At 39.1% G+C, this 251,356-nt stretch overlaps 1 protein-coding gene, 2 long non-coding RNA genes, 1 other non-coding gene and 2 pseudogenes across 11 annotated transcripts; 2 read left to right on the forward strand and 4 right to left on the reverse strand.

Moving 5' to 3' along the window:
• Window positions 1-2,922: 2,922 nt before the first annotated feature.
• JAK2 (Janus kinase 2) lies at window positions 2,923-167,420 on the reverse strand. Of its 7 annotated transcripts, none has more exons than XM_086684883.1 (25): window positions 167,399-167,420; window positions 119,193-119,272; window positions 79,516-79,765; window positions 65,273-65,396; window positions 58,790-58,907; window positions 53,622-53,767; window positions 46,474-46,795; window positions 45,626-45,745; window positions 42,982-43,139; window positions 41,133-41,244; window positions 38,017-38,203; window positions 37,246-37,373; window positions 34,687-34,821; window positions 33,040-33,127; window positions 29,800-29,927; window positions 28,913-29,051; window positions 27,054-27,205; window positions 26,752-26,902; window positions 25,782-25,915; window positions 17,528-17,717; window positions 16,564-16,688; window positions 16,219-16,391; window positions 7,436-7,553; window positions 6,010-6,123; window positions 2,923-5,551 (listed from the first exon to the last, which is right to left on the reverse strand). In XM_086684883.1, the coding sequence occupies exons 3-25, from the start codon at window positions 79,739-79,741 to the stop codon at window positions 5,444-5,446; spliced, it is 3,396 nt and encodes a 1,131-aa protein (XP_086541009.1). In that variant the 5' UTR covers window positions 79,742-79,765; window positions 119,193-119,272; window positions 167,399-167,420; the 3' UTR covers window positions 2,923-5,443. The 7 variants fall into 7 exon arrangements, with proteins under 7 accessions (XP_086541009.1, XP_086541010.1, XP_086541007.1 ...); XM_086684884.1 differs by lacking the exon at window positions 167,399-167,420 and adding an exon at window positions 124,798-124,813 and having other exon boundaries at window positions 119,148-119,272; XM_086684881.1 differs by lacking the exon at window positions 167,399-167,420 and adding an exon at window positions 119,782-119,824.
• On the forward strand, window positions 75,342-75,399 carry LOC147574689 (U5 spliceosomal RNA; annotated as a pseudogene).
• On the reverse strand, window positions 83,476-90,717 carry LOC147574690 (uncharacterized). Its single transcript, XR_015243411.1, has 2 exons — window positions 86,013-90,717; window positions 83,476-85,789 (listed from the first exon to the last, which is right to left on the reverse strand). It is a non-coding gene; the product is annotated as an uncharacterized LOC147574690 (long non-coding RNA).
• Window positions 103,304-103,411, forward strand: LOC112868752 (U6 spliceosomal RNA). The gene has a single exon (XR_003224348.1). It is a non-coding gene; the product is annotated as a U6 spliceosomal RNA (small nuclear RNA).
• LOC112868545 (splicing factor 3B subunit 4 pseudogene) lies at window positions 126,597-128,501 on the reverse strand (annotated as a pseudogene).
• A 27,444-nt stretch (window positions 167,421-194,864) lies between the features above and the next one.
• Window positions 194,865-234,529, reverse strand: LOC147574691 (uncharacterized). 2 transcript variants are annotated; one of them, XR_015243413.1, is made up of 5 exons: window positions 226,288-234,529; window positions 223,304-223,361; window positions 221,774-221,863; window positions 195,581-195,667; window positions 194,865-195,116 (listed from the first exon to the last, which is right to left on the reverse strand). It is a non-coding gene; the product is annotated as an uncharacterized LOC147574691 (long non-coding RNA). The 2 variants fall into 2 exon arrangements; XR_015243412.1 differs by lacking the exons at window positions 194,865-195,116; window positions 195,581-195,667 and having other exon boundaries at window positions 219,981-221,863.
• Between the last annotated feature and the right edge of the window lie 16,827 nt (window positions 234,530-251,356).

Raw genomic sequence — 251,356 nt, forward strand, 5'->3', positions numbered from 1 at the left:
CACCTCCTCCTGAAATGAGACCCAACTTTTTAACCAATCTAATCTATTCTCAAGACTGAGGAAAGCACTGCTGTTTGTAGCAGGCATCATGGCTTCAAGGTGCCACCCAGGCCCTCAGGACTTGTGGTCCCAAGGGAGTCACCACGGTGTGCTCCGTGGCATCTGGAGGTGTTCCTACAGATGATGAGCAGGCTTCTAGGCTAGAGAGGGAGGTCATGATGGCTGCACAGAAGGCACTGGACCCATACAATATACTAGCCCCAAAGGCAGCTTCAGGCACCAAGGAACACCCTAATTTAGTCCCATCTATCACCAACAAGCATCTGTGAAGAGGACAACGGTGCCCTCATCTGGTTCTGGCTGCACAGAGGCAAAGCCCAGCGAATGCCTGGCTGTGGAACCCCTTATAAGCACTAACTTATAGGTGTGTTCTGTGAACTTTTTTCTTTCCAATCAAGACTGGCCATTGCATTGACTCCTTCTCCCCCCGCCCCCGCCAAAAAAAGACTGAGATTAGTTCAGTGAAACTATAGAGCAATCTATCAATCAACTCAGCTTCTGGACTATAAAATGAATCTGAAATTTCAAAGGCAGACCCGAAAGGAAGCAGACTATGGCACCGCAAAATACGCTTCTTTGGCATAAGGATTATTTTGAGCTGATCATTTTTAAGAAACAGGATATACAGCAAAAGCTCTGGAAATCTAGTGAAAGCTCTTTTATATGGGAAATCTCCATTAGTAAGGGTATTTTCCTTACCAGAAAGACAAAGATGACTCTACTTCATAACAACCTTACTCCTGTTTAGCTGAAGAAGGTACTCAAGTGAGAGCCTGGCCTATTTGGGAAGTTACTCAGTTCTTTTGGGTATCTCACGTATACAGGAGGCATACATGTTATTAAACTTCTGGTTTTTTCCTGTTTTAAAAAAAAAAAAGAAATGTTCTGGCAGGATTTCTAGGAAATAGTGACTGTTATTTTGTTTTTAAAGTGTTTTCTGAACAGTAGTCAGTAAGTGCAGTCATTTAACACAAACCACTTCCCATTTGGCATTTAGCTTTGGGCCACCAGCAGCTTGCAGATCAAGGGCTTGGACACCTTGGTTATGCAAATTAAAAGTGTTAGAGAGTTCAGTTATTTGTTCCTAAGAATCAAAATGAGGTCTTTGATTCTGTAAACAATCTTCCTTTTTTCTCCAACCATTGAGGGGTCTTAAAAGTTACTAAGGACATAAAATAATAAACTTTGTTTTAATGTACTTAAAATTTGAGATAGCTATAAAGATTCACTGTTATAGCAACCTTCAACAAAACTATTATGCAGAGGAAGAAAGTATCCTCTGTGTATTTCAAGCCAAAAAAGAAAATTTCAAGTACATATTTTCACAACTGAGTGCCTTAAGGATTAGATTTATCTTTCTCATTTTATTTTCTTTACTACAATTTCCTTAATCTCTAATATTTTTAATTCTAGTGAATAAATTCTGACTCACAATATTATACATGCTACTGGAAAATTCACATTCAGAGATTCATATACACTCCAAGCATTTAAAAGAACCTAAGCCTTTTCATTAAAAATACTATCCACCTAATTATCTTTTGTGTGTGAAAAGCATCTAAACATTTTCATCTGTGTATACAGCTGTACTTGAAAGGGCAATTGATCAAAAAATTTTTCTACTGTATACTTTTCATTTGTCTTTCTAGCACTTGTTCTGATAATGTCTTCTCACGTGTGCTGACGATCTGCATTCTCACCTGCCTGCTGTCTCGGTAATATCCTGCTATATAGCATCTTTACCTTGTGACCTCACTCTGTTTACTGTTATTTACCAAGAGTCATATCTAAAAGCTATGCTTCTGTTCACATTGCTCAAAACCGACCTGCTTGACCCCAGTAAATAGCATCTATAGGCGTGCTTCCTAGGCAAGTATTAAAATTAAAACCATTAATGCAATCTAAGAATATGGATAACTGGAACAGGCCCTCTTAAAGCTCTTCTAATGCTTATTTTATGAACCTGCTATAGTTACATTAAAAAAACAGGATGTTAAGCAATCTGCTATGCAAAGAAAGGACTTATGATGGAATAATGATCATCAACAACTTTTAAAACCATATTAATAAAGACTGGTGTTTCAGTTAGAAATAAGGCATTTCCTTATAGATTTGGAAGACTGAAAAAGAACAGTATTCTAGGGCCTGCACCACCCAAGCAATCCCATATGGCATAAATACAATAGAAATTAACTTCTTAACCTAAAAAATAATACACAGTAATAAAGTAAAAATTGATAAATCACAAAATTAGGTAATTTAATATTTAGGCTATAATGCGCATTTTACTAAAAATTTGATTCATATGAAGAGTTAAAGGCTATATGATATGCATATTACATAAACTTGATTAATATGAAAGTTTTAAAATTCTCTTCTCTGTCATTCTGAAATCTCTCTGAATGTTACTGTCAGCATCATGAAACACTTAGTGCTAGTTATCTTGAAATTAAGTACAACCAACCCAAATCTGGGAGTAAACGCCAAGTATTTTCTCAGATCCGTACTGTGATATTTTTCTCAAATAGAATGAAGCGTGTCACATATAACCCACCCTTTTGTTTGGCTAATCCTGCTGACTTATACTTACTGTTATTACTTATTCTAATACAGAAAACCCAAAGATCTGTAATAAGTGGTACTGAAAAATTAGAAAAACTTTCATTAGAAATAATTTAAATACCAGAACTGGAGTGGATACAGAAATGGTCATAAAGAGCACAGAGTAGTTGATAGCAGTCTTAGGAAGTGCTTCTTAAAACATTGAAAGATATGTTTACTATGATGAAAGGCTTTCTCTGCATATCCCTTAATCAGGGTGTGCGCCCCACTTCCTTGGTTAGGTGACAATACAAAAGAAAATAACTTCGGAATATTTATTACGTCGGTATTTCAGTTTTGTAGAAACATGCTAAACGCACGATGAAGAAAATAACACAGTCTCAATAAAGTGACCACGTAATGCCACCCCATGGAGAATGGCTCCCCAGGTATAGAACTGTAGGTATTTCCTTATGTCTACTCCATAATAAAACTATTTAAATAAAATTTAAACATCAGAAGTTATAGTTGTGATAAAAATTTCACTTGACTTTGAAGCAGAAGTCTTGAGTCATGAGAAAGCACTCTTCCACAGAAAGTTATAGTATTACTGGCAGCATATACATAGGTGACGTGAAACAATCACTATTTCCCAAAGTAAGGAGCCATGGACGCATCGAATGATTTATATAAAGACTACATAACTTAATATACTGCAATATTACAGAATTGTAGAAATCTAAGAAAACCTTTATCCTCATTTCTTAAGAATATTCATTTGAAGAAACATTTTGGCATTAATTGGTACGATAATTACTTACCTATTTCTTGTGCAGAACCAACTGAACAGGTGCAGGTTAATTTCTCTTTATGTATAACCAGAATAAAAATTTAAACACTGCAAATCCTCAGTGAATAATAATTCTCTTGCAAACTCAGAGTTTTATAATAAGGTAGTCATCCCACTCTAAAAACTTCAGAATGTTTATATGGGATTACTCTCCCTAAAACTAAAAAGTGAAACATTAAGAAAGAAAAATTTAAAGCAATCTAGTTAATACCTTTGTTTTTAAAAACAAACAAAATGTTATAAACCTTTAAAAATCCACTTTTCAGCACTTAAGTTTCCGAAATCAAGCATATTATACGATGTGCTACTTGTGACTTGTAAAGTAGCAGCATGGGGGATCTCTTAATTGCATTATGTACACAGGTCCTTGAGGAGTCTACAAATAAAAATCATATTCAACTTTCATCACGATATCAGAAATCTTTTAAAATCTAATATACTATCATTTTAGATGTTTTCTGCATTTGGTTACCACTAAAATGCTTTAAAGATAATGTAAAAAGCATTTCTTCCCTTTTCTTCCTTCCCACCAAAAAATTTCAAACTTTATGTATGAGGCATTTTCTTATATAATTTGCATTTCAAAGCCAGCTCCAAAAAATAGATAATCCAAAGCCTTAAGTACAAGTTTAAAAAAAAATAGCGTATACCACTGAAAATGAAGTAAGAAACTATTTTCTTTTTAACTGAAATACTAGGTATTTTAAACTTTGTATAAATAACACACACAGACTGCCCCTCTACCATACCAAGCGTCTAAAGAGGAGTAGCGCTAAAACAAAGGATGACAACAACCAACACTTACATGTATACTCTCATTCTTCTTAGACACATACATTATGAATTTTCTACTGGCATTCTTGAATAAAGTTGACAAGCATACTTTTTCACCAATTTATTCTCATTTCTCCCTTGTATATAAGAATCTCTAACAAAAGGAAATGTCTTCAAGGATTTCTGAAATCCCTAAAATATTCTTTAGCAAAAAAAAAAAAAAAAAAAAAATCCTAACCTATCAGGCATCTCAATAAGCATATACATTTAAAAAACAATCTATTTTATGGCTTATGCTTCAATTTAATGCATGACCAAAGTCCCAGGGATTGAAGAATCTTATTAGCAGCCAAGAGCTAAATGGATGACAATATTCCTCACATTGTAATCTCAAAATTTTTAAAGAAAACTATTCACTATAGTCTTAGAAAAACTTGGAGATAATTCTATTTTAAAAACATACTTACCACAAACAAATACAAGGGAGACAAATAAGAAAATAGATTGTGTTGTATCTTTGTAAACTTGTTCCATTTCAAAATGTATTCTTTAGGGTCGGGGAAATTTCCTATACAAGTGAAACTAAATATTTGTTCCCTTTGCTTTGAAAAATATTTACAGTACATAGAACTACAAGCTAAAAGTGTACATCTGCTTATATTGCTGGCCAGTGATATAAATGAACAAGAACACAAGGTGCTTATTCAATTATCTGAGCATTATAATTTGTATAGTGATGTTATTGTAGGTCAACTATGGAAAAATTAGAAAACATTAATGAACACCAGCCCTTGTGTAAAACACCACACAAGATGCCAAGGTATTATACATTCACTGTGGTAAAAACTGTACATATGTATTCTGTGCATCTTCAGCATTGCAAAATTTACATTACAATTTTTTCATCTTTCAAAATTCTGAGTTCAAAAAAGTCTATTTTTTTCTTTTGCCAGAGAAAAGTGATGTTAACTGATTGACTGGGTCTGTGAAACTGCTTATAAAATTCTTTGCTAAGGTCTTTTCATCAATGTCTTTTACTGATGTCCTCGTGAAGAAAAACTAAATTTTGCAAGTTTTGAACAGATATTTCCACATCTTTGCTGGCTAGCATCATGATGTACATAATAATTGTATATGTAATAATAGTCCACAGTAATGTGAAATACAAAACTTTGTTCTGTTAAGTCTATTTTGGTCTCAGAGCGAAGTTCATTTCTTTCATCCAGCCATGTTGTCCCTTATTTGATCAACTCGAAGAGCTAGGTCTCTAAAAGAGGGACGCTGATTTACATTATTGTTCCAGCATTCAGTCATAATCAAATAAATCTATAAAAGAGAACATAAACCAAAATTATAATGAACACAAGGTGCCATCTTTTAATTGATGAAGACATGAACGGAGAACTAACTTAATTTTCCTATGTAGGCTTATGTCATGGCTATGCCTAGATCCACAGTCATATGATTATCCAAAAGCTTAGCAAATTAAATGTCATCAAGTGACGTGAAATCCTTGTGAAAAGGGAATGAAAACATCTGATGAATGTGGATAAAAAATGTTTTGTGGGGGGCGCCTGGGTGGCTCAGTCAGTTAAGCATCCAACTCTTGATTTTGGTGTGGGTTATGATCCCGGGGTGTGGGACTGAGGCTGACTTCAGGCTCCAGGCTGAGTGCAGCCTGCTTAAGATTCCCTCTCCCTCTCCCTCTGCCCCTCCGCCTCTTGAAAACACGGGCTCTTCTCTCTCAAAAAAAAAAAAAAAATGTTTGTTTGTTTTTTTGTTACCTCATCTGGGCATCCATCTGGTCTTGGTAATCTTCCATTATTCTTTAGGAGTTCTATCAAATGAAACACAATCATCTGTCCTTGTTTGTCATTGCCAATCATACGCATAAATTCCTGCAATATAAATCCACTTTTCAATAAGTTTTTTTTTTTGGTATATTTAATTTGAACCAGAATTCTTTCTCAACTTCTAGTAAATGTGAAAAATTCTGTATATGTATGTTTTCCTATATGCTTGAAACCTTTTAAAAACAGACTATTTTGAAGATCAAACCTTCCTTTTAGTCATATTTCAGAAAAGACAGTGCCATTTCCATAACTATAATATATTTGACACAAATTCCCTGAGAAGAGCCCAAAAGAAGTGAACTAAAAGATGTTTACTTTGGTTTTTTGATAGTTGTCTTAACACATCATATTATATTTCAGCTGAAATAAAATTTAGATTGTAAAAGAGAACATAATAAAAAGAACACAGAATGAATATTTAAGCATAAATGCAATGGAGATAAAATGCTTGTATGTACAAAATTCCTAAAATTAAAGTCTGAACTATGAGCTAGAGAAACATTTACAACAAACGCATCGCTTATTGAAATACAGAGAATTCTTACAAGCTGGTAAGAAAAATTACTAACATAATAAAGGGCAAAAGCACATGAGATAACGCACACACACATATACTGATTTCAAATACCCAAAAACTATGTACTCAATCACACTAAAGGGAGAAATACAAATTAAAATCAAATAACTATAACTTCTATCAATTTGACAAAACTGCATAAAATACTAGCAAATGATAAAATGTATGCTCTTATGCACTGTTATTCGGAGTACAATCTGGTATAGCTTTTCTGAAAAACATTTCGAAATAATCAAAAACGTTTGAAAGAGTTCCTAATCTTTTACTTATAATTACACTTTTATTCTAAGGTGATAAGAGATAAATATTTATGTATGACAATGTTCACTATGTTCATTGAAGTATTACTTAAAAGACTGAAAAATGGAAAACTGGAAAAATGGAAAGGAACTATAGCATGGATATTTACTTGTATTAGTAAATATTTACCACAAATACAATTTCGAACTTTTGGATAGCATTTTATTGTAAGGATATAGTTTCTGATATTTTCCTTTTTTAATTATCCTTTATTAAAAAAATATAGAATAGACAGGGAAAACTATTTTTAAACGTTTAACTTTTTCAATAACTTCTGGAATGAATCAATTAATTAGGTTTACTAAAAACCTTTTGAAAATGCAAGTTAATTTAATGAACAAGTTTAGGGTTATTTTGTTGGATGTTGTCTTCAAATCACCAATAAGAGGGTATAAAATGAGTCCTAAGCTTACTATTATTCTCTGGGAGAAGCTTTTCCCACGTTAAAAAAAGCCGACGGTACATAAAAAGCACACTGACCGCTGGTGGACTTTTACTCTTCTCGATGTATGTGAAAAGTTCATACAGAACCACTCCAAAGCTCCAAACATCTGAAGCCACAGAAAACTTGCTCTCTGTCAGTGATTCTGGAGCATACCTATAATGTATGGAAAGCATTTGTAAGACGGTTTCTTGAATTATAATAGCACTGTATGGTGACAGATGATAGCTATACCTGTGAGCACAATGTAACACAGACTTGTCGAATCACTACGCTGTACGACGAATGTAATGAACTAGACTTCATTAAAGAAAAAAAAATTATGTGATATGCCAACTCTAAATTTAACCTGAAAATCATTGGATTAAAAAGGGTATAAAGAAAAGTTAACATAAGTAGGCCTAAAGCTGCCATCCTCAAAAACGCTCGCTTGCAAGGTTGACAAGTGACTGGCGCCTGGGAACTAGATTTCTGAAGGGCTGCCACAGCTCCTAAATGGCAAGGGAGGCTCACTGTGCCTGAAATGTTTCTGCAAACAATATGGTTTACAATGAACACCTGTCTTCCTTCCGGCAGTCTGGAATTGTGGTACATGCCAGGCAGAGATTTTGTTGGGGGAATTACATGTGTCCCGTGTGACTTTTCTGGGACAGGACCCTTGAAAGTTTGTGTTTTCCTCCAGGTGTTGCCTCAGATGGCTTTTCCCTTCACTGATTTTACTTTATATCTGTTCTCTGAAATGCATCACAGCCATGAATAGGACTGTATTCTGAGTCCTAGGAGTCCTCCTAGTGAATCATCAAGCCTGCGGATGGTCTTGGGAAACTGCCAAAGATAACTAAGTACCTTCCTGGAACTCTAAAGTACCTGTAAAGTACCTTCCAGGTACTGAAATTTAAAAAAAATAAAATAAGCTGCTCTTTGCAAGCTAAAACTTGAAATGAATCGAGATAAGTTTCCAACTGGAAAAAAAAAAAAGCTTCTAAACTGGAACAAGACTAAAAGCTATTAATATAAACACCTGTTAATCAGAAGGGGGTAGGGAGGAGTGCCTGGATGGCACAGTCAGTTGAACATCCAGCTTCTGCTCTGGTCATGATAAGATCAGATCATGATCTCACGGTTCCTGAGATTGAGCCCTGCATCAGGCTCTCTGCTCTTGGCACAGAGCCCGCTTTGGATCCTCTGTCTCCTTCTCTCCCCCTCTCCCCTGCTCACGCTCTCTCTCTCTCTCAAAATAAATAAACTTAAAAAAAAAGTGGTGGGAGAAGGAAGCAAAGTCACTGGGGAAAACAGTGTCATTGTCTACTCAAGTCTCAACACTATCCAAGGGAGGATTTGGGCTAATGGAATGTGAATATCATGGTTCCATTGTTAAGTTATCCTTATTATAGAAGATAGTGACAAAGATCTGTTTTAGACTGGTGAGATTAACTATATGAATTATGCAAATTTAATACCTCCTTCAAAATCCAATTTAAGCTTCCTCACTTCCACAGATCCTTCTCTGACTACTCAAGGTCTTAATGAGCTCATGTTACTCAGTTTCTATAGTATTTATTGTTGATACTATAGAATTAACCATGCTTTTTTATATATATTAAGTTTTTAAAAAATTCTTATCTTTAAATGTATGTTAGTTTTATCCCACAAATGGAATAAAACATTCTTGAAGACATTCTATTTCCCCAACATTTGCAAAACAGTCTCTTCCTTTGGTTTTCATGAAAGCACTGTCTACAATTTCCTCCCTCATCTCCAAGGCTGTTTTCCTCTCTCCCATCACTTACGTAAGGATAAATACAAATCACAAAGGAAAAAAAAATCAATTCTCCCTGTGGAAAATGAGGGAAAAGACTCTTTCTCCTCTTAGAGCATTTACTTTAGAAAATTTATCATTGTAAATTCTTTGTGTCTTTTGAAATATAGGTAATTTTTTTTTTAAAGCTTTTGCTTAAAAGCCTCTTGCCAGCTGTATGATCCAAAAATGTTTCTCAAGAACCTGGGAACCACCTCTCCGGAACGTAATCATCAAAGAAATAGCACCCAACCTCCCAGTTTTTGTGGGACAGTAAGAGTTTAACTTGCGGCAGGTGCCTCCTTCCAAGTTGCAAAACTATCTCCTCCCATAAAAACATGAGAAGTCTATCTGTCCTGTGGGTGATGACAATTAGTTAACACAGACAGTCACTTAAGATAAACTATGTGTGATGTCAACTTCTCTTACTTGAGGACTAGCTATTGTTTATCTTGACAACATGTACGTAATGGGTTGAATCTGCTCGGCCACAGAAGGAGATGAGATTTCTTTCTTGTCTTTACAGTCTCTTAGCAGATCACTTGTGTGATGCACATGACGCTCAGGGTTAAAGCTTATTCAGTAATAAAACTTTCTTTTCTATCTTTGTGCAGAGGTTTACTGAATTGGGAGGAGATTTCATTTCTAATTATATTTCCCCAACACTTTCCTTCTCCATTTTCTAAGTTAGGGTTTCCCAAGGTTCTATCATCAAACCTTTTTGTCAAAACTTTCCATTAGATAATATTCATCCACCTATATACTAATGTCTCCTAAATTTATAACCATATTTTTGAACTTTCTTTTGTGTTTCGACTTACTGAACATTTCCATATTAAATAAGGTTCTTTAGGCAAAGAGAACTCCATTCCCACTTTTCCAAAACCTGCTGGTTATTTTACTTTCCTTATGCATTGAATGCCATCAACAATCTAGCTTACTTCCCAGGTGGAAATCTTAAGATTTTTTTTTTTTTCTTTTGATTTGAGAGCGAGAAAGAGAATGCACTCATATGAATGGGGGAGAGGGGCAGGGGGAGAGTGAAAGAATTTTTTTTTAATGTTTACTTATTCTGAGAGAGAGAGAGAGAGAGAGAGAGACTGACCAAGCAGGGAGGGGCAAAGAGAGAGGGAGAAAGAGAATCCCAAGTAGGCTCTAAGCTGTCAACACAGAGCACAATGCACAGTTCAATCTCATGACCATGAGATCACAACCCGAGCCAATATTAAGAGTCAGACGCTTAACCGACTGAGCCATCCAGGCACACCCCAGGAGAAAGAGAGAATCTTAAGCATGCTCCAGCTCAGCGTGGATCCTCCATGAATCCAAAAGCCTGCTTCAACAGAAAAATATTCTAGCAGGAGCATTTTTCCTTTATTTTTTTTAAATTTTTAATGTTTATTTATTTTTGAGAGAGACAGAGAGACAGAACGTGAGCAAGGTAGGGGCACACAGAGAGAAACAGAACCTAAAATAGGCTCCAGGCCCTGAGCTGTCAGCACAGAGCCTGATGCGGGGCTCAAACTCACAAACTGTGAGATCATGACCCGAGCAGAAGTCGGATGCTTAACCGACTGAGCCATACAGGTGCCCCTCTCCTTCAGTTCTTAACACCAACACTTAGGACAAGCTAAAACTTGTTGTTAGCTTAAAACAAAGAGCACTTTTGAATAACAAAAGCAATGTAGATAGCAAGATTACATGAAATTATAACTGTTTAAAAGATATGATGGCTATATCTCATGTATAAAAACTGTATGAGTTCTCTTTAATATTTCAGATTTAGTGTTCATTACTCAATAAATTAGTTAAAACCTATTTTATCAACTCATACATCTGAAATATTTATACAAAATTTACCCTCATTTCATTATATAAAACATTTAACACTTGCTAATATAAAAATAAAACTATTCCAACGGCCTAATTAGTTTTTGGCAGTATATAGCTTTCCATTCCATTAAATACACAGGAAAATTTTGATCATGATAAAAATGATGTTATTTCTGATTTTTACACTAACTTATTTAATGTTTCTCCAAAGTCAAACATGAGTTTGATACATACGTCTCCCCAACACAATTACTAAAGGAATAATAAACATTTTACCGTATACATTACTTCATATATTCTAATCTTAGCTACGTTTTATTCTGTATTATTTATTGCAAACTAAGTAATAAGAAAGGACTTATCTTATTTTCATAACAGTATAAGATTAATTATACAAGATATGTATCATCTTAAGCTTATCTTGGCTGCCCTTGTGATTTATTTTTCCAGACATGCAGGGAGAAATAGAGGGCCCAAAGCTTACATAATTTGGGGCCTTTCTTTATAACAAAAAATACAAAATTAAGTATGAAACTGAGTATTTAAAAATAGAAAAGAAGGAATCTTGAAAGGAAGGTGCTCTGGTGAATATGCTTTATTATAAACATGGCTCCACACATGTGTCCTGCAATTTATTTTTTTAAATAATATTTCACAGTTTTTTCTTTTTAATGTTTTATTTTATTTTTGAGAGAAGACAGAGCCAGAATGCGAAGCAGGATCCAGGCTCTGAACTGTCAGCACACAGCCTGACGTGGGGCTCGAACTCACGAGCTATGAGATCATGACCTGAGCCGAAGTCGGACGCTCAACAGACTGAGCCACCCAGGAGCCCCTAATATTTCACAGTTTTAACACACTTACTTCTAGAGTTGAACAATAAAGTCAGATTTTTAAAAAACTTTTAGTATACTTCCCAGAAATTGAGGAAAGGAATGACTTTAATGATTTCACTTTTGAAAATCAAGGGGTTTAATTCTTTACTTTCAATAAAATTCAAAAAAGGAATGGATTTAATGAAGTTGCCAGGTAAGAGTTAATTTTAATGGTACTTCATTGTATACTTTTTTGCTCCTTATCTCAGAAAGAGTCACAGAAATGAATATTGTTATAACAAAACTCTTTCCATTCCTATATACTTATTTACACAACTTTTCTCAGTGTTCACATCTACAAAAAGGCAAAATAAACAGAATTTAAGCTGAATCTGGTCCCATGATAGAAATTAATATTCATACAGGGATATATGAACTAATCGGAGGGGAAAATAGCTCCATTTATCTTATTAAGAAATACCTCCAGGGGCACCTGGGGCGCTCAGTCAGTTAAGCGTCTGACCTCAGCTCAGGACAGTTCCTGAGTTCAAGCTCCACATAGGGCTCTGTGCTGACAGCTTTCGGAGCCTGGAGCTTGCTTGGGACTCTCTGTCTCCCTCTCTCTCTGCCCCTCCCTCGCTCGTGCTCGCTTGCTTTCTCTCTCTCTCTCTCTCTCAAAAATAAACATAAAAAAAAGAAGTGCTTCCAATAAAAAACTTTAAACAATTATCCAATTTGTAATTTATTTATATTGCATTGGAACACTGTATCCTGATAATAACTTCAATGATAACCCAACCCAGAAGAAAAATGTGAATACTTCTGAGTTTTGTGGTCACAGGAAATTTAAAAGTTAATTTCAATTTACAGTAGCTCCCCCCCTCATCCACAGTTTTGCTTTCTTGGGTCTCAGTAACTAGTGGTTAACCACAGCCCAGATGCAGATGATCCTAACACCACGTCACAAGGCTTACGCCATCCACCTCACTTCATCTCATCATACAGGCACTTTATAACTCACAAAGAAAGGTGAGTTCAGTACAAAAAGATACTTTGAGAGAAAACAAGAGAGAACAATTTCACATAACTTTATATTGTTATAATTATTCTACATTATTAGTTGAAACAATGAGAGTGAAAACACAAATAACCTCTTAGTGTTATTATGAAAATACCTTTGACTTCCTGGACCCCCTAAAACAAGAACCTGGTGTCCCCACACTTTGACAATTTCTGTTCTCCACCAAAAGTAGATCTCTCTTCCTAAAATATGAATCTCAACATGATATTCCCTTGGATGAGGCCTGTAATTTGCTACCTACACACGGTCTACTGAATGAGGCTTGAACTCATCAACACGGCGTACCAGGCTCAATCCCTTTCGGGCCGCCATCACTCCCCGTTTGCTCTGGGACTGTGCCACTCACTTCCAAGTCCCTGCCCCTCTAGTTCTGGTCTTCCTCCTCAGGGAACACCTTTGCTCTTCTCTACCTGGTAAACTATTAATCAATAATTGAAATGTCACTTCCTGGTTGTAGTTTTCTCTGATTAATTTAAACCCTCAGGGGAAATATCCACATTCTTATGTTTTCCCATTATATTCTTCATTATTGCACTTATGATATAATGATTGCAATGACTGGCCACACTGCAATGACTGACCACACATTTGATTTTTTTTTTTTTTTTTTTTTTTTTATCTATGAGCTCTGAAAGGGAAGGGATAATGCGTAGTGGACCTGTCGGCTGAATATGCCTGCCACATCAAACATTTCCTTTTTAGTCTGGTTTTCTTGGTAACCAGGCACAGTTGTTTGTTGTTGTTGTTGTTGCTTTTCTGATGCTGACCCTATCTTCATATCCCAAGCTCCTTGTATGGTGTTTGGAACAGTAGAAACTTAATAAATGTTTATCATATTAAGTATGGCCAAACTGCTTAAAATCCATATAACTAATCTTTATGGATTTCTAGTTAATTCCATTTAACTTCTTTAATTTCTCATCCTGGAAAAAAAGAATTAAATTCATGTATCAATGGACATGTCCAAAGCAGATAAGTATAGATGAGTCTTATTTTCTAGTTTCCTTATACTCTAAAAATAATTAGATGATGATATCACCAGGATATTCCTTAAAACTTATTATTATGAAAAATTTCAAACATACACAAATAGAGAACAATAGACATTCATTTCCTGCCTTGTTTTATTAGCCACCCCCCTATCTCTACCCCATTGAATTGATATGAAGTGAATTATGGACATGAGAGTATTTCAGTCATAATTATTTCAGTATGCATTTCTAAAAGATAAGGGCTTTTCTTTAAAATACTCACAATGTCATTAAATATTACTCTTCTGTATAGTAAGATTTTATTTTAATACCAGTTAATTAACTTACAGAGTAATACTAGTTTCAAGTGTAAAATATGGTGACTCAACATTTATATGTAACACCCACTGCTCATCACAAGTGCACTCCTTAATCCCCATCACCCATTTAACAACCCCCACATCCCCCTCTGATAACCATTTGTGTGTTCTCTGTATATAAGAATATGCTTCTTGGTTTGTCTCTCTCTTTTTTTTCTCCCTTTGTTCATTTGTTTTGTTTCTCAAATTTCACATGAATGAAATCATATGGTATATGTTTTTCTCTGAGTTATTTACTTAGCATAATAATCTCTAGCTCCATCCACGTCTTGCAAACGGCAAGATTTCATTGATTTTATGGCTAATACTCCATTGTACATATATACCACATCCTCTTTTATGCACATTAATTTTATTTCCAATGACACTGGGGTGTATAAAGTGAAATGTGAAGTCTCTCCTAATCACATTCCTCAGCAGTAATCAGTATTTCTAGTTTCCATTCTTTTTTTTTTTTTTTTTTTCTTTAGAAAGAGAGAGTGTGCCAGCAGGGGAGAGGCAGAGAGAGAGAGAGGATCTCAAGTAGGTTCCACACTCAGCAATAATCCATTTGTTCTAAATCACTTGTGTTTTCTTACCTAATTTCCTTCCAGACTAACAATTTGTAATAGCTGGGATAAGTTGTAAAATTTACAGATACAAAATAAGTGAAGATAACTAACAGATATGGATGGGCAATGAACTTAGCAGTAGCTAACTAAATAATCTACATATTTCTAATAAGTCTGATGAATCTCAAATTTTCATAAATGGACAGTTTTAGTGTTTATATTAGTAATTCTAACTTGCAAGTCAGAAACCCAAAATGTAAATAAAACATAAAAATGCAAATAAAACCAAAACAAAACCCATCCCTTAACAGAAACATCCGATTTCAACAACATAATCTTAATAGTATTATTTTAGCAGATAAATAAACCAGAATTAAAGTCTATTTAGATTTTATCACAAATCAAAACATTTAAATACATTTTCAGCGATTCATCCCTATAAAACAAAATGCACCATTAATGAACTAAGACATAAAAAAAGACCTTGCATCGAAGCACAAATCAATAAAAACAACAATGTACTCCACATAAAAAATCAGGTTTGTATGCTCCTCACAATTCACAATTTTAAGTGAAGATCAAAAATTACCTTTAGCTTTGGGGCACCTAGGTGACTCAGTCGGAGAAGCATCTGACTCTTGGTCTCGGCTCAAGGTCATGATCTCACAGTTTGAGTTGGAGCCCTGCATTGGGCTCTGTACTGACAGCGTGGAGCCTGCTTGGGATTCACTCTCTCCCTCTCTCTGCCCCTCCCTCGCTCACTTTCTGTCTGTATCTCTCAAAATACATAAACTTAAAAAAACTACCTTTAGCTTCAAATTGCTATAAAATGTTCAGTTAATGCTGGATTAAAGCACCATCATGGTTAAGAACGCTTAGGGGAGCCTGGGTGCCTCAGTCAGTTAAGTGTCTGACTTCAGCTCAGGTCAGGATCTCCCGGTTCATGAGTTCCAGCCCCACATTGGGCTCTGTGCTGACAGCACAGAGCCTGAAGCCTGCTTCAGATTCTGTCTCTCTCTCTCTCTCTTTCTCTCTCTCTGCCCCTCCCCCACTCACACTCTCTGTCTCAAAAATAAACACTAAAAAAAATATTTAAAAAAAAAAAAGAAAACTTAAAAGCACAAATTCTGAGAACAGACTATCTGGGTTTTGAATCCTAATTCTGCCATTTGTCGGTCTTTTGACCTTGAGCAAGCTATTTAATCTGTCTACACTTCAGATATGCTTAAGATGGACAGAATACATATTCTCCAAGGGTTGTCGTAGAGATTAGATGAGATAATCCATGAAATGCATTTAGCCCAATGTAAGCATGATAAATTTTTGCTATTATTATAAATCTATAAATGATAAACTATGAATAATAGTAAATTTTCGCTAAAATATACTCACCAGAATATGGGACTTTCACCAGGTTCTTTCACTTTGTAGTATTCTTTGTCTTGTGGCAAGACTTTGGTTAAACCAAAATCTCCAATTTTAACCCTGTTTTCATTCTCCACCAATATATTCCTTGTTGCCAGATCCCTGTGGATATACCTTTTTGTACCAAGATACTCCATGCCCTATGGATGAAATAACATTTTTATTTCAGCTAAGTTTTACAAAGATAAATAATTTAAATGGTCTTTCCTCTATATGTTTCCTTAATTATCAAAGGAAAACTCTAGAGGACTTTGTAACAATTACTTTAGCATGTTCTCTTTACTTACAACAAATAGGCAGGATATTAAGTACCTTGCATATCTGAGATGTATACTGCAGAAGTTTTTTATGATCTATCCGTTCTTTATGTTTTTGGAGATAATCTCGTAAACTTCCATATGGTAAATATTCCATAATTAATCTTAAGTTACGCCGGCCTTTTAACATACAAAGGGGAACACAATATTTTACTTTGTCACATTTTATTGTTAGATAATAGAAAACAAACATACATAAAAATGACTTAAAATATATAAACTCTGAGTCTATGGTAACAAAACTTGATTATAAATTAAGTGATGTAATAGTTAAGAACACAAGCTTTTTGAATCAAAAAGTTTTGAGTAAATTCCTAGCAGTGCTATTGCTGGGTCATAGGATAGATCTATTTTTAATTTTTTGAGGAACTGAGGAGGGCACCTGTTGGGATGAGCACTGGGTGTTGTATGGAAACCAATCTGACAATAAATTTCATATTTAAATAAATAAATAAATAAATAAATAAATAAATAAATAAAGTAAGGAAAAGAAGCTTTAAAATAGTTATGGTTTAATCTTATGTAACCCTTTCTGCAAACCCAAATAGTCTGATGAAAATTTCCTTTCTCCTCATCTGTAATGAGCAAAAAGTATCCAATTTAAAAAATATTTTCATAGAAGGGTGCCTGGTTGGCTCAGTCAGTTAAGCCTCCAACTCTTAATTTTGGCTCAGGCCCTGATCTCACGGTTTGTGAGTTCGAGCCTGTCATCAGGCTCTGCACGGACAGGTCAGAGCATGCTTGAGATACTCTCTTTCTCTCTCTGCCTTCCCCACACCCTCAAAAATAAACAAACATTTAGCCTACAATCACCAAGCACAATCTGCAGTGACATAAACACTTCTCTCCTTGGTCACTGGCATATTAGAAGTCCAGACCTTGAGACATTATAGGTTTCTATTACCCAGGATGCCAAGGACATACCTTGAGTTCAAAATAGGTTTCAATGGGCAACATACCAGCACTGTAGCACACTCCCTTGTACTTGACAATGTTGTCATGCTGCAGGGATTTAAGGATTTCAATTTCTCTTTCAAAGTCTCTCAGGTGCTCCTCAGTACTGTGCTGGAGCTTCTTCACGGCCACCACCTCCCCAGTGTTGTCTTGTAGAGGGTCATACCGGCACATCTCCACACTGCCAAAATTGCCCTAAACGGCACATCACAAGAGGACAGAAATCTCAAGTTTTCCAGAGAAATTACTAATGAAGTTTAATTAGGCGAAATTCCAGTAGCTAGAATTAGCAGACATATCTCTAAGCTTACATTAGGCAACTTTCAGAATAAGAAAAGGAAATAATATTTCAACAGGTAGGTAGTAAATCTATAAATTTGATTTCTTCAAAAGGAATTATAGGCTGAAATATAAACAACTTCAAACAAGCATTTAAACAAATCATGAACATGATTTATTAAGATAAGCCAAGATAATTCCTAAATCTCTATCACTAATTTCCAGGATGATCTTTGCTTCTTCACAATATACCCTTTGATATCACTGTCAGTGAGCTGGATGGAACAAGGAAGGGCCTGTTATGGACTGAGTGTCTGTGTTTCCCCCAAATTCCTATGATAAAGCCCTAACTACCAGTGGGAGTGTACTTGAAGACAGGGCCTGTGAAGAGGTGATCATAAAGTAAGGCCTTATTCCGATATGGCTGGTGCCTTTGTAAGAAGAGGAAAAGACACCAGAGCTCTCTACCACATGAAGACACAGCCAGGAAGGTGGCCATATGGAGGGAGGCCAAGAAGAGAGTATGCAATAGAAACTGAACCCTGCCAGCACCTTAACCTTAGACTTTCAGCCTCCAGAACTATGAGAAATAAATATCTGTTGTTTAAACCCAGTGTATGGTATTTTGTTACAGCAGCCTGAGCAGACTAATACAAGGTTGATTTATTTGCTAAAAGTGGAACTCGCAGTTGAAAGGATATGGACATTTCAAAGGTCCTTCACACACGCTGCAGCAGACACTTTTGAAGGGGTCACCTTCACTAGATTTAAGCTCTAATAAGCAGTGGGAAAAATGTCAATTTTATCATATTCCTGCCAACACTAACCATTGTTAATATTTCTAAATCTTTGTCAATTTGACAGGCACAAATCAATCTCACTGTTTAAATTTGGAATGCCTCTACTTTCTTTTGGAAGAAGAAGGTAAAGGCAAACACTGTGTGGGAAGAAAGATTTAGGACAGGAAACCAGAAGAGATTGAAAATGTTTGGAATGGGCAGTCACCACAGAAGAAATCAAATAAGGGAGAATAAAAGAACTATCAATTAAAACAGTCCTAAATACCAGCTAATGTTGGAAATCAATTTGCAATGGAAACAATAAACATTTATATCTGATTTCTTTCTTAACAGTGTTCGAGAGTTGAAAACACAAATAGAAAAAAATAATTCAGAATTTTATTGTTCCTGCACCAGGAAATGACAGGGAAAGTTAAAACAGACAATCATGGGAGGGAAGGTGACAGCACTGTGGATAGCAGCGGAAGCAGAGTGTAACTGCTTACCAGGAGGTCTACCTCCTCTGGAAAACGAGAGTTGGATCTAGAAGGTGGCTCACAGGCTTCAGGAACAAGAAAGGGTCAAAGACACTGGCAATGACAAAGACACCAAAGGAGGATGTATGTGTTGGGAAGAGTCTAAAGATACAAAGTTATAGTCAAGAGGGAGACTTCAGGGTCTGAATTCCATAAGTAAGATTATTATAAGGGATTACAGAATTCAAAGTGCACTCATTAACATGTTCACAGATTGAGATTGGGAAATTTAAAAAGGTATTCAATGGATGCCCCAAATAATAGGAGGAGTAAGGTGAAGATGAAAACAAGGAGCACCAAAAGTACTTGAAATGTGGATTACCAACCAAGATGTTGGCCAATGATGAGGAGAGACTAACCATATTCACATAGGACTATATATGATGCTGGAGATTCTAACTGTGGAAAAGTAGCAGCAAGGTCCAGATCTGTGTGTCCCAGATCTGCATCAGAGAGTAACAGGTAATAAAGAGGATTTCCAAAAAGCTAGGTTTTAACTGAGGTGACGAGTAAAGAATATAAGTATATGAGGACGTGAGTATAAAAGATCACAAAAATACTCATTTTAGAATTCTGATAGCAGAAGAAAGTTTTCACAATATTTTCTTAACTCTTTTTATGAATATTAAAATATACCATTATTTCTGTTGGTTTAAAAAATATGGAAATAATCTTGAGTACAAATCCCTCCTTTGAATATTTTTACCATGCTGCTAATTGAAAAGAATAAAAGAATGCAGTACACCAAAAATTGTGCTTTTATAAAATGAAAAAGTGATACGCACTTTTGTAGAGATGGTGTTTTAGATTGCTTCAATAAGGCAATACAAATAGCTAGACCACTGAACAATCAATTCTTTCAAATAAGCAAAGATGAAATTAATATTATATTGTCAAATGCAGCTAGAAAATATCTACATTAAAAAACTACCACTAGGGGAGTCTGGGTGGCTCAGTCGGATAAGTGTCCAACTCTTGGTTTCTTCAGGTCACGATCTCAGGGTTCTGGTTCCTTGGCTTTGAGCCTGCCTGGGACTCCGTGCTGTCATTATGGAGCCTGCTTGGGATTCTCTCTCTCCTTACTCTCTGCTCCTCCCCCATTCACTTGCACACACGTGCTCGCTTTCTCTCTCTCTCCTTCTCTCTCAAAATAAACAAATAAATAAATAAACTTTAAAACTGAAAAAAAAAAATGCTACCACTAAGGACCATACCATTTTCCTTTAACTTCCTACAAACTAAATTACTGAGAAATACATACGGTTGTAAATATACTTTGAAAATGTCACCCTTACAGTCTCCTCAATTTACATTATGTTTAAAATAATGTTAAATCCAAAGAACTGTGTAAAAAACTAAAAATGTTATAAAAAACAGGGAGGGGGACAAAAGAGAAGAGACTCATAAATATGGACAACAAACTGAGGGTTGCTAGAGGGGTTGTGGGAGGGGGGATGGGCTAAGTGGGTAAGGGGCATTAAGGAATCTACTCCTGAAATCATTGTGTCACTATATGCTAACTAATTTGGATGTAAATTTTAAAAAATAAAAAATTAAATTAAAAAAAAAAAACTAAAAATGTTAAAAATCAAAAGGAAAAAAACTCTTAGCTGCAATAATGGGGAATGTTGTAAATATATTACAGTATATTCACTTACAAAATTATGTTTCAAAAGAATATTAACAATGGGAAAATCCTGATATAACAAATGAAAAATAACGAGAATTATATATATATATATATATATATATATATATATTTTTTTTTTTTTTTTTTTTTTTTTAAGTTTATGTATTTGAGAGAGACAGCAAGAGCAAGCAGGGATGGGGCAGAAAGAGGGAGAGAGACAGAGAATCCCAAACAGGCCCTGCACTGTCAGCATGGAGCCCAATACAGGGCTCAAACCCACACAGCAAGACATCATGACCTGGGCCAAGATCAAGAGTAGGATGCTCAGCTGACTGAGCCACCCAGACACCCTGAGAAAATTGTATATATAGAATGATCTCCCTTCTGAAGCAAAGTTTGTGTGTAGGTGTACAGAGACTGAAGTGAAAGGAATGCATCTGTATTTTCCAATTACTCTGCAACAAATACATGTCGCTTCCATAACCGGAAAAAAGTCACTCTAAGAAAGAAAATATACTTCATAATTGTATAGTCTGATCTTTCCTCCTTGCTCATCTAAATTAGCAATGCTTTAATGTAATCTTTCTTACATCTCTTTCTTTTTTTTTTTTTTTAATTTTTTTTTTCAACGTTTATTTATTTTTGGGACAGAGAGAGACAGAGCATGAACGGGGGAGGGGCAGAGAGAGAGGGAGACACAGAATCGGAAACAGGCTCCAGGCTCCGAGCCATCAGCCCAGAGCCTGACGCGGGGCTCGAACTCCCGGACCGCGAGATCGTGACCTGGCTGAAGTCGGACGCTTAACCGACTGCGCCACCCAGGCGCCCCGACTTACATCTCTTTCTTAAACGCTAGCACATATCGCTAAAATACGTTCATTATATTCATTATATCCATACACCAAGATCTAATAAACAACAAAGGACTGAAATTAAAAGCTAAATTGTGTGGAAAGACAATGAATGTATGAATGCTATATGCTTCCAGAAAAGAGGAAAATTAATGACAGCTGGAGACATCTTAGGAAAATCTTTATGGCATAGATAACAATAATATGGCACTATGTAAGGAAACACTAAACACAGATATTTCTTTCCCTTTTATTTAGGAGTATGCTTAGGTTAAAAGTTTAAAGGTGTGTCTGTACATATTTTTACTTGTTTTAAGAAGAGAAAACTGGTGACGTGGGAGAGACTCACAAATGCCACAGACAGAATCTAGGGTAAGGTAAGTTCTGATTCTAAAAATCAAACTTTAAGATTTATTGTATCACTTTATTTATTTTTAACTCTTTAATGTTTATTCAGTTTTGAGAGAGGGAAAGAAAGAGAGAGTGCAAGTGGAAGAGGGGCAGAGAGAGAGGGAGACACAGAATCCAAAGCAGGCTTCAAGCTCTGAGCTGTAAGCACAGAGCCCGATGAGGGGCTCGAACCCATGAACCATGAGATCATGACCTGAGCTGAAGTTGGAGGATTAACCGACTGAGCCACCCAGGAGCTCCTATTATATCACTTTAAAAAGAGATTGTGTCCAATGGTTTTAGAAAGCATTAATTTATTCTTTAATATTATTAATTACTTGCTTTATGTTTTACAAATAATCACTAAAAGTTCTTCACTAATTTGCTGTTAAAATCTCTTTGTTTTTAAAGGAGCCAAAAGATAGTGAAGATACACACTTTGCTGTCTGGAACATTCATTTTCCAAAAATGGTTGAAAGCTTAAGGGGAGGTGTGGCTGTTAGAATACTGCTCCATTACCTCCCAGTTTATACTTCCTAATTCATTTCTACCCCTAAATCAGTCTCAACCGCCAGCTATGAGAAAGAACATCAATATTTAATAAAGAATAAATAAATAAAGGAGAAATACACAGTTTGGATTATATAATAAGGTAAATGAGGAGGGAAACACTATCATGATTTTTTAAGGAAGTTCAAGTATCTATTACTTTTAGAAAATAATGCAAGAAATCAGAAATTTAAATAAAAGAGTATAGTCTGAATAGGCAGATAGTAAATTATAGGTAATTACTGAACTAATGTAGGCTTGTTATATTAACTTAAACTTTTTTTAAGTAACTCCCATCTATGAATATATGTAGATGCATCACATTTATAGGCCTGTTCTTTTATAAAAGTACATTTTAATAAAATAATTTACATACATACTTAAATCTAGCTGAATTTGAATTAATGCAAATATTGAATGAATTAAGCTTAAATTAATGAGATTTTAGGGTAATTATGAATAATAAGGAATTGTATAAAAAAACAAAACATACCCCAATAATGTCAGATAATATTCCTGAAAATAATTTTATAATATTCTTGTATAGGTAAGTATACTACAATTCACTGCAGAACTGTTTGACTTAGAAATATTTATTGGGTAATTTTATTTTATTTTATTTTTTTAATATTTATTTTTGAGAGAGAGAGAGAGAGAGACAGACAGACAGACACAGAGCACGAGTTGGAGAGGGGAAGAGAGAAAGGGAGACACAGAATCTGAAGCAGGCTCCAGGCCCTGGGCTGTCAGCACAGAGCCTGACATGGGGCTCGAATCCACAAACCATGAGATCATGACCTGAGCCGAAGTCGGCTGTTGAACTGACTGAGCCACCCAGGCACCACTTTTCTGGGTAATTTTAAACAAATTCCAATCAAGTACTGAATAACAACATAGTGTTGTATCCTATTTTTTTAAAAATTCTTACAACTAATAATCAAAATTATGTAAGGGCCATATTAATAGAATTTTACATGAAAAAGCAATCTGTAATTAGAAAAGTATGTGATATCTCAAAAAATATTTGAATAGTTCATAAATATACACGAGTTACAATGTTGACACTTGTACCAATTCACACCTTATGAAAATTTTAGAAGTTGTGATCAGTATGAAATTTAATTTAAATAGTGAATGTACTTATCACACTGTTAGTTGCAATCCACCTCCTCCAGCTAAGCTATAAACTACCAAGACAATGGCTATATCCTATATCCATAGTGACCAGTCGGGCACCTGGAACTTAGTAAGAACTCAAATATTTGTATATTAAAGCCACATGAGGGGCACCTGGGTGGCTCAGTAGGTTAAGTGTCCGACTTCAGCGCAGGTCATAATCTCCCAGTTTGTGAGTTCAAGCCCTGCGTGGGGCTCTGTGCTGACGGCTCAGAGCCTGGAGCCTGCTTCAGATTCTGTGTGTCCTCTCTCTGTCCCTCCCCTGCTCTCTCCCTCTCTCTCCCTCTCTCTCAAAAATAAAAATAAACATTAAAAAAAACCCCACATCATTTCAGGAAAAAAACTGACAACTAGAAGTAACTCAGACCCTCCCAATGATGTCTGGTTCCTAGATTACCCTTTAGATTTTCATGCACTGGCTTAAAAATTTCTGACTCCTGGGGCGCCTGGGTGGCGCAGTCGGTTAAGCGGCCGACTTCAGCCAGGTCATGATCTTGCGGTCCGTGAGTTCCAGCCCCGCGTCGGGCTCTGGGCTGACGGCTCAGAGCCTGGAGCCTGTTTCAGATTCTGTGTCTCCCTCTCTCTGACCCTCCTCCATTCATGCTCTGTTTCTCTCTGTCTCAAAAATAAATAAACGTTAACAAAAAAATTTAAAAAAAAAAAAAAAAAAAAAAAAAAAAAAAAAAAAAATTTCTGACTCCTAAAGTGAAGGAATCTACAGTGGATTTTGGAATTTGAAACACTGTTTTCCTAGAAAATGCCCTTATTATCATACAAATGTTCATATATTCATGTTCATATTGACACCTGGGAAAATACAGAAGCATTAAGAAGCTTATTAAAAATACCCACATCAACTGAAGATAATAAAATTTCACTACACATTGCTCCCTTTACTTCAAGTAAGTTGCATTTTATTTTCCGAAACTTTCTGTACAGTCTACCAAAAAACAATCTCTGGGAGATAAAATAATTCCCATTAAAAGCTGGGATCCATGGATGAAAGAAATTAAGTGGCCTGTTCAGAACAACAGAGAAAAAATAATTTCAAGGTTTTCATGATTTTGTGACTAGTGACCATGTTACTAATCTATGACTAATACGTCTGGTCATGAAAATATTTGCATATAACAATAAATCAAGATGTATTCAACCACAAACATGTAAGTAATAAATAGGATAAGTGAGCTTGGAGGCAGATATTCTGAGCCTGTCAATAACCACGTGAGCGAGCCTGGAAGTAGACCTTGCCCTTGTCAAGCCTTCAGATGAGAATGCAAGGCCTGAGTGACAACTTGATTGCAGTCTTGGGAGAGACCGGGAGCTGGAACCACCCAGTCGCTCCCAAATTTCTAATTCCTAAACTAGGGTGAAAATAAATGTTTGTTGTTTCCCTCTGTTAGTTTTAGGGTAATCTGTTACACAGAAACAGATAACTAATACACCCCAAATACCCACATCTTCTATTTCCAATTTGTAAGCCACATGGTACAGAACTCTATACTAACAAGCTTAGGGGTAGAAAGAGAGCTTACCACTTTAATTGGACCTGTAAAGAACTAAGCTTTTCCTGGTCTTACTTAAAATATGTAGGCTATGTATGACTGTGTGACTTTTAGCAGATAGAAGACTGTCTTGCTAACGAACATGGTCCAGTCAGACTGACTAGAAAAGGAGATAGGTAGAAAGGCTTAGTTATTCCTTTCTCTACTGCATAACTGAAGTGCCTCTACCAAGAAAGAGTCCCACGGTCAAATCAATAGGGGAAATACTAATTATCATCCTCTTAAAGATGTTCAATGCACACTACATGTAAAGTTCTGAGAGGTTCTTCAGTAAAAAGAGCTATTTATTGAACACGGCCTTTCTCCAACATCTGATGACTAAGCCTTTCTTCTACAGACACTTCCTAAAATTTTGCGCAAAGTGAAAATTAGAGAATCTTTAAAGCCTTTATTTTCTGAATAAAATGTTCTATGATTATACGTTAACCCTTTACACTTGATCTTAGCCAAAAGGCCGAGAAGCGACATATACGTTAGCTATGTAAAAAAACTCTGACACCTCACCTTGCCAAGCTGCTGTAGAAATTTCAAGTGTCTCTCTTCAAACTGTGTCGGGTCTCGGTCTTCAAAAGCTCCAGAAAACCCAAGGGTGCCTATCCTATTTGGCAACATGTCATTTTCTGTTAATAGCTCGTAATCTGGAGAGAGAAAGTACATGAGTACTGTGGGCTGGCAGATCACATCGTCTGGGTTAAAAGGTATGTATACAAGCTAACCAAAATAATCAATGATCTCGAAACACTAAATACAAATTAATACAGGACAACTCTAATAGTTTATATTAACAAAGTCTTTATTACCCATAACCTAACAGGCTTTCAAAAAAGACTTTTGCAAAGGAAAATTACTTGCTAAAAACAGGCAGTTTCAGTAGTATTTTTAAGTAAGATTATATTATTTTGACTTCTGCGGCGTGAATGGTAAATAGTACTGGAACAGGAAATACCTATGGGTCAGATATATGTACATTTAGCTACATATTTTAAAGGAGGAGCGGGCAAATAAAAACAAACCTACTTCATGTTTAAAAAACCACTCAACTATAAAATATAGCTAAAAAAAAAGAAAAATTGCTTTTAAAAAGTCAAATAAGCCAAATAAACTTATACAATATACTATTCATTAATTGGTAAGGTAAAACCGGGTTATTGAAGGGGCCTCTGTTAAAAATGGAGAGACTGCTGAATCAAGACAACTAGAATATGTACGAAGTAGGAAAAGTCATATGAACATAAGAGACTAAGACAGTCTAAAAGGCATCAATGTTCACTATATTGTACACTTGAAACTAATATAACACTGTATGTTAACTAACTGGAATTAAAATTAAGACCAAAAAAAAAAAAAAAGATATCGAGGAACTTCTTGTAAGGGATTACAAGAAGATCTTTACAAATTAGTAAAGATTTGTTAAAAACTATGAAGATAGAAAGGGGACCTGGAAAAGCAGTAAGACTATTCCATCAATACATACCTGGAGTAAACAAACTATTAAGATCTCGTATGATGGCTCTGAAAGAAGGTCTAAAATCTGGTTCATAATCCATACAATTATTAATAAGATTTGCTAATTCTGTCCACTTTGGTGCAGGAAGCTGGTGCCTATCTTCATAAAACTGGAGCTTCTATAATGAAAGAACCAGATGAGAAATTGTATAATGTGATAATCAAGCTTTTTTTTTTTTAAACATAAGATAGGCTAAAAAGTATCAAATCATAGGAAAGAAAATCAAGGGTCACAGAGTAAGTCCAACTTCACAGTGGATATAAACTCACTCTTTGAGAATCCAAAGCACTCAGAGGCTTGTCTCCTCCACTGCAGATTTCCCACAAAGTGGTACCAAAACTCCATTTGTCTGTTGCCAAGTTTAGATTTTTAGGATTTTCAATGCATTCAGGTGGTACCCATGGTATTCTCTCCTGAAGAACTTTGAAATGATAGCAATGAAGTATGGTTAAATAGTTCCCACAAGTAAATAATTATTTAATATGCAAATAATTTCAAACTGATTTGGATAATCTGGTCTTTTTTGCGGGGCTGTGAGTTGTGTGCACCACACAAGCAAATGTACACATTTACGAGCCACAAGGGACCTTTGAGGGCATCTAATTCATTATCTCAGCTTTAACAATGACAACACTGAGACCCATAAAAACTGAATAATTTGCCTAAAGTCACAAAATTTGTTAGCAGCATGGAGAGAATTAGAATCTTAGACAACAAACTGTGTATCAACTAAACTTCCTTTCATTGAGCCATAGTGTTTCAACTCGTGTCCAACTCTCTATACCCTTCCTAGGAGTTGTGCATTCAATAAAATTTTTTTTCCCATAACACTTGTCCTAAATTGCCTTTTGATTTTTGTATTTCTTTACAATGCGTAAATAGTAAAGGTAATGTTAACATCATTCTGAGCTAATGATTCAGGAGCAGTGGCAATTCCAACTTGTACACGAAAATACAAGGACCAACAGACAGATGAATTACTTAATTATCCCAAGATATTCTGAATACGGAATTGATACAGGTAGTCTCTGCTAAGATCATGGAATTTCACAAGTAAAGGTGCTATGGTCTTTTTTGACCTCATCAGAAAACCGTCATCCAAGGAAGGAGACAGCACTTTTAAATCCACCTTCTGGTAATCTGGTATGGATAAACAGAAAAGTAAATAAAATGATATAGAAGAATGAAGGATAATCTGTTGCATCTTTTAGTATATTTTGGTAAAGCAATATGAATATTTTTGCTAATGAAGAGATTAAAGAGTACAGGTTCCTTTCTCTTTCACGGTATGAAGAAATTTTCTCCTTAATTTCCATTCCAAAGAATAAAATTTCCCTTAATATAGGTTCTAAGATCCTATAGCATTTTCCGCCTTATTGTCTGTCTTTACTGTCAGAGAAGCTATCAAGTTTCAATACTGTTGGCTCAAATAGGATACATCAAGGCACAAATGTTGATCAATTTACAGTCTACATCTAGTACATTCAATTAGAGACACTAGCTAAGATAATGAAATACAGTTACAACATTATTTGTACCAAGAAAACTCCTTTCAACTATGTGACTGAAATTTTTACTTTGTTAACTAGAAAGCTAACAAACACAAAAGATTTTTTTTCAAGTTTTAAAAAGTCAGAATTAGCTGAATAATTAAACTAAATAAGATCTCAAAGTAGGTAATAGGTCTTCTCAAAATTTTATTTAGTGACTGAAGGAAAGAAAAATTTAGATAATTTATTTGTGTCTCAAAGAATATATTAGAAAATTTCACATTAAAAAATTGATAAAATCTGAACTTCCATACAAGCAGGGATTAAAACTGTTTAAAAAATCATTTTACAGTCCATGATAACATGCATATAAGAAAGGAAAAATGGAGACTAGGATGTAACTATAACTTAATTTGGATTGCTAAAAATGGTAGTTGAATTTTATTATTAATCAAGAACATGTCAATAAAAGAGTTTGAGAAAAAAATTAACAACATGCTTTTTGTACCACTGTCCAATAGAGACGTGCAATCACTATGTCGTTCACCTGAATCTAATGTAACATTGTGTGTCAGCTATACTCAAATAAAAAAAATCAAAAAGAAAAAAAAGTTAAATGAGATTCCTGTCGAACTTACTGTCCTTTGGCAAAACTGTAATACTAATGCCAGGATCACTAAGTTTGATGAAAGGAGGATTTCCTGTCTTTCTGTCTTCTTCTCTGATAAGCAGAATATTTTTGGCACACACATTCCCATGAATAAGGGCTTTTTCTTCCTGTCAAAGTTAAATGCACATTCAAATATCAATCCACGAATATTTGAACACTTAGTATACCCAAAGTTCCAAAATGGATTTAAACGAAAAAAATAGGGCAGTATTAACTAATAAACACTAATTTGGAACCATGCTTTGACATAAAAGAAAGTTTTACGGCAGCACGGTGCTTTTTGCTTTACTTTTCAAATGACACACCAATCTGCACCCACGATGAAACAAAGATCTTAAAAGTACTCAGTTCCACTTCATTTTCCAAAGCTGCGATTTTAAACAGTAATGAGTACTATTCCTGTTCAGCGGCAGGACACGGGTGCACTCTGAGGGATCCGATCACCGGCTGGCCCCCCTGGTATTCTGGTCCTCTGGCAATGCTGCTTTCTCACCGCACATAAGGGCCGGTTGTCAGCAGGTACTCTAACAAGGGATTTTCTGCAGGGATTTTCTGCTATCCGTAGCCGGCAGAACGTGTTTCTGCGTAATTTTTTATTAAATTCTCTAAACCCAACTGACACAAACTACAGATTGTCTACCAGCAATTTTAAGAGATAGGATGACAAATCTCTTTCAGAAATGATTTTACATAAATAAATATATGCCTAAAATAACCTCTTTCACCAACTAACAGATTCTTTTAAATGACTCAACGTTCATTCACAGATTTCTTTCTTGTTCCTGGGTCAAGATCCTTTCTACATTGCTTCGGAAGACAGAATGTTTTTGATAAAAAATTACACTTATTACTTACTAGAAAATGCATGGCCCATGCCAACTGTTTAGCCACTTCAAGTTTCCATAATATACTTATAGAATTTTTATTCTTTTTCAGGTATGTATCTAATGATCCAAATTTTACAAACTCCTGAACCAGAATATCTGCATTAAAATATACAAACAATAAGGCTCAAGTACAAATACAATAAAAATACGTGTAATTTTAAACTTTTATAAAATATATTTATAATATATGAGTATTATAGGTAAAGAGATTAAATTATGCAAAATCTACTAATTTAAAGAAAACTTAACAACAACATACCATTGTATTTTTGGGTTTTAGTTTATTCACAAAAGCAAGATATAGGAATCTAAACAATTACGTATATATATAATAATATATAATATATATGTTATATACTTTTCTTATAATGTTAATATACATATATAACTACTCCAGCATACCTCCATGTATTAGTACTGAATTATGGCTGCTTTTTTTAAACAAATGAAAGTTTCTCAGAGCTAACTTATCTTGCATGATACTACCGTAGCATCCCCAGTTTTTTTTTTTAAGTTTATTTATTCTGAGACAGAGATAGTGCCAGTGTGAGAGGGGGTGAGAGAGAGAGAGAGAGAGAGAGAGAGAGAGAGAGAGAGAGAGAGAGAACACTCCAAGTAGGCTCCATGCTGCCAGTCCAGAGCCTCACATGGGGCTGAACTTAAACCGTGAGATCATAACCTGAGTCAGGTTATGATCTTGACCAAGAGTCAGACGCTTAACCTACTGAGCCACCAAAGTGCCCCAGTGTCCCCAGCTTATCTGTGGTTTTGTTTTCCACAGCTGCAGCACCCATGGTCAACAGGTTCAGAAGCAGATGATCCTCCTTCCGACTTTCTGTCAGAAGGCAGTAGCCTAATGCTATGTCACAATGCCTACGTCACTCACCTCATTCCATCTCATCACATACATATTTTATCATCTCACATCATCACAAGAAGAAGGGTTAGTATAAAATATGATATTTTGAGAGAGAAATCACATTCACATAAAACTTTATTATAGTATATTGTTATTACTGTTCTGTTATTATTATTATCTCTTACTGTGCCTAATTTATAAATTAAACTTTATTATATGCATGCACGTATACGAAAAAAACATAGTGTATATAGGGTTGGCTACTGTCCTCAGTTTCAGGCATCCACTGGGGGTCTTGGAACAATATCCTGCAGATAAGAAGGGACTACTGTATTTAGACATCAAAACTTCCTGAAATTCTTCTTCTACACATAAAAACTTATAGCAATGTCTATTCTATCACAGGCATTAAGGAGAATGTGAGTTTGAACTCCATTCTTCCTTTTAATTTATGCTGCAAAAAAGCAAAAATTTGTTTTGCATGGCTTTATCTTTAAAAGTATATTTTTAAAATAGTATTAAGATATATTTTGCCAGAAAAACAAGAGTTTGCTTCTAAAAAACTCCTGACTGCCTTTAAGACATATAAAAATTTCCAGCCCTGTCAGTATTGACCAAGTTCCCCAAAGCCAAGACTATTTCTACATTAAGACATGTTATCTAATAATTAAACTGGGTTTAGGATTTATTTACAGTCATCTAGTACTAATTTGTAATATAATAAGCTCAGGTTCTCAATTTCAAATATAAATTTATTGAGATTATTTTATTGTTTCTTAAGCATAAACAGTAAGTTCTATAAATGAGAAAAAAAGGACTTCATCTTTTTAATCATAAAAAAGGAAAATTAAGATAAAATAAAAACCAAAAAAATTCAAGCAAAAAATTTCAACAAGGCATCGTGACACATATCTTTAAAGAAATTCTGACAGACTTTCACACTGTAATCCATGTTAGCTCATGGCCTAGTGAGCAATTCGGGGCCTATGCTACATACAGGCCTATGCTTCACATTATTTGTTTTAAAATGCATACTGTAGGTCTTACCTCAAATTGTGATTCTGCCTGATCTAATATTACAATTACTTAGTTCTCACTTGGTATACATCAGTTTTGGACCTTGCTGGGTAACTAAGACAAATTTAATGACTGTTTTGCTACCCATAGTTAATTTAGAAAACACAATCCATATACTGATAACTAAGAACTGACCACAGGTAAATTTATGTCACAGCAAGTGTCAAAAAGAGAAGGAAATGAAAAAAAAGAATAAATATCTAAGAGTTACAATGAACAAAGCTTAATGAAACTATTTTATGCGGCACTAAAAACCTACTATGTTTCACAGATACCAACTGACTGTCGTAAGTTCCATTGTTTTATGTGCCGTAAAAGAAAAAAATTGCCAATTAAATAATGACTTATCATTGATTATATCACACATCCCAATTTCAGGTATTTTTAAATGTGAAAAAAGTGTTTCACAGGATCAGTGAAATATACAAGCAAGCATAAGAACTGGAATTACATGCTCTGAAACACTGTTTTCCGACTTTTTAAAGAAATGTATTCTTTCATCCCCCTTAATGAAAAATTATGACAAACATCAATAAAAAAAGAGAGAAATTCAGAACCACTCTAGTCAGGGATAAGTGAGCAGTAGTCTCATTATTGCACTTAGGTTTACTCTCACTTCATCAACCCCCTGAGGTACCTAAATACCTCCACAGAACAGATTTGAAAATCACTCTTTGAAAAGACAATCGATTTTCAAAAATATGAAGACATGTTATATAAGCATGGATGCATATTTACTCCACATTACTAATAGAAAATAGAGAATTATGTAATTTTCTGAATGTAAACTTGGTTTTTATGAACAGTCTAAATTTAGCCATAGAATATATCAAATATCAACATCCAATCATTTCAGTCAGTTCCACTACAAATTCAACCTATAGTTTATGTTTTTTACGTAATTCCAAATAAATTTGTACTAAAATGGCCAGTTATTCCAATGACATATTGAACCAGCCACAATCTGTATTGGTATGGTTAACAGAAAAGATTATAAGACATGTTTACTCGAAGACTCTGCTGTTTGGACATTTTGACATAAGGCATATTAACTGTTTTCTGCATTTTAATTTCATTCATTCATTTCCTTTTTTAGAAGACATTGCTGAACAGTTCTACGATGTTTTTGGTTTCGACAATATTTAATTCCTTTCAACATGGTTTATACTGATACTTAATTATGATCCTGAAATTGAATTTTCTATATACACAACACTAGATGCTCTGAGAAAGGCATGATATGAACATAAGGAAGCCTGTAGTTTTACTTACTTTCCTCTCCACAGACACATACTCCATAATTTAAAACCAAGTGCTTGTGAGAAAGCTGGCTCATCATGCTTGCTGCTTCAAAGAAAGACTAAGGAAAAGAAAAAAAACATACAAAAATTACAAAAGAATTATTGTTTGTGTCTAAAAATGTTCATAGGTCAGATAGATACTGTCTGTCATAAGAGAAATGCACTTTTTCCTTATTCTCAGGACACAGACAAGGCTAATGCGCTGTGGTTCCCTTAGATGGACTTGACACTTCTATCAACCTCGATGCTAGAGTTCATTCAGAGAAAGCCCCTGAGAAAGCCTGGAATAAGAAAATATCAGTGAGAGAGAGCAATAGTGGTACAGGGCAATATGAATGATACAAGATCAGCAGCCTTAGACCCACAGCACCTGGAGGAGAGAACAGAGGCAGACGCCAGAGACACTAAGTAAATGGACGAGAGCTTCAAATAACTTCTCAAAGAATCAAGACTGATCACTGTGCAGATAAAAGATCATGACAACTATGTCAGACATGTTATTAATATCACTCTAACTCAACTAACCTCTGACTAGACCTTCTGGATACAGTTGTGAAGGATCACAACCACCAACACTGTGGTATCCTGGGTTAGAAAAACTTTCACTTGTATGCTTCACGTCACCTTCCGCTAACATCATTTAAGACATGTTACTCACCGCAAATGTTTATTATGTCATGTTTGGTGATGCTTTGCTATGTAAAGGACCCTGACAACTGACAAGCAGGTTTCTGCTGGCTAGCATGTCCAGATCATGCCCAGAGGCATCCGCATTTCACCTGAAGCATTCTTTAGGACAGTGCCTTTCAAAAATTTTTTTAAAAATAGATTAAACCATGGAAGAAATCTGTAGAAACCCATAAAGCTCTGGAGAACCAAGTTTGAAAGCCACTGGCTTAATATATGCAGAAATGTAGTAATACCCATAATACAATGTTATGAGTAATTAGTTTAGAAATAAGTTATTATTTAAAAAATCCTATAATTCTCTACACCCCCACCCCCAGAAAGCATCCTCAGAAAGGTCCTTGATATGTATACTTTTAAAAATTACAGTTTAGGGGCGCCTGGGTGGCGCAGTCGGTTAAGCGTCCGACTTCAGCCAGGTCACGATCTCGCGGTCCGTGAGTTCGAGCCCCACGTCAGGCTCTGGGCTGATGGCTCAGAACCTGGAGCCTGTTTCCGATTCTGTGTCTCCCTCTCTCTCTCTGCCCCTCCCCCGTTCATGCTCTGTCTCTCTCTGTCCCAAAAATAAATAAACATTGAAAAAAAAAAAATTTTAAAAATTACAGTTTCGGGGCGCCTGGGTGGCGCAGTCAGTTAAGCGTCTGACTTCAGCCAGGTCACGATCTCGCGGTCCAAGCCCCGCGTCAGGCTCTGGGCTGATGGCTCAGAGCCTGGAGCCGGTTTCCGATTCTGTGTCTCCCTCTCTCTCTGCCCCTCCCCCGTTCATGCTCTGTCTCTCTCTGTCCCAAAAATAAATAAACGTTGAAAAAAAAAATATTTAAAAAAAAAAATTACAGTTTTGAAAAGCTGCATGCATGAATGTGCTGTGTCCATATGATTGCATATGTTTAAATGTCATAAACTACATGAGCTATACAAAGAATATACACACCTCTGAATAGTTTCTGTGTGCTTTATCCAGAACTTTTAAAAGAACTTCTGTTTCATGCAGTTGACCATAGTCTCCTACTTCTCTTCTTACACCTTTAAAAATTTTTGTAAAAGTGCCTTGCCCAAGGCTTTCATTCTTTAAAAGAAAAAAAGGAAAAATAAGAATCAGCAAAGATGAAGAAAGATATAGGAATTAGGAAATATGTTTAATGACAAAGGGTTTTTAAAAATCCATAAGCAAATATTAACTGTACTTTGTAATAAAAGACAGAACATAGGGATTAATGAATAAAGTCCATTTTGGTTCCACCATGTTCTTAAACCCCCTGAATTAGCTATAACTATCACTTTTTCATAGTGTCAGTGTTTACCTACATTTATTTGCATACGAATATTTTTGTTTGCCTTTCATAATAGTGAAAGGAAGTACAGTCTGGTCTGTGGAGGCAGAGAGAGTGTAGAACTCCTAGTTGTATGACCTTTTGCGGCTATTTGATCTCTGTGCTGCAGGTATCCTGGTTTCCTTATCTCAGGAATGCGGATAATCAATTTTGCATATTCTTGTTATGAGCAATAAATTAATAAATACATGAAAGCACTTAGTACAGTCCATACCACATGGACTTGATATGCGTTAGTGATTACTGCTATCACTAGTGTTTCTTGCTTATCCTTACAAAACAGTTGTTGAAAGACTGCACCCTGAAGTCGGGCTGTCGGTGTTCAAACTGAAGCTCTACTGTTACTGGTTTTGTAATGTTAGGTCATGTAGCAACTCTCTGCTTGCTGTTATTTACAGGAAGATTCAAGTCTTTATAATTCTGTATAATTCCATCTATTGTATCCTTACGGAACTCAGACATCAGTTATTCTTCCTCATTCCACTCTCTGTGTCCCTTAATCTCTTTCATAATTTCCATTTCTTTCTCCCTATCTGCTGCACCTGAAAATTTTTCAGATTTTGCAATTCACTAATTCTCCCTTCAACAATGGATAATCTGCTCCTTATTTTGTTTTAACGTCAATGAGCATATTTTTCACTTCTGTATTTTCCTTTCTCCAAATTGTTCTGGTCTTTTTGATAATGTCTTGGTTTTTTTCCCCATGTTTTCAACTCCATTTGTATCTTTAAACATATATATATATTTTATAAACTCAATCTGAAAAGTCTGTTATATGAAGTTCTTAAGAGGTCTAATGTAGATGTTTGTTGGTCTGCTGACTCTTGCCTAATTCTGAATTATTTCCTTGAATGTTTTACAATTTTTGATTAAAAGCTCATGTTTATTTTCTTTGTGGGGATTCTGGGTGGCCTAGGGTAAGAGTATGTTCTTCCAAAAAGATTTTGTATTTGCTTCTTCCAAGCATCACAGGGTAACACTTTTATTTTAATGTATTGGCTTAGAGTTTCTCAGACTATGCAGATGGTATAAAGAAATCGAAACTGGAAAGCTTATAGTTACAAATTCTCAGGAGAGACTTTTTTCTCTAAGAACCCAACAAAAGCAGACAACACTCCTTTTCTTCTCCTTTTCCTAGTGGATGAATTTTTCATAATCCATGTTGTTTTACTGGGGATGTATTTATTTGAGGGTCCTGGTTTTATTCTGAGATGGTCTCAATTTTAACTCCTGGTCTTGTGGTGGCCTTATAAGGCTTGGCCCTTCTTCGTGTTGCTTGTGATCTTAATTCCCTTGTTTAATGAAACAAATCCCAACCTCCCAACATCATCCTGCAGCCCAAACATCAGCTCTTATGCACACTTGGTTTTCAGTTCCTTCTTTATTTTTAACTCCATGCATTTCCCTTACTTTCTTGAGAACTTAAGAATTAAGACATAGGTCTTTTGTAGAAGAAGATTTTTAAGTTTTAATTTAAGATTTAAAAAGAAATATTTTTAATTTTTTTAAGTTCATTTATTTTTAGAGAGAGAGAGCATAGCAGGGGAGGGGCAGAGAGAGAAAGAGAGAGAGAGGAAGAGAGAGAATCTCAAGCCAGCTCTGTGCTGTCAGTGCAGAGCCTGATGTGGGGCTCAATCTCATGTACCCATGAGATCACAACCTCAGCCAAAATCAAGAATTGGACACTTGCAGTGCCTGGTGGCTCAGTCAGTTGGGTATCCAACTTTGGCTCAGGTCATGGTCTCACAGTTCATGGGTTCAAGCTCCGTGTGGGCTCTGTGCTGATGGCTCGAAGCCTAGAGCCTGCTTCAGATTCTGTGTCTCCATCTCTCAACTGCCCCTCTCTTGCTTGCACTCTGTCTCTCTGTCTCTGTCTGTCTGTCTCTCTCTCTCTCAAAAAATGAATGGGCATGAAAGAATGGGAGGGGAGTGGACACTTAAATAACTGATGCCCAGATGCCCCTTGCTCATTTCTAACTCAAGTTTGGTATCACACTTTCACAAGAAATAAAAATACTTAAACTGAGATAAAATTTTGATAATATAGGTTATAATAGGATAGTTCCAAATGTCACATGAATATAATGTGGGATAGGAAATCAAGAAAACAGTTGTTTTACAAGGACAAAAAGGACAACAATTAGTATCTAATGACTTACAAATATCAAATCTTCATTTCTGATTTTGTGAAACACCATTTGGTTCACATTATTATGCCTCTGTAATGTTGGTGATGTTGGTACATCAGAAACGCCATTGGTTCTAAAGACTAGAAGATTTGATTTATCTGTTTAAAAAAAAAATGAAAAAAAAATATATAACCAAACACACTGAGGATATAAACTGCTCCAAAGGAGTAAAATAAAATGTGTTCTATACATAAGAAACACTTACAACTTGTTCATTTCTCCAACAAAGAGAAATTTATTTTAGGAATTTATTCATTGGGCTTTGATGCATTTTAACCAGTTATTTCAAACATTCAAAACTGTAATGATTTCCTTAATTAACATAATTTTTCAGGAATTTTAATAACAATTTTTAATAAACCTCTTATTCCAAGGGATTTATAATCTTACTATCGTTATTTTAAAACTATAGAAATTAAAATTCTAAAAGAGTATGAAAGTTTTTACTTAGAACAACATATGAGATTTGGCAGAGGAGTCTTTCAGTAAGTGATTTTATACCAAGTGATTGTCATTTCTTAAATGTCATTTCAGCATTATGGAACTTCAACTGACATATAGACTTAAATCAAACTGAATAATCCTATGTGAGGATCCTTATACAAGAGAACAAGACAAAATTAATTTGTGTTTGGAGCTGCTTCTCTCATATTTCTTTTGTAATCGATACACTGAAGATGCCTTTTACCATATACACAATCCATGACCAGTATTTTAATACTAACTAGAAAATTATTTTACCTTTCAACTTTGGGGGGCAGCATTTAGTAAACTGGAAAATTATACTGTCTGAGCGAACAGTTTCCATCTGGTAGCAATTCAAAAGATCTTTAAGATTACTGAAGTTCTTCTTGGTCCCACTGAGGTTGTATTCTCCATTCTCATTTTTTGTAATCAAACAATGCTTATATTCGATGACATTATCTCGCTAAATAAGTTTAATTATAAAGACAGAGGGAAAAATCACAATGGTCGCCACAGTAATTATTGTGACAAAAATGTTATCACAGAAACAACCAACAGAACATTTAGACATATGAAGTGTGAATCCTAACACAGTGCTGGTATAGGGTGAGAGACGTGCCTGGTTCCTCAAAAAGGTATCTGATGATAATACAAACCTTACATAATGGCTCAACAGTTGATTTTCTTAAAAAGCAAGTAAGAAAGCAATGATAATTATAATACCATCCTTAAAAACTTCCCATCATTTACAAGACAAAATCTAAAAGTAACTTATAAATAAGGACTTCCAAGAGCAGGCTTCAGCCTCTACCTCCAACCTCACCTTCTACCGGAGCCAACATATAACCTGTTCTAGCTGTATTAAGCGACTTTAAAAATTTCAAGCAAATGCCATGCTGTTCTCTACGTATGAATATACATCCTCTCCTTCTGAGCAATGGACTTTTAGACACTTCTTTTTTATTTAATTTTTATTCTTGAGACAATGCGAGAGACAGAGTGCAAGCCACGGACGGGCAGACAGAGGGAGACACAGAATCTGAAGCGGGCTCCGGGCTCTGACCTGTCAGCCCAGAGCAGGACGCGAGGCTCGAACTCATGAACCGTGAGATCATGACCTGAGCTGAAGTCAGACGCTTAGCTGACTGAGCCACTCAGGCGCCCCTAGACATTTCTTAACACTAGGGTCAAGTATCATCTTTTCTGTGAGGTACTCCCTAACAACCCTGACCCCATTTCATATGCAAAGATGATTACCCATTCACTGTACCACTACTGTATTTGCATAATTAACTCTCCTGGAGATTTTAATATTTTTAGTTTTTCAGTGTTTGTTTTATGTGCTATACTATGAACTTCTTTATTCACCTATTTTTGGAGCTACTTATTAGCATATTCAACCTCCTTAAAACCACTTATGAAATGAAACTGACAAAATACCCCAAATCTTTCCTACTCCAAAAGCTCTTCCTTAATTGCAACCCTTTTTGTTATTGTCTATGTTTGTCTATACTGACTAATTACAATGCTCAGTTTAGTACTTCTTTGGTATATCTTCCTATTTTTGTTTTCCCAAAAGATACATTTCTTAAAGCAGGGTTATGCCATACACTCTCTAGTATACAGCCCTCATATTAGGTTGAGCAAATAAAGTAAACATAAAAAAAATACATTTTGAATTGATGGTTAAATATGTTGGACTGCTATGTATTACAGTAAAAAGATACAATGAAATTAGGATAGATTATTAGTAATATTAAATGCTAAACTTATCAAGTAACCCACCTTATATACTTATGGACAATTAATCTACTCTATATGCTAAATATAAAGTGACTGAGTTTTATAAAAATTAAAATAACTGAATAACCAAAAAACATTACTTTGTATACTTCTGTAAGTAAGAAAATTTTGGAAGCTGCTATAAAGTTTCTCAAGATTTATACTATGAGGGGCGCCTGAGTGGCTCAGTCGGTTAAGCATCCGACTTGCACTCAGGTCATGATCTCACAGCTTGAGACTCTGAGCCCCGCATTGGGCTCTAGGCTATGGCTCAAAGCCTGGAGCCTGCTTCAGATTCTGTGTCTCTCTCTCTCTCTGTTCACTCCCCACCCCACCACGCTCACACTCTGTCTCTTAAAAATGAATAAACATTAAAAAAAATTTTTTTTTTAAAGGGAGGGTTAATGGGGGAGTGGGAGGGAGGGGAAAGTGGGTGATGGGCATGAGGAAGGCACCTGTTGGGATGAGCACTGCGTGTTGTATGAAAACCAATTTGACAATAAATTTCATATTAAAAAAAAAATTTTTAATTAAAAAACAAAAAAAAAAGGGAAAAAGAAAAAAAAGATTTATACCATGAAACTGCCTTAGAAGTAAGAGTATCTTTTTAGATATTTGGGGTAGTAAACAATGTTAGATGAGATTCAAAATTACCTGTATTAACAGTGTGGTTTCATTGTAGTTTTATCCTTAAAACATATACATGGTAGATCATTATTCTTAATACTGGAAAACCACTAGTTAAACAAATTATGTTTATTTGTTATTGACCTATTTCATTCTAATTCTATAACCAATTAGCATAAAAGGAAAATTTGCTTCTAATTCATTTGGTTCTGTGTTTTGGTAAAGATCTCCATTTTTGCAAAAAGAGACTTGAAGAGACTTGGTCAAATTCGACACGCTAGTAACATCCAAATGTCAAAAACTAAAATAAATTTCAGGGGCAACTGGGTGGCTCAGGTCATGATTCGTGGTTCGCGGGTTTGAGCCCCCCGTCAAGCTCTGTGCTCACAGCTCAGAGCCTGGAGCCTGCTTTGGATTCTGTGTCTCCCTCTCTCTCTGCCCCTCTCTCACTTGTGCTCTCTCTCAAAAATAAATAAACGTTTAAAAAAATGAAATAAATACCAAATGAAAAGGCATTATAAATAATTTTATATAAATCCTAGGAATTATATCTTATTTTTTTTAAGTTTATTCATTTACTTTGAGAGAGTGAGAGCATGAGTTGGGGGAGATCAGAGAGAGAGAGAGAATCCCAAGCAGTCTCCTCACTGCCAGCACAGAGCCTGACGCAGGGCCCATCTCACCAACCGTGAGATCATGACCTGAGGCCAAAATCAAGAAATGGACGCTTAACCGACTGAGCCACCCAGGCGCCCCTACATCTTATTTATTGATACAGAATCTCTGAGCTTAACTAAGCATTATTATTCTAGTTATCATATCCAGAGCTGTCATTCTGAGTATTAAAAAAAAGAAAAAATGGTAGATGAACATGAGGGGGAAATTATACAGGCTAAATAAAGATGTTACCTTTGCCAGAGGAGGGGAGTGGGATGGGAAATGAAATTTTAAAAAAAAGTTACCATTTATTGTGAAATACTAACCTCGACAGCAAAAGTCAGAAAATATTTATTAAAGTCCTTAGGACTGCATCGAAGTACATAGAGTCCAGTCTGATTACCTGCTTTCTTCAGTTTACTGATGGCAAAATCCATTCTAAAGGTAAAGAAGCAATTTGAATAATATAGCAAGTCCCATGACACTAAGACCAAAATGTAATCTAAGAGATCAAAAGTCAAATCTAAAAGTCTCAGACTTTTTATAAGTCTCCTCTGTTTTATATGCTTATCAACTACCTTGTAAGGAAAAGTATTACAGTACTTTTTGCGATAAGTTCAAATCAATTTTTAACTGTTTCAAAGCTATTTTGCGATAAGTTCAAATCAATTCAAGGGTTTTAAAAACAAATAAAAGGTATAGTAAGATACAGAAAATCACTAAGAACATTTTGTTCATTTGAATTTTCTGTCTTATAATTAAAAATTTAGTTTTTTTAAAAACCATGTTCACTCCCAGAAAACTTCATTTAACTATGCAAACAACATATCATAAAACACTTATGTCTTTGCTACCATCGCAATTACTAGTATAAAAATTTATATGCCTTATTTTAGTATTTAATACCAAAGTATAATAGAAGACCTATGGCAAGTGACAAAGATTACTGATTTTCAAATTTTACTATATGTTTTATTGAAGCTGGACATCTTGAAAGAAAAGTCAAAAGGTAATCTATATGAAAGCAGGAAAAATCTGTTTCATTCATCACTGTATTTCTCATACACAAACCACTGGCCCATATTAGGCACCCAGCAAATGTTCTATAAATAAATGAAAGAATGCTTGAATGGATGGATGAAGAATGAATGAATGAATGAATGGTAGGAGTTTTTAAATACTAAATACGTAAGTTATAGAATGTTCAAGTAGTGCAACTTTTTCATAACAACCATACTTACTATTAAATAGATTAGAGGTATAGACAGAAACAAGTCTTAAACATCAGTCCGGATACGTTTTTCTCAAATATTTAATTAAGGGTAGGTTAAGGTCAAGACACGTATGCTCACACTTCCAGTCTATTTCTTCCTTACAAGTCTTTCAAGCCTGGTACCAATCCGAAAGTACATACAGGCTGAGCGGTAACTAAAACTTGGGCTAAACAGATGCTGTGCGGGACACTTGGCTTTATCCAGTACTACAGTCAGGGTCTGTCCCTGTGTGGATCCATATGGAGCTAGCAGCCACAGGGCACTGTTTAAGTACAAAGTTATTAAAACTACATTCAGTTTCAAAACCCACTCCCTCAGCTGCACTAGCCACATCGTGAATGCTAACTGGCCACAAGTAGCCAGCGACTACTGTATTGAACAGCACAGAAACAGAGCGCTGTCACTTTCATCCCCGCACAAAGCATTGCACACCACTCACTCATCTTCAAAACAGGGACATCACAACACATCTTGTGAACACAAGTTTTCAGTAAGAGGAGCTGGATTATCAAAAAACAATGATTACTAAATTTTGCACTGTGGTTCCTCTGCAGTATTTCAAAATTAATGAAATATAAATTGGATGATTTTTTTTTAAAAAAAATTAACACTCAAGAGTTACTTAAACACACCTAGGCAGCTAAACACCAGGCTATACAATTTAAGTCTCATAGGCTTCGATACAGAAAGCAAGTGACATCCTAAATAATTCTAATTATTATACAATCCGATTGCAAGTCAACTTTTGTTAAGGAAAAGAAAAAACTACTTCTGTGAAATTAAGGTTAGTATTTTGTTCCTAAACTCCTAAACCTACGCATATCACTTCGTTGTATAAAATTCTTTGTCAGTATCTAATTGACTTTTTAAAAAAATTACTTTTAAAGTCTGTATTACTCACAAAATCGGGCCATGACAGTTGCTTTGTATATTTTCAAGCACCATCGGAGGAGCTACTTCTTTACAGAGGTAATGATGTGCATCCGCGGTTAATCTGTAATAGCCATCAATTAATGACACAAAGGATAAAGCTTCTCTTAATGAGCTTAGTTCAATTTCCTAAGCAGAGAAAAGAAAAGGAAATAATAAGTATCATTTAAAAGGTCAACTGCATGTTACCTATTGAAAATTCTCTCCACTCCATGTCATTAGACGAATTCTCTTAAATTAATTTTCTTATAAATTGCTCAAATGTCTTTTATGCCTCCCAATTACCCAATATGAATTATAAATTCTTATGTATGATATTTTACACTCCTCAAATATGGGCTTATCACATCTTTCTAGTTCATTTTTATCCATAATTTTGCTGTATTTCCCAATACCCCAATTAGACAAATATGCCAGTCATCTCAATTAGAAATCTATCTGGTCTGATATAAAAGTTGGTATTAATTAGAAATAATAAGTATTTTTACATACCAAGTATACACTACTAAGGTTAAAACATTCATGCTGTAAACTCAAATGTATATAGTATAAAATAAAATCATATATAGCTATGCCATGATTGTATCATACATACATAAGTGAGCATATAATCAGCCTAAAATGCAACATCTCTTACAATGGAAAAATCCTTATTTAATAGAAGCAACTTGTCCTAAAATCAGGAATAAGAAATAGGAATAGAAAGCCCAATACTTAATACTGTGTTGTACTGTATTTAGTTAACATAATTAGGCCATAGAAAGAAATGTAAGACTAGAAGTATCTCTATTTGGAGATTATATGATTGTGTACTTGGGAAACCCAGAAGAAGACAACTATTAAACTACTACATCACAAAGATAATTCACTGGGAGATAGGATATACAAGTCAACAGCTTTCACACATATAAAAAGTAGTCAGATTGTGTAATGAGAAAATAGGCCCATTTATAATAGCAACCCAAACATAAAATAGTACCTAAGATTAAACTTAACCAAAAAATGTACAAAATCAATTAAAAGCAGAAAAGAAAATTAGTCAAAGGTTATAAAAAGACAATCTGCAGAAGAAGACATACAAACAGCTGGTTTACAAACACCTAAGACCTTGCTCAATCTCAGGTTCTAATTAAGCAAATTAAATATAGCACAGGACAGAGATTTTTATCCATCAGTTTGGTAAAATATTTAAAACCTGATAACATTCAAGGAATCTCCAATGAACATGAGGGTACCGATCTCTCTTCAGGGTAGTGACTTTGTTTCCTTTGGATACACACCCTGAAGTGGAACTCCTAGAACAGGATGCTAAATTTTGTGTGAAGTGTATTTCACCACACTTTTAAAGATAAAAAGAAAGACGGGGCACCTGGGTGGCTTAGTAGATCAAGTGACTGACAGCTGATTTTGGCTCAGGTCACGATCTCACGGTTTGTGAGTCTGAGACCCACGTCAGGCTCCACACGAGCAGTGCAGAGCCTGCTTGGGAGTCTCTCTCTCCTTCTTCCTCTCTCAAAATAAACTTTAAAGACAAAACAAAACAAAAATTTAAAAAAAGGGTCTCCTGGGTGGCTCAGGCAAGCGTCTGACTTTGGCTCAGGTCACGATCTCACGGTTCATGGGTTCAGGCCCCACGTCGGGCTCCGTGTGGATGGTGCGGACCCTGGAGCCTGCTTCCGATTCTGTGTCTCCCTCTCTCTCTGCCTTCCCCTGCTCACTTTCTCTCTCTCTCTCAAAAATATTAATAAACATTAAAAAAGTAATAACAAAGCCAACAGGTCCAAATACCATCCCATAAAGTACATTATGTTACTACAGGATGTTCATATTAGCATCAACGAACTCTTCTAGAAATACTTATTCTTTTATAAATACCACATTTACACAATGAAGGCATCCCCTGACAGAACCAGGTAAGCAATTTAAGAGCAGAGTATAAGGGAATTTAGTTGCTCCCTTTCAGTTAAAATAAGCAGGCTTTCTAACGACACTTATCATGCTGAGCACTGTGTGATGTACAGGATTATCAAATCATTATGTTGTACATCTGAAGCTAATATAACATTATGTGTCAACTATACTACAGTAAAAAAATTTTTTTAATAAAAAACAAAATAAGTGGGTTTTCTGAAGCTGACCAAATAAAGAGAAAGGATCATCTTTTAGAACCAATCACATGTTACAGCTTAGGTAGGGCTAACCTGGGACTGGTTTACGTTTTGTTATGTGAATCCCAGAAAGCACTGTTTTAGTGAGGCAGCATGACTGGCATTATGCACATCCCTACTGATAAAAGGAATGTCGCCAGGACTGAGCATTACAACAGGGAACTGACACAGCCCACAGCAGGGGAGTGGAGGAACTGCTAACTTACCAATCATAAAAATGAGTGAGAAACACATTAATGCTCAAGACATTCTGGGAAGATTGTGTTGGTAGCGATACAAAAGCTAGCTGTACCCAAAAACTTGCTAAACTGATGTTTACATTTAGAGTTATATTTAAAACTATCATCAGAATTCCTACAAGAAAATAACTCTGGTTTCAGGACTCTAAAACACTTATTTCTGACAACTGTTAAACGTAATCATTATGTAACTATAGAGCAAACTCACCAGATTTTTACCATCTTGCTTATGGATAGTTACAATTCTACTTTCATTTGAGCCTTCTTGGTTTCCTTGTTTAATAGTCACATCAATGATATCAGGAAAGTCACAATATAACTGTAAATCCTATAATTAAGAGCATTTGAAATTAAAAACAGGTAGAACTAAGGGAGCCATTTTAAAATAAGACTATGAAGGACATAACATTCATTCCAAATTCTTTAAAATAAAAAAGTATTGACAGCAACAGATCAGCATTAAATGGGATTCCCTCCCTTGACAGTCTAACCCTAAGACTTACTGTGTTTTGTTTACCAAGAACTATGCTACAGTACCCTTCAATCCAATCAACATGGATAGGAACTATTGTCAGAAAGTTGAAGTTTAACCAAGAAAGAATCTAATAATCTAATAATAATCCAAGAACATAGATATGAACAAACTTAAAACTTGTAGTGTCAGACTTAAACAAATAACAAGTAGACATCATCTTAAAATCAATTAAAATTAAACTTTTCCAATTAAACTTTATGATTGTGCTTATTATCAATAACGGTAAAATTTTAAAAAGAGGCAAAACTACCTTAAAAATCACTTTTAGAATTCAAGCCCTTTTGGAAACTGTAAGAACACCATTACTAATATTTGTCATAAAAAATAAATAAAAAACCATTTAAGAACAATAAGAAAAGAATTATAGACATGACCTTGATGGTTTCACAGTATTAAAACTTCCACTTTTATCAATGAGAGAAGAGAATCGCAAGTTCATGTTTCAAATGAGAAAAATTACTTTGTTTCTATTGCCATTCACTTAAATTAACAAAGAAGGAGAACATATCATTAAGGATTACCTGTTCTGTCAGTGTCTCACTTTCTTTATGTTTCCCTCTTGACCACTGAATTCCACCGTTTCCAGTTATTACAATGGTTGCAAAAATCTCCTCACCTGAAGGACCTCTTCCAGGTTCTTTTACTTCAAATTGCTCTGTGTAGAAGGCAGACTGAAGTGTTTCCAGATTTATAAGATACTTAAGTTTCAAGTTTCTGGCAGTGGCTTTGCAATGGCTGAACTGCTCAATAAATCTGCGAAATCTATACCTTATTCTCTTCCTTGTCAAAATATGATAGTCTTGGATCTTTGCTCGAACACATTTTGGTAAGAATGTCTTGTAGCTATGGATAAAGAACACACAGAGAAAGACAAAACAAACTGGAACACAAATCTAAAATGAAATTGAAAGAGAAATTAGCACCTTTCTCCACGACAGGTAAATGCAGCAGTGCAGGAAGTAGTCAAGTGGAGGAAGGGGACAGGGCTGGCACTGATATAATATAAATCCTGAAGGTTTTGTCTGAGGACGTGAAAACATACAAAAATTCTGAGTTACCACAAATGTTTAGAACAGGATATGTTAATTTTCTTCCCTAATGAAATGAAGACTTAGTCTAGTTAATAATGGAGTCTCTAAAAATTTGTTTTCTCTGATCATCTTACATATCATTTTTTGGGCACTGTGTTGCAAATATTTCCTATGATGCCATACACCAAAATGTATCTGAATTCTGGAAACTGTTACATTTTGTTGGAAGCCACTGTTGTTCCTTATGCAAACATATTTCTTTGGTATACATTATTTTCTAGGTCATTTTCAGTAACTCCTAATAATTCCTTTGCAATCAAAACGATTCCACTTAGAAATGACTCTTTAGTAATTCTGCCTCTATGTAAAACACCCTAAAGAAGAGAGATAACTTCCCTCCTGCTCAAATATCTGACAAATGAAGAAAATTTTATTTCTGAAGGTACAACTACATTAAATTTCCATGCCTTCCCATGTGCTAATCCTTCTTCCCATCACCCGTCTCCTATCTGGTTGGCTCTTACTTGTTCCAAAAGTCCCAGCTCAAGCATCATCCAATCCAGGTAACCTCTCTCAATGACTATATTAGATGGTCCTCCCTTTGTCAGACAGTATTCTGTGCACCATTCCATAGTATCACTTATCACTCTATCCTGTACTTCAGTATTTATAGCTAGTACTTGAGCTGACTCATGCTGAGAGCTTATTATTACAACAGAAGACTACTGAGCTCACTGCTAAAGAGCCATCATTAAAGTTTAAGTTATATAAGGCTATAAATAAATTATATTAAAAATATAGGTAATACTCAAAATGTATCACTTCCGAATTGTTTTACATTTAAAATTTTATTTTACATTTTACTACTAGGCTTTCGAGGTTGTTTACATCTCTCATACATGAGGGGTGAAAAAGACCGGCTATTGTTCGTCTCTTCCCAATTCTACATTCTGGCACGTCAGGTTGATACCCTGAAACTGGCCACAGACAGGATTTATACCACGTATATCAGCAAAGACAACAAACAAATCACATCTTTGGTTTTTTCGAGAACTGGCTGTTACACATGGGCCAGCAAACCCCTGCTTTACCCTTCCCTAAAGTACCTGAAGCCCCCGGAGGAACACTCTGTTCCTTACTTGACTAGCACAGCTGCTGGAGACTCACTGGTGTGGCAGACAGGCCAGGAGAAACTCAGAGTCACCAATTTCAAACATGTTTGCAGCATTGCCATCAGTTTTACAACACTTCTCTGGTTCAACACTTTCTCCGAAGTTCTACAACTATGTGCACCCTCTGAAATTTCCCCAAACCGCCTACCTTTCGTCTGCCTGAACCCTCAGCTGAATTCCTCCTTACTTTCATCAAGCGACTTCATCTCTCTCCTAGAGGTAAGAAAGCTTCTTTAGGCACAGCTCCCTCAGTATCCGGCCAGCAAACCTACAGACGCGTGCACTCATTCCCTCCTGCTTCGCACCTGCTACAATAAATGACGTAAAGTCCCTTCTTTGATTTGTATTTAGCTGGAGCCTCTCTCTTCCTCTCGATACATCCACCCTCTGGGATGTTTTAACCTCTTGATCCTCTTCGACCCACAAAATACCATTGTCGGCCCCGCCTTAAACGTAAAATCTCTTTATCCCACATGTCCCTCCAGCTACAGCCTATCTGGGCTGTTTTTTGGAGTTTATACAGCCATTTCCACTCACTCTTCCATTCACTCCCAGTCTAACTTCTGATCCATCATTTCACAGAATATGCTTTTGCTAAAATCAAGAAAAACTTCCAAGTTGCTGAAATCAAATTCCCACATTCGTCTTATTTGTTATTTTTCAGTAGCATCCTACCGCACTGTTAAGGAGCAGCACCTCTCCTTAAACTCTCTCCCCTTACTTTTCCTGATTTTATTCCTGTCTCGTGGGATACTCCTCAATCTTCTTCACAGGTTCATTCCCCTTTGCCTGGTGACTAAATGTTAAAGTTCCTCAAGACTTTATTATGGGCCCTCTTCTCTTATTTATACTCTCTTTCTCTCTAGATTCTCTATATCCAAATGACTCTGATATGTGTCTGCAGCACTGACCTCTAAACTCCCTATCCGTATCTTCCAAATACAAGTCAATCTACACATTTAATTTAAGTGTCCCCAAAACTGCTTAAACGATGTGTCAAACCAAACTCCTGAGTCCTGCTAATGCCCCTAAAAGATCCTCTTACAGCTTTCCTATCTAAGTAAACAGCACCAGTAAGCATCCTTGGTGACACATTCTCCTTCAATCCCCATTATTCCATTCATCACCACATTCCCCTATTTACCTTCTAAATATTTCTCTTAGTTGCCCACTTTTCTCATTACCAACTCATTACGAACAGCATCGCCTGGAGGAAATACTGTAATAGCCTTACTCTCTGGGCGACCAGCATTTTCATTTACTCTTTCCACTGTCTGATTTGTTTTCTACACTGGAGTCATCGGGATCTTTTAAAAACACAAATTTAATCATTCCACCCTTGCTTAAACCTCTTGCATATTTTCCGAGTGTTAGTAACCTTGTCAACATAGCTCTAAGGTCCTAGGTTCTGGTCTAGCCCCTGCTTCACCTCCTGCTAATAACTCTTTGGGTTCTAGCCACAGTGATTCTCTTTACTCTTCCTATGCTCCCTTCTACTACAAGGCCTTTTCCACGAGTCTCCACACAATCCATCACTCCCCACTCTGCCCATTAAATTCTACTCTTTTTTCAGATTTTAAAAGTCACACTCTGAGGGCGCCTGGGTGGCTCAGTCAGTTGAGTGTCTGCCTTCAGCTGGGGTCATGATCTCACAGCTTGTGAGTTGGAGCCCCATGTCAGGCTCTGTGCTGACAGCTCGGAGTCTGGAGCCTGCTTCGGATTCTGTTTGTAACTCTCTCTCTGCTCCTAACCCACTCACATTCTGTCTCTGTCTCTCTCAAAAATAAATAAACATTAAAAAAAAAAAAGTCACACTCCGTTTCTTTTCATAACAATTAATTATATATAAATAAGCAAATATATAAAATTTAATAAAAGTCTGGATAGCATAGAGGAGAGCCTCAGGAAGTACAGAATAAACACTGAAAAGATTTAAAAATAGAATCAGAATACAAAATGATTCTCACTTTATCTACTTCAGTCAAAAACATTAATTACCAGGAGACTTACTAAATTTGGAATGCGATTTACATAAACATTTCACAAAAATGCAAAATACACAGCCATCAATGACTACTTTTTAATAAGGCTTTTGAAAACATATTTGGATATAAAAAGAGGAGTTTAAAATAACACATACAACAAGGCTTTCTACTTTCACGCCTGGCATAAAGGACCCGGCATACATCCTGTGGGAATACCATAGGAATGTGTGATTCCTGAACATGATGAATCCACTTCAGCATCATACTATCAGAACTAGCTAGATTTGTTAGAAACATTAAAATTTTTTCAAGAGACTTAAAGCTATTAACTCTTGAAGCATAAAAACATTTTTCCCCATGCTTTTCTTATATTGAGTTTTTAGAGAATTCTAAACTTGAGGTTCCTAAAGGCTCTGAAATTGAGCCTTGGCTTAGAAACGATACTATTTTTTGTACTATGAAATAAAATCTGCATCTTATTATTATAGTTGGAGTAGGATTAGAAACTTTATTATTCACTTAGTTTTTTAGGAAAGGGAGTCCAGTGAGATGAGCTGAGTAGCTCAGTTGCTATGTAAGTGGCCTTGATCCTGGCCTGGTATTTACAAACTCAGCAGCCTCCTTTAAACTCTTTGCATTCTCGAGTTCTTTTCTTCCCACCCTTTAGAAACTTAGATTTTAAAGAGCAGATAAAGAATGAAAATACAAAAATCTTATGCATTTCCCTCACTTTCTACACTCTAACACCTAAGCCACCATGTCCAATTAGGAGTTGGCATACAAAACAGCATCTGACACACACACGCACAAAGAGCTGCACACACACGTACAGGTGCACATGCACACCCAGAGGCATGTGCTCACAGACAGGGACACATCTAACACACGGGTACAGACAAAGAGATGCACCTTACATGCATTTTTTTTTTAAGTCTGGGAGGGAATATATATTTTATTATACTAATCAGAGATCCATATCCTAGTGGATATTTCTGAGAACAAAACAGTTTATTTCATTCTGTCAGCAACTTATCATTTATCTATTCTCCCACCAATCTTGAATAGTTTAACACTGAGTAGAGTTTCCTGATTATTTCTCAGAAATAAGCACTAAATGGGAATTCAGAAAACATCAGTTGAATTAAACTATATTAAAAAGGCAAGCAATGTAGGAATGATTTGCTTAAGGACAGGCAGATAGTATTTATCTAATATTAACATGTCATGGCATAAGAAACAAAAGAAAAATAAATTAGACTACTTCAAAATTTAAACTTTTGTATTGGAAATGACACTTTCAAGAAAGTGAAAAAATGATCCAAAGAATAGGGAATATATCTGCAAATCATACATATAGTAACTTTCATCTGGAAACTTGTAACCAGAATTATGTAAAGAACTCTTACAACTCAATAATAAAAAAAATACTGAGTTGTACATTTATTTATTTTTAAATATTTATTTATTTTGAGAGAGAGAGAAAGAGCATGCAGGAGAAGGCAGAGACAGAATCCACACTAATAGTGTGGAGTCCGACATGGACAGGTTCCGACAGGTTCCACACTCACAGTGTGGAGTCCGACATGAGGCTCAATCTCACGAATCATGAGATAGTGACCTGAGCCAAAACCAAGAGTCAGATGCTTAACCGACAGAGCCACCCAGGTGCCCCTTGAACTGTACATTTTAAATAGGTGAACTTTATGGTTAAGGCCTAACAGTCATCTGAAAACAGAACAAGAATACTTAAAAACAAAGAGGAAACACATTAATTAATACCCTGCAAATTGGGTACGTAACTGTTTTTAAGTTACTTCGTAAAGGAGCGACCAAAACTAGTTACTGAGAGAAGGACTTAAGAAATAAAGGGAGTTTTAACCAGATTCATAACACCCTCAAACTTTTAATCCTAAGTATGCAATATGTAAAACATAGATTTAGTCTTGAAATTAAAGAAAAACTCAAAGAACTGTTATAATAATATGTACCTTTAAGAGGAGTAGAAATTTTACAGCCATTAAAGCTGCGCTGGGCTGTAGGAGCAGTATTTCAACAAATCTTATTAGGCATGACTGTCAAAATTCAACATGCAAATGAGTAATTTGGAGAATGTGGAATGTGGATCACTTAATAAAAGAGTCTGCTGGATCAGTTATAAGATGAGTAAGATCTAAGGATCTAATGTAAAACACGGTGACTCTAAATGATAACACTGTTGTAGAACTGAAATTTGCTAAGAGCGCTTAAACATTCTCACCAAAAAAACACAAAAACACAAATAAAAAAGATAATCATATGAGGTGATGGATGTGAAAATAAACTAGATGGGGGGAATCCTTTCACAACATATACATATATCAAACCACCATGATGTACACACACTTTCAATCATCTTACAATTTTGTAAGTTAATGAAACTTCAATAAAGCTAATATTTTTAAGAGAATCCCCTGGAGAACAGGTGAAGACTGATATTTGTGGACTTCACTTCAGATTTACGGAATCTAAATTCTTGGGTAGCACTTGGGGCACCTGGGTGGCTCAGTCAGTTAAGCATCCAACTTCGGCTCAGGTCATGATCTCATGGTTGGTGGGTTTGAGCCCCGCGTCAGGCTCTGGGCTGACAGCTCGGAGCCCGGAGCCTGCTTCGGATTCTGTGTCTCCCTCGCTCTCTGCCCCTCCCCCACTCATGCTCTCTTTCTGTCTCAAAAATAAATAAACATAAAAAAAATTCTTGGGTAGCACTCAAAGATCTTCAAGTTCAACAAGCACCTCAGGTGATACTAATGCAAGCAAAATATGGGTCAATATGCGAGAAATACTGCTTCAGAATTATGTACACACACAATCTGAGGATCTGCTATCAGAAATTATGCCTCCAGGTGTTCTTTTCATCCTTCTGACTTTACTTAGCCTTTTCAAAATAAACGAATCAAATAATTAATAGGTATCAAACCCCTGTGATATTTTGTGTAGTACTCCAACTCTTTCCATAATTTTTTTAAATTCTAAGATAAATCAGTACTTGGGATGTAATGTACAATATGATGACTATACTTAACACTGCTGTCTGGTATACAAGAAAGTTTTTAATGGAGTAGATGCTAAGAATTCTTATCATAAGGAAAAAAAATTTCTTTTTCTTTCTCTTTATTTGGTACCTATACAAGATGATGGATATTAACTAAACTTACTGTGGTAACTGCTTCACAAATATATATAAGACAAGTCATGATGCTCTACACCTTAAACTTTTAAGTGCTATATGCCAATTATGTCTCAATAAAACTAAAAGAAAAGCCAGAAAAAAGAATTTCTTTTATCTCACAAAGTATGTGTTGTACACAAGGAAGAACAGTTACCCATAGAAGTTTTAATTATGATAAGATCAAAAAGTATCAACACACAGAAAATACAATTAACTATAGAAAAACTCCCAACTGTTCATATTGATGTATATGGATTTGCATAAGGAAACTACCTGATAGAGCTATAGATGTCCAATGGGGTTTGATCCTTCTCTTTGGCTAGTCTCATCATATCTAACACTGCCATTCCAAGACATTCTTCCTGCGTTTCATGAGTCACCGGTATTTTTATCCATCCATGTAAAAAATCATGCCGCCACTAAAGGAAAAAAATTTAGAAGGAAATATACCTTAAATTTCACTATCACATTTTAATCTACTATCGTATTTTAACCTATAATTTCTACAACATATGCATTTAAAAAGAACGTCAACTCCTTCCTTGATGTTCAATTATTTTGCCACAAAATTTTAGTAAAAGTTTTGTCAATGGAAACTGATTTAAACTGGGTTCCCCATTATACAGTACATATGATGTCAATCTATTTCACTGCTTATATCTTCTCAAGTTATATCCCCTACATAAAAATTACCCAAATTAAAATAGACATTAATTAATTAAATATGTCCTGAGTTCCACATATATTCAAAGCATTATACTAAGGACTGTGTGAGATACAAATAGAAGTCTCCCTCAAGGAGACTAAAATCTAGCAGGGAAGCTAAACACGTAAACAAAGTATTATAACACCAGATATCTACACTAAGTGCCACACAACACATGTTTCAAGGACTTGAAAAGAAGTTGAAATTATACCAGTTGAGATAATCAGAGAAGGTTTCATGGAAAATTCAAAATTTCATGTAGTCTTAAAAGATGAAGAAATTTCTGATATACAAAACAGGGTGATAAAATAGAAGGAATGATACAAAAACAAAGCACAAGGCATATTTACAGGTACAAATAAGTATGGTAGGGCAGACAACTTATGTAAGGGAATAGTGTGGACTAAACCTTGGAACACTAAGTTGGAGTCAAACTGAAGGTACCCTTGAATGACTTGATCCTAACAAGCAATAGACAACCATTTTTTTAAAGCATCAGTTTCTCACAGCACCTTTTCTTAAAGCATCATGCCTCTTCCATTGGTAGACATACCAATGATAATAAAAAAGTGCTTTAAGGAAATAATGTGTATTCAAGGAGACTCCGTAAGAGGTACAAATATGAGATAACAAGGATCTGATGTAGGGAACAGAAGACACTAAAAGAGTTTGAAAAAAATGATAACGTTATCATGATATAAAAAATGAAGAAAAAGAAAAAACAAAAATTTCAAGATTTTGGTCTAGATGATTTAGGAATATGGAAATCAGACTGAACGTGTAATGGGAGAAAAGAACAGCAAAACATAAAAAGCACCAATATTCTAAAAAGTAATAGCAATTTTCTTGATAAGAAAGGTAAGAATTACAATATTAGCTGAAATACCAATGTTTAACCGAGGTTTTAAAGAAACAATATGGAGGGAATATACATTTTGTGCTGAGTATCTATGAATTCATTAAAGGTTGTCACAGGGCAGCAATTTATTTATTTACTGAGGTGCTATAAGACAATCCTCAGAAGAAAATGAATTTAAAAGGGACATCTGGGGCACCTGGGTAGCTCAGTGGGTTAAGCGTCCGAATTCGGCTCAGGTCACCATCTCGCAGTCCATGAGTTCGAGCCCCACGTCGGGCTCTGTGCTGACAGCTCAGAGCCTGGAGCCTGCTTCAGATTCTGTGTCTCCCTCTCTCTCTGACCCTCCCCCATTCATGCTCTGTCTCTCCCTGTCTCAAAAATAAATAAACGTTAAAAAAAAATTTAATAAAAATAAAAATAAAAAAAATAAAAGGGACATCTGATTTTTGGCTTTTATTGGCTTACCTTTCCCAAATCTATCTTTCTATAGTAATATCTTATGTACTTTATACTTTAGTGGCTGAACTTTTTTTAGTTATTTAAAAATCTCAACATATCTTATACTTTGATGGTGGCACCAGTCAAATCTGCTTTATTTAGTCTATAATATGCATATAATCTAACCTGGTATCAATATGAGCTGGATAAGTTAATTACTACCTTATGTATTTTCTGGGCACAGATTTAGAGAAATAGAAACATTAAGAAATAGAAAATTACATGTGGTATTTATTATCTAGATACAACTTAGGATTCTATTGTGAAATTATTTTGCTGTGCTAGATAAGAAAATTCTTCCTAGGAAGACAAAATTAGAAATCATCCACAATTTTTCTTGATCATAAGTATGAGATATCACAGTATTAATACTACGGTAAAGCAGCTGAATAAACAGTTTAGGAAAATCGTCTTCTTAATGGGATTTAAATTAGCATGCCACCAAAATAAAAACCAGTTCTGCAGCACAGGTGACATAATCATAAAAGAACATAGTCATAACCTCATAGTATTTATTCTCAAAAGTCTATCTCTCTTTTTAATGGCTACTGAAACAAAGGTTTTAAAAGCTACTGAAGCTATCTAAAAGCTGGGTGGTGGTCAAATTATTTTTGACAAGAGCACCAAGATCATTCGATGGAGAAAGAAACAGTTTTTTCAACAAATGGTGCTGGAAAAACTAGATATCCACATGCAAAAGAATGAAATTTGGCCTTTACCTTACACCATCAATAACAGTTAACTCAAAATGAATCAACGATCTAAACACAAGCACATAAGAGCTAAAACAATAAAATACTGCAAGAGAATATAGGGGGAAAGCTTCATGATACTGATTTGGTAATGATTTCTTGGACATGATACCAAAAGCACAGGTAAATACAAGAAAAAAAAATCAGATTATATCAAAATTTAAAACTGTTGGGCATCACAAGACACATCAACAGGTGTGAAAGGCAATAGACAGAATGGGAGAAAAGATTTACAAATCATATGGCAGATCGGGGGTTAATACCCAGAATACATAAAGAACACTTACAGCTTGACAACAACCTGATTAAAAAATGGGCAAAGGACACAAATAGTAATGTACCCAAAGAAGATGTACAAACCTCCAAAAAGCTTAAGAAAAATGCTCAACATCACTAATCATTAGGGAAATGCAAATCAAAACCACAATGAGATATCACTTCACATCCATCAGAATGGCTATTATTAAAAAACCAGAAAGTAAGTGCTAGTGAGGATGTGGAGAAACGAATCCTTGTGCAGTGCTGGTGGAATGTGCAGCTGCCATAGAAAACAGGGTAGCAGTTCCTCAAAAAAATAAAAAACAGATTTACCATGTAATCTAATAATTCTACTTCTGGATACCTATCCAAAGGAATTGAAAGCAGGATCTCAAAGAGATATTTGTACACCTATGTTCTCAGCAGTGTTATTCGTAAGAGCCAAAAGGTGGAAGCAACCCAAATATTAACAGATAAATGGATAAACAAAATGTGGTCTATACGATGGAATATTAGCCACCCTTAAAAAGGGAGGAAATTCTGACATGCTATGACATGGATGACCTTGAAGGCATTATGTTATGACAAGTCAGTCAGTCATAAGAGAGGAAATGCTGTGTAATACCACTCACATGAGGCACCCAGAGGAGGCAAACCCAGAGACAGAGACAGAAAGCGAAATAGCTGCCAGGGGCCAGAAGAGCATGAGGCACTGAACAAGAGGCCTTGTTTAATAGGTATGAAGTTTCAGTCTAGGAAGATGAAAAATGTTCTAAAGTGAATGGTGGTAATGGTTGCACAATAATGTGAATGTACTTTAATGCCACTAATGTGTCCATGTCAAAATGGTAACTTTTACTAAATATATTTTACTAGAATTTAGAGAAAGTTTCTTGTTCTCATAACCCAAAAGAGAAATATCTTTCAGTTTGTTGCTCACAAACTGAACCAGCTTTCTTAGATATCTTAGAAATATGAGCTGTGAGCAAATGCACCCCAATGTTTATGGCAGCACTAGTGATAATAGCCAAATTATGGAGAAAGCCCAAATGTCCATTGACTGACGAATGGATGAAAAACATGTGATACATATATACGTATACATATATACACACACAATGGAATATCACTTGGCAATCGAAAAGAATGAAATCTTGTCATTTGCAATAACGTGGATGGAACTAGAGTGTATTACGCTAAGCGAAATAAGTCAGAAAAATATACACAATTTCACTCATATGTGGAATTTAAGAAATAAAACAGATGAACTTAAGGGAAGGGAAGGGAAGGAAAAACAAGATAAAAAGAGAGGAAGGCAAACCATAAGAGACTCTAAAACACAGAGAACAAACAGGGCTGCTGGAGGGATGTTGGGTGGGGGTGTGGGCTAAATGGGTGATGGGCATTAAGGAGGGCACTTGTTGGGATGAGCACTGGGTGTTAATGTCAGTGATGAATCACTGGGTTGTACTCCTGAATCCAAGACTACACTATATATTAACTAACTTGGATTTAAAAAAAAACAAAGAAAAGAAAAGAAATGTGAGCCATGAGGATCTGTGTAGCTATTTCCTATGATATTTGCAAATCGGATTCAGAACTCCTTACTCTGACATTTTGGGAATAAGAAGAGCATACCTTTACTCAAAAGCACTAATAAATTTTTTCTTTAGTTTCTACTCCTCAGTCTTATGGCACATAAAAACAGAAGTTATTTAATGACATAACATTTCAATTATTGTTTACATTAAGGTAACAATAAGAAAACATTATAAAATGTTCAAATACTCTACAAAAATTTAATACAGCAGTATTAATGAACAAATAACTAAAACACAGCTCTCAGATCAAGTATTAACATCTAGCCATCCTCTTATGAGGAGCTAAACAAACTATTGTTAACTCACTTTTATATAGTTTCCTACTTTTCTTTACATTTTATTACTCACTATTTAAGTCTGAAATTGTTCAGGAATAAAAAAAATTTTTTTTCTCTAAATTAATTTCACTGTCTTATATTCCAGACACTTATATCTACGTGAATCATGTGCTGTAACTCAATCTGAACTTTGTGAAATCCTTAAAATGTCACAAAGCATTAAAAAAAATAAATAAAAAGAGCTAATTAAGGGAAGCTTTATAAAATAGATTTTATTATTTATAAGTTATAAATAATAAATTAAAAATTAGTGATAAAAAGATTAAAAACTAGTGATAAAAAGAGTCAATTTTGTTACCTTTCTGTACCTGCTAAGCAAGACAGAACATCAATTTTCCCATAGATGAAGATTTTCCTGATGAAGAGCTACAGAACACAGCAAGATTCTTATCATTTAACACATATACAAGTAAGATAATATAATTATACCTGAGCAAAAAGGTAAGACATGACAAAGTCATCAAGAAGAGGAGCTTCAGCACCTCGAGACACTCCATGCCGATAGGTTCTGTTGCTGCCATTACAATACCAGTAAGGAAAGTAAAATCTACAAGACAAAACATTCAGTCAGCCTCCAAATAGTTCAAATATAAACATACTATGTACATATAACCACTTCCAGCATACTGAAAGGTATTATCCCATAATCAGAAAACACAGCTAACAGTGTTAAATACAGGTAGGGACAAAAGAAAATCTGGGTAAGACCATGATAATAGTATAGACAGAAGATACAAGAAACGTAAGTGTAAAATCAATATGCTTTTTGCTTTTTTTTTAAAGGTTATTTATGTATGTATGTACATATTTATTTAGAGGGAGACAGCGTGTGTGTGTTAGTGGGAGAGGAGCAAAGAGAGAGGGAGAGAGAATCCCAAGCAGGGTCCCACAAACTGTGAGATCACGACCTGAGCCAAAATCAAGAGTCGGACGCTTAACCGACTGAGCCACCCAGGTGCCCGTGAGCTGCCTGCTTCTATGCACAGAATGCAAAAGCAAGAGGAAACAGAAAAATGTAGAAACAAAATATTAACAAAAAATTGTTTTAATATTAATCCAGTGATATCGGTAGAGGAATCTGAAAATGCTAACTGGTATGAAAACAATGGCTTCTTCTTTTAGGAAATGGAGGTTAATCACCACAGGATACCACTTCACACCTGTCAGAATGGCTAGTATCAAAAAGACAAGAAATAACAAGTGCTGGCGAAGAGGTGGAGAAAAGAGACCCTCCGGGCACCGCTGGAAGCACTGTAAGTTGGTGCAGCCATGACGACAAACAGTATGCAGGTTCTCAAAATACTAAAAATAGAAACACCATACAACCCAGTAATTCCACTACTGGGTATTTACCTAAAGAAAATGAAAACACTAATTTGAAATGGGACAGGCACCCCTATGCTTACTGCAGCATAATTTACAATACCCAAGATATGGAAGCAGCCCAAGTGTCCATCAACAGATGAACAGATGAAGTGTGGTATACATACATTATGGACTATTACTCACCAATAAAAAAGAATGCAATGTTGCCAATGACAACATAGGTAGACCTAAAAGGTGTTATGCTAAGTGAAAGAAGTCATACAGAAAAGGACTAATACCATATTTCACTTATATGTGCCAACTAAAAAGTGAAACAAATGAACTAAAATATAAAAAAGAAACAGACTATAGAGAAAAAAACTGGCAGTTGCTTTGGGGAGTGGAACACAGGTGAAATAGGCCGAGAGGATTAAGAGTTACAAACTTCCAGTGCCAAAATAAAGAAGTCATGGGGATGAAAAGTACAGCATATGGAATATAGTCACTTATACTATAATAACTATGGTTATTGTAACTAATACTATAATAACTATAATAACAGATGACAAGTAGGCTTGCCATGGTGAGCATTTCATAATGTACGGAATTATCAAATCACTATGTTGTATACCTGAAACTAACAGAGTATGTCAACAACACTTCAGTACAAATGAATGAATCAATGAAACAAGCTAAAAACTTGTCCTTCAAAGAAACAAAAAATATTCTCTATTGCTTCATTTACACCTTTACTGAGATATAATTCACATACCTTAAAGTTTACCCATTTAAAGCATACAATTCAAAATGTTTTTTAGTATGTTTGAAACATTGTACAAACATCCCACAATCTAATTTTAGAACATTTTCATCCCCCCTAAAAGAAATTCCATACCTACCAACAGCCATACCCAAATCATCCCAACTACTCTCCACCTCTAAGTTACCACTAGTCTATCTCTATAAATTTGCCTGTTTTGAACATTTTATATAAATGGAATCATATAATATGTGGCCTTTTCTACCTCCTTTCATAAGCATAATATTTTCAAGGACTATCTACATTATAGCAAACATTAGTATTTCATTCCCTTTTTAATGCCCAGTTAATATTTGATCGTATGGATAAACCACATTTTGCTTCTTCATTCATCACACAATGGACATTTGGATTGTTTCCATCTTTTTGCTATTGTGGATAAGGCTGCTAGGAACAGTATGTACAAGGGTAAGTGTGTGTGTGTTTTCTACGTCCATCTTTTTGAGGAACAAACTGTTAAAGTGGCTGCACTAGTTTACATCTCCAACAGCAACATGTAAGTGTCCCAATAGTTCAGATCCTTGACAACACGTGGAGAGTTTCGCTAAGTTAGTCTTTGGTATTGCTGACTTGGCGTCCATTTTGTTTAACCAAGAGGCCTGCAGTGACCTTAAACTGACACTAGCCCCTTCATGCAAGTACACACCCTACACAACAGCCCACTGAGTCACAAGCAAATGTGAGTTTCTGATAAAACTTCCCCAACACCCTTGTGATCAACAATCTCCCCTGTTTTCCAGCACCTAACCCTTAAAAGCCCCTTCAATAAGACTCCCATGTAGCTTACCAAAGACCAGCTCTTTTGGCTTGAACCGACCAAATTGGGCCTTAGGCAAGGAACCCCAAAGCACTCTACTCACAGACCCTAGGGAAGTCGTGTGCCCTGGGTCCTATGTCCCTCTCTACACCCTGCCTTGATCTCTCCATGTGGCCCCTCAAGGCATGCTGGATACCTCCAGAACCTTTGAGTAATAAACTTTTCTATTTCAATTTCTCTTGTGCTCTGTTGTTGTTGAAGCATGGCTCACCATCCAACACCCCGTGCCCTATTTCATAAGTAATAATTAGGCAAATTCATAACAACTTGTTATTGTCCATCTTTTATATCTTTGTCATCCTAACGGGTGAACTGGTGTCCTGCTGTGTTTCTGATTTACATTTCTCTAAAGACTAATGATGTTGAGCATCCCTTCATGTGCTTACTGGCTATTTGTATGTCTTATTTAGAAAAATGTCTATTCAAATCCTTTGTTCATATTTTCGCTGAGTTATCTGTCACTGTACTATTGAACCGTTAAGAATTCTTTATGTATTCCAGGGGTACCTGGGTGGCTCAGTTGGTAAAGCATCTGACTCTTGATTTATTTTCAGGATATGATCTCATAGTTCATGGGATAGAGCCACAAGTTGGGCTCCATTCTCTCAGTGGAGAATTCTTTATGTATTCCAGATGTAAGACCCTGATCAAATATATGAGTTACAAGCATTTTCTTCCATTCTGTGGGCTGTCTTTTCACATTCTTTTTTCTTTTAAAGCTTACTTATTTATTTTTGAGAGAGAAAGAGAGAGCATGCATGTGAACAGGAGAGGGACAGAGAGAGAGAGGGAGAGAGAGAATCCCAAGCAGGTTCCGCGGTGTCAGCACAGAGCCCAAAACAGGGCTTGATCTCATAAACCATGAGATCATGACCTGAGCCAGTCAAGAATCAGATGCTCAACTGACTGAACAAACCAGGCACCCTTGTCTTTTCATTCTTGACAGCAACCGTTGATGCACAAACATACATTTTGATGTATCCCAATTAACGTACTTTTCTTTTGTCACTTGGGCTTTTGGTGCCATACTGAAGAAACCAATGCGTACTCTAAGTACACAAAGATTTACTCCTATATTGTCTTCTAAGAGTTTTATAGTTTTAGCTCTTAGATTTAAGTCTTTGATTCATTTTAAGTTAATTTTTGGGGGGCACCTGGGTGCTTCAGTTGGTTGAGCGTCCGACTCTTGACTTCAGCTCAGATCATGATCTCACCATTCAAGAGATCAAGCCCTGCGCTGGATTCTGTGCTGACAGTGCGGAACCTGCTTGGGATTCTGTCTCCCTCTCTCTCTGCAAATAAATAAACAACCCCCCTCTCAAAATAAATAAACATTTTTTAAAAAGGCATTTTGGGGCACCTGGGTGGGTCAGTCAGTTAAGCATCTGACTTCAGCTCAGGTCATGATCTCACGGTTCACGGGTTCAAGCCCCGCATTGGGCTCTGTGCTGACAGCTTGGAGCCTGGAGCCTGCTTCTGATTCTGTGTGTGTCTCTCTTTCTATCTGCCCCTCCCCTGCTCATGCTCTCTCTCTGTCTCTCAAAAATAAATAAATAATAATTAATATTCAAAAATAAACATTAAAAAAATTGATAAGGGAAAAAATTTGATAAGGGAAACAATTTTTAATTCTTGAGAAGAGATCAGCAAACTCTGGCCCACAGCCCCATTCTGGTCCACTGTGAGTTTTTATAAATAAAGTTTTACTGGAACACAGTCATGCCCATTCATTTACTTCTTATTCATGGTTGCTTTCACACTTGAATAACAGAGCTGAAGAGTGAAAACAGAGATAGTATAGCTTCAAAGCCTAAAATATTTACTAATGGCCTTCTCAGAAAAAGACTGTAGAGCTCTCCTCTACAAACATTCTCAAATCAAAAGATACACTTACTAATTGCAGAAAGTACAGTCATTACAGAAAGCAATAAAAAAAATACTCCCAATAAAATATTGGTATTTTGTCAATCTACGGAGCATGCTAACATGCTTCTTTTACATAATACAACTTTGGGGGCACCTGGATGGCTCAGTTTGTTGAGCATCTGACTTCAGCTCAAGTCGTGATCTTGCAGTTTTTGAGTTTGAGCCTTGCATCGGGCTTGCTGCTGTGAGCACAGAGCCCATTTCAGATCCTCTGTCTCCTCCTCTTTGTGCCTTGCCCCCACTCACGCTCTCTCAAAAATAAAAAAAATTAAAAAAATAAATACGCAAAAATAAAATAAATGATACAAATTTGTAAAGTCTTAAAACCTGCATAAAAGTCTTACTTTGGATAGATTTAACCCTAGGTACTTTGCATTTTTTGTTGCTATTAGTTGTTATCTTAAATGACCTCTTTTCTGTTTGTGGTGTAGAGAAATAGTTGATTTCTTTTAATGTTTGTTTATTTATTTATTGAGAGAGAGAACGCACACACGCACAAGTGGGGAAGAGGGGCAGAATGAGGCAGGGGAGTGAATCTTACGCAGGCTCCACGCCCAGTGTGGAGCGTGACATGGGACTCGATCCCATTAAAAATCAAGAGTCAGGAAAAAAAGAAAAAAAGAAAAAAACAATCAAGAGTGAGACATTTAACCAACTGAGCCACCCAACTAAGCCACCCAGGTGCTCCAGAAATAGTTGACTTTTAACGTACTGATCATATAGATCTAGCATTCTGCTGAACATTTATTATTGATGCCTATAAATTTGTTTGCATTTTCTATGTTAACAATCATAGCATCTCCAAATAATGACTCTTTGCTTCTTTGTTCTCAATTACTAAATATTTTGTGTATTTTTTTGTCTTAACTGTATTTGTTGAGAACTCCACTAAAATCCTAAATAGAACTAGTGGTGGTGGCTATTTTTGTTTTTTATCTTGTTTGTGATTTTAGAGACTGCTTCTGACCTCTTACCATTTGAGAATATTACTTGCTTCTTGCCTTTGGTAAATATCCTTTACCCTTTACCATGGTAAGGATATCTCTCTTGAATTTTAGTTTTTTAAGGCTTCCTTTTCTTTCCTTTTAAAAATCATGAATGAGTCCATGTGCATTTTTACTATGTAACACTGACTCTGCATGGAATGAATCTATTTCATAAGAGCCACAGATCAAACGTATTTCTTTGTTTTATCATTTTGAGTGGAAAATTATTAAATAAATTAACTAATAATTTGCGGCTGCAAATAACACTGGCAAAATCATACATCTACTTCAACTCTAAAAAAATTATATATTTTTTAAAGCTTATTTATTTTTGAGAGACAGAGAACACAAGTGGGGAGGGCAGACAGAGAGGGAGAGAGACACAGAATCCAAAGCAGGCTTCAAGCTCTGAGCTATCAGCACAGAGTCCGACGCGGGGCTCAAACTCATAAATCGTGGAAGTTGGACGCTTAACTGAATGAGCCACCCAGGTGCTCCACTAAAAAAAATTATTAAAAAGAGATGGGAGATTACATTTTGTTGCACAAAATATTGAATTTCCTAGGAAACCAACAATATTCCAAGTTTTATTTGGATTTTATTCAGGATTTTATTAGTAAAGGCCATTCACATCCTTTTTAAAATTTAATTATAATACTAAATGGTAAAGTAGCAACCCACCAGAAAAGCTCAGAGCATTCTAGTGAAAAAACATTTATAAACACTTCCTCTAGTAGAGAAAAAGTCTTAAATGAAGCTCTGGTCCCTGTTATTAAGTACTCTGCAATTTAAAGATATGTCTGGGGGCGTCTCGGTTGCTCCGTCAGTTGAGCGTCTAACTCGAGATCAGCTCAGGTTGTGATCTCGCAGTCCTGAGATCCAGCCCCAGGCTGGGCTCCATGCCAAGCGTGCAGCCTGCTTGGGATTCTGTCTCTCCCCTCTCTGTCCCTTCCCCCACTCATAATAAATAAACTCAGAAAAAATGTACATATATGTTTGATAATTTCTCTCACTTTGCCCTTTAACCACTAAATGAGTCACTTTACTGTAGAAGGTACCTTATTCTGTAGAGTATGTTGTGCCTGGTTGATTCATCTACATGGAAGACATGGTTGGGCGGATACCAGGTCCTTTCGGTTTCACTCATTAAAGCAAACATACTATGATACACGGGCGTGATTCCTAGGAAAGAGGTAAGAAAAGAAATGATTACAAAGCGCAGCAAGTACATTTATGGAACATCTGTAATTTGTAACAGGATTGAAATAACAACTCTTATTCGGCACAAGTGCAGTAGCAATTGACATCTTTTGGTCCAGCATGACTTAAACTCAATTCTTAATTTAATCTTTTTCCCTGCATTTTAAAATATGATTGCTGGAACTCTTTCAAGCAGATTTTTAAAAACATTTTATCTAATTTTTTTTAGGTATCTTGCACAGAAAGGTTAATTCAAATCTGTGTGTGTTTTAATTGATAATGAGAGTATCAACTAAACTATTTGGAGATCATTGAATACTTTTAAGAGAACAGCACAACAGTTTTTTTTTAATGTTAAATTTTACACAGTGCACCAGTAACTATATTTTTTGCACTTTTTACACTTACAAGGAAAATATTTTAATGTCATCTTAAACTGCAGGGGTATATGATTTTTTTCAAAGATATTTTCAAAGGTACATTAACAAAGGTTTGAAGACTACTGAACTTTTTAAAAAGCATATGAAACAAAAAGCCACACAATTAAATAATGCACATTATCTCCCAGCACATATAGAACATTCACACATAGACACACACATACACATTCCAATCTTTTGGGGTCTAAGAACAAGTCTCCCAAAGTGCCAGAGAATAATCAACATGTTCTCTAACCACATTTCAGCTAAATCAGAAATAAATACTTAAAAAAATTTTTTTTAATTTTTTAAAATTCAAGTTAGTTAACATACTTAATCCTATATATTTGAAAACATAAGCCTCACAAAAACAAACGTTATTTTTATTCTAGTAATGTTTTGATCTTTTCCACTGTAGACAAAAATGACACCAACTCAACACACTGACAATAAAGATATAAAATATTCATTTGAATTATCAACACAACTGTTTACTCATAGATATATAATAATTTCAGTAAGTTACATATAAAAACAGTATTGAGTAACAACTTTTAAACTGTATCCTTGTATTCATTCTTATATTTACACATACTTCTCAATATCTCAGAGATTATAGGAGAAATTATAACAGAAATTAAATAGTATTTATAATGAACAATTAATAACATGTATTAAAAATTATGGAATATAGCTAAAGTGATACTTAAGAGGAAAAATTATAGCTTTAACCTGATTATATCAGAAGATAACAAAGAATGATCTAAGTTATCTAACTCAACACATTAAAAAACAACAGAATAATCTAGAAGACAGTTGAAAATGTGATAGAGCAGAAGTTAACAGAAGAAAGATTCAATAAAGAGAATCAAGAAAATAAAAGCTGATTATTTGCAATAACTAACAAAATAAACAAGCCTTTGTCAAATCTGATCAAGAAAAAAAACCACAGATAAACACTAATGATTTTTCAAAAGTATAACTGGCACACCTGGGTGGCTCAGTCAGTTAAGTGTTCGACTTCGGCTCAGATCATGATCTCACAGTTCATGAGTGTGAGCCCCATATAGGGCTCTGTGCTGAAAGCTCACAGCCTGGAACCTGCTTCAGATTTTGTGTGTGTCTCTCTCTCTGCCCCTCCCCAACTCATGCTCATTCTCTCTCTCTCTCTCTCCCAAAAATAAACATTAAAAAATAAAAACGTTTTTAAAAGTATAATTATAGGTTATGGAGACAATAAGAGAATAAACAATGACAATAAATTTGAAAATGTAGACAGACAATTTTAAAGCCATATGTAATTTTAAAAAACGGATTCAAAAATAAAAAACTTCAGGGGTGCCTGGGTGGCTCAGTTGGTTGAGCGTCCAACTTCGACTCAGGTCATGATCTCACAGCTCATGAGTTCAAGCTCTGTGCTAACAGCTCAGAGCCTGGAACCTGCTTCAGATTCTGTGTCTCCCTCTCTCTCTGTCCCTCCTCTGTTCATGCTCTGTCTCTCTCTCTCTCTCTCTCAAAAAAAATAAACGTTAAAAAAAATTTTTTTTAAGAATTAAAAACTTCAAAGGAACTATAACCATTAAAGAAACTATCTACTTACAAAAATACAGAAGAAAGGAAAAGGAGGAAAGAGAAGAAATAAGAAGAAAGGAAAAACCACCATGAAGCCCAGATAAAATTTATATACTAGTTCAACCAAACATGAAAGACAATTCCAACCTTCAGTATACTATTACAGAGAACAGAAAAAGAGAGAACAGGGAAATTAACATACTTTGTGAGTTTACTTGGACCATGATACCAAAACCAGGCAGATATCATAATCAAATAGACTCACCAAAATAGGTACAAAAATCCTAAATATATTAAATTTTAGCAAACCAAATCCTGCAATGATTCTTAAAAAATAAAAAAAACTAAGATAAAGTTCATTTATCCTATAATAGCAGAGATGGCTAAATTGGAAAAATGTAATTCTTCATAACAATGAATCAGAGAAAAATCTGAAAATAGCAAAATGATATATTTGAAAAGCTGTGTGGTGACTACACACCACTGTGGTGACTACAGTGATATATATATTTTTCTATGTGAAGTATTACTTTAAATATTTTATAACAAAAAAATCAGAATTAAAAAAGCAAAATAAAAAAGTGAAAATGGCAAAAAAGTGGATATAAATTATTCACAATAGAGCAAATCCATGATTAATAATAATTAAAAATAATTAATAAACATGTGAGAGGATGGTAATACCTAGTGTTGAATAAAATGTGAGTTAAAATTATGTGATATCACTTTATATCCATTCAACTAGCAAAAACAGTAGGGATAACATCTAGGGCTGATAGGATGGCAGGGGACCATGTTACATAATTGCTAGAAATGTCATTTGGAATAGATTCTAAGTTGGCACAAAAACAGACACTCTGATCGATGGAAAAGAATAGAACAGAAACCGCAGTCATTTTTAACTCTTTCCCTACACACCCAATCAAAGTTATTTTTATTTTTATTTACTAAAAGCACCTAAATGTGCTTCTTCTTTTCCAAACCATTATCTAAGTGTGATTCAGTTCCATATCATTCTAGAGCAAGGACAGTCAACATTCCACTAATATTAACAGAGACTCTATTACATAATAAGCACAAAATGGGTACAGGAAATACAAAAAGGAAAAATAGTGCCTAACTTTAAGGATCTCACATTATAAGAGATGAACTCAGAGATGCCATTGGAGAACTCAATTCAAAAGGGTCAGTGCCATGATAGTAAAGAACACAAAAAAAACAAATAAGTACAGGGGAGAAATGAAAAATATTCTTTGCTTGGCCAAATTTTATCAAGGCCCCTCTGAACCCTCCCGAACATGGCCCATACATGTTTTTCCTCGTAGAATCAAGTTTTAGCAAGAATCCTGCTAAGTCCATTTAGCAAACCACCTTAGATATCTAATCAAACTCCTCACCCCTATTATCCTGCAGGTGATATCTGATCACATTGACCTGCCTTTAGCAAGAATCATATTAGGCTGGTTCACTCAGAATCCCCCCAGACTTAATGTCTACTCTTAGTAATTTTCCATTCACCAATGCCCTGTCAAACTGGTTCCTTGGCCACAAAACCCCACTTGTTCAGGCTGTATTCAGAGTCAAGCTCACTTCTATAATGGAGTGTCTCCCCTATTACAGTAGTTTATCAAGTAAAATCCATTTTCATCACTTTAACTTCTATTCAGCTCTGATTTTAACAGAGGTAGGTCAGATGAAGTAAAGACTTCAGTGAAAGCTTCTGAAGAGGTAATGCCTAAGCTGAAGACAGCACATGAGGATCTGGCCATTCTATGTAATGGCAAGCCGAGCACATAAAATATCGCATAGGCATGGACGATCGGCAGCAAATGCTCCTGAAGCTAAATTAGCTATGCAGAAAAGAGAGGTGCCATACAGCAGAGAGCTGCAGACAGGATGAGCAGATCACCTGGCTGGACCAAGACAGGTCTGCTCTGTCTACTGTCCCAGAATAATTATTAATAGCCTGTCTTTACACCTCAAAAGTGTTCCAGTTTAAACAGTGATAATCTATAAAACATTAGCTTAAAATCTGATATGGGTGAAGTCTGAGTTCAGGTATTTACTAGCTAGGTAAACTTGTGGTAGTTAATCTCTCTAAGCTTATGCTTCATCTTCTAAAGGATAAGGACAGAAATCTGAGTTCAGAGGATAGCTGGAAGGAAAAAATGTGATAATATGGATAAAGTGCTTAGCAAAGTATATGGCACATAACATAGGTTCTACTGTAAAGATCCCAAGGGTATATCCTATCTGGGCTTCGTCAACTGTATAAATAAACAGGTTTTTGTTTCCCCTAACTGAATAAGCTAGAATGAGGCAGATTAGTATTTTTCAAAATTTAACGTTCATAATAACAACCTGGAGATTGTCTTTTGGCTTCCACGGTTTTTGTTGAAAAGCATGATTTTTGTTGAAAAAGAAAAGATTCTTATTCACGGATTCTGGCAAGGGGCCTGAGAGAGATACTGCATTTCTAAACAAGCTCCCTGGTATTACTGATACTGTTAATTCATGGACCAACAGAGGGATTTAACAGGATACTACATACAACAGAAGACAGGATTAGTCAACAGAAGGCAAGTCAATTAAAAAAAAAAAAAAAAAACATAAATTGAAGCACAAAAAATAACAGAATGGGAAGAACTGAACAGAGTATATAAAAGCATGTAAGACAAAAAAAAAAAAACACACACACACACATAAATTGAAGCACAAACAATAACAGAATGGGAAGAACTGAACAGAGTATATAAAAGGCATGTAAGCCATGTCAAATGGACCAAACTTACATGAAATTGAAGAAAGCGCAGCCAAGAATTTTCCAAAGCTAAACACACACTGCCCTACAAATTCAGCAAGCTTAGAGAGTTTGAGGGAAAAATAAAGACAAAGAAAACACACAGAAAAGACATTTCAGATAATTAAGAGCGGAAGGTATCTGTCACCAGCAGACCTGCAACACAAGATATACTGAAAGGAGTTCTCTAGGCTGAAAGGAAGAGATGGCAGATGGAAGCATGGAACTACAGACAAGAATGAGGAACAAGGGAAAGGATAAATATAAAAGAATAATGATTGTTTAAAGCAACAATAATATAAGTGTCCTGTGATGTCTACAGAAGTAAAACACATGATAAATATGATAACAACACCAAAAATAAATAGAAGTAAACAGAGTTGGAATCAGATTTCTGGTTGCTACATTACAAATTTGAAATGGCCAACATTTCAATGTTCAACCAAAATTTGTAAAGCAGGCATAAAAACAGGAAAGTATTCGCATTCGCCGGAAAAATTAAAAATTCCTTTGTTTTTGTCACTTGTTTTGGGTGGCAGTTGTTTATTGACTTTTCTAAACTATAAAGTCTATATTCTTTGTCATTTATAGTCCTGAAATCTCAGTTTTTTTAATTAGTGGGATTCTCTCTCTCCTTCTCCCTCTGCTACTCTCCCCTACTCGTGTTCTCTTTCTAAAAATAAAATAAAATCTTTAAAAAATAAAATAAATAAATAAATCTAAAGACATTTTAATTTGAAATGGGAAAGATGGAAAAACATAGCCCACGCAAACAGTAAGCAAAAGAAAGCTGGTGGGGCACCTGGGGGGCTCAGTCTGTTAAGCGTCTGACTTGGGCTCAGATCACGATCTCACAGTCTGTGAGTTCAAGCCCCATGTCGGACTCTGTGCTGACAGCTAGCTTAGAGCCTGGAGCCTGCTTTGAATTCTGTGTCTCCCCCTCTCTCAGCCCCTCCCCTGCTCACTCTCTCTCTCTCTCTCAAAAATAAACATTAAAAAAATTTTTTTTAATAAAAAAAAAAGCTGGGATGGCTATACTAATATCAGACAAAACAGATTTTAAGTCAAAAGTTTACAAAAGACAAAGAACATTATGAAAATTTAAATCCTTAAGAAAATGTAAATATAAACATATACATACGTAAGAAATTAGCCCCAAAACATGTAACATGTAAACCAAAAAATAAAAACTGAAAGGAGAAATAGACAATTCAGCAATAATACCTGAAAAGTTCAATACACCGTTCTCAATAAGACAGAAAAAAGAGTGGTGCCTGGGTGGTTCAGTGGGTTAACCATCTGCCTTCGGCTCAGGTCATGACCTCTCAGTTCACGAGTTCGAGCTCCACTTCGGACTCTGTACTGACAGCGAAGTGCCTGCCTGGAATTCTCTCTCTCTCCCTTCTCTCTATGCCCCTACCCTGCTTGTGCTCTCTCTCAAAATAAATAAACTTAAAAAATTTTTTAAAAGACAGTAAAACGAGACTGAAGAACAATAAGAAAAAACAATAAGAAAAACTGAATTGTGCTTTATATAAATCAACTAATAGACATATACAGAATACAACCCCACAAAAGCAGAATATACATTTTTCACAAATGTAAATGGAATATTCACAAGAATAGGCCATAAATTAGGTCACAAAAGAAATATGAATACACTTATAAGGACTGAAATCATCCAAAATATCTTCTCTGACAAAAATGGAATGAAACTAGAAACCATAACGAAAGAAAAACTGGAAAATTCACAAATGTGTGAAAATTAACACACAAACAATGGGTCAAAGAATAAATCACAAAGGAAATTCGAAAATACATAGAGAAAAATAAAAGCAAAAAAACCAACATATCAAAATACTGGATTCAGCAAAACCAGATAGAGGGAAATTATACTGTAAACATCTATATTAAAAAAGTATAAAGATCTCAAATCAATAATCTCCCTAGATACCATTAGTAACTTTGAAAAAAGGAGACTAAACCCAAAGCCAATAGAAAAAAGAAAATAATAAACACTACAGGCAAAGAGAATAGAAAAGCAATTCAGGGGGAAAAAAAAAAAAGAATGAAAACAAACATTGTTTATTTGAAAAAAATAAAGAATACTGACAAGCCTTTAGCTAAACAAGAAAGAAAGAAAAAAGATTCAAATTACCAAAATCAGAAATGAAAGTGAGGACAACACTATCAACATTACAGAAATAAAAAGAATGTAAGAAAATATGATGAAAAAATATTTGCCAACAATTAGATGACCTAGATAAAATGGAAAAATCCCTAGAAACACACAATCTATCAAAACTCATTTAAGAAAAAAGCAGAAACTATAAATAGACCTATACAAGATGAAGAGATTAAATCCATAATCAAAAACTTCCCAAGAAAAGCTCAGAACCAGATGGCTTCACTGGACAATTCCATCAAGCATTTAAAGAAAAATGACAATAACTCTTTCTCAAAATCTTCAAAAAAAAAAAAATAATGAAAAAGTAACGGTTCCTAAACAACTTAATTAGTCCAGCATTACCCTGATACCAAAGCCAAAGACACTACAAGAAAACTACAGACCAATATCCTTCATGAATATAGATGCAAATTTCCTCAACAAATAGTAGCAAACCACATCCAGCAAAATATTAAAAGAATTATATACCATGTACAGGTGGGATTTATCCCAGGAATAAAAGGGTGGTTCCAGATATTAAAATAACCAATGTAATGAAAGAAAAAAAATGATCATCTCAATTTATACACAAAAAGTAACAAACTCTATACTCCTTAATGAGTTAAAAAAAAACTTAAATAAGAATTGAAGGGTATTTCCTGAACCTGATAAATAGCACTTATGAAACACCCACAAACAATATCATAATCACCAGTGAAAGACTAAAAATCTACCCTTAAAATCACAAACAAGACAAGGATGCCTACCTTCACCACTTCTATACAACACTGCAATGAGAGTTCTAGCTAGAGCAATTAGGCAAGAAAATAAGAGGCACCCAAATTGGGCAGGAAGAATCAAAATTGTCTTTATTGGCCCATGATATGATCTTATATACAGAAAATAGTTAACAACCCCCCCCCCCAAAATGTCAGAGCCTATAAATGAATTCAACAAAGTTAAAGGACATAAGATCAACAGGTAAAAATCAGCTCTATTTCTATACATGAACAATGAACAATCCAAAAAAGTATAATAAAAACAATTCCATTTACAACAGCATCCAAGTGAATAAAATACCTATAAATAAATTTAAGAGGTAAGACTTATACATTGAGCACTACAAAACACTGCAGAAAAAAATTAAAGAAGACCCAAATAGACAAAAAGATATTTCATGTTCATGGATTGGAAGACTTACTTCAATGAGATAGTAGTAGTCCCCAAACTGACCTATATATTCAATGTAATCCCTATAGAAATCTCAGCTGTCTTTATTGCAGATTGACAAGCTAATCATAAAATTAATATAAAAATTAAAGGGACTAGGAAAGATCAAAACAATTTTGAAAAAGAGCAAGAAAGTTAGAAAACTCACACTGATTACAAAACTTACTACAAAACTATAGTGATACAGAGAGTATGGTACTGGCATTAAGACATATAGACCAATGAAACAGAATTGAAAATCCAGAAACAAACCCACTCATCTATGGCCAAATGATACTTTGACAAGGGTTCTAAGACTACTGAGTATGGGAACTCACAGCCTCTTCATCAAATGATGCTGGGATTTGCATGTAGATATCCATTTGATACTGGCTTCTTACACTTCACTCAATACTTATAAAGTTTATCCATATTATATCATATATTTGATACTATTTAGCTGAATATCATTCATCCATAAAAGAATAATGTACTGATACATGGTACAACATGTATGAACCTTATAAACACTATATAAAGTGGGGGAAGTCAGGACCAGGTGTATATTCACATGCAAAAGAATGACAGTGGATCCCTACCCTCAACCATCAGCAAAAATGAACTCAAAGGGGCGCAAACCTAAAACTATGAAACTCCTAGAAGAAACTGCAGGGGAAATTCCTCATGAACTTGATTTGGTAATGAATTCTTAGATATGACATAAAAACACAAGCAACAACAACAAAAATAAACAAATGAGGCTTCATTAAAATTAAAGATCTTTGCTTCAAAGAACACTATCCAGATCCAGACAGTGAAAAGACAAAACATAAAACGGGAGAAAAGATTTCCAAATCATATAGTATCTGATAAGGGATCTAGAAAATATAACTATTAACAACTCAGTAACAAACAAACATTTTAAAAGTGGACAAAGGATATGAATAGACATTTCTCCAAAGAAGATACACAATTGCCAGTAAGCAAGGCAAAGATACCCAAAAGAACTGCTAATCAGAAAAAATATATATATCAAAACTACAATAAGATACCACTTTACACCCAATAGAATGGATAGAATTTTTAAAAGGTCATGTAACAACAAGTGTTATTAGGGATGTGGAGTAATCAGAACCCTCACACACTACTGGTGTGAATGTAAAATGGTGCAGCCACTTTGGAAAACAGTCTGGTAGTCCCTCAAAAAGTGAACCATAGAGTTACGATGTGACCCACAATTCCACTCCTAGGTATATATGCAGAAATGAAATCATCTGTCCACACTGTACACAAATGTTCATAGAAACATTATTCATGACAGACAAAAGGCTGAAACAGCCAAAATGTCCATCAAATGATCAACGGTTAAACAATACGTGGTATTATCCACACAACAGCATACTATTCAGCCATGAAAGACTTAACTACTGACAGATGTTACAATATGGGCGAACTGAGAAACTTAACAGAAGGCCATGGGGGATGGGAAGGAAAAAAAAAAAAAAAGGTTAGAGAGGGAGGGAGCCAAAACATAAGAGACTCTTAAAAACTGAGAACAAACTGAGGGTTGATGGGGGTTGGGAGGGTGGGTGATGGGTATTGAGGAGGGCACCTGTTGGGATGAGCACTGGGTGTTGTATGGAAACCAATCTGACAATAAATTTCATATAAATAAATAAATAAATAAATAAATAAATAAATAACATGCAAAAAAATATGGATGAACTTCATGAAAATTGTATGAGTTTAATGGTCTGGAGTTTCTCTTCAGATCACATAAATCTTTCACCTTTTACTAAAGATTTCCTTGGGGTGGGAATTATGAGTATAAGAAGCCAGTAATAAAAGGCCACATATTACATGACTCCATCTGTATGAAATATCTAGATAGACAAATTTATTGAGACAGAACATAGATTAGGGGATGCCTAAGACTAAAGAAGGAAGAGGGGGCTGAGAGAGTGATAGCCAATAAGCACAGAGCTTCTTTTGGGGTGAAAAAATGTTCTAAAATCAACTGGGGATACTAAAAATTATTTTACCATACACTTTTTAAAAGTATGAAATGTATGATATGTGAATTATTTATCTATAAAGATTTTTCAAGAAAACCACAATGAAATACCACTTCACACCCACTAGTATGTCTATTATCAAAAAGAAAGGTAATAACAAATGTTAATCAAGATGTAGAGAAACTGGGACCTTCATACTCTGCTATCGGAAATGTAAAATGATGCAGATGCCTTGAAAACATGAGGGCGGTTCCTCAAAAGATTAAACACAAAGTTATGATATGACTCAGGAATTCAACTCCTTGTCACAAAAAACACATATGGCCTGCATGATTCCACTTATATGAAACGTCCCAAGTGTACAAATTCTTAGGAGTAGATTTGTGGTTGGGGGGAGTTGGGGAAGACATGGAAAATGACTGCTGATGGGTAAGAGGTTTCTTTCTGGGGGTGGTGATAATTGACATGATTGTAGAGCTCTGTGAATACACTAAAAATATTGAATTATTTAACAAAAGAAGGAAGGAGAAGGAAAAGGAGGAGGAGAAGACAAAGATAAAGAAGCTCTCAAAAGCAGCTAGGTAAACCACCCATTACCGAACAGTGCCAGAAAAAGGCCATCACTAAAGAATACAATAAAATCCAGCAGGCAACAATGTAAATTACAAATTTACATTACAATATCCACCCTCCAATAAAAAATTGTAGGCATTCAAAACAGCAGGAAAATATGACCCGTAACTAGAAGAAACATCAATCAGTAGGACAGCAAGAAATGACAGACATGGTAGAATTACCAACCAAGAAAGTTAAATCAGGTACCATAATATATTCCACTTAATAAAAAAAATGAGGAAAAAAAAATGAACATGATGAGGTAATGGAAATTATTGAAAAGCATTCCAAATAAAACTTCTAGAGTAAAAACTGCAGAAGGTAAGTAGATGAGAAGATACGGCAATTGAAACTTACCATTTTGCCCTTGGTACCCCCCAAATTCACATCCTTTTCACATTAAAAATATATTCGTTCCATTCCAACAGCCCCCAAAAGTCCTAATTCATTCCAGCATCAACTCAAAAGTCTAAAGTTCTAAGTCTCACCTGAATATCAACTAAATCTTATGTGAGTGAGACTCAAGGTACCATTCAACCTGAGGTAAACTGCACTCTGGCTGTGAATCAGTGAAATCGAACAAGTTAAATGCTTCCACATTACAAGCATAAAACAGACATTTCTGCTCCAGAAGGGAGACAGAGAAAATAAGAAAAGAGTGATAGATCCCCAACAAGTCTAAAACCCAACAGGGCAAGTTCCATTAGACCTTAAGGCTCTATAATAATCCTCTTTGACATGATAAGCTGTTGTCAAGGACTCCTAGGACAGAGGGCTTGCCTACAGGACCCACCGGGGCAATTCCTGTCCCAGCAGCTTTACCCGGCAGAGGCTGGGCCCCGAGGCTCCAGGCAGCCCAGCACCTAATGGTTTTGGGTGGCTCCATCCTTGGAAATCCAGGCGGAGGCAGCCATGTCCCCTGAGCCTGTACACTCTCCCCTGCTGGAAACAATACCCTCCATCAAAGTTTGCTGCCTGCACCCTCTGGAAGGCAGGGGCTGCACCTGGGGCCGGCAGTGCTCCAAGAAGAGCCCTCAGAGTGAGGCAGCACCAGGCAGCAAGCAGGTCTCCAAGCTCTGGCAGCTTTTGCTTTGAAAGCACTCTGCTCCCCAGGGCGGGCCCTGGCATTAGGAGCTGTGACGGGAGAGGCCTCTCCCATCAAAGCTCCTAGCGAATGTAGAAACAGCTGAGCTACACAAATCTTAAATGGTCCACTGGCCACATCCTTAGTGCTCTCTTCTAACCACTTTCTCACTTTTTGCAACATGGAAAGACTGAGAATTTTACAAATCTTTTCAGTTCGCCTTCCTTTTTGCTGAACGGTTCCATCTTTCTGTTCGCATTTTACTAAAGCAGTCAGGAGGAGTCAACCCACACCTTCGAGAGTTTGCTTAGGTAAATACATCTGATTTCTTTGCTCACAAATTCTATTTTCACCAAAACACTAAAACACAATTCAGGCAAGTTATTTTCCACTATGAAAAAAAGGAAACTTCATTTAAAATGGAATAGGAGGGGCGCCTGGGTGGCGCAGTCGGTTAAGCGTCCGACCTCAGCCAGGTCACGATCTCGCGGTCCGTGAGTTCGAGCCCCGCGTCAGGCTCTGGGCTGATGGCTCAGAGCCTGGAGCCTGTTTCCGATTCTGTGTCTCCCTCTCTCTCTGCCCCTCCCCCGTTCATGCTCTGTCTCTCTCTGTCCCAAAAATAAATAAAAAACGTTGAAAAAAAATTAAAAAAAAAATAAAATAAAATAAAATGGAATAGGAAAAAATAAAATAAAATAAAATAAAATAAAATAAAATAATATAATATAATATAATATAATATAATATAATATAATATAATACAATATAATATAATAAAATGGAGTAGGAAGCCCTGAAGGGGAAGCTCCCCCACATTACTACCTGCCCTAAGAAGCCTACATCACACTCCCTGACAGGAAGAGGCTTACTTTACACACCCCAGCAGAAGGAAGACTTGCTCCTGCCCAGCAAAACCCAGCCAATAAGGACTCCGAGAAAACCGCTCCTCCCAGCTTCCTCCTTTCTCCTATAAAAGTAAGCACTTTCCTCTGTTCTCTGAAGTTGTCTGTGGTTCTCTAGAGTTTGCTGGTCCCAAACTGCCATTGCTCTGCTTTTCCTAAATAAAGTCATCTTGCTGATAAAATAACTGGCTCTTTTGTTTTTTAAGGTCAACGCCACTTCACCAGGATTGCTTTTCCTCTAATTTCCAGTAACATGTCTCACATTTTTGTCTGAGACCTCATCAGAATGGCCTTTATCATACATATTTCTACCAACATTCTATTCAGATTACTTATGTATTCTCTAAGAATATTAAGACTTTCTCTATGGCTCTCCTCTTTTCTTTCTGAGTCCTCACCAGAATCCCCTTTAAAGGTCCGTTCACAGTAAGATAGGCTTTTTCTTTTTTTTTTTTTTTTTTTTTTCCAACGTTTATTTATTTTTGGGACAGAGAGAGATGGAGCATGAACGGGGGAGGGGCAGAGAGAGAGGGAGACACAGAATCGGAAACAGGCTCCAGGCTCCGAGCCATCAGCCCAGAGCCTGACGCGGGGCTCGAACTCCCGGACCGCGAGATCGTGACCTGGCTGAAGTCGGACGCTCAACCGACTGCGCCACCCAGGCGCCCCAAGATAGGCTTTTTCTAACGTGTTCCTCAAAACCCAGTTCCGAAGCTACTTCTACATGTTTCGATATTTGTTACAGCAGTCCCCCACTTCTCAGTACCAACTTTTGAAGCAGTCCGTTCAGGATGCTATAACAAAAATGCCACAGACTAAGGGGCTTATAAACAACAGAAATTTCTCACAGTTCTGGAGGCTAGGAAACTCTTGGTTGCCTAATGAGCACCCATTTTCTAGTTCACAGAAACCCTCTTCTGATTCATCTTCTTACCATGTCCTCACATGGAAGAAGGGGTGACAGAGCTGTCTGGGGTCTCTTTTCTAAAGGCACTCTTTCCACTGATAAGGGATCCACCCACTGACCTAATCACCTCTTGAAGGAACCAGCTCCAAATACCATCACATTGGAGGAATAGATTTCATCACCAACCTTAGGGAAACACAAACATTCAGTCTGTAGGACTAGCCCAAGGCAGATTTACCTTAAATGTACTCTAGTGACGTTCTCCTTTTATTATGTATGTAAGAACATACCCGTCAGTCGTATAAGCATTTTAAAACACAAAGAATAATACATTATACATGTACATTAGAGTAGTATAATCGAAACAATGATCTATTAACAAGGAGAAAATATATGTTTTTGAATATTTACCACAAGCTTTAGAAGCAGCAACACAAATTTCTTCTGCAACATACTCCCCAGTTGGAAACTTCAGATATTCTCCATCAGCCTTCTCAAGAGAATGATAAAGATACACCTGTAGGAGTGGATCTATTTGCTTCGCAGAATTAGCATTTCCAGGAATATCACCATTCTGATGTACAGGAGATACAGACACTCCTTCCATTTCCGTCATGGTAAGGCAAGCCATTCCCATGCAGAGTTTTTTCAGAACATTTGCCTATTAAGAAAAAACAATAACATTACAAAAGAAAGTGATACTGATAAAGCATCCCCCATGTACAAAGAAGCCTTCCCTGAAAGCACTGACTCTGTTAAATTGGTAACTGAATAAATATCGTGTACTATGTACAAAGCACAGTGAGAGGCATTGAGATTATAAACTTCCTGTGGACAAGGCCTGTAAAACGGAAGTTTACAACTTAACTGAGGAAACATAATACAGATATGTAATACTAACAAAATGAACAAACAAAATCAGTCACAGGTAACAGGAGAAGAGATCCAACTAGACAACATAAGTTCAAAACAAACGAATTAGTGTGACAATTGCTTACTGGGGTCTGCAGGGGGTAAGTAACATTTTTTTTTTTTTTAAATTTTTTTTTTCAACGTTTTATTTATTTTTGGGACAGAGAGAGACAGAGCATGAACGGGGGAGGGGCAGAGAGAGAGGGAGACACAGAATCGGAAACAGGCTCCAGGCTCTGAGCCATCAGCCCAGAGCCTGACGCGGGGCTCAAACTCACGGACCGCGAGATTGTGACCTGGCTGAAGTCGGACGCTTAACCGACTGCGCCACCCAGGCGCCCCGGTAACATTTCAAACTGGGTTTAAACTTACAAGTTTTATTAGAGGAGTTCATACACAGAGTTGACTCTGTACAACAGATTGGATTTATATGAACAGAAGATGTAGAATATTCCAGGAGAGTAGAACTGTGCTGAGAAATAGAAAGGTACAAGATACTCTAATTAATTGGGCCACAGTGCAGTATTTGAGCAGTTATGCCATTTAGGAAAGGACTAAAAGCAGAGATGAATATCTGTGGCAAAATTGCAGCTACATACCCAGGGTACATTTTTTTCCTTCTTGAGAGGCCCAATTTTTTTAAGGAGAGCAACATACCCCCAAAGAACTGTACTTCCCCACAGATGAAAAGCCACGTGAACTAGTTTCAACAAATGAGATTTAAGTGGAAGTTGCTGGGTGGTACTTCCAGAACCATTCCTTAAAAGAAAGCAGACCTGGGGGCGCCTGGGTGGCGCAGTCGGTTAAGCATCCGACTTCAGCCAGGTCACGATCTCGCGGTCCGTGAGTTCGAGCCCCGCGTCGGGCTCTGGGCTGATGGCTCAGAGCCTGGAGCCTGTTTCCGATTCTGTGTCTCCCTCTCTCTCTGCCCCTCGCCCGTTCATGCTCTGTCTCTCTCTGTCCCAAAAATAAATAAACGTTGAAAAAAAAAAAAAAAAAATTTAAAAAAAAATTAAAAAAAAAAAAAAAGAAAGCAGACCTGGCCTTCTTTTTTGTTTTTTAATTTTTTTAAGTTTATTTATTTGAGAGAGAGAGAGAGAGAAAGAGAAAGGGGCGAGTACAAGCAGGATAGGGGCAGAGAGAGAGGGAGAATCCCAAGCAGGCTCTGCACTGTCAGCACAGCCCGACATGGGGCTCAAACTCATGACCTGTGACATCATGACCTGAATGGAAATCAAGAGCCGGACGTTCAACCATCTGAGCCACTCAGGTGCTCCACTGGACTCCTTTTTGCTTTTCTCTCTTCACTTTCTTCCTACCTGCCTCCGAGCAGGGTAGGGCAGTCACCTTAAAACCAGGAAGAAAATGCCAAGAGAATAAAAGACCTGGCAAACTTAAGCACCTGAGAATCACCTTTCTACCACAAGACATCTTATTATTTATAATTGAATGTGATCCTAACCGATAGAGTAAAGAATTAAGAAAAGTCTGAATGTCAGATCAAAGAATTTAAGGGGCATCTGGCTGGGCTTAGTCAGTAAAGCATGTGACTCTTTTATTATTTTTTTTAATGTTTATTTGAGAGACAGAGAGAGAGCACAAGCTGGGGGGGGGGGGGGGGCAGAGAGAGAGAGAGAAAGAATCCCACACAGGCTCTGTGCTGTCAGCATAGAGCCCGATGTGAGGCTCAAACTCACAAACTGTGAGATCATGACCTGAGCCAAAGTTGGACACTTAACTGAATGAGTCACTGAGGCTCCCACAAAGCATGTGACTCTCACTCTCAGGGTTGTGAGTTCAAGCCCCACATTGGGCACGGGGCCTACTTGAAAAAAGAAAGGGATCAAAGAATGTAAACTTTATCCTACGGTCAAATGATGAATTAAAAAGTGAAGTAGAAACAAAAGCTACGGCAATAGTCTACATAGTAGTAACATCCTTAATTGAAACAGCAATGGTTGAATGATGAATGGTAATATAACAGCAAGACTTCATGCAACCTGGTAACTGACTGAATCCAGAGGAAGCCAGGAGTCCAGTCATGGAATGAATAAGTCACAGGAATAAAAGGCACAGCACAGGGTATGAAGTCAGTGATATTGCAGTGAGCACAGCATAACACAGAGAGATGCTACTGATTCACTATTCTGTACACCTGATACTAATGCAACTCGAATAAAAGTATACTCAAATAAAAAATTTTTTAAGCCAGGGGTAAAAGACAATGGGAGGAATTCAAACTTGGAAGATCTATAATACCATTAATGGATATAAGGAAATGAAGACTTTGCCTCTTGACATTGGACATTGGACAAAGGAATAGAATAAGGACTACTCCTTTACACACTTTTGTTTAGAAATGGAAGCAGGACAATTACACCAGACTCTAGCTGGCAGCTAAAACATGAGATTGGTATGTGTAAGATTTCCCCATAGACGCCCATTTAAATCATGAGCAGAGCTATGTGAAGGGAGAAGGAGAAAATAATGACAAACACACTCACACAGCATTTCTGAACGTCACTGTACTAAGTGCAGACATTAAAGGAAAGAAACATGATGATTAAGTGATGTGCAAGGTGAAATTTAGTTTATTTATTTAGTGCAAGGTGAAATCTATAACTAACTATAAGGACTTCATTATATTAAATACTAGAGTTAATACTTAGTTCTTCAAATATCATAGGACTTCTGGTGAGTAAAAACACAACAAAACAAGAAGCCGGCAACTGTTAAAACTGCAAGATTTTTGAAGTCCAAAAGCAACTGGATATACAAATTTAAACAATTTTAATTTGCTCAAAAATATAAAATTTTTAAAAATTTTCTTGTTTCTTACTATACTCAAGTGCTGTCTCTTCTATACTCAATTACTGAAATTCATCTAAAATGAACTCTTAGCCATTAAGGGGCAAATTTGCAAGAATTTCATCAATTTGTGCTCACCATTGTTTTGGACCATATGCTTTCCTTCTGGACTTTTTTCTGCTGAAATGTATCTTTTAGCAGATCTCTCAGTGAGGCCTTAACAATTTTTAAGTTGCAGTCTTATTTGAAAAAAACCTTTCCACTATATTGACAAAACTGTGAGATACTTAGCATATACAACATGATTGGCACTGTATACACGGTGAAATGACTCCCCATCACTGAACCAACATATCCATCACCTCATGAAGTTACTTTTTTTTAAGTTCTCTTAGAAAATTTCAATTATACAATACAGAAAAATTTCAATTATGCAATACAATGTTCTCAACTATAGTCAATATGTTATATTAGATTTCCAAAACTTACCTATCTTATAACCAAAAATCTATAGCCTTTTACCAATTTCTCCCAAATTCCAGTCCTTAGCAAGACTTTTCTACTATCTGCTTCTTAGAGTTAGACTTTTTTTTTTATTACACATGTAAGTGGTACCATGCAGTATCTGTCATTCTGACTTATTTTACTTGCCCCTAAGGTTCATCCATGTTGTTGCAAATAATGTTTATTCCTTTTTTAAGGCTGAATAATATTCACGTGTGTGTGTGTGTGTGTGTGTGTGTGTGTGTGTGTGTGTGTGTGTATACATACTTACTTCTTCCTTTCTGATTTGGATGCTTTTGATACAAACCCATATGCTTTACTGGTAACAATTATAAAGTCTAGGAAAAACATCTTAAAAACACTGAAGGCATTGCCAAGCAAACAAAAGCAGATACAGCAACTACAGGGGATCTGACCCCTGAGAGAAAGAAAAACAGTGAAGGAGGTCCTCATTTACCCATATTTTTTTTTTAATGTGTATTTTATTTATTTTGAGAGAGATCAGGGGGCAGGCAGAGAGAGGGAGAGAAAGAATCCCACACTGACAGCATGGAGCCCAACATGGGGCTCAAACCCACGAACTGTGAGATCATGACCTGAGCCAAAATCACAAGTCTGATGCTTAACTGACTGGGCCACCCAGGTGCCCCCACATCTATCCATCTTTTATCCTAAGGAAACTACACAGTCTTTGTAGTACCCAATAGTTGCTGGAGAAAAGGACAGAGCTATTATATACAAAGCTGTAGTCTTGCTGGCTGGAAGAATCAGGGAACAAACTCTGGAGGTGGTAAACAGATAGAAACTGAAGGCAGAAATCCTGGAAAGAAAAAGAGTCTTTTTTTTTTTAAATTTTTTTAATGTTTATTTATTCTTGAGACAGGGGGTGGGAAGGAGGGGCAGAGAGAGAGGGAGACACAGAATCTGAAGCAGGCTCCAGGCTCCAAGTTGTCAGCACAGAGCCCGACGTGGGGCTCAAACCCATGAACCGTGAGAGCATGACCTGAGCTGAAGTTGGACGCTCAAATGACTGAGCCACCCAGGTACCCCAGAAAAAAAGAGAATCTTGAGGGGCTCACTCCTGTATTCCCATGCATGGGATGAAAACCCAAAAAGCCCAGGGAGAGGCAACAACTAAAAATCTAAAAGATATAGGAAGAGATTTCAATAGCTATCTGATTCTGGAGAATCAGAGTTTGGATGTAGAAGGAATTGGTAAATATTTCAGGCTTTTCACTGAACCTCCAGAAAAACTGCACTTGAGGAATAAGAACCACATATCAGAAATAAGGGCAAAACTGAAATGGACAGTCCTAACAAAGCCTAAAACTAAGTCTCCACAGGATCAAGGTAAAGTCCCTGCTAGAACAAAGCCCTACACTTCAAAGAAAGACTAAAATCCACACTGCCCAGAGTTTGTACAAGATATCATCCACAAGAGACAACAGTCAAGTGAAATCTATTTAACATAAAGAAAAATGTGATGTAGAGTCAAGAGATAAAATATATAGAAATGGGACTGACAGCAAACCCAAATGTTGGATTTTTTAAAATGTGTTTACTACGATACACATGCAAAAGAATCAAAGATAAATGCATGAAGACATAGAAATCATATGACCTATACAATATTGAGCAATCTAACACATGTGAACAAGACAGAAGATAATATTTGGAAAAATACTGGCTAAGTTTTTTCTAAATTTGAAAAAATCAAACCATGAATAAAATCGTTCATGTAGCTCCATTCAGTAAAATCCCCATATAGTCATATCATAGTCAAACTGCCAAAAATCATAGAGAAAAGTCTTAAAAGTAGCCACTTACATACAGACGAGCTAAAATAAAACATACAACTGACATCTCATCAGAAACAATAGAGACCAGAAGACAACATGCTGCTAGGGAGGAAAAGGAGCTAAAATTTGAACCTAAAATTCTATAGTCCACAAAAAAAAACCTTTAAAACTTAAGCTAAACAAATATATTTTCAGATAAATGGATACTGGGAGTACACATCAACAACAACAACAAAAAACTTTAAGAAATGCTTAAAAAAAAAGTTCTCTGGATTACAGGCAAATGATAAGTGATGCAAATTCAGATTTGTAGAAAGGAATGAAGAAGTCAAAAACAGTAAATATGTGGGTAACTATAACATTCCATTTTTCTTCCCTTTCTTGAATTATTTAAAAGACAATTAACAATTGTTTAAAAACATAATGATAATAACATATGGTAAAACTTGTAATAGATGTAAAAGCAAAAGATATGACAACGGTAGCCAAAAGGACGGAAAGGAGTAAAATAAAAAGTTTATGTGAATAAATTCATGATAGCTTGGAAAAATAAGAAACAGTGCTATCAGCAAAATCAGAAAGAATTTTGAAGAACTGATGGAAGATAAAAAGTAGACAGGAACAGATGGCAAAGAAAACAAAGTGTAGGAAATAAATAGATTCTATTTAAAATACACACAGAAGATGGGGCGCCTGGGTGGCGCAGTCGGTTAAGCGTCCGACTTCAGCCAGGTCACGATCTCACGGTCCGTGAGTTCGAGCCCCGCGTCGGGCTCTGGGCTGATGGCTTAGAGCCTGGAGCCTGTTTCGGATTCTGTGTCTCCCTCTCTCTCTGCCCCTCCCCCATTCATGCTCTGTCTCTCTCTGTCCCAAAAATAAATAAACGTTGATAAAATACACACAGAAGAAGGCTTTTAATAAGCATTAAAGTTTTCTGCACACACATACAAAAAGAATAAATATGCCAAGATAATCAAGGATGACCACACACTGGAGGTGAAGGGGGATAGGAAGAAAGCATAAAAGAGGAGGACAAAAATGAACAGCAAAACTAACACCAGAAGAAACAAATACAGGGAAGAGAATATTTTGAAAAATTCTCCTTGGGGATTGCCTAGGTGGCTCAGTCAGTTAAGTGTCCAACTCTTGAGTTCAGCTCAGGTCACGATCTCAGGGTTGGAAGATCAAGCCCACATTGGGCTCCGAGCTGGGCTGGGCATGGAGCCTGCTTGGCATATTCTTCCCCCCCCCCCCCCCGCCTTTCTTCCCCTCCCTCTCTCTGCCCTTCCCCCTGCTTGCAGGCACACGTGCTCTCTGTAAGTAAGTAAGTAAATAAATAAATAATGAAATGAAATAAAATAAAATAAATAAAAATTCTCCTTGGTATCCTCAGAGAGATTCAGAATTTTTGAAAACATAAAGCATCATTAGATGATCACTAAAAAGGAGAAGAGAATGAAAATAGTTAAGTTTTAAAAAAATGACAATTCAATGGAAACACTGAATAACACAACTGGAGACCAAATAATTTGGAAGACAAAGTCAAGACAAACTCCCAGTTTCCTAGATCAAGAGAAAGAAATATGAGCAAAAACTAAATAGGGAGCATCAATCCAGGAACTCCAAGAGCTCTAGACGGCAGAAAAAAGAAAACAGACCAGAATAAAACATTTAAGAATAAAAGAAGAAATTTCATTGGTGTTAGAGATGCCTACATTCATATTAAAATAATCTTCTGAGAAGAGATAGTTTAGTTTTAAGAACGCTTAACTCATAGAAGTCAAAATAAAGGGTCAGAACACCAAAGATGGTAAGGAAACTCTAAACCAGTTCAACATTTGACTCAATACTCAGAACTTCTGCCTATATATATAAATACAGCTGATGAAAACACACATGCACTGAGATTGGTCTATCTTGAAATTCATAAACTCTAAATTCAAATGGGCCTTTAGTGCTGTGCACCTACCATCTACTATTTATCACTTTATTTCCTTAATCCATGTACTCTCCCACTTTTCTAATCAACTACCTCATACCTTATCCTTACTCCTCTACCACCAAAGCTGCCATTCCAACTCTTACTTTCCACTCCTTATATTTCACTGAAAAATACAATCAAAAGAGGACACCAACAATGCATCCTTTTCAAATGTACCCGGAAAATTTCTGAAAACAAACATGTTCTACCATAAAGCAATTGCCAATAAATACTAAAGGAATATATTAAAAATATGAACAATGGAGCAAGCAACCATTTTATCTATATAAGACCCATAATGTTGGTTTAATGTTGCATATACTATGATTAATTTATGTAATTCTTTTTTTTTTTTTTTAACGTTTATTTTTGAGAGAGAGAGAGACAGAGAGACAGAGACAGAGAGACGGAGCACAAACAGGGGAGGGGCAGAGACAGAGGGAGGTACAGAATCTGAAGCAGGCTCCAGGCTCTGAGCTGTCAGCATGGAGCCCGATGCGGGGCTCAAACTCATGAACCATGAGCCGAAGTCGGACGCTTAACTCACTGAGCCACCCAGGCGCCCCTAATTTATGTAATTCTTAAAAATATTGAAGAAATAACAACATTAGAGGATAACATAAAAAAGTGAAAGCGACCTTAATCACTACCTACTCTTTTTATTCTCTGAAACAACACTCTTAGTTTAATAAGAATTAATAAAGAAGTGCTTTAAACTGCAAAATAGGACATAAGATAATCAGTAACACTCAATACTCTGTAAAATCATGTTATCCTTAATAACTTCAGTCAAAAAGAAAAAATATATTAAAAAATACAAAGCTCTGCATTTGAACTGATGTAAACTTACTAACAGTGTTCAAATCAAAAATCTATTATGGAAACTATGACGACTTACAAAAGTATCACGACGTGTACTTTTTTATCTTTATTTATTTATTTTGAGAGAGAGAGAGTAAGAGCATGCAAGCAGGAGAGAGGCAGAGACAGGGAGCAAGAGAGAGAGAATCCCAAGGAAGCATCCTGTTGACAGCAGAGAGCCCAACATGGGGCTCGATCTCATCAGTCGGGGCTTCATCTCATCAACCGGAGCTTGCTCTCAACCCTGAGATCATGACCTGAACTGAAATCAAGAGTCAGGTACTTAAGTGACTGAGCCATCCACGTGCCTCCACAACATGTACTTATTAACCAGTATGTTCTCTTATCACAATGGGATTAAACTAAAAATCAATAACAAAAATGATTAGAAAATTCCCACATATTCAGAAATTTAGCAACACACTTTTAAAGAGCAAATGGTGTAAAGAAGAAATCAAAAAATACTTTAATTTAAAAATGGTAAAAATATGAAAGAAATGCAATAAAAGTGTTTACTAGGATATTTAGTCTTAAACTCATATGTGAGAAAAGAAGGCTAAACAAAATATAGAATGAGCTTTTATACCAAGAAATTAGGAAAAGAACAACAAATTAAGCTAAGAACCATAGAAGGACAAATATTTAAGAGCAGAAATCAGTGCGGGGGAACAAAAAGAAAAACAAAAAGTTGGCTTTTAAAAAAAGCCATTAATACAACTGCTAAAACACTAAAATGATTGATTTTTTTAAAAGAGAGAAAATAAAGGGCCAATATCAAGAATTGGAAAGTAGACATCATTAGCAGAGCTTACAATATTAAAAATATGTTTTTTTAATTTTTTTTAATGTTTATTTATTTTTTTGAGACAGAGAGAGACAGAGAATGAACAGGGGAGGGTCAGAGAGAGAGGGAGACACAGAATCTGAAACAGGCTCCAGGCTCCGAGCTGTTGGCACAAAGCCCGACGCGAGGCTCAAACTCACAGACCGCAAGATCATGACCTGAGCCGGAGTTGGACGCTCAACTGACTGAGCCACCCAGGCTCCCCAAAATATATAGGTTTTTTAAATTTATTTTTATTTATTTCAAGAGAGAGATGGAGAACAAGCAGGGGAGGGGTACAGAGAGAGGGAGACAGAATCCCAAGCAGCTCCACACTGTCTGCTCAGAACCCAATGCGGGACTCCAACTCACAAACCATAGTAAGATCATGACCTGAACCGAAATCAAAGAGTCAAATGCTTAACTGACTGAGCCACCCAGAAACCCTGAGATTGACATTATTACTATCAATGGTTGCCAGTAGGGGAAACCAAGGTAGAGAGAAGTTAAGGAAGGTAACTTGAACCCATGAACCATGACATCATGACCTGAGCCAAAATCAAGAGTCAGATGCTTAATCGACTGAGCCACCCAGGTGTCCCTAAAAATGTATGTCAATATAGGAACATCCTCCAATAAGCTTGAAATATTTGAAAAAAGGTTTTCTCAAACACACAACTTTATCAAAATGGACAAAGGAAGGAAAAAACACTGAAAAAGGAAGAAAGATATAATTTCAAACTTTTAACATTTATTAAGTAAATTGAATATTTAACTTAAAACCTTTCCACAAAGAAAATTCATTGCCTATTGACTTTCTTAGTGAATTTTTCCAGACATCTGAAGAATGAAAAAAGAGCTTACACAAACTATTTCAGTAAATAGAAATTACAAAACACTTTTCCACATATTTTAAGAGTACAGTATGAACATAATACCAAAATGTAATAAAGTTGTGACAAGGAAAGAAAATTATATGTAAATATTTCCTACAAACATATATGAAAAAAATAATGAACAAAATACTAGCAAATTAAATTTAGTAATATTTTAGAGACTAACAAATCTTAACCGGGTTAGTGTACCCCAAAAAAGCAAAGCTATTTTAACATTAAAATATCAATCAACAGAATTTATCATATTATTAGAATACATGAGAAAGTAACATATGATCATTTCGATAAGTGTAGAAACTAACTCTAATAATGTTCAACAATGGTTTGTGATTAGACACTCTCAGCTAACTAGCTATAAAAGCATACTTCCTCATTCTTATAAAAAATAACTATAAAAGAACTTAAAATACTTAATGGTTAAATATTGATCTCATGCTTCTTGAACTCAAAAACTTAATTAGCATGACTATAATCATGACTTCCACTTAATATTTTATTTTATCTTCATTTTATTTTATTTTATTTTTTGGAGAGAGAGCACAAGCGGGAGAGAGGGGCAAAGGAAGAGAGAGAGAATCTTAAGCAGGCTCCATGCTCAGCACAGAGCCTGTTGTGGGGCTCAATCCCACGACCACAGGATCACAACTGGAGCCAAAGCCAACAATGAAACACTCAAGTGACTGAGCCACCTAGGCACCCATAAATTTTTTTTTTTTTTTTTTTAGAGAGCAAGCATGCACATAAATGGCAGAGAGTGGCAGAGGGAGGGAGAGAGAGAAGGAGAGAGAGAATCTCAAGCAGGCTCCACACTTAGCACAGAGCCCAACTTGGGGCTCAATTCCACAACCCTGGGATCAACCTGAGCTGAAATCAAGTGTCAGGTTGCCCATCACTCAACATTTGAGTGGAGGTACTGGCCAGCACAATAAAGCAAGAAAAGGAAATAAAAGGTATAATGATTACAAAGGAGGAAGTAAAACTGATATATTCACAGATGATATGACTATGTATGCAGAAAAATTTTAAGAATATAACAATTACTGGGGCGCCTGGGTGGCGCAGTCGGTTAAGCGTCCGACTTCAGCCAGGTCACGATCTTGCCGTCCGCGAGTTCGAGCCCCGCGTCAGGCTCTGGGCTGATGGCTCAGAGCCTGGAGCCTGTTTCCGATTCTGTGTCTCCCTCTCTCTCTGCCCCTCCCCCGTTCATGCTCTGTCTCTCTCTGTCGCAAAAATAAATAAACGTTGAAAAAAAAATTAAAAAAAAAAAAAGAATATAACAATTACTAAATGAAGTTAGAAAGGATAGTGCATACAAAATCAATATACAAAATTTAATTGATTTTCATATACCAGAAACAAATTTAAAAATGAAGATGATTAAAAACAGCATCATTAACAATAGTAACAGAGTCAAGTGTTTAGGAATAAATCTACTAAAATATCTGTAATAACTCTAATAAAAACTATAAAACACTGCTAGAAAAAATAAAGGCCAGTTAAATAATGGAAGAATAGAACATACAGATATAAGAGTATAGAAAAACTGGGGGTGCTTGGATGGCTCAGTAGGTTAAGTGTCTGACTTTGGCTCAGGTCATGATCTCCCAGTTCAGAGCTTGAGCCTCCCATCAGGCTCCACACTGCTAGTGTGGAGCCTGCTTGGCATTCTCGCTCTCTCTGCCCCTCCCTCACTTGCACTTTATCTCTCAAAACAAATAAACTTTAAAAAAAAAAAAAAAGACTATAGGAAAACTCAATATTGCTCAGGTAGCATCTCTTCTCCAAATTGATATATAGAGTCAACACGGTCCCAATTAAAATCCTAGCAGCTTATGTTATGGGAATTTACAAGTTAATATCTGCATGGAAAACAAAGGATTACAAGAGTCAAAACAATCTAGAAGAGCCAACTGGAAGGATTTACATTACCAGACATCAAGATTTACTGTGAAGTTAGTATAATTAAGTCAAGTTGGTATTGGCATAAATACAGAAAAATAAGAGTCTCCCTTAAAAACTGAGAATAAACTGAGGGTTGATGGGGGATGGGAGGGAGGAGAGGGTGGGTGATGGGCATTGAGGAGGGCACCTGTTGGGATGAGCACTGGGTGTTGTATGGAAACCAGTTTGACAATAAATTTCATATTTAAAAAAAATATAGAAAAATAGACCAAAGGAACAAATAGAGCTGAGAAAAATATCCTCACATAAGATAACCTAACTGAAAACAAATATGGTCAACTGCATTTTGGTGGAAATGTCAGTCTTTTCAGTAAAAGTATGGCAGTCAATGGCTATTAAGTGGCAAGAAGAAAAAGCAATCTTGACCTCCAACTTACACCAATACCCAAAAATATTAATTTGAGATAGATAACCAACCAATAAGTAAAAGGTCATATAATATTCCAGAAAAAAATATCTTCATGACAGCTTTTAAAACAGGACATTAAAAAAAAAACTACAATAAATAGATGTATATATTAGACTTCTCATATGCATGTAATAATAGTTTCAAGTCACATGAAGCAGAAAAGTAAAGAAAGAAATAGGCAAAACAACTCTAATAGCTAGAAATTTTAATACTGCTCTGTCAGGAATTAACAGAAGTAAAACAGATGAAAAAAATAAGAATATTGAAGATCCAGGGGCATGGGTGACTCAGTCAGTTAAGCGTCCAACCCTTGATTTCGGCTCAGGTCATGATCTCCCAGTTTGTGAGTTCGAGCTTCGCACTGGGTTCTGCACTGACAGCACAGAGTCTGCTTGGAATTTTCTCTCCTCCTCTCTCTGCCACTCCCTCACTCATTCTCTCTCTCTCTCAAAAAGAAATAAACTTAAAAAAAAAGAATACTGAAGACCTGAACATCATTAACCAACTAAACATTTACATCACAATATACTTAATAACTGCAGAATGTACATCATTTTCAAGTGTAAATGGAATAATGGAATAAATGGAATACTAAGTTATATCATATGCCAGTCTAGTCTATAAATTAAGACTCCGTTTCCTTTGCTGTACAGAAGCTTTTTTTTTTTTTTTTTTTTTTTTTTTTGTAGTCCCAACCGTTTATCTTTGCTTTTCTTTCCCTTGCCTCACGAGACATATATAGAAAAATATTGCTACAGCTGATGCTGGAGAAATTACTGCCTGCACTCTCTTCAAGGATTTGCATGGTTTCAGGTCTCACATTTTGATCTTTAATCCATTTTGAGTTTATTTCTGTGTATGGTGAAAGTGGTCTGCTTCAGTCTTTTCCATGTAGCTGGCCAGTTTTCCCAACACCATTTGTTGAAGACACTGTCTTTTTCTCATTGTATATTCTTTCCTTCTCTGTCAAAGATTAATTAACCACATAATTCTGGGTTTATTTTTGGGTTTCCTGTTCTATTCGATTGATCTATATGTCTATCTTTATACCAGCACCATGTTTTCATTACTACAGCTTCATAGTATACCTTGAAATCTGGGAGAAGGATGCCACCAGTTTTGTTCTTTTTTTTCAAGATTGCTTTGTCTATGCAAGGTCTTCTGTGGTTCCAAAGAAATTTAAGAATTGTTTATTTGAGTTCTTTGAAAAATGCTGTTGGTATTTTGATAGGGGTTGCATTAAATCTATATATTGCTTTGGGAAGTATGGACATTTTAACAATATTTGTTCTTCCAACCCATGAGCATGGAATGTCTTCCCACCTCTTTGCATCATCTTCAATTTCTTTCATCAGTGTTTTACGGTTTCATAGTATAGATCTTTCACCTCTTTGGTTAAGTTTATTCTTAGGTATTTTCTTATTTTTTGGTGCATCTATAAATGGAATGTTTTCTTAATTTTAGTTACTGCTGCTTCATTATTAGCATATAGGAACACAGCAGATTTCTGTCCATTGTTTTTACATCCTGTGACTTTACTGAATTTAGTTATCAGTTCTAGTAGTTTTTGTTGGCATTTTTAGGGTTTTCTATACATAGTAGCAAGTCATCTGCCAAGAGTTAGAGTTTTGCTTCTTCCTTAGCAATTTGGATGCCTTTTACTTCTTTATGTTGTCTGACTGCTGTGGCTAGGACTTCCAGTACTATGTTGAATAAAAATGGTGAGAGTGTATATCCTTGTCTTGTTCGTGACCTTAGAGGTAAAACTCTCAGTTTTTCACCACTGAGGTGGCTGTGTGTTTTTCATATAAAGCCTTTATTATGTTGAGGTATGTTCCCTCTAGACCTACTTTGCAGAGAATTTTTATCATGAATGGATATTGTATTTTGTCAAATGCTTTCTCTGTGTCTATTGAAGTGATCTTACGGATTTTATCCTTTCTCTTACTAATGCAATATATCACACTGGTTGTTCTGTAAATATATTACCACGCTTACATTCCAGGAATAAATCCCACTTGGCCATGGTGTATGATTTTTCCAATGTATTGTTGGATTCGGTTTCCTAAAATTTTGTTAAGGATTTTTACATCTATATTCATGAAAGATAGTGGCCTATAGCTCTCTTTTTTGGGGACATCTTTTTCTGGTCTTGGTATCAGGGTGACAGTGGCCTCAATGACGTTTTCCTTCCTCTTCTTTTTTTGGGGGAATAGCCTGAGAACAATAGGTATTAACCCAAAAAGTTTGACAGAATTCACCTGTGAAGAAATCTGCTCCTAGACTTTTGTTTTGGGAAGTTTTTTGATTACTGAATCAATTTCATTGCTGGTAACTGTTCTGTTGAAATTTTCTATTTCTTCCTGCTTCAGTTTTGGTAGGTTATAGGTTTTTAGGAATTTATCCATTTTTTCTAGATTGTCCAATTTATTGGCATAGACAGGTTTTCATAATATTCAGTTTTCATAATATTGATATTGTGTTACAATTCTTTGTATTTCTGTGGTGTTGATTGTTATTTCTCCTCTTTCATTACTAATACTGTTTATTCAAGTTCTCTCTCTCTCCCTCTCTCTCTCTCTCTCTTTTGATGATTTCTGGCTACAGGCTTACCAATTTTGTTGATCTTTTCAAAGAACCAGCTCAGGTCATGATCTCACAGTTGAAGAGTTCAAACCCTGCATCAGGCTCTGTGCTGACAGCTCAGAGCCCAGAGCCTGCGTCGGATTCTGTGTCTCCCTCTGCCTCTGCCCCTTCCCCAAGCTCACTCGCTCTCTCTCTCTCTTTCAAAAATAAAAATAAACATTAAAATAATAATTGAAATTTCTCAATAATTTCTCCAAAGAAAATGGAGAAAACAATTTTATACTTTATTTCTTGGCTATTGGAGAAATAAATAAAAATGTTATTACATAGTAAAAAAAAAAAATAAGAGAAGAAAAACTGTTAAAAAATAAAATTTTTGAAATACAGCTAATGTGATGTTTAAAGGGAAATGTGTATTTTAAGTACTTATGTTAAGAAAGATGATCTGGCATCAATAATCTTCCTAAGTAGCTAGAAAAAGAAACCAGAGAAAAGAGAAGAAAGTAGTAATGAAGAGCAGAGAAAACAGAGAAAATCAATAAAACCAAAAGTTAGTTTTAGAAAAAGATTAATAAGATTTATATCTCTAAGTAGAATGATCAAAAATGAAAGGAAAAAAAAAAAAAACACATGAGTTATCAATAGCAGGAATAAAAGCCGAATATCACTACAGATCTTATAGATACTAAGTGGAAAAGGGATTACAATGATTTATACCGGTAATTTTAACAAAACTGATATAGAAAAAAACAGAAAACATGAATTGTATCATACATATATCTGTTCAATAAATCAAATTTTTCATTAAAAATCTATCCACAAAGAAAACGCCAGGCCAAATCACTTCACTGGTAAAGTCTGCCAAAATTTAAGGACAAAATAATACCAATTCTATACAAACTCTTACCAAAAACAGAGAAGCAGGAAATACTTCCCAAATTATTTTATTTTATAATCATTACTCTGATGTCAAAGCTAGATGTGAGTATCACAAAAGGCAAATGTTTCTCAAGAACATCGCAAAACAATAGAACATGGAACCAGTAACACATAAAAAAGTCAGAAAATCAAGACCAAGAGGGGTTAATCCCAGGAATGCAGTTGAGAATGATGTCTAAATACAATTTCTCACTATTCCCATTCACACAGATTCTAGTTTTGCTTCTTCAATTTAAAACAAAAATGTACGGTTAAGGGCAAAATGTACAGTATGTGAATTACATCTCAATAAAACTGTTTTTTTAAAAGTACATCTATTCTTAGAAGAAACATAGAAAATGTAAAACAATTCCCCCAGATAGCTGTTAGCATCAAAACAAAGTTTTGTTGTCTTTACCTCTTCTCATTCCTACTTTAGTTTGATCAGTTTCTACCAGATATCTGGCTACCCAAACATACTTTTAAAGTTCACATTTGGCCAATTATATCTAATGCAATACCTCCCTAAACCATAATCAAACATCCAAGTATAGTGACAGCCAAGAAAAGTTACATAACATGAATTGCACAAGGGCAGAGAAAGTCCAATTTGAGCTTCTTGTCAATGGTATTGGGAACATCATGTCTTCAACAGAAATCATCAGTTAGTAAAAATTTGGATCTACTTATCAGCAACTATTGTTTAAAAAAGGGCTTGGATATTTTTTATCAGACAGAATTTCCTATGGTAATGACAAAGAAACGTTGGCTAAGAACTACGGTAGGAGGATGCTTCAGGCATAATGTACCTACTCTTCTGTTTCCCTACATTCCTCAAAGGCTAAACTAACATTTGAGGAAAGACAGCTAAAAAGGGAACAGCAAGAAGTATCAATTATTTTTTAGTCTCATCTACTTTTAAGTTATTTGTCAGTTTAAGAAATTGGCTTTATTATATATACACTCCCATCTAAAGTAAGAGGGCCTTTTTCTAAAAACCCGTGTTTTGGTGTCAGTATTATTTCCCTTAGTTTTTGCTTCTATCACCTCTTTCATTAAGTAGGATTTTTCTTTGATATGATATTATTTAAAAAATAAATTTTTTTTAAAGTAGGCTCCGTGCCCAATGTGGGGCTTGAACTCACAACCCTGAGATCGAGAGTTGTATGCCCTACTGACTGAGCCAGCCAGGTGCCCCTAAAAATGTCTTAATTAGCCTCTAGGCTAACGTTAAAACCACTTTGATATACATTTCATAAAACATTTTAGTACTGATTGCTAATTGCTAATATCTGGAATATGTTTAATTAATCTGTTGGAAGTTAGCTATATTTCCTTTAAGTGTATGTTGGTTTCCATTATTCGCTATTAATTATAAAGAATTAAAAGTAGAAAAAAATCACTTAAAACTTAAAACCAATGTTCACAGAATGAAGCCGATTTTGGAAAGTATACCACAGTAATCTATAACTGTCATAGAAATTTCCTGGTGATACAGTAAAATATAAAATTCTACTTTATGAATCCTTAATAAAAGAAGATAAAATGTCATTATACTGCACTTACTCATATATTTCCCTTCTCTTTACAAAGGTATTTTAGGAGTAATTCAGCCAAAATGTAGATAAAACAGGTATGTATTAGATTTGTTAAGAGAAATTCTGGAATTTTTAAACTTGCTCGCTCATGTCAAATTTTCTAGTCTAAATGTATTCCATCACTTTTCTGTTTACATATTATTGTATCACCTGACTTTATCGCAACTTACTTAACACTCATTTACACATTCAACATTTTCCAAAAGAAAGAGACAATCCTTTGCCTTAAAAGCTCTTCATCTGAAGGGAAAGGAAATAATGTGGACAGATATAAAACAATACATAAAGTGTTGCAGGAACTGTAATATTCAAATACACAGGGGGAAAAGGACAGGACTGTGTACCACATAGGTTTACCACATAAACCTACCTTAATTACCAACTGGACATTCAGAGAAAGGGAGGAATCAACCTGAATTTGAGATTTCCAACTAAGCAACTAGGTATAAAAAAAGTAATGCTACGCACCAAGATAGATAACAAAAGTAAGTTTGAAAGGAAATAGGATTTTTTTTAATTTTATTTTTGAGAGAGAGAGAAAGAGAGAGAGAACGAACGTGTGAGCACACAAGCAGGGGGCAGCAGAGAAAGAGAGGGAGACACAGAATCCAAAGCAGGCTCCAGGCTCTGAGCTGTCAGTGCAGAGCCTGACGCGGGACTGCAACCCACGAACCATGAGATCATGCCCTGAGCTAAAGTTAGACATTCAACTGACTGAGCCACCCAGGCACCCCAGGAAAGTAGATTTTAGATATCTGGAATATGAAGCACCTATAAGACAATTAAAAGGAAGATTCGCAGTAATCAGCTTCATATATGAGGAATTAAGAATAATTTCTTGGTTTGGGGTTTGGGAGGCTGGGTGTCCAGTCTTAGAATTCACAGAGTAGGACATATGGAAGAAAAATAGCTGTGGAGGAATGATGAATTCAGTTTGGCACATAATGAATCTCAGTTACCAATAAGACACCCAGACTGAGATACCACATAGGCAGCTAGATTTCCAAAGGCTAAGAAAAACATTATGTGCTTTTGTGAGAGATTCCAAAGTCATTAGGCATAAAGTATACATGATGCCCAGATGTAAGATATATAAGATAAAAAGAGGGTTGGATATCAAATTCTTAAACCCAAACATTTAAGAATTATTTATAACTGTCAGAAATGGGAGAACATAAAGAGGAATGTAGCAGATTCTTGAAACAGTCGAGAAGTAGGAGAAAAGCTGGAAGTGTTCACTTTGTGCCATTTGTATACTTCTGATTATTGTTCTTTTCTGTATAAATTTTAATAAAAATAGAGTTCCTTTTAAAAAAGAAATAAAAAGAGTATCACAAGACAAATTATCAAATATTGTGAAGAGGTTAAATAAGATAGAAGAAAGGGAAAAAAATCCACTGAATTTAGCAATTAAGAAATTAGCAAAAGACTACCATAGATAAAGGATGGGAAGGGTAAAGACCCCTCCCACAAAGGCTTTTCCTTTCATTCTATACTATTATTTTGAATCTTCTAATCTCATGCATGGTGTTCAACTTAGAATTCTTACCCAGCAGAATAAAGTAATTTTCAAACATCCGAATATTCAAAGTTTACCTCAAAGGCAGCATTTCAGAAGTTACTTTCTTAAGACATACCAACCAAACCAAAGGAGTAAATCAAAAAGATGACAACAGGTCCAGAAAATAGATCCAACCCTGGAAAGAAGTAGTTAAGTCACATGATGACAGACAGCTGGGCAGCAGGCCTGAAGCACACTCAGCCCAGCGAGAAGACTCTGGAAGGAAGACTTCAGAAAAAAGTGGTATCAGACTGCTTGCCATGAAGCACTTAAAAACAAACAATACAAAACAACACAACACAACACAACACACCCACAGAGGATATAATAAAGGAAAATAACAGGGAAAAAAAAGGGAAAAAAAGGTAATTCCGATGGAAGAAAACTTGACAAGAATGAGAATGAAATTACAGTATGCTCCTGGCTCTACAACAAATAATCCTCAATATAACACTGTTACTGTTTTGCAAATTTGGAATCGCCTACAAAGAACTAAAGTGCCCATTAACGTTACTAGACTCAATGTAAATGTTCATTTTGACATAAAAATACAAATGCTTAACGCTGAGAAGTGAACGCAAGAGGTAGCTAAAGAGAATCTTGGTAAAGGTACATTAATCCTAGAAAGTAAGAAATCAACAAATATTGTCTACGGTTTCTGGAACAAGAAATAAAGTTATAATATACTACCTTAAGTTACAAAGACATCAAATACAGTGAAATGAATACATATGAGGAGAAGGGGAAGGAAACATTGGTATAGGTGAAACAGACTGAACTACGAAAAGTTAACAGTCAAAGCTAACTTTCTCTGGGAGAAAAGGACTGAAGTCAGAAGAATAAAACTTCTCATTGTAACTGTTTTTGCATTTTAAGCTCTTCTGTGTGATCTGATTTTCAAACCAATGTATATGAAATATCTGGGGAAAAAATTAAGAGAATAATTAGGAAATAAGGAAATCGAGGTGGCATGGCTATTTTTAAGAGTGAAGAGCTGGGGCCCTTGGGTGGTTCAGTCGGTTGAGCGTCCGACTTCGGCTCAGGTCATGATCTCGCGGTTTGTGAGTTCGAGCCCCGCATTGGGCTCTGTGCCGACAGCTCAGAGCCTGCAGCCTGTTTCAGATTCTGTGTCTCCTCCTCTCTCTGCCCCTCCCCTGGCTCATGCTCTGTCTCTCTGTCTCTCAATAATAAATAAATGTTAAAAAAAAAAAAAAAAGAAAAGAGTGAAGAGCAGAAAAGAGAAAGGGTAGCTGCTAATGGTCAAAGAGCAGAAGAGAACAAATAATAATCATAATCATAATCATAATCAGCTAAAGCATAATTCTTAAGCTACCAGAGGGGGCAAACAGTGATAATACCAAAGAAAGAAAGGGAAAACAAAGAAGCAAGGTGTTAGCCCTAGGATGGACACGGACAGGATCAAGAGCACAGGTATGCAATATAAAAGACCTAAAAATACCAGAGAATATGAGCAGAAATTGGTAACATTAACAGTTTACCAATCTGAGATAATAACAAGGTTTAATTCGAATGACATCATGAGAATGCAGTACTGCTATAAAATGTGGATGACACTGCAGAGTCAAATATATACTAAGAAACCTTAACATGTCTTTAGGTGAGTTCTTCACCTGGATAATAATATAACCTCATGAAAATGTCAGAAAAAGGAGTATAAAGGAAAACCAAGTTAGATGTCAAAAATTCTCAATAACACAGGAATAGGCAAGAAAAGAGCAGCAAAGGATAACAGGAGGGACTGAGGATATAAGCTGTATCATATTAATCTCAAAGGATAAGATTTTTGTTTTTTGTATCAGGATAATAAAGAGCTATGGAAGTAGCAATGTAAATACTTCCTCTAGACCCTAGGGTAGATGTGATGTAATACCTTTAGGAAAGACAACATTCAATGAAGGTAAAGAATGGAAGAAAACATGCTATAGAAAACCCAATTTACAAGGGAAAGGGAAATTTAGAAGGATCCTATAAAAAGGACTGGAAGGCAGTCAACTGAAAAAGTAGAATTAATAAAACAAGAACATGTAAGAAACTATTTTCTGGCAGTATGAAAATTTTGAATACAATCAAGTCTATAAAATACGAATTTATAGGAAATGCAGAGAACAGAGGACCACAGTACACTATACCATGAAAAGGTTATCAGCAAAATCTACATTGTGGGAAATTATAACTAGTGGAGTTAAAAATAAAGAAGAGAAGAGATGTAGGAAAAATATAGATTGAGACTATAAAGTCACAATGTGTGGACCTTATTTGGATCCTAGTTTAAAAAAATACCCAATGCCATTTGAAAAAGCCGTTTATGACATATCAGACAATCAGAAATTTGATTGCTTACTGAATATATAAAGATATTAAGGAACTGTAATTTTTTATTTGTAAAGCTTTTTAAATTTATTTTTGAGAGAGAGAGAGAGAGAATGTGTGTGTGAGAGAGAGACAGAGAGAGAGGGCAGGGCACTGGCAGAGAGGGAGACAGAGGATCCAAGCTAGCTCTGCACTGTCAGTGCAGAGTCTAGTGCAGGGCTCGAACTCATGAACTGTAAGATCACGACCTGAGCCAAAGTCGGAATGCTTAACCGACTGAGGCACCCAGATGCCCCCAGGTATTGTAATTTTTTAATTTAAAAAAGCGTTCTTATATTGTAGAGGTGAATACTGAAATAATGGAAGAAATGATATGGTGTCTACCATGTGCTTTAAAATAACACCATAACAGAGAAAGCAGATGGCACAGAAATGGCTCAGGTAATAGGGCTATTGAAGCTGAGTGATTAGTATGTAAGAGTTCATTTCACCATTATGTCTACTTTTGTATGTTCAAAATTCTCCCTAAGAAAAAAGCTTTTTTTAAAGGATGTTTGCTATATTTCACCTAGCATTTCTTTTTTTTTATAATTTTATTTTGTTTTTTTAATATACATCCAAATTAGGTAGCATATAGTGCAACAATGATTTGCAGGAGTAGATTCCTTAGTGCCCCTTACCCACTTAGCTCATCCCCCCTCCCACAAACCCTCCCATAACCCTCAGTTTGTTCTCCATATTTATGAATCTCTTCTGTTTTGTCCCCCTCCCTGTTTTTATATTATTTTTGTTTCCCTTCCCTTAGGTTCATCTGTTTTGTCTCTTACAGTCCTCATATGAGTGAAGTCATATATTTGTCTTTCTCTAATTTCACTTAGCACAATAACCTCTAGTTCCATTCACATAGTTGCAAATCTAGCATTTCTTAATAAGAGTGTTTTCAGGTTATTCAATCAGAAAGTTTCAGGAAATGAAATCCCAAATTTTGTTTTATATTTTACAATTCATCTCTCATGTACACTTGAAAGCAAAAGTTGTTCATAAAATTTATTACAGATTTTTTTCTTTTAAAGATTCTGATCTCGGGGCGCCTGCGTGGCTCAGTCGGTTGGGCGGCCGACTTCGGCTCAGGTCATGATCTCACGGTCCATGAGTTCGAGCCCCGCGTCGGGCTCTGTGCTGACAGCTCAGAGCCTGGAGCCTGTTTCAGATTCTGTGTCTCCCTCTCTCTAACCCTCCCCCGTTCATGCTCTGTCTCTCTCTGTCTCAAAAATAAATAAACGTTAAAAAAAAAAAAAAAAGATTCTGATCTCTAAATATAGTACAAGTAGTATTAGGTACTGGCAGGTTTTTAAAAATGAAAAACTTAAAAAAGAAACATGTGAAACTGAAATTTTAGCTGAGAGTAAGATGACAGAGGGTGTTTGATTCCTCCTTGCCTGTTTTGTAGAAGAAGTATGCTAAATAACTTTGTGCTTTTTTATAAAGTGAATATTTAAGTATTTATGTCAAAAATTTTTAAGTTAGCCATTAAAAGAAAAGACTTATAAGATCTTTAAATCTATAAGAAGGCAGAAAAGAAGGAAAAAAGTAAAGAAAATTAAAAGCAAAATAATATAACAAAAAATTTTTAAGTCCAGATGTCAACAAGTACAATAAATGTAGATTAGCCAATTAAAACCACTTTCTAGAAGACAAAGAACATCAGACTGGATTTTCTTTTTTTAATCAAGGTATACAGTGCTTAGAAGAGACACAAAACCATACAGAAAAGTTAACCAAAAAAAGGACATTTTTATCAAACTGACAGGTGCCAAATAGTACTAATCCTTGTTGATCAGAAGCCAAACTACAAACTAAAGGTAACTACAAAATATAAATCAATAAACAAAAGAAATCCTAATAAAAAAAAAACCGAAAGACATGAATAGACCAATAAACACAGGAGAAGATGGTAGATCTCACTTGTAATTAAGTAAATGCAAATTAAGGTAGGATATAGAATTATACCCATCCGGTTGCCAAATTAAGGAGTCCAAAGATACCAAGTGTGAAGGAGAAGATATAGAGCAGAAGGACCCTTCAAACACCTGGTTTTAGAGAGCAACTGGGCTACATTTAATTAATCTGAAGATATAACTATTCTACAAACCAGAAATTCCATTTCTAGTTATAACCCTAGAGAAATGAATGCAGTACTGCATCATGTTCATAGTAGCATTATTTGTAAGAACAAAAAAACCACAAATAGTGCTTCCCTTTGACAGCACAGATACTAAAATTAGAACACTACAGAGAAGATTAGCATGGCCCCTGTGCAAGCATGACATACAAATCTGTGAAGCACTCCATATTTTGGGGAAAAGAAGAGAGAGAGAGAGAGAGACAAACCAAGAAACAGACTCTTAACTATAGAGAACACACTGATTATTCCCAGAGGGGTAGGTGGGTGGGGAGATGGGTGAAATAGGTGAAGGGGATTGAGAATATACTTAACATGATGAGCACTGAGTAAGGGATAGAATTGTTGAATCACTATATTGTACATCTGAAACCAATATAACATTGTATGTTAACTATACTGGAATTAAAATGAAACTTAATAAAATAAAATAATAAAATAAAACAAATAATCTAAATGTTCATCAGTAGAAAAAAAACAGTATATAAATTGGAGAATCTTCATAATGAGAATATTATACATCAATTTTAATGAATGAACTAGAGCTATATATACGAACACACAGATACATGAATGTCATAAAGATAAGTGAGGTTTAAAAAGCAAGTTGTAGATTGATATTTATGTGTGATGCAATCTGTTTAAACCCACAGTTTAATACTACTATATTCTTTATTTATTTGTATATTCATAAATTATATTTAATATATAAATGTTATTTATTTATATATTTATACATTAGTTATATATTTCTATGTATTACTATATCTTTTATAAATTACATTTATAAATATTTATATTTATATGATATAGATATTTATAAATTATATTTATATATTTATAGGTATTACTATATATACGAAATACATACTTAGTATATATATATATGTATATATATATATATATATATATATATATAAAATAAAAGTTTAAAATAGGCATGAAAATGATACTAACCTCAGGCTAGTGGTTAGTTACCTCTAGCGAGGTAAACAGGGGAGAGACAGGAGTAGCAATAGGTAGATGGGCTTCGACTGTATCTATAATGTTTATTTCTTAAAGAAAATAAGATCCAAAGCAAAAAGTAACAAAATATTGTTAAAAGTGGATGGCAAATACAGACAATTTTATTTTCCTAATTTCCTATATGTTAAGAATATTTAAAAAAATATTTTTAAATACTGAAATGAAAACAAAGAGGAAGAATATAGCCTTTGGTTTGGGACGCAAGTTTGAAATGGAACTGGGTTTGAATTCTGTCCCGTGTGATGTTACTCTGAAGTCAGTTTAATCTTTCTGCACTCAGTTTCCCTCATTTCTTAAAACAAAGAATAATAATAATGGCTATGACTTCTGAGGATTGTTGTAATGATTAAACGCAATAATCCACCTGAATTAACCTCATCCAGAGACTAACACTTCCCTTCTCTTCACACTTTATTAGACAATGCTAGAGCTTTTCTTTTCCTTTTTTTCTTTTTTTTTTTTTTTTAACATTTATTTATTATTGAGAGACAGAGAGACACAGAGCATGAGCAGGGGAGGGGCAGAGAGAGGCGGAGACACAGAATCGGAAGCAGGCTCCAGGATCCAAGCTGTCAGCACAGAGCCCGACGCGGGGCTCGAACTCACAAACTGTGAGATCATGACCCGAGCCGAAGTTGGTCACCCAACAACTGAGCCACCCAGGCGCCCCTAGCTTTTCTTTTTCTTTTCCTTTGTTTTCTCTTTTTCTCTTTTCCTTTTTTTCCCTTTCCAACAATACAGGCAGCGAGGATGAAAAAAGTATGGCAATTCATATATGTTGAAAAATAAAACTGCTGAAAAACAAAACTTCTCATTGAAGTTTGGTCACACTATCCCCTAAGAGATGATGTCTTAGTTTAAATATTCCTGGAAGCAAAACCTCATACAGGATTCAAAAGTAAATTAGTTCTGAAATTCAGGAAACTACGACAGAGAAACAGAGAAGTGGTATAAGAAAGGGAAGGCAGCCTATAAACTGCACTCTCAAACCAGCTACCAGAGTGAGCCTAGTCCCTCAGAAAGGCTCTAGAAAACAGTATAAAAAGCATAATATCTCAGAATTATCCCATCCCAGGGATGAGCTGTAGTGTTTGTACAATAGCAACCCCTGAAGAGTTAAGTGGCCGAGGGCTACACACAGGAGTGTTAATTTCACAGCGCTTCCGGCCTGGCCGCCAGAGCATCGGAAGTATGGCTTCCTACATTTTCAAGAAGAGTCAGCTGGTCGGAGATGCAAACACTAACTCAAGCACACTGAAGCTCCCAGGGGATAAAGGTGGATCACTGACAGCACCAACTACCAGCCATGCTATACAATGATGCTATTATTAAAGAGGACAAAAGGAGAAAAGGAGACAATGTGGTCTAGGCTCTATTGACTAATTGGTCCAGAACTTGTTCTTCCCTCAACTTCTGCTTGAAAACAGTAACACTAATTTTGATTACATTAATTACACGTAAACTGATTTAATTTTGTAGGTTCTTTAGAGACTGAACATTCTTCTTTGGTCAAAAATGGAATGTCCAGGTAACATGGCATAAGAAAAATGAATTCTAGATATAAAATTATTCAAAATATAGGAAAATTAATTTAGGAAAAAAGCTTTAACAGAGATTGCTTTTTAAGTATTTTTGTCTCATATTCACACCATCTAATCCATTATGCTGCTCATTTTGTTTGAATATAAACATTACATTAAAAATGTTATAAAGTCAGAAGTGGTAGACACTATCACAGTAAGCACATCTAGTATGAAACCATGAGTTTGAGCCCCATCCATGTTGGGCTCTGTGCTGACAGCTCAGAGCCTGGAACCTGCTTCAGATTCTGTGTCTCCCTCTCTCTCTCTGTACCTCCCCCCTCACACTCCGTCTCTCTCTCTCTCTGTCTCAAAAATAAATAAACATTAAAAAAAATTTTTTTTAAACGTAATAGTACAAAAGGACTAATGAAGACGTGTCTGGGATAACACAAGAATCTGACTTATTAGATAAGACGTGTGTATCTCCTAAAAATGCAGATCCTATTAAATTCTGTGTGAATGTATTTGATAGGCATTTAAAAGTTCTTACGATTAATGATGGGATTTTTTTTTTTTTTTTTTTTTTTTTTGCATAGCTTGTAATTCAAACTATCCGCTAGAAACAGTATACGGGCAAAAAAAAGAGAAGTTAGTCCTTATTTTTCATTGAATTCTCCTTATTATTGGTGAAGATAGCTAGGTATATTTGTTGTCCATGTGTATTTCGTTATGAATTGTGTCTGGCTTTTTCCTATTTTTCCTTTGTTGTATTTGTCATTTTTATAATTTATCAAAGCTCTTAACATATTTGTCAGAAAAGTAATAAGAAGAAATTTACCCATCGTATATTAAAATTTACTATAGGGGTGCCTGGGTGGCTGAGTCGGTTAAACATCTGACTCTTGATTTTGGCTTAGGTCATGATCTCATGGTCATGAGAATGAGCCCCGCATCAGGTTCATATGCAAATTTGCACATGCAAGTTTAATACAGATAAACCATATTGTTAGTTTTTAACAATTTAAATCCAAAAATAGATTAATAAGAACAGACTCAAAGTTAACAAATACCCATTCATCAAGTACAAAAAATAACACCTCACAATAAAGCCAAAAAGAGTAAAATAAAAACAGAAAACCAAGGTTAAATCCAAGTGTAAAATAAGAATAAAGAAAGAAATTGAATAGAATAATCAAATTAAATAATATGCACAAAGATCTGCTTATATCCCTAAGCTGTTGACTTACTCATTTTATTTTCAAACACTGGAATACCTTCCATATGCTAAACATTGTACAGAACTTCAAAATAAAGAAACTGATAGAACTATTCCCTGACCTAGAAATCACAGTAATTTCACAGAGGCCTCTGTTAGAACAAAACAAAGGCTGGAAACAGACTCAACTATATACATAATTTAAAATATTAGTATTTCCCATAGCAAAGATAGATTATTTGATGCCAGTGTTAGAACAATCACCTGAGGGAAAAAAGTTGGATCCCATTTTATACCTTGCACTAACACAAATTCCAGATGGATCAAGAAAGCATGGGAAAGTTTCAAAATATAATTTCAGAGTAGAGAAGAGATCTAAGTATAATTTTTTAAAAAAATAATAAAAGCAATGACTAACAGAAAGAATAGCATAAAAACCAAAAATGGGGGCACCTGGGTGGCTCAGTCGGTTAATTAAGCATCCAACTTTGGCTCAGGTCATGATCTCACGGTTCGTGAGTTCAGGCCCCACATTGGGCCCACTGCTGTCAGCACAGAGCCCATTTCAGATCCTGTTTCTTTCTTTGTCTTTCTCTCTCTCTCTCTCTCTCTCTGCCCCTCCCCCGTTTGTGCTCTCTCAAAAATAAATAAAACATTAAAAAATAAACAAATAGAATTTATTTTAATAAATTAATGCTGCATATATTGCTCCATTTCTCAGAAAAACTCCAAAGATATCAGGGACAGATCAAATATGGCACACCAACAAAAAAACTGCACAGCATAACTACCTAAGATAGGCAAGGCTGACAGCTACTGTCCAACCTTCAGCACACAGCAACTCTGTGCCCAAGACTGTACTAGGCCCATCAAGAAAAGCAGTGAACAGCAACATCATAGACATAGCATCATAGATTCCTGTGCCAATCCCTGTTTTATTTTATTTCATATTTTTGAGAGAGAGCATGAGCACAAGCAGGGAGAAGGCCAGAGGGAAAGAGAGAGGATCTTAAGCAGGCTCCACGCTCAGCACAGAGTCCAACACAGGACTCAATCCCACGACCCTGGGATCATGACCTAAGCTGAAATCAAGAGTCAACCAACTGAGCCACCCAGGTACGTCCAAACCCTGTTTTAAATCAGTGATTCTCAGCCTTGTCCTCAAACTAACACCATAGGCATCACCTGGGAAGTTGTTAAAAATACAAATTCTTAGGTCTCATTTTAGAACTGCTGAGACAGAAACTCTGAGGGTGGTACCCAGCAATGTATGTTTCAATCAGCCCTCTAGGTAATTATGATAAACCACCAGGTTAGGGAACAATTCTAGTACAGCCAAAGAACAGATGAGGACCCTTCTGGTTGTATTCACATATTTAAAGGGCACTGAGGAGACTTAATGAAAGCAAAAAAGCCTTAACAAGGCTGTCCACAAGGGTTTAAAGGCAAGTAAGGACAATGCTATTGAAAACTCAATAAAAGGATACCCTTGTTATATAGTAAAGTGTGGCAAAACTAGCACCTACAGTTAACATGGGAAATGTAATATATACTTAATGAGTTAAGGAAATTCTAGGTAGAATGTTGAAGAAGCAGCTGGCTTCTTCTAGCTGCCTTTGTAATTAAGAGATTAGAGAGGTAAACTAAAGAATGAGCCACTTTTTGAGTGCAATTTCAAGGAAGGGTTCAGAACATCCTTCCCAGCCAGCAGACTATTCTTAAAGTAAGAAAGGGCTTCCCGACAAAGATAATCTACAGTGGGACTGTAAGATCCACAGTTAAAACCTCAGAAAGATCTGGGGCACCTGGGTGGCTCAGTCGGTTGGGCGTCCGACTTTGGCTTAGGTCATGATCTCACGGTGCATGGGTTTGAGACCCGAGTCAGGCTCTGTGCTGAGAGCTCAGAGCCTGGAGCCTGCTTTGAATTCTGTGTCTCCCTCTCTCTCTGCCCTTCCCTACTCACGCTCTGTCTCTGTGTCTCTCAAAAATAAATAAACATTGAGGGGCGCCTGGGTGGCGCAGTCGGTTAAGCGTCCGACTTCAGCCAGGTCACGATCTCGCGGTCTGTGAGTTCGAGCCCCGCGTCAGGCTCTGGGCTGATGGCTCGGAGCCTGGAGCTTGTTTCCGATTCTGTGTCTCCCTCTCTCTCTGCCCCTTCCCGTTCATGCTCTGTCTCTCTCTGTCCCAAAAATAAATAAAAAACGTTGAAAAAAAAATTTAAAAAAAATAAAAATAAAAATAAATAAATAAATAAACATTGAAAAAAATTAAAAAAAAAAAAACTTAGGAAGATCTAAGCAGCAAATTGATCCTTTCAGACAAAAAATTTTCTAAGGATCATTTAAGGGAATTGTTCCACAGCAGCCTCACAGTTAGCCGAAGATAAGAAAAAGCTCCTCTTAAAAAAGATTTGTAGGTATGGCTTTTGTCTGACGGAGCAGATTATGAACTAATACACAGGAAGTCCATGAAATTTTTTTTAAAAATTATTTTATTTATTTATTTTTTATTTTATTATTGTTTATTTATTTTTGAGAGACAGAGAGAGACAGAGCATGAGCAGGGGAGGGGCAGAGAGAGAGGGAGACAAAGAATCCAAAGCAGGCTCCAGGCTCCTGAGCTGTCAGTACAGAGCCGGAAGCAGAGCTCGAACTCACAAACAGTGAGATCATGACCTGAGCCTAAGTCGGAGGCCAAACCGACTAAGCCACCCAGGCGCCCCTCCATGAACTTTTTAAAGGAGCTACATCAGCTTAGAATGAAAGGGGCAGTAACTATATAAAATAAAAGGTGGCTTTTGGACCCTGAAGGACTACAGGCAGGAAGCAAGCTCAGATGGTTACTAAGTTGCAAAGACAGATCAGTTCTTTTGGTGAAACAGAATGATTCAGAAGTGAAATCAATGACCAAAAGAAGCAGTCATGGCCCACAAAGAACAACCTCCAGACAGCAGGATTGCACCCTAGTCAAGAAACTGCCAACGTGTTCCCAGCCAGGTTTCAGAATTGCTATATACTACCATGTGTCTCCTTTGTCCCTCTTTTTGAGCAGGAATGTCCACTGCAATTAACACGTGCCTTTCCCGTTTTGTATGTTAAGTATGTGGAGGCATATAACCTACAACTTGTCTCTTCAGAGGTCTTTTGGTTAAAGAGCAATCACTGTCAAGAAACCATATCCAAGGTTCCCAAGGAACCTCAACAGCATCTGGACCTGACTTAGAAGATGAGATACTAAATTCTGAGCTGATGTCCTGGTGGGAGTGAATTAGAGGTCTCTGAGAAGGGGGTTGGTGTATTTTCATGTATTTTGGATGTGGGAGGCATGTGAAGTGCAGCAAAAAAAAGGCAAACTATGGCAACAGTATTGTCCAGAGACAGCCATAACAATCTCTCTCATCCTGCATGTTTTCTTTCACATGTGACCTTGCCACTCTCCAATTAACTAGTGGAGTTTAATCCCTGTCCACACTACGTTCACTGAAACGTTCGCTTTTAAATCTCAACTCACCATGTAAGAAAGCCAACTACATGGAGACTCCCATGTTGTAAGAAAGTCCAGCCCTCATGAACATGCTCCAGTTAAGAGCCCCAGCTGAGATCTCACTCAACAGCCAGCATCAACTACCAGTCTTGTAAGTGAAGATACCTCTAGATGATTCTAGTCCCCCACCTTCAAGATACCCTTGGCCAGCAAGTCTTCCCAACTGAGGTTCTAGACATTGTGGAACAAAAACAAGGCATTCTTACATTAACAACTCAGGCAACAACAGGTGTTGGCGAGGATGTGGAGAAAGAGGATCTCTCTTGCACTGCTGGTGGGAATGCAAGCTGGTACAGCCACTCTGGCAAAAAGTATGGAGGTTCCCCAAAAAACTAAAAATAGTTTTAGTTTGACCCAGCAATTGCACTACGAGGTATTTACCCAAGGGATACATGTATGCCGTTTTGAAAGGACACATACACCCCCATGTTTATAGCAGCACTATCAACAATAGCCAAAGTATGGAAAGAGCCAATGGATGAATGGATAAAGAAGATGTGGTATATAAATATACAATGGAGTATTACTCGGCAATCAAAAAGAATGAAATCTTGCCATTTGCAACTACATGGATGGAACTAGAGGGTATAATGTTAAGTGAAATTAGTCAATCAGAGAAAAGACAAGTATCATATGACTTCACTCATATGAGGACTTTAAGACACAGAACAGATGAACATAAAGGAAGGGAAGCAAAAATAATATAAAAACAGGGAGGGGGGGACAAAACATAACGGACTCTTAAGCATGGAAAACAGAGGGTTACCGGAGGACTGTGGGAGGGGGTATGGGCTAAATGAGTAAGTGGCATTAAGGAATCTACTCCTGAAATCATTGTTGCACTATATGCTAACTAATTTGTATGAAAATTTAAAAAATAAAATTAAAAATAAAATAAAATAAAATAAACCAAGGCATTCTTGGTGTACCCTATGTGAATTACTGACCAATAAGATCTGTGAGCCTAATAAAGTGCTGCTTTACATCACTACGCTTTGAGGTGGTTATATCACACAGCAATAGCATCTGGAAATGAGCCAGTAGACGGGAAAATTAATAATGCAGGAAAAAGAGGGAGAAATACAATAGTAAAGTCCTTGAAGGTAAAAGGAGATGGGTTTCTGTACCCAAGCAGGAGAAGCTTAAGATGGGATACTGAGTTCATTCATTGTAAATTTTTTTTAAATGTTTATTTATTTTTGAGAGAGAGAGAGAGAGAGAGAGAGAGAGAGACCAAGCACGAGTGGGGGAGGGGCAGAGAAAGAGGAAGACACAGAATCTCAAGCAGGCTCCAAGCTCTGAGCCTCTGAGTTCATTCGTTGTAAAGGAGAAAAGGGCAGAGTTTAGGCACAGATACAGGATGACAAGAGGTGTTACTGATGGTAGATTACGTTATTGAGAAATATGGAGATAAATACCAAAAGACACTGTTAAGAGATTTGAAAGTGGTTTACTGGGAAACAGGAATCAGAGATGGGGAGGAGCAAGACGTTGCTGATTTTTGTTATAAACCATAGTACACAGTTTACCATGTTTATTCGTGTTTCTAAAGTAAACAAAGTTATTTTAAAAAAGATTTATTATAGGGGTGCCTGGGTGGCTGGCTCAGTTGGTTGAGCATCCGACTTTGGCTCAGGTCATGATCTCACGGTTCGTGAGTTTGAATCCTGCATCAGGCTCTGTGCTGATGGCTCAGAGCCTGGAGCCGGCTTTGGATTCTGTGTGTCCCTCTCTCTCTGCCCCTCCGCACTCGCACTCTGTCTCTCTCTTTCGAAAATAAACAAACATTAAAAAAACTTTTTTAAGATTTATTTTATTCCCTCATTTTCCAAATGAGGAAAAAAAAACTAAGGCTCAATGATCACGTGACTGGCTCAAATTCACACACTAGGTTGACAGCAGTTAGTCCCCGATGCCCTTATTTCCAAAACAGGGCACTTCTTCACATCACACTGCCTTTCATATTACAAAATATTACCTAGTGACAATTAATTTTGTAATCAGAATTTATTAAAGTCATTTAGTAAGCAGTAATGAATACACTATTCCCAAGGACTGACAGCAAAAAAGCAGGCCAAAATATGTCCTTGGGAAATCAAAATAAGCATTCAAGCAAAACTAACCATCCAGGGACTATCTGAACCTAGTCTACCTTTGATAGCTATACCATATAGGCTTTAAAAACAGATAATGCTTCGTTTTGCCCTCTCCAGCTCTCCTAATCTAAATACTTTTAACCATGCTACATTCACTTCAATAAGTTATCTACAAGGATTTCTCTTCCCTTTTAGAAAGTAATGCCTTGGGGTGCTTGGGTGGCTCAGTCAGTTGGGCATCCAACTCTTGATTTCAGCTCAGGTCATATCCCAGAATTGTGGGATCAAGCCCTAAGTCGGGCTCTGCACTGAGTCTGCTCAATGATTCCCTCTCTCTCTCCCTCCACCCCTCTCCCCTACTCTCTCTCTCTCTCTCTCACTAAAAAAAAAAGGAAAGAAAGAAATTAATACCTTATCAGTTTATTTAGATTCTGCCAGTACAAATGCATCCAGAGATCACTTGTCTAACCTGCCAGGCTACTGAATGTCTAATAAGAACCAATGATGGGAATGCAAGCTGGTGCAGCCACTCTGGAAAACAGTATAGAGGTTCCCCAAAAAACTAAAAATAGAACTACCCTATGACCCAGCAATTGCACTACTAGGTATTTACCCAAGGGATACAGGTATGCTGTTTCGAAGGGACATGTGCACCCCCATGTTGATAGCAGCACTATCAATAATAGCCAAAGTATGGAAAGAGCCCAAATGTCCATTGATGGATGAATGGATAAAGAAGATGTGGTATATAATACAATGGAGTATTACTCGGCAATCAAAAAGATTGAAATCTTGCCATTTGCAACTACGTGGATGGAACTGGAGGGTATTATGCTAAGTGAAATTAGTCAGAGAAAGACAAATATCATATGACTTCACTCATATGAGGACTTTAAGAGACAAAACAGATGAACATAAGGGAAGGGAAACAAAAATAATATAAAAACAGGGAGGGGAACAAAACATAAGAGATTCATAAATATGGAGAACAAACTGAGGGTTACTGGAGGGGGCGTTGGAGGGCGGATGGGCTAAATGGGTAAGGGGCACTAAGGAATCTACTCCTGAAATCATTGTTGCACTATATGCTAACTAATTTGGATGTAAATTAAAAAAAATTAAATTAAAAAAAATGTTTAATTCAAAAAAAAAAGAACCAATGAATGTTGGGGCACCTGGGTGGCTCAGTTGGTTGAGCATCCGACTTCAGTTCAGGTCACGAACTCGTGGTTCCCGAGTTCAAGCCCCATGTCCAGCTCTTGTGCTGAGAGCTCAGAGCCTGGAGCCTACTTCAGATTCTGTGTCTCCCTCTCTCCCTTTCTCCCTTTTTCCGTCTCTCTCTCTCTCTCTGTCCCTCTCCAGTTCACACTCTGTCTCTCTCTCTCAAAAATAAATAGACATTTAAAAAAAACCAAAAACACTCAATGTCTACTCACTCAAATAATAAGTATAGGGCTAATTCCCACAAGGAACAGCAGTACATGTATAGTGTGATATAAAAGGACACAGATGAATGGCAATCACTGTCAAAAATACATCCCAGTCTTTATTATGCCTAAAATTCTCATCTTTAGTCCCAGTGATGAGATCTTTGTGTAGAAGTCTCCATTATTCACCCAACTGTCAAATCCAAAGGTCATCTCTTACACTTGAGAGAGCAAAATATTAACAGTAGCAATGTTTGCATGGGAAAACCATAAGTAATTTTCTTTTTCCGCTTTTCTAGATTTCATGTTAGAAAAAACATTAGTATACACTTCTAAGGCCTTTTTTCACATTTCTTAGCAGTGATCAACAGTGATCAACATGATAATCATTCCCACCCTCTTAACCTACCCACCCACCTTCCTCTCAGACAGACTGCTTCTTTGTCTCTTTTGTCAATTCCTCTCCTTTCATCCTGTAGTTATGGGCAGTTCCCAAGCCTCAATTTCAGGTCCACTGCTCTTCTTTCTGAGCACTACAATTCCAGCCTGAAATTTCTCTACCAAGTTCCAGTCATCTAGCTATCTATTTCACTTGACTATCTCACTGTTACCTCAAATTCAACATCTCCAAAATCTAAGTCCAGCTGTCTGTATCTCTTCAACCAGCTACTAATATTTTCATACCTATTTTTGTCAGGACGGCCATTTAAAAAATTCTAGTTCCTTCTCTATCACTAACTAGTTGAGTAATTTGGGACACATGTTTAAATCTCTCTGGGTCTCAGATTCCTAATGCACAAAATTCAGAGGCTAGCCCAGATGTTCTCAGACATCCTGACATTCCAACACTCTTGAATTTCTTATGGCACTGAAGATCAAAACTTCAAAGTCATCTTTGATGAGTTGTCTTCCTCCCTACCCCCAAACCCCACCACATCCTCCTTTCTTATCCAGTCTATAATGAAGTCTTGTGTGACATCTCCCCAGTCCTATTTTCACTAAATCCAAACACTAGGCCTAGATTATCTTCCTCGCTCTATCACTTTTCTTTCCAATTCATACTATACCTAGCACTGTGCCAGTCTGTTTCACCTAAGATACTTTTAGCAAGCTCTTTCTCAATCTAAACTTTTAAAGCTTCTCAGCTGCCTATGAGGCAAAGTATATTCTTCTCATCCTAGCACTCAAGGTATCTGTATTCTGCTTCCAATCTATATTATCAACCTCATTTCTTACTACCCTGCCACACAAACCTTCATTTCACTTAAGTTACTTTCCGTACTGTTCTCTGAAAATGTCATGCAGATTTTGCCTCTGTTTACCACCTATACAAGGTCTTTCCTCTTACACAAAATCAAATCCTGCCTAGTTTTGATTCTACTTCCTCTCTGAAGCCTTCCTTGCTTGCTTCAACTCTAAGTGGTCTCAAATATCTATAACTTTTATTACTTATTTCCCAGTTACATTTTAAGTCCTCAGTGAAAGGAACCTATTTTATATCTTTCTGCATCTCTTTTGGACACAGCAAAGTACCTTTTACATTGTAGGTATTAACAGATATTTGTTTGGTAACTGACTAGAGTTCCTTTTTAATACATAGCATTTATTGAATGCTCCCCATCTGCTCAGCACTCTGTGTGTTCCTCAAAGCATACACAATCAACTTGAAAAGATATGGTTAACACTAGAGAAATAATCATCAAACAACCCAAGCATAATATATAATTAAACTATGAGAAGATTCTCTAGGACTAAAAAACAGTGGAAATATAGAAAGGAAAAAACTATATTTAGTGAGAAATAGTTTCAGAAATGAGGCAGAATTTTAACTGGGAGTACAGCCACAGTAACAGTACTAATAATAATAGTGGAGATAAATAATTATAATAATAAAAGCTAAAACTTAAGGTGCACTTAATGTGCTAGGCACTGGTCTTAAGGACTTCTCATGTATTAATTCACTTCTTTCTCACTACAACCCTATGGAAAAAGTACTAGAGTCATTCTCATTTTTTTCAGATGAGACTGAGACCCGGCTTAGTTATTTCATACGTAGTGAGTAATGCAAACAGATACAGAATTGGGCTTGGTGGAAGAAGGATGGAAAACATAAATGAAAGTTAAAAGATGAAAGAGCATAACTATCATTAGAAAATGTGGAAAGCGGCTTGAAACACTACAGCAGAGAATGCCTTTTGAGGGTCCTTAGACCAAAGACTGAATAAACAGGGCAGGGAGTAATGACAGAGTAGAGTGAAAGCCAGGAAGAGGAAGTTAAATTTAAGAGGTAGAAAGTGGGAAGCCACTGAAGATTTGGGGACAAAGAAATGCCACAATAAGGAGTATTAGTGACACTTCTATTGTGGATAAACAGAAGAAAGAGAAGCTGGACTCTGAGAGGTTGCTATGACTTTCAATATTGTAGGCTGAAGAAACAAGTCCTGGGATTCAGGTGGTAAAGTGAAGTAAGCAGAGATATAAGGGACAAAAGAAATATGAACAGGACATGTTGAATAGGTTAATACAAGAGGTAAATGAAAGATGAAAGCTTAAAGATGATGCCTAATTTAAAGCCTATTATGACCAGGAGAGAAGGAAATTACAGAGGGGTATAAAATGACGATTTTTCATTTAGGGCATGGTGACTTTAAAAAGACAGTCAAGGGACGCCTGGGTGGTTCAGTTGGCTAAACGTCCGACTCTTGATTTCAGCTCAGGTCATGATCTCATGGTTTGTGAGATCGAGTCCCACATCAGGCTCTACTCTAAAAGCAGGTAGCCTGCTTGGGATTCTATCTCTCCCTCTCTCTCTGCCCCTCCCACACTTGTGCTCGCTCTCTCTCAAAATAAATAAATAAACATTAAAAAGAAAAAGAAGAAGACGATGACAACATGACAAGTCAAAAATACAAGCCCAAGAACAGGACTGGAAAAACCAGGAAGTGACTAGAATGACAAATAAGCAATAGGATTAGTTTTAACATGAAAACACTAGGAAGAAGCTATAAAGATATTAAATAGGAGAGGAAATATACTAAGCCATGATCAGCTGGTACCAGCAGGATATCAATAATTTTATCAATAACTGTATCAATACTTTTGGTGGGGAAGGGAAACAATTTGTGACCAACACTTAAAAATGCAGTTTTTCCATTTAAAAAGACTTTTGTGTGTATCAGAAAAGCCAACCAAAAGCTAAGGCAAAGGTTCCCAAACTGTCCATTCAGGGAGTTCTTAGTAATATTTTCACAGCACCCCCGAGGCCAAGAGAAATACTTCAGGAGGTAGATTCAAACCATTTAATGTCCTTACAACTTAGTACTTGTTCAGCCTCGTACAACTTCTTGGAATCAAACTGGACATCACACTCTCATTTCCTCTGTCACACTGATTCTCATACAGTAGTTGCTTTTTATGAGAGCAACCTCTAAAGAAACTGCTTTGCAAAGACAGGACATTGTAGAAAGGACTGTGTCAATTTAATGTTGACACTGTGAACTACCTCAAACTAATAGCTCAAGGCTGAGTTCACTGGTGCTCCGGGGCACCTCAGCACACAGTTTGGGAAACTGGGAGCAAAGGCAAGGGGCCTCAAAAGACAGGCGGGGGGGGGGGGGGGGGGGGGCGGAATGTGATGGGGGAGGAGCAGAAGAAAGTTCTTAGCACACTTAACCACAAGAGGGCAGCACAACAGTCGGGAAGGAGGCACAACGGTGGGGGCAGGGGGTGTCAAGAAGAGAGAAGAGTTAACCTGTCCATGAAAAGGCTTTAAGACCTGTTAACCATTTCCAGACCTAAAAGTCCTTTATCTCCTTCTACTAAAGAGGAAGAAACACTGGTCCCTGGCAGACCCCCTCGCGCAGGGTCACTGTGTCCTTCTCTGAATATCCTCTGCCTGCCCAGCCATGAGTAGTGGAGCCTTTAATAGTAGCCAAGCGATGTACTATTTTGCATGCATGATCTTACTGAATCGTTACAACAACCTTCTAAGAAAAATGGGGCTCAAGGAGAGTTTAAATAATACAACTATAAAGTGGCAGGAACACCAGGATTCAAACCCAGATCTGACACCAGGGCCAGCGCTCTTTTCCTATTCTGCCTCCAAAGCATCCCGCCATTCAGCAACAGCCGGGGGAAGGAGACACAAGATATCACGTTTCCTTCCCATACCTGAGGCACCTGCCTCGAACCCGAGGAAACACCAGTATAGGAAACAAACTATTCTGTAACTGTCCCTAAAACACGGGCCATTCAGCTGGAGCCAACGCAGGCATTCCCGCGTATCCAGTGACCAAGGGCTGCGGCTTTCCTCTCCAGGTAAACACACCCACTATTAAGGCAAGTGCCGGGCACATCCAGTTTGCAGACATGTCGCACATGCAAACTAGTGATTTTCACACTTGTGCTAAAAGGTGAGGGGGGTGGGGAAAGGGAGTCCAAAGGTTGATTATTCATCTTCACATCTGCTGGGTGTCACACAAGACTATTTGCAGTAGCCCAACAACTCGCTTGCACACACTATTAAGAAACCAAACGCAGTCGTCATCGCTCTTATTCCCACTTCTAATTTCCTTCTCCACATTTCCCCTCCCCTCTATGACATATTCGGCCGCTCCTGGCCTTTCATTCAGAGAAAAGGAGTTTCTCCTGACAGATTAATCACCACCGGAAAGCAAACTGGGTGAATTCAACCGACGCACCAAACTTAGGCAGATAAAACCATCCAGGAAGCATTCAATGTGGTAGCAGAAACCCCAGCACAACAGCTAACGTGTTCTCCCAGTAGGTATCTCTGAGTACTTGAAAATGTCCCTCCTTGAAAGATTACCGAGCTCTGCCTGCTGGAGGAGAAAGGGTTAAGGCGCAAGGCTTCCCCCCCCCCCCCCACGTGAAGCCTCGTTGCTCTTCTAATTAGCAGGAAAAGAAGCAATGAATGTTTCTTAAAGGATCCAAGAGCAACACTAAACACCCCCCGAACTACCCTCCCCGACCCACATTCTAAGTCCAGCACTGCCATTTTCAGTGAGCCCTGCCTGTCTACACACGTTCCCACCCTTCCTACGCACGCAGTCCACACTCGCCTTCACCGCCGCCACGGAGCACAGCAGCCGGGATCTCAAACCCACCTTCGCGGGAAGGGCAGCGGGGACCTTTTTCTTCCGAAGAGCAACAGTTCACATCTTGTTCCCTCGCCTGCTTCTGAAACCTAAAAAAAGCAAGCAGCGGTTATTACCGCAGAAATCCTGGGGAAATAGATGCTCTTCCCTAGGCGGTTCGGACTTCTAGAACATTTTAAAGAGGTTTAAGGGGAGGGGGGAAGGCGGCTACGAGGCACACATGGATGCAAACAGCAACAGGAAAACACGCCGTTGCAGGCTTCCCCCCCCCACCCCTTCGACAGGGAAGATTTTCTTGCCGAGAAGTTTACTGGGCCACTAGCAGGGGGGACCGCGGGCATCAGGAGGTGGGAGGGATGCGGACAGACGACTGCGGCCCCCCAGCCAGAGGCCACGCAGCAATCGCACGCACCAGCTGCACCGATCCCGCGGCGAGGACGCGCCCCCGGGGCCCGCAGGGGCCGCTCCGCCCCGGCGCCCGGCGCCCGGCGCCCGCCGCCGGCCGAGATCCGCGGGGCCCCCGGAGTGGGCAGGGGTGCCGGGGTCCTCCAGGCTGGGCCCTCCCGGGCCCTCCCGCGCGGGGTCGGCTCCCACTCACATCCCTCGGCGGCGAGCCCCGGGCCTGGCCCCGCGCTGCCGCAGCAGCTCTTCGCCCCGACGCGCGCCGCGAGTCCGGGCCCAGGGGCCGAGCGGCAGAGGCGGCGGCACCAACTCCCGAGCGAGCCGGGCGCCGGCCCAGCCTGTCAGCGCGCAGGGAAGCCGTAGGCGGCCGCCGCTGCCCCCTTCTGCTCCTCTTCCTCTCTCCTTCTTCCAGCCCACACCACTCCCACTTCGGGCGGCCGGGAAGCCCGTCACAGGCGTCGTCTCCACCCTCTCCCGGGCCACACCGGCTTCTCGGCGCCTCAGGCGATACTGGCCCGGACGCCCTATTTGCGTCGGAGTCCGCCCGCAGTCTGGCGGCCCGATCACTGCCGACCGAGACGATCCCGCGGGCGGGGGCGGGGGCGGGAGTCGGGCACGCGCCCCGGGACTGCGCGTGTGCGCGTGCGCCGAGCGCCCGGGCCGCACTTCTCCGGGCGCGCGCGCCGCGGGGCTGGCGGGCGGCGGCCACGCACGACCCGGCTGCTCGGCCAGGCGGCGGGAGCGCGCGGAGATTCCCGGGGCGTCCCCCGGGCCTGAACGGGCGGGGAAATTGAGCTGGAGCTGGCTAGCCGGGCCGCGGAGCCAGCGGGAGCCGGGCGCCGGGGCTGGGCCCGCCCCTCCCCAGATGGGCGTGTGTGTGGCGGCCGCCCGCCGTGGAGGCGGCTGGGAATGAGTCAGCCCGGCCGGGAAGGCGCCCCCTGCACGCAGCCGGCCACCACACACGTTATCCTCCCGGGCACTGTCGTTCGTTCCCCTTCTGCTTTCGCTTCCACGTTCCTCGTGCCGCGGACCTGTCCTTCCCCAGGCCGGGCCTCTCGGCCCGAGGGGAAGTGGCGCCGAGAGTTGGGGCAGCGTTCACACGCGCAGTTCTGTGCAGGTGCGCCCGACTCCAGTCCCTCACCTCTACGAGAATAGGGTGAGGGTGGGACGAGGCGCCCAGCTGCCTGAGGACTGGCGAGTGAGGACAAACATAGCCCACCGTCCCCCAAAGCCCCACTCATTCGTTCAACAAATATCCGCATACCATCCACCAGGTGCCGGACCGTAAGGCCCCCAAGGATGCTATGTAATCACAACGCGCGTTCTACTTGCTCTACCGGAGCGTGGATTCTGATAAAGTGACAAACATACTTGAAACGCATGATGTGCCAGTGTATAATTGCCACTAAGATAAATAAAACAAAGTAAAGGGATAGAAAGCGAGGAGGCAGTATGCTATTTTAGCGAGGGGTGGCCAAGAGAGACCTCCCAGAGTAAGTGACATTTGAGCAGAGATGTGGGGAATGAGAATGCACCAGTCCTGCAACTATCTGGGAGAAGAGTTTCAGGCGGAGGGACTAACAGGGGCAAAGACCCTGAGAAAGGAATGTGCTTGGTAAGTTCAAGGACCTGGAAAAGAGGTCACCGTAGCTGGAGGACAGTGAAGGAGGCAGCAGTGGGTAAGACATGAGGCCAAAGGAGTAGCCTGGAACCCAACTGTGTACGGTCTTTTTCTCATATTAGCCCTCTTTCAATCTGAGACACTGGATGCATTTATAGCCCCTGTTTCCCCACTCACAAATGATGCTGAGCTTCAGGTCTAACTTGTATTTAATGATTTCTCTAAATCAACTCACCAAAGCAACTCCCCCATTTCTTCTTACATAAGACCCATTGCAAAAGGTCTTTCAGCAAATGATAGCAGGATAGGAAATGACTTGAATTCACACTGACTCCTTTAAAGTAAATAATGAACTACAGCCCTCCTTTTGTCATAAGAGGGAGGGATTTACAGGACAATTGCATTCCTACGGTTACTGTTCTGCAAGCAAAATACGCAAGCAAAATACGCTGGAGGGTCCTTATTTTTAATTTCTAAAAAGGAACTGGAACTGGTTGTGACTCAGTGGCAAATCGAAAATCTTGGAATATAAAGGCTGAAACTACAAGCAGCAACTATCATGAGAATTCCCTTTTTCTACAAAAGAAAATTGTTACTGGAGTAGAAACCAGAACGCAGGCTCACACAAAGAAGACAAAATGGCCAAGTTGTCTTTGATATCACAGCTAAAGTTAAAATCATCTGAACTGTGGAAATGGAAACATTCTCTTTTGTGAGGAAAAAAAAAATGTCCATTTTAGAACTCTGAAACAGAGCAGAAGCATTCCATGCAGTAAGTGATCTTTCTATATTTTACAATGACATGTTTGTTCAACCAGACATGGTATCTGTTACTGTCCACAGCCTGTTTGCAGGGGGGAGGTCATTTGTAACAGTGGCTATTGAGGGTTTCTTGTGAGGAAAGGGACTCTTTTTTTATAAAAGTGATTTGGATATGAAAAACAGGTGGACTGGAAAGGAAATACATTATTCTTAAGTTTATGGAATTGAGGAATCTCTACCTACCTGCCCAGAAAGTGACTTGCCCAGTGTCATCATTCAGAGAGTGCAAGCCTCTCTTGTCACTAAGGTAGTATGATTTTGAAGAATGTTGAGCTCTTTTCACACTGTCACATTGTCTAGCTCTTTGTGTGATCCCTCATAGTGGCATAGCTAGAAATTTGCTCCCAGAGCAAATGTTTCAGAAAGATTCCCCTATTTTTTTTAAGTTTTTATTTATTTTAGAGAGAGCACAAGTGGGAGAGAGAGCGAGGGAGAGAGAGAATCCCAAGCACAGTGCAGAGCCAGACACGGGGCTCAAACCCATGAGCCATGAATGAGGTCATGACTTGAGCCGGAATCAAGAGTCAGTCGCTTAACCGACTAAGCCACCCAGGCGATCCAAGATTCCCCTATTTTTGATAAGGATAAAAAAGAATTCCATGAGAACAAACTGGACCAAGTCTTTTGTGACATTCTTTCACACAATATGGAGAAATAAGAAACATGGGTTGGAGAATTACACATTTAGATTCAAAACTGATGATATGGCCATATCTAAAAGTAAAAACTAGCAGCTAATTGTTACCTCTGGGGCGAAGCATATGGCACACAGCAAGATCCTGCCGTTGGGCTGGAGCAGAGCATGGCAGCCGTGGTCCTTGACTACCACTCCCCAAACCCACCCCTGCAACAAGACTGTGACAGTTTTGTGAGATGGGGCTTTGGCTGCTATCACTTTTTAAAGTTCTTAGGTGGTTTGATGCAACGCCAAGGTTGCAAATACACAGCCAAGGGTTTAAGAACTTAAGCTTGAGAGTCTGGCAGACCCAGGTTTCAGTCACAGCTTTGACCAAGGAAGTCGTTTAGATTTTCTAAGCTTCCATTTCCTCATCAGTATAATGGGGATAATAATACCTTCCTTGAAAAGTCATTTTGAAGATTAGATGAAAAAGTATTTTTAAACCCTTTGCCCAGTTATTAAATGTGTATTATAGTTGTGATAAGGACAATTTACAGATCTCACCAAGCTGGGAGGTATAAGAAATATGTTGGATTTTATTAGTAATCCTGAAGCATTTGTCACGATGCGTCACATTACACAGAACTGTGTGGGCTGGAATGATAAGGGCTGAGTTGTAACAGAGATAAATGGAAAGACTTGCATTTGTAAATAAAACAAACAAATAAACAGGGGAGCCTGGGTGGCTCAGTCAGTTAAGCGTGTACTTCGGCTCACGTCATGATCTCATGGTTTGGAAGTTCAAGCCCTGTGTCAGGCTCTGTGCTAATAGTGCATAGCCTGGAACCTTCTTCCGATTCTGTGTCACTCTCTCTACCCCTCTCCTGCTCCCACTCTGTCTCTATCTCTCAAAAATGAATAAACATTAAAAAAATAAAAAACAAACAACTATGCCATTAAATGATGAAATAATGAAAACATTAATCTTAAAATGAGCAAAAAAAAAAGTGTGACAGCAAAAACAAACAAAGAAACAAACAAACAAACAAACAGGAAAGTCCTTGGAAAGGGAAACAGATTCAAGCAAAGGGTTGGGGATAGACAGAGAGTTACTTTGTTTATTTCCAAGACAGGGAAGATATACTTTTCTGAAGGCAAGGGAAATAGCCATCGAGAGAGGCTGATTTATTCCAGGTCTAGTAATATAAACGAAAAAGCAAAGGCAGGAGTGTGAATCAGGTAGACAGAAAAGCAAGCAATGTTTTTTTGTTTTCTTTTGTTTTGTTGTTTTGTTTTTTACTTTGAATCATCCAGATATTTTAGAATCATTCATTTCAAAGTTTGGTTAGATATGGAAGGAAAAACAAACAGTCCAATACCTCCTCTGCACTTCAGCAGATCCCTGCTGCTACATCAGACCTCTCATCCTTCCTTATAGTCCCAAAGATAAAGGTGTTCCTGGCACACAGGTCCTCCTTGAGATAACCAGATAAATTTAATTTTGATGCATGAAAACCAAAAGTTTTCCCCTCTGTAAACCAGGAATTAATAGCCTCCTTCGAGTGAGAATAATTATTTGGTGACATATGCAAAACGTCTGTTATAATTATGCTCTACTTTGCAAAAATTTTGTATTCAAAATAGAGGTATAGTTACAAATTCACTAAAAACTTTATACAAGGATTCATACCATGATTCACTCTTAAAAATAGAAATCCCCTGGCATAATTGTTAGTTTATTTATAAAGATTATGGACTTATTTATAAAGTTCTCGTTTATAAAGATTATGGATTCTGCCCTCTTTCTCTAGGAATGGTCCTACTTCACCCAGAGTAGCCAGCCAACCTCTAGCCGTTGTTATTCTTCATGACCCTCCCCCACCCCACCAGGCTTCTTAATTGCACCATGAGTTGTCACGTGAATCAAGCTGAGCCAATCAGGGTCCCCCTCTTGGGGAAGCCCAAACTGGGATTCAAAGACAGTTGCTCAGACTTTTCTGTTCACTTGAAGCCACTCACGCTCTAACATTAAATCTGCTATTGTGGTGTTACTATCTTTCTCCCTATACGTGGAGCTGCACAGAAAGTTAGTTTGCTGTGGGGAAAGAGTAATGCAGATGTAAGAGAGGAAAGAGAAAAAGAGAACATACCAAGAATGAGTCCTCATAATGTTTCAGTTTCCTCTTCCTTATAAGGCCCAAAGAAACTTCCTGTATTTGGTATCTTGAAAATATTTCCTTATGACAAATTTGTCCTTTTTACTTAAGCTAGATTTACTTCCATCAGACTACTTGCAATGAAATAACCTGAAGGAAGACAGATATATAGCATGCTGATGAGAATAGAAAAGAAAAAAAAAAAAACCTCTCAAATTATGACAGAGAAGATGTATGTCCTTTAAAAATCCAATTTACTCACAAATTTGCAAGTCTATCTTCAATTATGAAGTCAAGAATAACTATAGAAGGTATTAGTTACAATCTGAGACATTCCATAGAACCCATAGGTTAGCCAGAAATAAGCTGCCCTAGAGTATGGTGGCTATTTCCTGCAGGGAAATTTTCATCACCTTCACTGCCTCCTCCCTATCATCACTCCCTCTCAGGGCTGTTGGGTTTTCTTTTCTCCCTTGCTTCACCCAACTTTGTCTTTAACTGAGTTTTGTGAATCTTCTGGGCCATATCTATAGTAATTGCAATGGTCAATCCACTTTAGCTACATTACTGATCAAAAGAAAAATCTAATGTGATATTCAAGCATCATACTGTTGTGTTTAAACACTGTGTATCTCAATTTTACCTATGAAATATACAGCTGGACAAGAAGATGCTACATACAACAGTTCTCAACTTCTAACCCTACAAGACTACATACCTCCAATGTTTACAATTTGTCCTTGAGTGTATTTGCTCAACAAGCAGACCCCTCCCCACGCCCAGTCTCTCTCTCGATGCCTTCTCTTTCTGAGGTTTGGAAGCTGCACCTCTCTATCTCTCCATGATGAGAGTTGGCCAAAGGGAAAGCCAGCATTTTCCTCCCAGCAGAGGCAGCTGGTGCTGAGGGAGCACCTGCTTTAGGGTGGTCTTACTTTCTCCACATTTTTATCTTCTCATTTCTCTTTTAGACCTGACACCCATCACAGTGGCATATGCCTGAATTTGCTGACTTGAAATTTGTTTTCTTAAAAAAATACACCTAGGGGTGCCTGGGTGGTTCAGTCGGTTAAGTGCCCTCTTGATTTCGGCTCAGGTCATGATCTCACGGTTTGTGGGTTCGAGCCCCACATCAGGGCTCTGTGCTGACAGCGTGGAGCCTGCTTGGGATTCTATCTCTCCCTCTCTCTCTCTGCCCCTCCCCCCAACTTGCATGCTTGCTCTCTCTCTCCCTCTCAAAAATAAATAAATAAACATTTAAAAAAAAAAACACCAATGTCATTCTGGACTTTTGTTGAGATTATTGTAATTGAATGACTATGAAGTATTTTTTTTAAGTTATTTATTTATTTATTTATTTATTTATTTATTTATTTTGAGAGAGAGAGAGAGAGACAGAGACAGACAGAGACAGCAAGAGCAGGGAGGGGCATAGAGAGAGGGAGAGAGAATCCCAACCAGGCTCCGCATTGTCAGCACAGAGCTCGAAGCAGGACTTGAACTCATGAGATCATGACCTGAGCCAAAATCAAGAGTTAAATATTTGGGGCACCTGGGTAGCTCAGTCAGTTAAGCATCTGACTTTGGCTCAGGTCATGATCTCACAGTTGGTGAGTTCAAGCCCTGCATCAGGCTCTGTGCTGACAGCTCATAGCCTGGAGCCTGCTTCAGATTCTTTATCTCCCTCTCTATTCCCCTCCCCCACTCATGCTCTGTCTCTGTCTCTCTCAAAAATAAATGCACATTAGAAAAAAAAAGAAAAAGAGGTAGACTCTTAAGCAACAGAGCCCCCCAGATGCCCCAGTACTTACTTGTCTTTTTTAAACAAGGAGTTTAGTTTTATTTTCTCTGTGCATTTGCAAAACATTTAGGAGCAACACAGAAAAAAATAAAAGAAAACCTCTTATGAAAAAAAAGTTACACTAAAAAACGTCCTGAGAGGAATTAGTGCCTTAGCCCTAGTAAGTTACAGCAATTCTGATTGGTCCAAGGAATTGAGAAAGCTATTGGGACCATAGAACAGGAGGCAAGAGAATAAGAAATTACTGAGGAAAATGACCTGGAAGTGGGCCATGAGGGGAACTGGGGCCGGGAGGTGGGTCTGGGTGGAGGGAGGGGCCCCCACTGGTAGCCATGCGCGGGGGTCTTGGCAGCCCAGCATATCCACGAGGGGGCATGAGTGGAGGAGGCCCAGTGTATCCATGTGGAGGCAAAGACCCGGGTGATCCATGGGAGATCCAAACAGAGATCACTGGAGGGACATGTCCATTGGAGGAGGTTCTGGATGAGGCATTCCAGGGGACAGTCGGGTGGTGGCTGCCTCCCAGAGCCTGGGGCCCAGCATGGGGGTTATTCTAAGCCATGAGAGTATGGTGGGCCAGTTGCATCTGAGACATCCCTAGATGAGGCATCCCACCTGGTGGAAATGGGTGAGGATAGGAGTGTCTGTATCCAGGATGTCCGGCCTCTGGGGTTCTTGCTGATTGTGGGCCTTGTCCTCCAGCCCCAGGAAGCATAGGTGGTGAGGGTATGGTTGGGGGTATCCCAGGTGGAAGGGCTCCAGGGGGCAGCAATGGGGGTGGGAGGGACTGAGGAAGGGTGGAGGAAGCCCAGGCCCCAGTGATGATACCACAGAATTGGGGGGGGGGGGTGGCGAGGGGAGTGGGATGCATCTGCCAACAGCTGATGAAGGCAGTCAGCCTGGGAAAGTGGGTTCTGGGTTGCCAGACGTTGTTTGGACACTGAGCTACAGTGCTTACACTTGGAGTCCTTTTTGAAGCCATAGAACACAGTGATAGGGTGGTTACAGAGATACTGCCCTTCATGGCCTCAACAGCTGCATCCAAAGCATCAATTGAAGCAAAACTAATAATGGCATAATCTTCCGAGTTGCCTGTGTCAGCATCCCACATAATCTTAGGGGTTTGCAAGATCACTCCAAAGGTGCTAGAAGTTATCATAAAGCAGCTTCTCACAAATCTCTGGGTCCAAATTGCCAATGAAAATGTTAGCCCCAAAATCCAGGTTCTTGTGAGCCTTGTTCATCTGTACTGGTTTCCCACTGAGTTTGACCATGTTCGTGAGTTAATGACATAGTTGGTATCTTCCTCACTCAAGAATTCTGTAGCGTTTGTGCTGCCCTGACTCTATGCTTTGGCATGTGCCTGGGTGGCTCAGTCATTTGAGCATCCAACTCTTGATTTCAGCTCAGGTCATGATCTCATGGTTCATGGGATTGAGCCCTGGCATCAGGCTTTGCACTGACAGCATGGAGCCCACTTGGGATTCTCTCTCTCCCTCTCTGTCTGCCCCTCCCCCTAACTCTCTCTCTCTCTTTCAGAATAAATAAACTTGAAAATAAAGAATTACGCATCTATTATTCTTATTATTCTATTATCTATTATCCATATCGAAGAGCTAAATACATTTGTTGAACAAGCTTCTTTTTTCTGTTTTGATCTCATAAGTAAATGTTCATACATACTACTTGTGGATAATCCAAATAATACACACTGTATAGTGTACAAAGTAGAAGTTCCCCTTGGTCCTCTTCCCCTAGCCCTCTTCACTTGCCAGAGGTAACCATTGATGACTGTCTGGTGTGTAACTTTTCAGACTTTTTTCTACTACATACCTCCTACAAATGTAGTTTTGAGCCCCATAAATAAAATGGATAATTCTACCCGTTTTTCTGTTACCATTTTTTCACTTATCACATATTGGAGATCTTTCATTCAATATGTATTGCTTTCCTTCACGCCTTTTAACTCTTATACAGGGTCCAATGAAATAGGTGACTTATAATGTATTCAATAATTCCAGCATTTATCAACATTTAGGTTTGTAATTTTCACAATTGAAAGCAGTGCTAAATTTGCACATCATTATATATACATTTCATGGGCACAAAGGTATTCCCTAGGATAGATACGAGACTGTCTGGGCCAAAGGAAATACATATTTAAATTTGGGGGGGCTATTGCCAAATTGACTTTCAAAAATCTCAGAGTAGCATATCATGCCCATTTCTCTATAATCTCAATGACTCTGGATATTATGAATCTTTAATTTTAGGTGATTTTAATTCCAAATCACATTACTTCCAATAGTTCAACAAATATTTACTAAACACCTCTTATGTGACAGGTATCTCGCAGAGTATGTATGTTATACAGCCACTGTTCTACCTCTCCTTGTCTTCCTTTGTCTTTAATATACTTAAAGTAGACATAATAATGCTAGATCATAAAATTCACCAACCATCTAACCAAGCAAGTAATTATTCAATCACATTCAAATATACTTCTGAAATGCCCAGCCTTATACCATTTTTCTTATGGGAAAAATGATTCCTTTGGGAAAATACTGATGACATACAAAGACCAGAGATTTTTTACTCTGGTAAAAGTCCTGGGGGACCTTGATCAGTTATTCAACCTTTCTGAACTTCTGTTTCCTAATCTTCCCTATGAGAATAATAGGGGTGCTTACCTTTGAGGACTGATTTTAAGTTATAATGAGATAACAAATAAAAAACACTCAACAAAATCCTGATAATAATAATAGGTGACATCAGAGTGCTTGCAACACACCAGTCATCCGTCAAGGGCTTTTTATGTATTAAATCACTTGAGCCTCACAACAACTCCGTGAAGTGGTTCATTTCGTTATCTTTGTTTCAAAAGTAAGAAACTGAGGCACAAATAGTAACCTTCCTAGGGACTTCCTTAAATCCTGCAAAGTCAGGACTGAACCCTAGATGGTCTAGCCTCAGAGCCAACCACACTCTACAGTCTCCTGAATAGGCAATCAAGCAATAAATACTATTTCCTTTATTCTTCTCTTCTTACGGCAGAGGCTATACACAACCCTATTTAAAGAATATAAATATGATGATGGAAACTGATTCGTTAAATTCTTAAGGAATCAGGTAATATTATTTACATATAGTGTATAACAAAGGCTCCTACCCAGGGACAGACTCTTGTTTGCTGGAACAGCTCCAGATGCTCCTAGGTTGTAGAGCAGTGATTCTCCAAATGTGGTCCCTGGACCAGCAGTATCAGCACTGCCTGACTTGTCAGAAATGGAAATACTTAAGCCCTAACTCAAAACTCCTGTATAAAATTATGGAGATGAGGCCCAGTCACTTGTGTTTTAACAAGACTTCCAGATGACTCTGATGTATGTAAAAGTTTAAGAACCACTGTTGTAGGAAATCCATGATACGGGTGAAGTGAAAAGAAAAGAAATAGCCTAAGAGCTCAGAGTGACTTTCAAAATAAACAGATGTGCAGAGAAGAGAGGGAAGGGGGAAAGATGAAAGACAAGTGAGGCCCAAATGCCTTGAAGGATGAACAAAAAGAAGAAATTTTTATTTCATGTTGTGGCAGTACGTGTAGGGAAATAAAAGATGGATGGCTGAGATCATTTTAAAACATTTTGCTTTGTGTTATAAATTAGATGCACTTTCATGCCCTTAAGAAAACAACTCGATTTTCAAGATGGCAATGGAATAGAAGGCTCCTTGCATGTCTTGTCCCACAAACACAGCTAGATAACTATCAAATCATCCTAAACACCCCAGAATTGACCTGAAGGCTGATGGAACAAAACTCCACAACTAAAGAGAGTGAAGAGGCCACACTGAAGAAGGTAAGAAGTGTGGAGAACTACTTCAGGAGAGAATTGGATCACTATTGCTGCGGAGAGGAGGGAGCCATGGTTGTGGAGAAGGGTGAGAGAAAGAGAGAGAAGTACACACAGAAACAGACAAGGAGAACACTTCCCCAAAGCCATTGGCTCGGAAAACGAGAGGGGCTGAATTTTGTGCATTCTTGTAACCAGCAGGGCTTACAGCCTGGAGGTTTTTTGTGTGTGTGTGTGTGTGTGTTTAATTTAAATTTTAGTTAGCCAACATTCAGTGTAATCTTGGTTCCAGGAGTAGAATTCAGTGATTCAACACTTACATACAACACCAGTGCTCATCACAGCAAGTGCCCTCCTTAGTACCCATCGTCCATCTAGCCCATCTCCTACCCACCTGCCTCCATTAACCCTCAGTTTGTTCTCTATAATTAAGAGTCTCTTGTGGTTTGTTTCCCTCTCTTCTCTTTTCTTCCTCCCCCTTCCTATATGTTCACCTGTTTTGTCTCTTAAACTCTACATATGAGTGAAATCGTATGGTATTTGTCTTTCTCTGATTGACTTATTTCATTTAGCATAATATATTCTAGCTTCATCCACATTGCTACAAATAAAGGCTGACTTTTAAAGGTCACTGAACTTGGCTGGGATAGAGCCTGGAGGGCACTTCCCTGTTCCTGGAGAGAAGGCAGACAAAGAACCCAGGAGCAGACAATGTGGAAACAGCATCTGAAAAATGCCTGGGGCACACAGTGGGTAGATTATTCACTCTCAGTCAACACTGCCTCAGTCCAGCACAGTAGGCCCCTCCCCTAGAAGACCAGCACAAACCCCTGCCCACACCACATCTTCTGACCAGAGAGCTCTTCAGGGCTTCAGTTCTGGTGGAGGTGGTATCAGGTCTCATTTCACAAGCAGACAAGAGAACACCTATTTTAACCTCACCACATTCAGGCCAGGGACCAAACACTGCCCACAGCAGGCAAGGAGAGCCTCTACAGATGACTGGCCTGAAAGATAGAGCAGCCAAAACATGCAGCACACACCAGAGAAACTCCCTGAAGCACCTGGGCACTACTTGACCTATTCTTCATAAGACCATTACTTTCAGGAGTGGGAGATATAACTGGCTTTTCTAACACAAAGTAGAAGGCAGAGACTTAGACAAAATGCAAAGATGGAGGAATTATCCCAAATGAAAGAACAAGATAAAGCCAAAGATCCAAGTAAAATAGATATAGGTAACATGCCTGAAGGAGTGTTTAAAGCAACAATCATAAGGATACTCACTGGGCTTGAGAAAAGAATAGAAGACATCAGTGAGACCCTTACCACAAAGATAAAGGAGTTAAAAGAAAGAATCAATCAGAGACAAAGAACACAATAACGAGACTGGAAACAGGCTTGATTCAACGAACAGTAGAGGAAAGAATTAGTTATTTAGAAGACAAAATAATGGAAAATAATAAAGCTGAGCAAAAGAGAGAAACAAGAATTTTGCAACATAAGAATAGATCCAAGGAACTCAGTGACTCAATCAAATGTAATAACATTCATATTATAGGAGTCTCAGAAGAAGAGGAGAGAGAAAAGGGGGCAGACAATTTATTTCAGGAAATAATATCTGAAAATTGACCTAATCTGGGGAAGGAAACAGACATCCAGACCCAGGGAAGCACCGAGAACTCCTATTAAAATCAACAAAAACAGGCCAAAACCAAGACATATTATAGTTAATTCTGCAAAATATAGAAATAAAGAAAAATCCTAAAAGCAATATGACAAAAGAAATCTTTTAATTATACGGGAAAAATCCATAAGGCAAGCTGGAGATTTCTCAATAGAAACTTGGCAAGCCAGAAGGGAGTGGCATGATATAATCAAAGTGCTGAATGGGAAAAATCTACAGCCAAGAATACTCTACCCAGCAAGGCTATCATTCAGAATAAAAGGAGAGATAGTTTCCCAGACAAGTAAAAACTGAGTGAGTTCATGACCACTAAACAAGCCCTGCAAGAAATATTAAAGGGGACTCTGAGTGCTTGCTTCGGCAGCACCTATACTAAAAAGGGGACTCTGAGTGCAAAGGAGAGACCAAAGTGATAAAGACAAGAACATATCAGAGAAAATCTTCAAAAACAATGACAAAACAAGTAATAAAATGACGATAAATACGTATCTATCAATGATTAATTTGTAAATGGACTAAACGCTCCAATCAAAAGATTTAGGGGAGAAGTATAGACCAACTTCCCTGATGAACATGGATGCAAAAATCCTCAACAAAATATTAGCCAACCAGATCCAACAATACATTAAAAAAATCATTCACCACAACCAAGTGGGGTTTATACCTGGGATGCGGGGCTGGTTCAATATCTGCAAAACAATCGTTGTGATTCATCACATCAATAAAAGAAAGGACAAGAACCACCTGATCCTCTCAATAGATGCAGAGAAACCATTTGACAAAATACAGCATCCTTTCTTGATAAAAGCCCTCAAGAAAGTAGGGATAGAAGGATCATACCTTGCGATCATAAAAGCCATATATGAAAGACCCAGTGCTAACATCCTCAATGGGGAAAAAGTGAAAGCTTTCCCCGCTAAAGTCAGGAACAAGACAGGGATGTCCACTCTCACCACTGTCATTCAACCTAGTATTGGAAGTCTTAGCTTAGCCATCAGACAACACAAAGAAATAACAGGCATCCAAACTGGCCAGGAGGAGGTCAAACTTTCACTCTTTGTGATGACATGATACTCTATATGCAAAACCCAAAAGATTCCACCAAAAAACTGCTAGAACTGATCCATGAATTCAGCAAAGTCACAGGATATAAAATCAATGCACAGAAATCGGTTGCATGCCTATACACCAAAATGAAGCAACAGAAAGACAAATCAAGGAATCGATCCCATTTAAAATTGCACCAAAAACCATAAAAAACTAGGAATAAATCTAACGAAAGAGGTGAAAAATCTATACACTGAAAACTATAGAAAGCTTATGAAATTGAAGAAGACACAAAAAAGTGGAAAAATATTCCATGCTCTTAGATAGGAAGAACAAATATTGTTAAATGTTAACACTACCCAAAGCAATCTACATATTCAATGCCATCCCTATCAAAATAACATGAGCATTCCTCAAACTAGAACAAACAATCCTAAAATTTGTATGGAACCAGAAAAGACCCCGAATAGCCAAAGCAATCTTGAAAAAGAAAACCAAAGAAGGAGGCATCACCATCCAGGACTTCAAGCTGTATTACAAAGCTGTAATCACCAAGACAGTATGGTACTGACACAAAAACAGACACTCAGATCAATGGAACAGAATAGTGAACCCAGAAATGGACCCACAGATGTATGGTCAACTAATCTTTGACAAAGCAGGAAAGAATATCCAATGGAGTAAAGGCAGTCTGTCTCTTCAGCAAGTGGTGCAGGGAAAACTGGACAGCGACACGCAGAAGAAAGAACCTGGACCACTTTCTTACACCACACACAAAAATAAACTCAAAATGGATGAAAGACCAAAATGTACAGGAAGCCATCAAAATCCTCAAAGAGAAAGCAAGCAAAAACTTCTTTGATCTTGGCTGCAGCAACTTCTTACTCAACACGTCTCCAGAGGCAAGGGAAACAAAAGCAAAAATGAACTATTGGGACTTCATCAAAATAAAAATTTCTGCACAGTGAAGGACACAACCAGCAAAACTAAAAGGCAAACAACGGAATGGGAGGAGATCTTTGCAAATGACATATCAGATAAAGGGTTAGTATCCAAAATTGATAAACAACTTATCAAACTCAACACCCAGAAAACAAATAATCCAGTGAAGAAATGGGCAAAAGACATGAATAGACACTTCTCCAAAGAAGACATTTAGATGGCCAACTGACACATGAAAAAATGCTCAACATCACTCATCATCAGGGAAATACAAATCAAAACTACAATGAGATACCCCATCACCCCTGTCAGAATGGCTAACATTAACAACTCAGGCAACAGACATTGGCGAGGATGCGGAGAAAGAGAATCTTTTTTGCACTGCTGGTAGGAATGCAAACTGGTGCAGTCACTCTGGAAAACAGTATGGAGATTCCTCAAAAAATTAAAAATAGAACTACCCTATGACCCAGCAATTGCACTACTAGGTATTTATCCAAGGGATACAGGTATGCTGTTTTGAAGGGACGCATGCACCCCCATGTTTATAGCAGCACTGTCGACAATAGCCAAAGTATGGAAAGAGCTCAAATGTCCATCAATGGATGAATGGATAAAGAAGATGTGGTATATATATACAATGGAGTATTACTCGGCAATCAAAAAGAATGAAATCTTGCCATTTGCAACTACATGGATGGAACTAGAGGGTATTATGCTAAGCAAAATTAGTCAGTCAGAGAAAGACAAATATTATATGACTTCACTCATATGAGGACTTTAAGATCAAAACAGATGAATAAAAGGGAAGGGAAGCAAAAAAAATATAAAAACAGGGAGGGGGACAAAACATAAGAGACTCTTAAATATAGAGAACAAACAGAGGGTTACTGGAGGGGTTGTGGGAGTGGGTATGGGCTAAATGAGTAAGGGGCATTAAGGAATCTACTCCTGAAATCATTGTTGCACCATATGGTAACTAACTTGGATGTAAACTAAAAATAAATAAATAAACATGGTTAAAAAAAAAAAAGATGTAAGGTGTCAGAACGTATAAAAAAAACAAGATCCGTCTGTATGCTTCCTACAAGAGACTCATTTTAGACATAAAGACACCTGTAGATTGAAAGTGAGGAGATGGAGAAACATTTACCTGGAATTTAAACAAAAACTTTAAAAAAAGAAAACATGTATCATGCAAATGGTTATCAAAAGAAATCCAGAGTAACAATACTTACATCAGACAAAATGGACTTTAAAACAAAGACTATAAAAAGCAACAAAGAAGGACATTATATAATCATAAAAGGGACAGTCCAACAACAAGATCTAACAATTATAAATATTTATGAACCCAACATGAAAGCACCCAGATGTATAAAACAATAACTAATGTAAAGGAACTAATCATTAGTAATACAATAATAGTAGGGGAATTTAACACAACACTTATATCAATTGAAAGATCATCTAAACAGAAAATAAACAAAGGAACAGTGGCTTTTAATGACACACTGGGCCAGATGGACTTAACAGATATATGCAGAACATTCCATCCTAAAACAGTAGAATATACATTCTTTCAAAGTGCACATGGAACATTCTCCAGAATAGATCACATATTAGTCACAAAATAGGCTTCAAAAAACACAAAAAAGATTGAAATCATACCATGAGCCTTTTGGGACCACAGCGCTATGAAACTAGGAGTCAACCACAAGAAAAATTTGGAAAGACCACAAGTACATGGGGGTTAAATAGCATGCTACTAAACAATGAATGGGTCAACCAAGAAATCAAAGAAGAAATAAAAAAAATTACATGGAAACAAATGAAAATGAAAACACAATGTTCCAAAATCTTTGGGATGCAGCAAAAGCAGTCCTAAGAGGGGAAGTACAGCAACACAGGCCTACCTCAAGAAACAAGAAAAATCTCAAGCAACCTAACCTTACACCTAAAGGAGCTAGAAAAAGAACAACAAATGAAGCCTACAGCCAGCAAAAGGAAGAAAATAATAAAGATTCGAGCTGAAATAAATGATACAGAAACTTCAAAAACAGTAGAACAGATCAATGAAAACAGAACCTGGTTCTTCGAAAAATTAATAAAGTTTGTAAATCTCTAGCCAGACTTATCAAGAAAGAAAAGAGCAAGGATCTAAATAAATAAAATCGCAAATGAGAGAGGAGAAATAACAACCAACACCACAGAAATACAAACAGTTATAAGAGAGTATTATGAAAAACCATATGCCAACATATTGTACAAACTGGAAGAAATGGGTAAATTCCTAGAAACATATATATTACCAAAACTGAAACAGGAAGACATAGAAACTTGAACAGATTCATAACCAGCAAAAAAAATTGAATCAGTAATCAAAAACTCCCAACAACCAAAAGTCCAGGGCCAGAGAGCTTCCCAGGGGAATTCCACTGACCATTTAAAGAGTTAATACTTACTCTCAAATTATTCCCAAAAACAGAAAAGGAAGAAAAACTTCCAAATTTATTCTATGAGGCTGACATTACCCTGATACAAAAACCAGATAAGGACTCTACTGAAAAAGAGAACTGTAGGCCAATATCCCTAATGAGCATGGATGTGAAAATTCTCAATAAAACATTAGCAAACTGAATCCAACAGGACATTAAAAGAAGCATTCACCATGATCAAATGGGGTTTATTCCTGGGCTGCAAGGTTGGTTAAATATTTGCAAATCAATCAACATGACACATCACATTAATAAAAGAAAGATAAGAACCATATGATCCTTTCAATAGACACAGAAAAAGCATCTGACAAAGGAAAACATCCATTCATGACAAAAACTCTCAACAAAGTAGGTCTAGAGAAAACATACCTCAAAATAATAACGGACATAAATGAAAAACCCACAGCTAATATCATCCTAAATGGGGAAAACCTGAGAGCTTTTACCCTACAGTCAGGAACAAGATAGGGATGTCCACTCTTACCACTGTTATTTAACATAGCACTAGAAGTCTTAGCCTCAGCAATCAGACAACAAAAAGAAACAAAAAGGCATCCAAATCATCAAAAGAAGTAAAACTTTCACTGTTTGAAGATGACATGATACTACATTTAGAAAACCCAAAAGACTCCACCAAAAAACTCCTAGAACTGATACACAGACTCAGTAAAGTCACAGGATACAAAATCAATTTACAGAAACCTGTTGCATTTCTGTATGCCAATAATGAAGTGGTAGAAAGAGAAATTAAGAAAACAATCCCAGCTACAATTGCACCAAAAACAACAGAATACCTAGGAATAAACCAAACCCAAGAAGAGAAGGACCTGTACTCTGAAAACTATAAAACACTGATGAAAGAAATGGAAGACGACAAAAAGAAATGGAAAAAACATTCCACATTCATGGATGGGAAGAACAAATATTGTTAAAATGTCTATACTACCCAAAACTACACATTCGATGCATTCCTTATCAAAATACCACCAGAATTTTTCACAGAGCTAGAACAAAGAATCCTAAAATTTGTATGGAACCACAAAACACCTCAAATAGGCAAAACAACATTGAAAAAGAAAGTCAACACTGGAGGCATCGTAATTTTGGACTACAAGTTATATTACAAAGCTGTAGTGATTAAGACAGTATGGCACTGGCACAAAAATAGATATCGTGATCAAGAGAACAGAATAGAAAATCCAGGAATGAACCCACAACTATATGGTCCGTTAGTCCTCAATAAAGCAGGAAAGAATATCCAATGGGAAGAAGACAGTTTCTTCAACAAATGGTGTTGGGAAAACTGGACAGCTACATGCAAAAGAATGAAACTGGACCACTTTCTTACACCAAACACAAAAATTAATTTAAAATGAATGAAAGACCTAAATATGAGACATGAAACCATAACAATCCTAGAGGCAAACACAGGCAGTAACCTCTTTGGCATCGGCTGTAGCAACTTCCTTCTAGATATATCTCCTGAGGCAAGGAGAAAAAAAGCAAAATGAACTATTGGGACTTCGTCAAGATAAAAAGCTTCTGCACAGTGAAGGAAACAATAAAACTGAAAGGCAACCTGTGGAATGGGAGAGTATATTTGCAAATGACACATCTCATGAAGGGTTAATATCTGAAATGTATAAAGAATTTATAACTCAATACCCAGACAATGAAAAATCCAATTAAAAAATGGGCAGAAGACAAGAATAGACATTTTCCCAAAGACATACAGATGGACAGCAGACACATGAAAAGGTGCTCAACATTACTCATCAGCATGGAAATGTAAATCACACTACAAGGGGATGTCACCTCAAACCTGTCAGAATGGCTAAAATCAACAACACAAGAAACATCAGGTGCTGGTAAGAATGTGGAAAAAGGGGAACCCTCTGGCATTGTTGGTGGGAATGCAAACTGGTGCAGCCACTGTGGAAAACAGTATGAAGATTCCTCAAAAAAGCAAAAAACAGAAGTATCCTATAATCCAGCAATTGCACTACTAGGTATTAACTCAAAGAATACAAAAACACTAACTCGAAGGGATATATGCACTCTGATTTTTATAGCAGCATTATCTACAATAGCCAAATTATGGAACCAGCTTAAGTGTCCATCGATTGATGAATGGATAGAGAATATCTGAGATAGTTATGGTATACATTACTCAGCCATAAAAAAGTGAAATCTTCCCATTTGCAATGACATGGATGGAACTAGAATGTATTACGCTAAGTGAAATAAGTCAGTCAGAGAAAGACAAATCTCATCTGATTTCACTCATGTGGAATATAAGAAACAAGGCAATGAGCAAAGAGAAAGGCATACCAAGAAGCTGACTCTTAACTATAAAGAACAAACTGATGGTTACCAGAGGGGAGGTGGGGGGGGGGATGGGTTAAATACAGGATGGGATTAAGGAGGGCACTTGGGATGAGCACCAGGTGTTGTATGGAAGTGTTAAATCACTATATTGTACACCTGAAACTAATATTACACTCTATGTTAACTAACCGGAATTTAAACAAAAACTTTAAAAAAACATCTCAAATTTTCTCTTCAATTATTCGTGGGTATTAAACTCATGATATTTGAATGCAGTTACTGTATAATGCCTAGACTATTTGGGGGTCCCTAATTTTATTAAGGTTATGTTGTTACAATGCAATGAATTGAAGTCAGAGAGCATTGAGTACATTTAATACAAATCAAACAAATTCTAAAACCACAAAGTGTTGGTGTAGAAGAACCTTACTGATCATAGGGATCACTGACTAGATACAATCATCAAGTCTAAATACCATGTTCTATACAGTACAGTGTTTGCAAAGATGATGTAGCCTAGGCAATGCACCTATTTCTTACCTGGTAGGATAGGTGTGGGAAGAATGCATTGCATAAGAACGCAAAGACACCCTTGTAGCTATGAAGGCAGAAATATCTGTCTCATTCCCCATTGCATATCCCGTACCAATGAAGGTTTGACACACAGCAAGTGCTGAGAAATATTATTGTATGAGTGAATTAATGAATAAGAACCCCAGTAGGACAAGATGAGGGTTAGTGACCCCTGTACCAATAATACTCTAATCTATCGAAAACAAATTACCACTTTAACTCCTTGGGCAAAGGTCTGGCTATGGAAGTAATGTACCTTCAGGCAGGAATCTGAAGCACAGAAGTTTGGCCTGAAGAAAATGAGTACCAGGGCACCTGGGTGGCGCAGTTGGTTAAGTGTCCGAATTCGGCTCAGGCCATGATATCGTGGTTCGTGGATTTGAGCCCAGCAACAGGCTCTGTGCTGACAGCTCAGAACCTGGAGCCTGCTTCGGATTCTGCGTCTCCCTCTCTCTCTGCCTGACTCCTGCTCATGCTCCGTCTCTCTCTCTCTCTCTCTCTCTCTCTCTCTCTCTCTCTCTCTCTCAAGAATAGTAAACATTAAAAATCTTTTCTAAAAAGAAAAAAAGAAAGCAGCCAAAGATGACTCCAAGATTTTGGCCTGAGCTACTGTAAGACCACCCTTAACTGAGATGAAGAAAACTGGGTAAGAAGCAGGTATACAAGCTCAGTTTGGGATATGTCAAGTATAAGAAGTTCATTAGGCATTCAAGAGGAGAAGTCACATAAGCAGCTAAATATACTAGACTGAAGTTTAGGAGAGAATATCTGAACTGAAGATATGAATTTGGCAGTCATAAGTATAGATATTATATATATTTTTACATATTTATTTATTTTGAGAGAGAATGAGAGCAGGGGAGGGTCAGAGAGAGGGAGAGAAAGAATCCCAAGCAGGCTCTTCACTGACAGCAAAGGGCTTGAACCCATGAACCATGAGATCATGACCTGAACCAAAATCCAGTCAGAAGCTTAACTGACTGAGCCACCCAGGCACATCAGAAATTATATTTAAAGCCATGGGATTAGGTGATATCACCAAGAGAGTGAATGTGGATTTAGATAGAAAAAGAGAAGAGGTCCAATGACATAGATCTGGGATACTCCAGTGTTCACAGTTTGCAGACATTAGAAGGAGCCAGCAAATGAGATTGATAAGGAGGGACCAGTAAAATAGGGGAAAAATCAATACAGTACAGTGACCTTGAAGCCAAATAAAGTATTATAAAGAGAAGCTATTCATGATTGCATCAAATGTTGTTACATCAACTAAGGATGGAGAACTATCTATTGTATTTACCAACTGGAGGTCATTGATGATGACCTTAACAAAAGCAATTGCAGATTAGTGAGGCAAAATCTTGATCTAATAGATTCAAGAGAGAACGGGCAGAGGATGGTAAACATAGACAAGTATTAGGGGAAGTTTTTATTAAAGAAGAAGAAAGATATGTGGCAAGTACTGCAAGGGGAAGCAGAGCCAAGAGAAGAATGATTAATTAATTAATTAAGCAATTCTGAGAAATAAGAGCATGTACTGTATTACCTTCAGTACAAAGGTAATAATTCATAATGAGGGAAGGAGAAGGAGAATTGTTGGAGCCATGTCCTTGAATAGGAAGGGGAACAGATCTAGATCACAAATGAAAAGTTTGACCTTACGTGGGAGCACAGAGCATTCATCCCAAATACATTACATTTGGGTCCTTTGAGAAGCAGATGCCAGGATGAAATTAGAAGTGCAAGAGATTTATCGGGAGGAACCCTTGTGAAGGATAAAAGAGAAAGGTGGGAAGGTAGGTGGGAAGAGCCTTCAGACCATGATGCAAGTCTGAGATCTGTGAAAGAAAAGAAGAAATAAAAGAGGATTGGGTAGTTATGTGAAAGTTTAAAAACAGAGTTGCCCATGGACCCTATTAGGAATATACCCAAGAGAAATGGAAACAAATGTCCTCACAAAAACTTATACACAAATGTTCACAGCAATATTATTCATAATAGGCAACAAGGAGAAACAACCCAAGTATCTATTTACTGATGGATGGATAAATAAAATGTGGTACGTCCATATAACAGAACATTGTTCAGCAATAAAAAGGAGGTAATGATAAATGCTACAACATGGATGAGCCTTGAAAATGTGCTAAGTGAGAGAAGCCAGTCACAAAAGACCATATATTACGTGACTGTGTTTATATGAATTATCCAGGAGGAGAAAAAAATCTATAGAAAACAGAAAGTAAATTAGTGGTTGTCCAAGACTGTAGGGGATTCGCAGTTTGGACAGTCAGAGCTAACAAGCATGAGTTTCCTTTGGATAATGGAAACATGCTAAACACGTTTGGACAGTCTGAGCTAACAAGCATGAGTTTCCTTTGGATAATGGAAACATGCTAAAATTAATTGAGATGTTGGTTGCACAATTCTGTGACGATAATAAAAACTATTGAACTGTAACTGTAAATAGGTGAAGTGTATGGTATGTGAGTTATATCTCCATAAAGCTTAAAAAAAATAAAGGAAAAAAAAGAGGACCGGGTAAGAAGAGACCCAGACTGCAGGGCTACTCAGAAAGCCTTGGCTGGGTCAAGAGGAAGTCTTCGAGCTGACTGCCTGTGAGAGGAATGACATGTGGGGCAAAAAGGACACGGCTCTCGTACTCTCGCCATGCTCAGTCACTGGCTGAGAGAGACTCTAGAAGGGAGGTGGAAGTAGGGGGAAAGGGAGGGCTCTCTATGTAAACTCTGCAGTAAAACCATAAGCATGTCAACTGGAGGCCATCAGCCAACTACACGCTTCACGGTAGGTTCCCTTGAGCGGAGAACGTCCATGGCTGCCGAAGAGTAAAAGAAGTCAGGTTACATGGCTGCCATACTGACAGAGGAGTCTTCTGTGATTTTACTTTTTCTCTATGCATAGGAAATAAGGTCATCAACTGACAGTGAATCTGGGTGAGAGTGGGTGCAGATGTTGGGGTTGGAAGATAAAGGTGAAAGGTGAAGTCATCTACAAAAGCGGAAGGTTGAAAGGACCAAGAAAACGTAGCTGGACAATCTGGCGGTGTTAAGAGCCCGCTAGATTTCAAGAATTTAAAATGAGACTCAGAAACATGGCTGTGGGGTTTTCTCCACCCACGTTCAGCTGCTCAGGTCAAAGCTCAGAATGAAGAAAGTTCAATTAAAGCAGGGTTGGAGTTTTCCAAGGTGAGTAAGAGGAAGTGAAAACAGGGCAAGGAAGTTGAGGGTGTGTGCAATAACTGATTATAATGGTTGATCATTGAATTTTAATTGGGTAAGCAAGGAAGAGAAGATATGAGGTCAGTGAGGGCAACAGAAAAGTATTAATGGCTTGTCCAGTAGGGGATGGTTGAAGGACTCTTAGTGTTAGGATACTTGAAGGAGTGATCTAGAAACAGAGGAGGTGGAACAACAGAAGGCAGCAGGGTTTCAGGGAAACTTTTGCTGCCAGCTTGCCTACCCTACTCCTATTAATCCAAACACTTTTTTGCCTTTCAAATCAAGGTATGTCTCATGCTCTGGAGAACTATCTTCTGCTGAGTAGGTCTGAGCTCCACAGCCGCAAGGATTCTTCGCTCATACAGCCCCTCGTATATTGTGGTTCACGATTATAGGTGTCTCCTAAGTTGATCAAAAATGGTATTTACATTTCTGTTCTCATCCTCCTTATTGCATTTGGGTAATTACCAAGGCCAAGAGGAAACTGCTGTCTTTTGACTCTGACTCAATTGGTCCGGAAAGAAGCCCAAGCACTGGTGTTTTTAAAAAGTTTCCCAGTTGATCCCAATGGACAGCTAGAGTCGAAATGCAACTGTACATAATGCTGATAGACCCATTCTTAAAATAAGGTGAAATTTATAATATTGGATTAGAATGAATAAACTGCCCTCACCCCCTCTTGCCCTTTAAGATATAGGAATCCAGCAGGCACTGGATATTTAATTTCTGGGGCATTGCATAGCCAGCCATACCCCTGATCATTTCTTCTCTGATGGAGATCTGTAGCTGTGTCATATAGTTAGAGGGGAGCCTGATACATTTAGCAGTCCTTGAAAGGACTCAGATAGAGGCCACCAGTTTATTTAAAGAGAGCTACTCCGTTCAGACAACTTTTTTCCAGAACCTCCTCTGATGAAGACCTCCAGCCTTTTTCTTCACCATTCAGCAGCACCTTGCCTCCCTCCACACAAGAATCCCCAGGAACCCTGCATGTACCAGTCCAGGTCTATAAGGCAAAAATTAGGAGTTGGAAGAGGAGCTACACAATAATTAAAAGTACCAAGAAAGAAGCAGAACCTTCCATGGAATCACTGACTGAATTTTAAAATAGAGCAAAAAGTATTCTTACCTTCATTTATCCCCAAGCATGAGGGATGAGTCATCCTACATGGAACTCTAATGCACCAATACCATACCAGCAAATTAACACACATTAAGGGTGTGACTCTTAATATTGACTTGACCTGAAAGCTACTTCCAGATGCAGTTACTTATATTTCTTCACATGTTTAAAATACTTGATCTTAATACTTAATCCTGGGGTGCCTGGGTGGCGCACTCGGTTAAGCGTCCGACTTCAGCCAGGTCACGATCTCGCGGTCCGTGAGTTCGAGCCCCGCGTCGGGCTCTGGGCTGATGGCTCAGAGCCTGGAGCCTGTTTCCGATTCTGTGTCTCCCTCTCTCTCTGCCCCTCGCCCATTCATGCTCTGTCTCTTTCTGTCCCAAAAATAAATAAACGTTGAAAAAAAAAATTTAATAAAAAAAAAAATACTTAATCCTCAGGGAGCTAGGCAATTTGACTACCAAAGAAATAACAACTGTTATACCATGCTTGTCCCAGAGCTTTCTAGATAGACTATTAGCAAGGAGGAGAATGGAATTAATATCAGAGCCTCATTCGATGGGGTGTGTGTGTGTGTGTGTGTGTGTGTGTGTGAATTTTGCATTCATTAAAAAGAAGCATAAGTTATGGGCTAAGAAATGTTACTCTACAGAGGGATCTGTTTACCATTGCAACATAGTGGTTGGCCCACTTATAAAATGCTGAGTATCTGAAAACCACTATTTCTTTCTCTCTTTTAAGTTTATTCATTTATTTTTGAGAGAGAGAGAGAGAGAGAGAGAGAGTGGGGCAGAGAGAGAGGGAGTCAGAGAATCCCAAGCAGGCTCTGCACTATCAGCACGGAGCCCAACATGGGGCTTGAACTCACAAACCATGAGATAATGACTTGAGCCAAAATCAAGAGTCTGACACTAAACCAAATAAGCCACCCAGGCACCCCTTAAATTTGTTTAGAATAGCAATAATCTTTAAAATTTGCCTAATGAAAAATGAAGTTATTTGTGAGCATCTATTTAATGTGGGAAGAACATCCTTAGGCATATTTGTGTTACTATGTGAAATTTCTACAGAGAAATCCACGATACTAAAGAGACCTATGCGTTTGATCAACAAAACTGAAAATGTCGCTTATCTAGCTAGATAAAAGATCTACTTTAACATTAATTTTACTATCAGGCTTCAGACACCTTACCTCTGTAAGAGAGAGACTCTACAACCTGAATTTTTAGTCAAAACCACAGGTACTATCCCTAGTTTTATTTTGTTTTTGTTTTTGCTCTTCATTAATATTAACAACCTTGCATCCTTTTCCTTTTCTTTGATTTAATTTAGACAATTTTGAGAGATTACTTTCTTTGGGACTTTTTTTTCAGTGACATTTCTCAAACTTGTTTCATTTTTAAAACCCAGTAAAGGCTTTCCCACTTCCTTTCATATCACAGCTTAAGCCTCAAAAGCCTTAGTACTCCAAGTGGGATCAGACCAGCAGCATCAGAACAACTTGGGAGCTTGCTAGAAAAACAGGAACTTGGGCTCCACCCCAGACGCACTGCATTGGGTACTACATTTTAACAAAATCTGGTGTTAATTTTTATGCACGTTGCAGTTTGAGAAACACTTTGTTAAGTTAAAATATATATTACTTGTCACAAGAATTTTGTCATTAACAGATCCACTGTAGAAAAATTCAAAGTTTAAAATTACTTATGAGGTTGAAGTACAAATTGGTACAATCCTTCCAACATTCTGGTAACAGCATTATAATTTTTTTTAAGTTTTTGTTTATTTTTGAGACAGAGAGAGGCAGAGCATGAGCAGGGGAAGGGCAGAGAGAGAGGGAGACACAGAGTCCGAAGCAGGCTCCAGGCTCTGAGCTGTCAGCACAGAGCCTGACAGGGGACTCGAAACCACGAACTGTGAGATCATAACTTGAGCCGAAGTCAAGACGCTTAACCGACTGAGCCACCCAGGCGCCCCTGTAGTTTTTTTTAATGTTTATTTCTGAGAGAGAGAGAGATTACGTGTGTGTGTGTGAGTGAGCAGGGGAGGGGCAGAGAGAGAGAAGAGGACAGAGGATCTAAAGCAGGCTTTGTGCTGACAGCAGCGAGCCCAATGCAGGACTCAAACTCATGAACAGTGAGATCATGACCTGAGATGAAGTTGGATGCTCAACCAACCGAGCTACCCAGGCACCCCACATTACGAATGCTAAAATGGTTATAGTCTCAGACCTCATAATGGCACTTTGGAAATGAATCCTAAAGCAAGAATCCAATGAAATGCTAAAAGCTTTACATACAGAGAAGCTCCTTGTAGCCTTATCTAAATAGCAAAAAATTATAAATGAGCTAAATATTCAACAATAGAAAAATTGTAAATAAATCATGATAATCTACCAGATATAATTTTGTTCAACAACCAAAATTATGTTCACTAAAATATATAAAATGAACTGAAAATAGTGGAGTAGAGAATCCAGGGCTCTGTCCCTCTGCAAAAGCAACTGATGAGCTGGCTAAAAAAACTTCTAATTTCTTAAAAGTTAAGAAATTAACTTTCACACAGCTCTGTAACCTACTCAAAAACTTACAACAACCAGAAGATCTAGTAATGAAAGAAGCTGCGGGGAACCTGGGTGGCTCAGTCTGACTCTTGATTTCGGCTCAGGTCATGATCTCAGAGTCGTGGAATTGAGAGCCCCATCAGGCTCTGTGCTGAGAGCATGCCCCTGCTTGAGATTCTCTCTCTGCCCCTCCCCCTTCCCTTTGGGCACTCTCTTTCTCTCTCAAAACAAATAAACATTAACAAAAGAAAGAAAGACTCTCTTTCTCTCTCAAAACAAATAAACATTAACAAAAGAAAGAAAGAAGCTGCTGCTTTGTGCTAAGAGACCACTGCAGTGCTTTAAATTGCTCACCCACTACCCGCCATGCCTCAGATTAACAGTGACAAGTAAGTGATGTTAATTAGGAAACTGAGAGAGCCTCCCTTGGTAGGCTAAGATGTGCATTTGGTGATCATCAGCCTCTGTGGACAGGATGAGATCCTGCCTACTTCCTCACACCCTTCTCTCACATAAAGAAAAAGCATCAAGCTTTGAACATCTGAACATCTGAAACTAAACATCACTAATAGAAACTTACTTGGAAAATCACTGACAGTTTGGAAATTAACCAACACAATTTTAAGTACTTCTGTGGATGAAACAAACAAACAAGCAAACAAAAATCACAAGGGAAATTAGAAAATACCCTAATGATTGAAAACGAAAACACAGCATATCAAAATTTTTAGGGCACAGTTAATGCAATAATTAGAGGGAAGTTTATACCATTAATTGATTACATTAGAAAAAAAGAAAGGCCTCAAGTCAAAAATAGAAGCTCTCATTATGAAAATAGAAAAAGAAGAGCTAATTAAAACCAAAGCAAAAAGAAGGCGAGAAATAATAAAGATAAGACTAGTAAGCAGTGAAATTGAAAATAGAAAGACAATAGAAAAAGTCATTAAACACAAAAGCTGGATATTTTTTAAAAATCAACAAAACTGATACACTTTAGATAGACTTATCAAAAAAGAGAAAACACAAGACAAAAACTGCCAATATTTTTATAAGGGGCATCACTGCATATCATATATATATGTGCATATCATATATATATATATATATATATATATATATAGAGTTAAAGGAACATTAAGAAAATGTTATGAGCAGCATAATGCCATACTCTGGATAATTTATATGAAACAGAAAAACTCTTTGAAAGACACTACCAAAATTCACTAAAGAAGGCGTAGGTAGGGGCACCTGGCTGGCTCAGACAGTAGAGCATGTGACTCTTGATCTCAGAGTTGTAAGTTTGAGCCACATGTTGAGTGTAGAGGTTACTTAAAAAGAAAAGCTTTTTTAAATGTTCATTTGTTTATTTTGAGAGAGAAAGAGAGCGAGAGCATGAGCAGGAGAGGGGCAGAGAGGGCGGTGGAGAAGAGAATCTGAAGCAGGCCACTTTCAGCACAAAGCCAGATGTGGGGCTCGAACTCATGAACCATGAGATCATGACCTCAGCTGCAATCAAGAGCTGGACACTTAACTTACTGAGCCACCCAGGTGACCCAAAAATAAAATCTTAAAAAAAAAAAAAAAAAAAAAAGTAGGTAAAATGAATAGCCCAATGTCTATACAATAAGTTTAATTCAGAGTTCAAAAATCTTTCCACAAAGAAAAACAAACAACGACAATGAAAGTGGCCATGAGGGTGACAGCCTGCAACCCTTGTGCGGGTTGCTAGGGCCAGAGGGAGCAATACAAACCTCATTCTCCAAGTCATGTGGTTATGGGTCTCCACCTCTCTGGCAGCTCCCTCAAGGAACTACACAAAGGTTTCCCTTTGTTCCATCCTACTCAGAGTATTCCCAGGGCTGGGGCTACTTCCGGGTAGCTTTTGCTGACGGCATTTAAAGGTAGAGGTATGAGACACAGCAGCCTGGACCAAAGGACAACACTTGAGACAAGAAAGAGACAGACTAGAATGGGAGGGATTGAAAAGCAAATACATGGGGGAATAGGGATTTTAAAAGCTCCCATGTATACCAGGGAATCAAGAAGGTCATGAACATACCCAAGGCAGGACACCCGCTTAGGAAAAGCCCGAGAATACCCAAATCTTTCACATCTAGCTGGCCTGCAAATTCTGTGCAAGCAAAAGTAAAGTCTAAGGCCAAGTTCTGGCAAGGCATTGAAGGAGTGCCTCAAAAAAGAACCAACCTACAAAAACTGGAAGAGGGTTCTTTTCCTCCTTTTCTTTTCTTTTGTTGGTTCCAGGCACTTAAAGTAACTGTCAAAATATGACCTACAGAACAGACTTCAGTAGCTACACATGACAAAGAATACGCTTCCAAAAAATAGTTTAGAAAAATGACATAACAAGCAAACAACAACCCATGACAAGAAAAAACAACAAACCCTAGGGAGGGGGTAGAAGCATATTTCTATAGTCGCTGCATTACAATATTCAAAACATCCAATTTTCAACAAAAAATTATGAGGCATGTAAGAAATAAGTAAGCATGGCCCCCTCAAGGAAACAAATTAATAAAAACTGTCCATGAGGAGGCTCAGGACTTACTAAACAAAGACTTCAAATCAACCTTTTAATATGCCCAAAGAACTAAAGGAAACCAGGAGAATAATTTCTCACCAAATAGAAAGTATCAACAAAGAGACAGAAAAAGCATAAAAAGGAACTATCTTAGTCAGTTTGGACTGCTATACCTAAGTACCATACACTGGGTGACTTATAAAAAGCATGTTTATATACACAACAGTTCTGAAGGTTGGAAGCCTGAGATCAAGATGCCAGTACAGTCAGGTTCTGATGAGAAATCTCTTCCAGGTAGCAGACTGCCATCTTCTCGTTGTATCCTCAACATGGTGGAAAGTGAGCTGTTTGGCATCTTCTAAAAAGAGCACTAATCCCCTTCATGGAGTTCCACTCCCATGACCTAACTACCTACCAAAGGTCTCACTTTTAAATGCCATCACACTGGGGGATTAGATTTCAACATATGAATTTGGGGGGAGGGGGGACACAAACATTCAATCCACAGTGGAAATAGAAATGCTGTAGCTAAATATTATAATAGCTGGAATGAAAAATTCCCTAGAAGAGTTTAACAGCAGACTTGAACTGGCAAAAGAATTAGTGAATTTGAATAGGTCATTTGAAAGGATCTCTCTTAGGAGCAGAAAGAGAAAAGAATGAAGAAAAGTGAACAGAGCCTCAGGGACCCTGGGGATACCATCAAGTATACTAATATACACATAATAGGAGTCCTGGGTGACAGGAGGAAAGAGAGATGCAGAAAGAATATCTGAAGAAATAATGGCGTAAAAGCTCCCAAGTTTGATGAAAGACACAAATCTACACAACCAAGAAGCTCAGAGATTCCAAGCAGGATAAACCAAAAGAGATTCATATAGAGACACATTAATGTCGAATTGCCAAAAGCCAAAACTAAAGGGAAAATCTTGAAAGCACCAAGAAAGGAGGAACTCGTCATGCACAAAGGATCCATAAGGTTAACATCTGATTTCCAGTCGCAAATCATGGAGCCATGAGGCAGTGGGGTGACATATTTAAAATGTTGAAAGAAAAAAAAGTCAACCAAAAATTCTAGATCTAGAAAAACCTCTTTGAAAAATGAAGGAGAAACTTCTAGTTTCTAGTCCAGCTTGTAAGGAGTTTGGACATCATCACCCCATTCCAACAACAAATAAAAAGCTGAACGAACAAACAAACAAAATCAACAACTCTTCTCTGATCCATCATAGAAGTGAGTTCACAAGGCAAACTACCACCCAAAACACGGGAGAGACAGGCAGGCAGACAGATACAGAGAATCAAGACTTAACTAGAGCCGGAACTCTCAAGCAGAAACCTTCAAAGGAACCAGTGTCCGGGGAAGAAAACCTACACTGTAACCGACTTGGTTCTCAAGGAATATTGGAGAGAAATGCCCTTTACCATCTGGCAGGGGGAGGGGAAAAGGAACCATTTTGAAATATGGCACAACATTCCATTGTTCTTAATAAGGGCTGCCTCAAGAGAAACTGCTTTACCAAAGCCTCGACTATTGGGGTTTTATCAAGACCTAAACAACCTAGAGGAAGGGAAATATGCGACTCCTGCCCACTCTAGCCTTAAACGTGGGAAAGAGGAAATAACCAATTTTAGCCCTTTTTAGCCATCCAGTCCCACCTAATGGGGAGGGAGAGGGAGAAGTTCACAGCTCAGTGGCACAGACTCGCTAAAAGACTAATCAAATATGCATAGAATGCTTCCCCTCTCTCCATCCCCTACCACCACACCACTAAATGCCTATTTACCAGATACTCTTTTATCCATTATACTGTGTCTGGCTTTCGACAAAAATAATTTCAAGCCATATTAAAAGGGAATAAACAGTTTGTGGAGATACAGCATCAGAACCAAACTCAGATATGGTAGGGATGTTGGGATTACCAAACTGGGAATTTAAAAGGACTGTGATGAATATATTAAGGGCTCTAATGGATACAGATGGGCAATGTAAACAGAGAGAAGGAGATCCTAAGAAAGAATCAAAAAAGAAATGCTAGAAATCAAATATACTGTAAAAGAGATGAAGAATACTTTTTTTTTTTTACATTTTTTTACATTTATTTATTTTTGAGAGAGAGAGAGAGAGAGCAGGGGTGGGGCAGAGAGAGAAGGAGACACAGAATGCGAAGCAGGCTCCAGGCTCTGAGTTGTCGGCACAAGGTCCAATACAGGGCTCAAACCCACAAACTGTGAGATCATGACCTCAGCCAAAGTCAGATGCTCAACTGACTGAGCCACCCAGGCGACCCAAGAATACTTTTTTTTTAAGTTTATTTATTTATTTTGAGAGAGACAGAGACAGTGCGAGTGGGGGAGGGGCAAAAAGAGAGGGAGAGAGAGAATCCCAAGCAGGCTCCACACTGCGGGCACAGAGTCCAAAGCAGGGCTTGAACTCCCAAAACTGTAAGATCATGACCTGAGCTGAAACCAAGAGTCAGATGCTTAATGGACTGAGCCACCCAGGTGCCCCAGAAAATAAGAATGTTTTGATGGGCTCAGTAGTAGACTGGATGTAGCTGAGGAAGAATCTCTGAGTTTGAGAATATGTCAGTAGAAACCTCCTAAACAAAGAGCAAAAATAAAAAAGACTGGGGTAAAAAACAGAATAGAATATCCAATAACTGTGGAACAACTATAAAAAGTGTACATGTGTGGGGGCGCCTGGGTGGCTCAGTTGGTTGAGCGACTGACTTTGGCTTAGGTCATGATCACATGGCTTGTGAGTTCGAGCCCCACGTCGGACTCTGTGCTGACAGCTCAGAGCCTGTTCAGATTCTGTGTCTCCCTCTCTCTCTGCCCCTAACCCACTCTCATTCTGTCTCCGTCTCTCTCAAAAATAAATAAACATTAAAAAAAAAATTTTTAAGTGTACATGTGTGAAATGGAAACACCAGGAAGAGAAGAAAGAGACAAAGGAACATAATGGTTAACAATTTCCAAGTTCATGTCAGATACCAAACCACATATCCAGGAAGTTCAAAGAACACCAAGCAGGATAATGCCAAAACAAACAAACAAACAAACAAACAAACAAACAGAAAGAATCCTACACCTAGGCATATCATATTCAAAATGAAAAAAAAAAATCAAAGATAAAGAAAAAAATCTTGAAAGCACCCAGAAGGAAAAACTTACCTCATGTATAGAGAAGCAAAAATGAGAATTACATCTGATTCTCCAAAGAAACCATTGAAGCAAGAAGAGAGTAAAGTGAAATACTTGAAGTGTTGAGAGGAAAACAAAATATCAGCCAAGTTTTGGTACCCTGTGAAATTATCCTTCACAAGTGAAAGAAAAATAAAAACTTCGCACACAAACAAAAACTGAGGGAATTTGTCACCAGGAGATTTGCCTTGCAAAAAATGTTAAAAGTTCTCCAGAGAGAAGAAAATGATATAAGTCAGAAACTTTGAACTACATAAAGCAAGGAAGAGCACTGAAGAAGGAACAAATAAAAATAAAATTAAAACTTTTATTTTTCAACTCTTAATTGATCTAACAGAAAACAATTTGTTCAAAATAAAAATAAAAGCAATGTATTTGAAAATATGTCGATATATAATATAGAGCATATAATATTATATATATATATCCTTATGTATGTTTATGTATAAGTGAAATGAATGACAGCAATGATGAGAGGGAGGAATTGGGATCACTTTATTATAAAGTACTTATACTGAGCATGAAGATGTACGATGTTATTTGAACTTGGATTAGTTGTAAATGTATATTGTAAACTCTAAGGGAAACCACAAAACAAAGTAAAAAAAAAAAAATAAGAAGCATGATATATGCTAAGAAAGCAAGAAATGGACTCACATTAGATATGCAATTAAAACCACAAATGGCAGAGGGGCACCTGGGTGGCTCAGTAGGTTCAGTGTCTGACTTTGACTCAGGTCATGATCTCACAGTTCATGAGTTTGACCCTGCATCAAGCTTTGTGCTGACAGCTCAGAGCCTGGAGCCTGCTTTGGATTCTGTGTCTCCCTTTCTCTCTGCCCCTCCCCAGGTCACACTCTGTCTGTCTATCTGTCTCTCTCTCTCTCACACACAAAAATAAAATAAAAACATAAAAAAATTTTTTTAAAAAACCACAAATGGCAGAAAAAGAATGGAAGACAAAATAGGAACAAAGAACAAGGGCAATGAATAGAAAACAGTAACAAATACTGTAGATATTAATCTATATCAAAAATTACTTTCTTATTTTTAAAGTTTATTTGTTTATTTTTGAGAGAGAGTGCATGAGCGGGGGAGAGGCAGAGAAAGGGAGAGAGAGAATCTCAAGCAGGCTCCGAGCTGTAAGCTGTAAGCATGAACTCAAACTTACAAACTGTGAGATCATGACCTGAGGCAAAATCAAGGGATGAAACCTAACCAACTGGGCTACCCAGGCACCCCTATCAATAATTACTTTAAACATCAGTGGTCTAAAAACCCTAATTAAAAGTGAAGGATATATTAGGACATACCCAGATAAACAAAGACTGAGGGAGTTTGTCACTAGTATACCTGCCTTACAAAAAATGGTAAAGGGATTTCTCCAGGCTATAATGAAAGGGCATTAGACAGCAACTTGAAGCCATACAAAGAACTAGAGGACAATGGTAAAGGTAGCTACATAGGTACACATAAAGGTGAGTAGCATTGCATATTTGGTTTGTACCTCCTCTTTTTTTCTGTTTGATATATATGGCAAGTGCACAAAGCAGTAATTATAATGCTATGTTAATGGGCACTCAATAGATAAAGATGTGATTGTGACAGTAACAACATAAAGAGGAAAAGGATGAAGTAGTAAAGAAACATAGTTGGGGTGCCTGGGTGGCTCAGTCGGTTGAGTGTCCAATTTCAGCTCAGGTCATGACCTCATGGTCTGGTCTGTGGGCTCGAGCCCTGCATCACGCTCTGTGCTTACAGCTCGGAGCCTGGAGCCTGCTTCAGATTCTCCCTCTCTCTCTCTCTCTGCCCCTCCCCTGCTCACACTCTGTCTCTCTCTCTCAAAAATAAATAAACATTTTTTTTAAAAAATTTTTTTAAAGAAAAGAAACATAGTTTGTGTATATTGTTGAAACTAACTTGGTATAAATTCAAACTTCATTATAGATGTTCATAAAGTTGTAAAGAAGTTATAAAGTTAAGATATTCATTGTAATCCCCAGGGTAACCATGAAGGAAAAAAAATTACACAAAAAAATAAATGAAAAGGAAATCAAAACAATAAAATAGAAAAAAACAAGCAAAGAAATGGCAGTAATGGAATAATTGAGGAACAAAAAGATAAAAGAGATGTAGAAAACAAATATTTCCTTATCAGTATTTTTAATGTAAATGCATTAAAGTCTCCAATTAAAAAGCAGAGATGGGCAGAATGAATTTTAAAAAATGATCTGACTATATATTGCCTTAAAGGGACTAACTTTGTATCCAAAGACATAAACAGGTTGAAAGTAAAAGAAAGCGGGGCGCCTGGGTGGCTCAGTCAGTTAAGCATCCGATTTCGGCTCAAGTCATGATCTCACAGTCCGTGAGTTCGAGCCCCGCGTCGGGCTCTGTGCTGACAGCTCGGAGCCTGGAGCCTGCTTCGGATTCTGTGTCTCCCTCTCTCTCTCTGACCCTCCCCGACTCATGCTCTCTCTCTGTCTCAAAAATAAATAAACGTTAAAAAAAAGAAAAGAAAAAAAAAGAAAGTAAAAGAAAGCAAAATGTGATTCTACGCAAGTAATAACCAAAAGAGAAATGGGATGGCTATGCCAATATAAGGCAAAATACACTTTAAGACAAAAATTATTACAAGAGACAAGGAAGGCCATTATATATTGGTAAGTCAATCCATTAAGTAGTTGTAAAAATTATAAAATCATATACACCTACAACAGATCCCCAAAACTGACAGAATTGAAGGGAGAAACACACACAGGTCTACAATAATAATTGGACACTCAATAGTCCATGATCAATAATGGATAGATGAACAGACAGAAGACCCATAATGAAAACATTGAAAAACACTGAAAATAGTGAAAAACACTACACTCCAACTAGACCTAACAGACATATGTTAATGGAATGAAAACGTTCCACTCAACAACAGCAGAATACATATTCTTCTCAAGTGTACATGGAACATTTTCCAGTTAGAGGGTAAGTGAGGCCACAAAACAAGTCTCAATAATTTATAAATATTGAAATCTTTCAAAGTATCTTCTCTGACCACAGCGGAATGAAATTAGAAATTAATAACAGAAGAAAAAGTAGAAAATTTACAGATATGTAGAAATTAAACAACACGCTCTTAGACAATTTATGGGTCAGAGAAAAAAATCACAAATAAAATTAGAAAATACTTTGAAGGTGGTCAATTTTAAAACATTAAAAATTTTGTCAAAAGGTACAAACTTCCATTTATAAGATAAATAAATACTGCGGAGTAATAAGCAACATGATAACTAGAGCTAACACTACTGTATGATGTATAGAAAAGTCATTAAGAGAGCAAATCCTTTAAATTCTCATAAGGAGAACATTTTCTTCCTTTCTTCTCATTGCATCTATATGGTGTTATCATGTCATACAATCATGGTAATCACTGCGATATATGTAAATCAAGTCATCACGCTGGTGATGCATGTCAATTATTTCTCAATGAAACTGGAAGAAAATAACCATTTAGCCCAAGAAAAAAGAAAATACTTTGAGATGAATAAAAATGAAAACACAACATACCCAAACCCATAAGAATATACCAAAAGCAATGCCACTAGGGAATTTATAGTTGTAAATGCTTACATTAGAAAAAGAAACCGAGGTGGGGCAACTGGGTGGCTCAGTCAGTTAAGCATCAGACTCAAATTCTGATCAAGTCATGGTCTCATGGCTTGTGGGATCAAGCCCTATATTGGGCTCTGTGCTGACAGCATGGAGCCCGCTTGGGATTCTCTCTCTCTCTCTCTCTCTCTGGCTCTCCCCTGTGCATGCTCTCTCTCAAAATAAAATAAATAAACATTAAGGAAAAAAAAAGAAACCGAGGAAATAAGTTGGGGAACACCTCGTAACGTTGCACAGCTACATACGTTTACCATGCCATTACACTCCAGGTTTATGCCCTACAGAAACACTTAAGTATTTTCTCTTACAGATGTGTAACAAGAATGCTCAGAGGAGCAGTATTTGAAATCATAAGAATTTAGAAAAAATTAAAATGTCTACTAGCATAAGAACAGATGAGAAACTTTAGTATATGCATACACGGGGGCATTCTACAGCTCTGGAAATGAGCTGTACAGAGCTGAATGAATCAGCATAATGATACAATTTAAATATTAAAACAAAACAATACTATATATTGCTTTAATTTAATTTGTATACATATATAACGAAGTATAAAATATAAATAAAATTTGTAACCACTATTTCAAATTCGCAATGATGATTAACTTTGGTTAGGAGGTTGGAAATGAGGTCCAGAAGGATTAGGGAACAGTTCTCTGAATCGAATATTTTCTATTTTAAGCTGGATTGTAAGTATGTTTCATATTGCTATTTAATATATAATTCTCTCTTCCTCTCTCGATTTCACTCCTTTTTGAAATCACTTCATGATAAAAATAAAATGTATAGATATATACTCTAATAAAAGAAGGTTACCAAATCAATAATATAACTTTATGTGTTAACAAAATAGTGGGGGGGGGGGGGGGGGGGAAGAGCAAGCTAAACTCAAATCTCGCAGAAGGATGGAAATAATAAATATTAGAACGGATACAAATGAAATACAGAATAGAAAAAACAATAGAAAGTATCAATAAAGCCAAAAGTTGTTCTATGAAAACAGTGACAAACATTCATCAAAGTTGACCAAGAAAACAACTATCTGAAAGCACTAGAGAGGAAGCTAAGGAAGGTGGAAATTGAACGGAGGTCTACAGGTGGAAACAGGCAATATCACCAGGAGAGTTTCCTGGTTTTATAGTTCTTGGCCTGAGGACAAGTCTCAGTCAGGGCCAAACTGGGCAGCCAACACTCCGATATAAGACATGCAGTCTTGCTGGTTTAAAGAATTGGGTGAGGGGCACCTGGGTGGCTCAGTTGGTTAGGCAACTGACTCTTGATTTCGGCACAGGTCACGATCTCACGGTTTGTGAGTTTGAATCCCGCATCGGCTCTATACTGTCACTGAGTGGAGCCTGCTTGGGACTCTCTCTCCCTCTCTCTCTCTCTCTCTCTCTCTCTCTCTCTCTCTCCCCCTCTCTCTCTCTCTCCCTCCCTCCCCCACTCATATATGTGCTCGCTCTTTCTCAAAATAAATGAATAAACTTAAAAAAAGTTCTTTTAAAGGGTCAGGAGATATGGTTTTGGGCAAACATGGCAGCTGGAAATGAAGGGACAAATCTCAGTAAATACCATATAAACTTTGCCCAAATTCTCTGTTGACCTCCGAATTACACATGCACAGCACATACTCTAAACAACCCAGCTAAGCTAACCGAGATGATTCAGAGCTAAACTGTTTCCCATGACAGGAAAGGCAGACTTTAGAGTTTGAGTTCAGCCAAGTAAAAGTAAAAAAGAAAAATGGGAACTATTCAAAGGAACGTAACCGAATTTAAGTCTTAATGTATTATTTACAATGTCCATAATAAATTCCAAATTACTACACGTACAAAGAAATAGGAAAATGTGACCCATCCCCTCCACCCCCCAAAAAGGTAATCGATGCAAACCAACCCCGAGATGTCTTGGCTGTAGGAATAAACGGTATGCTTCAAGGCAGCCATCACATGGAGGAGCTAGAGAGTACAATGCTAAGTGAAATAAGTCAGTCAGTCAGGGGGCACCTGGGCGCTTTAGTTGGTTAAGCTTCTGACTCGTGATTTCAGCTCAGGTCATGATCTCTTGGTCGTGAGATCAAAGCCCTGCATCAGGCTCCGCACTGGGCATAGAGCCTGCTTAAGATTTTCCCTTCCTCTCCCTCTGTCCCTCCCACACTCACACATACATTCTCTCTCTCTCTCTCTCTCTCTCTCTCTCTCTCTCTCTCAAAATAAATAAATAAATAAATAAATAAATAAATAAATAAATAAATAAATCAGGAAAGACAAATACCATATAATTTCACTGACGTGGAATTTAAGAAACAAAATAAGCAAGGAAAGGGAAAAGAATAAGATAGAGAAAGAGACAAATCAAGAAAAAACTCTTAACTATAGAGAACAAACTGATGGTTACCAGAGGAGAGGTGTGGGGGAGGGGGGGAATGGGTTAAATAGGTGATGGGGATTAAGGGGTACACTTGTGATGAGCACAGAGTGATGTATGAAAGTGTTGAATCACCATATTATGCACCTAAAATTAACAATACACTCTATGTTAACTAACTGGAATAAAAATGTAAAAAAGAGAATAAAGCAGCCATCATAATAATGCTCAAGGATGTGAAGGAAAATATCCTCATAATGAGTTAATGGATAGGATATCTTAAAGGAAAAAAATCAAAACTGTTAAAAAAATAAAAAGGTGGGGCGCCTGGGTGGCTCAGTTGGTTAAGCATCCAACCTGGTTCAGGTCATGATCTTAAGGTTTGTGAGTTTGAGCCCCACATTGGGCTTGCTGCTGTCAGTACACAGTCTGCTATAGATCCTCTGTCCCCCTCTGTCTCTGCCCCTCCCCCGCTTGCACTCTCAAAAATAAGTAAACATTTAAAAAAAACTATAAAAAGAACCAAATGTTCTATTCTAGAAGTAAAATATTCTTTACTACCATACTATTTCCTATTTTAGCATTCTAAGAAAGTATTCTAGAAGCAAAAACACACTATGTGAAAAAAAAATGAAATTTCCCTGAGTGGGTTTCAAAGCATATTGACAATGACAGATGAAAGAGGCAGTGACCTTGAAGATAGATTAGTAGAAATGATTCAAACTGAAGAAGAGAAAACAAAACTGGGGGAAAAAATGAAACAGCCTCAGGGACAAGGGACAATGTCAAATATTTTACCATTTATCTAATTAAGTCTCACATGAAGAAAACGAGTGGAATATGAAAAAACACGTTTGATAAAATAATGACTGAAATTTCCCCATATTTAGTAAAAACATAAACTTACATATCCAAGAATACCAAAAAATTCCAAAGAGGATAAATATGAAGAAAATGACAGCTAGGAACATCATAGTCCAATAGTCCTCAAAAGATGAGGCATGGACGTCTAGAGACATCTGAGATATTTTGGTAGAGTCTTGCAAGGTCAAAACTCTTCAGAATAATATGAAGAGAATACGTACCATTTTCACCTGGTTGACATTTACACTAATGAGGCAAAAGCAATAGTTGGTCAAACTGCTGCCACCTTACCACGAATCGAGGCAGTGGTACCAGACTGTAGTAACAGTCATTATCCTCTACACCACCAGAAACTCTGATTTAAAAAACAAGAAAAGAAGAAAAAAAGCAAGTTTTATTTTATTTATTTAATTAAAAAATTTTTTTTAATTTTAAATTTTTTATTTTTAATTTTAATTTTATTTTATTTTTATTTTTTTATATTTATTAAAATAAATATATTTATTTTTTATTTTTATTTTAATTTTAAAAAATTAAAAAAATTTTTCAAGTTCATTTACTCTTGAAGGAGAGTGATAGAACGCGAGTGGGGGAGGGGCAGAGAGAGAGGGAGACACAGAATCCGAGGCAGGCTCCAGGCTCCGAGCTGTCAGCACAGAGTCCAATGCGGGGCTCGAACCCACAATCTGTGGGATCATGACCTGAGTGAACTTGGTTGCCCAACTGACTGAGCCACCCAGGCTCCCCAAAAGCCAATTTTATTTAAGAATGTGTTGATTAATCAGGAGGTGCCTGTCTTGATGAATCAGTAAAAATTATTAACTTGACTAAACTTTGACCCTTGTGTATATATCTTTCTTAAATTAATAGACTTGATTTTTTACAGCAGTTTTAGGTTTACAGAAAAACTGAGCAGATGGCAGAGTTCCCACATACTCTCTTTTCCCTACTCACAGTTGCCCTATTTTTAGCATCTTGCCTTAGTGGGATCCATTTGTTATAAATGATGAGCGAATATTGATACATTATTATTAACTGAAGTCCATAGTTTACATGAGAGTTCAGTGCGTTGTAAAGTTCTATGGATTTTGTAGATCATATAGCCACATTGCAGTATCACACAGACTAGTTACAGTGCCTAAAAATACCCTGTGGTCCACCTATTCATCCTTTCCCCCCTCCCTCAACCCCCTTGGAAATAACTGATATTGTATTGTCTCCAAAAGTTTGCCTTTTCCAGAATGTCATATGGTTGGAATCATCTAATATGTAACCTTTCAGATTGGTTTCTTTCACTGATCAATATGCATTTATGCATTTAATGTTCCATGTCTTTTCATGGCTTGATCATTTCTTTTCATTGCTGAAAAATAAATATCCCATTCTACTGATCTACCAGTTTATTTATCCCATTCACCCATTGAAGGACATCTTGGTTCCATCCAAGTTTTGGCAATTAGGACTAGAGCTGCTATAAACATTCATATGGACGTTTTTCATCTTATCTGCATAATACCAAGGAGTGTGATTACTAGATTGTAAGGTAAGACTATGTTTTGTAAGAAAATGGCAAAATAGGGGCACCCGGATGGCTCAGTCAGTTAAGCCTCTGACTCTTGATTTTGGCTCAGGTCATGATCTCGCCATTCGTGGGTTCGAGCCCTTCATTGGGCTCCACACTGTCAGTGCAGAGCCCGCTTGGGATTCTCTCCCTCTCTCTCTGCCTCTCTCCTGCTCACACACATATTCCCTCTCTCTCTCTCTCTCTCAATATAAATAAATAAACCCTAAAAAAAGATAAAAATTCAAACAGCCCAATAGAAAACAGGCAAAGATTTAAACTGAGATTTCACAAAGGAAAATATAGGAAGCCACAAACACATGAATAAGGGCTCAAAATCACTAGTTAGTGAGACAGTGCTGTAAATGCATCAGAGTGGACAAAATAAAAAGACTGACAATACCAAATGTCAGTGAGGATGCACAACAATAGTAACTCTTAAATACTGCTGCTAAACTAAGCTGTGTGGAAAAACATGGAGGGACGGGTATGTGGGGATTGTCTGGGAAGGAGTATGAGGGAACTCTCTGAAGAGATGAGAATATCCCATCTTGTCATAGGGTTTTGGGTTACCCAACTATATTCATTTGCCAAAATTCATTGAATGGTACACTAAAGCTTGTGCTTTCACTGTATATAAAGCTTACCTCAGAAAAACACGTAAATAAATATTGACCTCTAACGAATGATAGGCACACTAAATATTGAATGAAGTATACTGATGTCTACAACTTATATATTTTAACTTACATATTTTAAAATGCATTAAAAAATAAGATGGATTGATAGATGCATAGAGGGATCAACAGATGGTTGGATGAATATGTGATAAAGCAAATTAACTGCTAATTGTGGAATCTAAGTCACGAGTATACATGATTCACTGTACAGATACTTCACTTTTTCAATATATTTGACAATTTTCAGAATAAAATGTTGGGGAAAATTATGCATAAAAGGAAATACAATTGATTCCAGATGTTGAAACTCTGGAATATTTTTCAAGTTATTTTATTATTTTTTAAATGTTTATTATTTATTTTTGAGAGAGGGAGAGAGAGAGACAGAGCGCAAGCAGGGGAGGGGCAGAGAGAGAGGGAGACACAGAATCTGAAGCAGCTCCAGGATCTGAGCTGTCAGCCCAGAGCCTCATGAGACCACGACCTGAGCCAAAGTCAGACGCTTAACCATCTGAGCCACCCAGGAGCCCCAAGTTATATTTAATGGTGCAGAATAACTTTACAAAGAAAAAGTGCATTTTATGTTTTTTAAAACTTCCTACCATTTCCATGAAAGCAGAAAAAAATAGGTGTTTTTTCCATCATAAATTAATCAGGGGATGATAGCTTTCTATATAAACATCCATTATAAGTGTAAACTTTAAATTATTTTAATAAGGATAAATTACATGAAGCACAGTTTCTTTGAGCATTCATAGCGCATTATATGGATTGCATGAGTCCGATTTTAGATGTCCTCAAAAGCTTCATAGCCTAATTACATCATAGCCACTGAGTGGTTGCAGGACTTTATTTAGAAAATGTAACCTCTCTATTAGAGACATCTTTAAAAAGGATATTAAAATGCCTGACTCGCTTCAGAAATACTGTGAAATAAAATACAATGATGGATACAAAGGCACCTTAAAAAATTAATGATACGAAGTCTGCTGAAATGTTATTAAAACATTTTCCTCTCTTAATCCATGTTGAATGCTGGCCTTTAGAGCGGCATGAATATTACTCTAATGCATTTGTCGAAGAACTGATTAAATCTGTTGCAGTCTTTGTGATTATAAAACCATTGCTCTTACGCACTTAATTACCCTATTTTTGTCTATTCAAGAAAAAAGGAAAAAAGCTCTTATAGCTATAGGGATCTTGCCTCACTTGATTGCTTCCAGAGGGCCAGGGAGTAAAGTACTGAAAAATTGCGCTTTCTTTATTAATTGGGGATAATTAATGCTGGTTAATCAGAACGTGCAACTTCCTTTTTCTTTGTAAAAAGGCAACTAGATGCTGGGCTTCAAAGTGACAGTTCCATTTCAGGGGAAGTCCTCTAAGCTGGGACACAGAATGCCAAACTCTCATGCTTCACTGGTCCCATTTGCCCATCTAGGCAAAGCTAGATGAATTTTCTGAAATTGAAATTACCCCATCCTTCTCTGTTATTGACTAATTCCCTGATCGCTCGTACCTAAGTACGAGTGGTGATAAGTGACTGACTTTTAACCTGACTCTAAAAGCCAGAAAAATTTGGGGGAAAGACTGCTAACTCAAAAATCAAACAGAAAAAACAAGTCGTAACCAATTTTTCCGTAAATCCATTACTTGACTTTCTTCTGAGCCACCAGCTCTCTTTGCTAGAGTTTAACGTTGTTCTCGTGTAAAAAAAAAAAAAAAAACCTACCAAGCTTGAACTCAGATTTTATTTTACCCCTTGCCTTTATATTAAAAGAAATAGAAAATTTTCCTAAGAAGTGTTCTCATTTTTAAAAATTAAAACAGAAACCTCTAGTTTAAAACTTTTGCCTTAAATCAGCTTATTTTATAAAGGAAGTCCTATTTTTGTAGAGACCTGTAACATAATCAAGTTTAAAACCACAAGGAACTTCTTTTCTTGAGTCACTTTTTCTTACCAAATAGTGGTTCTTACCAAGTGGTTTCCTTTCAGGGCACATTTTACTCACTGATTACAAACTCCTAAAAACAAGTGGGGTGTGTGCGTGCGTGTGTGTGTGTGTGTGTATGTGTGTGTGTGTGTGTGTGTGTGTAGCCCAACATTAGAAACTCACCTGCAATTAAACCGGTTCCTACTTGGCTAAATACCCAACATAGTCATAACCAGGAACTGTCATTAAAATATAGTGATGTTGTATGTTCTTTTTAAAAATATATGGTAACTGACTTTTTAAAAAGTTTTTATTAGTCTAATTAGAAAACGGGATATTTTCCACACATGGACATAATTCTACTTATTCTGTAAATTGGTAGGTACTCCTTTTGAAGTATTTGAATTAATCTATTTATACATTATCCCCTATGATAAATTAGAGAAGTGTTCTAAATTATTCAGTCCCTCCCTCTGCCACGTGAACTTCTAATGAGGATTATTTCCCCATCTCATTGATCTTGGGTGCAGTAATGAATCAACTTGCTTTGGCCCACTGCATAATAGCAAATGTGAGTACAGGCCTTAAATAAGTGGCCTGACTTGGCTGCTTATGCATGGTGGTCCACCAGGAAAAGAATGTATCTCAGGTAGTTAATGGGATTATGAAAACACATGGAGCACAACTGATCCCAACCTGAAGCTTTGATACACGCCTCGCTGACCTGCCATGGAAATAGAGCTGTCCTAGCTCATCTACACACCCATGAACAAGGGAAAATAAATGCATGTTTTTGTGACCCGCTGAGTTTGGGGGCTATTTGTCACTCAGCTCTTACACAATAGCTGACTAATATATTCCATAGTTTTGTGTGTTCAATGGCATAGACATGGTGATAAGCGACTGACACAGTCATATCCTTATATTAACTCTGGGTCCCCAAATCTGCAATGACCAGGAGCTTTGGAGACTCAAATGATCATGCAGGTCCCAATAACCAGTGTTTCTTGCCACCATCAATGGGAACCCTAGGCCAATTGGAAATACTAGCTAATCTTCCATAATGAAGTCGGAGAAAAAGAAATAGAGTAAAGGAGCCAGCAAAAATGTGTGAAAGCTCCAAAGATTCTGTAAGAGTTCAAGAGAAATAGCAAGAGCGGAGAAGAAGGTATGTATTTAACTAGGTAATCCACCTTCCACTCCACTGGCCAAACAATCAGTGATACAGTCCAGCTCTGAATTCTCTCTGAAAGTCACAGGGCCTGAAGTGTTCCCCTCTGCCAGCGTCTCCTCTCTCTTCCTCTCTCTGCAACATGAGTACTTCTTCCACCCAGAGCTCAGGGTACTGGGAACAGGTATCCCAGAGAAAAGGAGATGGGTTTATGTAGTATCTTTTTAATACTTCAAAAATCTGCTTCTGGGAAGCTTTTCTTCTCTGCAGTCTCTCTCTGATTTTGTTAGAGGAGCAGCACAGGAAGGAATAAGAAGTTGAAGGGGCGCCTGGGTGGCGCAGTCGGTTAAGCGTCCGACTTCAGCCAGGTCACGATCTCGCGGTCCGTGAGTTCGAGCCCCGCGTCGGGCTCTGGGCTGATGGCTCAGAGCCTGGAGCCTGTTTCCGATTCTGTGTCTCCCTCTCTCTCTGCCCCTCCCCCGTTCATGCTCTGTCTCTCTCTGTCCCAAAAATAAATAAACGTTGAAAAAAAAATTAAAAAAAAAAAAAAAAAAAAGAAGTTGGATACATCCCTGAGATGCTTATTTTCAGAGAGGGGCTATTTACTTTCACATTTGCATATTCTAGCAATAGATCTGTTTCTATTGGTCAAGGTTCATGATGCAATTCTTGGCAGCAGTCCAGAGGAAAATTAATTTATATAGTTTTAAAGTGAGGCATTGGGCTACTATCTTGATTAATTATCAAAATGTTCTCCCATCTTCCTATCATCAGAATAATTTCAATGTATTTCACCTATAAATAATTTTTATGTACTGTAAGAATTTTTCCTATGCTTACAAACTAGTGAGTCTCAACATTTTTCTCCGTTCACACTAATGACTTAAAGCTATTTCCACGAGGGCCATCTAGATTACACAGTGTTTTTTTTTCACAATCATTATTTGTAATGGCCGCCTAATCTCTCATTGAGTGGATGTACCATAATCTGATCAACAATTTTCTCTTGTTGGATTTTTAAAATTTTTTTTAATTTATTATTTTTGAGAGAGACAGAGCGTGAGTGGGGGAGGTGCAGAGACAAAGGGAGACACAAAATCTGAAGCAGGCTCCAGGCTGTGAACTGTCAGCACAGAGCCCGACGCGGGGTTTGAACCACGAGATCATGACCTGAGTTGAAGCTAGCCCTTTAACCTAGTGAGCCACCTAAGCACCCCTCTCTCGTTGGGATTTTTAAGCTGTGACCAATTTTTTGCTATTACAAATAACTTTCCTGTAATGGATTATGAACTTATGTCATATATTTTTTTAACCTTTTGATTATTTCTTTAGTACAAATTCCCAGAAGATTCTTTGGGGCCAGAGGATATGAATACTTTAAAATCACTTAATAGCTATTGCTTAAAACCACTTCTAATAGACTTTTGTAATCGCAATGATAATGTATGAGAGGACTTGTTTTACTCTTTCCTAAGAAATATTGAATATTATTAGGAATGTTGCTTTGTTTCATAGCCAAATGAATAGAAGAACAAAAGAACTTTATTGTCATTTTCATTGTTACTTTTAATTTATTATTTATTTTTTAATGCTTATTTATTTTTGAAAGAGAGAGAGAGCGTGAGCAGGGAAGGGGCAGAGAGAGAGGGACAAACAGAATCCGAAGGAGGCTCCAGGCTCTGAGCTGTCAGCACAGAGCCCGACGTGGGGCTCAAACTCACAAACTGTGAGATCATGACCAGACACTTAACCGACTGAGCCACCCAGGTGCCCCTTCATTGTTACCTTTTAAATTAAAAGTGAAATGGGACATTTTCCCATGTTGGTTAACTAGATGATCTCCTCTTCTCAATATGTAAATAGATACTATATTTTATTATACCACAAAAGTACTGAAGTAGCTTTCAGGTAGTGCCTATCAATAATAAAACATATGCTTATTGTTTCTTTTTTACGTGGATCTCTATGTGTATTATTCTACAGATTTGTATACAAACCTATTCTCACAGAACGGGTATGTAAGTTGGGAGCATTCTTTAAGAAAAAAAAAAAACAGAGCAATGGCAAAATCTTTCTGAAAAAATAATTGCTAGAACATTTTATCAGCCATTTACCTTGATCCAAAAGCATTGAGTTTATAGAGGGATCTAATCAACTTAGCAAATCAGCCAAAAACAACAGTACATGACAGATCAAATTCCATTTGAACAAACACCTCACGGAGGGCAGAAGTGGGACCAATGGAGAAAGGCTGAGAGGAGACAAGATTTTTGCTAACGATAGGAAGAACTTTCTAGCAATTAGCTCAAACCCAGATCATGCCCGGGCTGCCTGGTGAAGGAGCAAGCTTCATATCACGCTGCTCCAGCAAAGACGGTGTGAGGTAGTTTGGGATAACGCACGGGTACGAGGGAGGCCTGGCGCTGAAAGGATGGATGGTGTGGAAGTCCCTTCTGGCTCTATTTTCCCTAGCACGGCCTGGGCCCTCTGGGGCCCAGGAAGAGGGGACCGATTGGTATAGGACAGAGAAAGAGGAAGAACCTGTCCTTCTCCTCTTAAGGCGGGGCTTCTCCTTGCCAGAATTTTGAAATAGTCAGACTTTACCTTGGGCATCTTCCTACTTCCCTTCCTGTACTTTAGCTTTACCATCTCCTCCACACCTCGGCTGCCCCCATGCCGAAGGGGCCCTCACCACCAAGCAGGACCACTCCCACCACATTCCTCCACACTCTCCAACCATGTCCAACGTCCCATTCTTTTCACACAGGTCGCCTCAGCTAGGTGTGGACCACTTCACTCTAAAATGTGAATGACCGATAGCCCATGACCTTCCCAGCCAGACAGGAGTTTACAAAACACGCTGTTTCTAAAACCAATGGCATCTTTAACTGACAACGCGTAGTAAATTAAACTCTAATCAGTAGCCCTCCCAGAGTTCGAATCCAAGCTCCGTTACTTACCGTATGGTAAACTCGAAGAAATCACGAAGCTACCCTGTGCGTCAGTGTTCTCATCTGCAAATGAGGAAGATTTATTGTTAAGGGAAATGTTGGTTGCTATTCTCCCCTTGGGCCATCCTCCCCACAGAGGTGTGCCCAATCATGGATTTCCTGCTGTCTTCCTTCTGTCTCCATTTCAATGTCCATAACCCACAATCTGTGGACTGGAAGGTGAGTGTCTAAGCCAGAGTTCGGGTGGCTGAGATCCCTGTGTAAACAGAGGGCTTCCACAAGTTCAGCTGCTCCTATCATCCCTTTCCATTTCATGGTTTCCTGCCATTACATTGTTTACATTTTCCCCTTCTATTTTTTTTTTTAATTTTTTAAACCTATTTAAATTTATTTTTGAGAGAGTGAGAGCAGGGGATGGGCAGAAAGAGAGGGGGACAAAGGATCGGAAGCAGGTTCTGCGCTGACAGCAGAGACCCAGATGCGGGGCTCAAACTCACAAACCATGAGATCATGATCTGAGCCGAAGTCTGAAATTTAACCAACTGAGCCACCCAGGCGCCCCTACATTTTCCCCTTTTCTTAATGTTCCTTTTGTTATTTTTGTTTGACTGATGGTTGGACTGGGGTGTTATATTTTTATATGTAAGTTTGCTTGACTTATTTTCAATATTTCTGATGTTCTAGTACGTATATTTAAATACCTTTCCTCTCGGGTAGCATGTAGACTATAAACCACAGATTTTGTAAAGGCATACTTCTGTGTCCACTCATCGTTACACGGTTTTTAACTTCCACTTGATTTTCTCCTTAACCCAAGAGTTATTTAGTAACGTGTTTTTAAATTTTTTTTTAATGTATGACTTTGGTGGGTATTATTATTGATTCAATTTGTGAAATCTGACTGCCTTTGTATTCTTTAGGCACTAGAAGGCCAGCAGCCATGGGGTTGGGGTGGGGGGCGCCTGGGTGGCTCAGTCGGTTAAGCGTCTGACTTCGGCTCAGGTCATGATCCGGCAGTTCCTGATTCAAGCCCCGCATCGGGCTCTGTGCTGACCGCTCAGAGTCTGGAGCCTGCTCAGGATTCTGTGTCTCCCTCTGTCTCTCTCTCTGCCCTTTCCCTGCCCTTCCCCCACTTAACGCTCTGTCTCTTTTTCTCAAAAATAAACATTAAAACAATTTTTTTAAAAAAGAAGGCCAGCGGCCATTTGGTGGCTCTGTCTTCTCCAGATCTCCTGTCTCTATATTGGTATCTCTATAAATGACGCTAACTCTCAGAAGTTTATACGAGGTGCAGATGGGCTATAAATGAAAGGATGTTTCATTATATATATTTAAAAAATTGATAACACAGTACAGTGCTTTCAGTAAACAACGGCAACAGGTACCCATTTAAGTGATATTTCACCACAACAAACCAACTGTGTTCTCTTAATATGGTGAAAACTGATGGAACCTTAATTACAACAAAAGAATGCTAAACGAGAAAAATAAAAATCATCGTGTGTGTGTGTGTGTGTGTGTGTGTGTGTAATGCAACATCTGCGCAGGTAAAGCACTTATCTTCACACACTAAATTAAAATTTGGCAATGTCTCCTACTGGTTTGAGCAAGGGAAGTTTAATTATGTAACTGTTGTTACTTTTATAACCGCATTTGGGAGTTCTCTGCTGATTATAAGATTGCCTTATCGTAATGAGAGAACAGAGGTGACATCCTCCCCAACTGGGCCAGTTGTTTACTTATTTAAATATTTATCTTTTTCCCACAGGTACCAGAGACCAAGTCAGCAGTCGTGTTACTGTTAAGATTAAGAGAACATAATCAACCTTATAACTGGGTCTTAAAAGGTGCCCAGAAAGCACCGGTCTGGGGGTTTCCCAAGATTCAGAACTTTCAGGGCTAAAGTGGGGACAGTCCCAGACTAACCAGGACAGTGGGCTGCCCTAACTCTTTCCCAAGAGTAAACTACAGCATTATCCTGGGCTGATCTTAGCAGCCAGCAGACTAAGCTAACTCCTTGGCTTTGTATGATTTAAGGACCACCAGAAAGGCCATTCTGCCCTTCAAATGACCCTCAAACTCTAATAGTGCTGTCTTTCCTGACCTGCCATTTCCACCATCCTCCTAAGTTATTCCCTCACATATTTTTCTTTTCAGCTGGAATTAGACATCAAAAACCCAGGCGTTAGCTCTAAAGGCCTTTGTTGCAAAGCCCAAATCTGGAAAAGAAGATGTTTTTAAGACTCTCTTCTCATCTCACAGCCCAAGGAGTCCTTTGAAAAGCATTAACATCCAGGGTAGTGCAGGTGACACAGAATTAATTCCAGGTTTCCCTCTGTATCCTCAGCTTCCTCGCTTCTGTATCCTCCCTCAGGCCATCAGTCCCTTTGTTCTATCACCGCTTCCCCCCCCCCCACCCTCGTATAACAAACCCTCTCCCAGAACTAGAGGTCATAGGTGGATTTACACTACAGCGTAAGGTGTAGAATAAGGTTTAGGCCTTCATAAAGTTTAAAGAGTTATTTCTTCGGAGGACACATGCTTTTTAAGTGGGCATAAAGCCTCTGTTTGTCCTAAGTCAAAGATAAGAGGCACAAAGTAGGAAATTCCAGCAACAGGCATGAACAGCAGAAAATCTGCAATGGCCACACAGTCACTTAGGCAAGTAATCTCCCTGGCCCGCAGTCATACAGACAGTGAAGTAATCTCCCTGCCCATCCAACATTTGTTGAGCACTTACTACAAGCCAGGCACACTGGACTACTGAGATCAAGGAGACAGCAATTCTACCCACAGGCCCCGCTGGTCCAGCGCTGGGGGGACACATGTGCAATAGATGTGTACTGTATAGACGTGTGCCTGAGGTGTGCTGGGAGCAGGCAGGGGGAGCCCTGGGTGACAGCACTCAGGGGAGTCAGGGGTTGCAGGGACAGAAACGGCGAACACAGAGTTTAAGCCCACAACACCTGTGCTCCTCAAACCTCCTAAAATTCTCCCTTGACCCAACCTCCCTCTGAAACTGAGTTTTTGAACTCAAAATATCTTCTCTGACTACTAAAAACCTCTAAACATAAAAGTTGGAAGAAAAAATATATAAATTATGTACAACATATAAAATTGAAGTAAATTTCATACTGTAAATAATTTATGCAATTGTAAAGGAATCACTAACTCAATAAAAACTACTTTTCTGGGGGAATAATGATTCAAAAACCTAAATAAAAGGAAAGACTTTAGCTTTTGTAGATAATGGGCTTGAGGTTTTTTTTTTCTTTTAAGTTGCTTGGCTTTTATCTCTTTCTGTTTCATTTCCCAGAAATAAACACTGTTTCCATTCCATTATTTCTACTTTCCAATTATATGACATACTAAGTGAATCATCTTTCATGCTTTGTCTCACAATTAAAGCTTTCAACCCACATTCCCCCTTCTGATTTTTATACATCAGAAATTTAACTAATTGAATTAAGGGGAGGGCCTAAGTTTGTTACTACTTTTTTCAACAGCAGAGCTTGGCACCTTCTTTGAGAAGCACTCCACATTTTCAAGGAGCTCATGGAGATGAATAAATCTGACATTACCCACCTCCATGGTATCAGTGGACAAACCAAGACTCATCAAAGGTCAGCTGTGAATGGAAGTCTTGGGTTGCAAGAAGAATCACTCAGGAAAGTTGGAGACCCTTCACCAAACCTCTTGGTCAGACACTGTCTCCATATGTTTACTCAGATGGCAACCCTGAGCACAAGGGGCTAATTAAATCAAAAAGAAGAATTACTCATTAGGGAGAAGTGAAAGGTGACGTCACCTCTAAGGTCCCTCGCAAGTCTAAGATTCTGTAAAATTATTTTTCGGGAAGTTTGAGAACCTTGATTTGATGGTTCTTGCCTTCTGCCAGTGAACCATGGATTACGAGTAGGTGCCTCCTTCCATCAGTTGTCCCGCAAGGAAACAAAGGACTGACCCAACTCTTAAATCTGGACTCCCCACTACAGCTGCCACCCCAAACCAGAAATCAGCCCCAAGTTTAACAAACACTGTGTGAGCACGTTATGTATACAGGCTTGTAAACTAGGTCCTCAGCGAGTTTTTAGTAGTTGGGAACACTGAAAAATTTAAAACACCATGAAAGTTAAAAAAAAAAAAAAACTTTAATGTTTACTTATTTTTAAGAGAGAGAGAGAGAGCAGGCAAGGGGCAGAGAAAGAGGGAGACACAGAATCTGAAGAAGGCTCCAAACTCTGAGCTGTCAGCCCAGAGCCCGACACGGGGCTCGAACCCCCCGACTGTGAGATCATGACCTGAGCCGAAGTCAGACGCTTAACCAACTGAACCAGCCAGGCGCCCCTAAAACACCATGAGAGTTTAAAAAAAATACGACAAAAAGATGTCATCTGAAAGTCTTGGACAGTGATAAGATGAACAGATAGTTTACAAGTCCAACACTGTTTACTAACTGTGTGACCATGAGCCATTATCACTCATCCTTTACCACATCCGTAAAAGGGGGCTTTAATAATTCTTTCCTCATAAAGCTGCAGTGAGGATTCAGCGAGGTGCCCATGCTACACGCTGAACAGGGCCTGGCATAGAGGAAGCTCGACTCCTCCATTTGACCGTCTGGACACCTCCCTTCTCTTCTCCACCTCCCTGGGGGCTGCCTTCTGCTTGGATTTGGTCACCTGAGGGCACCAGAGAGGCAGGAGAGGGAAGATGAGATATATACGCTATGGCTCTCTACGTGGAGGGTCATCACAGGGCTGCTGAGGTCTCTCGACAGGTAACCTCAAAGCCGAGATGAGGTGACCGTGCCTGCCTTGGGTTGCCCCTGTCCATGGTTTCCTACGCACTCCCTGTGGCACTGTGAATAGTCCCTTTGTTGACCTCTCCTCAGGTCACCCTGCTGGGGTGCACCATGGGATAAAGTAGCTGTACGGAGCGGCTGTGATTTTTTTTTTTTTTTGGAGTAGAAGTTTAAGAACCAAACAAATTATAATACAGACACTGCGAAATACATACTGTAATGTAACTAAACTCCCCCACCCGCAGAAGGTGGTTGGGATACTTCAGACCATTCCCTACTTCTCAGACCTCTTCATTACACGCCTCAGGAGTAGCTTTCTCTTTGGGAAAAAGCCTCCGGTCACTTACGGTTTCCCCAATTTAGAAAACACCAATAATTGGGGCGCCTGGGTGGTTCAGTCGGTTGGGCATCCGACTTCGGCTCAGGTCATGATCCCACAGTTCGTGGGTTCGAGGCCTGAGTCGGGCTCTGGGCTGACAGCTCGGAGCCTGGAGCCTGCATCAGATTCCGTGTCTCCCTCTCCCGCTCACACTCTGCCTCTCGCTCTCCTTCAAAAATAAATAAACATTAAAAAAAAAAAGAAAATAACAAAAACAATGAGAAATTTTTTAGTGCACAGACGTCACCAACACTGATGCTGCTTATCTGAAACGTATTCACCGCCTGTATTCAAATCTAGCTAGATAGCCTGTGTTTTATTTGGCAACCCTACCGGTCATGGGAGGATTTGGACCCTTTCACTCATTGTTTCGTAAGTGCATATTTAAGAAGACACTTGCCTTTAAAACGGGGTGGGAAAGTCAGGCTTCGTGATGAACCCGTACCTCCTTATGGAAAAACACGTTCACTACCCACCTGAGTTCACAAGAGCGTACAGAGAGGCCAACTCTGGGTCACGTTCTATTCGCGACACGCCAGCTATGTCTGCCCTTCCCTCCATCCCTGCCACATGCAACTTGTCCTACACACCACTCCTGCCCGAGGAGACTAAGTAGTCCGGCTGGTTGGACCAGGAGAAGGACCACTGCCTGACGGTGACCGAAGTTACCTGGTACAGAAAGGTGAGCTGAACCAATCAGATTTCTGGTACCTCCAGAGAATTTCGACTATGACAATGTGGTCACCAGCAATGGCAGCTGTGGGAACTGAAAAGATGCCCTGATAAGCCTTGTGCAAACCGAATTTGTAAGAAGCAGAAGTTGGGGTAGAGGAAATAGAGTCATCAAAAAGAAAGAATCCAACTGCAGAGCAGCAATCAGCAGACTTGCAAAGAATAGCTAGGGTCTGTTAATGAAGGAGCACCATGGGAAAGCTCCATTCACTCAAGGTCTCCAGAGCGTCTCAGGCTGCAAAACCAGCCTCTGGTTCCTGTCTCCTCAAGGCTCAGTTGTGTTGCTTTTTCTTGCGTGGTGAAGGATGCACATCCCTTCTATACTTAAAATACTTCCTTCTCGGGGCGCCTGGCTGGCTTAGTCAGTTAAGACTTAACAACCTTCATTGTTAGGAAGGTCCTCCATATCCAACCACATTTTCATTACCCATATTTCTTCAGCCTAATAAAACATGCCTCCAAGGCTCTCCCTCTATGGCCCCGATGCTTTCATCAGCTACTTTGGATTATTGAATATTTCTTATTACCACTTCCACCTTTGTCTGATTTCTCACATTCCTGTAGAGGCAAGTATGGGTATAGAAATATCCGTTTAATAAGCTAAAGTGACTTCCACACCTCGGCTGCAGTACACAAAATACAACAATCAACATTTCAGTGAGACCTTGTGCCTGATAATTCAGGAATAACTCATACAAGATCTTGACTGCTTTGACACCGATGACAAAATCATTCCCTTTCCCAATATCAAGCAGTAATGAAGTTGGCAAAGCACATTTGAAACTCCCAAGGAAACAAGTTACAAATGATTCTATGTAAACAATTCTATGTAAATAAAATGACTTCAACCCCCACTTTTGTTGACAGAGATGCGGAAACCTCAGGTTCCAAGGGGTCCTAAAGAAAATGGACAAGGACTCCAGTAATGAATACCACCAGGAATTTAAGTATTAGAAGCCAGGGATTTGAGAAACTCATCGGTGAGGCATCTAAAAGACTTGGTAAGTGGGTGTTATTATGACAGGCGGTTCACTTTTGGCATCAGCTTGCCAGATTATATATAAAATAAGAAACACAGAAAAGGAATTTCAGAGCTTCAATCTATTTAACATTTTTTAAAATTTTTTATTAAAAAATTTTTTTAATGTTTATTCGTTTTTGAAAGAGAGACAGAGAGGGGCACCTGGGTGGCGCAGTCGGTTAAGCGTCCGACTTCAGCCAGGTCACGATCTCGCGGTCCGGGAGTTCGAGCCCCGCGTCAGGCTCTGGGCTGATGGCTCGGAGCCTGGAGCCTGTTTCCGATTCTGTGTCTCCCTCTCTCTCTGCCCCTCCCCCGTTCATGCTCTGCCTCTCTCTGTCCCAAAAATAAATAAACGTTGAAAAAAAAAAAAATTTGAGAAAAAAAAAAAATGAAAGAGAGACAGAGACAGAGACAGAGCATGAGTGGGGGAGGGGCAGAGAGAGAGAGCGAGACACAGAATCCAAAGCAGGCTCCAACCTCCGAGCTGTCAGCACAGAGCCCGACGTGGGGCTCGAACTCACGGACTGTGAGATTATGACCTGAGCTGAAGTCAGGTGCCCCAAAAGAAAATTTTTTTAAGTTCATTTTCAGTAATCTCTACATTCAACGTGGGGCTCAAACCCATGATCCCAAGATCAAGAGTCACATGCTCTTCCAAAACTGAGCCAGGCAGGTGCCCAGCGTTTCACTAAATTCACTTTTGCTTGAAGCTAGTACATACAATGCTGTGCCCTGCTTAACTGGCACAGTCCATCTGGAAAATACATAGTTCCAGAGCCTCAAAAAGTTGGTAAACTTGTAATGTGCAGGAGTAGTGAATGATAGCAATGTACATGTAGGATAGCATATAATCCAAAAGCAGTGATGGGAGCAAGAGAAGAGATTTAAACCAATTGAGCAAAGATTTGTGATAATAATTACTCAAAATGGGGCTAATATAAGCAAACTCATGATGCCATTTTAAGGGTTCAATTATGGTGTCTGGTCATGTCAAGTTTATAACAAAAAGCATTGAGAGACAAACATTTACAGCAATAAATAGAAACATTTTATTAACAGAAGCCATAATAAAAAATGATAAAAGTAATAATCTTGAACTTATGTTCCAAATATAGCAATAAATACATAACATAAAAATGTATAAAAATAAGGTAGAAATGTAACTACAATGAAGAGATTTTAATCCTCTGCTTTCAGAACACTATCAAAAAGAGCATTAATAAGGATACTACAGATCTGAATAATTTATTATATTGCTCAGTACCTCTTAGATAAAGATCTGCAGGCAATCCCTCTCAGGGCTCACAGCCAAGACAGAATTTCCTCTCCTGATGAAGAGATACTCTTTTTTAGCTCTGCAAAACTTTGAAAGTATTTAAGAGAGATTCTGAAATATAAAACCCATGTAGTTTCTATTTTGTTGAGGATGCTAGAAAGCGCAGGGCCAGACTTTGCTCTTAACAATGTCATTTCCTTAAGCCATGACTTTTTAATATAGTGTTAATTTCCTCCCTCTCTGCTTGGGTTTCTGCCTTCTAACATGTATTCCTGGTGCTGATCTTAGTGTATCTGTGCTTTTATTCTAAACCACCTGAAATCCTTTTTTGAAAGTAAATCATGAAAAATAAATCAGTACAAATGCAGTCTGAACATGGCATCTAATGACACAGAAGAGTGGTACAGACCTGTTGAAAATCCTTGGTCATCCTTGGAACGGGCTTTTTCAAGCCTGGACAGGACAGACAGGCTTCCCTGGGCCACGGCTTTTAAAGGACTCCTTATCATTTGCATAGACCAGCATTAAAATACATGGCCAATCCTGGTTCAGATGGAAGATCCTTTGGCTGACTATCATACCATCTCTGCTGCCCTTGTTGGAATCTGTGTCTCTGACAAGCCTTATGTGCATGGTCCGTCTCCTCCTGGTTCCTGGCTTGCTGTCCCCATGTTGGCTTCCCCAGCACTGATCTTTTTCCAACATTTACTGGCATCCCTACTAAGAACCATTTTCACCTAGCAAATCCAGCAAGCTGCCTAATTCCTCCAAGAGCCAACTCTTGTCTGAGCCCAGATCTGATCAAGCCTGCCTTGGTCCTGGCACCGTGGGGGACACCATAAGGGTCACATGCAATCAAGGGAATTCAAAACACATGCTTTCTTTCCAAGTCTCTCTATCAATATACAGTGAAGATTACAGAATGAGAAACAACCAGAGAAGCACTTTGTCATTATAATGAAGTATCAATTCCACATATTAGTGCTATAAACTTGAAAAAGACAAAGGCAGATGGAAATGTTAATTACATCTCAAAAAAATCTCTGCAAGAAAAAATACAAATATCTTAATACCTTCAATACCTCTCTTCAAGTAAAAGCTCAACTTTCCACATTTCTTCTAAATATCTCACTCATTGACTCATCAGCTAGCTATTGGCCATCTACTGTGTGTCAGGTTTGGGTTGAGCACTGGGGAGACAAGAGTGAAGGAGAGATAGTGAGCTTATGGTTTAGTAGAGGGGCAATCTGGCTCACAACAGGGGTAGGCACAGGGTGTTGTGGGCGCACAGACTGGCTGTCCTGGGTTCCCGGAGTAGGAGAGGCCTGAAGATGAGGAGGGGCAGGACTAGAAGTTGCCTCCCCTGGGGGTGAGAGCAATGAATAGAGGTGGTGCGGGTGGACACAAGAGGAATGCACAGGGGAGAGGATTTGATGAGGGGATTTGATGAGAAGGAGGGGAGAGGTGTGGATAATAGCAGGCCCTGCTTTCAGCAGAAGAATGGCACCTTCACTGTGATGGGCCACACAGGACGCTTGACGGAAGAGGGGAGATGATGCCTGGGGTCAGTTATGCACGTAAGGGGTAGAGCAGAAAGGGGGGGGGGGAAGAAAAAGAGAAAGGGAGTGGGGAAAAGTGGGGGTGGGGGGGAGGTTGAAGACTGATGATCCCAGGACTACTAACATCTCCACTGACCACAGATGCTGGAGCAGAAGGTGGAGATGACCGTACACACTTGCCCTCTCTCACTAGCTGGGTCAAGTTGATTCTACAGCCTTACACCCACCAACTCGGACCACATGGTATGTGTGCTGGAAGGATCCCATTTGCCTGGGCTAGAAGCAAGCTGAGTGCCTTGGAGAAAAATCTGGTAAAATCATCTTTTTTTTTTTTTTAAGTTCAATGCAATTCTTTTTTTTTTTTTTTTTTTTTAATTTATTGTCCAGTTAACTAACATACAGTGTACACGATGTAGTCTTGGCTTCGGGAGTGGACTCCCGTGATTCATCAATTACATACAACACCCAATGCTCATCCCAACAAGTGCCCTCCTCAATGCCCATCACCCATTTTCCCCACTCCCCCAGCCCCCCATTCCCATCAACCCTCAATTTGTTCTCTGTATTTTAAGAGTCTCTTATGGTTTGGATTCCTCTCTGTTTGTAACTTATTTTTCCTTCCCTTCCCCCATGGTCTTCTGTTAAGTTTCTCAAATTCCACATATGGATGAAAACATGTGATATCTGTCTTTCTCTGACAGACTTATTCACTTAGCATAATACCCTTCAGTTCCATCCATGTTGTTGCAAATGGCAAGATTTCATTATTTTTCATCACGGAGTAGTATTCCATTGTATCTATACACCACATCTTCTTTATCCATTCGTCATTTGATGGGCATTTGGGTTCTTTCCATACTTTGGCTATTGTCGATAGTGCTGCTATAAACATTCGGGTAAATATGCCCCTACGAATCAGCACTCCTGTATCCTTTGGATAAATTCTTAGTAGTGCTATTGCTGGGTCGTAGGGTAATTCTATTTTTAATTTTTTGAGGAACCTCCACTATGTTTTCCAGAGTGGCCAGACCAGTTTGCATTCCTGCCAACAGTGCAAGAGGGTTCCCCTTTCTCCAAATCCTTGCCAACATGTGTTGTTCCCAGAGTTGTTAATTTCAGCCACTCTGACTGGTGTGAGGTGGTATCTCAATGTGGTTTTGATTTGTATTTCCGTGATGATGAGTGATGTTGAGCATCTTTTCATGTGTGTGTTGGTCATCTGGATGTCTTCTTTGGAAAAATGTCTATTCGTGCCTTCTGTCCATTTCTTCACCGGATTATTTGTTTTTTGGGTGTTGAGTTTGGTAAATTCTTTGAGATTTTGGATACTAACCCTTTATCTGATAAGTCATTTGCAAATACCTTCTCCCATCCCACTGGTTGCCTTTTAGTTTTGTCAATTCTTTTCTTTGCTGTGCAGAAGCCTTTTATCTTGATGAAGTCCCAATAGTTCATTTTTGCTTTTATTTCCCTTGCTTTCAGAGACATGTTGAGTAAGAAGTTGCTGCAGCCAAGGCCAAAGAGGTTGTTGCCTGTTTTCTCCCACAGGATTTTGATGGTTTCTTGTCTCATATTTTAGGTCTTTCATCCATTTTGAATTTATTTTTGTGTATAGTGTAAGAAAGTGATCCAGTTTCATTCTTCTGATATTGCTGTCCAGTTCTCCCAGCATCATTTGTTACAGAGACTGCCTTTCTTCCATTGGATAATCTTTCCTGCTTTGTAAAAGATTAGTTGGCCATACATTTGTGGGTCCAGTTCTGGGTTTTCTAGTCTATTCCATTGGACTATATGTCTGTTTTTGTGCCAATACCATACTGTCTTGATGATTACAGCTTTGTAGTAGAGGCTAAAGTCCAGGATTGTGATGCCTCCAGCTCTGGTTTTCTTTTTCAACATTACTTTGGCTATTCAGGGTCTTTTGTGTTTCCATACTAATTTTAGGATTGTTTGTTCTAGCTCGGTGAAGAATGCTGGTGCTATTTTGATTGGAATTGCATTGAATGTGTAGATTGCTTTAGGTAGCATCAATATTTTAACAATATTTGTTCTTCCAGTTCACGAACACAGAATATTTTTCCATTTCCTTGTGTCTTCCTCAATTTCTTTCATAAGCATTCTATAGTTTTCAGCATACAGACCTTTAACCTCTTTGGTTAGGTTTATTCCTAGGTATTTTATGGTTCTTGGTGCAGTTGTACATGAGATAAATTCCTTGGTATCTCTTTCTGTTGCTTCATTATTGGACCATTTGTATAGAAATTCACAAAATCATCTTCTTGGCCCAATTCCCTGGGGCCTACAACTTTTGGAAAGGAGGAACAATAAAACCTGAGAAATAACTTAAAAAGAGGGATTCTCCAAAAGCCCTAGAGTTGCAGTCCAGAGGCCTCTTTTGCTCTGGTTCTCACTCAGCTTTCCAAAGGTAAGTGCAGGGTGCCCTTCTACCCAAGTAGAAGGCTCAGGTCCTCTCAGGGTAGCAGCATGTAGGTGACCACGTGACCAAGAGTCAAGCCAAAGTAGATTAATGAGCCACAAATAGGCTGGATGAAGCAAACTACTGCCAGCAGCTTAAGACAAACTGTGGACTGGACTGAGCAGGAATTTTATAGAAGAGAGAATGAACATTGATCCTCACTCCAAGTACAGGGAAAGGCCTTCCTGATCTTTGATGTAAACTTGTCCTGATATATGTGATTCTTGGAGTAAAACTAGGTAGAGCATAAGAATGCTCAGTCCTTGGAAGAGTTTGACAAATCACACAAGTGGAAAGGCCAATCGTATTTCTACTTTTGATCTGCTAATGACTGACTTAGGCAGTTGGAAGTATGGTACCTAGTTCAGAGCGACCAACGACCAACCAGAGTCCCACAGTTAAAGGTCTCAGGAGAGATGATGGAGTGTTATTTTTTTTAATGTTTATTTATTTATTTTTGAGAAAGAGAGAGAGACAGAGAAAGAGAGAGAGAGAGAGAGAGAGCAGGGGAGAGGCAGAGAGAGAAGGAAACACAGAATCTCAAGCAGGCTCCAGGCTCTGAGCTGTCAGCACAGAACCCATGAACTGTGAGATCATGACCTGAGCCAAAGTTGGATGCTTAACCCACTGAGCCACCCAGATGCCCCTAATTGGGTGTTTTTGAAAGGAAGAGGAAGAAAACCAAAGATGTAGCCTTTCACCCAGACATGGGGACAAAGTAAATTCAAAGTAGATGAGGATAGAGAAATATGCTTTTTTCAAATATACACATACACACACACACACACACACACACACACACACACACACTCACACACACACACAACCCACCACCTTCTGAACTATGAACAGATTAATCTAAATTCTTTTTAAAATTATTCCCTTTGAAAGTAAAGGGATGGAGACATGCAGAAGAAGGAACCTGGACGACTTTCTTACACCATACACAAAAATAAACTCAAAATGGATGAAAGACTTCAATGTAAGACAGGAAGCCATCAAAATCCTTGAGGAGAAAGCAAGCAACAACCTCTTTGACCTTGGCCACAGCAACTTCTTACTCAGCACATCTCCAGAGGCCAGGGAAACAAAAGCAAAAATGAACTATTGGGACCTCATCAAAATAAAAACCTTCTGCACAGTGAAGGAAACAATCAGCAAAACTAAAAGGCAACTGACGGAATGGGGGAAGATATTTGCAAACGACATATCAGATAAAGGGTTAGTATCCAAAATCTATAAACAGCTTCTCAAACTCAACAGACACTTCTCCAAAGAAGACATCCAGGTGGCCAACTGACACATGAAAAAATGCTCAACATCACTCATCATCAGGGAAATACAAATCAAAACCACAATGAGATACCCCTCACCCCTGTCAGAATGGCTCACATTAACAACTCAGGCAACAACAGATGTTGGTGAGGATGCGGAGAGAGAGGATCTCTTTTGCATTGTTGGTGGGAATGCAAGTTGGTGCAGCTGCTCTGGAAAACAGTATGGAGGTTCCTCAAAAAATTAAAAATAGAACTACCCTACGACTCAGCAATTGCACTACTAGGTATTTATCCAAGGGATACAGGTATGCTGTTTTGAAGGGGCACATGCACCCCCATGTTTATAGCAGCACTATCAACAATAGCCAAAGTATGGAAAGAGCCCAAATGTCCATCGATGGATGAATGGATAAAGAAGATATGGTATATATATACAATGGAGTATTACTCGGCAATCAAAAAGGAATAAATTTGCCATGTGCAACTATGTAGATGGAACTAGAGGGTATTATGCTAAGTGAAATTAGAGAAGGACAAATATGTGACTTCACCCATATGAGTACTTTAAGACACAGAACAGATGAACATAAGGGAAGGGAAACAACAATAATATAAAAACAGGGAGGGGGGACAAAACATAAGGGACTCTTAAGCATGGAGAACAAACAGAAGGTTACTGGAGGGGTCATGGGAGGGGGGGATGGGACTAAATGAGTGAGGGGCATTAAGGAATCTACTCCTGAAATCATTGTTGCACCATATGCTAACCTATTTGGATGTAAATTTAAAAATAAACTATTAATAAAACCCACAAATAAAATAAAATAAAATAAAATAAAATAAAATAAAATAAAATAAAAAATTCCCTGAGCACTAGAAGATTCAGATTGCAGAACTCTTTGATGAGTCAATGAATACCATTTCCTAGAAAATTTACAGATTGCATCTATGTAGAAACTATTAGCTCTTGCACAGGCTTGGGCATATGTCTGCATGATAGTAAGGGTTAAAGCTGTGAGCATATGGGCACACGGAGTCAAGGGCAAGTCACAGGTGCCCTCTGATTTAGTTTTGACATAAAGAAAGTAGATTTATGGCCTGCAAGCTTCTGACAAGTGTTTCTGTAGCTTGTTCCTAGCACTTCTTTGTGCAGTTTACCCAACACAGAAAGAGAGTCCTTTCAAGATGAGCTTCCAGAGAGGCCCTTCAGGTAATCACTTTCTCAGAGCAAGTGTCCTTTGCCATCTTTCCTTAAAAGCATATAATAATCTATTTCAAGGAAGCCTAAACGATAGCTCTTTTCCAAGGAACAGTGACTTTTCAAGACCTCTGGGGCAAAAAGCGGAGGGAGGAGGGCCTTTAAAGTAGGTCTGGACTCAGAAGGCTTTCATCTTTCCCGAGATTAGTTTTCTCACCTAAATGTCTGCAATAGCCTCCTGATTTGGGGCCCATGGAATTGCATTAAGCAGTGGCCCTGGATGAATACTGTTGCTGTAAAAGAGAATAAAATCTGACTCAGCTTCTCGGAAGCCAGTGTAAAGAGGAAAGTTCAGTAAGAATTGTGTGTAGTTAGCTGAGACAAAGAACTGTAAGCATGTCTGATGGGAAGGAGAGGTTTTCCTGGTACTGAATTCTGAAAGTCCTTGCAGGGGGTCCTACTCAGGAACATTGAGTGATTTGTTGGACAATGTTTTCAACAACAGTTGCCTTGTAAGTGCAAAAGCTGAAATAAATTGTTTTATCTTGTAGTAACCACTCACCAAAATAGAAAGCATAATAGTCAGATTTAATTCAATGACGATTTTGTTTGGAGGTGACCTGAATTGGGTCAAGTTAATGGTCTTCCAGTGATTGAACTTCACTCAAAGACAGAATCTAAAATTAATAGAAGAGTGTGGAGATGGTAGGTCCTGTGAATTATATTTCCTAAATTCATTTCTCTCCGGGGATTTTTTTTCAAATTAAATTCAAGTTAGATAACATACAGTGTCGTCTTGACTTCAAGAACAGAACCCAGTGGTTCATCTCTTATATATGACACTCAGTGCCCATCCCAACAGGTGCCCTCCTTAATGCCCATCACCCATTTAACCACCCCCCCCCAGCAAACCTCAGTTTGTCTGTATTTAAGAGTCTCTTATGGTTTGCCTCCCTCTCTGTTTTTATCTTATTTTTCCTTCCCTTTTCCTATGTTCATCGTGTTGTATTTCTCAAATTCCACATATGAGTGAAATCATATATCTTTCTCTAACTGACTTAATTTCACTTAACATAATACACTCTAGTTCCATCCACATTGTTGTAAATGGCAAGATTTCATTCTTTTAACTCCTGTTAAAATCCCCTTTGATTTGATGAAAAAGAATGAAATCAAAGGAGATGATAAGGATCCAGATTATTCTCTCTAGAAAGGTGTGGAGTGTTTATGGTATATACCAGAGGATCAGCAAAACCATACCTATGGGCCAAATCTGTCCGACTATATGGTTTTGTATGGCCCTTGTAGAAAGAATGTTGGGGTTTTTTTTTTTTTTTACACATTTTTTCTAACGGTTGGAAGAAATCAAAAGAAGAATAATATTTTGTGACATGTGAGAATAACATGAAATTCAAATTTTAGTGTTTATAAATAAAGTTTTAATTTTTTTTGAGAGAGAGAGAGAGAGTGAGAGTGAGTGGGAGAGGGGGCAGAAGGAATGAAAGAATCTTAAGCAGGCATGACCTGAGCCAAAATCAAGAGTTGGTGTCTTAACCAACTGAGCCATCCAAGCACTCTGTCTATAAATAAAGTTTTATTGGAACACATTTACATTTCGTCTATGAATGATTTCATACTGCAATAGCAGAGTAAAGTCATTGTGGTTGAAAAGCCAAAAATATTTACTATGTGGCTCTTTACAGAAAAAGTTTACCAACATCAGGAATTTATTGCTGATTGATGGCAAACCTCAAAGCTCTTGAGACCAGACAAACGGATTCCCTAGTGGGATTCCATTCCCACTAGGATTCCCTAGTGGGAGCCACACTTAGATTATAGGCCCAAAATAATTTAGAAAGAGAGTCAGAATTTCCTTCAGGAAGTCTCATTTAATCTTTTAACCATTTAATGGTTGGCTTACCTCCTATTTGTATAGACGACAAAACAGACGTCAGGTATTAAGAGGTGGCACAAACAGATTTCCAGGTACATGAGGTAAAACAAAGCAGGTCTGTAGAATCTTCACTGGCAATGTCATCAAAGTAAACAAACATAGAAGAAAATCCAAAGATTTACCAAATATGTAACCGAACATGAGAAAGCACTGTGGATACCTTTAACCTTATTGAAAATTGATCTTAGGCCACAGACTTCAAAACTTGGTTGGTAACCAAGGAAAAAAACAGAAGCAGAGCCCTAAGGAAAAGTAAGTCAACAGTGTCCTAAGAACTCTCAGTAATTATGCTCAATTTACAAATGAAGTGAGAGATGAGTCAGCAGCCCTGGAAAAGTCAAAGATTTGCAGGGACAAGCAGGGCAGCTGAGGATGTTAGTTTCCAGGGCATTGTGCTGAGTCGGAGAAATGAATATGAGGCCTTGGAGGTGGGACCTATTATTGGCTGAGTGGAGAGAGATTTTTCCTCTCTTCTGAGGTTCCATATTATTTCAGCAAAGGAACCCAGCTGAAGACTGCACTCAGCCCAGACTAGCTATTTCCTCCCTCGCACCCACCACCGTATTCTTGGTTTACAGAAAAGCGGATAGAAACCAGCATGGTGCTCTTAAAAGGCGGAGAATGGGAAAGATACTCTATTCCTGGTGAAAGGAACAATCCAAATGACAGCCCTGCCTTAGTTTAAAGCTAGGTTCTCTTTTCTGCTTATTATGGATCTTTGATAAGAAATACAATTGCTGAGAAGTCTGTTTTGCTTGCTGTTTGCTACGAGCATTGTGAAGCCCTTCCTGAATGTAACCCGCTGTGTAGTAGAATGGGTCGTAAACCTTCCTAAATGTGGTCTGATAGGTAATGGAATGAGTGATTGTACATAAACTAACCGGCATTTCTCGCTTCTGTAAACTTGCTTGCTTAGCACATTCCTCACCTGCCCTACCCTCTTCCCCCTTCCCCCTTTTTCCTCCCGCCACAAGTAACAGACAAAGCCTTCCCGCCAAAGGACAGACAAAGGACGCCCAATCAGAGAACAACAAATGTCCTTACTTTAAAATCAACCAATCAGGCCCCTCATAATTTGAAACCTCCCCTGTGCTATTTGTCTCTGTCTATAAAAACGCTGTACCAACCCTGATCGAGGCCTCTTGCGTCACCGGCGACGAGTGCGCAGAGGACCAGGTTCGAACCTGCAATAAACGACCCTTGCCGCTTGGCTTTGACTTACGACTCTGGTGGACTTTTGTGGGAGGTTTCGGAACTTCGGGCATTACACCTGGTGAAAGTGGAAACAGTGACGATTTGAATGGATGGCACGAGGGAAATGTAAGAGATAATTAGTTAATGCTGAAGAAAAACACAAAGAAATTAAGGAAGTTAAGAGGATAGATGATACATAAGGAGAAAAATAAAGACAATCCTCTATAAGAATTATCTATAAGGATAACTGGGACCTTTGCAAAAGCTGATGGAAGAGAAATAAATATTCAGAAACATAATTCCAGAGATTTTCCCGGAAATGATAGCAGAACTGATTGGAAGTAGCCGCAACACTTTTTAAATGAAGGTTTAACATTAAAAAAAGTATCAGCATTTGTTTCCAAGTTAATGAGCTTCAAACATAAAGAATATTTCAGGCACATAGATGTTATGCCCAGAATTCGTGATCCCCAAAGACCACTAGGGAGCCGAGTCCGATGCAAAAGCAAAGAGCCTTTATTCGAGCTAGCTCGAGCTCAATCCCCTACCTGCACCGACGCAGCGGTGAGATACCAGGGAAAGAGGGCGAGTTTCAAAAGGACAAAGGTTTTATTGGGGCCTGGGGGCAGTTGGTGAGGTAATGGCTATGGCCTCAGCCGATTGGCTGGGGAAGGGTCCTGGGGAAGGGTCGAGTCCTGTTAGGTAGGTGAGGGGGGGTTACTCAAGGGGAGGAGGTGTGGTCAAGGTGAAGGACACAGAACAAGATGGAGTCGGCTGGCGTAGGCCCGCCCTTTCAATAGACAGAGAAAACAAGATACCTACAAGGGGGGATAATCGATCAAGTTAGTCTCAAAAAGCTCTTCAGCAATGTTAAGAGAAAAAGACTTTCGAAGTTCTGAGGAAAAAGGTAACCCAGAAATATTACAGACTACAAAGTTGTTGTTTAAACAGGCAGGTATTATTTCTCGGAATTTTAGAGAACTCAGGTCACATAGAACCCATAAAGCCTCTTGGAAAAGCTACTTACCTATATAATCCAGCCAATCAAATCCACTCAGGAATGGGACAGTCACGGTAAAAGGGCTGATGGTGATCACAGAAGTCTTTTAAATTTTAAGTTAAGACTGAACAGCTGGGAGAAACAGAACTCATAAAGAATGCAAACGTCACAATTCCTGGCAAGTTTCAAATATATAAGCAACAAAAATCAGGAGGTGAATGCAAAGGGAGGTAGGAGCACAAGCAGGAGTTCGTATCACCTCTGTTTTCCTAACAAAGGATCCATCTGTACTGTTCAAAATTAAGCTTGCTTGCCTCCTTCCTTCCTTTGTTTCCTTCTTTATTTTTAATTTATATCCAAGTTAGTTAGCATATGGTGCAATAATGATTTCAGGAGTCGATTGCAGTGATTCATCCCCTACAACACCCAGTGCTCATCCCAACAAGTGTCCTCCTTAATGCCCCTTACCCGTTTAGCCCACCCCCCACCTAAAACCCCTCCAGCAACCCTAACAATACTTTCTTTTAAAAATTACCAACCCCTTTTATTAAAAAAATTTTTTTTAATATTTATTTATTTTTGGGAGACAGAAAGACAGAGTGCAAACAGGGGGAGGGGCAGAGAGAGAGGGAGACACAGAATCCAAAGCAGGCCCCAGGCTCTGAGCTGTCAGCACAGAGCCTGATGTGGGGCTCAAATTCATTAACTGTGAGATCATGACCTGAGATGGAGTTGGATGCTCAACGGACTGAGCCACCCAGGTGCCCCCCAAAAAGTTACCATTAGTGACTTTCATAATTTCTTTTCTTAACCCTAGAAGGATAGTCTATAAAATATCTCTGGTGGTGAAAAAAGCATTATTTGAAATTCATCCACCCCTTCTGTTTCTATTGCTTTTGTCCAATTCAACTACAATGAAATTTACGGTAAATTTATACTGTGATTTTATATATAATTCAAGCAAAATTAACAGGATTATTTATAACACAGTCCTATGTGTAGGTAAACCCCCAGGAACATTATATTTATCTATTTCTATCCATTTCCTTTTCATCTATGTGCACAGAGAGATCTGGAAATAATGCCACCCTCATTTGGGGATATAGAACTTTGGGTGATTGTTGCTTTCTCCCCCCCTTCTTATAGTTTTATATTTCTTGAGCTTTTTTGTATTGTTTTAGTCACTTTCAAAATGTATACACAGTAAAATTCACTCTCTCTGGTATATGGTCATTTGAATTTAGACACATGCATAGTCAAGTAACTTCCACCAAAATCAAGCCATGGAACTGGTCCATCACCCCAGTCTTAGCTTGTGCTACGTGTTTGTTTTCCACCCTTCCCCCCACTCCCTGCCCCTCAAACCACTAATCCCTTCCCTCTTCCTATAATTTGGGGCCTTTTCCAGAATTTCATACAAATGGAATAACACCATACGTCTAGCCTTTTGGGTCTGGCTTCTTAGCACAATCCATTTGAGATTCTCAAATCTCAAATCTCAGTGGTTCTCAATGTTGGCTGAATATTAAAATCATCTGGGGAGATTTAAAAATCCTGATGGCCAGACCAGAGGTTAAATAAAAATGAGAGTGTCCAGAGACCCAAGTGTCAGTATTTTAAAGCTTTCCTACGTGATTCCATGGACAGTCAAGGGTGTGGACCACTCGAGTTCCAAACTGTTCCAAACCCCATAATTTTGTCAGCTTTCTCAAACCTGTTTTCAGTTAGGTTCACTCTACTGGAGCTGGTTCGCCCTTGGCTGGGGGCCGGGGGTGGGGGCTCACTTGTGCATCGTAGGGTGTTGAACAGCACCCCTTGCTTCTACCCACCCGATGCCAGCGGCACACCCCCAGCCCAAGTTGTGACAAACCAAAATGTCTCCAGACTTTGCCAAATATCCCTTTGGGGGCAAAAATCACATCCAGTTGAAAACTGCCGTTCTGCTGCAAACCGCAGCAAACCAAACATAATTCAGTGGAATGTAGATGCTCTTATAACACGCCACAGTTTCTTTTGTGTTTATCCTATCTGCTCATGTTTCCACTCCAACTTCATTAAGCAAACTAGGAACAAGCTATTTCCACTTTAATTTTGAGATCAAGTTGCCAACAACCAGCAGAGGGCACCTCTAAATATTGACTGAGGCTTCTAATTTCTTCTGGGCTCCTGTGGAGTGGTGATAAGATAGAGGGCACAGCTTGGCCCCACAACCCCTGGGCGTGGGACTAGGGGAGAGTAGGGAGGAAGACGGGACCGAAGACTCATGAGTGATCCGGGGAGAGAAAAGAGAACAAAAGGGAGCCAGGCGGTCAGAGATGTGGGCCACTGAACTGGTAATTCGTTCCAGAAACTAATAAGGATTCCTTGGAAGAAGTAAGGCTGCCTCCAGTTCCCTGGAAGGGGTATGGAGAAACACCTACCTAGACTTTCCTCCTTTCTCCTGATCTAACCCAACTGCCCCTGAAGAAGAACACATGACAAAGGCATGACATCATTTCCCACCCCCCTCCGTGACCTCGTGAGGGAGTCTGAGATAGTGTATTGCAATGGCCTGAGTGCATCACAATCTAAAACTGCTATAATGTGTTCCACTTAGGGTATGCCATCTGGTTCTCTGGAGGGGGTCAAAGTTCCATAAGTCTTGCCTCTCGCCTTCTGTCAGGCAGCCTTTGTGATTACACTGAGTAAAATATCACCACTCCACTCAGTCTTCTTAAGAGCCATAAACTCTTCTAAAAATAGGTCTTCCAAAGTCAGCTTTGATTACGCACTCCTTCTCATTTACCAGCAGGCTTGCCCTTCCCTCTGGTTTGTTTCTTTTCTGATGCCAGCGTATATCGCAAACTCCTTTCACAGGGGGCTTGGTCTGATGGTTCAAACAGTTCTAGCCTGACACCTCTCTGGACGTTTGCCAAACCAGAGCGGTGCCCATCTTAAGAGGAGAACAGCCACCTAAGGGAGCATCCTATTCTTCTGCAAATGTATTTTACCATTTTAAAATAACACACATATGTGGAGGAAACTTAAACGCACCTTACTAAGTGAAAGAAGCTGATCCGGAAAGCCTACGTACTATGTGTGTCCAACAATAGGACATTCTAAAAAAGGACAAACTATGGAGATGGTAAAAAGATCAGTGGCTGCCGAGCATTAGAGAGGAAGGAGGGATGAGCAGTTGATCTTGGAATCTTTAGGGCAGTGAAACTACTTCGTGTGATGCTCTAATGACGGGTGCATGTCATTATACATTTGTCCAAACCCACAGAATGTACCTCAAGGACAAATCCTGAGGCCCCTGGGGGGCTCAGTTGGTTGGGCGTCTGATTCTTGGTCTGGGCTCAGGTCATGATCTCCCAGTTCGTGGGTTGAAGCCCCGCATCAGGCTCTGTGCTGGTGGTGCAGAACCTGCTTGGGATTCTGTCTCTCCCTGTCTCTGCCCCTCCCCCACTGATGTGGGTGCTCTCGCGCTCTCTCTCTCTCTCTCAAAATAAATAAGTAAACTTAAAAAAAAAAATCCTGATGTAAACTCTGGATTTTGATTGATAATAATGGGTCAATGTAGGTTAATCATTTGTAACAAACGTGCCACCCTAAGGGGATGATAATGGGGGAGAGTGTGCATGAGTTAGGGCAGGGGGCCTATGGAAAATCTCTGTATCTTCTGCTCAGTTGAGCTGCGAACCTATTACTTCTTTATTTTTTTTTAAGTTTATTTATTTTTGGCACAGAGAGTGAGCGTGAGCTAGAAAGGGGCAGAGAGAGAGGGAGACACAAAATCTGAAGCAGGCTCCAGGCTCTGAGCTGTCAGCACAGAGCCCGATGTGGGGCTTGAGCTCATGAACCGTGAGATCATGACCTGGGCCAAAGTCGGACACTTAACCAACTGAACCACCCAAGCGCCCGTGAACCTGTTACTTCTTTAAAAAGAAAATTCTGTTTCTTTTTTTTAATGTTTATTTATTTATTTTGGAAGAGAGAGAGAGCACAAGCAGGGGAGGGGCAGAGAGAGAGGGAGAGAGAGAGAATCCCAAGCAGGCTCCACGCTCAGGGTTCAGTGCGGAGCCTGACGCAGGGCTGGATCTCACAACTGTGAGATCATGACCTGAGCTGAAATCAAGAGTCAGATGCTTAACCAACTGAGCCACCCAGGCACCCCAGTAAATTCTATTTCTTAAAAAAAAAAAATTATACATACTCAGTACAAAAAAAAAATTGCAAAGTACAGAAGAGTAGAAAAAAAGAGAAAATTATCAAAGTTGATTTAATTTGAGGAACAAGAAAATTTTCTACCAGTCTGATATTCCATCATTCTAATTAAATCATTTGCACATTCAAGAGTCCCCATTCAAACATAATTATCTTTGAAGCAAAAGGTTTTAAACTGCAATCGAAATTATTCTTTGGAATACAGGTTAAGAACCGGGGCTGTGGAACCCAGCAAGCCTGCTTTGAGTGCTACTAATCTGGCCATGTATGAGCTGTGTGACCTTGGGCAAATTACTTAAGCTCTTCAGGTGCCAGTTTCCATCAGCTAAAAAATGGGGATGATAATAATAGAACTTAACTCAGAGTTGTTTTATAAGGATTAAATGAATAATGCATATAAATTCTTTAGGAAACAGTGTAGGGTACTTAGCAAGCAGTTTTGAACCCTCTATCTAAGAACTTTGTAGTAACATCTCTTGAACATACACTGGGTTTTAAGAATCCTAAACTTTTTTTTTTTTTAATTTTTTTAATGTTTATTTATTTTTGAGAGAGAGACAGACAGAACATGAGTGGGAGAGGGGCAGAGAGAGAGGGAGACACAGAATCCAAAACAGGGTCCAGGCACTGAGCTGTCAGCACAGAGCCCGATGCGGGGCTCAAACCCACAAGCTGTGAGAACATGACCTGACCCGAAGTCAGACGCTTAACTGACTGAGCCACCCAGGCGCCCCAAGAGTCCTAAACTTTCAATGAGTATTATGGGCTTTGGAGTATTTCTATTTGCCAGTTTCAAAATATACTCAGTTCAGTATAAGGTCCCTAGAAAGCATAATAAAATTTTCAAATAGGTCCTCTAGTCCAGCACCCTTATTTTACAGATGAATAAAATTGAGCCTGGAGAGATTAAGTGCCTGACCCAGTTGATCTCAGAGCTGGGATTCTTTAGAGAAAATATACGAAGACTGGTTCTATATCCACTTTTAAACCAATTCCTTATTCCAAACATAGTTAATCCCAATGTAATAATGTTACTTGTTTCGTAGATGACATATCTTGGTAAGTTATAAACTGTAGAAATGTTAAGACCATATGGGTCCAGGTCGGAAAGTTGTTTCTGTCTCTTAAAAGGTGAAAAAGACAACCGTGACCTAGGCATAGTTCCTGGCATATAGTTAGTGATTAACAGGGATTGATAATACACGAGTTAATATTGTGAAAAATTACATTTTTTAGTGAGAATGGGGCAGAATACAATTATGCCCACTAGTGAACTATTTATGCCCAAAAGCTTGAGGACATTGGAGAGCAAATTTACACTTTGAGGCAAAAGCTGGGGAGAGACCTGAAAAATAGCACACATGAATGATTATGTCATCTGAGAGGGATACAGACTAGAATTCATTAAGAGGTTAGAAGACACTCTGAATCCACTCTGTGAGAACAAGCTGAGAGAGTTATATGACTTAGCAGGATGGTGATTCATTCAGATCGGAATTTACCCAGAACAGGAATTTAAACATGTGGGGCAATTTTTATCTTCTCTTGCCATTTTGTTTTCCTCCAAGGTGATCTAATGGATGGCGTTACCACATCACACAAATTGAGCAGACTCTTATCAAGAACAACAGAATGGCTAACATGGAGACTACTGATGGCTTCTATATAATGTTATGTCGTATTTAAGAAAATTGAAACTCACAACAATCACATATAGATTTAACCAGGCTTCCCCTTGAAATCCCTGCTCACAAACTTTGCCGGTTTTGGTATTTGGGTTTTCGCTTCACAGTAACTTGTTTCACACCAAGACATGAGGTCATCCACTAGACATATGGTGGCGGGAGTCCATACACTGCTTTCACAGGGCTCGCAAGGAAACCTCTACCAGAACCAAACACCATCAACAAAAAAGAGCAGGAGCAGAGTGTTGCACACTTCTGACTTCAAAAGGTTACCTTGACATGGGACTGGAGAGTCCCTCCCTTCATTTTAAATTAAACTTAGCCTCTTGTCCCAGCTTCCAACCTAATCTTACCTTTTCGGTGTCACGATGGGTCAGAGAGCAACATTAAGGCTCGGAGTATATTTAAAGGGGCAGTGACGACTTATTTGGTCTAGCACACGGTCCATCCTCATTAGATGAGGATTCTGACTTTACGAATTCACCTAGTTGCTAAAATTAATTGCGGTACTGGTGCAGCTTTGGGGGTCATTTGCAGATATGCACAGGACAGCAAAAAAATTGAGACATCTGACAGCATACATTCACAGCTGAAGTATAAGAGCAATGCTCTACCCTCTTGTTTCAATTCTCAAATTGTAAAAGAGAGTCCTTCTCGTGGTCCTTTTAGTGCCATGTCTTTCACATCTTTTGTGCTTTTTCCTGGTGATTTTGCTGCTTAAATGACACCTGAGCATGATCCTGAAGTGCCGTCTAGTGTCCCTAAGCTCAAGAAGGCTGTGACGTGCTTTATGGAGAAAATATGTGTGTTAGCTAAGCTTCATTCAGGCATGATTTATACTGCTGCTGGCCATGAGTTCAATGTTAATGAAGCAATTGTATATATATTAAGGTATCTAAACAAAAACACACATAAAACTAGGTTATGTATTGATCAATTGATGAAAATGTGTGACCAGTGACTTGAAAGAACCTAACCCTGTATTTCCCCTGGAGGCAATGGTTCAGTATTTGCTAACTCAGTGTTCACAGCAACATTATAGAACATACCTAGTGCAGGTAAGGAGAGTCAACTGTCTCTCCAGGATAGAGATCCCCAAAGATAAGCTAGTAGTTGGATCAATCGTGCTATGCCTTGATCTGAGACATCAATGACACCCCTCCCAACTCTTGACCCCTAAGCTACCATTGAGTAATAGTAGAGGTGATTTGCACAGGTGGCCTGGCAGTGTGGCCTTTGAGACACAGAAGGAGCAACAGGGAAATACTCTTTCCATTCTATGTTGTCTAAGGCTTAGCAGAACTTTACTAAATCAGAAGTCTGTCTCCTAGAAGTATCAAGTCAGTAAATGGGTGCTTAGAAAATTCAAAACTATGTCAAGGAAAAGTAAAGTCCAGCAAGCATAAGCAAATACATAAATTTTAGTTTATGAAGTTATGGGAAAATGTTTTGATACATTTCTTTATTTTCTATTAAAAATGCATTGGGGTGCCTGGGTGGCTCAGCCGGTTAAGGGTCTGACTTTGGCTCTGGTCATGATCTCGCGGTTCACGAGTTCGAGCCGCACGTTGGGCTCTGTGCGGACAGCTCAAAGCCTGGAGCCTGCTTCGGATTCTGTGTCTCCCTCTCTCTCTGCCCCTCCCTCACTCACACTCTCTCTCTGTCTCTCTCTCCCCCTCAAAAATAAACATTAAGAAAAGGCATTATAATCACAGTCAGAGAAAAGGGGACTTTTAGCAACGTTTGTTTCAGTTCTCCATATGACGATTTTCAGATTATTTTAGTCCTTGGGAAATATGACTTGAAAGCCCTCATTTGCCTTTTGGGGCTTGGTATGTCAATCGCAGTTTTGAGCTGTAGACATCCCCAAGACTACCTAGGTTTAATTTACTTGGACCTTGTACAAGATGACAAGATGCCAGCTCGAGTTCTTACAGTCTGTTGTCACACAAGAGACATAAGGGCCTTCCCAAACCAGATTGCATGAGTAGGGACATAGCTCTGTCATCAGGCTATCAATGGAAAGCTGGATTGGATATGGGTGTGGGTCTAACTGGGAGGCTGGGACATCAGTAAGGAGAACTGAGGAGTGCCTCTCATTTAAAAAAAACAAAAAAGGTGTGTGTGTGTTGGGGGTGGGTATTACCAGCAACATCAGTCAAAGGAGGGGGGGGGCACACGGGTGGGGAAGAGTTATCCAAGTGAGCACAAGTGAGTAGATAGACAGCAGATACCCGCAAATGGAAGGCTTTGTTGGTGCAAACATTGACATATTGAAATGATTTGTATTTGGTTTTATTTCCAGTATGTTTTTCTCTTTGTCTTGCAGATACTTGGGTCAGCCAGAAATGACATCTTATTCTGCCTTTGAGAAGAATCTCAAATATTTTAACAAACCATTTTCAGCTGCTTTCTATCACAGCCTCACTAACCAGGCCAGCCGAAAGTCTGAGCTGAAGCACCAGGGGCATCACCAGCCACAGCACGAAAAGAGAAAATATGCCTGGGCTTCTGGTTAATTTCATCATGGCACATTCAGGCAATGTTCTGCAGCCTTTAAAAAGAATGAGAGTGGGGCACCTGTGTGGCTCAGTCAGTTGAGTGTCCAACTCTTGATTTCTGCTCAGTTCATGATCCCAGGGTCATGGGATTGAGCCCCACTCAGCTCTGTGCTGAGTACGGAGCCTGCTTGAGATTCTGTCTCTCTCTCTCTCTCTCTCTCTAAGAAATAAATAATAAAAAATAAAAAGAGTGGTAGAGATCTATGTGTTACTATGGGAAGATGTCATGTTAATAATGGTGCACGTGCCACACCCCCTCAGCCCTGACCTCACGTGCAGCCATGGTGGACAGTTCCCATGCATGATGAAGGTTTCTCGATGCAAGTGCCAGCTGCGGTCTCTCAGATTTTCTACCCCAGGACTTGCTCCAAAGCGGAGGTGCTTTCTCAGTGCTCCCAGAGAGGACTGCAAGTACAAGGAAATTAAACTTCCAGGAAACCCTCAGCAAATGGGGCTGCCTCCCATCCTTTGGAGGGACAATTCTCAGGTGCATTCTACATTATTTCTTAGAGTCTCCATGACATTGGTCCCATAAGCCCCACTGCACTATTCAACTTAGTGATTCTGCCTTTTTTTTTTTTTTTCCTTTGGTTTTCTTTCCTCTCCCGTATTACCCTCCTGAAGATTTCATTCCAAACACCTCGGAATTACTATAAAGAAAAGAAAAGGTATAAATACAGCTGCCTGCCTCCCAGGTCCTTTACTCAAATTGCTTTTGGGCAAACCCAAACTAAGAGGATATCCATTCAAGGGAGGCATGACCCAAGTTGCATAATTGGATGTATGGTAGTTCCCATTTGTGCAAAAACAAACAAAACAAAACACCCACAACAAAACTGTAAGTGATGTGTATGTATGTTCATATATACCTAGAAATAAAAGCTGTTGAGGGAATCATACCACAGGTGGTAGTTTCCATGTTCTTGAAGCATCTGACTTCCCCTTTAAGCTGTGAACTCTATTGTGGAAAAATGAGTAACCACACAGAAATACAACTACTTGTTTTTAAAACGTAGTTGGTGACCATCCCAACCCAAACCATCTTCAGAGAATTAACATACAATAAAGTGAACAAATCTGAAGGCTCAGTTTGATGAGTTTTGACAATCACATATACACATATACTCACCGTCCAAAACAAGATAAGATCATTTCTGTGTAAGTTCCTGTGTGGCCCATTTCAGTCAACTGCCCTCCCCACTCCTAAAAACCACTGTCTGATTTCTATCATCATAGATAACTTTCCCCTATATTTAATTTTATGTAAACAAAGCCATAGAGTATGCACTGTTATTGTGTCCAACCTCTTTGCTTCACATGATGCATTTGAGATCTAGCCACATGTGGATACACCAAGATCGGCTTTTCCCTTCTCTTCTTGAAGGGCATTTAGGTTGTTTCCAGTTTGGGGATAGTATATATAAAGCTGCTATAAATATTCTTTTTTTTTTAAGTAGCTTTTATGCCCAGCAAGGAGCTCAATGCAGGGTTTAGACTTGTGACCCTGAGATCAAGACCTGAGCTGAGATCAAGAGTCAGACATTTAACTGACTGAGACACCTAGATTCCCCAACTGCTATAAATACTCTTGTTCAGGTCTTTGTGTGGACATATATGTTCATTTCTTTTCAGTAAATGCCTTGGAGTGGATCTGTTGGAACTTAGGGTAGATGTATAGCTTTATAAGAAGCTGATAAACAATTTTCCAAAATGGTTGTACCATTTTACACCAAATAACGAATGCTCCAGTTCCTCTATATCTTTGCCAGAATTTTCTGTTGTCTGTCTTCTTGCTTTAAATGGTCAAAATGGGGTTCCATGTGCATTTTGCCCTGATAACTAATGACATTTGAACCTCTTTTCATCTGGCCATTCTTGTATCTCTTTTGGGAAGGTCTGACCAAGACTTTGCCCATTTTTAATTGGGTCATTGTTTTCACTGTGAATTTCTAGGAGTACTTTACATATTCTGGATACAAGTCTTGTCAGATATAAATCATGCAAACATTTTCCCCCAACCTATGGTTTATTTGTTCACCTTCTTACTGCTATCTTTCGATGAGCAGAAATTTTTTATTTTGATAAAGCCCAATCTATCAATTTTTTATTTTATTATTTGAAAATATCCTCCTACATTCTTTCAGAGCATTTGTTTAGGCTTATGAGTTATCCATCCATTTATATCTATTCAGGTTATCCATCTTAGTTTATGTATAAAAAGCTTGTTCTGGGGGCACCTGGGTGGCTCAGTCGGTTAGGCATCTGACTCTTGGTTTCAGCTCAGGTCATGATCTCACAGTTTGTGGCATCAAGCCCCGCGTTGGGCTCTATACTGACAGTGCAGAACATGCTTGGGATTCTCTCTCTCTCTCTCTCTCTCTCTCTCTCTCTCTCTCTCTCTCTCCCTCTCTCCTTGCCCCTCCCCTGCTTGTGCTCTCTCTCTCTCAAAATAAATAAATAAACTTGAAAACAAAAAAAGAAGTTCACTCTAGCTCATGCACCTTGACAACTCCCATCAGAACGTGGCCAGGCTGCTGAAAGGTACATGGAACACATGTCATACTGGCCTTAAATTACCCCAGTCATCCTGGCCTGGGACGAGCTAGGGGACACCTACACATGTGAGCAACCTTAGGCAAGGTTACCTAAGCTCAACCTTAATCAGCTAAACTGCACACCCCCCTGGGCTAAAGAATGATTGCTATGAGATTTTGTCATCATGTGTTCTGAAGCACCATTGTGTCAAGAGAGAATGCATAAGTAAATTGATATCTAGAAGTGTAATACAGCTGTAACAAAACCTAAAATTTATGGCATTTGACCTTTAGACTGGGCAATGAATGCAGGCTGGAAAAAGGGTCAGGAAATTACTAGGAGAGGTGGGAAAAATGGTGACCCGTGTTTTTCTGTGGAAAAATATTTGGTAAAAGCATAGCCTGCAATAACTTAGAAGACAGAAAATGTGCCAAATGAACACTTGGACATGAGCAAAGATTTCCAGGAAGAATGTTGACGGTATCATTTGGCTTTTACTACCTACTGCATAAGCCACCTCAAGAAAGAGAAGAACTCAGAAAAGAACAGGCCAGTTTGTAGGCAGAATTTTCACAGAAAATAGAAGGACCAGAATTTGCCAAGTTGGAAAATAAAACTAGTTCTTAAATCCAGCCTCTCAAGGCAGTAGAGTTCTCAAATTAAGATATGGCCTCCGGATACAGACCAAATCAAGAGTATAGGTGTGAGACCTTTGTTGAGACATCTGGAAGACTCCAGGTGGGACAGAGTAGATCCATCTAGTGGGACAAAAAGGCTTCTGGGAATCACAGCAGCCTGGCATTTCCAAATTAGCACTGATTCGGTCCAAAGAGAGAGACAGGTTCCCCCAAAATTGGAGGGGATTTTTTCAGCACATGGAATTAAGTCAAAATTTGTTTTGTTTTGTTTTTTAAATTTTTTTAACGTGTATTTATTTTTGAAGGAGAGAGAGAGACAGAGTGTGAGTGGGGGAGGGGGAGAGAGAGAGAGACAGACAGACAGAACCTGAAGCAGGCTCTAGGCTCTGAGCTGTCAGCACAGAGCCAGACGTGGGGCTTGAACTCATGAGCCATGAGATCATGACCTGAGCCAAAGTTGGATGCTTAACCAATTGAGCCACTTAGGCACCCCAGGTAAGTCAAACTCTGTATAAAACTCACAAATCATGGAGATAGCTATAATGGCAAAAGTAGCCAGCCCATACTAAGAGGGAGAGAAACTGTTCAAAATGTAAAAAGGCCTCTAGGCTTCCAACCTTCTCCAGAAAGGAAGCAGGCAGAGAAAGTTGCTCAGAGGGCATACCCTCTAATGCCGTCTTCACAAGAGGTCAAGGAGATATCAGAAGGCAGAGCCAACAACAGCAGAGAATGGAATGATAAATCATTCCCAGGTAGCAGAACTAGGGTCTAATTAGAAACATTTCCGAGCCCAGACTGCAGGAATCTGATAATATTTGCCCAGCAGGATTTCAGAACTACATGGACATCCCATTCTTCCACTTCGGGAACGGGAATGTTCATTGCATTTATATTGTTCCTTTTCACCACTGCATGTGAGGCGTGTGGGAGCAGATAACTTGGTTTTTAGTTTTTAAGTCTCTGCATCAAGAAGAATCACATCAGGGGGCACCTGGGTGGCCCAGTCAGTTGAGCGTCCAACTTTGGCTCAGGTCATGATTCGTGGTTCGTGGGTTTGAGCCCCCCCCCCCCCCCCCCCCCCCGTCAAGCTCTGTGCTGACAGCTCAGAGCCTGGAGCCTGCTTTGGATTCTGTGTCTCCCTCTCTGCCCCTCCCCCGCTCACACTCTGTCTCTCACTCTCTCTCTCAAAAAATAAATAAACATTTAAAAAATTAAAAAAAAAAAAAAAAGAATCACATCTGATGTTGTGAATCATGAGAACCTGGATTTTAAGCCTGCATCTATAATTGGATGAGACTTTTGGTGTCCCGGGATGGGCTTCCCATATTTCACATGTGGGAAATACTTGACTAATTTTGGCTGGAGGGAAAATTGTAATCTTGTAAAAACCATCCTAATTGTTCACCCTCCCTTACCCACACCCTTTGCCTTATAACTGGGTAAAGCCCTTTCACGGACTCTGACATCAGTAAAGTGAATTGATTTGGCAATGAGATATTAACAAATGAGACACAAGCAAAGGCTTGAATTCGCTTGCGTGTTTAGGTTTGCTCCTCCTCTCCTCTACCTTGGCTCACTTAAGTTACCCTAGTAATCCCAGGAACCCCAAATGAGACCATCCTAGTTCAGCCAATAGCCAGCCAACCCCTACAAATGTGAGCATGCCCAGCCTAATCAGCAGAGGCATCTAGCCAACTTGCAGTTACCACAGATGTATAAGCTACAGATGTATAAGCCACAGATTTGTATAAGCGTGCCCAAGTAGGATCAGGTGGATCCGGTCCAGGTCTGTAGAAATCCACAGACTCCGAGCTAAGTAAAGATTTTTGTCGTGTCAGTCCACTAGGATTCTGTGATTGCTATGTGCCATCACTGTGGCAAAAGATACCTGATACCGATTCTTAATAGGAAAACTCAGCAGTAACTGGCAACTTTCTAAAATCAAATATATAGAGCCATTTACTTTAAGGAACATTTACTTCCCTTCTTATCACTTCTCATTCTCAGGAAAAGGCTTATTTAGCTCATATAATAAAGTTACATGTGTTGGAGGCTATAAAGGTTTGGACAACTGTAGAACAAGTTAGCATTTTTGCATCAGTTTTTCTGGTAGTTGGGGCTCTATTTTATTCTACCTTGGGTATATATTAGAAAGGGATGCAGACTTTGGCTTTTAACTGTACTGTGGTCATGGGCAACATTTTACTAATATGGCTGTTAATTTCTAGACTCCTGTTTCAGGAAAAGGAATTACCTGGGGTTGAGTATGAATCCACGGTGTTAAGAGAACTTCTCTGTCTTTGTTCAAGTTCTTGCCTCTAACTCAAGAGATCAACATCATCATCATCATCACCATGACCCACCACAACAACTTCCTGTGTGCTTAGCACGTAAGAGGACTCTGTTAAGCACTTTACATATGTATCTTAATTAGTCCTTGCAAAAGCCCTATGTGGCAGGCATTATAATCCTCATTTTGTGAATGAGAAAATTGAGGCTCCATTCCCCACCCTCCCCTTCAACATCACTAATTCAGGTTCTTCCCTCGTGCTTCCTCGCCTCAGCCTTTACTTCTGCCACGAAGTCATCCTTGAGCCCCAATTTGAGTTGGGTGGTACCTTTAAATTCCTGTGGTAGCTTTTGCATGTGATTATGACACTCATCGTGTTGTAAAATCTGGGTGATGTCTTTCTACGTCTAATGGCTGCTCTAGACTCAAAACTCCTCTGAGAGGGCACAGACCACATCTTACTCATCTTTGTAATCCCGTTGCTGTGCACAGATCCCGGTATAAAGTAGGTACACCATAGAACAACTTTGCTGAAAAGGAAAGAGATGACTCGGAGAACGAGTAGGCTCAGAGCATGCACGCACATGCACAAAACTGCAAAATCCATGAAGTACCAAATAACCTTTGGTCTGATCAAAGAGTTTCCAAACAACTGATCGATGCCCTTTGCCTCTAGCTGGACAGCAGGGATCTCCAGAGGCTGACCAACTTGGATCAGAGACCGTGGTTCCTGTACTGCACCTGGCCGGAAAACACTTAGACTTTATCGGAGAGAGTCCCTCTTGGTACCCTGGCGATTACCTGTGTCCCCAGAGAGCTGAGGGATACTACACCTATCTAAAGACATCCTCTTCCCTGCATTTTGTAAGTTCAAGAGCTTTTAATAAAATTAAAAGTGGCCAGGGGTGCCTGGGTGGCTCAGTCAGTTAACTGTCCAACTTTGGCTCAGGTCATGATCTCGCGGCTTGTGAGTTCAAGCCCCGCGTCGGGCTCTGTGCTGACAGCTGGGAGCCTGGAGTCTGCTTCTGATTCTGTCTCCCTATCTCTCTGCTCCTCCCCTGTTCACACTCTGTCTCTCCTTCTCTCCCAAAAATAAATAAACATTAAAGAAAATTATTTTTTCAAAATAAGATTAAAAGTGGCCAGATCGTCTGTTTCCACTAAAAAGGGGAAAGAATCTGAATCCTGATTCTGTGCCAGGCACTGTCCTACATATTTTTATTTCACTTAAAGACAAGTACTGCCACCCTTCCTTGGAGAAAAAGCTCCTTTATTAATTGTGGAGAATAGGATTGTTTTCCAATTTCTTGTTAAAGCCTTCTTCTGGCCTGGCATTTTGCGAAACAGCTTGTTTGAGAACAATTTATAACAATGATAGTTCATTGGACAATAATTCTTTCTCTGACTTCACCCTCATACTCAGTTTGGTTTTAGGTAGGATTTTGACATTTTCCTATTTATACTCATTTTTATATATTTTTTAAATTGATATATTCTGTGCAAATTTTCTCTGAATCTAAGTTAGAGATACCTTTCCTTTGTATTTTAATTTGAGGAAAGAGAGTTTTTGGTATTAAAAAAAAACAAATTTGAAATGACTTGGCTTTTTAAGATTACATACCTGCAGATCGTTTTATTTCTCCTGGTTTAATTTCTCAAGTCCAAATTCATTTGGAACTAACTGCACTTCTCAGATTGAAGTATTTCCCAACACCTCACACTGGTCCTTCAGAGTTTGTTTTGTTTTTTTCCTGTAATCTTAGATCCTAGGTGATTTTCTCTTTAAGCTGCCAAATTGGTGTAAGAAAGTTCAGAAGTCAGGGTCATAGTATATTAGGATCTAGCTAATTCCTTTGGCTAACTGGATCCAAAGTTGCCCTGACTCTTTCCTTTGCAACAGAAATCCACCTGGTGTGAGACAAGGGCAATGATAATTCAGTGGAAAGTTAACCAAGAATATCTTTTATTCTTATACCTAATAATTCTTCCCTTGGATTTCTACCTTTTCACTGTTTAACAGACATGTAAAAGACTATGTGTCATGCTGGAGGGAGGTGGTAATATCCAAACGAAAATACCAAACTCATTGTTCCTCCCCCCCAGATAAAAGACCTTTACAATTTTTAAGTCTGGCAATTTATAGGAATGGAGGTTAAACAGGGACAGATATCCGATGTCCTCAATGTTCTTCCAAAGCCAATGCAAGAAAAGTCATCTTATCAAAAAATACATAAAGAGAACAAATGAACCTTTATTTATGTTTTCAGAAACTTTTAGTAAGATTCTCTATCAAAAGCCATCTTTCAAACACAGCACTTAGAATTCTCAAGCAAGTTACATCAGGGATAAGGAACTGATATTAGACATGAAATGAGTAAGTGAAATGGTTCTTTTATTGTGGCAAGTGCAGAAGTTTTGGAGCACCTGGGTGGTCAGTCAGTTCAGCATCTGACTCTTGATTTCGACTCAGGTCATGATCCCAGGGTCGTGGGATGGAGCCTTATGTTGGGCCCTACACCGAGCATGGAGCCTGCTTAGGATTCTCTCTCTTCCTCCCCCTCCGCTCCTCCCCTGTTTGCACATATGCACTCTCTCTCTTAAAAAAAAAAAAAAAAGAGAGAGAGAGGTGGGGAAGTTTCAATACCAGCTATATCCTACAGATCGATACCATGATTGATTGCTTAACATTTTATATATTAATTATATACAGCTCTTCCAAGTGATGAAGTGCTAACTAGATGGGGACACAGTGCAGAAAGTGCTCTCCAAGCTATGAATACTGTTAAGAGGGTGGCCTCAAAGGTATCGACTATAACCTCAAAAACACAGAATCTGCCTCTTTGATTCTTAAAAAATTCAGCTGAAATTTTTGTTTCTCAGGACAAGGAGAACAATACAAAAAAAATATATAAGAGAGGGAGAGAGAGAGACTATTATTAGATGTTTTCATAAAGGTATTGAAAATAAAGCAGAGAGTATAACCTTCCTTTTTCACAGGAAACCTGAACAGAAAGTTCTCCACAGCTGGATTCTAATGCCATCTGCGTTCAAATCCTGGCTCTGCCACTCACAAGCTGTATGACACTGCAGGGTCCTGTGAAGATAATAAGAAATCTGCCTCGGAGTGAGATAATACATGTCAAGCAACTAGCATAAAGCTTTGTACATAGGAGATTTGCAATCGATATTAGTGAATATTATTTTATAGCCTCCTGGTTGTGTGGGGAGAGGACGTGGAGATACACTCGTGGTTCAGAAAAAGGCAATGAAGCAGTGTTCCCCGAGGGAAACAGGAACTAGTAGAAGATGCCAAGGCAAGAGGTTGAAACAAACTGAAAACTCTGGGTCCGTTCCAGGTCACCTGGAAGGAGAGACAGGAAAGCAGAATAAAAATGCAATTGCAGAAATGGTCGAGCTAAGTAGCTGGGAGCTGAAGGCAGAGATCAAGGGTGACGGTGCTGGGTGTTGTATGAAAACCAATTTGACAATAAATTTCATATTAAAAAAAAAAAGATAATGGCAAGTCATGTCTTTCTTAAGAGCCCAAGGCAAGGAGTTAGGACTTAAATCTAGGAGAAGGCGCATGCACAGCTTCTCTGAAGGAAAGCAGCACCTCTGAGGCAGTTCAACACTTACTGCTGTTGAAAACACCAAACTCTGCTAGCTCTGACGTCCTAACAATCTTTACACTGAGTTGTTTCATTTCACTGAGGTGACACAATCGGGCCAAGAAACATTAGAAAAAAAAACAACCAAAAATGATTAGACATCTTCAGTCTGCATAACAGATGAGAAAAATATAGCCATGAGGGTATCTACGAATAGGGTAAATAAAGCTACTTCCCAAATTGAGGATATTCATATTTGGCACATTGGACTTCTCAAACTTTCTGTGATGCAGGGCCAGATTTTGTTTATCAGTCGGATGCTTTGTTTTTCCAATCAATTCTGGACTACGATGTAGCCTGGCCACGCATGACTAGTAGGCGGTTCATGCAAGAGAATCCAGTTACTCCTATGGCTGTCTCTGCACTGTTCGAAAAGAAGAGTCCACTGATTACATGTTTGATGGCTCAGAAATGTCACTTTTTAAATAATATTTTCTAAATGCTCATTCCAATTTTCTATATTTGCCTTGTTGAAGACTTGTATCAAATGGTTAACAGACCAGCAACAGTCTGTAGACCAACATGAGAATAAGCCCTACTTATGGAGAATTTTAAGCCAAAGAATTGGGTCACGTAGTAAGAAATAGGAAAATTTTGATAATTTAGAGGTATTTTGACCTCCAGTTCAATAGGGCCTGTGTTGCTTCTCACTCCCAACATCCCATTAGAATGATAGAAGAAATCTAAACAGAAAAAATAACTTGAAGGCATACATGGGATAGGAAAGAGAGTGTTTCCAGACCCTCTGAAGAGTGAAAAAATATTGGAAGATATAAAGCAGATTGACAGTGTGAACCACACAGCCTAAACTATAAAAGGCACACACCCCCTCAAAAAATGAGTTTCCCAAAAGAACACTGGAATGACTCAAAGTTAGAGATAACAGGATGGGAGAGAAAGAGTGGACCCTTTCTGAGCTACCAGCTTGGAGATTTATCAGCAGTGGTGTAGTAAATAGAACCAATTGCCTCCCAGCACTCATCTGCCCCTCCTTCCTGATGGAACCACAGTTCTGTTTCACTCCCCCCCTATATGGAGCATATGCCTCTGGGAAGACCAATCCTCTCAGCTTCAAGGGTGGGCAACATTGGTCTATGTGCAACCTCATGTCCCTTGCTGGTGATTTTTTCAGGAAGGGGCATATGACTCAGGACTCGTCAGCGAGATACATGAATATCTGCTGGGTAGAAATGAGAAAGTACCTAGCCCTGAATGTCAGAAATGGCCAACCTACAACAGAGGGGAGCCAGCCAGCTGGAGGATGAAACCAACACTGTATACAGAAAAACTGAGAAGCCAGTAGAATCTGGGGCTTTGATGACACCGTTGAACCTCTCAACCAGCTAGTTCTGGGGCCCATCCTCTGGTTGGGTTCACTCCTAGTGAGACAATATACTTCCTATTCTTTAAGCCAGTTTCATCTGAATGCAGTATATTTGCAGACATTCTATCCAATATTTTTTCTCTCACAGTGATCATGGCCTTTGCTCCAGAGTTAAGGACTCAGGGTAGAGTTTTGGAACATAGAAACTCCCAGAGAGGATGGTGGTACCTGAAAAGTACAACAGTGCCCCAGCCAACCTGTACCTCTGCAGAAGGGAAGGTATTACACACTCCAAAGGGGAATCTTGCCCCCAACAGATGTCCCTACCTCCATACCCTCAAAGCCAATGGAGCTGGGGAAAATATCTGCAAACCATAGATCTGATAAGGGATTTATATCCAGAGTATATTTAAGAAAACTTCCACAACTCAACAACCACAACGATCCACAAACAACCCAATTCAAAACTGGGCAAAAGACTCGAATAGACATTTCTCCAAAGATACACAAGTGGCCAATAAGTAAATGAAAAGATCCTCAACATGACCAGTCATTAGGGAAATGCAAACCAAAAACACAATGAAATGCCACTTCATGCACATTAGGAAGGCTATAATCAAGAAAACAAATTTAACAGAAAATATCAAGTTTGGGTAAGGATGTAGAGAAACAGAACCTCCAGTGCATTAACAATGGGAATGCAAAATGGTCCAGCCACTGTAGAGAACCGTAGAGCTGTTCTTCAAAAATTTAACATAAAGGGGCGCCTTGGTGGCTCAGTCAGTTAAGTGTCTGACTTCAACTCAAGTCATGATCTCACAGTTCATGAGTTCGAGCCCTGTGTTGGGCTCTTTGCTAACAGCTTCGAGCCGGAGCCTGCTTCGGATTCTGTGTCTCCCTCTCTCTCTGTCCCTCCCCTGCTTGCTTTCTGTCTCCGTCTCCGTCTCTCTCTCTCTCAAAAATAATACACATTAAAAAAAATTCAACATAGAACTATATGATCCAGGGATTCCACTTCTGTGTATATACCCATGAGAAGTAAAAGCAGGGACTTGAAGAGATATGTACACACCCATATTCACAGCAGCGTTACTCACAACAGCCAAAAGACTGAAACAACTTTTCAGATGAATAAATAAAGTGTGGTTTATACATACAATGGGACACTATTCAGCCTTAAAAAGGAAGGAAATTCTGAAACATGGATGAATATTGAAAGCATTGGGTAATAAGTCATACAGAGAAAGACAGATACCATATGGTTTCACTCTTATGTGGATCCTGAGAAACTTAACAGGAACCCATGGGGGAGGGGAAGGAAAAAAAAAAAAAAAGAGGTTAGAGTGGGAGAGAGCCAAAGCATAAGAGACTGTTAAAAACTGAGAACAAACTGAGGGTTGATGGGGGGTGGGAGGGAGGGGAGGGTGGGTGATGGGTATTGAGGAGGGCACCTTTTGGGATGAGCACTGGGTGTTGTATGGAAACCAATTTGACAATAAATTTCATATATTAAAAAAAATTAAAAAAAAAATAAAGCATTGGGTTAAATGAAATAATCCAGGCACAAAAGGACAAACACTGTATGACTCAGTTTATATGAGGTACCTATGATAAGCAAATTTATAGAGACAGAAAATTTAACAAAGGGGACCAAGGGCTGTGGGAAGTGGAGAATGGGGAATTATTATTTAATGGATATAGAATTTCTGTTTGAGACAATGAAAAAGTTCTGGAAATGGGTAGTGGTTATGCTTGTACAATATAGTATATCCCCCAATCCTGCCTCCAACCTCAACTGTAGGCAGCCACTAATTATTTACTGTCTACAGATTTGCCTATTTTTGACATTACATACAAATGGAATCATAGAATATTTAATCCATTGTGACTGGCTTCTTTCACTTAGCATAATGTTTTCAAGGCTCATCCATGTCATAGAAGTACTTTCTTTTTATTGACAAATAATATTCCATTGTATGGATATATAACATTTCATGTGATAGACTTTTTTTAAAAAATGGAGTCATTCATCTTGTAGATCTGCCCTGTAGATTTGATTGACATTTTGGATTTGGCTAAGTGCTTCTTCTTGATCTGTGTGTGTGTGTGTGTGTGTGTGTGTGTGTGTGTGTGTGTGTGTGTTCTGGGGTAGGGGCTGGGGGAGGATGATAAATAGAGTTGATTAGATTAAGTGTTAATATTATAGCAAGAATATTTTGGGTAATGCTGTATATTTCCTATCCCACTGTGTCATGAAACATGTAATGTCTGGTTGTTCCTTCTATGGACGCCAAAGTGATGAGAGAATTTGGGTGACATCAACTTGATCCCTCCATCACAAAATCCTCCATTAACTTTTTACTTTAGGACTCTAACATTCATTGACCAACATGTTGCTTAGTTCCAGTAGGTGGGAAACTGGTGATTTTCTATTTCTATCATCCCTTCTGTATTTATTATTTGGACTTCTTCCATAAAAAACTTTCATCAATTTTTTGGTTACCCTGAAATGAAGTTTGAAAGGCAAGATAGGGGCACCTGGGTGGCTCAGTTGGTAAAGCATCCAAGTCTTGATTTTGGCTCAAGTCACGATCTCATGGTTTATGGGATAAAGTCCCATGTCTGCACTGTCAGCACAGAGACTGCCTGGGATTCTCTCTCTCACTCCCTCTCGGTCCCTCCCCCAATAGTGCACGTGCATCCAAGTGCACACCTTCTCTCTCTTGCTCTCTCTCTCAAAGTAAATAAACATATTTTTTAAAAAGGCAAGATAAATACTTGATCCTTTCTCTTTTTTCTAATGTTTATTTATTATTTTTGAGAGAGAGAGAGAGAACACACGCTTGTGAACAGGGGAGGGGCAGAGAGAGAAGAAGACACAGAATCCAAAGCAGGCTCTAGGCTCTGAGCTGTCAGCACAGAGCTCAACACGGGGCTCGAACCCTCGAACCATGAGATCGTGACCTGAGCCCAAGTCAGAAGCTTAGCTGACAGAGCCACCCAGGCGCCCCTTGATTCTTTCTTGTTAATTTATTAATTTATTGATAAGCTGGTGCCCTAGTAACCTTCAGTGGTGGCCATGGAGGTTTATTTGCTGTTTTGCATTCTTATTAATTTTACGTATCTGATGTGATTTGGTAAATTACAATTACTGTTCTTTTCCTGATGTCTAGATTTTTCCCATTAGTCTTTGATAGTTTGGTTATTTTCTGTTACAATAAGATGTCCCATGTTCATCTTATTACATTTCTCATCTCAAACTGCAATTGGCCATTATTCCAAGGAGCCCAGGCTCCTTTTAGTTGAAAATCCACAATTTGGATACTAGGGTGCTTACTGCTACAGTATTGTTATTGCTTTTACATCTTCTCAGAGTTGGAAAGGTGAGGACAGAATTAGGAAGTATGTACTGGTTTTTGAAAGAAAAAAATAAAATATTATACTGGTGTTTCTATTTCAAAGTTAAGATTACAAAGTATTTACCCAACTTCTCTGATTTTATGTGTCTCTTTTCTCCTAAACTGAACATCTTGGTTCTAACATTAACATAATTACTTATTTTCTTTATCCTGTGATAGACCTGTAAAAGTTTAAAACTAGCAATATCAGTATTATTTAAAACAGTAAGACTGCTCGGATGCCTGGGTGACTCAACCAGTTAAGCATCCGACTTCAGCTCAGGTCATCATCTGACAGTTTGTGAGTTCAAGCCCCGCGTCGGGCTCTGTGCTGACAGCTCAGAGCCTGGAACCTGCTTTGGATTCTGTGTCTCCCTCTCTCTCTGCCCCTACCCCACTCACCCTCTGTCTCTCTCTCTCTCTCAAAAATATATCCACATTTTTTTTTAAAGTAAGACTATTGAATACAATTGAATATTTCTTTGTGGGTTTTGTTCTTGGGCTATACCTCACTAGGGATCTGAAATCAAAATACCACATATTTTTAAAAATACTGCATATTAAAGTCACTTCTAGTAATGATTTTGTATAGTTTTAGTATCTTGATACACAGTTGATACCCGGCTAGGGCCATTTGTTTCCAATTCTGGGTTTTTCTCTTTATTGCTTTTTAATTTATATACAAAATATTTACATGGGTCCAAAGTCAAAACTACAACAAAGTAAGTTGATAAAGTGAGTTGGCCAAAACTGAGCTTAGTCCTGCCCAAATCCCCCAATCTTGTTCTCCCACAGAGACAATTTTATTAGCTTTTGATTTGTACTCTGATTGATTCTTTGAAAATATAAGGCATACATATGCATGCCTCTCTTACACAAAGGTTGGCTATTATAAATAGTGCTAGCATAGGGGCACCTGGGTGGCTCAGTCGGTTAGGCATCCGACTTCGGCTCAGGTCATGATCTCACACTCCGTGAGTTCAAGCCCCACGTCAGGCTCTGTGCTGACAGCTCGGAGCCTGGAGCCTGCTTCAGATTCTGTGTCTCCCTCTCTCTGACCCCCGCCCCCCTTTCATGCTCTGTCTTTCTCTGTCTCAAAAATAAAGAAACATTAAAAAAAAAATTAAAAATAGTGCTAGCATCTTACTTTTTTCATTTAAATTATTTCCTACAGATATCATCCTATAATGTACACAAATTTTCTTCATTTATTTGCATAATTGTATGGTTAAGAGACATCTTTTTAAAACACAAATCAAACCATGGGATTTATCGGCCTAAACTTTTAAAAAGACTTTCCATTGCACTTAGAATAAAACCTAAATTCCTGACCATGGTTCTCAAAGCCTTGTCTTATCTGGACCTACTAGTAACTCCAAACTCACTTCACCCTCTGCTCCCACTAGCCTGCTGCTTCCCAGCCCTGCTTGTATATTAGAGTCATCTGAATTACTTTAAAAATATTTTTTCTCTCCAGTTTTACTCCAGACAAATGAGAATCTCTGGAGGGCAGGACTCCCGCATTAGAATAATTTAAAACAGTTGTTCACAAACTTTAACATCACTTGTAGGGCTTCTAAAACACAGATTCCTGTGTCACACACTGACATGACTACATCATTGAATAACTTAATTAAGAAGACGAGACAAATCTCCCTTGCGGAAGAATTCAAAATAAATCGTGTCCGTACTCCACCCTCAGAGAGGCGGGGCATAAACCCCCACTCCTTAAGTGTGACCTGCACGTGGTAGCCTCCTTCCCAACGGAAAGGGGGATAAAAGAATCACTTTACAGTTGAGAACCCTGACACATACTACGTCAGCCAGGCAGGCGGTCAAGGCGAACATCAGTAGTGGGAAACGATGCCAATGACGGACACCCTTGATAAGATGTCCTGAGAATGACACTTCAACTTTGCAGTCCTCCTCCCCAAAGCCCATAACCCCAGGTTGATCATGAAAAAAAGCATGAGACAGGGGCATCTGGGTGGCTGTCAGTTAAGCGTCCAACTGAGGCTCAGGTCATGATCTTGCAGTTCATGAGTTTGAGCCCCGTCAGGCTCTGTGCTGACAGCTCAGAGCCTGGAGCCTGCTTCAGATTCTGTGTCTCCCTCTCTCTCTGCCCCTCCTCCGCTCGTGCTCTCTCTCTGTCTCTCAAAAATAAATAAACATTAAAAAATGTTAAAAAAAAAAAAAACAAGGAATTCTGAATAAAATCGATTAATATGGACTTTACTTAATAATGATGTATCAATAATGTCTTATTAACTATAACAAATGTACCTTACCAATGTAAGATGTTAATAATAGGAGGAACTGAAAAAATGTATATATGTATTAGGGGAAACTAGGTGGAGAGTATATGGGATTTCTTACTTTCCTTGCAATGCTTTTGTAAATCTAGAACTGTTCTAAAAAAATTATTGGAAATTTAAAAAAATGTTTTATATCTATATAGATAGAAAATTTAAATATCCTTCTAAATAACTTCTGGGGCAAAAGAGGAAATGGAAGAAAAATAACAAATAATTTATAAATATATTAATATAAGTGCATTACACCTAAGAAATTCTGTAGTATGGATAAAGCAATATGCAGAGGAAAATTAAAACTTACAGCCTTACAAGGGAAAAAAATAAACTATTGGGACTTCATAAAAATAAAAAGCTTCCACGCAGTGAAGGAAACAATTGACAAAACTAAAAGGCAGCCTTTGGAATGGGAGAAGATATTTGCCAATGACATATCTAATAAAGGTTTAGCATACAGAATATGTAAAGAACTTACAAAAGTCAACACCCAAAAAGCAAATAATTCAGTTAGAAAATGGACAGAAGACCTGAATAGACATTTTTCCAAAGATGATATGCAAATGGCCAACAGACACATGAAAAGATGCTCAGCATCACTCACCATCAGGGAAATACAAATCAAAACTACAATGGGAGGGGCATCTGGGTGGCTCAGTCAGTTAGTTAAACATCCAACTCTTGATCTCACCTCAGATCTTGATCTCAGGGTCGTGAGTTAAAGCCCTGCATTGGGCTCTACTCTGGACATGAAGCCTCTGGTAAAAAAACAAAAACAAAAACAAAAAACGGGGGTGCCTAGGTGGCTCAGTCGGTTAAGCGGCCGACTTCAGCTCAGGTCATGATCTCACAGTTTGTGAGTTCGAGCCCCACGTGGGGCTCTGTGCTGACAGCTCAGAGCCTGGAGCCTGCTTCGGATTCTGTGTCTCCCCCATCTCTCTGTTCCTCCCCTGCTTGTTTTCTGTCTCTCTCTATCTCCCAAAAATAAATAAACGTAAAAAAAATTATTTTTAATTGCTGCAGATCATAAAAAAAGAAAGAAAGAAAGAAAGCATGCTATTCAATAAGGTTAGCATTGCCCTATTACCAAAACCAGACAAAAAATAACAGAGGAGGAGAGGAGAATTATAGACAAACTTCACTTATGTGGATAGATATAAAAATTCTTCATAAGATGTCAGCAAATGAATTCACCAAAGTATTAAAAGAATAATACAGTAGAACCAAATAACATTTACCCTAATATACTTTGAATTTATTTTAATATAATTCACTACATTAACAGATTAAGGGAGTAGAACCATTTGATCATTTCAATAATTTCCAGCTTGTTTTTATTAAATTCAACACTCATACATGAGGTTTTAAAAAGTTCTTAGGAAGTTAGAAAACGAGCGACATTTCCCTAATTTGGTAAACAAAATAGAGTAAACATCATATTCACGAGAAGAATTTCTTTTACAGAAACGGGAAAATGTACTCTGTCATCGCCCTCATTAAACATTGTACTAGAGACCACAGTCAGTTTAATAAGGAAAGAAAAAGTAAATACCTTAGAAGAAAACAACCTGATATTAATGACAAATATCTAACTTTTAAAAATCTAAGAGAATCAACTGAAAAACCACTGGCACTGATAAAATAGCTTAATAACATACCAAGATTCAAGACAGGCAGTACAAAAGTCATTCCTTTTGCTACACTAGCAATAACCAGTATGAATATAAAACGAAATCAATGCTCAGGACTCAGGATTGGCCAACAAAACAAATAATACAGAAATACGTGTTTTGTGAGAATTATGACTTGAAATGGCGCCATGTAAACCTCTACTAACCTCACCACCACCACCATCAATATCTTTTTCCCCACCCCCCACCCTGTCTTATCGCCAAACCGCATTGTGAATTGGCTTAGAGTGTTATTCTCTTTGCTAGGGAGAGATCTCTAACAGCACGCAGAGTAGAATCCACCTCTATTTAACTGTACTGTTATTTTTTTGTATCAAAATTATCTGTGTGTGTATCTTACTCCCTTACTAGATGAGCAGTGACTTCCTCTCTGTACTCCAACCCCACCATGCCTTGGGCACAGCAGGTCTGATGACTGACTTGAATACAGTCAGGGGTATGGGTAAGGGAAAGGAAAGAGGACCAAGTAAAGTGGAGGGAACACTAAGAGGTCATTAAAGGTGGGCACACACAAGTAAGATTAGCCTCTCTCAGCCTCTCTTTTCCATGGGTGAATCATCATTATCCGAATTCCTTACATTTCAAAATGGTAAAAATTCTAAAGCAGAGTATGTAGTATTTAGGAAACTTTTAGTGAAAAGACAAGGAAGTATTTTCCCATATAAAACAGCCGAAGTTGCACAGGCAGTCGGTGGGGGGATTCCCGATCTTTTGCAGACTTGACTTGTTTTTTAAGTTTATTTATTTTGAGAGAGAAAGAGCGAGCATGCATGAATGGGAGAGTGGCAGAGAGAGAGAGAGAGAGAGAGAGAGAGAGAGAGAGACAGCATCCCAAGCAGGCTCCATGCTGTCAGCACAGCTCCCGATGCAGGGCTCAAACTCGCAAACCGTGAGTCGTGACCTGAGCCAAAATCAAGAGTCGGACGCTGAACCAACCGAGCCACTGAGGCACCCCACAGACTTGATTCTTAATTCTTTCTTTCCCATTCTTCACAAATTCTCCCGATATCCCTTGCTCTTTCTTTGGCCTCATCTATGCTTTGCTTCTCTTCGTTTCTGTTTTCCTCCCCTCCTCCTCTCCTTCTCTCCTAAGACTAGACAGTCCTCCTTTCTCCTCTGTGAAACCTGGTGCAGGAGGAGGGCGAGGAGGCCCCGGGCTTCGTGTCAAACTCCGCGTGTCCCCTGTGGTGTGGGAATGAAGGTCACAAGTGGTCAAAGAGCGAATCTTTAGGAACTAAATGAAAGTGGGTTAAGATGAGGCTCCACATTTATCATCTCCGTGTTAAGCATCGTCCTCAGGAAAATGCGGACAATAACAGCAGCTCCCATACACCATTCTTTTTTTTTTTTTTAATTTTTTTTTTTCAACGTTTATTTATTTTTGGGACAGAGAGAGACAGAGCATGAACGGGGGAGGGGCAGAGAGAGAGGGAGACACAGAATCGGAAACAGGCTCCAGGCTCTGAGCCATCAGCCCAGAGCCCGACGTGGGGCTCGAACTCACGGACCGCGAGATCGTGACCTGGCTGAAGTCGGACGCTTAACCGACTGTGCCACCCAGGCGCCCCTGCCATACACCATTCTTGAATGGATCACGTAAGATCTTGTTTGCACGATGCCTACTTCAAAGCAGGCATGTAACGAATAACGTCTATTAGGGAACTATGGCTGAGACACAGGGGAGTAGAAAGGCCATACTCCCGTGTTTCCCCCCACGTTCCTCCCCTCTGGTCTAAAATCATAGGGATGGGGTGAGGGGGGAAGGTGGGGATGCAAGAGGAAGGGCAAAGCAATACACTAAATCTTCAGTCTCAATCCCCGCTTGGCTGCCAGATCTACATCAAACACATTGGCATGACGGTTTTTATTTCATATATCTGATTTTATGCTTTATTCCAAAGATCTTGCCTAAACAACTACTTTGCATATCTGAAAGAAAAATGCTCTTAGAATGCACTGCCAGCGAAACTGACCCAGACTGCTCACTGGCCTCTCCAGAGAAACCAACCCGCTGATGGCAGTCCTTCCCTGGCTCCCTCCAAGAGCAATACAATTTCAAATGCTCAGAAGGTAATGAATGTCCTGGTAAACAAAGCAAATCCCCCCAAGTTCATGAGGTATTGTGTTTAAGGGAGCAAGGGCAGTTTTCTCTAATAGTGACTTTTCCAAATATTTCAGTTTTCTGCAAAAGAAATATGAATGCCTGCTGTAGATCGTTTATTCCTAGTGGTAAGTGCAGCTCACCTAGAAAGTGTCTTCAGCGCAGGTAGACACATTTTTCAGAACACCTGCTCGTTGTATAATTATTGCTGGACTTATAATCATTCCTCTGATTTAAAAAAGGGAGCTGGGGGCGCAGCACCTGGGTGGCTCAGTCAATTGAGAGACCAACTCTTAATTTTGGCTCAGGTCATGATCTCATATCAGGCCCAGCATCAGGCTCCACACTAGCATGGAGCCTGCTTAGGAGTCTGTCTCCCTCTCCCTCTGCCCCTCCCCAGTCGTGCTCTCTAAATGAATGAATGAATGATAATAAGTAAATAAATACACACATAAAAAGGGAGTGGGGAGGAAGTTGTACCATAATCCTCTAAGAAAATGCTTCACTTCCCTGTATTGTCATTCAGCCCTGGCCACATCCAATTTCAGTGTTACTGAATCCACTGCACTCTTAGTAATAAGGAAAAGAACACACTCTTTTCACTGCTAAGAACATATGTGATCAGTCTTCCTGTTAGTATGAATCACAACAGAAGAACTGGATGATTTGCAATAAGAAACCACAGTCTACTAACAAGCACTCTAACCCTTCAGGCCACAGAAGCATGGAATTAACAACAAATTTGACTCAAAACTTTCCTTTGAGCACCTACTGTATACTAGCACTGTTCCAGGACTTGTGAGTACACTTAAAAAAAAAAAATACAGGACAGAGGCACCTGGGTTGCTCAGTCGGTTAAGCGTCCGACTTTGGCTCAGGTTGTGATCTCACAGTTCACGAGTTCGAGCCCCGTATCGGGCTCTGTGCTGACAGCTCAGAGCCTGGAGCCTGCTTCAGATTCTGTGTTTCCCTCTCTCTCTGCCCCTCTGCCACTCATGCCCTCTCTTTCTCTTTCTCTCTCTCTCACAAATAAACATTAAATTTTTTTTTTAATACAGGATATAGTGTCTGACCTTAAGGAGTATTTAACCTGAATTTTTCTTTATAAGAAAATCAGTATTCTTTTCATGAGTCCTGTAATGTTGACTTTAAAAAGCTGTCCAAAGAGCTCAGCCTTCATTCACCTTTAGAAGAAGGATAACAAAACATTAACACCCAAACTTCATCGGCTCCAAGCCTCTCATTTTCTTGATCACGGGAAGTCTAATCTTTCAGAATCTCTCCTTCCAGGTTATTTCCTGCAGCTTGCAAAAGTGCGTACAAACGTCCACAAACACTGAGCTGCAGACTCAGGAGGGTAAGAGACTGCAGCGAAATTGCTTGAGCCTCAGTGTTAAGTGGTTCATCCGCAAACTTTTTCACCTGCCACCTTATTAACAGTTTAAGCACTGACAGTTCCCCCAGAGGTCACACCGTCCTGTGAATGCTAGATATCTAGTCACCCAAAACTGACCTTGAAAACGAGGAGGGTCTAGGAACTTCCACGGTAAAGTTGCTCAGGCCCCATATTGATCTGGACAGCTCACTCACGGGTTACAGACAGCCATTCTCCTTTGGGTCCTTACTCACCACCAGGTTGGTAAGGTCAGGACAGATTTCAGTGGCAATCCCTTTGGTACACCAGGAGCAAGCATTCCAAGAAACATGACGGCCTTGCTGCTGGATTTGACCTCCTTCTTTGTGGTGAGTTAGCTCTCGGGTGTCCCAGTCATTTCTCCCTGTTGTTTGCCCTCCATGGGAGCTATCTCAGTCCATCAGGCATACCGTCTGAAGCCAATATTGGTCAGCATCCAAGACTTGTGTTCCAGGAGGCTCCCTGGCCCCTTTAAAAGTCAGTGCCCAGCTCTCTCACCGGAATCACCTGAGCCCCAGCTGTAACCCAGCCCAGATGCTCTGTTACACCAACACTGGGAATATCACTACCAGGTGAGTGATCACACATGATAGACCAAGGTTCTGGTAAGCACTCTGAAAATGTAAAAAGCCTTCCTGGTGGAAACTTATTTTCACCTATCAATTCCGCAGTTCAGGGGGACATTGGTGTGATTAGAAGGCTGTTTAAAGTGACCAGCCCAAGAGAAATTCATATTAAGTCTACAGTAATGAATGTTTTAGATGCAGCTTTTCTTTTCTCAAAAAGTTGCAAACATTTTATTTCACAATATTATGCGCTCAGAACCAGAAAGCAAGCAGCAATACACCTTCGATAATCTGCTTAAGGGATCTTAGAGATTGAGTACAGCAATTTGGACATAGTTCAGTTTCCAAAGCCCCAGAAAGACGAAGAACATGACAGATAATATTTACTGGGCAGTTTCTATGTGCCCAACATTGTGCTGTTATATCCATGCATTGTTTCACACGATCAAACATTGCTTTGAGGTAGCTGCTATTATGATCTCTGCCCTACAGATAGGAAAACAGAGGTTAAGAAAATGTCCCAAGCTCCTGAGCTAGTAAGAGACGTGGCTGACATATGAACTCCAGGCATCTGCCTCTGACATCTCTGTGCTCACTGCCTCCCATTGGGCTTCATAGTGGGGTTTGGGTTCTGCCAAATTTGGCTTCTAACCCCATTACTCCCTCTACAGGACCACTTAGCCTCACCACCTTGACTGTAAAATGGGGGAACAAAGCCTAGTTCCAAGGATGTGGTGAAGATTCTCTGAACTAACATTTACAAAGGCCCAATGCAGGGTCATCATTACACGAGAGGGCGGAGTTCAGCCCTCATAAGCATGGGGGTGCAGAGGACCCTCCTCCTGCAGAATCCAGTTCTGGGGCACCATCAGCAATCCCAGGTGCATTCAAAGAGGGGCAGCACTGTTACCAGGTGTGATAATGCAATTTGAGGCATGAAAAGAATTCGGGTACTCTATCCACACTGCTGACCTCACCATCACTGACTTCCAGAAAGGAGGCTCACACACACTGGACTTACTTTAATTCCTACCCAGGCTCTTTCTGTCTTTGTCCATCAATGACCAAAGCTGAGTATTTTCTACAGATGCACTCAGGCTCCTTACCACAGTGACTCAGAGCACGAAAGCTCAGAGCCCCCACACCCTTACAGGAATTTCTTTTCTAAGACTTGGGTTCTCCTTTAAATGATAAAGATACAGCCAGTCTATGAAATACCTATTCTATTCTTGGTTTGGAATTCTTACGGAAGGTTTGTTTTCAGGTTATACAGGCAGCGGGACACAGAACTACTACGGGTAGCCACTTCTGCAGTTTTGTGCTTAAATTGAAGTGTAATAAGGTGAGAGGAAGAAGGGAAGGGGTTGAGTCCTTGGCAAAAGGACCGAGCCTTCCAGCCAGCTGATGTCCTGGTGTCGTTTCCCCAGAAAAGTGACTGCAATGGAAGGGCCATCTACTACAATCTGCCAGTTTAAGAAAGCCAAACCTCTCTCCATATCCAGTCTGTTCTGGGTTGAGCACCGATACTGAATTTTTATCACTGAGTCCTTACATGCTGATTCATAACTGAATCTATCATTTGTTAATTGAATGCTATTCTCATTTTTATTGTAAATCTGCATAAGTAATTTTCATATAAGGGTTTGTTAGTATCATATGCATGCCCCATGGACCTGGAAGTCAATGGAGGCCAAGTAGAATCCCCTCTTTCCACATGTAATTGTAGGTAGTTTCCATTGGTCTCTCCTGGGTCTTCAGGGTTCTGGCCGCAGGACTGCCTCATTTTCCCTTGGACTAGACTTCCCTAATGGCCACCATCATCATGATGTCAACATATATTGAGTACTTACCATGCTTAAGATATTGTGAAACTAACAGACATACTTCATGTGAATGACCTTGTCTAGTCCATGCAACTCTGTAAGGTTGTTGTTGTTGTTGTTCCCCCATTTTATAGTTGAAGTTGAGTCATAGAGAGGCTTCTTGCCCACGAATCACACAAGTAGAGAGGGCTGGAGCTGGGATTTATAACCATGTCTGTGTGACTCCAAATCCTGACCCCTCGACCGTCCCGCCATATAGACTCTCCCCTGACTAGGACCTGAAAAATACTACATTTACATTGGTTTCATTAAAACTGTGGCCCAACAAATGGCAAGTTACAGACTGTTTACCAAATTATAAGAACAAGAATTCAGTCTATAGTGGATGACAATACCTGAATGTGGTGAGTCCAAGCGATTGTCTAAATTAATCAGGTTCAGAAATAAGTGAGCTGCATTCTGAGGAAAAGCAGTAAGTGTGGGGAAATAGGAGCCTCTCTTTTTTATTCTTTTCTGTGTGCCTTTGGGTAAGTAGCTGACTAGCTTCTCTGTGCCTCTGTGCCTCTGGAGTTGGACTAGATACAGTTGAAGGCAGTGTTTTTCAAAGTACATCTCACAAGCCACTAGTGGGTTATAAAATCAACCATAATCTTTAAACTTTAAGGAATTTGGGACACCTGGGTGGCTCAGTCGGTTGAACATCTGACTCTTGATTTTGGCTCAGGTCATGATCTCACAGTTTTGTGAATTTGAGCCCTACATCGGGCTCTGTGCTCCACAGTGTGGAGCCTGCTTGAGATTCCCTCTCTCTCTCTGCCCCTCCCCTGTTTGCATCCTGTCTCCCTCAAAATAAATAAATAAAACAAGAAAAAAACTTTAAGGAATTAAATAGAATAGTAGAACATAAATATATTTATAGTATCAATGCTATACTATTTATAGTATCAGAATAATAAGGAATAAAAATAAAGCTACTCACATGTAGTAAAAAGTAGTTTTTTAAACGTTTACTTATTTATTTTCAGAGAGAGAGCATGAGAGCAGGGGCGGGCAGAGAGAGGGGGAGTGAGAGAATCCCAAGCAGGCTTTGTGCTGTCAGCCCAGAGCCTGACACAGGGCTTGAACCGACAAGCCATGAGATCATGACCTGAGCTGAAATCAAGAGTCAGCACTTACCCAACTGAGCCACCCAGGCGCCCCAGTGAGAAGTACTTCTGATCAGTGTTTTGTTTTGGGTGTGGTGTGTGTGTGTGTGTGTGTGTGTGTGTGTGTGTGTGTGTGTTAGGTCACAATGTAAATAATATTCCATATGGAGGATCATAGTAAAAAAAGTTTGAATAGCACTTGACTATGGTTCTCTACCTCAAACTGGAAGATTCTATTTAAGAGTTATGATACTTAATAGTAATTCAGGTCATGGCACAAATTCTTCTAAATGGACAGCCAGAATTACACGTAGAATTGGGTGAGTCAATGCTAAATTTCCTCCTACTGAACTTTTTTTTTTTTTTCAACGTTTTATTTTATTTTTGGGACAGAGAGAGACAGAGCATGAACAGGGGAGGGGCAGAGAGAGAGAGGGAGACACAGAATCAGAAACAGGCTCCAGGCTCTGAGCCATCAGCCCAGAGCCCGACGCGGGGCTCGAACTCACGGACTGCGAGATCGTGACCTGGCTGAAGTCGGACGCTTAACCGACTGCGCCACCCAGGCGCCCCTCCTACTGAACTTTTAATAGAAAAAAAAAATCCTCGAGAAATAAGATGTCCACCAAAATGTAAACCCTATAAGAGCCAGATCTATGATCTAACTTCTTTTTCTTTTTCTTTTTCTTAATGTTTATTTTTGAGAAAGAGAGAGACAGAGCATGAGTGGCAGAGGGGCAGAGAGAGAAGGAGACAGAGAATCTGAAGCAGGCTCCAGGCCTTTGGGGCTCAAACCCACAAACCATGAGACGAGATCATGACCTGGGCTGAAGTCGGATGCTTAACCTACTGAGCCACCCAGACTCCCCCATGACCTACCTTCTTAACTGCTGTAACTTTAGTATCAGCAATATTGGTAGGCATTTGAGATTTATTGAACAAAAAATACATATAAATCTGTAAATGAGTAAAGATGAATGAATTCAGATTAAGAAAAAAGAGTTATAATACTTAAGTGACACTCAAATTTGCAGACTGTAATTCTCTACAGTTGATTAGTGGACAGCTCATTGACAAAATTCAGCAGAAAAAAGGAGAGAAAGAGTCAAACGAAATCTAATGATGTTCAGTGTTTTCTTGATACCTGAAGGTCTTTCCCCAATAAGTAAGAAGTTAAACATAGTCTGATCGTGAAATAATGTTCTCCCTCTTTAACTCATGATTATTATCAGACTTTCACTGCTTTAACGTTGTTCACAAAAGAGACATCTGTTCCTCTCTTCGCTCAATATGGTATGATTCCATGAGGGATACGAAGCCAGGGTAACAACACAATTAATCTCCTGATACTGGCTCTGCATGTCATGATTTGTCAATATTTAGGCAAACCCCTCATGGAACACTTGGTATATTCCTCAGATTCCATTTGCTTCTCAGCTGCACTCCTCTTGTTTGATCCAATATGACAATTTAGTTTAAAAACATGACAATCTAGAGTCCTAAGTAAACGTTGCCACACCTACCCCTTGATCCATCCATCTCTTGATATAGCTGAGAATGTCCATTATCTGTACCAGATCAGACCTTGGCAGTCAATGTAGTGGAATGCCCCTGGAGTTCTCTAGGGTCTCCATAACAAAGCCCTAGTGCACTAACGGTCTCCACAAAGACAAAGATCCCTCCCCAGCACCAAGGAGGTCTTGGGAATGAGAAATAACATGCTGTCTTCATAAAAGCAGCACTTCCCCAAAACTCAAATCCAAATCCAGAATCCCCAGGGAGCTTTTCAAACACAGATTCCTAACCGCCTTATGTAGACAGTTACATTAAGTACATATTCTAATTTGGTAAGCCTGAGATAGGGCTTAGAAATCTGTATTTTTTTTTTTAAGGACAAACAGTATACATAAGGAAAAAGGTAAAAATCATACCTGTATGATTGAAAAGTTTTTACATAGTGAATATACCCAGCTAATTGATCAGATCAAGAAATAGAACATCCTGGCAGCATATCAGAATCCCTTTCATGTTCTTTTTCGAGACTCTGCCTCTTCTCCCCCCTCCCCACCGCCAAGGTTAGCCTGCATCTTGACTTCGAACAGCACAGGTTGGTTTTGACTTTTTTTGAACTTGATACAAATGGAACTATACAATACTTACTTTTCTGTGTCTGGCTTTCTATGCTCAATATCACGTTTGTTAAGTCTATGTTGTCACTATATTCGTGGTTTGCTCATTCTCACTGCTGTTCTGTGGATAGACATTGAGGTTATTTCCAATTAGGGGCTGTTGCAAACAGTGCTGCAATGAACATTCTTATACATGTCTTTTGATGCACATCTATATGCATTTCTGTTGGATGCATATATAGGAAAGAAGGTGCTCACGGGTTAGAGACGAGTCCTATATTTAGCTTTAGTAGACACTGCCGAACAGGTTTTCAATATGATTGTATCAAATTGGAATATTTTAAACTATTTCCCAGTTGATTTACCAGGTGTGGTAACCACTGAATGCATGAGCATTTGAAGGCAGCCACGATGTTGACCTCTTTCTACTGCCCCCAATGTACTGGACAGTACCTTACATACGGTAAGAGATCAGCAAATATTGATTTAAATTTGACTTAAATTGATTGAATTACATTTTCCCCAAGTATTAATCAATACATGAGGAACCACAAAGTTCTCACTTCACTTTATTTTCTGATCAGCTTTTCTTAGTTTTACAGAAGAGTATTCCTCTTAAATGAGACAGTAAAAGGAGATATGACCCCAACCAGAGTGGTCATCTGTTTTCCCTTCACAGAGTTTCCCCGCCACCCCCAACCAACAGAATTGAATTCCGTCAGATGCATCTAGAAAAAAACCCTTAGGGCTAATCTTGGCTCAACCACAGACACATTCTACTATGGATTGAATGTCTGTGTCCCCCTAAAATTCATATACTGAAGCCTTCACCCTCAGTGTGACTGTATTTGGACAAGAGCCCTCTAAGGAAGTAAATGTAAGGTTCTATGAGGTCATGAGTAGGGCCCTGACCTGATAAGGTTAGGGTCCTAAAAAAGAGCTTCCTCTTCACTGCCCACCCCACCACACACACACACAGGCACACAAAGAAAATGTCATGTGAGGACACAGCGAGTAGGCAGCCAACAGCAACCTGAGGTGAGAATTCTCACCGGAGAACGACCACGTGGGCACCCTGATCCCAGACATCCTCCTCCAGGACTGGGAGAAAATAAATTTCTGCTGTTGTTTGAGCCACAGTTTGTGGTATTTTGTTATGGTGGCCCAAGCAGACTAATACATACTCCAATGCAATTTACCAAGCATTTAGTGAGCCTACTGGGTTGGAATGCCACCTTGATCATGTAACTAGGTTCCAAAAGAAAAATGGAAGTTAACTTTTGGAGGAATACTCTAGCAAACTACTGCAAAGCATCCATTCACTGATTTCCAGGGAAAAGGCCTTCTCATTTCTGCCTCCGTCCAGGAGCTGGACCCTTCACAGTTGGGTTTAGGTGGGTCCAACCAAAATCCACAAGTTCCAACCCAGAGTTGGCAACAGCAGTGGATGACGCAGGCGAGAGCTCCCCAAAAGAATGATTCTATACAGAAAAATCCGTGAGTGAGGACCAAACATGCTTATGTCTAAAATACTAAAGGGTGATTTCAAAACAATACTTACAGTACAATCCCCAATTTTTCTAAAAGTCCATTATCTGTGTATATCCATATACTCATACCTGTAAATAAGAAGAGAAAAAAATGCCTGTATGGGGAAGCAGAGTCTCACCAGATACCAGTAAGACTGGAGATCAGTGGGGCACCTGGGCGGCTCAGTCGGTTGAGTGTCTGACTTCAGCTCAGGTCATGGTCTTGTGGTTTGTGAGAGTTCCAGCCCCACACTGGGCTCCCTGCTGTCAGCGCAAAGCCCACTTCAGATCCTCTGTCTCCTCCCCACCTTGCACTTCTTAAAAACAAATAAACATTAAGAAAAAAAGACTGGAGATTACTTAAGCCTTTATGGAAGACAATTTCACAAATAGCTTTCACATTTTAAATGCATGTGCCCTTTGACCCAGTAATTCTAATTCTTGGATTCTTCTTACAGATGTATGAGCATAGAAGCCCAACCTCAAATGTACAATGATGTTTATTGCAGTACTGCTGTTAATGATAATAATAATAATAAAAGAATCTAAATGCTATCAATAATGGAATGGTGAAAATAAATCATGATATACAGTGGAAAACTGCACAGGCTTTAGTGAGAATGCAGAAGGTAGTTCTCTGTATGTACTAATGTGAAAAGCTGCCTATGATGTATTATAAACGAAAAAAGCAAGTCACAGATCAATATTTATAGTATGATCCCATCTGTATAGACAAACTCCCTGTATATGACTCTGTGTGGGCAAAAGCACAGGCTATAAGTCTGGAAGAACAGTGCTGGTTATGGTAACCTTTGGAGAGAACAGTGGGGTAAGGGGTAAAGGGTGTGTATGAGTTTGCTAGGGCTGCCCTAAAAAAATACCACAGGCTGGTGGCTTGACCAACCGTAATGCATTTTCTCAGTTTTGGAGGTGAGAAGTCCAAGATCAAGTTGTCCACAGGTTTCTTCTGAGGTCTCTTTCCTTGGCTTGCTGATAGTTACCTTCTTGCCATGTCCTCATGAGGCTTTTTCTCTGTGTATGTCCCCCTGGTGTCTCTCTGTGTGTCCAAATCTCCTCTTCTTCTAGAGATACCAGTTGGACTGGATTAGGGCCCATCCTAACAGCCTCATTTTAACTCAATCCCTTTTTTAAAGACCCTATGTCCACACAGTCACATTCAGAGGTACTGAGGATGAGGACTTCAACATCACGATTTTGAGGGAGACACAATTTAGCCCATAATTGTGTGAGTTCCACATTTCGTCTATCTTGTCTCCATTGTTTAATGATGAGCATATATTTCTGCTGTAATTTTTTATAAATAGGAAATATTGACTGGAAGACAAATGTTAACAGCAAAATATTAATAGGATTTATCTCTAAGGACTATAGGTGATCTTTATTTCCCCCCAGCCTATGGTTTTTAACATTTCTCTCTAATGCTCTTGGATGAACATGTATTACTTTTCAATTAGGAAGCAGAATAAGTGTTATATTTTAATGAAATAAATAAGCCTAACAGCTTCCCCCTTCCAAAGCCTGGGAATTAGAGTTGCTCCGAGAAAGTAACCACCTTTGGAAGTGGCTAGTGGAATTTAACAACTTACAGTGACGCTTTGGTCACGATAAGCTATTTGAAACATGCGATCATTCAGGGATGGCGTGTGAGATTCCTAGGTTGTGCACACCGGCATACCTTCTCTCAATTTTCTCGATTCCAGAAGCAAAGTGTATCTAGTCTTCAATTAGTAGCCTTTTCAGGCAATTATTCAAATTACAGATTTTCCAAATGAGTAGTACATTATGCCGAAGGTGGAAATTGCACACTTTTTCTTAATTTACTAAATTTGATTCTTAATCCCAACTCTGATAATGTCCTATTTTTTTTCCAAGAGATGTACAACATAGTAATGAAATAATCCCATCACGCTGTGAGATTACCTGCAGAGGAATATGTAAAGAATGAGAAAATAAATAGTTGTGACTCCCCTACTACCTGCTTTGCCTCAGGGTTTAAAGCCCCATCAGAAGGGCCCATGGGATGTGCTGACTTCTGAGTTCAGCAACTTTTCCTCGGAGTTACGGGAGCAATGTACTGTCAGGTGATGGGTGCAGCAGTCTCTCTCTCAGGGAGCTCCCGTCTACGTGCCCAGGCTTTGAGCAGAATCTCCTAACAAGGAAATTGCCGTATGTTTCCCATGTGGTTATTTGAAGGATGAAGCAATGATGTCTTCCAAAGTAGCATCTTCTTTTTTTTCTCCTTTTTCCCTTAGAAGCTGCCTCTAGTGCTGGTAAGAGTGGATTTCCCAGAGATGGAAAACAATCTAAAATAACAAGTAACTGGAAATTTTGAAATTTGTCTTTTTTGTGGTCAGGAATACTGAAAGTTTTCACCCCATGGGGGAGCCACTCAGAATTCCTGACTATTCATTCATCCACTGGAATGTAGCAGACTTGGAAATTCCCAACCTCTCATCTTGTCAGAGATCCATTTCGTCAATATACCAAGTCTTGTCAGCCACAGCAGTTCACGTCTACCCATGCCTTTAGAAATGGGCAGGTCTCTTTTCCCTTCACATTTTTAGTTGTGGTAAGTCAGAACAAACGTTTTGGAGAATGACTGTGAATGGAAGATGAAGGAATGAATGGCTTCCAGAATTACATCACCAAATACGATGTTCCACAAACTCTTTGGCAATAGCAACACTGCATTTACAAATATTTCCTTCCTGTAAAACTAAGCTAAAAGTTGGCTTCCATTAGCAATTTCCTAAAGGCCTATTCCAGTTCTAACCCAACTCTATCCCAACTCTATCCAAGCTGCGAAAATTAACCATGTTCATCTACCTGCTGGGTAAAGAGTGGGAGAGAAAGAAAAATGGCGGGTGGTCAAGTGATGAAGACCTACTTTTGTTCATTCTCTTTCATCTTTCACGTGTAGAATCTATGACACTTTGTCCCTAGAGAATAAGAAGTAGGCTCTTTGCTGACTTCTTTGGCAAGACTGGGAAGGTACCTTGTGCTGCAGGATTAGCTGAGGGGGTTCTATGCAACTGAGCGGCACAGTTTAAACGAAAGAAGACAACGGCGCCAGGTGGCTCAGTTGCTTAAGCGTCTCACTCTTCGTCTTGGCTCAGGTCATGATCTTGTGGTTTGTGAGATCAAGCTGTGCAGCAGGCTCTTTGCTGTCGGTGTCAGGCCTACTAGGGATTCTCTCTCCCTCTCTCTCTCTCTGAAAATAAATAAACATGAAAAAAATTAAAAATAAACGAGAGAAGAGTGAGAAAGGAGAGAGGAGGCTGCGGGGGAGGCATGGACTGGACGCTGGCTACTCTTCCTTGTCCCACCCTGGCAAGCAGTGACGTGAGGCCCTAAGTAGTTCTTTCCAGTTGACCAAGCACTCACACACGCAAGAACTCGTCTGGCTTTCACAGCACCCTGTGTTGAAGAAATGGCCGGTATATACAGTAAATACTATTTTGTAACATATCCCATTAGGTTTTCAGGCTTTGGAGTCCCACATTTGGGCCTCAGATCTTAGCTCAGTCACTTCCTGGCTGTGTGACCTTAAGTAAGGTAATTCACTTCCCTGTGCCCGGTTTTTCTCATTCATAAAAGGGTGATATTACTATCATACCTACTTCACAGGATTGAGGTGCAGGTTAAATGAGATAACACAAGTCCTCAGCACACAGTAATCCCTTAACAGAGGTTATCTATTATTTGAAATCAGTGTTTGCTTGTATGGTTTCTGTCTTAGGTATCATGCCGAGAAAGTTCTTTCCTTCCCTAAGATTATATATACACTCGTATTTCCTTTGATGATCTCATGTTTTACATTTAAGAATTTTTAAATTTTTATTTTATCGTGCTAAGAACATATAACATGAGATCTACCCTGTTAACAAATTTTTAAGTGTAAATGTAGTATTCATAACTATCAGTACAACGTTGTGCAGCAGATCTCTAGGATTTACTCATTTTGCTTAACTGAAACTTTATGCCCACAAATTAGCAGCCCCCATGTTCCGCTCCCTCTTGCCCCTGGCAACTGCCATTTCACTCTTTGATTCTATGAGCGTGACTATTTTAGATACCTCATATACATGGAATCATGAAGTATTTGCCCTTCTGTGACGGGCTTATTTCATTTAGCCTAACGGCCTCAAGGTTCCATGTAATAGTCATGTTTTACATTTAAATCTCTGAATTTATTTGGGCATATGGAATAAGGAAGGAATCTAACTTTACTGTTTGCCAAATGGTTATAGGGCATAATATTTTAAACAAAACCATGTAATACACAATTCACAGCAAAAGTAAGGACAAGGCAATTCTTTCATAATGAGATCAGATCGATTTTATCTTTTTAAAGATAATTTCTATATAGAGTGCTCTTTACAAAGGCTATGAAATTATTAGATTTTCTTAGTTCATCTTAGTTTCCATCATCAAAAAAGCCATATTTATGGATCTTCTCAAAATATTAGCAGAAGAATATTCCAACAGAGAATGGAAATAAAATGAGAAAATTATGACATGCTGGTGACACGAACTAATTCCCGTCTATGGCTGACAGGAAGGAGCTGTAAAAAATTGATACTCCCAAACAAATAAATTAGAAATGGACAAGAAAGATGAGGCAAAAGGAAAATCAGAGTAAAAGCATAAACAGGAAGCAGGAATGAACCTAATCTAAAAATAACACAGTATTTTGTGCATTCATGATGAATGGGCCACAAGTTATCTGTTTCAGTACAGGCTCAAAAAAACATAATCTCAATCCCAAAATGTAAAGTATTTATTAAAAAAAAAGAGAGAGAGGGGCACCTGGGTGGCTCAGTTGGTTAAGCATCTGACCTCAGCTCAGGTCATGATCTTCAAGGTTCGTGAGTTTGAGCCCCATGTCGGGCTCTGTGCTGACAGCTCAGAGCCTGGAGCCTGCTTTGGATTCTGTGCCTCCCTTCTCTCTCTGCCCCTCCCCTGCTCACGCCCTGTCTCCGTCTCTCAAAAATAAATGACCATTAAAAAAAATTTTTTTTTAAAGAGCAGGCAATTTCTTAGAACATAATACACAGAGGTAGATATTTTGGTTGTCTTGCCAGAATCCATTCTCCCCTTCATTCTTCTTAACAGAACCTCAATTTTGTTCAGATCTCTACCCCTTTGTCATGCAGCACTTGTAACTGAAGGAATCTGATCCCAGAGGAGAACTGATAAGTACAAGCCAACCAGTGATTGGTTCAGGAATGAGTACATGATTGCATTTCAGACACAAGGAGATGGTGGATGAAGACTTCTGGGAAATTTCTTTCTTGGCGTTAATAGAGGCCAGTGAGAGGCCAGTGTCTCTTTCCTGCTAAATGTGAAAAGAAGCTGCAGGTGCTGCTGGCATCGGTCTTCAAACCATGAGGGAAACAAGCCTGAGGACAAACCAAACATATGAGAGAAAAAGAGCCAGATGGTTGAAAAGAAATGGATTGAAAACCCTGATCACACTCCACCTGAAGCCTACACTCCTCTAGACATCTACCCATAGAAGCTTCATTGCTTACCACTTTGATCCTGGTGTCTGATATTTGCAATCCAAAATGTGTTGATACATACTCCCTCAAGTGTATGAAAAGATGCTCTTTTTAGGGGCACCTGGGTGGCTCAGTCAGTTGAGCTCGGGTCATGATCTTGTGATTTGTGAGTTCAAGCCCCACATCAGGCTCGCTGCTGTAAGCCTGTCAGCACAGAGCCCACTTAGGATCCTCTGTCCCCCTCTCTCTGTCCCTCCCCCACTTGCGCTCTCCTCAAAATAAATAAATATTAAAAAGAAAGAAAGAAAGCATGTTATTTTTCCTAAACTAGTCCTCTAAATCAAATTGAGAATGTATAACAACATGCCCTCTCCCATTCAACCATCCGTACCACAGATAACTCTTGAGCACATATTTATTATCTGCCAGCCTACTGTGCTAACTTCTGGGAATGGAATGATGTAATGGTGACATAATAAGGGCTATAAAGACTAATTTCTACTGTGGGAAGGAGATCTACCCCATTCTGGGAGCAAGAGGCCTCCCTAGGGAGATCCATTCAAATAGACACATGAAGAATGAGGAGACATTTGCCAGGAGAAAGAAGATTGAGGGGGAAGGATATTCCAGGCAGAGGAGAGAGCATATGTCACACATACTGGGAGCAAACCGAGTCCAGTAGAGCTGGGGCTGAGATAACCAAGTGGAGAACAGGATGACATGAAGTTGAGAAACAGAAAGAGGTCTCCCAAGCCACATGAAGACTTTCGAGCCTTAGCCTTACACTTATGGGATAACCTAAAAGAATTTTAAGCAGGAGTGATGTAATGTACTTGCACTATGGGGCCCCTGGGTGGCTCAGTGGGTTAAGCCTCCGACTCTTGATCTCAGCTCAGGTCTTGATCTCAGGGTCGTGAGTTCAAGCCCTGTGTTGGGCTCTGCACTGGGCATGAAGCCTGTTTGAAACAAAGCAAAACAAAACAAGTATGACAAGAGGTGGACAGTGGATTGAAAAGGGGCAGTGGCAGATGCTAGAAGCCATGTTAGGAAGCACAAACAGTAGTCAAGGTGACAGACGATGATGGCTGGGAACAGATCAGCAGCTATGATGGAAAAAGAAGTATACTGACAGGAGAAATGTATAGGAAATGTAACCTATGATATTTTCTGATAATTTAGATATGAAGGATAAGGAAAAGAGAGGAGTAGAGAATGAACCCCAGGTTTATGACTTCTACAACCCAGTGAAAGACAGTGCCATTGGATGGAACCACTAGGCTTGAAGGGAATAAGCGATAATGAGTTCAGTGTGGAGCCTGTTTTGTTCAATACTTTGTTAAGGAAATGTTCAAATATACAGAAAAGTTGAAAGAAGTGCACATGTTACACTCATATCCACCACCTAGCTCCTCTAGTTAATGTTTTGTTATGTTTTCTTTACAACATCACATATCAATCCATCTCATCTTCTGATGCATTGCAAAGTAAGTTGCAGAAATTAGCACTTTTAACCTTTAATCCCTTCAGCATGCATACTATCAATAAAATATTTGTTTACAGCTCTTGATTTCTTTTTTTTAAAGACAGACTTCCATGTGCAGCACCTCATTTGGATGTGTCTGGAGTCTCAGAAACTTGACTACCCTACATTCTCCTACAAATGGACCTGGAGAGTTTACTGGGAGGTTCTAGCGGGGGATCGCAGCTACCCGCATACCCTTGACCCAAGAATGGTGCTCCTCTATTGGGGAAGGTCGTCCTCTTCGACCCAGTGTACAGCTTTGAGAGGGATGCACATGGAGTGGTGAGGGAGGAGGAGGACACCTACCTAGCCAGCCACATCAGCTGAATCAACCCTGGCAATCAATGGGGTGACAGATGTTGCAGCCAGAGAGCTCTCACATCCTACGGCTCTTTTTGAGGCAAATTTACATGAAGTGAAATGCCCATATCTAAGTGTACAATTTGATGAGTTTGGAAATACACACCTGTGTAACCTAAACCCTTATCGTGATACAGAACACTACCACCACTATGGAAAGTTATTTTATGCAACTTCCCAACAGTTTCACCCCCCAATACTCCAGAGGCAACCACCGTTCTGATTAGTGTTCACTACGGATTAATTTTTCACCTGTTCTAAAATTTCATTAAAATTCAAAGCACAGTATTTAATCTCTTGTGTTTGGCTTCCTTCACTCAGTATAATGTTCTTGTGATTCATCCATGTTGGTACATGGATCAGTAGCTCATTCCTTTTTGTTGCTGAGTAACATTCCAATTGTACGAATATTGCTATTAATTTTGTTTGCCCTCTCTGTCTAACGTAACTCTTGTCCTCTATTCTTGCCCTCTTTATGTTAATTGGATGGTTTTTAGAATTCCATTATAATTCATCTATTGGCTTCTTTCATATACCTCTTTGTATCATTTCCTTAGTGATTGCCCTAGAAATTAAATAGACATCTTAAACATCTCTTAACTCTATTTAGATTTAATATAGTATTATTTTATGTAAAATGTGTGAATCTTATACCTCTTAATGTCCACTCACCTCCTTTGTCTTTGATGTTATAGCTGTCATTTGTATTCATCTGTGTTGACAATTTTTTTTTCTTTCAACACTTCAAGAACATCATTGGCCTCCGTGATTTCTGATGATGTGTCCACGGTTATTGGAATCTTTGTTCCTCTATATGTAATGTATCATTTTCTTCTGAAGGCTTTCAATATTTTCTCTTTATCTTTGGTTTTTAAAGTTTGACTATGATATGGCTAGACATGATTTTATTTGTATTTACCCTGACTCGGGTTCTTCTTGAATCTCTAAATATGTCCTTTAGCAAATTTAGGGACATTTTTGCTTTTTATTTCTTTACATAAATTTTAGGCCCCATTTTCTCTTTATTCTCCTCCTGGGGCTCCAATTACATATGTTAGACCTTTTGATATTGTTCCACAGGTACCTGTGACTAACTCACTTTAAAAATAGTTTTCCTTTCTTTTCTTCAAATTGGATAGTTTTGATTGCTGTATCTTCAAATTAACAGAGTCTTCAGCCATTTCTATTCTGCTGTTAAAATCTCCAATACATTTTAATTTAAGATACTGTATGTTTTAGTTCTAGAAGTTCTATTTTGTTTTACTTCACAACTTCTTATTTCTACTGAGATTTTCTGTGTTCTATAATGAGAACGTTTTGTCTCCATGAGTTACTATAATAGTTATAATACCTATTTAAAAATATTTATCTGCTAAATCCAACATCTGAGTCATTTTAAGGTTGATGTCCATTGTTTCTCTTTTTTTCTTAGTATAGAATCACATTTTCCTATTTCTTTGTAAGTCTAGAAATTTTGGATTTTATGTGGACACTATGAACCTTGCAGAGGCTCTAGATTCTGTTATATTCCTCTGAAGAGTGTTGATCTTTTTTGTTTTATCAGGCAATTAGCTGAGCTCCATGTCTAAAGAGTGCCTTTCCTTCAATGGACAATAGCTGAAATCTCTCTTCAATACTTCTAGCCCCAGCTAGTCTTCTTGGAGTCTATCTCAAGTGAGGATGTCAAGAAGGTATTTAGTTGAATACATGGATTTGGAGCTCAGGAGCAAGATTTGGACTGAAGATGAAACACTGAGAGGAATAAACATATAGATGGTAGATGAAGCCAAAGGCTACCATAACACAAACTGGGTAGCTTAAACCACGGAAACTTATTTTCTCACAATTCTGGTGGCTAGAAGCCCTAGACCAAGGTGTTGATCACGTTGGTTTCTTCTGACATCTGTCTCCTTGTCTTATAGGTGGCCATCTGTGTCAAAATTTCCTCTTCTTATAAGGACACTAGTCAGATTAGGGCCCACCTTAATGGCTTCATTTTAACTTAATTACCTTTTTAAAGACCTTATCTCCAAATACAGTCACATGATCATGCACTGGAGGTTAGAATTTCAACATAGGAATTTGGGAGGGGACACAATTCAGGCCAAACAGAGTATATTAACAAAGGCCAAAGGAACTGCAACATTTGAAGTTCAGGAAGTGGAAAAAGACAGCAAAAGAGACTTGAAAATTTTTGCCAAGAGAGAAGGAAAGTAATCAGGAGAGTATCCCAGGTGCCAAGGGAAGAAACAATTTCCAGGAGGGCACGGTCAACATCAACCACTGCTATGAAGTTAAACTTGACAGGGACTAAAAGCCATCCAATGGGTTTAGTGGAAGACAAATCACGGATGACGTTGGTGAGAACTGTTGCAATGGCATGGTAAGAAGTCTGATTAAAATACATTGAGGGTGAACAAGAGAGGAGCCTGGGTGGCTCGGCTGGGTGAGCATTCGACTTCGGCTCAGGTCATAATCTCACAGTTTGTCAGTTCAAGCCCCTCTCTGCCGTCAGTGCAAAGCTTGCTTTGGATCCTCTGTCTCCCTCTCTCTCTGCTCCTCCCCCACTCATGCTATCTCTCCATCTCTCTCAAAAATAAACATTTAAAAATAAAATAAAATACATTGAGTAGTGAACAAGAGAGGAGCAAACAAAGGCATCTAACTTTCCCAGGGTTAAAAACCGACAGGAGAAATAAGAAACATGTTGGGCTTCACTGTGGCATTTACTGCAGATTGGCTCATTGAACCCCCACTCCAACTTCCTTTCTGCTTCCTTTACTGTACTACATTTACGAATTCATTGCATCAATATTCACTGAGTGCCTAATAAAGAGCGTGGAGTACATCTATGAACAAAACAAATACCCCTGCTCTCAGGGACCTTACATTCTTGTGGAGAGAGACTAGAAGCATTAAACACAATAATAATAAATATACTGTAATTAAACACAAATGATTAACTATAATATACATAGTATATTAGAAGGTATAAGCACTGTAAAAAAAAAGTGATCAGACTAAGGGGAATGGGAATTTCAGGGGATGGTGACGGGAGAAAAGTTGCAGTATTAAATACAAATAATGGGAGATAAATTTAATGGAAAATGTGCATGATTTCTATACTTAGAACCAACTTAGAAATTTTAAAAGAGCAAATGCATGGAGAAATATACCATTTTTGTGGGTTTTTTCCATACCAACAACAAATTCTGCAACTCTTTACATAACAACTGGGTGTCCAGTGATTCAATACAATTCTGACACTAAATTTACAGAGTTAGCATTAGACCCCACAGCTTAATGGCTCAGTCTGCTCCCATCTCAGACACTAACCAAAGTCCCTGGGCTCCCATACCTATGACTGATTTGCCACAAATTGGTAGTTCCCACAGGTTTGATAATTTGCTAGAACGGCTCACAGAACTCAGGAAGTCACTTTTCTTATTATCACTGGTTTATTATAAAGGATACAAATGGCCAATCAGATGAAGAAGTACATAGGTCACAGTCCAGAAGGGTCCTGAGTAAAGGAACCTCTGTCCCCAGGGAGTTGGGAGTAAGGCACACTCCAGATACATAGATGTGTTCACTAATCTGAAAGCTCTCCAAACCCCATAGTTTAGAGGTTTATATGGAGATTTCAATACATAGGCATGACTGATTAAATCATAGGCCATTGGTGATTAACTCAGTCTCCAGCCCCTCTCCCTTCCCGGGATGTCCGTTAGACACGGCGGGCAGATGTCCAGGAGACATGGTGTGGGTAGGTGGAGAAGGAAATTTGCAACCCTCTAATCATGACATGGTCTTTCTGGCAGCTTATCCCCATTCTGAAGTGTTCTGGTGGCCCCCAGGACTTTAAGAGACAAAACAGATGAACATAAGGGAAGGGAAACAAAAATAATATAAAAACAGGGAGGGGGACAAAACAGAAGAGACTCATAAATAGAGAGCAACCTGAGGGTTGCTGGAGGTGTTGTGGGAGGGGGGATGGGCTAAATGGGTAAGGGGCACCAAGGGATCTACTCCTAAAATCATTGTTGCACTATATGCTAACTAATTTGGATGTAAATTTAAAAAAATAAAAATTTTTTAAAAATTATAAATAAATCATAAAAATAAATAAATCTCTCAAAATAAATAATCCTAACAGACTAATTTTTCTAGAAATTGAAAATCTAATTTTAAAATTTATATGAAAATGAAAGTTGTAGAATAGCCAAGATGATCTTGAAAAAAAAAGTAAAATGAATTGGAAGATATCAAGTACTTAATTTTAAAATTTATTGTAAAGCAAGGGAAACATTTCCCTTATGTGCACCTGAGGCCTGACATCTGTTCCCCACACAAAGGTATTTTTTGTGCAGTAAGAGAACATCATAGAGATAACCTAAGTAAATCAAAGCCTTCCCAAAGATGCCAGTTGTGATGTTATCACATCATCCACAGTAGAGAACACAGCCAAAGCAACAAAAAGTTCTTGGTCTCAGAAGAAAATTACTGGCCTACTGTAGATTTATTTTCAATTCTGTTTACCTTAATCCAATATTTCTCAAAGTGTATCCCTTGGTAATGATGTTTCACAAAAAGAAAAAGAGGGAAGAAAGAAGGGAAGGAAGGAGGAAGGGAGGGAGGAAGAAGGGATAGAGGGAATTCTTTTATTTTTTTAATTTACGTCCAAGTTAGTTAGCATATAGTGCAACAATGATTTCAGGAGTAGATCCCTTAGTGCCCCTTACCCATTTAGCCCATCCTCCCTCCCACAACCCCTCCAGCAACCCTCAGTTTATTCTCCATATTTATGAGTCTCCTCTGTTTTGTCCCCCTCCCTGGTTTTATTTTATTTTTGCTTCCCTTCCCTTATGTTCATCTGTTTTGTCTCTTAAAGTCCTCATATGAGTGAAGTCATAGATTTTTGTCTTTCTCTGACTAATTTCACTTAGCATAATACCCTCCAGTTCCATCCATGTAGTTGCAAATGGCAAGATTTCATTCTTTTTGATTGCCGAGTAATACTCCATTGTATATATATACCACATCTTCTTTATCCATTCATCCATCAAGGGACATTTGGGCTCTTTCCATACTCTGGCTATTGTTGATAGTGCTGCTATAAACATGGGGGTACATGTGCCCCTTCGAAACAGCACACCTGTATCCCGTGGATAAATGCCTAGTAGTGCAATTTCTGGGTCGTAGGGTGGTTCTATTTTTAACTTTTTGAGGAACCTCCATACTGTTTTCCAGAGTGGCTGCACCAGTTTGCATTCCCACCAGCAGTGCAAAAGGGTTCCTCTCTCTCCGCATCCTCGCCAACATCTGTTGTTGCCTGAATTGTTTATGTTAGCCATTCTGACAGGGGTGAGGTGGTATCTCTTTGTGGTTTTGATTTGTATGGGAAGAAGGGAATTCTTAACCAAACAAATTTGTGGCAATAAATCAAAATTTGTTGGACTCAGGACTTCTCAGAACCTTTAATATGCTAATGTGCACTGTAAGTCTCCAAGATGGCAAAGAGTAGAACTTTATGTTTGAAACCCTTTTAAAAATTCACCAGTGTTCAATGGAACAACATACTTTGTGAAATGCTATCTCAGGCCAATGGCAAAATGCTACAAATATAAATTTATCATTTTTTTCTGACTCGAGAATGAAGAACTAATCTTTAGGCTTGTGAAGGCACACTTTATATTTTAGTGATACGAAGCATCTACTTTTTAACAAACAACAGCAACAACAAAAGCCATAGGCTGAGCAGCTAGGAGATGTGCTTTCTTCTAAATATCTGTGTGAAGTTGGGCTAGTATCACGTTAATCCTCTCTAATCCAATTTCTTCCCTACAGCTGTAAAAGCAGAAATCCCCTAGTCACAGAGTTCTTTGTGTTGGCCAAATATAAATGTATTTGAATGACATTGAATTAAAGAGAATACAAATGTTAGGATGGAAATCCCCAGACTGTCTGGTTAGAAATTCCCTGCAAATGTCCTGGTTCTTATTCTTTGAGTACTGACCACATTATGACCTTGGGCTTGGTTCCAGTGCCCTACAGACAGAATGAGCCCAAAAGTGCACGTTGCTGGGCAAAGCCACCAGAGATGGGGCAAGTCCCCAAAAACAAAGAAGCGTCCACTTTGTGGGCCTTCCCACCCACAGCTGGCACAGGCTCAAATGTTCCCTCCTCAAACAGGCTGATGGGAATAGTTGTGGGCGAAAAGAAGCAAGGAAGGATCTTTAAAGAATCTACAATGATGAGTCAGTCGGTTAAGCATCTGACTTTTGCTCAGGTCATGATCTCATGGTTCATGGGTTCATCGGGCTCTGTGCTGGCAGCTCAGAGCCTGGAGCCTCCTTTGGATTCTGTGTCTCTGTCTCTCTCTGCCCCTTCCCTGTTCATAATCGGTTTCTGTCTCTCTCCCAAAAATGAATAAACATTAGGGGCACATGGGCGGCTTAGTTGGTGAAGTGTCTGACTTCGGCTCAGGTCATGATCTTGCAGTTTTTGAGTTCAAGACCCATGTCGGGCTCTGTGATGACAGCTCAGAGCCTGGAGCCTGCTTCAGATTCTGTGTCTCCCTCTCTCTCTCTCTCTCCTTCTTTCTCTGCCCCTCTCCTACTCACACTTTGTCTCTCCCTCTCTCAAAAATAAACTTTCAAAACAATGAATAAACATTTTTTAATTAAAAAAAAAAAAGAATCTACAGTTATAACCCCCTCCCCCCAATCCAGATGATTAGCCCTAGAGGGAAAATTTGAAAAAAGACCTTAGAGTTGGTGAGAGTCCATGCTCCCAAGTATCTTTCAACATATATTGTTTTCTTCTTCTCTTGATAGAGTGAATTCCATGAATTAAACATTCATTTAACATACGTTCATTTCAGAAAATTGGAAATCTCTCTAGTAAGGCTAATCAGCTATTTAACCTTCGTCTGGAGTGTGACTTTACTCCATCAGGACACTTTTCTCTTAACAGCTGAAATTATTTGCACACAGAATAGGATCATGATGGGCAGTACAGGAGGGTAAGACCCTTGGGGGGGGACTGCAGTCACTGGAGGAGGACATGGCAAAGAACATGTATGTGACTCATACAATCACAGAGAAATACAAAAGTGGAAGGTGTAAAAAAGGAAGATGTTAAAGACAAACTATCTAATTCCAAATGGCTCCTAAGGCCTATCCTCCTTCCTTTTCTTCTTCCTCCCTCCTTTATCGTATGCTGTCCTCCTCAAGGGAATGAGGAAAGCTGGGACTAAGGTTAGGCTTGATTGTGGATGAACTTGGTTTTTATAAGCTAGTCTGACAAGCTAAAAAACACCTCCTATTATGATGGCCAAGCACATTCCAAATTCCAAAGGGCCTCCTTATAAGAGAAATCTCTTGGGACATAATCTGTTCATGAGCTGGGAACTTGCAGTAGCAATCAATCAAAACATATTTACTAGGCGCCTACTATGTGCAGGCCTTGCGAGGTGTTGATGATGCAACAGATACTAAGAGCCATCGTCTCTGTTCTCACAAAGTTTAATGATCATATTCGTATTTCAAAGGTCACTCAGAAGTGCAGAAAGTGGGTTGGAGGAAAACAAGATTGGAGCCAGAAGACCAGCTGGGAGGCCCCTTCAGAAATGCAAGGAAGGGGTTGGTCCTCAATCTTCATTTCTGAGTGGAAGGGAACTTGCAAGACAATCATCTTGTGTATTTTCAGCACATCTTATATATTTTTAAAAGAAATGTGGTTATTTTTTTTTATTTTTTTAACATTTATTTTTGAGAGACAGAGAGAGACAAAGCATGAGCAAGGTGGTGGGGCAGAGAGAGAGGGAGACACAGAATCTGAAGCAGGCTGCAGGCTTTGAGCTGTCAGCACAGAGCCCGACTTGGGGCTCGAACCCACAAACAGCAAGATCATGACCTGAGCCAAAGTCGGATGCTTAACCAACTGAGCCATCCAGGCACCCCTGGAACTTGTATTTTGGTTAGTGGAATAATAGGCACTCTGCACCGCTAGGATTACAATGAATAATTGGTTTGGTTTGAATAGTCTACACCAACACCTGTTGGTCTTTGGCCAAAGACTGCTCCCTCTACAGTGGGAGGGACCACAGAAAGCCCTCAGGCAGATCATTAGGTGCTAGCAGTTGGAGGTTCCGTCCTATAACTGAGTGATAAGGGCGAGACAGTACGGTTAGGGCATATATATCTACTACCCCCCACTAGGGTGAGCAGTGACTTCTAGATCCCTTTGTAGGTTATTGGAAGACCAGGAAACAAGACACAGTGTCTTGGGCCCATCCACTTAGATAGACACATCTCTCAGCCATTTCTAACCATCTCTCTGGGTATTCCACATTTTGAGAAACACACCTCCAGTCCTTTGCAATGCGTCTAGTAAAGAGTAAAAATTGGTTGAAAGAACAGACATAGGCTTTGTGGAACAGCATGCGTTTGTATTCCCCACAATGTCTGTCTTCATTTCATAGTTTTTCATTTTCTCTCCTGTTAGTACTCATCTTTCTATGCTTAAGAAGTCTGGCTTCTTTTAGTGAGTTATTACTTAGCGATCCTTCCTGGAGGTTCCTAACACCTTAACGGATCACTGATACTTTGATTCAATTTAGAAAATAGTCCTGAGCATCTACTCTGTGTAAAACTCCATCTTGACTGCTGTGGGGGCCACTGAAATGACTACGACAAACCCAATGGGCCCCTCCTTTAAAGAGTATTTTTTCTGACCTTTTCTGACTCCACTGATATTTACTTTAATCCTGTATTAGCTTCCTAGTTCTGCCCACTGTAGCTCCCCATTGCCTCTGAAACATAAACTTCCGGGCTATGACAGATTGTTACATTAATGGCCCCAAAAGAATCACACTCCCAGTGAATCACGCCATTCCCTAGGATACCCCCTCCCACACCGAATCTGACTGAGCTTGGTCACGTGGCTTGTTTTTGGCTAGTGGACATTAGCAAACGCAACACTAGTGGAGGCTTGATAAGCATTTGGGCATTGCAGCTTTCTCTCTTGGGATATTGCCATTGCCGTGTGGGAAGCCACATTTCAACTCCTTAAGGATAAAAGATCAGGGAGAGAGAAGCCCAGCTGTCCCGGCCAGCCCCGCTGAGCCCAGCACGCAGGGCACCTGCCAGCTGAATGCAGCCTCATGGGAGAGCCCAGGCGAGACCGATAGAACCACCACCCAGTGCTGCCAGAGAATCATTAAGAGAGCATTGTTGCATAAGCCAAAGTTTGGGTTGTTTTGTTATGCAGCAAATGGTAACTGAAATGTAGGACTCTGTGTCTTGGAAGGGTTATATTTAAAAAAAAAAAAAAGTTTTTTTTAAGTTTATTTGAGAGGGATCATGCAAGCAGGGGAGAGGCAGCGAGAGGGAGAGAGAGAGAGGAAGAGGGAGAGAATCCCAAACAGACTCCACACTGTCAGCTCACGGCCCCACTCACGGCTCAATCTCACCAACTGTGAGATCATGACCTTAGCTGAAATCAAGAGTCGGACCCTTAACCAACTAAGCCACCCAGGAACCCCAGAAGAGTTCCCTCAATCTCACCAAACTTGACCTCACCAATCATGACCTTAGCTGAAATCAAGAGTCGGACCCTTAACCAACTAAGCCACCCAGGAACCCCAGAAGAGTTCCATTTTAGTCCTGAAGGTCTGTGGCCAACCCTTTGCATTGGCTATGCTTAGGTCTACTGTGCAAGAAGGAGAAGTGTGGGCTCTTGAACCCACCTTCTGGCTTCAGAGCCTCCTTGGCTTTGTGGCTTTGGAAATTTACTTGACCTCTGTAAGCATCAGTTTTCTGCCTTGGAGCCGTGTTTCTCAAAATGTGGTCTACTTGCATCAGAATTACCCGGGGTTTTTGTTAAAAAGTAGGGTAAGCAGCTATTTTTATAATTAGCCCCAAACTGGAAACAATGTTATCGTCCATCAGCTGGTGACAGGATACTATATATTCATACAAACAAATACTTCTCAGCACTAAAAAAAAAAACAAAAAAAAAAAACAAAAAACCACCTCACTGTTGATACACTGAGCATGGTTGGTTTCCTGTCTGCAAACTTGAAATTGGGCTAGTTCCTTGAATGAAGATCAAAACTTGGGAGAGTGAAGGGAACCACTTTCTTCCCACAGGGTAGACTAAGAAGCAAAAAACAAGGAGGATTTCATGGGGCACCTGGGTGGCTCAGGCAGTTTGAGCATCTAACTCTTGATTTCAGCACAGGTCTGGATCTCGGGGTCGTAAGTTCAAGCCCCGCATTGGGCTTTGCACTGGGCGCCTACTTAAAATTTAAAAAAATAAAAAAAGAGAGGATTTCTGGGAGAAGAACACAGCTTCTCAGAAGAGAGAAGCTGCCTGGGCCTCTACAGTTTCAGGCTCCCTCTGGAAACCCCGCTGCAAGCCTGCCCTGCATTCTTCGAGACACCCCTGCATCCTTATAACAAACTCCACCCCGTTCTTCTTTAAACTGCTTTGAATTATACACTGGATTGTAGCAGCTGTAGTATTTGTCTAACAATGTATTGCCCTACTCCCTTCTGTAGACCTCCTTGAGAAGTTCATGCCCCAATTTTCATGAGGTTCTAGTAGGACAAACCACCATGGACTTTCCTCCCATGGGTGAGCATATGATCCAGACTGGCCAATCAGGGGGCCCCATTCCCTTGGCCACAATGATTGGTTTGTGCATGGACACATGACCCAGGCAAAGCCAATCAGTGTCTTCCCTAGAACTGATGCAAGGAGGTGGAAAGGAGGTCTTTTTTTGCTAAGGTGGCTAACCCGAGAACATGTGAGTGTGGGACACTCAGCCACCATTTGACCCTTTGTGAAGAGACTTTGAATGAAGGGAGGGAGAGGGGGTGGAGGAGGGAGAGGGAGAGAGAGACTCATCTCTGAAGACATTAAGATTCCATCCTGCCTAAAGCCAGATCCATTCCTAGATTGTCTGGTTATGTGATCCAATAAACTTCTTTTCTTTGTTCAACCTGGGTGGAATTGGGTGGCAACACAACTGTTTCCGGCTTATATAAGTTCATTTCTATTACTTGCCACCAAAATCCCCACTAATGGAACAATACATACAAAAATGGGATTTTATCAACTCTTCGGGTTTAGACAACCGTCCCTGTAGAATTAACAAGACCGTGGTTTTGGCGAAGGCTTCCAAGTAACCCCCATGAACTCCTCCAGGTACACTTGCTTTTGGTCTCTGTTGAGGGTCAAACTGTGTCTCCTCCGCCCAAAAAAAGAGACATGTTAAAGTCCTACTACGGTACCTCACAATGTGAGCCTATTTGGGAATATGATCATTGAAGACGCAATTGGTTAAGATGAAGTCAGACCACAGTAGGGTGGGTCCCTAATGCGGTATGACTGGTGTCCTTACATGAAGACAGGGACCCAGGGAGAACACCGTGTGGACACAGACACATCTACAGGCGAGGAAGGCCTAGGACCAGCAGAGCACAGAGAGAGGCGCATGGAAGGGACTCTTCCTCAGAAGGGACCAAATCTGCTGGCATCTTGGTTTTGGACCTCTAGCCCCCAGAACTGTGAGTAACTGTGACTGACGATAACTGTCTGTTACTGTAAGCCACCCAGATTGTAGTACTTTGTCACAGCAGCCCCGGGAAATGAATACAGTCGCCAGACCACAGAGTGCTGTCTGGATGACGGCTGCAAGTACAGAAGGCACCTCCTTGCTTTAGGTCAGAGCAACTGTCCTTAGACCACCCTCCTGCTCCGCTCCTCCCCTTTCAGCTTGTTTTCTTCTTGCTCTAGGGTAACTGGAGACCTAGATGGAAACTCTGATAGGATGGCCCACAGTCAACACCGACTGAACTGAGCTCCGAGCCCAGTTTCCAAAGGACTCAAGCATCTGAGGAAGATGGCATTCAAAACCGGCTGCAACACTCTCAACAATAGCCAAATTATGGAAAGAGCCTAAATGTCCAGCAACGGATGAATGGATAAAGAAATTGTGGGTTTATATACACAATGGAGTACTACGTGGCAATGAGAAAGAATGAAATATGGCCCTCTGTAGCAACGTGGATGGAACTGGAGAGTGTGATGCTAAGTGAAATAAGCCATACTGAGAAAGACAGATACCGTATGTTTTCACTCTTATGTGGATCCTGAGAAACTTAACAGACACCCATGGGGGTTTCAACTGAGGGTTGATGGGGGTGGGAGGGAGGGGAGGGTGGGTGATGGGTATTGAGGAGGGCACCTTTTGGGATGAGCACTGGGTGTTGTATGGAAACCAACTTGACAATAAACTTCATATATTGAAAAAAAAAATGAAACTAAGAAAACTCTGTAAAAAAAAAAAAAACTAGAAAAAAACAAAACCGGCTGCAAGGTTGGAGATGGGGACCGTGAGAACCGCATGCATCGGCCCAGCCAGCGGCGAGACAGGCACCCAACAGCTGGCACCCTAGGCCCCATTCCCAGCCTGTGTCTGGGGAGTGTATATGGCAACCGTCCCAAAGAACATGGGAACCGTCCTTCTCCTTTCCCAACAGCCAGCCCCACAGCCCAACACTTCCTCTGGATGGCCAACCCAGGGCACAGGAAAGGGATCGGGACGGGTAGGTGGACGAGAAGCAAATCACACGCAAGGCCTGGCATCTGCCTCCCGAGGAGAGACGCCTAGGACAGAAGAGCCCAGCCGGGCTGCTTCCTCTCTGCTGTGAACTAACGGAAGATGGGGGCGATTCAGCACAGCACCACACAGGACGAAAGGGCCCAGGCTAAGGGCTACACACTTCTGCTGAAAACGGAGTCTCGACACGCTGCAAGAGAGCTTCACAGGATGAGCAGGTGATTGTTACCCGAGTATTTTTTCCTCTAGAGTTTTTCTTCTGAAAAGGGCATAATCTCCTTTCTCATTCACGCACTCTTCACGCTGTGTGTTGGGAGGACAGTTCTGGCCCTCAGCTAACCGTGGAAGCAGTGGCTCGGTCCAGTTTCAAGCCTTGTCCAAGGATGGGCGGGGGGGGGGGGGGGGATGGAGAGCCATTTTTCCTACCGAAAGAGAATACCCTTAAGAGCAAAAAGGAGCAAGTTTCTCATTTTAGGAAAAAAAAAAAAAAAAACAAGAAGCGTCCTCCTCGGAGATGTCAGATACTCGATTCCCAGCAACGGCTCCGTTAAATGGGCATTTATTGATTTAGTGTTCAAGAGAGATCGGTGCCAAGGAATAGAGCAAACTGTTCCTATCCTTTAGTCCACATGGGTTTTGGTGACTGAAATCCCACAGGCAGCAAGTGAATCGAGGTCAGGCTTCTCCATATGACGCAAGCTTCCCCCAGGGATACTGTCGGTGACCAGCAGCTTTGTCCCTTCCTCCCTCACCCCACCCGTTGCCCTGTCCCTGCCTCACTGCCCTGTCCAGCCCCCACTCTTACCTATACTCACCTCAGGCCCAACCTGAGCTCTCAGCTTCCAGAAACCTCTGGGCATCTGTATGCAGGGAAGATGTGGAATAGGCGCATACCACGTCAGATTCGTCACCAGCTTAAGAAAGGTCGGTATATCCAAGGCCACCAAAGATGGTTGTTCAATGGAGACTGTCGTGGACGAGAGAAATGAAATCCTGGGCCTGGGATTTTTTTTTTTTCTCACTGCTTTCAGTTTTAGATATAGCACTTAAAAATGTGTCAAATCTTGAAACTGGAATGATCCTTAAGGACAACCCACTCCCACACCATACCATGTGCCAACATCGCTGTGGGCCCAGGGGGAATACCATCAAAAGACTCCAAGGGAACACAGGGTATTGTTGCCCAGATGCTCTTTCTGCAGCTTGCTGCTGCCCTCTTTTGCCCTGTCCCTGCCCATGTGGGCATCTCTTCCTAATGCCCATCCCTTGAAGGTTTAGAGTCTCTTCTTACTTCAGGTATATCTCTTTTCCACTTTCCTAAAGGGTTTTGCTTATGTTGATAAGAGCAAATGGGGAAAAAAAAATGACTCCATTTTATCCGCCTTCACGATCTGTTCTCTCTTGTAGACTCAGTAAGAAACAACTCTGGCCCAGAACTATAGTGTCCAGGTATGAATGATCCAGAAGTTTACATCCAGCCACCACAGATTTTACTTAGTGCAAGAGAAAAAGAAGAAACAAAGTAAAGGTGGGGACAGAGCCAGGCCCCCATCTGGGAAGCAATCAGCAGAGGGAGAAAAAAGCACGAAGGGGAGTTCCAAGTACAACGGGGGGGGGGGGGGGGGGGGGGCACCAGTCAGTCAGGTCAGTGGGGTGAAGGGCATCCCTGTTTATGCAAATGAACAGCATCTCACCTGGGAAGGTGAGATCCTTAGTTCAACAGAGAAGCCCTTTGTTATAAATACTTAGGAAACTCTATGTTGCCTTTAGGATTTACACTTGATTATTCTAGATGTCCTCAGCAACAGCAAATCCTTTCAGGACATATCTGACGACAGGAAGGAGTCTAAAGTCATTTGGAGTAAAGCCTGGCTAATAAGCTGGGCGATTACCTTTTAGGCCAAAATCTAGGTGACCTAAAAGGTGAAGCTAGGCCGGTTCAGTCATTATTTTTCTCTTGTGCCCTGTAAAATTGCCCAGAAGGGAGGCCAGGGATCACCATGCTCACTGATCAATGGGTTAGATCCAGTGTACCAAGTGCTACCAACTAGTAGGGTCAGTGTCACAGGAGAAAAAGTCCTTGTCCTCTGAAGACCTTAACTTTTCTGGGTCTACGGCAGCCTTGTGTTTGGGTCCTAAGTCTTCTTTCCAACACCCCATCTCCCACCAGCTCCCCATCAGAGGTACTTTGCCAGTCTCCCTCCAACCCTGGGCTTGAGGCCAAGAGTAATTCCCCCCCCCAAAATGTCCCCCTGAAGCTCAGAGACCCCCCTCCTTTAAACGACTCCAACAACAGAAAATAAATGAAGCAAAGTGAACATCCCTTCCCCAATCTCACATGCCTAGGCTACTCCAGACAGCTTCTCGGGGGGGGACTCTAAAGCATGCTCTTTTACCTAAATCGATAAACATATTTTGAATGCTAGACACAGTCCACTGCAGTGGCTACACCTGCACACCCTCCATAGAGCCTAAGTAGGGTGTAAATGCCTCGGGTCAAACTGCCTTAAATCCTAAGTCTGGAGACCCCTTGGTACAGCCACGACCCATACCAATGTCCTTCCAGGCAGGACCCAGGTGGGCTATGGGACAAGCAAAGCTGTACTGCTGGGCTTGCCCAAGCGTCAAGCGGCAGGTCAACACTCCTTACTGGCTCCAGCAAGCCAGCAGCCCAGGGCCAGGATGTGGTCTGAACTCTACTCTGTCCTGGGCTGAGTCCCTCTGCTCTCCTCCCTACTCACCTGGTGAAGACAGAGTTAGAATAAGAGGGAGCCAGTTGGGAAGGTGCCCAGGGAACCAATCTATTATGTAATGAAATAGGGGAAATTGTATTGATCAGCACTCTGCTCAGGCACAGCCCAAATGTTGTTTAAAGGAATATTCTGATAAGCTGTGAGGCGCTAGGGGGACATGACATTTCTGTAGTACGTATCTGTTGGCTTGGGCTGCCCAGCATCCAGGTCCTTGCCTTTTGGCACCAAAAATCATAATTTCCTTGGGGGACCCCCTCCCCACTTTCAGTGCATGTGGTTTGGGGGCTGGACCCCACCAGGTTGGAGATGTTGGCATGTGACCCAAGCATGGGCCAATCACAGCAAGCAATCCCTCTGGTTACAGTAATTGATTACCGGTTGTGCAAAAGACCAAAGTCAATTCCATGGTACTCAACTCTTTGGGGATACTTTTGAGAACTGTTAGACTCTTTCTTTGGGGCGGCCAAGAACTCCTGATGGCCTCTTGCCTGCTAGAGAATAGAGCAGGAGAAGGACCAGAGATATGGTACAAAAGTGACAAGTCTTGATGACATCATTTAAGCCTCAGGATCCAGCGAGGCCCAAAGTGGGATGCAGCCCCGGCCTCTTCCTTTAAATGTGTCAATATATTCCCATTTTTGCTGAAGCTTGCTTCTTTTCAGCCACTTACACTCAGGTCAAACAAAACGTGCTGGTGAGTAGGACTTCTTAGGGAATGCTTAGGCAACAAAGATGATAAAGCTGGGCTCTAGTTCTATTGGACAGACGTGAAAATCTGAGAAGCTCCTTTTCTACCCTCCCCTCACAGCAGGTTCATTCTCTTATCTCTGAATAAATACCGAGCAAATATTTAAATAATGCCCATTTGAAAGGGCACCAAGGTACGGCCTGCTGGAGACACTCCTACATCAGGGTTCAGAGCTAGGAACCAAAAGTTCTGTGTTCAGGTTCCAGCTCTCCACTCACCGCGTGGCCCTGAGGATGTCCTACAGCTCCTGTGAGTTTGGACGTAAGTGCCCAAGAGGCCAAAGTAAGTTTGGGGAAGGGTTTCGAAATCCATGTGAGAGACAACTGTGAGTCAAGGCCTATCTGAACACTTGACACCTTGGGAGGCTGAGGCTTTGTGGAGGAAAACATCCTGAGAGAAGAAAGGAGCACTCTACCTCAGCTTGGACATCTCAGTACCAGCAGATCAGTGATGCAAAACGCCACGTCACCTTGTTTGAATGATGACGGAGAATGGCTCAGTAACTGACCTCCAGGCTTCCCCCTTCTCATCTACTCTGACACAAGCAAACATTCCAGAACATCCCAGAGTGATCACATGACCAAAGCAGGTGACCAACAGGAGACTACTACTGGGGAGAACATAATTCCACAACGTTAACAGTCATTCCAGCCTTTTCAAGAAAACATGGGGACCGCGGCTCTTAAACATCTAAAATTTCCACGTACCAGTTTCTACACGACGGGATCTGCGGGTTGAGAAGGTGTTTAATGGAACAAGAATGAATTTACCAGAATGCTCTACAACGAATTTGTGTATTATTCTGAACAGCAGAAGTACTTAGCATTTGGAGAGTCGCACAAGAATGTGCCAGTCGTATTACGTGTTCAGTGTTCACAGAGCTCTTGGGGCTGCAGATTCCTGGTAAACAGATAAGACACATAGGATGGCCCCTGAGGCACCAGGGCACTGCTGTTCCCCCGTCAGCACCCCCCCCCTTCCTCGTGTTCTGCCAAAGCTGTTTGGTCGGCATCATTAACAAAGGCACTCACCACGCACTCCTGTAGTCTGAGGTTAGGCTGTTCTCCGCTTCCTCCTCCTCAAGTAGGTGGATAGGAAGTTCAAGTTCTCTTCATTATCTCCTACCCTTGGATCAAATTCAGGGCTGTGATTGAACCTTTGCTGCTATTTCACCTTCTGAACTCCCAACAGACAAAACTCAGGACTGCAAATAGCACCCACTCAGGTTGTCGAGAGCTACAAAAGTTTATCGTTGACACACAGGGTCAAGCGCTTTCAAAAACATCCACGTAAGTTCTACATCTCAGAGAGGACCCTCAGAGAGGATCCACGCCAGCTCTTTTCTGGAGAGAGCCCATTGGCAGAGGAGCCAGGGTGGCAGGGCCTTATTTTAAGTGCAAGCGTCTCTTTTTTAAAAGCCCACTTAAAAAGCCCAAGCTCTCTCTCCCCATTCCCAGGCCCACTGCCTCAAAAACTCTCTCTTCACACCTGCTGGTAGGTGATGCCCCCATCAGAGTTCTCTGAAAATCCAAGTGCCTGGGGGCTCAGGCTGGCCTAAGAGCATGGCCAACCACTTCTCCATGGTGCCCCCTCCCTGACCCTTTAGCGAGACTTGTGCTAACCAGCCATAGGCTCTGGCACTGTCCCCGAACCCCACAAGTAGAACTTCGACACACATGTTCTGACCTCTTCTTCCTGAGGGCTAAAATGAGCTCTATTGCCATGTTAAGGTTCTGAGCCAAGAAGTAAGGAACAGTCAATGTTATGCTCAAGAAACCAAGGACGTCGTAATTATGACAGGACGGAAAAAAAAAAAAAAAATCCCAGCCTATCCACATACCTGACACTTCCAATACCTCGGAGCTTAGACAAGAAAAGATGGTATCGGAATGGGTGGGACTGCTGGCCGCTGCTTTGAAGTTCATGTGTGTGGGTGACTGAGGCAGTAAGGCTGGGGCAAGAGTGAGACGTGACTCTGGATTTCCCACCGGGTTCCCAAAACTGCTCAGCTTGTCACAAATACTCCAGTCAAGAATGGAGGAGTTGTTTTTTGTTTTCGTTTGAAGCTTATTTATTTGTGAGACAGAGAAAAAGTGAGAGCACAGCGTGCACGAGGAGGGACAGGCAGAGAGAGGAGAAGAGAATCCCAGGCAGGCTCTGTGCTGTGAGCACAGGGCCAGATGTGGGCCTTAAACTCATGAACCGTGAGACCCTGACCTGAGCCAAAATCAAGGATTGGATGCTTAACCAACTGAGCCACCCAGGCTCCCCAAGAATGGAGGAGTTTATTTTTTTCCTGACAAATATCCCACTAGGCCAGAAACGCCCAAAATATGATCTGCAGAATAAGAGCACTATGTGTAATACTTTTATTTATTTATTTATTTATTTATTTATTTATTTATTTATTTATTTGGCAGGTATGGAAAGTCCCACAGTCAAGTCAGTCTGAAAAGAGGTAGGTTAATAAAGGCAGTTCCAACCGCCGGATTCCCAGAGCTCTGTTAATGAACATTGTGATGCTCCAAGCCTGGGCTGGACATTATGGCATGGTCGACACCTCTAATAAGCGCTTTCCAGGGGGAGCATCTCGTGATGCCAGTGCACCGTGGAACATGCTCTGGAAAGTACTATAATGGACCAGATGTGGTCAATCAAAGCATTCTGGAGTCAGCAGAGGGAGACACGCTTCTATAGATTCTTTTTCTTTCCCTCCCTCCCTCCCTCCCTCCCTTCCTTCCTTCTAAACCCACTAAGGTTGCAGAGAGAATAGACTATTAAAGAGAACGTCTGCAGGAGAAGGGAGTGAACACTGAAGAAAGCAGAGCGGAGATGGGAGAGAGCTGAATTCTGATGACATTGTAGTTCCTCGGGGAGGGGGGGGGGATGGGTATAGGTAGTAGCTCTAGGATCCAACAGCCCTGAGGCAGATCCCACCTCGTCAGTTCGCCCCGACTGGACAGATCCTGCTGTTCTGCACTGGAACAAGGTGAACTTCATGGAGATGCCTGCGGGCCTTCTTTTTAACTCCAGCATTTGTCATGGGGCAGTCTGACCCTGACCCGCATGCAGGTGCCATATCTCATCTCTGCTCTTCTAGCCGAGCACATCCAAGTACTAGATGTGAAGATAAACCCTGTGACTCATGCTGACATTTACCAGGGAGGGCGAAGCCTGCTTTGAATCCTTCCCAGGGATCAAACAGCTAGAAAGAATCCTAAGCATTTAGTACCTAACCATTATGTGTACAAACCCTCTCCAGACCAGGGTAGATGGTAGACAATTCCCATTTTGCAGATGAGAAAATTAGCCTCAGGTGCAGGACCCTCCCAATGCCACGCATCAGCGGACATAGCTGGGATTCACAAAGGTCTCATTCCTAATCTTGTGTTATTTGACATCACTCTACCGAAACCCGAGAAACTAAAAGCTTTCCTCAGAAATTACTGAGGGGCGCCTGCCTGGCTGGGTCAGTAAAGCACGTGACTCTTGATCTCAGGGATGTGAGTTCAAGCCGCACGTTGGGTGTGGAGTCTACTTAAAAGAATTTTTTTAAGAAATTACTGCATTAATGTTTTTAAAAAATAAAGGCTTCCAAAAATAACATTAAAAGCACAGCCACATCAAACCTTAAAAGATGAACCCACTCCAGCTACCCACCACCCTAAATAAACATGTACGAGAATGGGGGAGTGTTAGAGGGGATGGTGAGGCAGTGATGGGCATCTTTCTGATTTTTCTGGCACCATATCACACATCAGCCTCAACTGCACAGAGGAAACCCAAGTGTGGGGAGGTAAATTATGTAACGTCCTAACAGCTGGTCAGTAGCCACGCTGAACCAGAACACAAGTGTGCCACACTCACCTCCTGAGATTCCATACCCTCCCCTTCACACCTAACGGAAGGGTCTCGACAGAGCAGGAGCCACACCCAGAACCACTAGCATCAGAAGGACCAGAGAGGGCCCATCCGCCAAAACTCTGACCTGGTCCCTTCAACGGGGCCAACCCAAGGCCCATGCTCAGGCTTGGGGTCACGCTGTCTGACAAGTGTGGACTGGATGTGACAAGGAATTGGAGCAGCCCCAGACAAAATGAAAGCTACTCTATTTGCTTGAGTAAAGGAGTGATGTGGCTTGGCCTCTGTAAGACGCCAAACACTGATAAATTCTCTACTCCAAAGGCCTCTCAGACCTAGTCGACTCAAGTACCAAAAGACCTGGCTTGCCACATTCCCATGAGCCACTAGTCACTTGTGAAGAACAGGCCAGGGTTGTCTGGAGTGCGGGCTGCTTCTCCTCCACCCTGGAGTCAGGTGAGGAACAGTGGAGGTCTGGGTTGGGCATCCGGCTGGTGGTCCTGCTTTCCTATTCATCACGGACTGGAGAATATTGCCCATTGGTACATCCACGGGTCTCCAACCAAGTACCAACAGGCAAAGTCAATGGAACCCCAGGTTCTAATCCTCACAACATGACCAAAACCCCCAGTAAATCCATTTCATCACCCTATCTTGGCCCCCTCACCTCAACCAGGTGAGTCCC

This window comes from Puma concolor, chromosome D4 (assembly GCF_028749965.1).
Source record: "Puma concolor isolate L17-30 chromosome D4, mPumCon1.1.hap2, whole genome shotgun sequence".
Classification (NCBI taxonomy): Eukaryota; Metazoa; Chordata; class Mammalia; order Carnivora; family Felidae; genus Puma; species Puma concolor.

Bases quoted from the DNA above. Each gene is read 5' to 3' on its own strand.
- JAK2 (XM_086684883.1), bottom strand. From the start codon at position 79,741: ATGGGAATGGCTTGCCTTACCATGACGGAAATGGAAGGAGTGTCTGTA. The intron at 41,245-42,981 runs GTGAGTAATACA...CTTTACCTTTAG, and splicing joins AACTGTCATGGCCCGATTTT to AATGGATTTTGCCATCAGTA. The intron at 26,903-27,053 runs GTGAGTTTATAT...CTTTCATTATAG, and splicing joins GTGCTTTGGATTCTCAAAGA to AAGCTCCAGTTTTATGAAGA.